This window comes from Aplidium turbinatum, chromosome 2, assembly GCF_918807975.1.
Source record: "Aplidium turbinatum chromosome 2, kaAplTurb1.1, whole genome shotgun sequence".
NCBI lineage: Eukaryota > Metazoa > Chordata > Ascidiacea > Aplousobranchia > Polyclinidae > Aplidium > Aplidium turbinatum.
In genome coordinates, this window is record NC_137473.1 from 23,777,585 (window position 1) to 24,045,087 (window position 267,503).

The 267,503-nt window shown below is 38.4% G+C and overlaps 6 protein-coding genes across 8 annotated transcripts; 2 read left to right on the top strand and 4 right to left on the bottom strand.

Annotated features, from left to right (window-relative positions):
- Positions 1-1,609: 1,609 nt before the first annotated feature.
- Positions 1,610-2,278, bottom strand: LOC145788448 (uncharacterized). Its single transcript, XM_082600213.1, has one exon. It carries the CDS (start codon positions 2,276-2,278, stop codon positions 1,610-1,612), a length of 669 nt encoding a protein of 222 aa, XP_082456339.1.
- A 6,434-nt stretch (positions 2,279-8,712) lies between these two features.
- On the bottom strand, positions 8,713-49,185 carry LOC145787691 (uncharacterized). The gene is made up of 8 exons (XM_082599495.1): positions 49,024-49,185; positions 33,341-33,857; positions 25,255-25,349; positions 25,050-25,171; positions 11,939-12,043; positions 10,485-10,633; positions 9,658-9,787; positions 8,713-9,444 (listed from the first exon to the last, which is right to left on the bottom strand). Exons 1-8 carry the CDS (start codon positions 49,122-49,124, stop codon positions 9,314-9,316), a joined length of 1,350 nt encoding a protein of 449 aa, XP_082455621.1. The 5' UTR covers positions 49,125-49,185; the 3' UTR covers positions 8,713-9,313.
- Positions 49,186-89,280: 40,095 nt separating this feature from the next.
- Positions 89,281-145,089, bottom strand: LOC145764572 (differentially expressed in FDCP 8 homolog). 3 transcript variants are annotated; one of them, XM_082576197.1, is made up of 15 exons: positions 144,772-145,089; positions 123,888-124,042; positions 115,952-116,101; positions 114,884-115,009; positions 113,998-114,184; positions 113,599-113,720; positions 112,910-113,023; positions 106,949-107,029; positions 105,883-106,023; positions 102,724-102,833; positions 100,146-100,339; positions 90,562-90,749; positions 89,944-90,131; positions 89,595-89,713; positions 89,281-89,316 (listed from the first exon to the last, which is right to left on the bottom strand). In XM_082576197.1, the coding sequence occupies exons 1-13, from the start codon at positions 145,082-145,084 to the stop codon at positions 90,000-90,002; spliced, it is 2,013 nt and encodes a 670-aa protein (XP_082432323.1). In that variant the 5' UTR covers positions 145,085-145,089; the 3' UTR covers positions 89,281-89,316; positions 89,595-89,713; positions 89,944-89,999. The 3 variants fall into 3 exon arrangements, with proteins under 3 accessions (XP_082432323.1, XP_082432324.1, XP_082432322.1); XM_082576198.1 differs by lacking the exons at positions 89,281-89,316; positions 89,595-89,713 and having other exon boundaries at positions 89,994-90,131; positions 90,575-90,749; XM_082576196.1 differs by lacking the exons at positions 89,281-89,316; positions 89,595-89,713; positions 89,944-90,131; positions 90,562-90,749 and having other exon boundaries at positions 95,806-100,339.
- A 4,880-nt stretch (positions 145,090-149,969) lies between these two features.
- Positions 149,970-150,839, top strand: LOC145788449 (uncharacterized). The gene has a single exon (XM_082600215.1). The coding sequence runs from the start codon at positions 149,970-149,972 to the stop codon at positions 150,837-150,839; it is 870 nt and encodes a 289-aa protein (XP_082456341.1).
- A 633-nt stretch (positions 150,840-151,472) lies between these two features.
- Positions 151,473-153,263, top strand: LOC145788450 (uncharacterized). Its single transcript, XM_082600216.1, has one exon. The coding sequence runs from the start codon at positions 151,473-151,475 to the stop codon at positions 153,261-153,263; it is 1,791 nt and encodes a 596-aa protein (XP_082456342.1).
- Positions 153,264-166,622: 13,359 nt separating this feature from the next.
- On the bottom strand, positions 166,623-219,282 carry LOC145764888 (uncharacterized). Its single transcript, XM_082576582.1, has 9 exons — positions 219,168-219,282; positions 212,686-212,818; positions 195,134-195,308; positions 193,848-194,010; positions 182,730-182,856; positions 182,299-182,402; positions 179,331-179,392; positions 178,970-179,179; positions 166,623-168,438 (listed from the first exon to the last, which is right to left on the bottom strand). Exons 1-9 carry the CDS (start codon positions 219,187-219,189, stop codon positions 167,170-167,172), a joined length of 2,265 nt encoding a protein of 754 aa, XP_082432708.1. The 5' UTR covers positions 219,190-219,282; the 3' UTR covers positions 166,623-167,169.
- Between the last annotated feature and the right edge of the window lie 48,221 nt (positions 219,283-267,503).

The following is a 267,503-nucleotide window of genomic DNA, read 5'->3' on the forward strand; positions in this document are numbered from 1 at the left end:
GAAACCTGTCCATGTACGGTATATTAAACAGTGGAAAAGTTCTCTTTCTCCCCAATTTTATTTTCTTTCTAATTATTTCTTGGTTTTATAGAGGCATACATACGGTACATAATTTATTCTATGTATGCATTCATGTATGGTTTATAATATAATCTACTAGGCTATCAGGCTATAATGCTGCATTTTACCTCAGTAAACTTTTTTTTACATGAGTAGCCTACACCAAATAAGCTTTCGAAAATAACAAAGGTTGTAGCCTATCAAACATCATGTAGTTGGAACGGCATGTCTTTATTCCTAACGATCTGGTCACATTAACGATACTGACATGTAGGACCTTGTTTGCAATAGGCTACAAACCCCATTTTTGCATGGATATTGCACCTATATCGGAACATTTTTTAATGTATCTCCGAAACGAGGTACGTTTTAGACAGTCGCTTGAGAAGTGGTTTTTTTTGATTACTTGCTATTATTACCATATGGGTTAGGAATAATTTGTCGCAATTTGTGGCATAAAAACGATGTTAGGAAGTGTAGCTTATTATTGTTATTGATCGCTTAATGCTGATGTAAAGCTGCGATTTACTTACTTTGGATACTTGATGATAGGCTACTTCAATCTTGCAAAAATAAGTCATCGTATTAATTAATCAATTATTATCATTCTATGTAATACCTCATGAAGGCAAATTGGCCATGGTGGCCAACGTACCAACTTCCCTGCATGGAAACCACATTGTAAAAACTAAAATTTATGTCAAACTATCCAGCTTCTGGTTTCACCGTCAAAGTGAGCCTTAATAGCCACTCTAGCGCTGCATTCACTAAATAATAACCTTTCTTACATAGTAAGAAAAAAATCACTCGACATCTAAAAAATTCTAAAATCCAAAAATTTCAAAAATCATAATTTTTCATACAAAATCGTGCTCACAGGTTTATACTGCTTGCTAGAGCCTCCCAACCTGGTGATAAGGTAGTTTCAACAGCACTTTCTCAGTATGCGTATGATACGTAACAATAACTATTGTAGTTAAAAAATTATTTAGAGTAGGCCAACTTGCCTATTGGACCAACTTACCTGAGTCTCCCCTACACATGTATCAATGCGATTTCTGTTGTTGCTTATGTGTGACCAATTTCTCTATGCGAGGCTTCATGTTGGTCAAACCCACTCTCATATCGTGGAGCAACCCATGTTGAAGGCGATTCCTTTGTTTTTATTTGGAGCATGGTGGAAAACGCCTTTTCACACTGGTAGGCAGGGCCGGATTAAGACGAAACTGGGCCTGATGCTGCAGCGCAAAAACAGGCCTATTTTTTCTAGGCATTGGTACATATGCATTCGACACTCTGACTCCACCGTACACGCGTAATCAGACCGACCAAAGAGCCTTTATTGCTTTCGACGCAGTCAGCCAAATTTTAATGAACATGAACAATAATAACGACGTGTTATCGTAAAAACTCGAGAGTAACATCAGGCTATGTAACACCAACACAATTCAATACCAATATTGCCTGAAAAGCGGAGTTAATGAAGAAAAGGCTAATCCAGATCAACTTAACGTTGGCATATTGTCAATGCTGCGCTAGTGCTGCTTACTTATACTACTGTTTTTCGAGCCTTAGCAAGCGCGAAATCTTCGATCATGTCAGTGCAGTCAAGGCTGCTCAGCACCTCATGTTCAATGCTCATAAGCGCCAGCATGTTTAGCCTTTCCTCCCTCATCGAGGACCGCAGCTCTCCTTTGACTATTCCCAGTTTTGAGAAGCTCCGCTCGCCGGAGGCATTAGACACCATCAAGCACAGATAGATGCGCAAAGCAATCTCGACGTTTGGAAATGTTTGAGAAAGGTTCAACGACGACAAAAGCTTGTACATGGTAAGCTCTGCTGACTCGTTCACACTCACCGATTTCTGGGTGCGCATAAATGCAGCAAACTGTATGAGCTCAGCCCCCAGCGTGTCTTCCAAGTCATCTGGATACGAGGAAACGAGATTTTGAGCTTTATTCTCGATCTGCTTTATGCTCAATGACGTTAGCTCCGAAAGAAATCCGAATGTTGTAGATATATCCTCATACGCCTTCATTCGCTTTTCCAGTTCAGCTAACAGTCTGTCGATCATGACCAGATATATATGGGTTTTGAATGTTTCCCTAGGGGTGAGGTTTTCTTCGTTTGCAGCTCCTTCATTAGGCATTCGCTTTCGCTTACGGCCTCGACGTTCTTCAGCCTTGTATTCGCCGTGAGGAACCTTTTCGATCGCCATCTGCTCATACACGTCAAATCTGTCCCGTGCAAATTGAATCGTGTCGACCAGTGATGCCAATAAACTAGTTGCCGTATTCAGACTGACTGTAGGGTCTTGGAGGCTAATGCTCGTACTGTAGCTTGGTTTTACAATAGTTCCGGGTAGTGAACAATCGTCACGGCCCTAATGTTTGGTGTGCTCCCAAATTCTGCCAAATGACTTATGAAACCTTCTAAAGTTGTTCGTCACTTTCATTCAAAGCACAACAATCTTGAAGGCAAGCCACTTGAATATTTTGGACGAATATTCTCTGATATGAACGATTAAAAAAAGCAAATGAAAAGATGACGACTACCGAAAAATCCTTTCTTCATGAATCCTATCTAGTTTCTCTACGAATAGTTAAAACCAAAAAAAGCATACACGATTGGGGAAGAGTTAATAAAGCCGTGCATCTTATCTGCGGCTGAAGTAATGAAGGGCCCTGAAACAGCTCGAAAAGTGTTATAATTTTTCATCTTAAATAAGTAGTCTATGCCAAAATCTTGCTTTATCTTACGTGCCTAGGCGTAACACCGTGCCTAGGCGTGCGAAAGTCGGACTACAAATTTCATAATAAGAATTATTTGTGGGTTAATTAAGCAAAGGAAAACTGTTCAGCGTCCGGAAAATTCACGTCTGTTTTCGTCTGGGCCTATTTCAGGAATGGGCCTAATGCTGCAGCATCAATAGCATCCACCTTAATCCTGCACTGCTGGTAGGTAGTCGGAAATGGAATGATCAATTCCAGTGTTGCTCCTGTCAACTGATCACACCAGAAATCAGCCAGGGATATCTATAACTATAATACAATGGTTAACTAAATCTACATAAACAGGAAAAGACAAAAACTGCACAGTATAGGCCTACTTCTGACTAGCTCAAACTCAACGATATAGGCTCCACGAGAATCAAAGGTAACTGCATCAAAAGGTGTTAAACAGATCACATGACATGGTAGAAAGGAAGGTGCGAAAAAACTAATTTTAAAATACAGAGATTTACTTAACCATTGTATTTTATTCAGATGTAGTTAAGTTGCGTAGTTTTGTCTTTCTATATGTAGGCTAATAAACTTGAAGATGTTAAGCTTGATCACGTTAGGCTACTCGTCTTCGTATGCCTATGGTTCAACAAGACAAAGTCTCTACAGAAGCTTTATCGCCAATATATCCTGAGCGAAGCCGAAAAAAAATAAACAGTTTTTCCACTAAAAACGACAGCGTGAAAGATTTCTAAAACAATTTGATCTTTAAATTCTCTCCTACTGTGTCTAATTAATAGGGTGTTTCATTTTTTCACCATTTTTGAAATTCAAAATGCCTGGGGTCCCATCTAGTGGTATTTGGGGTAAAAAGTTTACACCCCAAATTTTGTTCAATTATGACGTCATATTGAGGTGGTCAAGGAGGTTTGAAATTTTTAGGCCTCAAAATCTCAACTTTTTGCCGTATTTCCTGAACCACTCATCATAGATCGACAAAATTAGTGTCAAAATGCGCAAAAGGGTCGGTTTTCTATACCTGATGTAAAGAATATTAAGGTCTATCTGCTTCAGAAAAAAAGTTATTTTAAAAAATCTGATTTTCATTGTATTTTCTCCTGATGAACAGAAATCAAGTCGTCGTCGTCTGAGCTTCTGAGGCCGAGGGTCTATCCTTTTACCACCCCAGATTCACGATGTTCCCGGACTACACTGGAAGGCTGCTAGAGAGCAGCCAGTCTTTAGTTTCATCATCCATGACGCGCAGCCCTTCCACTCCGTTAGGTGGCTTGAAGATGGTACATTGGTACAGTCATTGATGATGTGGTCTGCGGTCTGCTCCTCGGCACCACATTCACAGGAGGAGGAAAAAGCCATTCCCCATTGGTGCATGGTTGAGCGGAAAAGCCCGACGCCCGCACGGAGACGGTTGAGGCGCACCCATGCCTGTCTCTGTAGTGTCAGGCCGATGGGGCGTGTGTCGGCGTCGGGGATGAATGAGTGGAGTCTGGTGGTGCTTGACCTCCATTCAGAATTCCATTTATGGTCCGCCCAAGTAGCCGCAGAGATGTCTTGATCATCAGTTTCGTTGATCAGAAGCCGAGCAGCTGGCACGAATGGGTGTCTTGATTTCAGTCGGCGGGGGTGACCGTTTGGAAAGGCAGAGATCTTGTGGTGGAGAAGATGGTCAGGCTCCAGTGCCCGTCGACCGAGTGGCTTCTTCGCGACGAAGCTCAGCAGGTTGGATGCCAGCGAGAACGGGGAGACCGTCCAACGGCGCGGGACGCAGGCACCCGGCCACCGCGCGCCGCCTATGGCAGTGTCGATGTTGCGGCAGTGAGCACCGCGGCATCAGACAGGTGCACAGCACTCTGCAGAAGAGTAGACAAGGGCAAAGGCTGCAATTCGCAAAGTGTCAGCCCCCGGCCCCCAGCCAGAGCCTGCCAGGCGTTTCAGTAGTGCAGCGCGGGATGTCAGTTTCCTGCGCAGTGACACCAAATGGTGGCGGCATGTGAGCGATCTGTCCAGTGTCACCCCAAGATACCTTGGCCCGGGCAGCACAGAGGTTTTCCGCTGTTGTGGACATGCAGCTCACGATCAGCTTCCCGAATGTGTAGGTGGAAAGCCGCTGCCACAGCCCTGGCCTCGCCAGCAGGTGATCAAGATAATAAGTTTTTCTCTATTTTTCCACTCTTGGAAGCTGCTATTGCATAATAATAGTCCTTGTTCGTTTTGCAAGAGATGAAACGTTAATAATTGAAGGTATTACTATTATAATGTAACCGTTGAAAAGCTCACCTGCTTTAGATTTTGATTAAGTGACATTATGGCATTGAGGTCAAGTATTAGTAAGTTGATGCGAAACTTCAAGCAATTGGAGAGAACTGTGCTTCCCCTTACTTCAGATAGGCTACAGTCAGTCACTATTTTTACTTGAGGAAGAAAGTAGCCAAAACTAATCCTAAGTTTTTGAAGAAAATACCCCATTTCAAAGATTTGAAAAATGAATTGCTGAAAAATGTAGTTGGCAATATGGAACAAAGATGGTCTTCCAGTGCTTAGCAAACAGAGAATTAAAGCGAAGTTAAAAGATGTGATAGAGAAGTACAATACATTAAAAAAGAAGGAAATTAAATGCAGAGGTAATGAGGTTAATCAAGAATGGTTACAGAACTTGTTCCATATATGTGCAATTGTGCATGCAAGTGTTCGATTTCCGAAAATCCGGTTCTTTTTCAAAAGAAACTCTCTTGCAGCTGTGAACTCGAAAACTGAGTCCAGGAGAAAGAAATCACTTTCTTGAAAGATCAGCAAGAAGATCGAAAAAATGTTTATCGGTGGCATAGATGTCAACCATGCAGAAAAGGCTTTGGAACGGGAAAATCATACAAGGAGGTGGGAAACCAGCAGTGTAGTTAAAAAACCTTCTCAACTCAGCTTCTGCTATGCAGTTATGTTATGATGGGCGCGTTGTCAATAAAATAGATCAATACGTTTTCTTGGGTCAACTTGTTGATGATAATCGCATGAAGCACGAAAGTGTGCTTGTTGTTAGCCTAAATCTTTTCCCAAAAGTGTGTCGGTCCCTGCTGAACTGGTTTTTGACACCATCATCCAGGAGGCTTAATGCAGAGTTCACCTATCACAAGTATATTCACATTCAGTCGTAGCTAATACGACAGCTTTCAAAACAAAAAAAGTCCGAAGTCAATACTCGACTGGTCAATTATTTCAATGATAAGTTGGTCATGATGTTCATACCGTTGAATGCATGTTCCACATAAACGAAATAAATCTTTCCCATGTCATTTTTTTTTGTGGACGGCGTCAAGAAGAGTCCTGGAGCAATGCAAGATGGGGCTTTGCTTAACCAGATAACAAGCCAAGTAGGCCTACTTAACCTTAACACCAACTGATCAGTTGAACGTTCCGATAACAAGAATAGCTGCTGTGCATTTAAAAGCTAAGCACACATTATCTCTTCAATTCCTTGAAGTTTTGCTTCGACTTGCTAATACCGTAGGCTACTTGAATTTAATGCCATAATCACACTTAATCAAAATCTAAAGCAGGTGAGCAGCATACCTTATCCTCAACGGTTATATTATAATGGTACGGTAGCCTAATACCTTCAATTATTACCGTTTCATCTCTTGCAAAATGAACGACGACTATTATTACGCAATAGCAGCTTCCAAGATTTGGAAAAATACAGAAAAACTGTTTATCTTGATCACCTGATCTCAGTTCGTCAGGAAAAAATAGATCGAAAATCAGATTTTTTAAAATAACTTTTTTTCTGAAGCAGATAGACCTTAATATTCTTTACATCAGGTATTGGAAACCGACCCTTTTGCGCATTTTGACACTAATTTTGTCGATTTATGATGAGTGGTTCCAGTGATACGACCAAAAGTCGAGATTTTGAGGCCTAAAAATTTCAAACCTCGTGGACCACCTCAATATGACGTCATAATTGAAAAAAAAATTGGGTATAGCCTAAACTTTTTACCCCAAATACCACCAGATGGGACCCCAGGCATTTTGAATTTCAAAATTGATGAAAAAATGAAACACCCAAGTGTCTATCCACATGTAATTTAAAATTTGCCAACTGGAGAGCAACCACACGAAGCCGCATTTTTGCAGCCACCTATGCTTGTAATTCTGAAATGGAACTTTTGCATCAATTGCTCATCTAAATTTGCTTTGAAGACAAACACAGCTTCATTATATTTCCATGTTTTCTTTTTCCTTCAAGACAAAAGCAGATAGACGAAATTCAACAGAGGAAGGTATGTTTTTTCATGAATTGCATTATCACGCAACGGTGATTTGCAACGCAGCGTATTATTTTAATAAAAAGTGATAAGACCTTTCATTACTTTAGATGCACTGTCCCCTACAGAACCGCTAAAGCATTTCAACTCAAGTCACCGAAGACAACTTGCGAAAGCAATGGCTTTAAAGTTAAGTTTGCGATTCATCGTGCCATCAAAGGAGGGATGGGGAAATAATTTTAATTTCAACTTTAGCCCTGATTTTAGAATACAACATGATACATCTTTTAAGACATCTGGTACAATTTTTTTTTGAACTTATATTGTTTACTACTTTACTAAAACACGTTAAAAATGTTGCTAGACAGGCGCAAACAGTATTTTAGTCTTGGTATTATCCTAAAACACGGTAAAGTGGTCATTTTAATTAAGCGTAAAACGTTCTGCTTAATTGATTAGATATAAGTTATAAGGCAAGCTATCAACGAAAAAACTAAACTACGTGTAAGTATAATCATGTCCACCTAAAATCAATTTCGAAACTTTCACAGGCTTTTTGCTCTTTCGTGTAGTGCAGGGGTTACTCAACTAATCTTAACAAAGGTCCAGTTTCACAAGTTGAATATTTTTAGCGGTCCGGTGAATAAGTTATGTCACACGCAACCACGAAAGTTAAACTATCTGTACCAAACCACCTTTTTAAGTAAAATGTAGCTCGAATTGGATTTCTGAGAAAGTGTTGTGGAGTCTGGGAGTCGAGCCCCCCCCAGCAACTAGGATAATCACAGTAAAAATTGCTTCCTCCTAGTAGAAATCTGTTTAAAGAAGCCCTGAAACGTGCCAATGAGGTTATTCTTCCAAAAGCTCAAGGTCCACCATCAACACCCAGAAGGTCCGGATTCGGACCGCCAGTTGAGTTTTGTCTCTCTACCATGGTCCGATACCAAGTTATGGGAAATCCCCTATTTTTAGCCCCACACGAGTTTCGACCATGCGGTACCACATCTAAATGACGTCATAATGTTCAAATCATTCTTCAAAATCCGATCATACGTAAACCCGAACGTTTTTAATTTCGAAAGTGTAGAAAACATGAAACATCCTACCATGCAGCCTATTCTCCCACGATGGAAATAGCCTACTTTCAGACGGAAAATAGTTTCCCCCGCAACGTCAAGTTTTTTATAGAAACTACAGCCATTTCATCATGCTGTATGTTGTAAGATAAAATCCTCTTTAGACACTGTGAAAACTTTAATGACAAGGTCCGTTGTAGGGCATGCCCAGAAATAGACCTAATGTAGGCTATGTAAATTAGTGATAGTTGCAACTATTGCTAGAAATGTTAGTGATGGCCATCGCCTACTTGTAATTATAAAACAAGTCAAATGTGCATTTATGGATATAAGGTCAGTCAAGCTAGTTAATATCAATAGCTGGCTGGGCTTCCATAAGTGTACTGTGCAGGTTAACCAAAAGCCGTGGACGGAAATTTCAATTTGATATAGGCTACTGTTGTATCTTAAAATCAGGGCTAAAATTGACAAAAAGCCAATTAACCCCTCCCACTTTACATCAAGTAGTATACAATACATTATACCGTACGGCCGTACTGTGATTGTACAAGCTAAGCGAATAGATGCGACATGTAGTGTTAATCTTATGGCAATAAATTTTAAACAATTGCTATAACAAGGTATAGGATAAAGAGATTATATACCAGTACTCCAGTATATAAGAAATTGTATAAAAGATAAGCATGAAAATGGCAACTATCAAACAACAACTATATAAAAGTTCACAATTGCATTGTAGAAAATAATAAAATTGCGATAATGACATTAACATTCACATGGGTGCGCCGCAAATGTAACAAAAAACACAAAGTAAATCAATCTATGAAAACAGGTTCTTCTCCGCATCCTCATTGATGCGACGTTGCAATAACCTTTCACAACGGCATAAAACAAAACATATGTGTCATGGCGCGACATAGTACATTACGCTTTGTTGGATGTTTTGAATTCTGGTTGATTTCATGAATGCAACATTGATTTTCCCCTTCAAAAAGTTCATGCAATTTGCAAATTGAATTACAGAAAACAAACAAATTATTGAGTGTTTGCTGGCCAGGTAAGAACACCGCTTCCGCACGTTCTCGTGAAACCTCTGCTTAAGCATGCCTTGCTCGTCTAGCGCTATGTAGTGACCTATGGTGATCAAGGTTCAGCCACCAAATGCACTGTAACGTCAAACCGTCGTTTCTGGACCGATCTCTGACATCATCGACTTGAGGTCATCAACGTCAACAAGTTTAGCGTCTTGCTCAGTCTGGTACTCGTCACGTGATATGAGCAAGGCCATCAGTTGCTGGTTTAAAGCTGGAACATAAAAAATATGCATCAGTCGGCTGTAAGCCGAAATATAAGCCTAAATACAAGCCTCTGAGGCGTCAAATCTCAATCGGAATCCAAGTCTAACCATGATTACAACCTGATAGCAGTAAATCTATTTCCATTTACTCAAGAAAATAACTAACGAATCTCGGATGATTATTAAATTTCAAAACGTTTCGTTGAAGACTTTGTACCAACCTTGCTTCCGTGCGTGCATGTCATTCAGGAGAAGCTGCAGCTGCCCTAGAGTCATCATGCGGCAGTCGGCCCGTGTCAATGAGTACTCCTTCATTTTCAAACCGGTTTCATCGTTCAGCGAACAACTCAACTGCACAGCATCACAATTAAATACATGCCGAGGCTGTGCATGACAAGTTTCTAGTGCAAAACCTTATATACAATGCTATATATTTCTACTAGCTTTACAAGTTGAGCAAGCAATTTCACAAAACCAAAGCGATTCTAGCTGTTTTTAACCCGTCATCCTAAGTTGTAAACACTGTACATCTTGGCAAGTGTCGAAACATCGGATGTGCGCCACAATTGAACAAGACTCTGGTTGGCTAAAGATAAATCAAAATAATTATTATTCACAACTATGAACATGCGCACATTCCGCTCTAATACAGACCATTTCGTAATAATCGAATTTGAAAGTTTGGAGGAAACGAAAACATTCAAAAATTTTCTCAAGCAATAATAATATTTGCTTTAACCTCTTTACAACAGCCATGAAACGCAAGTAATAATAATAATGTGTGTTTGTATATATGCGTTGCGTTGCAGATATGCATTGATTCTCAGCGCTATGCAAAGCAGACAGTGTCAGTGCAGAGGCGCAACCGAGTACATTATTATCCGAATCCATTCTATTCCAAGTGCTAGCAAGAATAAGATTGAGCACCACTTTTAAAAAGCCTTTGGTAAGACCTGACATTGACAGGGTATCGAACTAATGCCGATGCAGAGGCGGAGACACTAACAACTAAGCCATCGAGCCGATGTTAACTGGGAAGAAAACTCACCACTCTGTGTGCGAGAGACAGTTGATTTTCACTTTTTTCTCTTAGCTTTTCTTGTTCCGCCAGCGCTTTTGCCCTCTCGTGGGCTCGGGCCAGTTGGTACCGAGCCTCCATTTCTAGTTCCTCTTGCTTGCTTCGAACCGGCCGGGTTTCTGCAAAAAATGTATAATTAGTACACAATTATTCATAAAAAGTTGCGACAACGCATTTTGGCGTAACATGAGGTAATTTTACGGAATGGCCCGTTGCAGAGAATCCGATTCGGAGAAAACCAATTCGGTGATTTCTTGAAAATGCAGCGACTGATTCTGTTTAGTAGGTTATTGTTTCAGTAAGGTAAAATATCTTGCGGGTATAAGCTATATAGTGATATCTAGCAACAATTATTTGATAGGTTAGGGCCTTAGGCCATTAATCTAACCCATTATCGATGATGTCACAGTGGTGGATCATGTTCTATGCTGGCACCACCGTCGTGTATGTACCGATAAGTTGTTGCAAATGCAATCAGCAGTTTTAGTGCCATCTTTGCAATATCATGATAAGAACTGCGCCATTTCAACCCAAAAGTCACAACACATCACCCAGAAAAAAAATTGCATCATACCATTCACCAAACTAATCAACTGCTCTTGAATTAAGCTATCTTCCGAAAGAAGATTTCTAACATTAGTTCCAAATGGGTTGTTGATAACATTATTTTGAAGATCCTGTAGGTTGGGAAAGAAATGGCAAATTTTATCTCTATAATGGAAACGCGTGGTGTGGTGACTTGTTTCCAAGAATGGTAAAGCTGATTCCAATTGCTATTAGGCCTAAGATATCAGCAAAAAGGCTTTCTACCGCTGAATTTGCCGCAATGAAGATGACGTGAAAAGGAGACTGTCTGGCGCAACAGAAGGAAAAGATGGAGCTTGAAAGAAATGGAAAGGAAAAGATCAAGCGGCGCTTGTTCGACTCTCGGGGTGTGCGCTTGAGCAACGCATTCTAAGGACTGTTCTCCATTCAGCGGAACCTAATGGATGGAATAATATCGAGAAAGGGGCATCTTGTCGAATTATAGGTATTTCAGGAGTTACGTACAAAGAGGTAAGAGGTGACCAAAGCCAAAGTTTTATTCTTATTTTGAATGCCTATCCTCATAATGTAATGGCATTCTGGAAATCTTACATCAAGAGGTGATTTATCACCGACTACGAGTTCATACTGCATGAACACTGCAGTTTCCGTGTTAGTATTCACAAGTATAAATGGTCCTTAGTGCAAACTGATTGTTTGTCAATGGCTGAGTCAACTATATCTTATTATATGCATTATATTAATTATATGCATTTCCAATTTTGATGACGCCTTTGCTAAGTAGAAGCCATGCCACGTACACTCGTACAGTTACCTCCAGAACAATGGCAATCTCCGATTGGTACACATTGCCATTTCATCAATTGCAATAAACTAACCTTGATGAGTTCGTTGGATGATAGCGTTGTTAGGAAGGGTGGAGAGGGACATGAATGAAGAGTCAGAGATGCAACCCATGAAGTTTTTCCCGTAACTCCGCATTCCTGCAAAGAAAAGTGTAGTCATAACGAGTTCACGACGCTCTTGATCATCCAGACCGGACAAAACTGATTCCAGCATTACAAAAGAAACCTTATTGAGCTATATTGAGCATTTAAGTTTGGCAACCTGAAATGGATCTGAGCAAACTGTTAAACTAGAAAATTTGGTTCCGCAACACAATTGTACTTCCTCCAGGAACAAAAGTAGTTCCTTTTATTTACAGCTTTTAGTTTCTTTTGACACTTACCAGTCAGAAAAGGCTAATTATTGTTCATTTTCTTTTAGGCTGATCCATTTTGACCCAATCAGACAGCTTGACCCAAAGTGCTTCGTTATTCGTGAACATTTCGATTTCGGAGCAACTTGAAGCCGAGATCAGGTGAGACTGTTCCAGAATTGGGTGAACAAACAAGGCAAGCCGCTGCCATGTGTGCCTTTTCTTCTATTACTAATCTTATTACTTATTACTAATAGCCATAGAAACTGAAGACGCTGCCAAAGTTACTAAGGAGACAGTGTTCAGCACTGACACATTGGTGGTAAATAAAGTTAAAGGTACCGATAGACGACCTTCTTTCAAGAAAGCTACAGTGCTCAGTGCAAATGCGAACAAGCAAAGTAAGTGGTATCGATAATCATTAATCAGTGTTAATGACTGTCACAATCAATGTGCAAGGCCTCGCGTCGGGCTGCTTTGCGTCTTGACAGAATGTGCTGTTTTCATTATGGAATTTTGAGCGATGTGTTATTATCGGGTATTGACCTGAAGTAACCTTTGAATGAGAAATCTGTATTATGTAACGCATTTCCAGAATCGTCTGTAAGCATGCAAATCTGGAATGTTCTGTTGTTTTTCATGATTTCTGAGCGTCGTTTGTCATGACGTCATAAGGTTGTTTATCAGTAAATGTCCGATTGCGAAATCGTTCATCTACCCTATGTGACATTCTTTAAACTTCTTTAAGCTTCTACTTGTTGACATTTATTGCAACTTGACAGAACAATGTAACATTACGTAACCTTCTCGAAGTTACTAGACCGAAGCAACCTTCTATAAATAATGGTGTAATTTGCGTAATGATTCTTATGAGATTATTATGAGTTGATTATGAGAGTTGTGTTATGAGTTGTGGATTGGTAGTTGGTGCAGAAATTATTGGTGATTGAGGCTTGAAGTAATTGAATACAAGTAGATGAGAATTGGTGCTGATATAAATTGTGTTCGAAATTAGAGTTAGAAGCATAGGCGCCGACTCCGGGAGGGCGGCGCCCCCCCGTGAATTTAGCTCGGGGTGGTTGCCCCCCGCAAATTATTTAAAAAAAAATCCTAAATCAAATGTTTATAAGTTCAGATTTGCGTTAGTTTGACCTTCATTGCGGATCGATCTCAATTAAAAGATCTACTTGTTGCAACAAGAGCGCTGCTCCTAAGATAACGAAAGAAACAGAAGTACGGTAGCTGATAAACGCCAGCATGGTGCCGTTGAAGCATTGTAACAATGATTGAAAAACGTTTTTCTTGATTTCTTTCGCTTTGCTTTTTCTTGGGAGCGTCAATAACGAGGTGCAGTTTGCTGTTTGCTCAGTTTAGTATCTACGCGTATTAAGAGCTAAAGTTCAAAGTGACCAGCATATAATTCGAAGTAGCCTACAGGCCTCGAAATTCGTTTTTGTTGACGGCGGATAAACGTGTCCAGTCTGAGCAGCCATCTCGGTGGACAAATTAAGTCTCACGGCGGACACACCAGTTTTAGCCGTCGATCGTCATGCTTAATTACTTAATCTTGATAATAATTCTTCGCCATTTCAAAACTATAATTACGGTTTTAGAAGGCTTTTTAAAAAATCAGTAAAGTCACTTTGAAAGGCTTTCATCAGACCAACGACTTGCGCTTGAAAAGTCAAAGCGCCGCGTAGCTGGTCAATACGTCACATAACTTATTAACTCCTACCGAACGAGATCGTGTGGCTTATTGCGTCACAATGCTCTGGGCAGGAGTCGGAAAATTTCTACACCAACGCTACTATTTTCTGCTGTGCAAAGTTTCACAGGCTTTTTTCTTTAAGTTTATTTTTGCGTGTCATGTGAGCGAAAGTGAATTTTCCTGGACCTTTTCTTTTTTACTGTAATACCAAAACTTAACAAATTTTGTTGCATCTTGCTGTAATAGCCTACTCGTATAAGCTAATTTAGTAACCAACCTTGCCGTATCAATATTACTCGGAGATCAAAGCCAGACATTGTGACGTAAAACTTGAACTAAATTGCGCGTGATTAGTGTAAAAGTACCTGTACTCCTATCGATTCTTAGTGAAGAATTCACCTTTGTTACGCTGATTCAATGTCATCAATCGTTGAAGCAACGTAAAAATCGAAAGTTTTCCTCCTTAAATGGAAGCTAAGGGATACAGTATTCACATTTTCTAGATGCGCGCTAGAATGCGCTGGAAAATATATTATCGCAACAATTATTGTTCATGCTATGCAATGACGATTTGTATCGCTAGTTCCTGGGTTATTTCTCGGCGGACAAATATGACCGATCTAGATGGTACTTCCCGCGGACATCACATGCTGTGACGGCGGACATGTCCGCCGTGAATTTTGAGGCCTGAGCCTACATTATAAAGCTTGGCGATATACAATGGCAGATAGACGCAAACAAACATCAATGCTGAAAAACAAATATCAGCTTTTTGAATGTAAACAATCGGTCGGCTAGAAAGTTTGCCCCCCCGGCAATTTTCAAAACCCGGCGCCTATGGTTAGAAGAGAAGCCGTTCGTTAAAGTCCTTCAAGAAGTTAGAATATCATTTCACTAGTAGAACTATCCGTGAATTTAATTGACTGCTTTTCGGTTATAACCCATTAAACTACGTCATCGAACCTTTTTAAGTCTTTTTCCTGGTAAGAGATAGAAAGAAATCGTGACAATGACTGTAGATTTAAAAATACGGTTTGTCATTTCTGTAAGCTTACAGACAGGGCATGTCCAATTGTCCATTGTCCTGTAAGCTTCCTGTCATAAGAAAGCCGCACAAGTCAATTTTTTTTAAAGTTAACTGCATACAGGAGGTAAATGCTGTTCATAATTCGTCATGTAAAGCTCCTAAATTCGAGGTTCGAATCTTTATTAAGTCTTTTCCTGTCTTAATGGAACTTGATACAGCTACAGGGGGAAATTTCATCTCTTCTGAAGTTTGGTTGCAGCTAAGTAAACCTAACTTGCAGACTCTGCAGTTACTTTATCAGTCGGCAAGTAAGCACTCGATGCCTATTATTGGATGTTTTTCGCTTGCACAGCCGAAGCACGCTGCAACCTGCAACAAATCGGGAAAGATGACCACAGTTCAATTTATGGTATGTGAAGTACCTAACCTTAAGTTATTCGGGCGTGATGCTATTTAAGCACAAGATATTTCGGTAGATAAGTTCTTTTCTTCATCTTTTCACGCTATTCATCGTCACAATGACATAGATTTTAACTTGCAAAAATCATGTTCTGGGTTATGTGACCAATACGAAGACTTGTTTAAACCTAAATTAGGTTGTCTTCGAGATTACGAATGAGAGATCGAATCCAACTTTTGATTGTAAACCAGTGTCCCACACCACTCACACCAGTGTCTTTCGCCATTCAATAAGACTCAACGCTTGCCTATAATGCCGGCATAGTAAAAGATTTCTGGACACCTGTACAATGTTGCGACTGGGATACTCCTGTATTACCATTCGAACTCTTGTATTACCATTCCTAAACGGTTAATCCACAACTTAAAACTCACAAGCACCTTTTGCCTTTTGAGGATTTAATGCGTTAACTAGGGGGGGGGGGCATGGTTTCACTGAGATTGACCTGGAAAATGGTATAACCATATTAGGCTAGGTTCAATGAGTCAAAAAATATGGGCATTAAGTACCCATAAAGCGGTTTACTACAAAATGTTATACCATTTGGCATCTCTTCTGCTCCAGGCTATTTCTAAAATATAATGGATGATCTAACCAGGGTTGAGAAAAACCTGGGTTTTTAAAAAAGCCCAACCCGCATGTTTTTTTTTTTAAAACCCGTTTTTATTTTTTTATTTTTAAAAGATGCAAAAAAGGTAGATTGATGCTTATTTCACCCCAAGTACTACTTTTTACCAATGAAGTGCCTCTCACAGTACATAACATAATGAAGTGCCTCTCACAGTACATAACATAATGAAGTGCCTCTCACAGTACATGCTGGCATAACTAAATAAAATAATGCACTATGGCTGTTAAACCTAGAGAACTTCTTGCATAAATGAGTTTTAGTGTAATACAAAGTGGCATTAGGCTACTTCAGTGCTACTCAAACTTTTTTATGCCGTGTACCAGCTGAGCACCTTCCATCACTTGGCGTCCCGGTCAATATGCGAAAAAAAGACAAGAGCAAAGTCATTATTACTTTTGTAACAAATACACAAAAAAACAAGTAAAAAACACTTTTATTACTGGTCTTTTGAATTTTGATGCGAAGTGTGCACTTGCTTATTTGCAACCAGCTTGTCCAATTGCGGTTCAATGGAAGACAACGCTACTCGAAGAGGAGCATGAATATCCAACGCATTTTTGTGTTTTCCCTTTAAACAGCTCATGGTAGAAAAGCCGGCTTCACATAGATATGTAGAAGGGAATGGAAGCAGTGTTTTAATAGCCATGGGGCACAGTCTCGGATATTCTGCTTTTATTTTGACCCATAAGCTTCCAAGGGAGTTTGATTCAAAAGATTTTCGCAAACCTTCATCAGCAGATAGATCCAATAATTTATCTTTTAAATCGACACTTATATTTAACTCTTCTACGTTTACAGTTGGTGCAAATGCTAAGCTGAAACTATACTTTTTATAGGCTAATATGGGTTAACAGCTAACTCACTTTCTAAAAAAGAACAAGGGGTATAGCTTCAACAAATCTATGTAAAAACATGCTCAACTCACTACAATCATCTGATATTTTGAAGTCAGAGTGTGGCCGATCGATTGAGGCTCTCACTTCTCTACTCGTTACTGTACGCTGCAGGTATAGTCAAGCACGTGGACACAGCACAAACACATAAAAAGGATGATCATGCATCGAACACTGCGATACTTTGTTGAAATAATGGCTAACAATTACGTAATAACATTTCTTTGTGACGTAACTGGAAGTCGTCGTAGTAGCGGGCCACCAAACAGTCTATAGCTGGGAAAGCAGATTAAACATTATCGTTGCCTAAAAATTATTATATAGACGTTCTGATCAACATAAAACAAATTACTCAATTTACAATTTCTCGAACTGACCGCGTACCAGCAGCCAAGTGCTCGCGTACCGGCGTTTGAGTAGCACTGGGCTACTTGATTTTTGTGTTTAGAAATATCCACTGTGTTTTCAATTTATCCTTGAAAATTTCCTTCACAATCACATCCTTAAGTCCTAATTTGAAGTTTGTTTTAAGTACCTTGTAGTACTTTGGTTCATTTTTTCAATATTCTGATAAAAATTGGACAAATATGATGCTCTGGGTAAAAGAGCCGAGATAAAAGAGCCGAGATAAAAGAGCCGCATGGGGCTCCGGAACCGCAGGTTGCCGACCGCTGGTCTAAATAAACCTACTCCTGCGCTGGCAGCTAACCGGTTAGCATGCTGGGCGTTGTTTTTGTGTCAATTTAGTTATACTTATCACAAAACAACGCATCACCAAAATGCTGACGCCTTAAGCCGTCTACCGTCCAGGAATGACTCAATTTTTGACGGGGAAGAAAGTGCAGATGATATCGATATTGTTTGCGCAATTGATACATTGGACTCGCAGGTGAGTTATTTAGACTCTCTGCGCAAAGAAACCTCTAACGATCCTGTCTTGTCTAAAGTCATTCGCTTCACACAAGAAAGATGGCCTGCGAAGTCAAATGCTAACAATCCAATGAAATAGTTTTGAAGAGTTGCTGATTCTCTGACAACATGTTATGGTTGTTTATTATATATTTCTAGAGTAGTTATTCCTTCTAAACTTCGCAATGATATTCTTTCCCTTTTATAATGAAGGTCATAGCGGCATGCAGTGCATGAAACAGCTGGCCAGGACAGCAGTTTACTGGCCCAATATCGATGCGGACATTGTCGAATGTCGACCTCTGCTGAAAATGTACTAGAGTGAGGCTACCTTCACGTCGTCATCGACGAGGTTGTACAAGTTAAAAAACACAACAGTTTTCTATCCATCAATATTCAATATACTATTGTTGTAACCAGTGGCGTAGCCAAGGGAGGGTTTAGGGGGTTACAACCCCCCCTTTGGCACGCGTGTGACGTCACGATATTGAGAATGATGCTTTCAGTCTAATAAAAAATTGGCTAATTTTAAACAAAATTGCATTAAAAGAGTGAGTTTGTCCAATACCAAACATCTCAGCCAGGAATTAGCAACAAGAAAACAACGAGACTTAGCTTTATTTCTGAAAAATGTCGAAGAAAACATGATCTTATCCTTTTGCTATGCCACCGGACAGCACCATTTTACAGGAATATTCATACTCACATTCTTGTTGAAAATGCTCTCAGAATGCACCAAATTGAAAGTAATTTTTCAAAATTTTCTGGGGGAGGCCCCCCGCCGCTGGGTCGTCAAAACCTCCCCTTTCTAAATTCCTGGCTACGCTACTGGTTGTAACATATTGAAGATTTCCATTTCATTTGAAATGGAATAATTGAGTACCGTATTTTACGGACCATAAGGCGCACTTTAAATTCTTTTTTTTCCTCATAAATTGATCGTGCGCCTTATGGTCCGATGCGCCTTATGTATGGATCAAGTGCGGTAGTGCTTTATTGCCTACACTCAAAACCAGTACCGATATACTATTATATATGGTCCGGTGCGCCTTATGTATGAACAAAAAACTAATCAAAGCAATTTATTGACAGTGCGCCTTATAGTCCGGTGCGCCTTATGGTCCGTAAAATACCGGAATGGCCCGTTTCGGCTAGTCCGATTCGGCTGATCCGATTCGGCTAGTCCGATTCGGCTATTACCCTTTTCGGCTACAGCCCGATTCGGCTAGTCCGATTTGGCTGATCCGATTCGGCTAGTTCCCTATTGGGCTACAGTCTTTAGCGGTTAGTTCCCTATTCGGCAATTTTTTGAAAATCCAACGATAATCCTTCTGTAATCCAACAAAATCCAACATCGTTTCTTTTGCATTCCGACAAATTTAGCGAAAAATGTTTGAATAATTAAATTTCTTTTACAGTTGAAATTATCGAAGCTTTAGATGAGTGGGGTTTTGACCTAACCATTGAGATCTTAAAACTAAAAAGCGAATTAAATTTATTTTTGAACTATTACTGTTTGCTCAGATGAAATTGACATGTATCATGCGTCGCCGTCTGCATGCAAACTTAGAATATATTAGAATCCTCAACTATTACAAAATTCTAAATCCAACGACGCTTTCTGTTTATTTACTGTAGAGAATTTTGTATTTTGATCTCGAAGCTTTAGATGAGTGGAGTTTAGACCTAACCACTGAGATCATAAATCATATTTATGACACCGGTTACATCCCTAGTGATATGGTACGTTCCATATTCATAACTTTACCAAAGAAAACCGGAGCAACAGAATGGTCACTCCACAGAACAATTAGCCTTGTGAATTACGTAACAAACAGCTTACTCCAAATCATGTTGATGCGATTGAGACCAAAACTACAATCGGAAATTTCAACAGCACAATTTTTATTTGTTCCAGATAAAGGGACCACAAAAGGAATTTTTACATTAAAAATGATAACAGAGAGATGTGTCCGATCTCCAGATCTTATCAACGCTTACAGTGAGATGATTTTGAGAGACATCGAACATATGAATGGAGTAAAGGTTGGGGTACAAAATGTAACAAGCTTGAGATACGCTGATGAATGATGATACAGTCCTGATAGCAGAATCTGCAAACGATCTACAGGACTTATTAAATTGTGCTGTCAATAACAGTACACGAATGGGTAAGAGTTAAATTCAAACACAGAATGTATGACCGTATCAAAATGAAAACTTATCCAAATTGCAACCATACATTCAATGGTGTGTTGCACTCAATGGTGTGAAACAAGTTGATAAATTGAAATATCTTGGGTACACTATAACTTGCGATGGCAAAGTGACACTGAAATTAAAAAGAGAATCGCTATAGCAAAGGATACTTTCAGTAAAATGAGCGTAGTCTTCAGGAATCGCAACATGACAACAAAGACCAAAATTAAACTTTTGAAAGCATATGTAATATCAATTCTAACCTACGGATGTGAATGCTAGACAATAAGTAACGATATGATAATAAGAACAGTTAGAAGGCGCCAGATGCAATTTGTAGGTCATATTTACCGACAGGGAGATTTGGGATGGGAAAAAGAAGCAGTGGCCGTCAAAGATTAACTTATTTAAACAGATTGAATCAATGGGCCACAAACACAACAGTTAAAACGAACGATTTTATACGAATGGCAAATGACAGAAAAGATTGGAAGACCATGATCGCCAACGTCTGTATCAGATGAGACACATAATCATCATCAATCGTTTCTTTTGCATTCCGACAAAGAAAAATAAATTGAATTGAAATTTAGCGAAACATAAAAAGCGAATTGAATTTATTTTTGGACTATTAAATTAAAATGTTGCTCACATAAACTTGACATGTATCCTGCGTCACCGTCTGTATGCAAACTTAGAATATATTCGAATCCTCAACTATTACAAAATTCCAATCCCTAGTTTAACAAGTCAATACAATCAATACGGTACATAACAAGTAGGGTGGGTCGAAACGGACTTTTTCTCCGATTTCATTGCTACAAACTTTCTTTCTTGCGAATAATCATAAAACGACATTCCTGAAAGTTTGAGCTTGATCGAACATCGTCTTCATTTCTAAAAATGCTGATTCTTGCCAGTGTTCACTACCTGTGAAATAAGTAGGGCCAGTAAAAGTCATTAAAGTCATATTTTTTTGGTAATGCAGAAAGTTGTCAAACCGATAACAGTGAAACAACGACGTTTCTACGGTGTCTATTTAAGAAGTTATAAAGTCATAAAAAGTTATATTTTCTGTTTTAGATCATAAAATATGACTTCATTTTTACTTCAAAATACAAAGATTGAGCCGGAGTAACTTTGTAAATGCAGTTCAAACAGCTCCTGTAGACATTGAACTTTGATAATAATTTGTGGAAGGGAGGCAATGAGAGTTCTCACGCTGAGTCTCACTTAGCATTGGAAGCAACATTTTTATTACTTTCTGTAGCCTAGTAATAGCGCTTGCTGTTTGATGTTAATTTGCATTGTGACATCATCTTGACACATTATTTTGCAACACACAATCCAGTCTCTGAACATTATAAACACTTGCAGTAGGCCACTACGTCGCTAATAAGCTGAACCGTCGTAACTCCAAAAATGCAGTTTTGAGAAAATTGAATTTTAAAGTTCACGCTGTGTTTGCTGTACATTGTTTGATCTTTCTAAAAGTTCTCTAACGGAAAAACATGAAAACTATATATACAATATACATTGTCTTTCATGGAGCTTTGTTGTTGAAAAAAAGATAATTCTTTTTTGCAAAAATTGAACGTTAGAAAAATGAGTATGGACATACGATAGTTTAACAATAAAAAATTGTCGAAATGTAGTTACAATAAAACAGCAAAATTGTTATGCGAAATAGAAAGAAATATAAGTAAGCCTTGAATATCAACATGCAAAAAACGATTGAAAGAAAAATTACCTAAAAGAAAAGGGAGTGTTAACGTGAAACGTGTAAAATTACTTTCAGAGCAGAGTATCGTAAGTCCCATTTTATTATTTTGCAAAACTATCGTAACTCCAATTTGCGATAGTTCATCATTCTGTATCATCAAAACTAAAGCAGATGGACTTACGATGCTTTAACAAAATAAACTGTAGTTTATAAAGATATCAAATCAACCAAAAACGCAATTTTGAAAAATTTGGACTTACGATAGTTCAGCTTAACGGCGACTAAGTCAACCAGTGCTGAGACCTCAAGAGTCAAGGGTACTTTTCGAGTACAGAGCTTTGACTCGTACTACTAAGTAGCTGGTTTGGTAGGTAGGCCTACACATAGGCGCCGACTTTTATTTTTGCACGGGGTGGCAGATAGCACAATATGGCAACCTATAAACTTTCAAACTGCATGTTTTTGTTTGATTTTTACTAAGCATTCGAAAATTGCATTTTTTTAATTTGAAAATAGATATTCATTTAGGGGGTGGAGCTAATTTTATTTCCGAGTATTTTATAGCTGTCATAATTTATAGCGATATTAAGCAGTTTAAAATTTTTCAAAAAAGATTTTTGGGAGAGGCAATGGAAAGATCGTATTTTATTGATTAATAAATCCCATTGTAAACCTAACAAATGTAACAATGACTTATGAAAAGTAACAAATAAAACGATCCCAACAACAAGGAAACAAATCGTAGCCACGTGTTGCGTAATCTTCACGTAGCTTGCTTGATGTTACGCAAGTATCATGCTTGTGACAAAAACAATCATTTTCTTCGCAATACTGTATTGGTTCACCTCTTGCTTTACGTTGACTTGAAGCGAAAACCAATAATCTAAAAAAGATTTAAACGTCCGTTCAAATTACATTTATTTGCAGTAAGTAATGTAACCTAAACGGGGTGGCTGCCATCATGCCATAGAGGTTATGGGGTGGCGTGGCTGGCCACCCCGCAAGTCGGCGCCAGTGGATGCATTAGACATTTGAATTTTTGTAGTGATTTTCAAGTGAAATAGAAGTGTTTTGTTAGTTGTTCGAGTGTGTTATTGTTCAAAATACATGTAAAAACTTACATACGAGTTATTAATTAGAGATTAGCATAAATTTGATGCTTAAAACAAAGTCATATATTATCATATATTTCAAAAAATAAAGTCATATTTTTCAATTTTTTAGGTAAAAAAATGGCCCTAGTAATAAGTAATAGCACAACGTCACTATCAAAGCAGTTGTTATTATTAGGGTAGGGCAGTCCGTGGTGCATTCCCAGGTCCAACGTCAATGCAGGTGAACAACGGTTGCAATTATTACAATTCAAGTACTTGACATTTCTTGGCACATTTTCTCAAATGATCAAAATATAGTCATCATAACACACATTATTACCTGATTTGTTGCCACACAAGTGTTGATGCGAGCCTTGCATTTCTCATCACGTCGGGAACAACGCCAGTATTTCTTAAGCCCGTCTGGACTATATTGAGCTAGTTGAAACATGTAGCCATCATGTAGAAAAACCTCACCTTTGCGCTGCGTACTAATCGATTCCTCTGCCATGATCAAGTAACATCAACTGAGAGTCTAACGAAGGAACTAACCAAAGGAATTTCAGGTCATGTAACGCCGAAACCCAGGTTTACTCTAAACTGCCACTTAGGTTTTAACTTCATCTTTTATTGCAAACGCTATTTGGCAACTGTCTTTTTTTCGTTGACACGTTTTCGCTGAGACTTTATCTCATTAACCCCTATTGGTAATCATGAAAACTGTTGTTTTCATGTAAAACACATATTTTGAACGAACCCAGACATCAAAACTCGTCATTTTTACATTGATTCAACGTCTGCAGACGTTGAATGAATGTAAAAATGACAGATTTTGCCGTCTGGGAAGGCACTCAAAGGTAAACACTGGATAAAATGCAAGAATGCAAAAGATACCATATTGTCGAATTAAAATACAAAATTCTCTAAATAAACAGAAGAACCGGACATACATTTCTCTGTTATCATTTTTAATGTAAAAAATTCCTTTTGTGGTCCCTTTGTCTGGAACAAATAAAAACTGTGCTGTTGAAATTTCCGATTGTAGTTTTGGTCTCAATCTCATCAACATGATTCGGAGTAAGCTGTTTGTTACGTAATTCACAAGGCTAATTGTTCTGTGGAGTGACCATTCTGTTGCTCCGGTTTTCTTTGGTAAAGTTATGAATATGGAACGTACCATATCACTAGGGATGTAACCGGTGTCATAAATATGATTTATGATCTCAGTGGTTAGGTCTAAACTCCACTCATCTAAAGCTTCGAGATCAAAATACAAAATTCTCTACAGTAAATAAACAGAAAGTGTCGTTGGATTTAGAATTTTGTAATAGTTGAGGATTCTAATATATTCTAAGTTTGCATGCAGACGGCGACGCATGATACATGTCAATTTTATCTGAGCAAACATTGATAGTTCAAAAATAAATTTAATTCGCTTTTTAGTTTTAAGATCTCAATGGTTAGGTCTAAACCCCACTCATCTAAAGCTTCGATGATTTCAACTATAAAAGAAGCGATATTACAACATTCTCTAAATAAACAGAAGACGTTGTCTATTTTATGTGAGCAAACAGTTCAATTTAATAGTTCAAACATTTTTCGCTAAATTTCATTTCAATTTGTTTTTCTTTGTCGGAATGCAAAAGAAACGATGTTGGATTACAGAAGGATTATCGTTGGATTTTCAAAAAATTGCCGAATAGGGAACTAACAGATAAAGACTGTAGCCCAATAGGGAACTAGCCGAATCGGATCAGCCAAATCGGACTAGCCGAATCGGGCTGTAGCCGAAAAGGGTAATAGCCGAATCGGACTAGCCGAATCGGATCAGCCGAATCGGACTAGCCGAATAGTAGCAGATCCGTAAAATACGGTACATTACTATCGTGAGTCAATTCCTTTTGCAAAGAGCCAAGCAGAAATAAGATTTAGTACCACTTTTAAAAAGTTTGTGGTATGACCTGGCAGGGCATCAAACTTATGCGTACCGATTCAGAGGCAGACAGTCAGACACACTACAAACCCATGAAGTGATTAAGCGATCTAAGCCAATCCGTCAACAGTCAAAATTTTATGATAATTTTTTTTCAAACAACCAAACTAAAACATACGCAAGTACACATTTTCAGGTGATTAGGGGAACTTACCAGGGGATGCTGGAGTAATGAGGGGTGATGAGCCGGAATAGGGCTTGTCTACTTCAACATCACTGTCGTCAGATGAGTCGTTGATGTAGCAGATATGAAGGTGGCTGCTGCTAGAGTAAGACCTATAATTTAGAAACAAAAGTATGTTTGCCAGTTGCCACACTAATATACTTTTGCAGTGATAATAAGCAATCAAAATCCAAACCTTGACCAGGGCTTTCCTGGCTTGAAGTCGTTGTCATCACCAGGTTCAGTCATGGAAAGCTTTTGCCGGATGACTTCCCTGTCACGTTTTTGTTTCTGCAATAGACAAGCAATATTTCAATCATTTCTTCACATTAGGAAACATCTGAAATGGCAAAAGGGTAGACCCTCAGCCTCGGCCCCAGAAGCTCACACGACGAAGAAGAAGAATCTAACAAATGCTTTGTCAAAATTAAGCAACATCTGAAACAATTTCGCTACATCGATCAAGAGCAAAGACAAAACAATAATAATATTTTAACTGAGTAAATCAGTTACAACAGCAGAGAATATTATGATAATGTGACATAGGCAAGGTGACTTGAGGATGATGAGTGCGATACTTTATATGGTGTGGGTGAGTATTTATTCAAGAAAAGTTTAAATAAGCTTTATGTCAATTGAAAACTGAGAGTTCATATAACATTCAAACAATACAAAAAATGCAAAACAGCAATTTCAAAATACTTTCGACGTGATAAAGCTGAGGTTTAGTATACCTCGCGAAGAAACAGAGCTTTCTTGGAGGTATGGTGGTCGGCCTCTCGCCCACCAATTCCACTGTCAGTTTCACACTGTACGCCAACAAACACCGAGATTTCTGAGGAATCACCTTCTGATATTGCACTATCGATTTCCAGCTTCTCCAACATTTTTACTTTCATCCTATCCTGCCTGCGGAAGCAGGCCAGCAACTCTCGCAAGGTTAGGTCGTCCCTAAGCACTGGATCAATAACGTCATGCTGTTTCCATACTTCCACATTGCTCCGTAATTTAACTTCATACTCGCTCATAGCAATGTTACTCAGTACCCTACACCACGTAAGCAAAAAAAAACTTCAGCTAGAAACTGCCATTAACAGACAAGCAACAATCAAACTAAAAACGCTAAACAAATAACTCAATTTCAATCCCAATTCACCAAACAGCTTCAATATACAGTAAATAATGGCTGATCCGATCGAGTCTACAAAGCCAACAGACCAAATAATTTTTTTGCATTACTGTATTTAACGCCTGCAGACTTTGAATCAATGCAAAAAAGACTGTCTGAAAGCAAGAGAACTAGTACTGTAACTTAAACCTCTCTTGAAGAAAGCTCAGCAGCAACTTAGTCCTGTTCACGTAGATTCAATGTAAAAAGGGATTGATTTAATAGTCTGAAAGAATCATTGCTTGCAAGACACAGACAAGCAAGCGAGCTGCACAGGCAAGTAGTAAAATGTATTGACTGTTACTGCAGTTCTTCCTCAACGACAGTTGCCTTTTTCGCTCAAAACGAAACCCAGCATTGCTGGTCATTGGGGAAAACACAGCAGGCTTCCCAGTTAGCAAAATTGCCTTTTTCATATTGAATTTCAACGTAGCTAGGCGTTGAAAACAACGTGGAAAGAAACGGTTTCTAAGCAGAAACACAGGTAACATTTTGCTAATTCCACGCAATTTGACACTGAAAAAATCACAGTGGGAGAAGGGTTTGTCAGCACTTAGCAGTTAATAATTTCCAACAAGCAGCAACAACAAACATTGGTGCAGGAAAATATACTTGGGATTGAGTCAAACAAACTACATGCACATTGCACAACCCTCAGTTAATGAGTTAACTAAGGAAAATGCGAAGTGAACTCAGTGATACCGTTGATTCAATTAAAAGTTGATGTTTGCAGTGCATCTACCCAAGCAAACCACTATAACAATGTCAGGTGCTGCTTCTTCTGTCTACTAAATTTGATTGATACACCACAGATTGACACATTTTTTTCTGAACACTTTAATGTAACATTACTGTGGGGCGAACTTTGATGATACTTCCGCCATCAACCAACATATAATCCGCTTTCAAGAAAATTGCACGCATTCCATTTTTAACACTGCTTTACAAATCTGCTATCATAATTGCTTAATTGCTCATCTGGCAATGGCTGCATTAATATTACGTCAACTAGGCTAGTTTGTCATTTAAAAATCGTGACTGATCACTTTTAAGTTTCTTTGAGCGCATTTCTTTGTCCCAACCAAGCTTTAGTTGACTGGGCAATGTACAATTGTACATGTCAATTAAAACAAGTACAAAGTTGGATTTGAGTTGAATAGCCAATCCCAAGAAAGATAGCCTAGTCTTAGTCTAACAACCCTGGTGGCTTTTACTACCGGGGTGAACAAATACACGTTATTATCATGTACTGTATAACAAGTTTAAACTAATGAACATGTGTGTGATAGGTGATACACGTATTTATTACGCATAATCCTAGTAATAATTATTAATTTATCATCAACCAAAGTAGCATAACTGCAGTGTTGATGATGCATTAACACAAACGCATGGGCATAAAACACGGCTGGACACAGATTAGCAACTGAGTAGATTAGTAATACTGATCAAGTGGCAACAATCAATCAACATTTACACAATTTCAAAATATGATAATTAAAATCTTTAAGTTTTGTAGCCATTCTAGTTTTTTGATTGCCATGCTTGTTAACAAAGTACAAAGGGTCTTCCAACGTACCTCAAATCGGCGTGCACGCTTTGCATCAAACGATTTTGGCAATTAAATTTAGTTTCATACTGATCGTAAACTATGCAGTGGTGCTTGCAGTATTTGATTTTCCATGACTCATACTGGTCACTTTCTCTCTCGGCTTTGATTAAGTTTCTTGTTGATTGATAACATTTGAACTCATTTTTCTAGTTTCAAAATCTTTGAACGATGATTTTGTTTCGAGACTTAATTTCATTTTGCATGTGTTCTGCGATGCTAGACAGGTAGGCTTAGTCATTACCTGATCTAGACCCCGAAGAAGTCCGTCATGTCTGGTTGATGAATGTGTAACATGTACCATGTTTTTATCTAACAAATTTAAGTTACAATTTGGGTAGAGAGGTTACAACTCTTTTAAACCTCAGCAACAACACTACATTTAACATTACAAAAACAAAAAGCGAACGTTTTCGGTTAGTCATACAGCCCTTTTCAAGCGTATAACAAAAATACATATTAAAAGAAATGCCAAAGAATCATATAGTATCACAGAAAAAATACGGTCAAATCTAAACATTTGAGAACCTGCCTCGCTCACACAAAATTATAACTGAAAATTACGCAGCACAACGGGTCAAGTATTTGAGAAGTAAAAATTAATTAATTGTTCAGAAAAGGAATCAGGCAGAATCACGCAAGATTGACAGAAGCACAACATAAGATAGTGGCACAAACAAAGCAAATGCGAGAAGCACAAGACGTGATAATTCATTCAATCAGAAACTGTTAAAAGATAAGAAGCTCCGCCAGCAAATGATTGCCTGTTGAGCCCTGGGTTTAAAGATTTGATGATCAATGCCTCGTGAATCTTGGTGTCGAACTCGGACAAACACTTACGAACAATTTTGAAGAACTGCAATGACGGTTTATTATTGTTTGAACACGATTGGCGGTTTCTAATATGGTCTTCAATTGCACTGTTTTTATTAAAATTAGCTAAATTCAAATGCTCTCCACTCTCGTTACCAACTCTCGCGTGGTCATACCAATGTATGACGATCTCGCATCATGCGAGCAAGTGAACTTATAAACGACGTTTGAACATAAGCGGAAAGGAGTTTAAGGGTTGAATGTAGAAACTAAACTTAACTAAAGAACTGCTTAACGCTAAGAAGAACTTAGCTAAGCATTGTTTAGTCCTGGTCGATTTCCTGTTGCAGAAAGTATTCTTAATCTCTTCTTAGTTAAGTTCTGTTTAAGTTTTCAGTCAATGACTTAAGTCTACGTACGTGACGCATTGCGTAAGAATTTCTTACGTCGTCGCTGATACATCACCGACACTAGACTTGCAAAGCAGCACCTGCGCATACGAAACTTCTAATTCTGGTCATTTGTATGCTGTAATAACCCTTTCTAATAACAAGAATTAAAAATAATATATAAAGCGATCCAGTTTTGACATAGTACTGCAAATTACATACTGATCACTGGGAGCGACAGCCGTTTGCAGTGGTGGATATAAGAATGGACAAATTGGGCAGTTGCTCAGGCCTCCCCCACTTTGATTTATGCGCTTTCGAGGCCCCCCCAATTTGATTAGCGCGCTAAAATTTACTGCGGTGAAGTATTTTCATCTTGTATTTACATAACTGAAGTCTACAATACTTGTGCATTTTTGCAAATTGTAGTTACCCCCTGCAGTGAATTTACATGCCTCATTATTAAATGTGGTCAACTTTGCTGAACCATCATTGTAACCTCTAAAGGTAACGATGATAATAAACCACTTCAATTCCCTGATACCAGTTTTTTTATTACCATGAATCTGAGTTTTTTCAAGCATGCATAGTCGCATAAACTCTTGCCAAAGAGTCTATTAACTGAAAGTATTGGTTTATTGGAAGTATTGGTTTATTAACTGCAAGCGAACCGCACGTCCTTGTAAGATTGTTGCTGAGGAAGATAAAGGAGCAGCATCATGTACTTCTGGTCCTTGATTGTGGTCATCTTGTTCAACAACATCTTCTGGAAGTGGTTGTCCACGTTTAACTGCATAATTGTGCAGACAGAATACTGCTATTATTATTACCAAGGAGTTGCTGAAATGTGTCCGCAGTGGAACGCGAAGACACCTGAAGCGTTGCTTCAGGACACCAAATGACTGTTCGATTCGAACACGTGTGTTAATGTGACTCCTGTTGCATCTTCGTTCCCTATCGTTAGCTGGGTTCAGCACTGGCGTCATTATGTAATGCTTACATGCATTGCATACCCACTGTCTCCTAACAAGAGACCGTTTATTTCATTAGTTTCGAGTCTGTCCCGTATGACGCTGTTTTCAAAAATTCTGGAGTCATGAGTTGACCCAGGCCATCGCGCAACAACATTCGTAAAAATGCGATCTGCTGTGCAGATTGCCTGCACATTTACAGAAAAGTAACCTTTGCGGTTTCTGAAAACTTCGGCGGTGTCTCCACCTCACACCACCAGAAATAATCACAACTTAAGACTGGTCAGTAGCAGTCTTAACTTTTGAACATTTTGATAAGAACTTAAGTATTGCTTAGTCAAAAGTTTAGTTTCTGCATACAGTTTTAAGACATGATTAGTACCGTCAACCGGGGTTACTTTGGACAATTTTTGGGCATAACTGGTATTTTTTTCAATTAATGGGGTTTTCCAAGCAATTATGTGTTTGAATGTTAAGAAGGTAACTATAGATCTCATGTGGATTGAAAAATAAACTGAAGCAATTAATGAGTTTGTTTATTTTTTTTAATTTCTGACTGTCCAAACTTACCCCAGCTGTGGGGTAACTTTGGACCGATCACAAGTTTGCATTATAAAGCATAGCAAACAGATATTATGATCAATGTTAAGCCCACCTAGGGGTAAAGTAGGACGACTGAAAATTATGTAAATGTTACAACAATAATTGAGCAGGGTGTTATGTATTTTAGTAAGGTTTGTGGGAACAAAACGTGTTGGAAACTAGTGGTGAAAAGGGTTGTCCCCACACACTACATATTATTAAATGCTCCACTATTTCCTTTTCCTCTTCGATGGTAAACACCGCTTGCCTTCCTGGTTTATTTGTAGATATATATATCTTTCACTTTATTACTTATTGTTGATTTGGGAATTTTGAACTTTCTCTCAGCTTCTCTCAATGACATTTTCTTCCTTTTAACACTTTCAACAGCCTTTTCCAGACCTTCCTCTGTGTAATCCTGGTACTTTCTCGAACCTGGCTTCCTTTTATATGTCCTTACCATTATAATCTTGCTGTCATTCACTATTTTTCTACCACACTATGTATTATGTATATAACCTGGGAAAACACATTTTGCATAAATAACCTGATTTTTAAAGCACTTCTATAGCATTTTTTGCATAAATAACCTTCACATAAATAACCTGGGAAAACACATGGAAAAGTTCTGTAAACCTTGTCCAAAGTTACCCAGTTTCGACTGAAATATCAACACCACACAAAAATATAATAATATTTTTTGTAACACATTCCCACATAATCATTGTTTTGGGGCAACATGAAGCCTAAGATATTACTAACATGGGTAACATTTAATTTTGTATGTTACTAGCCATTGGTCAGCTTGACGGCTAATTTTGGGGACAAAAAAAAATGATATTTTAATGATGTAGCTATTCTTATAAATTTGCACCAATCAACTTACCCCACAATTCAATAAAATGCTCTAAATATGAACACAGATAATTTTGAAGACATTTCCATGCAATTACTGCAACTTCAGCACTTTACAACAAATTTTATAATAAAATGAACAAAATCTAAAAATTGTCCAAAGTTACCCGGTTACTCCAAAGTAACCCCAGTTGACGGTACTTAAGTAGTTCTTATGGCTAAGGACAGCTTAAGTTTAGTTTCTACATTCAACCCTTAGACTTCAACTGAAAATAATAACCAGCTTTAAATGTTTTATAAACGGTTTTATAAACGTAAATGCTTTATAAAATCCAAACGTTTTGCCACAAGTTTGTCCAGATTTATTGCCTTGAAGTTTAACGTTAAGATTTTTCCCGTTAATATGTATTTTTCTTATAGGCTTGAAAAGGGCTGTATGACTAGCCGAAAACGTTCGCTTTTTGTTTTTATAATGTTAAATATAGTGTTGTTGCTGAGTTATATCTGTTTAAAATTTATGTTATGACAACATTTAGCCGAAACTTATGAGAATTGTAACTTGCAGATGCACTTCAACTCTGCAAATTCAAAACCTAAATTTCTGCTCTCACGGAATTTAGGTCACATTTCCTGTTAACAAATGCCTCTCTCACGGACTTTAGCTCAACACATCTGTATTTCTGAAGCGACATAACTGTGTAACCGTTTCGCTTTCATAACGTTATTAATAAAAAGGCACTATATTATGGAATAAGCGGGGAATTGAAAAATTCACTCAGAGACAGACTTTCAAAGAGAACAGACTGAACGACTCTAGAACAAGAAGGTAAAATTTACGACGGGGAAATGTCGCTTTTCTGACACCGGTCAATAAACTAAATTGGTCAGAGTTAGACAAGATAATTATTGCTCAATTTCCCGAATAGGAGTTTATAATTTTGACCTAACAATAAATACATTTCACATTACATTTAACTTGTTTAATTTTTGTAGGCAATCATATCAGAAAAGGCAAGCATATCAAAATAGGCAATCATATCAATCAAATTGAAAAGAACGACAAAGTGTTTAATTTAAGACATCTGCAGTGGCGTTTCCTGGTGGGTTAAGCAAGGGAAGCCATAAAGCTGATGGAGGGTTAGAGCTTGCCGAAGGCACGCGTATTCTAGGGGGGTCCGGGGGCATGCTCCCCCTGAAATTTTTTGCAAAATTACACTCAAATAATGGATTTAAGTGCTTTCTGGAAATACTTTCAGGGTAATATTTGTATGAAATTTATAGACAGATAAACAGCTATTAACTTATTAAAGGTAGCTGTTACACACAAACGGGCAAAAATTGCGGCTTAAATTAGAGAACACAAAAAAACTTAGCTACACAAAAACTACAAAAAAAACCAACAGAGTAAGCGATTCTGAAATTGCTTCCACAGATTAGTTAAAAGAAGCGTAAATCGCGTAAACTTTGCGCAATTTACAATTTGCAAAATTTAATGGTGTGTTTCTGTGTGTCTAAAACAAGTCCTGGGGGGTGTTAATAGCCAGATGTCTTGAAAAACAATATAAATTTATACAAATTATATTATATTTTCAACAAAGGGTTCAACTTCGAAATCCAAACTTTGAAAATTTGGGGGGGCCATGGCCCCTTTCGCCCCCCCCTGGCTACGCCTATGAATCATATCCCAAGACAGAATGCCTAAATTACCCTTTTGTAGCTAGAGACTCAGAGTCTCTCGTTAAGAAAAGATTAATCAGTATCAATAACGCAGATTATCTCGTGAAATACCTTGTGATAGTTTAGCTTAGTTTACACCAAAAGAGCCTACAGTACTAAGAGGATGATAGAAATATTGAAAATTATTAAATAATTGATAAAACAATTTTATAATTTACCTGAAAAGACATTTTCTTTGCTCTCCAAGACCTTGTGGTGGAAGGTGATGTCACTTCAACGCTGTCTGAACTCCAAAAGGAATCATCCGACTCAGCCTTGCTTGACTTCAACTTGATCTGCTTATCAAAAAAAGGCCAGTCCATTAAGGGTTGTCCTGTTTCATTGGAGTTTAGATCATTGTCTGATTTACTCAGTTTCTCAGTCTTCAAAATTACATCTTGGCTGATGGCTTTCGAACCATAATTTTTTTGAAGTGGTAGAGTGTTGTTAATAAAGTTGCTTGAAGAAGGTAGAACATATGAATCTGTTTGCAAGTCTGAATCATCCCAGGATGGCTGTAGGTCAGATAGAGTTTGACATAGTTTGTCAGTATTTGTAACTGGGTTGCCCTGACAATGGTTACTTGCATGTAGATTATCAGCATCAGGTGCCATATGACTGACATCAATGACAGGATTGTTCTTCTGTTGTTGCTTTTCTTTGTCATATTCCTCAGCTAGCTGTTGAAACACACGTCTGCAAAAGCAACATAGCCTAATTAAGCATCAAAAATTGGAAAAACAAAATTATACTGACAACAATGCAGTGCTACTAAATTGCTGAAAAGCATTGCATGAGTAAATTGAAGTAGTGGTAATGAAAAACCAAAAAGCTTTTGGAGCATATTCTGCTGCAAGTAGAGATGGTGACTGATGACAAATAGATACAAAAAAAGAATACAAAAAAGTGTGACAGGGTTTGGACACGAAACTAGAGCTGTTTGAAACAAAAATTTTTGAAGTGCAGGGTCATTCCATATCAACTCAGCCACCCATGTATATGGCACCTCTCAGATTTTGCTGAAAAGTTGTCATACCATACATTAGGCTACCAAACAAAAGAATCCTAAGTTTTAGATCAATATCTCAAACGGTTTTCACATGGCGGCCATTTGAATTTCGGGCGCTACCCTCGTTTTTGACTTGGGGGGGTAGCAAATAGCAATTTCAGCCATTTTCAGAGCCCCATAACTTTTATTGTAATTGTGGTAGAAGACTAAAAATTGCTGTGCTAGTTCATCATAAACTATATCATAGCCTACTACACAATTCAATAGTAACAAACAACATCTCTTGATGCATAAGTGTTAGGTGGGTCATCAAAATCCTGTTTTTTTGCCCCGTCTAAGTGATTTTTTCAATTTTCAAATGCTTCTACCACCCAAACCAATCAAAATATTTCTCTAAAACCTAATTATTTGTAATATTTGGAAACTTTTCTTCTGCCAACTTAAATTTGGGAGTTGTGGTACCATTAACAGAGATCTTATGGGGGTCTGAAAACCCTATCAGGCAGAAATGGCCCTTTTTTACCCCTATGTTTAGAGCCCCAAATGACCGCGTGGGCATTTTATGGTCATGCTGAAATTTATACCAGACAAACACATACATTTATTCTTTCATTTCATGAAATAAAATCTTTGAGTATCAAACTCCTTCACTAGAAATTTTATGTTTTTAAAATGTAACATTTTGGTCATTTTTGGCAAATAATCTCAAGTCCTTAAGGTAGGTCAGAGAAAATTCAACAATGATTTATCATGAAAACAGTGAAAATAAGTAGGTACTATGCTTAGTGATAGGGGGGTATGTTAAAATTAAAAAAATCTCAGTACTCCCCAAAATTGTGCCACTGGGTGTAAAAAAATATATTATGAAAAAAATTTTGGGTTGCCCCTCCGGGAACTCCCTGCTACCGGGGGGTCTAACGAGCGATTTCCAAAATGCATGGGATTTGACACCTAACTTTTGAACCGGTGGTCATAGAAAGCTCGGACTAGTTTTAAAAGTTTTGTCTTGAAAAGTTAAGATAGGAATGTAACAATTTCAGAAGTGTCAGGTATATAGTTTGGTCCGTACAAACCCAGTTTGGCCCAAAATGACCCATTTAGCCTACCGCGATAGTACAAAATCGAAAATTTGGCAATAATTGGCCTTAATGAGTTGGAAATGGGCCTAAAATTTTTGATTAATAAGCTATGATAGGGTTGCAATATATTTGCATGAGTCATATATGCCCGACTTGACTATGCTTCAGGCACATCATTTCCTGCAAACATCAGAGTGTGTTACTTCTTTTTCATCAATTGATATGTTCAAATCGACATTGCCTAAACCAACAATTCTCAGCTCGATCGATGTTTGCTTGCAAGAACACTGTAACGAAGTTAATAGCTTGCTTGCTCTATTCCTTCAATCTTTTGCAAAAGGCTTGGCAATTCAAAAAGAGTCTCTGTTTGGTTTTGGTCCTGCTGCAAATGAGGACACAGGATCGCTGTTGAAAACTGGATCGGCAAGTGATGATGTTCTACAGAAACTGGATAATCTGCCAGTCCACAACCTGGGTGAAGAACGTAGTGTCGCATTAGCGAACTACAAGATAAATATTTATGGTAAAAGAAATCTTGATACGGTCTCCAGAAGTGTAGTTTTCAATAAAAGCACGGATTTACTTGAAAATATTCAGCAGATTGACAAAAGAAATGGGAAAAACCAGTACAGAAATAAGACAGCAAAGAAATTAGACTGCAATGGAATGAAAAGATGAAAGCTTATGAAGAAAAGGGTTACTCTAAAAAAGAAGCTCTTAATATCAGAGCAAAGTAAACTTGCTGATTTAGATTTCCTGAAGGTGCAAAATCCACCAGGGCCTTTTACCACTTCTGAGGAAGTGAGTGGTTACCTTCAAAGTGATGCTGTAACAGATCACATAAAGAACAAAAGATTTTGCACTGAAATTCGCTATGCAAAGAAGACATGCCTCTCCTTAAAATCAAGTGCTTCAATATTCTGACTGAAACGAGACTATAAAGATTCCAGATTTGAAAACTATGCCAACATCCTTATCAGCTAGTTAGATAATTCACGTTCATGTGCAACTACAACAATGTCAGACCTACAAAGTGTGCTTTCTGGTATGCAATGCTTACAGAGGCAAATTCAAGCTCCACATCCAATGACCAGTATCTGATTCTGCAGCACCAGCCTATCAAGTTGGTGAGTTCATAGCTGCCATCTGAATTGAAGGAAGCGAGTAACACTGGTACTTTGCTAACATTGTTGAAGTTGTGAATGACGATGCCTTACTACTTACATACTTCAAGAAGGTTGGCAACAGTAGAGATGGAGAAATATGGATTTCCCTGAGAATCCTTAACTTCTTGTTACTGTGTCATATGTCAGATCTGCCCGAATCAAATGCTGTGTTTCAAATGAAACAGTTCAACTATTGAATGAAGCTCTTAATGAAAAGATAAAAAAACACTAATTTGATATCTGGAACTACACAATACTTCCATAACATTGGACCTTTGAAACATAACTATTATTATTACTTATTTGCATCAGACAAAGCTGTCCATATCCAAAACAAAACAACGAAATAATACACAAACTGCAAATGCACAAACAACCTATCATTTAATATTACATAGCATCCTGTTCTTATTATTTTATCAGTATAACAGTATATAATACTGAATATGTATAATATGTCGCATTGGTAACTGACACGTACATAACACAATGACACAATATAAATATATTATATTTATATTCCAAAAGAGCAAACATGGGCAAGAAAATTGAAAATGCTTTATAATGACTGGCTGTATGCCTATATTACAATTTTTACAACATTACCCAAAACGTCTCTGATTTTAAACGTAATGACGTCATATAATCAATCAATTTTCTACAACTAGACATGCATATGATTCATTTGAAAGTACTAATTCGAATCATAACGTTTTAAACAAAAAATTACCCTGGTTTCAAACTTATTAAGGTAAAATTTTGAATTTCATACAATCGCGATAGGCCAAACAGACCGTGTTGGGCCAAAATGGGCCTGTCCATACACCTGACACTTCTCAAACTGTTACATTCCTATCTTAACTTTTCAAAACGAAACTTTTGATACTGGTCCCAGCCTTCTATGACAACCGGTTCAAATTTTAGGTATCAAATCCCATGTATTTTGACAATCACTAATAAAACCCCCCGGTAGCGGGGAGTTCCCGGAGGGGCAATCCAAAATTTTTTTCATAATATGTTTTTTTACTCCCAGTGGCATAATTTTGGGGGGTACTCAGAGTTTGTACTCAAAATTCGTCTTTTAACATACCCCCCTATTAGTGATCATAAACATTGGAATGCTGACACTGTTGACCATTAATTTATGTTCAAAATGATGCTTTCACCTCTTCTCACCCATGAAAAAGCACCCACCTGCAATGAATAAGCATTATATAGAGATAAAATTGTAGGAAAATGATCTATCCGTTTTCAAAAAATAAAAATGTTTTCAGTTTGCACTATAATTCTGCATTATGTAAAATGCTTAGCTCAAATCAGTATTCCAATTGTGCGGTTGTTGGTACACCACTCTCACCAAGCAGTGAACAATGCTTAGGGTCCTGTAGATGGGTTCATTTAGGAGTATTTTTTCAGGTAGATTTCAAATTTGGCAAAATTTTCTATTCACCTGATTTTGTTTTTAAGATATTTATGATTTTTGATTTGTTATACTAGATCCAATGCTACAGGCTACAGCACAAAATAAAAGGGAATGCATGATCCATCTTTATGACTCACTCTTGTTACCTCATCTAAAACAGTTTATCCCGAATCTGCACAAAGTAATCTATTTTAGCGATGGTGCAGCTTCACAATACTGTATAAAAATTATAGGAACTTCACCAACCTGTGCTATCACAAACATGACTTTGGTATTTTTGCTGAATGGCACTTTTTTGCCACTTCGCATGGGAAAAGCCCATGTGACGGAATTGGAGGCACGATCAAGCGTCTTACAGCACGTGCAAGTCTTCAGGCCTCAATGCAAACCATATTTTGACACCATTACAGATGTTTGAATGGGCAACAACAAACATCAAAAACATTCAGTTCTTCTTCATTAGTGCAGACGATGTTAAAAAAAATAAAGAAGAGTATTGTCGTCGTCGTGTGAGTGTCTGGAGCTGAGGGTCTATCCTTTTACCACCCCAGATTCACAATGTTTCCGGACTACACTGGAAGGCTACTAGAGAACAGTCAGTCTTTGGTTTCATCATCCATGACACGCAGACCTTCCACTCTGTTAAGTGGCTTGAAGATGGAGCAGTCATTGATGATGTGGTCTGCGGTCTGTTCCTCGGCACCACGTCCACATTCACAGGAGGAGGAAGAGGCCATTCCCCATTGGTGCATGGTTGAGAAGAGTATAAATTGGAGACGTTATGCCTCGACAAAAACTATTAGGGGAACACGTTCACACCATTGCTTTATTCCAATTTCCATCAATATAGTACGAATGAAAAGAATGTCACAAGATTCAATAATATTCACTGACATCAGTGCAGAACAAATCTGTTATGCAAAACATTTGGATGAAGAACGCTTGCTTTCAGATCAATCAAAAATCTCAAGTCTGTTCCAACCAGGAATATACATTGCCTGTATCTATGATGATGATTGGTTCATTGGAAATATTATTGAACGTTCAGATAAACATGGTGGATGTTTTTGTAAAATTCATGAAGCGTGTAAACAACCTTTTGATGTGGCTGCCAGACCAAAAACAAATGCCTTGTTGGGTGCCATTCCAACATATAATTTGTTGTGTTGGTGTACCAGAAACCTACGGACACAGTGCTCGAAAATACAAACTTAACCAAAAAGATTATGAAAATGTTCTGACACCACTTCCACAGTTTCTTAGACAATAGATGATATTCAAACTCAACTGAGTTGATTTGAGCTATGCATTTTACATAATGCAGAATTATCGGAATGGCCCGATTCGGTGAGTCCGATTCGGTGAGAGCCTTTTTCGGTGAGAGCCTTTTTCGGTGAGAGCCCTATTCGGTGATTTTTTTTTTAAATTATTGGGTACCGTAGCCTAATTATTATTGCCGTTATAGGGTTAAGGGATAGGGGATGGGGGGTTGGGGGATAGAGGATAGGGGGATGGGGGGTTAGGGGTTGGGGGATGGGGGGTTAGGGGGATGGGGGATAGGGGTTTTTTGGGGGTTGGGGTTTTTTGGGGGTTTTGGTTTTTTTGGGGGTTTTGGGTCTTTTTGGGGGTTTTGGGTCTTTTTGGGTTTTTTTGGGGGGTTTGGGTTTTTTTGGGGGTTTTGGGTCTTTTTGGGTTTTTTTGGGGGTTTTGGGTCTTTTTGGGGTTTTTGGTTTTTTTGGGGGTTATGGGTCTTTTTGGGGGGTTTTTGGGTCTTTTTGGGGTTTTTTGGGGGTTTTGGAGTTTTTGGGTTTTTTTTGGGGTTTGGGTTTTTGGGGTTTTAATTAGGCTAAAAAAAAAAATTCAAAAAAATCACCGAATAGGGCTCTCACCGAAAAAGGCTCTCACCGAATCGGACTCACCGAATAGTAGCAGACCCCAGAATTATAGTGCAAACTGAAAACAATTTAATTTTTGAACACGACTTAATCATTTTCCTACAATTTTATCTCCACATCATAGCTTAATAGGGTGTGCCACTTTGTAACTTTTTTTTTCATGACCAAGATCTCAACCCATTTTGGGGTTCCTTTTAGGATCAAAAACTATCCCAAAAATAGATCAGAGAGAAAGAGAAGAGATCTATGTTCGTTTGCTTCTTCCTCAGTAATTATATTGAGTTGAACAAACTGAAGAGAATACATCATATCCACATGATATGATAGCCCCTGTGATCAAAAGCATTGGTGCAGTGAGCCATGCACGATGGATGGCCAAATTACTGTGTGAGTTAAAGCTTGCTCTGTATTCTCTTCAGTTTGTTCAACTCAATATAATTACCGAGGAAGAAGCAAACGAACATAGATCTCTTTCCTTGTTTTTGATATTATTTTATGTTCCTGCATGGATAACAGCACCTGCTCCATTTGATGCTCCATATAACGATCTCCATCTGCTTAAAACTCTTCTTCAACTCCCTTTCTGCCCTAATAGGACATATACGTCCTGTTTCGTTTAAATGGATGTATGAGATATTTAAAACTTTTATTTTGCTCAACCAACGGTTTAGACACATTCGGCCGTTTTCAGTTTTCAAAGAATATATTTTTCTACGGCAACACTGCAGTTAAAATTGCGCGACAGTTGCTTAAAGTTGAAGTTTCAGTACACGGTGCACGGTCGTTTGGTCGACAGACATTTGGTCGACAGGACGTTTGGTCGACAAGACATTTGGTCGACAGGACGTTAGGTCGACAGAACGATTCATTTTTGGGTTAGGGTTAGGGTTAGAGTCAGGGTTAGATTAGGGTTATGGTTAGTTAACTAACCCTAACCCTAAAATAAATCGTTCTGTCGACCTAACGTCCTGTCGACTAAACGTCTTGTCGACCAAATGTCTGTCGACCAAACGTCCTGTCGACCAAATGACCGGGTACCCAGTACACTTGGTTAAAGCTGATTTGGGTGATATCAAATTCAAGATGGATTCAAATCCTGGTAAGTTTTTCAAAATTTTAAATTATGTTGTTATCAAGTAGAGTTTCAAGTTTGTGTAATGCGATTTTTATGAATCAAGCTATATTGAGAACCTGGTTGTGGGGTGAAATTGAAACAGGACATATTTGTCCTTTTAGGTGATAAGCTTGTGGAAAACATAGCAGTTTAGAAATTTGTAATCAAATTTTGAGTATCTTTATGGCTGAATTATAGTTGTAATCTACTAACAATTTTCAATGAACCACTAAACAAGTAGTTCACTGATTCTATTGATTAAAAAGGGTAGGCCTAAGTTTTGTACCTTAACTCAAATGTTTGAATGAAATGTTCATTGCAGGTCCTTCAGGTTTGTCATCATCAACATTTTATGGGAAAAGGAGACTTACTGTTGCTGAAACTTTGCAATATATTAGTGATGTAGAAGATGATTCTGACTTTGATGATGATATTGATGATACCAATTATGTGCCAAACTTTACCAACTTGCAAGGTAAATGTACTGTAAACTGTTTTACATTTGGAATAGCCTATTGATGTATGGTTTTGGCTTGTATACAAGTATTTGTTCACTTGATTTTGCAATTGAAGTATAAAGTTTGATTTTTTGCAGATGTAATCTCACACACTGAACAACAAGAGGTCGAAGGTGATGAAGAAGAGATGGAAAGTGATGAAGAAGTTAATGTAGAATTTTTCCCGAAGAATGTGAAAGATGCCAAAAAAATTAATTGGAAGCAGGTTGAGGAAAATGAAGACATACTTTTTCCTCCATCGCCTTTCATCGGTTTATCTCTTCCCGAAGAAGAGAACATCCGGCTTCCGATTGAGTATTTCAATGATTTTATATCTGAAGCATTGAAAACTACAATAGTTGAACAATCAAACTTGTACAATGTACAGTGTACAAAAAAATATTCAAAAGCCACTCAATCTGACTCTTCCTGAATTGGAACAATGGCTTGGAATGGCCATGTACTTTTCGTTAAGCAAGATTTCAAATACTGTGTCACACTGGAGCCCTCAATTTTGCAATGATTCAGTTACTGGTATTATGAGTAGGGACCGTTGGGTGAAAATAAAAGCAATAGTTCACCTAACAGACAATGAAAAGGTTGATGCAAATGATGCCTTGTACAAAATCAGACCATTAGTGGATGAGCTACAGTCAAAATTTCAAAAAATACCTATGCATCAGAATTTGTGTATCGATGAACAAATGGTCCCGTTCAAAGGCAAATCTTGGCTAAAGCAATATATTCCTAAAAAGCTTCACAAATGGGGGTATAAATTCTTTCTTCTCTGTGATTCAAGTGGTGTTGTTTATGACTTTTTTATGCATTCAGGTAAAGTTTCACCTGTTCCAAAGCCAAATGTGCCTGATTTAGGCCCAAGCTCCAATTCAGTCCTTCATTTAGTACAGTCAATCCCATCTGGACAAAATTACAAATTATTTTTTGATAATTGGTTTACATCTCTGCCACTGGTTAGCTACTTGGCAAAACAAGGAATATGGTGTTGTGGCACGGTGCAGGCTAGACGGTTGCCAGGGCTTCACTTCACAGCTGATACTGAGTTGAAGCGAGAAGGAAGAGGATCGATGGACGTTTGGAAGGCAGAGTTTGACAATATCACCGTTGCTGCGGTGAAGTGGAGAGACACAAGATCTGTTCACATGCTGTCGACATTCCTGTCACATAAGCCTGTTGCTGAATGCACAAAGTTTGACAGAAAAGATAAGTGTTATGTCGAGGTGTCACGACCAAACGTAGTGCGTGTGTATAATCAACACATGGGTGGTGTTGATCTGCAAGATCAAATGATTGCTTTCTACAGGATGTCTTTCAGATCAAAGAAGTATTACCAAAGAATTGTCTTCCATCTTCTTGACATGGCTGTTGTGAATGCATGGTTACTATACAGGAGAGATGCAACAACTTTGGGTGTGGCAAAACCAAAACAAAGTTGTCTCTCAGATTTCAAACTGAAAGTAGCATTTTCATTGATGAAGGGGGGAAAAGATGTGATTAAAAGAAGAGGGAGACCTTCAGCACATTCAACTGAATCAGAATACAAAAAGAAAAAGGCATCTGGAAATGCAACTAAGCCAATCCCCCAGCAAGACATTCGACTAGACAAAGTTGGACATTTTCCTGCTTGCTCTGAAAAACGAGGCGTTTGTAAGCTCCCGGGATGCACAGGAAAGATAAACATGTTTTGCATGAAATGTAAAGTGCATTTGTGCTGCACCAAAACAAAAAATTGTTTCTACGACTTTCATACCAAATAATTTTGCAGTTTTATTGACATCTGAATTAGGTTTATGTGTTTTTGTGAGCAATTTATTGTGTGTTTGTGTTTTCGCAATGCTTATGTGCTAACAACTATTAGGACAGATTTGTCCTCTTTCCTGATGAAAAAAACTAGTCAAAAACGCTATTAGGACATAATGTCCTGTTAGGATTTAATTACCGTAATTAGCAAAAAGTTTCAAAATTGTGTTATTATGTGTTTAATATTGCATTTTAAAGGGAAATAAACCAACAAAAAATTTTTTTCATATAAATAAAAAAGTCAGGGCATAAAGGGTTAAGAAAAAGAATGATCTTCCAGAATCTTTTTCAAAGTTCATTGCAGCAATGATAAACCATCTTGTGCAACATCTGTGGTATCTTAGTGAACCATTTGTATTTTTTGTATTGTATTCTGCATTATCGTCTGTACAAGAAAAGGAAAAATGTCGTAAAGTATTGCTAAAATATAAACCGGCTTCTGAATCATCGTTGAAAAACTTGGGAAAATTAGTCACACCTGCAGAAATGACAATGTCAACCAACATGAATAACTTGTTTGGACCAGATTCTTGGCTTCCCAAAAAATTTTTGGGATAGTTTTTGGTCCTAAAAGAAACCCTAAAATGGGTTGAGACCTTGGTTATGAAAAAAAAGTTACAAAGTGGCACACCCTATAGCTTATTGATTGCAGGTGAGTACTTTTTCATGGGTGAGAAGAGGTGAAAGCATCATTTTGAACATAAATTAATGGTCAACAATGTCAGCATTCCAATGTTTATGATCACTAAGCATAGAACCTACTTATTTTAACTGTTTTCATGATAAATCATTGTTGAATTTTCTCTTAACCTACATTAAGGACTTGAGATTATTTGCCAAAAATGACCAAAATGTTACATTTTAAAAACATAAAATTTCTAGTGAAGGAGTTTGATACTCAAAGATTTTATTTCATAAAATGAAAGAATAAATGTATGTGTTTGTCTGGTATAAATTCCAGCATGACTGTAGAATGCCCAAGCGGTCATTTGGGGCTCTAAACATAGGGGTAAAAAAGGGCCATTTCTGCCTGATAGGGTTTTCAGACCCCCATAAGATCTCTGTTAATGGAACCACAACTCCCAAATTCAAGTTGGCAGAAGAAAAGTTTCCAAATATTACAAATAATTAGGTTTTAGAGAAATATTTTGATTGGTTTGGGTGGTAGAAGCATTTGAAAATTGAAAAAATCACTTAGACGGGGCAAAAAAACAGGATTTTGATGACCCACCTAACACTTATGCATCAAGAGATGTTGTTTGTTACTATTGAATTGTGTAGTATAGTTTATGATGAACTAGCACAGCAATTTTTAGTCTTCTACCACAATTACAATAAAAGTTATGGGGCTCTGAAAATGGCTGAAATTGCTATTCGCTACCCCCCCAAGTCAAAAACGAGGGTAGCGTCCGAAATTCAAACGGCCGCCATGGGAAAACCGTTTGAGATATTGATCTAAAACTTAGGATTCTTTCGTTTGGTAGCTTAAGGCATAGTATGACAACTTTTCAGCAAAATCTGAGAGGTACCATATACAAGATATCTTCATATTGGCTGTTTTGATATGGAATGACCCAGCAGCTACTTTTGTTTCAATGCAATATTCTTTGTCTCAGTCTGACAAGCATTTATTTGACATATGAAAATTCGAATCAGCAGCAAAGAGTGCAGTTAAAAAGAGGATGCACTTGGAAGATCATTCACATATACAAGAAAAAGCAACGGTCTAAGGATTGACCCTTGTGGGATATCATATTTAACAACAGTGAAGTTGAATTCTTACCATTCATTTTTGTACTTTGCAGTTTGCATTCTATTTGTTACATAAGATGTTAAACCTTTTTAAGATGTTAATCCTAAGTCAAGCTTTTCTTTTAAAGTATTTTATGTCATATTCAATTGCATCAAAGGCTTTGCTTAGAATTACAAAAACCGAGCAGGTATATTTTTGATAATTGATAAAAATTTAGCTGCTGCTGAAGTACCAATAACCTCTTTGTGAAATAACTATTTAATAAACTAATGAATCTGTTTCATATAATATATTTTATATTTCTCATTCATTCATATTTATAGGTAAAGATTTCAAGCTTTTTATTAATACAGACGAAATCGGTTAATCGTATCACCTATTTGCCAGACGTTTTGATACGATTAATTCGTTTAACCAATTTGCTAAAAAAAAGGTTCGTCATGAATGGCGTAATTGTTGAGAAGACGTCTGTGCTGACTAGGCTGCAACGCACATTACAAACTGATACTTCCTACAACTGTTTAGGATTCTGGTTAAACTTTAAAGAGTTTACTGGTTTTCTGTTACATAACACTATGCTGTATGTTCCAGTCAGCAAAGCTGGTTCTTTTTACATTGATTTATTGTCTGCAGACGTTGAATCAATGTAAAAAAGACCAGCTTTGCGGACTGGGAAGAGCTTGTACGATCAAAGCATTTTTCTGCAAACTGCGGCAATCTCACCGATGTCTGTGACGTCACAACGCGAACTTTGACGGTTGAAGTTTTTGATTCAAGTGTGCTATTTTTGGTAGGCACTTTAACATTACCCACTCGTCGAAAAGCGTACTCGCGATTCAGCTGATTTCAGTCATGTGACTCGACACGTGATACTCTGATCGAAAAATTTTGATACAAAGAAATTTAACTGAATGCTTCGCTACAACCAGCGTTGCCTAATGGTTAGGGCAGAGGAGTAGTAATTTCGATTTCGTGGGTTTGATTCCCACCCTCTGCTAATACTATTTTTTCTTCTGCAACTGAACTGAGTGCAAGAAGGATCTTAATGACTGCAAACAATGGAGTTTATAAGGAAAATTGTGACTATAACACTAAGCAATTTCACATTGAAAAGCAGGCACTCTTCGCCGAGTGGGTGATGTTAAAGTGCCTACCGCTATTTTTAGCCTACCAGCTGTGTAGTTTTGAGAATGGAATGTGGCCTACAAAAATAAAGGTATGGTAGAAAAACACAGCTCACACGAGTCACACTTATTGTTTGTTTTGAAACCACAAAGGTTTTTTTTCAAGTCTTTTGCACTGTCTGGTAAAATAATTAATTTGCAATGTTCTTCAACTGAAAGAAACTGCACAAATGAAATTACGCACTGCATTTCACATTCACAACAGTAGACTACTTTTATTCAACAATTTAAAAAAAATTCTCCAAAGTTTTCTGGTTTAAACTTTTGGACATGCTTCCCTCTCAAGCCATAATTTGTCGGCGTCCATTCCTTGGAAGGCCAGTCGCCGACGGATGACATCAAAAGCATTTAAACTTCTTTATTGGGAAGTGTGATTATTCCTTTTGTCTGCTCTTCTGTTTTAATAAAAGCCAGCTGTGCGAAAATTGGTTGTTTGCAGTGCGATGTCTAGCACATAAGATTATGGCCTGGGATTACAGACATTTGTCTTTGTTTTGATCGCTTGCGTCTGTCACACCTTTGCTTCATTTCGCCTTTGATCATTGCAGACAAAAAGAGACATTCTCTTTTTGCTTAAGGGTACAATTATACGATTAAATGAATAAAGTATGCAAAGGTGAAGCAAATCCTGATGCTTTTATTCGACTTATTCTTTTAAGTGGTATATGCTTAACCCAGGGGTTCCCAACCTTTTTACGGTCTCGTACCACTTGGACGCTCTGTACTGCCAAGCGTACCACTTCTTGCAGAACAACTAATTTGATCGAATCATATTTTATTCAGAAGAATGATATTGGCGTACTAAAATAATACTAAAGCTCCACAATTAAATTTAATGAGATTTTGTTTTTGTTTACTGTCCACCAATTGGTCGATGCTCAGTGTAAATTTGCCAACAGCACAACGAAAGTCATTTCCAGGCACATCTGGTCGGTTTCGAGTTTTTGACTTGATGTTCATCAATCATCATGACTGATAATCCCTGCTCGCATTCCCACGAGGAAGGGAAAATCAGTAGCTGTGGAACAGCATGGGAAGCTAACATTGAATATTAAGAGACCATTACTGAGCCAGAAGTTTATTGGAGAACATTCTTTGTAACTGTTATTGAACATTTAATTCCGATCTATGTTTAGCTTACAACTAGCATTATTCAACGCTATTTGTAGCTTAGGCTATAAAATAGATGATATCTATCAAGAGCAATCATTTGACATAATTAACGCCCACTGTCCCACAGCGTTGCACGGCTTTTCAAAGCAACTCTGCTCCTTGTTGACAGTTGACATGACCTGTATGTTAAAGATCGTAATGATACGAAACAACAAGAATATAGTTGCGTAATAATAAGAATAGGCTTCGGGAATTTTTTTTGTAAACAAAACTAGATAAACAACATATAAAATAGTGAATCCAGGTTTTTGTGAAAAAAACGGAAGCTACCCGCGTACCACCTGAAAAACCTTCGTGTACCACTAGTGGTACGCGTACCACAGGTTGGGAACCCCTGGCTTAACCGATGTTTTTACTTAACATTAGATTGGATTTGGGATTTCAGGTTTTGATTCAAATAAACGATTGATACGTTTAAGCAGTATACTATTAACCGATTTCGTCTGTATTACATGAATAATTTTCCTGTTTTCTTGGATTCACTGTTTGTTTGGTCTTTTTGTAAATGTTGGTTGAGCAATTGCTTTGAGTGATTCAATTTCTTGCAATTGTTTTGTATTTTCTCTTTGTTAATTTATATTTATTATTTATAGTTTGCTACGAAAGTTTAATTTTAGTTCCCGAAAGGTTTCTAAGTGACACATATTTAATGTTTATGTATATCTGATGTTTTTGAATTGGCATAATAAAAGATTGTCAGCATTAAATTGTCTGCATCACCAAACTTAGATTTTAAATCACAATGGGACACCCAAATTTGACATGGGGAGGATAAAACTTAAGAATAATAAAATTCATCACAAGTCAGTGACACGACGACCTAAATACACAGGACATGCCTAGAATGGCCCGTTTCGGCGAGTCCGATTATGACACCGTGAATCCGTGATCGTCCCGTCATCAAATTCCGATTATGACCCATCATCGGATTCAGAAATTGAAGAAGAGCCCCAAGTAGATTGAAGACTCAACGCAGATTGAATGTCTTGCCTAGATAAACTGTTGTTACTGTTATTGCCATTGTATATATATTTCCAAATTTTCCATGTTATTGCCACCATTCATTATTGTCGTTTTAAGGTGGTTTTTCCTGGGTTGGCCTCGTGTTTCCCACGACAATCTTGTTTTTATCAGTAAACGGGACGGACCAGTGCGATCTCGTGCGGACCAGTGCAAATGGTGAGCCACTGGTCCGGTTGGCCAGTGCGAAAAAAAGTTAAGGTCGAACCCTGCTAACTGCCACCAAGATGAGATCCCGTTTGACAGGTGAACATTTAAAAAGCCTAAATTTGCTACACTGCAATAAGCAATTTTGTGATGTTCATTGTTTTTGGGTAGAGAGGTAACTCTTTTAAACCATAAACAGACATAATGTCTGTTTATGGTTTATGGTTATGTCTGTTTATGGTTTCATTGTTTTTGTAAAATCATTAAAATGTGTTGATGGTAAAAACGGTCAATTATTCTAGAATAGATATCTGTATTCTATATTCGGTTTCAGTATTCTAGAATAGCTAATTATTCTATTTTGCCCATCCCTAGTGCTACACTCAATACATTGAACTTGCTGCTTTATTCAATATGCCAAACAATCCATTTTTAATCCCCCGTAGAAAAACTTTTGATTTTTAATTTTACCTACATATCACATGATCGACTTGAGATCAGTTTGCAATCTACCACTACATCGTGATCAACTGGTTGGGCACCCCTGATATAGGCCTAAGTTATATTACTGTTGACATTCTCACCTTTTATATTCCATAAAAGCATGGTTGTCAAATTTTGAAATTTCTGATGTTACAGTGGTATTAGAGGAATTATCTTGATTGGAATAGTTGTAAACATCCATATTCAATACGAAACCACAATGACTGTATATCCGGTTTTAGGCTATGTTGTAAAAACTAGCTTTTAATTATATCTAAAGAAAGTTGATACAAATCAACATAATGCAACAGTCAGTCAGCTGACCAATTTTATACAAAGAAAATTTATCCAATGAAGAAATAGCCTAGCCATGGTTAAATATTTTCCTGCAGGACAACACATCATAATTTCTGTATAGCATATCATTACATTTACGCAATATATATGCACAATTGTACATTGTAGTTCATTACATATGTAATTATGAGACTGAAGTTATCCTTTAAAGTAAATTGAAACCTGATTCGAATGACAATACAAAAGTTATCATACATCCTATTTTACATCTCAAAAATAAATTTCCACTTGTGGCAGTGACACCCACTTGAGTTAGAAAATTAAAATCTTTTAATTTGTACATACACAGAAATTTTTCGTGATTGAAACAACTGGCTTGGTAGCTGAGCATTGGGATCAGCGGGCATGGCTACGAATGTTAAAAACGTCTTTTATAGTCGTTTTTTGTACTATTTCCAATTGTTTCTTTGAACATAAATTTTTCAAGTATGATACAGTATATTACAATCAGGCCTCGAAATTCGTTCTTGTTGACGGCGGACAAACGTGTCCGGTCTGAGCAGCTATCTCGGCGGACAAATGGAGTCTCACGGCGGACACACCAGTTTTGACGTCGATAGTCATGCTTAATCAGATTATCTTGATAATTCTTCGCCATTTGAGAACTATAGCTATGGTTTAGAAGACTTTTTAAAATTTCAGCAAAGTTACTCTGAAAGGCTTTCACCATACCAACGACGTGCGCATAAAGACTAAAGAGTCAAAGCGCCGTGTAGCTGCTTAATACGCCGAATAACTGATTAACTTCCACCGAACGAGGTCATGTGGCTTCTTGCGTCACAATGATCTGGACACAGGTTGGAAAACTTCTACACTAACGCTACTAATTTTCGGCTGTGCAAAGTTTCACTAGGCTTTTTTTTAGGTTTATCTTCGCGTGTCATGTGAGCGAAAGTGAATTTTCCCGGGGCCTTTTCTTACTGTAGCGTAATACCAAAACTTCACAAATTTTGCTGCAACTTGCTGTAATAGCCCAGGCCTCGAAACAACTTTTTTTTCCAGCGGCCAAACGTGTCTGACTGAAGCAAGCTGTTCGGCGGCCAATCACAAGCACATGGCGACCATCTTAACTTCGACACGCATCAACAATCATCATACAGTCTTCGAAATTAGCACATTTTTACTTCGGCAGAAGTGTTGCCGAGGCCGAACAACAAAAGTTGAAATTGCCGCGGCAATTGCTGTGAAGGTTTATTACAAAACAATTGTACCAAAACATGTAAAACAAGAAGCAAAAAATATACTAGAGTAGTCTATCACGACCGCTCTGTTATATTTGTTGTGATGCAATAATACCAAAAGTAATGTTAAAGCGAGCAAGAAGATACGCAGTACGCACGTCGCACGCTGTTAGTGGCTGTTACAATAATTCACGTTAAATAACTCATGGGGAGGGAAAATAAGTTAATTTTGGGTTGATTCAACGTTCGAGTCAGCACAAATCGATTTAATTTTCCCAGCGGGTTATATTGCGTAACAATTGCCCAATAAGAAATTTATGTTTGTTTTACATTAATTTGACATCTAGCAACATTGAATTATCATAAAATAACCTTAATTGCTCAACCAGGTACGGTACCGGTAACAAATAAATAGCTCCTTGCGAGAAGATTGCCTCGATTTACGTATGCACTAACATAATTTCGGCACAATTGGGATACTACGAACAACACAAAGTCTGTTTGATAAAGAACTACTTGTCAGAATCGGAATCATCAGATGCTGTATCGGAGCACGAGATTGTCGCGTCATCACTGGAATCAGACACATGAAGAGGCTCATCGCTGGCTGTAAATCTGCACCGTCTTTGCCGTTCACAATGAAGCGTCTACGTTTTGCGGCTTTCGGGATTTGATACTAATCCACACGCCTCTTTCTTTTTCGTAGAGCTCCATCAGGGTGTTGACTAAGGAACAAATCTGTGGCTGTGCCATATCGACTGGGAGGAATGTCTAACCCTAACCTTACAAGCGCTCGTGTGGTCTCGGCATTTTTATTGCCGATGCTGATGCGCCATTCATGCATCTGCATCGACAATTGCCGACGCTAATTTCGAACACTGAATATATCGCATCAATAAAGTGTATTGTGATTTCACTTGCATCTTGCTTATGTCAGACATCAGCTGCTTGGTCAATCAATAATGTTAACAATTCAAGCATAGGCACTACACAGGGTATTCATCGGGTACTTTGTCTGCTTTCTAATTCTTTGTGATTATATCAGTGGCAAAGCACTTTATTAACAAGGCCGCTTGCGTAAAATTTTCTTGGAACTTTATGGCGGACAAATGCGGCGACGGAAGAATGAGACCCGGCGGACAAAATGTCGGTTTTTGTTGGTTAATCGCGGATATGGCCGCGATGGCCGCCTTCAGTTTCGAGGCCTGATAGCCTACTCGCATAATCTAATTTTGTAACCAACCTTGCCTTGTATCAATATTACTCGGAGATCAAAGCCAGACATTGTGACGTAAGACTTGAACTAAGTAGCGCGTGATTACGGTAGTTTGGAAGTACTGGTACTCCCATCGATGCTTATCGAAGAATTCACCTTTGTTATGCTGATTCAATGTCACCAATCGTTGAAGCAACAGAAAAATCGCAAGTTTTCCTTCTTGAATGGAAGCTAAGAGGGGTCCACGTCTTTTAGGCGCAGACAGTTAGGCGCCGGTCAAATAGGCGCGCACACCGCTCATTTAGGTGCTATTCCTAATAAAGTCTGCAGATTGTATCAGCTCAGCTTTAGCAAAACCTAGTCGGGGTTTTGACGGAAAACTAAGTTACTCTTCACTCCAGCCTGCCACCCGCTTGAATATAGGCTACTGTATATTTTTTACTGATGTTTAGTGTAGTTATTATTTGACTCACTAAAAGTGAACTCAGTCATGTTCGGAAACTTGAATAATTTATTGACAAAGCTTTCGCCAACGCAAACCTGGACTAACAACAAATAAATGCCGAACACGCACATTAAAAAGATAATGAATTTTTCTGTTCAGCATAACATTTTGTGTGAAAAGCATTGCCGAATAAAACAGCTTCACTCACTGAAACCATGACTAACAATAAATAAATGCACGGATTGCATGCGTATTAACAAAACAACATATTTTTCTGTTCAATATAACATTTTGTGTGAAAAGCATTGCCCTACCTGCCAAGCTGATACAATCTGCAGACTTAATTAGGAATAGCACGTAAATGAACGGCGCCACAGTGCTGCGCACCTAAATGTCCTGACGCCACAGTGTGCAAGGCTATTTGACCGACGTTTAACTGTCTGCGCCTAAAAGACTTGCTCCCGCTAAGAGATACAGTATTCACATTTTCTAGATGCGCGGGAAATTATATTCTCGCAACAATTGTACGTGCTATGCAATGACGATTTGTATCGCTAGTTCCTATGATATTTCTCGGCGGACAAATATGACCGACCTAGATGGAACTTCCCGCGGACATCGCATGCTGTGACGGCGGACATGCCCGCCGTGAATTTTGAGGCCTGACAATTGTTTTCATTAATCATAATATAAACCCGCAAATGGCTGATATAATTAACCAATTTCGTCTATACATGTTATGAATACAGAAACATTTTTTTCCATAAGTTCAAAACATAGATTGCGATGAAAGACTGTAAACATCGTGGTCTAAACAATATTTAAGTTTCTGTAGAATAACTGTAAAACAGTAGAAACTAATAATTTTGATAGTTTTCCTCTTTCAGTAAAACAAACTAATGTAGGCTATCAAATAATTTCATATAATGTAACTCCTCCTACTTCCAGGCTAGAAAATACATGATAATGTTTGGTACGGTAACATCAATTCGATGTGCAAGAAAGAAGTTTTTTGCTTGTTTGGTATAGACTTGCGATTGCAACTTACACATTCGTTTTCTATGATTGTTTTTACCAGAATAGATTATTATGAAAGCCTAAGCAGAGGTATGCCAAAAGTGTTGGTTTACCTTGTGCAAGTTAAAAGTCGAATACAACCGTTGATGAAAACCTAAATCATGAAAATTTTGTGTAGGCTAAAAGGAAACGTTTTGACCAATAAAACTAACCTAAGCAACTAACACCAATGTTAGTATAAATTTGATAGCATACCATATTTTCTCGATTGTAAACCATGCCTTGCTATAAACTTTTTATTTCTCATCATTTGTGCAGTTTAGATTCGGAGGTAGCTTATTTTTTTGGAAGTGGCTACGTTTACGGCGCCGTAAATACAGCCGTTCCATGCCTTTTTTTTAATCTTTACGTCGCTTTTACTGTAAGCAAAGATGAAAGAACAAATGAAAAAAAGTGAATATATAACTTCTAAATTCAACCGCGTTTGCGAAGTGAGTCAGTGGCGCGTGCGATTGTTGTCAGGCTCTTACTCCCAAGGACATGAGTTCGATACCACCATGAGGTGATTCTTCTTTTAAACTAAATTCTAACCCGAAGTGACTCAATCGTTAGGCTACGCATTTTTGTGGCCGTTCAGTTTAGTTTGTTTTTAGTTCTGACCATCACAACGAAAAAACAATATATGACAAACACAGCAGAGGTCTAGAAAAAGGTAGAGGCGACAAAAAGCGGACGTTTTAACTCTAACCGCTTTAACGGCACGCTCTAACAGCTTTATTGCTTCCCTTGCTTAAGCCACCAGGATAGCCTACGCCATTGCACATCAGGTGGCGAATGGCGATGTCTTAAATCAAACACTTTGTCATTCTCTTCAATTCATTAAATATTTGCCCCCCCCCCCAATTTTCTTTCAGGCTACGCCACTGGTAATAGCGTGCATGATAGCAATAAAGCAGGACAATCAGTTTAAAATATGGCACGGTCGTAACACCTAAAAATTTTATGAATTTAGAATAAGTCACTAGCCTTTTTTTCCTCTTCGTTCTAAATTTATAAAACTTTTATTAAGGTGTTACGGCCGTGCCATATTTTAAACTGATTGTCCTGTTTCGGTATCATGCACGCTAGCCTATAACGTCCGCTTTTTGTCGCCTCTACCTTTTTCTAGACCTCTGCTGTGTTTGTCATATACTGTTTTTTCGTTGTGATGGTCAGAACTAAAAGCAAACTAAACTGAACGGCCACAAAAATGCGTAGCCTAACGATTGAGTCACTTCGGGTTAGAATTTAGTTTAAAAGAAGAATCACCTCATGGTGGTATCGAACTCATGTCCTTGGGAGTAAGAGCCTGACAACAATCGCACGCGCCACTGACTCACTTCGCAAAGGCGGTTGAATTTAGAAGTTATACATTCACTTTTTTTCATTTGTTCTTTCATCTTTGCTTACAAAGAGGAGGTGAAAAAAGAAAAAATACGCACCAGCGCGCATGCGCAGTAAAAGCGACGTAAAGATTAAAAAAAAAGGCATGGAACGGCTGTATTTACGGCGCCGTAAACGTAGCCACTTCCTATTTTTTTTGATCAATTTTTCAACAGATCAACAGACGTTGCCCAGAGGGTTATTTGAGTGCGAGAAGTTGACAACTTTCACACTTCGTGAGTAGGACTAGTGTAGTTTCATTCTAGTTCAGACATTTAAATGCACTACATCGCTCTTGCATAATTATGTCTGTTTGAATACTTAAACAATGTATTAAAGAGTCTGAGAAATAATAGCATTGTCACAGCAAGCAGAGCGTTTGAAAACTAGAGAGCTATATAACTGATAAAAATATAATCGATCAATTAAGTTTATTTTAGCATAGCTTCACATAGCCTGCTAGGGCGGTATACATTGTACAAAATGAATAGGCTATATCAAACAAACAGTAAAAGTACATGTATCAAACACAGGGGCGCAACTAGGGGGGTCATCTAATCGGCATGACAGCCCCCTTTAAGATTTGCAACTTCAAGAAGACGGACCACTAACTAGACTAAGACTTATCTACTAGCCTACTTAACGTACGGTAGGTGTCAGTTCAAGCTACGTTCTATGCATACCAAACTTGTTTCACGCTCAAGTCGCATAAACCGCAATACAAAATATTAACAGACCGTCATTATTCACACAATATGATGTCATAAAAACAAAATGGCTGACTTTCCAGAGTAGTAAAACTTTCAGTGCGGGAAACCGGCTCAGCTTTACGCTTACAACGGCATGAAAAAGAAGCTTTACAAAACCATCATTTTAGCAAGTTGTCATTCTCAAGTTCAATAGTTTTCTTATTCTGCCTTTGTTCTCTCAAAACACACAGGCACGCACACGCCTAAGGGACCTCTGTTAATCACATGCAGAAACGAATTGGCATGCACGACGCACGTGACTTGCAGGCGTTTTGCGGACGGAGGAGCATTTTTTCAAAACATTTCTTTTTTCTTTATATTTTTTTTTCCTTTCTCCGTATTATTTCCGAATCCAATTACCCGATAAAAAAGCGGTTTTTAGATTCGATTCTAGATGGATTTGAATCTTAAGGATTCGAAATTCAAAACGAAACTGCAGCTGGCTTTAGGCATAGATATCTTACATATAGATATGCAACTCAGCAATCAAGGAATTATCGTCACGCTCGACTGACTTTATGGACACAATCAACTATCAAGGTTGCCAGCTTGGCTAGCGTATCTATGGTAGGCTATTATTGTACGGTTTGGGCTTGGCGAGTGGTGGCTTTTGAGCTCCTTTGGAATATTTTGTTTGGCGTATGTTTCAAGTTTTCACAGAATGGCCTACTATGAAAAATGAAGACAATAATCTTTCTTCACGGAGGTTATGTAACTTCTGTTTCATGATCGTTGGAACTATCATTTAAGCTTATTTCCAGTGACTCATTAAAGGGGACCTGAAATGAAAAATTAAAATTTTTTTTGTGATTCTTTAGTGTTTAAGTATTATATTTTTTGAAAAATTTTTTTGATATGCCTTTTTGTTTGGGAGATATAACCAAATGAAAATCGGCCACCTGATGGCGCTATGTGTCTCGTGACGTCATCGGCTGGCAACCAAGTAAACAGCTTCATGCATTTGCCTTAGAAACATCGCATAGGTCATTATATATTGAGCATAAACAAGATGTCTGAAACAAGACAAGGATTTCTTATTGAACCAAAAAGACGGCGACTTGACAGCGAAGAACATCATTCTGATTCGTGCTCTGACAACACCAGTTCGGACAGCAGTCAGATAGAAAATTTGCATTGAAAAAAATGCAGGAAAATAATTTGCTTGAACCAAGTGGTTTATATCAACTAAAAGTAGCCTATGTATTCAGAGTTGCCTAATATGCCTACCTGCCAATGTTTTACTGTCCTACTGACCTGTTATAAAGTCTTGTTGTTTTCTCGCTTTGCTATTCGATCCAAACGCCCGATCGTACTCACAGACCTGTACCTAGGTCGATCGAGTTTTGTGGGTAGGCCTACTGTATTGACAGTGGCTTTCACATATCTTGAAAAATCAAAGACAGAAAAAACAGCTTCAGGGATGAGCAGGTGTCTGGACTTGGTGACTTGTAGCTCTGCCTGTAGATCACGTTGGTAATCGCTGGCCAGAAAATGATTGCTGCACACACGGCAGTGCTTGTTTACAAGTGGGTTTTTGAGTTTCATCGCTGAGATCCATTTCTTCAGCTTGTCGTCATTATTTAGAGGTAAACGATGAAAGGACACCCCTTTGACGATTCCCCGGTTAGTACAACCGGGAGCCATACAAGAAGCCACAACTTCAAGGGCGTAAAAACTTCCTTAGCACAAAATTGTTTGCTGTTTCGGTAGCCTACGCGATTTGTTTCTTGTGTTTGCACGCAAAACAATAGACCTTGGATGCCGCTTTGCCAGCCAATGACGTCATCAACAATTTTGACCAATCAGAATCATTCAATTCAAAAAAGGTTTTTTTAAGTTTTTTAATTAATGGTAACACAAAAAATAAAAAAATTGTTGAAAAGCGTTTTATTTCAGAAAGATCTACAAATACAAAAGCCATGTATTTTCGTTGCAGTGCACCTTTAAAGCTTGTTGTAGGCAGTTTACAAGTACCTGAGATAGAGGGGCGCCGGAACAATTTTAGAACGAGAGTTTTAGGATGAGATATAGCGATAATGCTGGGCAACTCGTTCGTTTTCCCGCTATTAGCCATGAAAGTCGAAATGTGAGACAGATGAATAATTGCAATAGCTTGAACAAGAAACGAAAGGTAAATTTCACATTCATAGCATCACAATCTGCTGCAAAGCATAAAATGTGTCCACGGGATAATTTGTCTATGCTTTAGGCTAGTCTGATTTGTAATCTTCGTATGGTCGCAACTTCACACATTGATTCTTAAACCTATTTTATAATTTTGGTATCAAAAAGACGACAATTAAATTTTCTTTACAATGTTGTCAAACTTGACGTGTATCCAGGCCCTAAGCTTGTGTGGACTACTTTTTAATATGTGAGCCTAGAGAGCAAACAATTTGCTGCCTTATTTCGAAAGCGCAGGAAACTTTTTTTGAAAGTGAGTAGCAAGCGCAGACAGAGCGAAAAAGGTCGCTTCGCACGTCACAGAATTGGATCATTGCGCTGTCAATTTACACTAGGCTAATATTCTAACAATCTAACTGTGATATATCCACTTCTACAAATATATAATTGTTAGTTTTCTACTTTTCTCTCTCGTTGCCGACCCCCTTTGATTTTTTCTAGTTGCGCCGCTGAATTCAAACATATAACTTTTATTCCTAAAGGAACTCGTTTGACTTTGTTACAAGCAGCTTGTGTTAGGACAGCTGCGCAAACGATTGCTAATTTGGTTTCCGACACTCCTGGCTTGTCAGAGGAAGACAGGATAGAAATGTCGTTAGCTCGCTTGTCCCAGCGTTTTGGAGTTCGTGGAGGTCTTTTCGCGGAACCGGAAATTAGAAAGTATCGCTATGGTAGCAAATTGACTTCGATCTTTTCCAGTGATTTGAAAGAGTTTAAAGATGAATTGTCGCAGTGTCTGCTTTACGCGCAAGCTTATGGTCAGCGTGACAAATTGGAAAAACGTTTTGTTTTGGATTTGGCTAAGCGACTCCCGTTTGACGCTAAGCAGCGTTATCTTGACTTTTTAGGTGATCAGTATGGTGGTACTGATGAGCCTACTTTTCAGAGTTTGTTTGAATTTGTAGTACGAGAGGAAACGCGCAAGTCGACTGATTTTAGCATTATGTTAATGGGCGATTCTGGTGAGTTGCAGCATTTTAAAAAGTTTGGCAAAGGAAAATTGCCTTCATGTCCGGTTAGGCAGACGTCGGTAAAACCCCATGATAATGTGATTTCAGGGAGTTCGCAGTACTCGACTGCTGTTGGCGCACCGCGCGGTGGTGTGGCCAGACGTAGTGACATACCGGCATGTTTTTGTTGTTTGTCACGTGGTCAAGTTGAATATCATTTTTTGTCTAATTGTAAAGAATTTTTGCGCTTGACACCTAAAGATCGGAGAGATGTCATTGTGAAAGCTGGCAAATGCTTGAATTGTTTGCGCCAGCATAGGCTATGTTTAGGGATTGCGTTCATGCAAACAACTGTCGTAAGTGTGGCCCTAACAACGATAGGAAACACTATTTTCTTCTGCATGATTTTTATGTGACGTCACGTGATTCTCTGGATTCGATTGGCAAAGAGGATGCTGGTGCCAGAGTTCCTGTGCGTAATGTTAAGATTGGAAATGTTAAAGCAGCTTTTAACCGCGTTACTGCTGCTCGTGTTTTGAATCCAATGACTGGCAAATCGAAGTTGGTGTATTGTCAGCATGATCCTGGTTCGCAGTTGACTTTTGTTTCGAGTGATTTGGTGTGCGAGCTTGGCGTTAAACCGTATGACAAAGCGTCGTTTAAAATGGATACTCTGGCTGGTCAGAAACCTACTTGTGCTGACCTTGTTAAACTCAACATTCAGTCGTTAGAGACGAATGAACTGTTTTGTGATATAACTTTGGTGGTTAACCCAGCTTGGGCTGACGATGTTAAAACTTTACCACATAAGCAGGATTTAAGTGGTTTCCGTCATTTTCATGACGTGAATATGTTTCATTTGAACGATTGTAGTACTGTAGATGTACTGATTGGCAACGACAACGCTTATTTGATGTGGGCAAAAGAAGAGCGTGTTGGTGAGAATCGTAGTGAACCACATGCTTTGCTCACTCCTCTCGGTTGGTTGGCGTGTGGTGGTAAGTCACCCTTAGATGAAAGCGTTGCTAAAGTGCAGTAGCGTACCCAGAAAAAAATTTAGGGGGGGGCTAATTCAGAAATGTTGGCCGAGTGATTTGCGACAATAATAGTGACAGTAGGCCATTGCCCATTCCTTTGATTAATATTTAATTTAAAGGCACTCACGGCTCACAACTCACCGGTTGACGATACATCAGGATTCGTTCTCTCAATCAGATTAGAAGTGGGCCTAGTGAACCCCATGCTACTAGCACCATCAGCATCCTCATCCCTACGTCCACTCTCACAATCTTCTATAGATCTCGATGTTTTTGTCATGTATGACAAAATAGAATTAGCTTTCAGTTTGCCAACAAAATAAGTGCGAAAACAACAACTAGCACGAAAACAGTTTGAAACAAAACACTAATTTTGTGAACAGTAAATTTGATGTGGACATTTTTCCTACTTACAAAACATTCAAAATTAGTTCGTATTTTCAATCCAAGTCCCAGCCGCCTTCCTCTCTCTGCTCAAATGTCGTATACAGCTTTACATGCCCGTGTGATTCGGCATTGACGCAGTGCTGTATTCGTAAAAAAATCACAGGGTATACTGCCAGATTTGCCAAATGGTAAATAATACACAAATTGCAAAATACTTATCTTTATTCTACCTTAACTTGATTTATCAACATCAAAAATTGGACGAGAGGTACAAAATTGTTTATTTTTCTATGAATACATTCCAAACAGCCTGCAGAGAGGAATCTACATCTTTATCCTCTTTACAAATTTGGGATAGTAGATCCTTAGCTGATTGGTGGTTTAGAAGCTAGGATCTTACATATTTTTAGCTGTAAATTGAGCCACAGGTGGTCCATTGCAATTAATAAAGACCAAACATTATCAATGAGCAAAGATGCTCTTAAACCTGTGATAATATTGTTCATTAAACTGAAACCACGTTCACATTCTGCTGTCGAACAAGGTGAAGTTGAAATAGCTGTCAAGAGAGACTTCAAATTATTGGGCACAATTTCAACTCTTTCACTAAAGTCTCTTAATCCTTGGATGGACTGTATTTCATCAACGTCAAAGCGTCTACTAATTCTTCTCACCTCTGCTTCTCGATGACGCAAATTTCCTTCTATCATTTTTTCAGGTTGCAAGTTAGCAATATCAACAAGTAGCTGACCATTGTCAGTGTCGGCATTAGTACAAAGTCTCATTTGCATTCTGCTAACAATGCTCTGAATGAAGTGATTCGCGTTAATTGGCACCATTTTAGAATTCTGTATCAGAAGAATATTTCTGAACATTAAATTATCCTTCGCTGTTAAAGCCAACTGTGTTTTTTCTTCCGGATTTTCCTTGAAACTCTCAATAATTCGTATTGTCCTTTTTATATAATATTTGGCTTTAGGTAAAGTTGTACTTCGAGACTGAAGTTCAATGGCTAACATGGATAATTCTTGCAGAACATCATACATTAGGAATCAGTAAGGATAGCATGGCACTCTCTTTGGAAAAACCAGAAGGTATACTATTAGTTGCTCGAAAAAGCAGAGAGTATACTGCGTATACCTCCGTATAGCCTACCCTCGAATACAGCACTGCATTAACGTACGGGAGCATCTGAATTTTAGAGACTTAAAGAAAAGTGCCACCAAAGACCATATCATGGAGTGCTCTTTTTGCACAGATCAAAAATTCTCTGCTGACTCATTTAAAATTTTACGGAAAGGCAAATCTCAATTTGACACCAAAGTTCAGGAAGCACTGTTAACGCTACTAACCAAATTTAAACAAACAATTATTTGTTGGAGGCGCGTCCATTCTTCTCAACATTTACTTTGATGTAGCCTACCACGTTCCTTGTGGTGCAAATTTTTTTGCAAAGAAGTTGAAATTTAATGCATTTTTTAATTATTTTCAGAATCCTGATGAGGGCTTAAAGTTAAGCCGAAAACGTTCGACTGTTAAAACTATTTGTAAATATGTAAAATATATATTGTTATAATGCTCAGCCCTGTTGTATTGTTGTGTCTTATTCATGTCTAACCTGTAAGCAAAAGGAATAAATGGGGAACATACAAAAGTCAAAAACTTCATTTTTTGTGGTGGGTTTGGGGGGGGGGCTTGAGCCTCTTTATCCCCATGCTGGGTGCGCTACTGCTAAAGTGTGCAGAGTACAGACGTCTTCAGAGTCGGATGTCATCTCTGGCTTTCAACGTAAAATTGAGTCTCGTGATATGGAAATAGCAGACCTGAATAAAGTCATTCAGGATTTGACCTTGCAAAATGAAACCTGTGAATTGTCTCGCAATGACATTTTGGCTAGAGAACTTGTTGAACCGAATATTGAGTTGAAAGATGGTCGATTTGAGATACCTGTACCGTTGAAGGAAGATATTGATTTACCTAGCAATTTTGTGTTGGCGTCAGATAGAGCTGCTGCTTTAAGGAAGAAGGCTTTAAAACAACCTGAACTTTGTGATTTCCTTACTGACACCATGAAGGATCTTAAATCTAATGGCTATATTGAGCGTGCTGGTGAAGCAGAAAATGTAAAAGGGATTTGAATGGTACTTTGTGATGTCACAATTAAAAAAGCGTATTGTTTACGATGGCAAGTCTGAATTTCGAGGAACTTGTGTTAATGATGTAATATTTTCGTGTCAGAATTTGTTAAACCCTCTGGCAGATCTCTTGGCTAGATTTCAACTGAGTAGATTTGGTTTCGTGGCCGATATGACCAAGTACTTTTTTCACATTTTGGACTCTTCAATACGTAAGCCCAATTTTATTGAACTGCTTACGTACACAGGCAGTGCCGTTCGGATCGTGAACGAACGCCCTTTGGTACCTTTGAGTGACGACCCTAGGGATTTTACTGTCATCACCCCTGCCTCACTTTTGACCCCATACTTAGACCCATACTGTGCTGTTGGGAAACCACATGATCGTGACCAATTAAGAAGGGATTATCGGTTCAATTTGTCACTTTCTCAGCAGTTTTGGAGCAAATGGATAGATTTTTACTTGACAGGTTTTCAGGGCCGGAAAAAATGGCTAAAAATGGCCGAGAATTTGGAGCCTGGTCAACTTGTAGTGGTAGGTTCTCTCCAGGACATTGGTAAACGTGGGAAGTATCAACTTGGGAGGGTGCATGAGGTAGTTCCACAAATTAGGAAAGGGAAGCCTGTGGTTCGTAGAGCTAAAGTTGCCGTCTGCAACTATGATGAGAGTACGGGGAAAGTGAAAGTAGACTACGTGTTGAGGGATATTTCGTGTCTCGCCCCCGTAAAGAACACCTAAGTGTTAGGGTTTGAGCCTGGTTTTGTCTGCGGTGGCCGACACTTGTGTGAGCCCAGAACAGTCGGTTATTATCGTAACCATTGTATATAGCGTCATTTTAGCGTGTACCTATGGTACTAATTTCATGTATCGTCGTGTATTATTCTTATTGTTGTTCATTCTTTGCATGCCCTTTGTATTTACGTATTAACTTAAACGTGAGTGATTCAAACAATTTGTGTATCGTGTGTTTTTATTCATTGGCTCAAAATTGTCCTTAAATTCTTTTTTTTTTTTTAGTTATGCCATGTCAGACTGTCATAACTAGGGGTCGCTATGTTACGGACAATTTTCACCAAATCAAACGTCATATAAAAACCGTTATGGTCTACTTAACCTAGCTGGCATCTTACGTCATGGAAATTGCTAGAAAATGTCCAAATATTGCACCATCGTTCGTAACACCTGATGAAAAATTGCATCATCGACTTTCAACACCTGTTTGAATTGCGTGACAATGTCTTTCATTATTGCGTCACAGTTACTGTCTACGTGAGTTTGAGATATCGTAAATTATTCTAGTCATTCGTAAAATGGTTGCTTGAAAGTTGGAGGCATATTTAACTGTTTGCTTAGTGCTTGTCAGCTGGACGAAAATTCCGTCTTTTATCCAAGTAATCTGTTCTGTAGTGACAAGTTTTAGTGGTGTACGGCGTTGCATTCCAATTTTGACAGCCAGGTGGCTAATTTTACAGAAATACAATTTTGAATAGACATTTCAAAGGAGTGTTTCTTTTTCGGTCATTACATACAGACGAACGGATTCGGGAATCTTATGTTACAATTTTCCCACGAAGAGATTATGGTTTACCGCTGTGACCACGTTGTGACCACCTATAGCTACTAATTTGCTTTACCGACCCACATTGAGATACGTTCGTACGGTAGGCTACAACAAAAACGACATTGTTGACGACATCGACACGACAAGAGCTTTGCGGTTGTGAGAGCAGAAGTACCATTTTTACTTGGTAGGCTATAAGCTTTATTGTGGCATACTTTTTTATTCTTCCTGACAGGATGTTTGCATTAAAGTATTTGTTGAACAGCTGGCATTCGTAGATAATTGGCCACATAGTGTCTTGTTGCGATTCGATTTCTAGGCCAACAACAAACATTATGTAGGCCGACAATTGCATTAGTAAATAATTGAAAACCTTTTAGTAGCTGAAATCAGTGATTAACTTATATTTCTTTTTTTTATTTACTCGTAGCCTACTGTTGTTACCTATTTTTTTGTCTTCAACACGCTTCGCACAGTAGCCTACTTTATATAACGCCAAAGTTGTATTTATCTGCGGTTTCAGTTTCACAACTTCTTAGAGATGAACGTATCAGAAAAAAGATATTGCTCTTACTGCAGAAAAGCGGTCCCACGAATTACCCATAAGTACACATGATTGAAATCAGCTCTTTCGCGTGTACGTATTTTCAAAGAGTGTAGTAAGTTAAAGTGCCTACCCATCCGAAGTAGCCTACTTGCTTTCGCGTTGGTTGGAATGGCTACCTGGAATACAATTTTGGTAAAGAGGTCACCTTCAACCACAGACATATACAACCAACTAGCCCTTAGGCCTATCAAGTAACAAAAAAATAACTGCTTATCATATCTACAATGAAAATGAATAACTAATCTAGTTACTGCATAGATGAATTAAGATATTTTCCTGAAGAGGGCAGAAAGTTTTGCCGAAAACGTTTGAAATTATGTATCTGTTTCATTTCTGTATTAATTTTGAATTATGCAATTCAATGTTATTAAGTTGTTATCGATTGTCTGTCTATAATCTAAACACTGAATTGAAAAACGAAATGCAAAATGAAACGACAGAGCATATAGAAGAAGGGCACATCACATGGCGTTTAAATTACGCGAGGCAAAGACGCATCATATGACGCATCAAGAAATTGACGGCGGCCGCAGTGGCCGAGTGGTTAGCGCGTTGGGCTCTCAGTCGAGAGCCTGCATGTTCGACTCCAGCCACCCGCACTTGCTGTTGTTTCTCTGGGCAAGAAACTTTACGATAATTGCCTCTACCCAGTGATCGATTTCGAGTAATGGGTAGTACCAAATTAAAGTCATAAGTAGAGTAGACAACCGGAAATAGACATTGCTGTCGGCTGCAGTGTGGGTCAGGTGTACGTTGGAAGGCGTACACCGATGCATAGGGCTCAAGTCCGCTTTCCCGCAATGCAGGATAAAGATAATAAAACAAACAAAAACAAACGTTGAGTAAATAAGAAGCGCCTGAGGCAAACAACTGTATTGAGGCGAGGATTGTATGATTTTATTAGCAAAGCCTCGTGGATTTTAGTGTCGAATTCGGTGGAACATTTACGCATAATTCTAAATGACTCCAAGGATGGTTTGTTATTAGAAAATGTTTGGCAATCGAATATGTGATCTTTAATGGCATTTTGCTTGTTCAAATTAGTTAAATCTAAGTGCTCTCTCACTCTCGATCGTGGCCAAATGTCGCGTAGACATACCGATGTATGTCTACGCGGCATTTGGTTTGCGGCACAATTTGCGTCATGCGAACAAGTGAACTTGTACACGACATTTGAACGCAAGTAGGAGGGAGTCCTAAATTTAAGCAGAAAATAATAGCCAACTTTGAACGTTTTATACACAGGAACAATATCCACGTTGAACTTCATTTTGATAAAACTTGACATATTACTGACGAAGCGTCTCGATATTACTGACAAAACTATCTTACAGTTCCCTTTGTACGCCGTAGACTTGTTAAAAGATATATAGTGATTCCCCCAACCGCGAATTTTTGGTAAAATTACCCCAATCACGAATTTCAAAATAAACAGGCTAATATTTGTTCAAACTCAAAAACTGAAATGGCACAGGCAAGAAGATTGCTATCCCTATTTCTGCACTAAAAATTAGACCAAAACCGCTTTTCAGATTTTAGCAATCAGCAAATGTTTGGCCTAGTCCCAAAACCCTTTCCCTAAAAAAATTAAAACTTTCTGACCGTCTGCACTAACTTTGCTGTTAAATCTCTTCTAGTGAACCTACAATGACCATTGAAAGATTAATGAAATCAGAAAAGAATACTCTACCACCTTGCGGCAAATAAAGTTCGAAACAGCAACCACTACATAGCGATAGCAAGAAGCGCGGTTAGAGCAATTTTACCACTGCGCAATAGCGACCATGCTTTTTTCCAGGGATGCCAGGTTGGCATTTGTAATGCCAAATTTCATAAATTTGAAATTTTTTTATGTTGTTTGGCATGAAAAAAATCCTGTTAGGCATTTTTTCAAAATTGTTTTTCTGAAGAATACGGTACTCTCAAGAATGAAGATAGCTAGGTTGTGCAATAGCAGCAAGTGTAGGCTGAGCTTTTTTGCAGTTTTACCCATTTTTTACCAATTCCATTATTTATTAATGAAGAAACCTTTGATTTTGCTCCGATTTGCCTATTTGGCATTTTTTTAGGTCATTTGGCATTTTTTGTTTAGTTGTTTGGCATTTTTTCCATAAGTGGACCTGGCAACCCTGCTTTTGTCATATCCGTTTTCTTCTTCGTCGTATGAGCTGTTCTTCCTGACTATATAAATATATCCGTTTTGATCAGGTCATAGAAAAAGTGAGGAAGTTGCATGCATGCACGAATAAATGCTTTGGGAAGAATTGTTTTACAAAGAATTAACTTTACGAAGAATTGTTTTACGAAAAGTTGCTTACGAACAATTGCTTTACGAAGAACTGTTTACGAAGAAAACGTCGGACACCGTTTTTGATTGATTGCTTGATTTTGATTGATTGTTTTTGATTGATTGATTTTGATTGATTGTTTTTCTTATGCTGTGTTGTTCATTTTAATTTCTTTAATAAATTTCTTTTTTCCACTGTTGCGTTGTGTAGTGGCGTCCGCCCGATAGCTCTGTTGGTTAGCGCGTGACTTCTGGAACGAAGAAGCTTCAAGATCAAGCGGTGCTGGTTCGACTCTCGGGATGTGCGCTTGAGCAACGCACGTCGCACGTTCACGACTTCTCTCCATTCAGCGGCAACTACTGGATGGAATAATTCCCAGCAATTAAGCTCTGCAAGGATTAAGGTCTGCAAGGATTAAGGTCTGCAAGGATTAAGCAAGGATTAAGGTCTGCCCAGGATTAAGCTCTGCAAGAAGCTTTCCCAGTCCGAGGATAAACATTCAATCAATCAATTGATGAGTAATGTTAACTCTGCTATTGTGTTCTCAAGTCTTTAAAATCTTTGGATTGATATTTTTTCACTAAATAAATAAAAATTAGGAAAATTGCGGATCCGAGGAAATTTATGCATATTTTCCTACCGACCAACATCGTTTTCGGGATCCATTACGCCAAGGTTTGTTCTTTTTTTCAAATGAAACTATGTGAAAATAATCAGTAGGTATGCAGGAGCTAACCATGTCAAATGGAAGCAAATTTATTACGAAATAAACGTGCAATTGAAAGATTTGTTGTATCCACGAATTTCCCCAACTGCGCATTTGCGCATTAGGGATTTTTCCCCTTCCTCGAAAATGTTTCCCCCATGTGACGCTTTTGTTCCGTCTATCCGAAGTTGATGGAGTTTTCGCCTGAAATAAATTGTTTTGTAAGGTAGACGCAACTAGCTAGAAGTGGATTACCACCAAAATAATATATCTTCAGAATTAAAGAGTGGGTGATGAAAAACATTTCGTGCTTCAAAAAAAAAATGCGCGGTTGGGGGAATCACCATATAGGCTATATGTAGACTTGCGGCGTAGACTTTTTGTTTGCGCTAACGCTTGCGGCCACATTTTTTTGGATGGTTGTCGCTTGAGGCTACGCCATAAAGTTTTCGCGGTTTTTTAGCGCATAGTGTCAAACGCATACTTTTTAATGTCTTAGCTGTTGTTTACATTTTTTTAGGCAGTGGCTATTTGACCGGCGCCGGTCTTTGAATCTGAAACACTATTTGACCGGTCATGACGTCACTCTATAGGCACTTCTTTCTTTTTCTCTTTTAAAGCAAAAGACGAGAAGAGTGCGTATATCGTTGACGTAAAACCAAATGGTGTTATGTCCAAAATCATCAAACTGAGATAAACGCAAAAAAACATTTATTTTTTTGAATATTTTTGATATCTCAAATGGATCAAACACCAGTGCCACATACTTACAACCATACCATGCTCTCCTTGGTTTGCACACAACTAGATGTTTTTCAAAATTGTGTGCCACCCCCCATTTTTTTTACACCCCTTTTTTGGACATAGCCCAGTGAGGTTCTCAAAGTAACGACCGATTGTAAAACAAAAACTGGACATAGCCCATTACACTGCCAGGATTGGATTTGATGTGGTGCTTTTGAAAGAGCATGGCATTGTTTGCAATCATGTAGTCATCTGCAAATGGAGTTTTGTAGCCTATTTCAACAATTTGTGTTTGTGGTGAAGAGCTGGTGCCTTCAAACACAAATTGTTGTATGGTAGCATATCACTTCGTAAGTGTAATCTGCTCAATGACCTGTTCCTCACCGTGAGGAAGTGCATGGCCATGAAGTATAATGAGTTTCATGAAGAGGTAGAAAGTTCTGCAAGTAACAGCGGTGGAAGTGTGTTTGAAAGTAGTTCAGCTATTCCAGAGACATTCAGACAGGGAGGAGCTGAGTGATATCATCAGGGATCTTAGCCTATCCAAAGAAGCAGCAGAAATGTCGGCATGTCGACTTAAAGACAAAAACTGTCTTGGAATCGGAGCTTCCATAACATTTTACCACGCTAGAGAAAAAGAATTGCTTCTATATTTTTGCCAACAAGATGAATTTGTTTACTGCAAAGACATCAAAGGGCTTCTGCTGAAAATGGAAGTACCACAATATAGAGCTCAAGAGTGGCGCTTGTTCATAGACAGTAAGACACTTCGAAAAAAAGTGCCAACTGCTAGCTTCTACTGTAGCTAGCTTCTGTAGGCCTACTGGCTTCTTATCAAGGAGAAACGCAGCTTCTATCAAAACCTAAATTGCCATCTGGGACAAGTGAAGTTTTTAGTGTCAATACCATTTCACAATTGACAAAGAAAAAACTGTTTGATAAGTTATATTATATATATTAAATGTCGCTTTGTATCAGCTAAGGTCTTAATGTAGCAATAGGTTTTCTGTCACTCTACCACAAGTGTGACTTGAGCAAGAAGCGAACCATGAGCGCAGGAATATCAGTATAGTGACTGTCAACCAGACTGGTCATTAACCACCTGACCAGAAAAGGAAGGATTAACAATAACATGAATGCACGATGATACACCAGTTAGCATACCATATTAATTCAGGTGCACTGCACAAGTTATTTTCACACGAATGTTGTTTGGCAATTCAACTATGTTACAATTCTATAGAAAGGACTGAATCTTTTGCATTTTTTTTTAAATTTGCATCATGACATGAACGGAAAATTGAACATAGATCCTTGGCACGATTCCATAATAAGGGGGTTATGTCCATAATTTATGGTAGCATTAGGCATAGACCTATTTATACTATCAAGCTAGAAAAGGGCTATGTCCACAGAATTGCACATAGCCCAGTTTTGCTTTCAAAGTATGCGAGATATTCGGGAGTATGTCCATAGCTTCACCTTGAATTTGATTACATACAAGGCTGAAACCCGGAGTGCTGGAAAGAGCTATGTTCAAAAACCGAGAAACTGCAATAAAACAAAAAAACCTAAAAGTGGACATAACCCGGTTTGGTTTTACGTCAACGATATATCTTGTAAATTCGACGATTATCTTCAACTGATTGGATGGCGCGTAGGTTACGTCTCTGGTTGGTGTTCCAGAGGGAATGAGTTCGATGCTACGCGGAAGCGCTTTTTTTTTAATTTGTAACTAAATTTTGACCCGAAGTGACTCGATCGTTAGGCTACTGCATTTTTGTAATCAATTTTTATTTTCAAAAGCCTACAGCCCAATTTTTTATGTCTTTTCAACTATGAGTAATAAATAAGTCAGAGTTTTTTAATGGCTGTGGCTATATTTACACTATATAGTGTAATAATAGCCTCCATAGCGTTGCCAGATAAGGAATTCTGCCCTAATTTGAGAAAAGTTAAGCTATGTAAAACAAAAACTTGTATTTTGGAAAAAAAAATTATTCCTGGGCAAAGATTAAAACCCTAATTTTATTCCTAACTTTAACCCTTACCTTAACCCTTCCTAACTTTAATCCTAACTCTGGCAACACCTGATTGTGGAAAAATAGCCACTTCCTTTTTTAATTTTCTTGAATTTGAGAATTTCTCTGGATAATTTTCCGTTCGATGTGACCGTGTTTGCCAAACAACGCAAAAATGTAATGCGTCGTTCGGCAAACACGGTCACATCGCAAAAATGTAATGCGTCGTTCGGAAAACATGGTCACATCTTCTTATGACGAACAGAAAATTATCCAGAGAAATTCTCAAATTCAAGAAAATTAAAAAACTCTGACTTATTTTTTATTCATAGTTGAAAAGACGTAAAAAATTGGGCTGTAGGCTTCTGAAAATAAAAATTGACTACAAAAATGCAGCAGCCTAACGATTGAGTCACTTCGGGTCAAAATTTAATTAAAAATTAAAAAAAAAGCACTTCCGCAGTTCCGCGTAGCATCGAACTCATTCCCTCTGGAACACCAACCAGAGACGTAACCTACGCGCCACCCAATCAGTTGAAGATAATCGTCGAATTTACAAGTTATATACGCACTCTTCTCGTCTTTTGCTTTGAAAGAGAAAAAGAAAGAAGTGCCTATAGAGTGACGTCATGACCGGTCAAATAGTGTTTCAGATTCAAAGACCGGCGCCGGTCAAATAGCCACTGCCTTTTTTTTATCAAACTTTCCAAATTTTGATTAAGTTGAAAGAATGTTTTCAATGGGCAAAGACATATTGAAACCAAAACGCAGCAAAAATGTCAGATGAACACTTTCAGATGCTTGTGTTTCTTCGTGGAAATTCAAAATGAAACTTGTTTGTTTCGAGTGGTTTATACCGTGTGAATGTGGTAGGCAGTCTAGTGTTGTCGCGGGCAGGAAAAATCTGCCCGCTACCCGCACTGCACTGCAAATGTCTGCCCGCACACTGCACCGCACCGCAAAAAATCTGAAAATGTCACACTGCGCCCGCACCGCACCGCAAAAATCTGAAAGCATCACAGCATACTTGCACAAGTGTATGGAAAATACGAGTGAGTCTATTTTATAAAATCAAATTTTGGATAACTGGACTGTATCAGGAACTTACCACAGTCATTGACCTTGATAGCTAATCGCCTGAGTTGCCTATTCTTAAATGTTGGGTCCTAATCTAAGTGAACTTGCTGAAATGTTTTTCTGAATGTCCTTCTGAAGTTGGATTAGTTGTTCTCACCCTTAAATGAATAACTTTTTACTGCTACTGTACTTACTGCTTCTGTGCTATTTAAGTTGGATTAGTTGTTCTCACCCTTAAATGACCACCGTCATTCTGGCAGAATAGTTTTTCCGCTTTCCGCCTAAAAAAGTCATCCGTGAATAAGTGCGAGGCATAAAATGCGACCTGACATACCTTCGAAAAACCTTAAATAAAACAATAACCCGCAGCACGTGCCACTTAAATTTTACATGCATCGGATTCAGTATTAAATTACCTTTCCAGGGATGTGCATCAATAGGTGGGCATTTGGAAGGAACTCCCAGCAGAACGCTCCAAATATGGAGGATATATTTACGATAAACATTAAAATAATATGATTTTTGCATAATAGACAACTCTTCAAACATCTTCGAATAGAACTTTAATCCGCAACACGTGCCACGTAAATTTTGCATGCATCGGATTCAGTATTAAATTACCTTTCCAGGGATGTGCACCAATAGGTGGGCATTTGGAAGGAACTCCCAGCAGAACGGTTCAAAGATGCTGGAGGAAATATTTACAATAAACATTAAAATAATATGATTTTTGCATAATTGACACCTTTTCAAACATCTTGAAATAAAACTTTAATCCGCAACACGTGCCACTTAAAGTTTGCATGCATCGGATTCAGTATTAAATTACCTTTCCAGGGATGTGTACCAATAGGTGGGCATTTGGAAGGAACTCCCAGCAGAACGGTTCAAAGATGCTGGAGGATATATTTGCGATAAACATTAAAATAATATGATTTTTGCATAATTGACACCTCTTCAAACATCTTGAAATAAAACTTTAATCCGCAACACGTGCCACTTAAATTTTGCATGCATCGGATTCAGTATTAAATTACCTTTCAAGGGATGTGCACCAATAGGTGGGCATTTGGAAGGAACTCCCAGCAGAACGCTCCAAAGATGGAGGATATATTTACGATAAACATTAAAATAATATGATTTTTGCATAATAGACACCCCTTCAAACATCTTGAAATAAAACTTTAATCCGCAACACGTGCCACTTAAATTATGCAAGCATCGGATTCAGTATTAAATTACCTTTCAAGGGATGTGCACCAATAGGTGGGCATTTGGAAGGAACTCCAAGCAGAACGGTTCAAAAATGCTAGAGGATATATTTACGATAAACATTAAAATAATATGATTTTTGCATAATAGACACCTCTTCAAACATCTTGAAATAAAACTTTAATCCGCAACACGTGCCACTTAAATTTTGCATGCATCGGATTCAGTATTAAATTACCTTTCAAGGGATGTGCACCAATAAGTGGGCATTTAGAAGGAACTCCCAGCAGAACGCTCCAAAGATGGAGGATATATTTACGATAAACATTAAAATAATACGATTTTTGCATAATAGACACCACTTCAAACATCTTCGAATAGATATATAATCCGCAACACGTGCCACGTAAAATTTACATGCATCGGATTCAGTATTAAATTACCTTTCCAGGGATGTGCACCAATAGGTGGGCATTTGGAAGGAACTCCCAGCAGAATGGTTCAAAGATGCTAGAGGATATATTTACGATAAACATTAAAATAATATGATTTTTGCATAATTGACACCTTTTCAAACATCTTGAAATAAAACTTTAATCCGCAACACGTGCCACTTAAATTTTGCAAGCATCGGATTCAGTATTAAATTACCTTTCAAGGGATGTGCACCAATAGGTGGGCATTTGGAAGGAACTCCCAGCAGAACGCTTCAAAGATGGAGGATATATTTACGTTAAACATTAAAATAATATGATTTTTGCATAATAGACACCTCTTCAAACATCTTCGAATAGATATATAATCCGCAACACGTGCCACGTAAATTTTGCATGCATCAGATTTAGTATTAAATTACCTTTCCAGGGATGTGTACCAATAGGTGGGCATTTGGAAGGAACTCCCAGCAGAACGGTTCAAAGATGCTGGAGGATATATTTACGATAAACATTAAAATAATATGATTTTTGCATAATTGACACCTCTTCAAACATCTTGAAATAAAACTTTAATGCGCAACACGTGCCACGTAAATTTTGCATGCATCGGATTCAAAATTAAATTACCTTTCCAGGGATGTGCACCAATAGGTGAGCATTTGGAAGGAACTTCCAGCAGAATGGTTCAAAAATGGAGGATATATTTACGATAAACATTAAAATAATATGATTTTTGCATAATAGACACCTTTTCAAACATCTTGAAATAAAACTTTAATCCGCAACACGTGCCACTTAAATTTTGCATGCATCGGATTCAGTATTAAATTACCTTTCCAGGGATGTGCACCAATAGGTGGGCATGTGGAAGGAACTCTCAGCAGAACGGTGTTCAAAGATGCTGGAGGAAATATTTACGATAAACATTAAAATAATATGATTTTTGCATAATTGACACCTCTTCAAACATCTTGAAATAAAACTTTAATCCGCAACACGTGCCACTTAAATTTTGCATGCATCGGATTCAGTATTAAATTGCCTTTCAAGGGATGTGCACCAATAGGTGGGCATTTGGAAGGAACTCCCAGCAGAACGCTCCAAAGATGGAGGATATATTTACGTTAAACATTAAAATAATACGATTTTTGCATAATAGACACCTCTTCAAACATCTTCGAATAGATATATAATCCGCAACACGTGCCACTTAAATTTTGCATGCATCGGATTTAGTATTTAATTACCTTTCCAGGGATGTGCACCAATAGGTGGGCATTTGGAAGGAACTCCCAGCAGAACGCTCCAAAAATGGAGGATATATTTATGATAAACATTAAAATAATACGATTTTTGTAATAAAATAATTCTTATATCAAAACGCTGTCAATCAAGAAAAAAAAGCATACAACATCCTGGAATTTGGTATTCATTTCACCATATAGGAAAATTAAGATCTTAACTTTTTTTTATTTTTTAAAATGTATCCTCCATTTTAATCGTTATCTTGATGCATGGGGGAACTGCTTTAGACTACTTCTGCGCCGGTACTAGCTTCAATACGCCATATTGTCCACGCTGGCGTCAGTGGTCGGATAGTGGAATGGTAATCAAGCTGGTCTAGCACACTGAAGGTTCTTGGTTCGACGCTCCTCTAACGCGCTTGCATAAAATGCAAAAATCGTATTATTTTAATGTTTATCGTAAATATATCCTCCATCTTTGGAGCGTTTTGCTGGGAGTTCCTTCCAAATGCCCACCTATTCGTGCACATCCCTTGAAAGGTAATTTAATACTGAATCCGATGCATGCAAAATTTAAGTGGCACGTGTTGCGGATTAAAGTTTTATTTCAAGATGTTTGAAGTGGTGTCTATTATGCAAAAATCGTATTATTTTAATGTTTATCGTAAATATATCCTCCATCTTTGGAGCGTTCTGCTGGGAGTTCCTTCCAAATGCCCACCTATTGGTGCACATCCCTGGAAAGGTAATTTAATACTGAATCCGATGCATGCAAAATTTAAGTGGCACGTGTTGCGGATTATATATCTATTCGAAGATGTTTGAAGTAGTGTCTATTATGCAAAAATCGTATTATTTTAATGTTTATCGTAAATATATCCTCCATCTTTGGAGCGTTCTGCTGGGAGTTCCTTCCAAATGCCCACCTATTGGTGCACATCCCTGGAAAGGTAATTTAATACTGAATCCGATGCATGTAAATTTTACGTGACACGTGTTGCGGATTATATATCTATTCGAAGATGTTTGAAGAGGTGTCTATTATGCAAAAATCGTATTATTTTAATGTTTATCGTAAATATATCCTCCATCTTTGGAGCGTTCTGCTGGGAGTTCCTTCCAAATGCCCACCTATTGGTGCACATCCCTTGAAAGGTAATTTAATACTGAATCCGATGCATGCAAAATTTACGTGGCACGTGTTGCGGATTATATATCTATTCGAAGATGTTTGAAGTGGTGTCTATCATGCAAAAATCGTATTATATTAATGTTTATCGTAAATATATCCTCCATTTTTGAAGCGTTCTGCTGGGAGTTCCTTCCAAATGCCCACCTATTGGTGCACATCCCTTGAAAGGTAATTTAATACTGAATCCGATGCATGCAAAATTTAAGTGGCACGTGTTGCGGATTAAAGTTTTATTTCAAGATGTTTGAAAAGGTGTCAATTATGCAAAAATCATATTATTTTAATGTTTATCGTAAATATATCCTCTAGCATCTTTGAACCATTCTGCTGGGAGTTCCTTCCAAATGCCCACCTATTGTTTCACATCCCTGGAAAGGTAATTTAATACTGAATCCGATGCATGTAAATTTTACGTGGCACGTGTTGCGGATTATATATCTATTCGAAGATGTTTGAAGGGGTGTCTATTATGCAAAAATCATATTATTTTAATGTTTATCGTAAATATATCCTCCATCTTTGGAGCGTTCTGCTGGGAGTTCCTTCCAAATGCCCACTTATTGGTGCACATCCCTTGAAAGGTAATTTAATACTGAATCCGATGCATGCAAAATTTGAGTGGCACGTGTTGCAGATTAAAATTTTATTTCAAGATGTTTGAAGTAGTGTCTATTATGCAAAAATCATATTAGTTTAATGTTTATCGTAAATATATCCTCCATCTTTGAACCGTTCTGCTGGGAGTTCCTTCCAAATGCCCACCTATTGGTGCACATCCCTTGAAAGGTAATTTAATACTGAATCCGATGCATGCAAAATTTAAGTGGCACGTGTTGCGGATTAAAGTTTTATTTCAAGATGTTTGAAGAGGTGTCTATTATGCAAAAATCGTATTATTTTAATGTTTATCGTAAATATATCCTCTAGCATTTTTGAACCGTTCTGCTGGGAGTTCCTTCCAAATGCCCACCTATTGGTGCACATCCCTGGAAAGGTAATTTAATACTGAATCCGATGCATGCAAAATTTAAGTGGCACGTGTTGCGGATTAAAGTTTTATTTCAAGATGTTTGAAGAGGTGTCTATTATGCAAAAATCATATTATTTTAATGTTTATCGTAAATATTTCCTCCATCTTTGAACCGTTCTGCTGGGAGTTCCTTCTACATGCCCACCTATTGGTGCACATCCCTGGAAAGGTAATTTAATACTGAATCCGATGCATGCAAAATTTACGTGGCACGTGTTGCGGATTATATATCTATTCGAAGAGGTTTGAAGTGGTGTCTATTATGCAAAAATCATATTATTTTAATGTTTAACGTAAATATATCCTCCATCTTTGATGCGTTCTGCTGGGAGTTCCTTCCAAATGCCCACCTATTGGTGCACATCCCTTGAAAGGTAATTTAATACTGAATCCGATGCTTGCAAAATTTCAGTGGCACGTGTTGCGGATTAAAATTTTATTTCAAGATGTTTGAAGTGGTGTCTATTATGCAAAAATCATATTATTTTAATGTTTATCGTAAATATATCTTCCATTTTTGGAGCGTTCTGCTGGGAGTTCCTTCCAAATGCCCACCTATTGGTGCACATCCCTGGAAAGGTAATTTAATACTGAATCCGATGCATGTAAATTTTACGTGACACGTGTTGCGGATTATATATCTATTCGAAGATGTTTGAAGTGGTGTCTATTATGCAAAAATCGTATTATTTTAATGTTTATCGTAAATATATCCTCCATCTTTGGAGCGTTCTGCTGGGAGTTCCTTCCAAATGCCCACTTATTGGTGCACATCCCTTGAAAGGTAATTTAATACTGAATCCGATGCATGCAAAATTTACGTGGCACGTGTTGCGGATTATATATCTATTCGAAGATGTTTGAAGTGGTGTCTATTATGCAAAAATCGTATTATTTTAATGTTTATTGTAAATATATCCTCCATTTTTGAAGCGTTCTGCTGGGAGTTCCTTCCAAATGCCCACCTATTGGTGCACATCCCTTGAAAGGTAATTTAATACTGAATCCGATGCATGCAAAATTTAAGTGGCACGTGTTGCGGATTAAAGTTTTATTTCAAGATGTTTGAAAAGGTGTCAATTATGCAAAAATCATATTATTTTAATGTTTATCGTAAATATATCCTCTAGCACCTTTGAACCATTCTGCTGGGAGTTCCTTCCAAATGCCCACCTATTGGTGCACATCCCTGGAAAGGTAATTTAATACTAAATCCGATGCATGTAAATTTTACGTGGCACGTGTTGCGGATTATATATCTATTCGAAGATGTTTGAAGAGGTGTCTATTATGCAAAAATCATATTATTTTAATGTTTATCGTAAATATATCCTCCATCTTTGGAGCGTTCTGCTGGGAGTTCCTTCCAAATGCCCACTTATTGGTGCACATCCCTTGAAAGGTAATTTAATACTGAATCCGATGCATGCAAAATTTGAGTGGCACGTGTTGCAGATTAAAATTTTATTTCAAGATGTTTGAAGTAGTGTCTATTATGCAAAAATCATATTAGTTTAATGTTTATCGTAAATATATCCTCCAGCATCTTTGAACCATTCTGCTGGGAGTTCCCTCCAAATGCCCACCTATTGGTGCACATCCCTTGAAAGGTAATTTAATACTGAATCCGATGCATGCAAAATTTAAGTGGCACGTGTTGCGGATTAAAGTTTTATTTCAAGATGTTTGAAGAGGTGTCTATTATGCAAAAATCATATTATTTTAATGTTTATCGTAAATATATCCTCCATCTTTGATGCGTTCTGCTGGGAGTTCCTTCCAAATGCCCACCTATTGGTGCACATCCCTTGAAAGGTAATTTAATACTGAATCCGATGCTTGCAAAATTTCAGTGGCACGTGTTGCGGATTAAAATTTTATTTCAAGATGTTTGAAGTGGTGTCTATTATGCAAAAATCATATTATTTTAATGTTTATCGTAAATATATCCTCCATTTTTGGAGCGTTCTGCTGGGAGTTCCTTCCAAATGCCCACCTATTGGTGCACATCCCTTGAAAGGTAATTTAATACTGAATCCGATGCATGCAAAATTTAAGTGGCACGTGTTGCGGATTAAAATTTTATTTCAAGATGTTTGAAGTGGTGTCTATTATGCAAAAATCGTATTATTTTAATGTTTATCGTAAATATATCCTCCATCTTTGGAGCGTTCTGCTGGGAGTTCCTTCCAAATGCCCACCTATTGGTGCACATCCCTTGAAAGGTAATTTAATACTGAATCCGATGCATGCAAAATTTAAGTGGCACGTGTTGCGGATTATATATCTATTCGAAGATGTTTGAAGTGGTGTCTATTATGCAAAAATCGTATTATTTTAATGTTTATCGTAAATATTTCCTCCAGCATCTTTGAACCGTTCTGCTGGGAGTTCCTTCCAAATGCCCACTTATTGGTGCACATCCCTGGAAAGGTAATTTAATACTGAATCCGATGCATGCAAAATTTACGTGGCACGTGTTGCGGATTATATATCTATTCGAAGATGTTTGAAGTGGTGTCTATTATGCAAAAATCGTATTATTTTAATGTTTATCGTAAATATATCCTCTAGCATTTTTGAAGCGTTCTGCTGGAAGTTCCTTTCAAATGCCCACCTATTGGTGCACATCCCTTGAAAGGTAATTTAATACTGAATCCGATGCATGCAAAATTTAAGTGGCACGTGTTGCGGATTAAAGTTTTATTTCAAGATGTTTGAAGTGGTGTCTATTATGCAAAAATCATATTATTTTAATGTTTATCGTAAATATATCCTCCATCTTTGGAGCGTTCTGCTGGAAGTTCCTTCTACATGCCCACCTATTGGTGCACATCCCTTGAAAGGTAATTTAATACTGAATCCGATGCATGCAAACTTTAAGTGGCACGTGTTGCGGATTAAAGTTTTATTTCAAGATGTTTGAAGAGGTGTCAATTATGCAAAAATCATATTATTTTAATGTTTATCGTAAATATTTCCTCCAGCATCTTTGAACCGTTCTGCTGGGAGTTCCTTCCAAATGCCCACCTATTGGTGCACATCCCTGGAAAGGTAATTTAATACTGAATCCGATGCATGCAAAATTTACGTGGCACGTGTTGCGGATTAAAGTTCTATTCGAAGATGTTTGAAGAGTTGTCTATTATGCAAAAATCGTATTATTTTAATGTTTATCGTAAATATATCCTCCATATTTGGAGCGTTCTGCTGGGAGTTCCTTCTAAATGCCCACCTATTGATGCACATCCCTTGAAAGGTAATTTAATTCTGAATCCGATGCATGTAAAATTTAAGTGGCACGTGCTGCGGGTTATTGTTTTATTTAAGGTTTTTCGAAGGTATGTCAGGTCGCATTTTATGCCTCGCACTTATTCACGGATGACTTTTTTAGGCGGAAAGCGGAAAAACTATTCTGCCAGAATGACGGTGGTCTTAAATAGCACAGATGAAATCGGTTAATTGCATAAACTGTGTTATCAAATAAGGTTCCTAAATTTTCGCTCATGACATCCACTGTTTGCACTACACTTTGGAGATAAAATATAATGAAGAAAAGCTTCTGCTACGTATTGTTTTCATTGTGATGGTCAAAAAAATTCTGAACTAAATACTGACAAGTGACAACTGAACTGACAAGTGACAACAGCCTTGTTGCTGACTGGTTTGACAAGGACTCAACTTTGCATTGAACAATGTTGCCAGCAACCAGATTCCCATAAATGAATTTCCTTGTAATTGTAATTGAATTTCCCCAAAAGTTTTACTATTTTTTCTGCTTTTTATCCAGATTTTAACTCTCGAAGGTGTAATGCTGAGCAAGGCTCATTAATTCTACGACCTTTGATTTACAAAAAGTTATTAAATATGCCAAATTTATGTAATTGCGATTTTATTTCCAATAAAAAGTTTAAAAGTTTAAAAAATTTGGCAAAATATTTCATCTGGCAACATATTTTTCATGATGCTTTTCTTTGGATTTACCAAATTTCCACAACCTGTTATAAACTCGCTAGAACAGTTATCCCACTGCATTGTTCAACGATACATTGAGTTCAAGCTTGAAAAGTTTGCTACCGAAAAATTTTTGTTTTTCAGCTTTCTTCTTTTTTTCTTCATTTTTTGTCCGCACGGTGCCCGCGCGGCGCGGTTGGCACAGTCAACATTTCTACGCGGTGCCCGCGCGGCGACGTCACCGCGTACGCGGCCGCGTACGCTGCGCGGTTGACAACACTAGACTAGGCACTTTAACCCCAGCAAACATTGATTGCTGGGCCAGCGTCGGCTATATGCTGGAAATGTTGGCACAAGGCTGGCAATTTTGCCAACATTTTGCCAACATTGCCAACATTACGCCAACAATTTCAATACTTTTTATTATGCGTTCAAAAAGGTCTTAAAGATTTTGTTTCAGGTTTATTTGTTTTAAACTGTAAAAATACTAACACAAACCTCTTTTCATGTGGTATTGCTTCAAAACACAGTTGTGTGATTGGCTGACATCGGTCAGAAGCATTGCCAGCGTTGTGCCAATTCATAACAATTTCGGTGTTTTCTTCAAAATTATGCAAATGTATACCATCATTTTGCTACAATTTTACATTTTAATAATAGGCTATCAATGCTGTTATTATTTTCTGATACCGTACAAGTATACTATGAATACTTAAGACCAGCGTTGGTCAGAAGGGTAGCCAACAGTTTGCCAACAAAGTAGTTTCATTTTAGTTTGTTTATGCCAAACTGAGCAGAGGTCTAGAAAAAGGCTGGAGCAACAAAACGCGAACGCGATAACGTGCTTGATACCCAAACAGTTTAAACTTTCCATTAGCCCTACACGTTTCCACAAAATAAACAATTGCAACGTCGGCTATATGCTGGATGTGAGGGCACAAGATTGACAATTATGTCCAACATGTTGCCAACAATACGCCATCAATTTCAATAACTTATTTCTTATCATGCGTTCAAAAAGGTCTCAAAGATTTTGTTTCAGGTTTATTTGTTTTAATCTTTAAAATTACTAACACAAACCTCTTTTCATGTGGTATTGCTTCAAAACACAGTTGTGTGATTGGCTAACATCGGTCAGAAGCATTGCCAGCGTTGTGCCAATTCATAACAATTTCGGTGTTTTCTTTAAAATTATGCAAATGTATACCATGATTTTGCTACAATTTTACATTTTAATAATAGGCTATCAATGCTGTTATTATTTTCTGATACCGTACAAGTATACTATGAATATTTAAGACCAGCGTTAGTCAGAAGTGTAGCCAACAGTTTGCCAAGTTTGTTTATGCCAAACGGAGCAGAGGTCTAGAAAAAGGTAGGAGCAACAGAAACGCGAACGTGATTCCGTGCTTGATTCTAAAACAGCTTAAGTTTCCATTTGCCCTACACGTTTCCACAAAATAAACAATTGCAATGTCGGCTATATGCTGGATGTGAGGGCACAAGATTGGCAATTATGTCCAACATGTTGCCAACAATACGCCATCAATTTCAATAACTTATTTCTTATCATGCGTTCAAAAAGGTCTCAAAGATTTTATTTCAGGTTTATTTGTTTTAATCTTTAAAATTACTAACACAAACCTCTTTTTATGTGGTATTGCTTCAAAACACAGTTGTGTGATTGGCTAACATCGGTCAGAAGCATTGCCAGCGTTGTGCCAATTCATAACAATTTCGGTGTTTTCTTCAAAATTATGCAAATGTATACCATGATTTTGCTACAATTTTACATTTTTATAATAGGCTATCAATGCTGTTATTATTTTTTGATACGGTACCGTACAAGTATACTATGAATATTTAAGACCAGCGTTGGTCAGAAGTGTAGCCAACAGTTTGCCAAGTTTGTTTATGCCAAACGGAGCAGAGGTCTAGAAAAAGGTAGGAGCAACAAAACGCGAACGCGATAACGTGCTTGATACCGAACCAGTTTAAAGTTTCCATTCGCCCTACGCGTTTCTACAAAATAAACAATTGCAACGTTGGCTACTTTATTTCAGCTTCACTGGATTTATTCTTTGAAAATATTAATAGCCAACAATAATATGACTCTTTAACTAAATGACTCATGTGGTTTAGTGGAAAAACACAGTTTCTTTCGCATACCGTATTCTTGTACCAACAACGCCATGATAAAAATCGTTTGTTCATATTCAATTGCTTCAGATAATTTAGCGCAATAAATGTCTTGTGATTCAGAGAACACTTCCAGAAAGTTTAGGCTTTGGCGCCTCCAATACCCAACTAGCATAATCCGTTCTTTTTACATTGATTCAACGTCTGCAGACGTTGGTAAGGCAACTAGCAAGCGATAAACTTAAAAACGTGGTTGCTAATTCAAGTTGCCAGGTCTTCATTTTTTTCTTGTGTTTAACAAAAGCTTTTTTAATTTTCAAGTTTAACTATACTAAAATGTTTTGTAATATTTTTGAAAACATTTTTTCAGGACTAACCTCAAAATTTGCGTGCAGTTCAAGAAAATTTAAAACAACTTGTAAGCTTAATCGAATTCACTTGTTGATGTTTAGTAGCGCTCGACACAGCAGCATGATTGTGGTGATCATGTAATCATTGAGTTGCGGCTGCACTGCCGCCGCGCTGCTGACCTGTCTGCAGACGCTGAATCAATGTAAAAAAAATCGATTGATGCAGTATCACTTGTTGATTTTGTTCTGAGAGCAGTCTCGCTCACTGTCTGATTTTGACCACATGGGTGAGATTCTCGTGTCGCCAACAAAGGGGCGTCTTTACTTTAAATGTAGCAAAGCTTGCACAATAGGCCAGCTTCAGGAGCAGTCATGTTGCGTCGAAATCTCTCCTCAATTTCTTGAAGCGAGATTTCACAAAACGATCGCTACTTTTACTTTCAACGATCCGGCGAATCGTTTTTTCTCCTCTCGCGGTGCATAGAACAATACTGCAGGCACAATAATTGTTGTGAAAACTCCATTATGACGTCACTACTTAAACTTTGACTGGGCAATATGACGCGTTGAAGTGAAACAGGCAACAAAGCTTTAGAATGCGGCGATGTGTTATATCAACGTGAGGAGATGCAATTTAGCAGAAGAACTTGTTTTTTTTATGAAGGAAGACAAAGGCCATGACGTAATCCTTTGCTAAAGGGATTATGACGTCACTCGATTCACTTCGACTGTTCAAGCATGGCGGTTGTGCTCAATACACAATTACATGGAGAGCCGAAAGCACAATGCTTATGTAAACAGCGCTAAGAGGAATTTTCGCTTCTTGCATCGAAAATATAAAAAATCGAATTCAATTGAGATAGGCCTATTACGGCCGAAAGAAGTTTTAGAAATGATCAAAATGAAACTATAGGAATGACTTACGACAATGTTTATGAAAACCTGGTAAGTGAATGTCTTTTATTCATTGAACCTGAAATAATTGTGTAAAGTCGTTTTTGTTACTAGGCTACGTTTACACAATTTAAAGAAAGTTATAAAACTCAATTTAGAGAAAGTTATAAAACTCAATGACCAATGGAAAACTTTCATATGAAATATTCTCGTGACAAATTTAGTGCGAGTGCTTCTAGATGAGTGCTAAGAAGATATCAGCAAAGTAGCAGAGCTTGTGATGTCCCACAACATGTGTAGGGTTCTGCTCAATCTTTGATTTTGCTGCTCCGGCAGTGTTTGCCTGACTGCTTGAATGTGTTTGTATTTTTATGTCGTGTGGATAGGTCTGTGATGGTTGTAGAGTATTTGCAAATGTAGCTTTCATTGCCGTCAACTGAATAATAATAATAATAATAACATGTTTTATTTTGCGCCCATTTCGACAACATAGCCTACAGTAGCCTACACTGCGACCTACATACGCAACAAAACAGACGACTGGAATCCCAAAATAAACTTTAAACGTTGGTTGTCATTTGTAATAGTCGAAAATGTCTGTAACAAGTGCTGAAGCTTTTTAATATGATGGATGAAACCCCTGTCATTACATTCGATTTACATTTTGCAGGTAGCAAATTTAAGTCAAGTTGTTGGCAAAAATGCAAGCGATTGTATCAGTGGACTTATTACCAACTATTATTATCGAACACAACACAGTTCAAAGCATGTCGAGAAAAAAGAAAGGAAAAAAAAAACGTCGTGAAGTCTAAGCACTCGTTTGATTGTTTAAAAAAGAATCTGAAAAAGATTGTTCTTGGTGAGTACGGATAAATGTTTCTACTACGACTAAATGATTATGTCATAACTATGCCATTTTGTTCTTTTGATTAATGTATGATGTAATTGTGAAGAGTATTAAGTAATGTATGAAAATGTTTTAGTGGTGTATTCGCATTGATGTGAACAACGAACATGGTGGTTAGTAGGCTATGTCGGCATTTATATACTGATTTAACACTTCTTTTTTTACTTTCATGATTAGACATGGTGATGGCGCACGACAAAGCTGCCGCCGTGCAGCAAATTGATGAAGAGTTTCAGAGTGATTTCGAAATTGGAAGGACAGGCAAGGTGGCTGAAAACGGCAAAAACTAACTTTTGGTGAGCTTGTTATATGTTTGAAAGACAACAGCGCATGTGTTGCTTTAGTTGTTGAATAACTACTGTACACGCAATTAGAATGTATTGGAACTTGATTATCGCTCTGCGTGGCGCAGAATCGAATGATACGATTTTGTCACGCACGTTGGAGAGAGGGATATTACATTGATATTGCAGATTTTCAATTAACTTCGTAGTATCCTGAACGACAACTGATCAAAATCCTACACAGTGGCGTAGCCAGAAAAATGTTTTGGGGGGGGAGCAAATATTTGATGAATTGAAGAGAACAACAAAGTGTTTGATTTAAAGCCATCGCCACTTGATGTGCAGTGGCGTATCCTGATGGGTTGAAGCAATAAAACTGGTAGCGGGGTTAGAGCGTGCCGAAGGCACGCGTATTCTAAGGGGGTCCGGGGGCATGCTCCCCCGGAAAATTTTTGAAAAATTACACTCAAATAATGGATTATAGCGCTTTCTGAAAACACTTTTAGGGTAATATTTGTATGAAATTTATTAGCAGATAAACAGCTATTAACTTATTAAAGATAGCTCTTACACACGAACTGGCAAAAACTGCGGCTAAATTAGAGAGCACCAAAAACACAGCTAAACAAAAACTCAATAACTACACAAAAGCCCAACAGAGTAAGCCATTCTGAAATTGCTTCCACAAATTATTTCAAAGAATTGTAAATCGCGTAAATTTTGGGCGATTTACGATTTGGAAAATTTATTGGTGTCTTTCTGTGTGTCTAAAACAAGTCCTTGGGGGGGGTTAATAGCCAGATGTCTTGGAAAACGATATAAATTTCTACAAACTTTATTGCATTTTCAACAAAGGGCTCAACTTCGGAATCCAAAGTTTGAAAAATTGGGGGGGCATGGCCCCTTTTGCCCCCCTGGCTACGCCTATGATTCCTACACTGTTGCCAAACAGCCCTCTTGAATTAAATATTTTTGTTTCATTCGCAGGAATTCACAATGATAAAGATACACAAGAAAAAGCTGCTGATGTGCAATGAATCTCCATCTATCAATACGATTTGATGTGGCTTGTTTCTAATAAATGTGAAAATATACGAAGCTCGGCTGTTACTTTGCTTTGTCACAAAGGGAGAAGTGTTGCTTATAAATCCGTGTTGCTGCTGTTCTTTCGCCCAAGGATTAGCTAGGTTCAACAATAAACTTTTGGTGATGAGCGAGGTTTAAGTACAGAGACGTTTGGCAAATGTAGATGCCAATGCTGTTCAGATGTTTTATGCACCAGCTTGCTTCGCATGGCCAACCTTGGTCAAAGCGCGGGCATCACAATAGTCAATAGATCAGATGAAGCAGCATCATGGTGCATAAAAGTCAACCAGAATTTAGGCGCCAGATGAAGCAAAATGGTGCACAAGCCATCTTGCCAACGTTGGCCAGATACAGATGCCAACGTTGGCAAGATGAAGCAAAATGGTGCATAAAACATTTTGCCAACGTTGGCAAGATACAGAAGCCAACGTTGGCTAGATGCAGAAGTCGACGTTGGCTAGATGCAGACGCCAACGGTGGCAAGATGCATACGCCAACGCTGGCCAGATGCATCCAAATGGTGCATAAAACATTTTGCCAACGTTGGCAAGATGCAGAAGCCAATGTTGGCAAGATGCAGAAGCCAGCGTTGGCAAGATGCATAATCCAATGTTGGCAAGATGCAGAAGCCAACGCTGGCAAGATGCAGACGCCAACGCTGGCCAGATGCATCCAAATGGTGCATAAAACATCTTGCCAATGTTGGCGTCTGCATCTTGTCAATGTTGCGGCCAACTTCTTGCCAATGTTGCCCCAACAATCAATGTTTACTGGGAACATTACCCACTCGTCGAAAAGCGTACTCGCGATTTAGCTGATTTCAGTCATGTGACTCGACACGTGATATTCTGATCGAAAAATTTTGATACAAAGAAATTTAACTGAATGCTTCGCTACAACCAGCGTTGCCTAATGGTTAGGGCAGAGGAGTAGTAATTTCGATTTCGTGGGTTCGATTCCCACCCTCTGCTAATACTACTTTTTCTTCTGCAACTGAACTGAGTGCAAAAAGGATCTTGAAGACTGCAATCAATGGAGTTTATAAAGAAAATTGTGACTAAAACACAAAGCAATTTCACATTGAAAAGCAGGCACTCTTCGACGAGTGGGTGATGTTAAGGTGCCTACCTGTGAATGTTTGGCATCCAGCAAACAAAATGAGTTTACGCTAGTGTATGCGCTGACGCCGCCAACTTTTTTTAGAAGTTACGTTGACGCATACGGCGTATAGTTTTTCAAACGTTTGCGTTTACGCTGACGGCGTCAATATTTTTTGTATGCGCGTACATCACTGCAACACACCAATGCCATCCAGCGCTGCTGTGGAACGCATGTTTTCACTTGGAAAGGACATCATGCGTCCCAAACGCAGCAGATTATCAGACAAACATTTTGAAATGCTTGTGTTTCTACAAAGCAATAACTAACAGGCTAAGCAGCCAATTTAGTTACAATACAGTCTCAAAACATAATACCTGCTCTTTATTTATAGCTATTGTTAATCTAAACTTTCTTTTTTGTGAGACCCTGGCTAAAATAGCGCTAGAAATTAGCGCTGACGCCGTCAATTTCTTTAAGAGCTGCCGCAGTAGGCTAGCTACTTTACGCCGTGAAGTTTTTAGGCAATTCGCGCTGACGCTGACAATTTATTTCATTGACGCGTACAACACTGCTTTCTGCGACCCCTTAAGTTCGTTACGCGACCCCTAGTTTGGGAAGCCCTGTAGGCTATTCCGAGGATACCTTAAAATGCGCAAATGTTCACCTGTTTGCATTTTTTCTTGCTTATAGTTTTGCTTTATAATTTTCTTGTTGATAACAGAGAGAGTTGATAATCCAGAGCCACTATATATGTACAGTATAATAGTGGCTCTGATATATCAACAAAAAAGAAAAGGATTTATTGACTTTGAATTAGTATCGGCTACATTGCTTGTGAACATAATTGCCTCCATTTATTTTTTGGACAAACAGAGGCAATGTTGGCTTTGATGATCATATCTGTAGCCTATTATTGAGCGTGAAAGAGCACGCTCAATTAGGCTAATACAATTTTCTGGCATCTTGTGTTGGGGTTCAAGCACATAATAACTGCGCAAGAAAATTTCAACCATGCAAAATCGAATCATCCGCAGAACAACCTTTAACAACAAAGCAAAACTTTTACTACTGTATGAGATCTCGACATAGCCTACTTTCTATCAGTAATTTGCATAAATTGAAAATTTCTGAATTTGTCTTTAAATTTAAAAATGTGCTATTACCTGGCTACTTTGAACCTTAGGCTAGGCTACTTTCCGGAAATTACTGAACTAGCCTACATTGCCATCCATGGGCGCCGGAACGGTTTTTAACTGGGGGGGGGGAAGGATTATAAAAAAAGGGCACTTTTGTTGCTGAATGCCAATTTTTTTTAAAAGTTTTATAAGATATAGCGATAATGCTCATCCATCAGCTCATCATCGAGTAATGATAGCCTACAAGTGTCCGGTATACAAAAAACAATGGCAGAGGAGGGCATCATGCTCTGTTATGATGATGTAGGCTAATTACCCAGTAAACATTGATTGTTGGGGCAACATTGGCAAGAAGGTGGCCGCGACAATGGCAAGATGCAGACGCCAACGTTGGCAAGATGTTTTTTGCACCATTTGGATGCATCTGGCCAGCGTTGGCGTCTGCATCTTGCCACCGTTGGCTTCTGCATCTTGCCAACATTGGATTATGCATCTTGCCAACGCTGACTACTGCATCTTGCCAACGTTGCCTTCTGCATCTTGCCAACGTTGCCTTCTGCATCTGGCCAACGTTCGCAAAATGTTTTATGCACCATTTGGATGCATCTGGCCAGCGTTGGCGTCTGCATTTTGCCAACGCTGGCCAGATGCATTTTGCCAACCTTGGCTTCTGCATCTTGCCAACATTGGCTTCTGCATCTTGCCAACGTTGGCAAAATGTTTTATGCACCATTTGGATGCATCTGGCCAGCGTTGGCGTCTGCATCTTGCCACCGTTGGCGTCTGCATCTAGCCAACGTCGACTTCTGCCTCTAGCCAACGTTGGCTTCTGTATCTTGCCAACATTGGCAAAATGTTTTATGCACCATTTTGCTTCATCTTGCCAACGTTGGCATCTGTATCTGGCCAACGTTGGTAAGATGGCTTGTGCACCATTTTGCTTCATCTGGCGCCTAAATTCTGGTTGACTTTTATGCACCATGACGCTGCTTCATCTGACCTATTGACTATTGTGATGCCCGCGCTTTGACCAAGGTTGGCCATGCGAAGCAAGCTGGTGCATAAAACATCTGAACAGCATTGGCATTTACATTTGCCAAACGTCTCTGTACCTAAACTTCGCTCATCACCAAAAGTTTATTGTTGAACCTAGCTAATCCTTGGGCAAAAGAACAGCAGCAACACGGATTTATAAGCAACACTACTCCCTTTGTGACAAAGCAAAGTAACAGACGAGCTTGTTATATTTTCACATTTATTAGAAACAAGCCACATCAAATCGTATTGACAGATTCATTGCACATCAGCAGCTTTATCTTGTGTATCTTTATCATTCTGAATTCCTGCGAATGAATAAAGATATTTAATTCAAGAGGGCTGTTTGGCAACAGTGTAGGATTTTGATCAGTTGTCGTCCAGGATAATACGAAGTTAATTGACAATCTGCAATATCAATGTAATATCCCTCTCTCCAACGTGCGTGACAAAAACTTATCATTCGATTCTGCGCCACGCAGAGCGATAATCAAGTTCCAATACATTCTAATTGCGTGTACAGATAGTTATTCAACAACTAAAGCAACACATTCGCAGTTGTCTTTCAAACATACAACAAGCTCACCAAAAGTTAGTTTTTGCCGTTTTCGGCCACCTTGCCTGTCCTTCCAATTTCGAAATCACTCTGAAACTCTTCATCAATTTGCTGCACGGCAGCAGCTTTTTCGTGCGCCATCACCATGTCTAATCATGAAAGTAAAAAAAGAAGTGTTAAATCAGTATATAAATGCCGACATAGCCTACTAACCACCATGTTCGTTGTTCACATCAATGCGTGTACACCACTAAAACATTTTCATACATTACTCAATACTCTTCACAATTAGGCCTACATCATACATTAATCAAAGAGCAAAATGGCATAGTTATGACATAATCATTTAGTCGTAGTAGAAACATTTATCCGTACTCACCAAGAACAACCTTTTTCAGATTCTTTTTTAAACAATCAAACGAGTGCTTATAGACTTCACGATGTTTTTTTTTCTTTCTTTGTTCTCGACATGACTTGAACTGTGTTGTGTTCGATAATAATAGTTGGAATAAGTCCACTGATACAATCGCTTGCATTTTTGCCAACAACTTGACTTAAATTTGCCACCTGCAAAATGTAAATCGAATGTAATGACAGGGGTTTCATCCATCATATTAAAAAGCTTCAGCACTTGTTACAGAAATTTTCGACTATTACAAATGACAGCCAACGTTTAAAGTTTTATTTGGGATTCCAGTCGTCTGTTGTGTTGCGTATGTAGGTCACAGTGTAGGCTACTGTAGGCTATGTTGTCGCAATGGGCGCAAAATAAAACATGTTATTATTATTATTATTCATATTATTCATATCGATATAAAGACAATAGAATCATGATTAGCCCAATAGCAGCTGCACAAAGTAAAGGAATTAGAAGAGAAATTTCTATAGATTGAGGTGTTGGGGTCGGAGAGGTGCAAGACAAGTTATTGACTTCCACCATTATAAATTGTGAATAAAGCTCAGGGGGGCGTTCGCAAGTGTACTCATCTGCTCCTACCACGTCCATCGACCTGGAAGAATTCTCAATCCACTGGACCAGGCCCAATAAATCGCAGTCGCAATTGAAGTTGTTGCCCTTTAGATCGATTGAGCGAAGAGACTTAGATGAGCGGAGAAATGTCGGGTTGATCGTTGCAAGATTGTTGAACGAAATATCAAGTCGCTCAATCCTTGGTAAATGATGATCTAAAGGAAATTGAAAGTGACTGACTTCATTTTCTCTCAAAATAAGAACTTTTACAGATGGAAGCTTATAGTTTACAAACCGCTGGAGGCTGCAAGCGGCCATAGTCAGTTTTTCTAAACGTGGTGTAAGTTGAAACACACTGAAATTAACGTCATAGAAATAGTTCAAGTCTAGATTGAGATTCCGTATTAGAGGAAGTCCGATCAAAGCTTTTGATGTGATGGTCTGCAAAGTATATGCAAAGTTAACGAGGCAACGTAAAGCAGCTGAGAAAATTTTAGCAATAGACTCTTCGCTAGCACTATTGTGGTAACAAAGCGGATTAATAAAAGCAAAAATTTTATAAGATGTTAAGGCATTTTAACGATTAGTAGAATAAGCGTGTATATAGGACTACGTATAGTATAGATATTTAAATTGTTAGAAGTTTTTCCTATGCTTAGAGTATTCAAAATGAGAGTTATTTTCAGAGAATGTGGTTATTTTTTTGTTGAAACATCACTCACTGTATTTTAGCATTCATTAATAGGTGATTTAGATATCACTTCATACCCTTAGATTGATCAGAACCAGCGTGGTAATGTAAATAACATCCAGGGTACATGTGGCCCACGGGCCTGGGTTTGAAACACCCTGATAATTGAATATATCTGCGTTATTATTTGGTTAACTAATTTTGAGTACGGAAGTTGTTTTTGGGTGTTGTATTTCATACAGGGCTGTGGAGTAGGAGTCGTGGAGCGTATGGACAGGTAATTTGTGAGATGTAGTAGAAAATAATTTAAATAAACATAATCACCAAAGACCCAGCTGCATGCTCGTGGTGTGGAACCAGCGTCCTTTTCGAGTGCTGTAGCTTACCAGTGGTCTCGTCAATCGACTGTACACTGTACAGCCGACGCCACGTTTGGTGAGCCTAGAAGCTAAATTGCACGTTCGGTAATTTAGGTTCGATGTAATCTCGAAGTGATTTTGATAACTGGTGGAATAGACTGTCAGCGAGAATCAATCTGTCCTTGATTAAGAACACGTGTCAATGCTCACAATAAGTTGCTTAACGGTGGTTGGTTTCGAAATAACATCAATAAAAAGTCTTGCAAGGTAGGCCCAATCTTCTTTCATTTGTCTCAGTTCTTTCGCACTGCATTCGGTTAGGAATTTTATTGGTTATGGCTTGGCTTTTTTCAATCTTCTCAAGTATATTTTTTTTAATTTTTGCAAGGAGAGAACTATTTTAATCGTAAATTATTTTTTAGATAGATTTTTGTTTGTTTGTTTGTTATATCTTTACCCTGCATTGCGGGAAAGCGGACTTGAGCGCTATGCATCGGTGTACGCCTTCCGACGTACACCTGACCCACGCTGCAGCCGACGGCAATGTCTGTTTCCGGTTGTCTACTTTACTTATGACTTAAATTTGGTACTACCCATTACTCGAAATCGATCACTAGGTAGAGGCAATTATCGTAAAGTTTCTTGCCCAGAGAAACAACAGCAAGTGCGAATGGCTGGACGAAGCCTACCAGGACTTCTGTGATGCAATCATATCTGCGGCAAAATACTCCATCCCGCGAGGTCGACGAAACAGCTACATACCTTGCTGGGATGTGGAGTGCGACAGGCTCTACCGCGACTTCCTCCGTTCCCCCCAGGTAGACTTACCATAATTTCTTGGGCATAATCCGGGACAAACTCAAAACTATGAATGAAATAACTGGACGAAAGGCCGAAGGCCTGAGCTTGGCAAATTTTTATTCCATATTTATATTTATAAGCTTTAATATTGCATAATAAAGTATTCTACTTAAATTGAATAAAAATTTTTATTACTTTATTTAAAGGAAAATAGCCTACATGTTAATTTAAGCAACACTAAGTCACAAATCAGACATTTGTAAGAAAAAAAGAAAGAACAAACACTGAGAACAAAGAAATAACACTAACTCACAAATCAAACATTTATAGGGAGATGCATTCAGAAACCATTGGCTTCGCCATCGTTTTATTGAAGTCAATAGAATAATGACGCAATAAACGTCACTCATTATTCCCTAACTAAAGGATTTCTCAAGCTATGCGCGATATTTTACTCAACCTAATAAGCTAAAAAAATTAAGATATTAAAATAAGCCTCGAGTTAAAGCAAAGTTATGCCTTTTGGGACGGAATCATTTCATAATTTTGCATCAGGTTGGAGTTAATTTTGAAAATTTCACTAAAGTAAAATTCCGGGACATTTTGCTAACCCGGACGGGACACCGGGACAGACGTTTAAACCGGGACTGTCCCGGCCAAACCGGGACGTATGGTAGGTCTACCACCAGGGCACCGCCACCTCCAACTCAGCAACAGCCCTGCTGGCAAGATTGGATTCAAAGAGGAAGGAGCGCTGGACAGAAGCCATCGACTTCACGCACTCCAGCCGCACAGCATGGAGTAGGCTACACCCAACAACCTCACTGGCAGATCACGTGCCTCTCGTCGCCAATGCCCCATTTCAGCAAATGCCATCGCCTGACAACTTGTGCAAAATGGAGTGCACAGAACGAGAGACCGTGAATCAGACAAGTCCGTCCTCAAGGAAATGACGGATCTCTGGAAGGTCCCAACACCTGTCGAGGGCAATATCTCTGGTGAGTTTACCCCAGAGGAATAAATTTGCCTCCGCCCTCCAGCACCAAAAGCCAGGCAAATCCCCGGGCCTTGACCACCTATGCCAGAAACTACTACTCCAAGCTGCCCCCACTATGAGGTCCTGGTTAAAAGACTTTCTTTCCTGCTGCTTGCGTCACCTGCGCATCCCAAGAACCTGGAAAAGAGCCCTAGTGGTTGCAGTCCCAAAGCCGAAGAAACCCCCAGGGGATCCGAAGAGCTACCGTCCCATCTCTCTGCTCTGTATCCCCTTCAAGATACTACGCCCGTGTCGAACCGATAATAGCTCCCTCGGGAACAAGCCGGCTTTCGCCACGGAAGATCAACCGTAGACCAGGTCACTCTGATGACCCAAGACATCGAGGATAGCTTCTCGGCAAAAAAGAAGGCCGGCGCCGTGTTTGTCGATCCCACTGCTGCCTACGACACTGTATGGCACAGCGGCCTTACCTGCAAACTACTCCGTCTCCTGTCTGACAGGCACATGGTTCATATGATTATGGAACTTGTGCAAAACCGCAGCTTTACCCTTTCCACCGGTTGCGGCCGACGAAGTAGACTACGTCGACTCAGGGACGGCGTCCCACAGGGCTCTGTCCTGGCCCCCCTTCTCTTTAACACTTACATCTATGACCTGCCTGACACCATCTCCAGGAAGTATGCTTACGCAGACGACCTGGCTCTCCTACATCCAGCCGGAGATTGGGAGTCAATGGAGAGGAACCTAAGCCAGGACATGTCAACTATATCAACATATCTCCAGAAATGGAAGCTACAGCTCAGCAAGGCAAAGACAGTGTCGGCGGCCTTCCATCTAAACAACAAGGAAGCAAAACGTGAGATCAACATTACCACCGATGACGAACGCCTGCCATACTGCGCCGAACCCACCTACCTCGGCGTAACCCTGGACAGGTCACTCACGTACCGACGACACCTGGAGTCACTGCGCAAAAAACTATCTGCGCGCGTTGCACTCTGGAGGCGGCTGGCGGGTTCCGGCTGGGAAGCTGACGAGAAAACCCTTCGCACAGCTACCTTGGCCCTCGTCCATTCTACCGCTGAGTAGCCTACTGCGCACGAGTGTGGTGCCGCAGTTCTCACACCTGCAACATTGACACCGCCATCAACGACGCACTGTGACTGGATGCCTGCGTCCCACTCCAACGGAATGCCTTCCCATCCTTGCAGGCATCCAACCTGTTGAGCTTCGCCGTAAAGGAGCCCCTTGCTCACTGGACTGGAGTTTGAAATTCTTAGGCCCAAAAATATAGAATGATTTACCTTTGGAAATAGTCGGGGGCAATGACTATGAGTATAAAAACTTAAAATTTATCATGTTAATAAGCTTTGTCTGTGACTGTTTTTAATGTCGACTGTTTCGGAAGGATGCCATCTTATTAACTGTATTTAAGTCGGCCTATAAACTGATTGTGTTAGAGCAGGGGTTCCCAACCTTTTTTTCACCGTGGCCCTCTTATTTTTTTCAACTTTTTGAAAAAATTAAGAAACGTCACTTTAAGTCATGCAATTATATAGTGTTGGAGTGGACTTAGTCTTAGAGATGATAAATTTTAAAAAATATTATTTTTCAAATTTTTCCATGGCCTCCTTGAAAAAGGCTCATGGCCCACTAGGGGGCCATGGTTGAGAACCCATGTGTTAGAGTATGAAGTTGTAAACTATGATTAGCCCTACTTTTAGTGTCTTTGCTTCGTACTTTATACTAGCAGTTAACAGTGGTTGTTGGCAATCGGTATGAGCCTTCGCACCCCCTTCTTTAGATATCCCCGGTTGCCTCTTTCATTTTCTGAGTTCAAATGTTATCCGTAGGATAGCGTTCAGCTGTGTGAAGTAAATTATCTGGTAGAGAAAAATGTTGGCATTGATAATGCTAAGCTGTTTGTTGTGCAATAAGGTCCGCCCGTTAGCTCAGTGGTTCCGCGCCCGACTCAAGATCACGCGGCGCTGGTTTGACTCTCGGGGTGTGCGCTTGAGCAACGCATTTCAGGACTGCTCTCCATTCAGCGGCACCCAGTGGATGGAATGATACCCGGGCAAGAATAATTGAACAATAGAAAAACTTCACTTTGCCAATCTCGGTAACCGGCCCTGTGTCAAAAGCCTCTACATTTACAAGTATGCGAAACTTCCAGGAATAACCTAGCAAGGCTTTGTCAGTCCGAGGATAAAGATTCAAAATCCAACCAAGGAACCTTGAAACTGATAGGCCTACATTCGCTTTTTCTGTGATGATTGCAAATGGACAGAATAGAAGTGTAGATTTTGTAGTGAACCGAAGTGTTAAAACTCGCGTACCAGTAATTCTTTGTCTGCAGTAGGCTAATGCAAATGTAGAATACACTTTTTCTATCATGCAGCCAGAATGGCACAAAAAAGAGACTAGGCCTACAGCTTTTAGTTGAGTCTGTTTCTAGCATCTTAATGGTTGTGTACAACTTCAATCATATTTCGAGTAAGAAATATTATTATCTCGTCAAAGCTGATAATTCCTTATTAAAAAAAGTTAATTGAACAGCAAATTATGGGTTGAACCTAAAAAAATGAATCTTAAATTTTGTTGCATAGCCTGGGCCTTCTGATCGATTAATTATCCAAGAAAATCTTCAAACATAAAAATCCAGTTGCACTAGCCTATACGTGGTTACGAAACATGTCCTCTTTTTGGGCGATGAAAATATGGTAGGCCTACAAGTATGCGAAAGTACTAGGAACAACCTATCAAAGCTTTGTCAGTCCCAAGATAAAAAATCAAAACCAACCAACACGAAATAGCTCAGGGTGCAAAATCTTTGTCAACTTCAGTAGCACGAAAATGTTTTTCGCGGTGCACACTCATAAGCATTAGGGGAAGGTGGGGATAGTTCGGACAAGGGGATACCCCGGACAAGCAACTTCCGGTTTAATTTTCACATCGCCACGCAGTTTGCATGCCAACTTTCACCATTGGTGAAAGTTGCCAGCTGCGTTAGGACTGCTATAAGAACTTCAATTGTTCAAATTTAGAAGTTTAGATTTTTTTCTCAAAGACGTAATATTTTCAGTGAACGTCGTAAGCTTTTATAAAAAAGTTTGTGCAGTAAAGCTTTTAACCTTTAGTGTAGTATATACGTTGTAGATAGCAGGTTCTTTACAGCAAGAGTTTTCTAGCAGAGCATTTTGTACTAGTAGAAAACCGCCATTGTTTGCTACACGTGATCATGGGGATACCGCGGACATAAAATATCTAAGTGTCCGGAGTATCCCCATTATACAGAGAATGTTTTTGTGTAATTATACGTATTATTTAGAAGTTATTATTATACATGTAAAATGGTAAGAACATATAAACGAAAGACAGCAGGCAATTATACCCCGGCCAGTAATATGCAGGCCGCTGTTCGATCTGTAATTGAAAGTAACTGACATAAGAAGAAGTGCTTTGCATCATAGTGTAAAAAAGTCAACGCTCGCAGACTATGTGAAAAGATGTCGCGCGAAGAATCTTGATGATTACTGTTTTGAACCAAACTTCAGACAAATTTTTAGTACTGAATTGAAAACATTGTTATCGGAATATCTTGTACAATGTTCCAAAATGTTTTATGGATTGACGACGAAAGCAGTGAGGCGCCTTGCTTATGAATACGCGTGCGCAAATTCTCTTACAATTCCCAGCACTTGGTCACAAAATGAGATGGCTGGGCGAGACTGGCTACTGAGTTATATGAAACGTACTCTAAGCTTAAGAACACCAGAAGCTACCAGCTTAGCGAGGATCTCTAGCTTCAATAGAACAACAGTCGGAGAATTTCAGGACAAATTGCAACATGTTCTTGATAGATATAGATTTAACGGCTCAGAAATTTTTAATTTAGACGAGGTAAGATGTTATATCTTTTCATACCTTTTGTTGCTAAAAATACATGATCACATCGTTTCAACTTGCAGGCTATCCTGCTAAATAAATCTTACAGCTGTTGTTCCAAGTAGTAGGCCTATGCATCACCATTAATGCATTGGTCTACCTTTACATAATAATTAATAATTCTCTACTATACTATTAATGCAGACAGGAGTAACAACTGTACCAAAAGTTCAAAGAAAGATTGGACCCAAAGAAGCTCAACAGGTCGGGCAAGCCACATCACGAGAACGAGGAGAAACTGTCACACAAGTCGAAATAATAGGAGAAAATGGAGTAGCTTTGCCTACAATTTGGATTTTCCACGTGTTCGAGAAAATCCAGTTCGAGTACTGGCAGGTATTCCAACTGGGCCAATGGCGTTGGCACATAAGTCGGGTTGGATGACCACAGACAATTTTGTTAAGGTGCTACATTTTTTGTAGATTTTACTCGCTGTTCGCAGAAGAAAGTATTGCTCATTATGGATAATCACGCATCACATATAAGCATTGAGGCAGTGAATTATGCGAAAGACAACGGGATTATTCTACTTACTCTTCCACCACATACTTCAAATAAATTACAACCGCTTGACAAGACAGTATTCGGCCCATTTAAGACCTTTTTTAGTCAAGGAGTAGATGATTGGATGACGTCTCATCCAGGGAAGGTTATTACAATATATGATCTACCATCAATTTGTTACAAAGCATGGGATAGAAGTGCTACTCCAATCAATATTAAGAATGGATTTTTAGCAACTGGCATCTTCCCATGAGACAGAAATATTTTTTCCGAAGAAGGTTTTTTGTGTTCTGCAGTTACGGACAGGCCTACTCCGCCTCCAGCGGATGAGGCTAATAACTTTACAAGTTTTACACCTCATCAATCTTCGCACTCCAACGATCTTCGAGTATTGCACAAGATGTCGATATCTCAGCTTGCGAATACTCTGCTTAACTAAGCACAGACGTTCGATTGGAAAATTTTCTTCCATCTGATGTTACGTTTAGCTCAAACGTAAGACCATCCACTTCTTCATTACTTACACCACCAGAAAATGTTCGCCCATATCCTAAAGCACCACCTAGAAAAGAAAATAAATACGGGAGAAGACGTGGTCGATGTATGATTGCCACAGATACTCCAGAGAAACTTCGCATAGAAGAAGAAAAATTGAAAGTACGCAATAAGACTACTTTGAAAAAAACAGCCTCAACCGAGGAAACGTCTGTGCCAAAAAGTTGTTTCAAATATTCGTGCTCCGGAGAGTGATTCAGAAGAAGAAATGGCGATTGAACTACTGGACTCTGACAGCACTGGAGAGGAAGATTTTGATGAAGACACCTACACTTCTACCAAAGAGCCCACAATTGGCTGATACGTTCTAGTACGTTTTGAGGTTTTAGGAAAGTCGGCAGTGCTTTATGTCGGAAAAGTTATTGAGTCAGAGTCTGAATCATCTGATGAAGAAACTAACGGTTAACAGAAAATCAGCAGAAAATTGAAGTGAAGATGAATGCAAAGGCGAATCATCAACCGAAAACCAAACGAAAGAAGTCACTGTAAAATTTCTCCGCCATCAAGTCTTAGTCAAGGCACGCAATTCTTTCGTGGAACCAGCTGTAGTAGATATACATGTCGTTGAAGAGTCTTCTATTGAATTCGTTCTGCCTGAGCCTCTTCAAGTTGGTACATCGAAAAGATCCCGAGGAGCCGTAAAATTTCCGATTGACTTGATTGGTTACAATTTACGCTAGACGTAAAGGACATACAATTCAGCGTTGAGACTTAATGATTAAATGAACTTGTATAGGCTAGGCTATAGACCTTCTGTAATTTTTCTTGATATTTTGTCATTCCCTTCAACATGAAACAATTGCAGGATTTCTTTGTAAATATTATTGGTACAATACATGTTATTCAAGACTATTTTCAACCATATTTTGGTTTGTCCGACATAGCCCCATACCTTGTCCGAACCTACCCCCTCATTGGGGTAGGTTCGGACAATTCAGTGATGCCAGCATTTTAGGAAAATTATTAAGAAAACAAATTTTGAGAAATCTATGCTGTGCACCCTTTTTTCAAGAAAGACATAGCTATAAGTTGACATAAAATTTAAGCTTAAAAAAAGTTTAAAAAAATTTTTACGGCCAAATTTGAAAAAGTGTCCGAACCATCCCCACCTTCCCCTACCGCCAAAGGACACGTGAAGAATGAAGCAGACAAAGTCGGACTAAAGGAAAACGATGCGATAGATAGAACGAGATGGAGAATAAGAGTGAAGGCAGTCGCTGGAAGGAAAGAATCGGCCACCCCCACTAGTGGAAACAAAACCGAATTTGGATGATGACAAAAAAAAAGTTGAATTGAGGCTTCGACAAAAAAGGGTCTCAAACTCTTAGGACCAAATGAATGCCGCATGCGGCCCGCAGCCAGCATGTTTAAGACCCTTAGCCCAGACACTATCGTTAGAACACAGCCAGTCACTAACAACTGAAGGGATTGTTCGGATCGGCTGGCAAAGGAGTTTCTGCCATATCTTCCAAGACGTTTGAACCAACGGGAAAATTCCTCTGTTCGGCGAGGTCAACAGCAAAAGGATTGGAATCGTCGATCAAAAACGGGTTGGTAATGTCGACGTCATGTTCTTCACTGGACAACTGAGTATTGTTTTCATGTCCATTTTTATACAAGGTTGCATGCCAGTTCGTCACAGCATTTCGTTCCATGTCGCGAAAGGCTACATCAGCCTTTCCGTCTTCTACTTGTGGTTTCCGAGCGTCCCCCTGTGACGGACTAAAATCATGGCGGAATGTGGCAGCCAGATCACCTGATTGCCGTAATCGAGCGAAGTCATGTGACGTTACATGTTTACGTTCCTTGGTTGGTGGTGACGTCATCACACTGTCAAACGGTGGTACGCTGTTGTCATCAGAATCGCTTAAGTTTGATGTCGATCGGTTTCGCTTCTCACGTTTTCGCTTACATCTTGGACACATCTTGTCGAGAAAGCTGAAGCAGTCGCTGCAATCAATGTTCAAGGCAATCAATGTACAAGCACCACTAGCAGTTAAAAAAAAAAACGATCAAGAAAATGCTGCTAAACATGGAACCTTGATCACCAAATACTGTAGTTAAAGTGCAACTGCACGATCGAATTAACATTGGCTAGAATCCATTGCCAAGACATCCGGTACCTGTAGAAAAACTCACTTCCTTACAATTGAGGCCCAAAGCCGAGAAACCGACCCTTTTCCCACGCTCTCTAACGCTTCTCTCTCACGCTACCTGGAAGTGGCAAACTCGTCAACGCCACCTAGTGATATGACGTCAGTTGGAGTCGAGCTTAGTGGAGATCAAACTAGCCGAGATAGGCTTGGTTGCTAGTGAATGCGCAAATTTACAAGGCATCCATAATGAAGACGCATCTTTTAACCAGCATTATACAAGTTTATTTGTTCATGCCTGTGTGCCAGGAGTGATTTGCGAGGCCCATCGCCGAAGGCTAGTTTCGTAGATTACAACAGCCAAACTTGCTTATATCGAAAACATTTTGTATTGTATTGTAGGACATAGTAGCCTACAGTCGACTATCATGCGATACCGCTTTAGCATTCATTGGGACTGTCTTCGGCAGTGTTGACATCTTGGTTTTTTAAAAATAATCTAGATGAAGCAAAAAAAAAGAGACCAGAATAAACCAAATTGAAGCAGAAATAAACTAAAAAATAAACTAACATACAATACTGATGACAAATCGCATTACGACACATAAAGCTAAACAAAAAAGACCAGAATAAGCCAAATTGAAGCAGAAATAAACTAAAAGAATAAACCAACATACAATACTGATGACAAATCGCATTACGACACATGAAGCTAAACAAAAAAGACCAGAATAAGCCAAATTGAAGCAGAAATAAACTAAAAGAATAAACCAACATACAATACTGATGACAAATCGCATTACGACTAGGGATGGTAGAAGTATTCCATCGCGTCCTCTAGGCTTGCCATCTTTTTCCCAATTCTTCCATCAACCCTGAAGAAGGTTTGTAGGACTGCTGGATTGACCATTGCATGGAAGTCGTCCAACACAGTGATGCAAAAGGTGCTCTCCGCCATGCCGTGAAGCACCCTTACACACTGCTCGATTTCGTGGTTCGAATGTTACATAACATTGGTTAAGACGTACCGTACCTTACCTCGCCTGGGCCTATGACCGCTTTGGTCTGTCCCTTAACCAACAATTTCAATGGATAAGTCAATAGACCTGGCTTATTTTTTTCAAACTCGAGATTGCAAAGAGCCTATACTAGGCTACCTGCCTTCACATAAAAAGCACGTGCAACAAGATCGAAGCAGCAAAAAAAAAACTCCTTTCTCTAGAGCAGTGGTTCCCAACCTGGGGGTCGCGATCCCCAAAGGGGTCGCAGAGCATTTTAAAGGGGGTCGCGAAGCTGTTGCCCGTGCAACAACAAAAATGAATGTAGGTAGGACGAGGTACCGGTCCGCTAGCCATTTCACTCGGATTGCTTGTAGCACAACATTATTGCATCAGTATGCGTCCACTGTGATGTAGTAAGCATGACTGTAGGTCCTACAGAGGCTACAGTCACGTTTATTACATCACATCCCAAAATAAATGACTTCAAAAGGAACTGTCAGAACAGCCATAGAGCATTAATTTTGCTGCACATTATCCCATTTTGGAGATTAGTTAAAGTAGGTAGTATTGGAACTTATGCAAAGATCGGAGCAGAGTAAGAAAGCTTTCAATAAATGGAAAACAGCCCATGCCCCACACCAATGCTGCTAGTTTTGTGGCAACTCAATAGATTGTAAACGAGGAAAGCCGTACACAGATAGAGATGGCGGCTTAAAAAAGAATTGTTCGGTAGCAAAGAAACTGTGGTCTGATCTACTTGAAACACATATATTACGTTTTGTGGCTCTCAGCTGGTTATATCTGCCAAAATATGTAACAGAATCGCTCTTTTGTTAAAAAAGGTTGCCGACCACTGCTCTACAGTAGAACCAACACAACTAAAGAACTTGCAAAAGCGATTGTCGCTTCAGTCTGACTCCAACTGACGTCATAATCCGCGTGCTGCGCAATGCAATCCGCCTTTACAGAAACGTGGTCAAAAATACAAGCGCGTGGAAAACCATAGTTTTGATAATTTTTATTGAGATAAATATAGCCTTAAAAAGTAAGGGCGAGGTTGGTATTTATAGATTGAACATGCTCTTTCAGATAAAGTGCGGTCAATGTCATCGTGCAGTTGCACTTTAATAAACGAAATATAACAGATGTTTTGCAGTGAAACATTAGTGTCGTACGTTTGCTTTTGTTAAAAAAAATTTTGACACTGGGATAACAATATGTGAAATGCTTGAACACTTACTCATGATAAACGGCAGAACACATCGAACAAATGGAAACTCTGAGGTCGAACGGAAACAGTGCCTCTCCCGAGTTGCAGATTTCGCAAATGAAACCTTTTGCCTGACAGATCTGTAAAGATACCAATGACTGTGTTGTATATTTTTAGTTACGTTCCTCTGACTAAGGTTTAGTCGCTCTCTCAAGGAAAATTCTAACTTTAAATAAAAAAAGGTGTCATGGTGAAATAACGGTAGTTTCGGAGTCAACTATTCACAAGCTTACAATTAGGGATGTGCCGATTACAAAATTTTTGCCGATGCCGATTCTTAAATATTTGCCGATTCCGATTCTTTGGTTAAATGATTAAAGCTGCTTTTAGTTGGCGCTCTACAAGTGGTTGCGATTTTGTTACAAGTTGCTGCCTTTGAAATGTCTAAAAGCGTTCACTTTGTCGCCTGCTCTGCGTGATTTTTTACGGTAGTTCACTTCTTGCGCGCTACAAAGTGGTGATAGCCACGCGTTTTATTTGTCGCGGAAATCAGTTAAAAGGGAAAATCGCCATCGCTCAGAGTGCACAACAAACGTAGCTAAAATGCAGTGTGCAAAATATTATCTTGTGCGGTTTGCAGTATTTTTCTCGCAGAATTCAAGAAGAGAAAAAGACTAGAGTGTAAAAGAAAATGAACGCAGCGGTATTGGTAAAATCATTTCGATACGATATTACCAAAAATAAAACGATATTATCAAACTTTCGATATTTTATGGCGAATTGCGAACCATGGTTTTAATGAAAGAGGCAAATCTTCTGCGGTTACCCCGAGTAATGAAAAGAACTCTAATTCAAAAGCGTTTTGAATCTTTCTGACAGTTCCTCACATTTTCTTTACAGTTTATATTCTCTCGCTTTTTCTCTTCTTGCTTTTAGCGGCTCGCATACTGCAAGCGGCACTAAAATAATAACTATTACGTAATAATCCATTTCTCCTTTAAATTCTAACTATTGTGTAATCATTCAACTTTTATATTTTATCTGGTCTGATTTTTTCCTCGAACGTTTTTCGTCATTTCAAAGAAAGAAAGAAAGTATTTTAATCTGGTGCCTACTAAACAAGAGTTCACAAAATGGCGGACAATCGTCATAATTTAGACTACCGCTCTCCGAATGCTCGTTGACGCTGATGCGGTTGTTCAAAGAAGCCGTTCTTTGATCGGTATTTCCACGCGCTCGCGCTACTTTTGATTAGGAAACTTTGATAAAGAATCGGCAATTTTTTTCGATGCCGATTCCGATGCCGATTCTCCAAAAATTGCCGATACCTGCCGATTCCGATTAATCGGCACATCCTTACTTACAATGTGATTTGAGGTCATGTCTTCGTTTTGGTATAGGAATGTTGACAAACAGCAAACAAAATATATTGAAACAAAAGAACAATACGTGAATGGAACAATAAAAACTGAAATCGTCAATGTTGTAAACGACTGTTCTGAGCAAGGAATCAAGCTGCCTACAGATCATCATTATCACAATACAGGCTAAAAATATAATACTCTTTATCCCTACAAACGAATAAAAAGTAATTTTTTCAATTTTTGCATAATTTTCTTGCTTGCTCCATCAAATATCCTAACTTAATCGGCGGCAAGGATGTTATATAGAGATAGATAAAGTTACGTTATAAGCCATACGTGTACACCAAAATAAAAAAGTGTAAATGCTAATTCAATGTTTTTCTGTAAATTGTACCAAAGGTTAGATTTTGCAACCTTTACAATAAACGTTCTCATTTGCAATCAATATCTCGTTGCAATCCTAGTCATTGAAAAACAATGACTGTTACTTGGCTGCAGATTAACGTCTGTATTTCTACATTAGGTACTGATCAATAATCTGCTGCCTTAAAAGAATGAAATTGAACATGGGCCTACATAGCCTGTAATTTAAAGAATTAGTTCTTTTAGATACCAGTAATTTTTTTTAGTTTGGAAAGCTAATCTTTGTGCGACACCCTTTGAGATCTCAATACTGAAATACTATAAATTAATTTAAACTAGCTGAGAGCAATGTGTTTCCATTGGAACATTGCATTATCATCTCAGTTTTTGAGGGGTAAATAAAAAATCCTATTCAATTATATCCAATGCTGAAAACACTATACTGTATACTCTATGACAGGGGTTGTCAACCTTTTTTAAATGCAACGAACTTAGCACTAAGGAAAGCATTGGCGAAAATGCATTTAGTACCCAGTATGAAGCGCTACATGTTGTTAATTATTACTACCTTAGATCAGTGGTTCGCAATCATTTTGTTTTGGCGGACCCCTTTTGGTACCTTCAAAGCGGTCGAGGACCCTTAAAAAAGTTTTATCTGAAATTTTGATATATCGCTTCTCTTATAGTGGAATTAAATGTTTCATATCAGTAATCTATTTATATGTTGATTTGATGTTTTTCTATAAATTTTCTCAAAAATCAATAGAATTTTGCGACCGTTACAAATAATTTCACCCTTTTTACATTTCAAATCGATACTAATTCGTTATAATCTTTGTCATTGCAAAACTGTGAGTGGTGATAGACTGCTGACTAACGTTTGCATTTCTAAGTTAAGCATTGTTCAACAGACTTCTGTCTCAAAAGAATTAAGTTGATAATAGCCTTATTAAAAAATTAATTCATTTATATGATATTTTTTTAGTTAAGAAACCAAACCTTTGAACTTTCAAAGGACATCGCACCAGTTCGTTGGGAAGTACAGTTTGAAAATCACGGTAATACACAAATAAAGCACAACCAAGCAATTTTTAAATTTCGTAATTTATCAATCATGTTGCAAACTCGGAAACTTTCACGGACCCCCGGTACTGTCCCGGACACTGTCTTAGATCACCGCAGTAACAAAAATAATTAACAGAACAAGGTTACTGCCAGGCCAAGCTCATATAACAACACTTCTTACTTCTTTAACAATGCTTTTATGACAATTCGAGGAAACTTGTTTCACGAACGTACAGCAAGGCGACGATTTCATCAAAACATTCATTGCCAAGCAAGAGTTGTCAGTTCGCTCCACATATGGTCACTTTTTAAATAAACAAAGTAAATAAACTGAAGCAGTTAAGTCAACCCATGAATCAACCGCAAAGTACCAGGCAGTGGTTAGCCAATCACCCACCAAGCAATCGAGTTTAATGTGTTTTCCATACAAAATGTGAATCTTTGCCAATTCCTCTGTAAGATATCCGCTGTTAGTATCGACTAGATCCTTCATGGAATACATGTTGAAGTTGTCAACGAAATGTTGCCATTCTGAAAGCTTAAAAAACAAAGAACAGCTCAAATGAGCACTGCAACCGACTTACCGACCATATTTACTAAATAAAGGAATAAAGAGTGGGGGTAGGCCTATCTCTTTAACTTTTGTTCGAATGAAATAGAGAATCAAACAGGATCGAGCATAAACCAGTTTACATACTGTATTAGAATTAAAAAAGAAAATTCCAACTGGTTAACCGTGAAAAAATTATTCTTCACATGGTTAACCAGTTAAGCAAATACAACCAGTTTACAAAAGTTAATTAAAGAAGAAAATCTACACTGGTAGTGAATTGAATTGTTTTTAGAGATTTTTATGGAAATACTGGAGCATAAGAATAAAATTTCACCGAGAACTTGTTTATTAACAACGTTGAAATGATAGCGTAAACCAGTGGTTCTCAGCTTTTTTTGAATGACGACATTTTATGTTAATTTTAAATATTTTTGCAACTCCTCTCCCCCTGATCAACTATTTTTTCTGAACAGCGAAATCAAAGTTGACGGTCGTGACAAATAAAGTCGATGGGTCGCGACCCCACAAAACGTTTGAGCGACCCCTTTGGGGGTGATGAACCCCAGGTTGAGAATCACTGGTGTAAACAAATGTGGCTCTGAAAGATGAAATCGTTTGTTTCAGGGTCATTTTGACCTCACAAGGTACTTGAATAGAGCTTTCCAGTGTCAGTTTAAGACAAAAAGTAGTGCATAAAAAAAGCAGCGTCAGCTTTTTTGGTCCGAGTAGTGGTAGCGCGTTACTTTTCATCGACTGGTGGTGAGTAGCACTGCTCTTTTGGCATATGATAGCGATCTACATGCTCACTTCTACATAATTCTATGTCAAAGTGAACTTGTTTATAGGAAGATTAATATGCTGAAGTTTTTGAACAAGTTGGATGAACGATAACTTAACAACTACAACTCACTTTCCAGAAGAGCTTCGATTCCAGAGCAACACTACAGGTGAGGAAGTATTGCTTCATCTTCATTATATCGTTTCGCATTCTCTAAATACATGATGAAAGATCATAGCACTTTGGCATCAAGCGAATATACCGTTCAACTGGCAATCAGTGGAAAAACTTGTGGGAATTTGAAGATACTGTTTGTTTTTTTTCGGTCATTTATCGGTCATTGAACGATTTTTCAGCAAAATATAGTCAATTCAGTCAAAATGTCCGAAAGAATATATAGCCAATTCGGTCAAAATTCAAAGGTTTGAGTTGCGCTGATGAACGTTGAAGAAAGGTTTGTCTGTTCTAACTTTTCTCAGATAAAACACGACAACGTTTCTCAGCGAAACTTAATGTTGTAGCTAGTCAGGAAGTGCAAATTTTGGTTTGTATTGCAGGGCTCGAAATTCACGGCGGATATGTCCGCCGTCACAGCATATTGTGATGTCCGCGGGAAGTACCCTCTAGTCTAGATCGGTCATATTTGTCCGCCGAGAAATAACACAGGAACTACGGATACAAATCGTCATTGCATAGCACAAACAATTGTTGCGAGAATATAATTTCCCGCGCATCTAGAAAATGTGAATACTGTAGCCTATCTCTTAGCTTCCATTCAAGAAGGAAAACTTTCGATTTTTACGTTGCTTCAACGATTGATGACATTGAATCAGCGTAACAAAGGCAAATTATTCGCTAAGAATCGATTGGAATATCGGTACTTCTGCACTAATCACGCGCAACTTAGTTCAAGTTTTACGTCACAATGTCTGGCTTTGATCTCTCCCAGTAATATTGATAAGACAAGGTTGATTACAAAATTAGATTATACGAGTAGGCTATATTACAGCAAAATTTGTTAAGTTTTGGTATTACAATAAGAAAGAAAAGGCCCATGGAAAATTCACTTTCGCTCACAAGACACGCAAAAAATAAATCTAAAGAAAAAAGCCTAGTGAAACTTTGCACAGCAGAAAATAGTGGCGTTAGTGTACAAGTTTTTCGACTCGTGCCCAGAGCATTGTTACGCAAGAAGCCACACGACCTCGTTCGGTGGAAGTTAATCAGTTATGCGGCTTAACCAGATACACGGCGCTGTGACTCTTCAAGCGCACGTCGTTGGTCTGATGAAAGCCTTTCAGAGTGACTTCACTGATATTTTAAAAAGCCTTCTAAACCGTAGCTTTAGTTTTCGAATGGCGAAGAATTATCAAGATAAAATGATTAAACATGACGATCGACGCTAAAACTGGTGTGTCCGCCGTGAAACTTCATTTCTCCGCCAAGATAGCTGCTCAGACCGGACACGTTTGTCTGCCGTCAACAAAAACGAATTTTGAGGCTTGGTATCAGCTACTTGAAAGGAAATATTTTCATCAGAAAAAATGACCGTAGTGCTCTTCAACTGTTTTTTATCGTGGTACAACTTGTGTAATTAAAAAAAAAAACTTTGTATACCTTACAAGTGGTGATGTTTAAACGCACTGATAAATATACTCTAATAGTAAAATGAAAAGTAAAAGCCAGTAAATGGCTGTTTAGTTGGGATAAATCATATATCCCATAAAGAGTTAAACATGCAAAAATGTAAAAATAAAGTCGATTTTAATTAGCTTTTTGTAAAATTTGAATCGTTGTTGTAGGTTGAGCCATTGGGTCTCAAACTGTCAAGTGTCTATCCTTTTATCGTCAGAGGCAATTTAAATAAAACTTTCTGGTGTTTGCGCTTTCTTAATTGTCTCCCTTCTGCATAAAAGAGTCAATTTCGAATAAGTTTTTCATTTTATACTTGATGTTAAAAAATTGAAAACCCTATCTTCCTGTAGTAGGCCTACCTATGATTTACATCATCTTGTAGGCAACTAAAACAGAAATAGCGTTTTCCAAAAAAAAACTTTTGTTCAGAAAGACTTAAAAAGAGAGAAACCCAACACTCTTAAAAATTCCATTCCTAGGAATAAATTTCCTCCATTTACATCTGTCCGGAATTTCAATAATTTGTTGCCCTTTGTTAGTTTAATATTAGGCCTACTTATGACTGCACAATCTACATGTTTACTTCCAGACGCTTGTTTTTATCTTTACAAAAGTTAGTAGCTATGCTATTGTCATATAAGGTCAAATGATCAACCATGAAGGAAGATATGTTATTTTCCATACAAAAAAGTTCAACCCTTGAACTACCGGAAAATGGTTATACCTAGAACAACCACACCGGTCAATTGATCGCTAGAAAAGGAGAACGATAATTTGCAGGCGTTTACGAGGAAATTTATCTCACTTGTGATTTATATAACCAAGCCAACGTCAAAGTAATTATCAATTAAGTTTGCTTCTTTGCTGCAGTCGTATCAAGTCGCATCAGAAAAAGTGAAAAACTGGCAGCGTTTCTCTATTTGTTAGATATAATTCGCTTGAATTTATTTGTAATAGACAAAGATATTGGCATGGCTCAGGGCAGCAGGGATGGCCATTGGCCATCTCTTGCAATTAGGAGAGTGGTTGTGCACCACAAAACGACAAAAATCAGCCCTGCATGAAAAACGTGCCAAAAAGTCGAAAGCAATGCTGCAACTGAGCAACATATGTGTGTGGGTCATGTGCCAATTTTGTATGTCAAATCGGTGCCAGCCATCGCAAGAACTAGGTTCTAACTTTCAAGGCTGTATATTGATGATTGGCTAAATATTTTCGTGCAAGAATTGAACTTTCCATACAACGCTGTTTTGACATTTTGTGTCCACAAACAAAATGTGTAACTAACTAAAATGACTGTTGTACTGTAACTATATTGTACGGTACATGTTCTTATTCCTCTTTTTCTGCATACTGGACCTTGTGTAGCCCTGTACTTACTTTATTCATATTTTTCTGCGTTGTCAATAAAAGTTGCAAGACAAATTTAACTAGTTTACGATTTACTACTCAATTGACCGGTATGGTAGTTGTTGTAGGTACAATATATTAATTATTTTTACAAAAAATGTTTGGTGTAAAGTGATTATCTTCATGGAGTACGTAGTTCATACTTAACTCGAGCATATATGGTCACTTGCAAAAAATATCGCAAAAACAAAATGCTTAAATTCTTATGCACACTCTTTTCAGTCATTGAAGTGTCTTGATAAACATTATTTGTTCAGACTTCAGAGTGATACATAACAATGCAATTAGTTACATGAGCTTGTGTGGGTACATTCTATAATAGAAATACTGAAACTAAAATCGCATCAGAGGCCTACTAATGTGCACTGTGCAGTGAACACATTATTGGATGTCTGATCAATGCCTTTGAATGCTTGCTTTTGCTTAGTTGGATAAAAGTTTGTTGCTCAATCCGAAAATAAGTAAATCTAACTCGTGACAAATGCTATTTCAAATTAGCGGTCAAAAATAATCGCAAATCTTTTGGAGATAGGATTCCAGATGTTCCAGATAGATTGTTGAAATATTGACTACTTTACTACTTTTTAACAAATATAAAAATGGTATGAGAAATTCACAACCGGGCTGTATAACCCTTTCATATATCTTTTCTCAGCATGCCCTATTTATAACCTGAACCGCACTGACATAATCCACAGTTTATGCTATTGCAATCCCCATCACATTAAGATCATGCAATCGAGAACAGAAAAGAGATGCATACAAGCAGTGGCGCAAAAATGGGTCAGAAGAGAATAAAAAGAAGTATAAGAGTATGAAAAAGAAGGCAAAGAGGGTTGTTGCAAGAGCTATGAAGAATGGTGCTGAGGAGGAACTTAATAAAAATGGGGGAAAGCCAAAACAAAGTATTTAGACTCATAAAGCAAATGAAAAAGGATGGGAATGATATTGTAGGGGGAAGATGTATAAGGAGTGGAGATGGGAAGTTGCATTTCAGCCCGGAAAGCAGAGGAGAAGTGTGGAAGGAACACATGGAAAATGTTATGAATAAGGAGAATGTATGGGATCATATGACAGAGGTTGATCTGGTGGAGGGTCCAGTGGGAAAGGTTACTCGTGATGAAGTGGTGGAGGCAATGGGGCAAATGAAACTGCGTAAAGCAGCCGGTCCATCAGAAGTGAGCGTAGAGATGATAAAAGCAAGTGGAGAGTTGGGAATTGAAGTAATGCTACAACTTAGCCAAAGGGTATTAGATGGAGAGGGAATGCCGGAGGAGTGGAAGCATAGTAATCTTGTTCCATTGTTCAAGAGAAAAGGGGATGTGAGAAGTTGCAGTGCATATAGAGGTGTAAAACTACTAGAGCATGGAATGAAAATTGTGGAGCGAATACTAGAAAAGAGGTTGAGAACATTGGTGAAATTAAATGATATGCAGTTTGGATTCATGCCAGGAAAAGGTACAGTGGATGCTCTGTTTATATTGAGAAGAATGCAGGAGGAATACCGAGAGAAGCAGAGAAAACTATATATGTGTTTCGTCGACTTAGAAAAGGCATTTGACAGAGTACCAAGAAAAGTGATGGAGTGGGCAATGAGGAAAAGAGGTATACCGGAGGTATTAGTGAGAGCTGTGATGTCTATGTATGAGGATGCAAGAACAAAAGTGAGAGTTGGATCAAATTATTCAAACGAGTTTTTTGTGAAGGTTGGTGTACACCAAGGATCAGTTTTGTCACCTCTGATATTTGCTATTGTGGTTGACGTTGTAACTGAAGGAGTGAGGGAGGGCTTATTGAGTGAAATTTTGTATGCAGACGACCTGGTCTTGACAAGTAATAGTATGGAGGGACTGGAGAGAAAGTTTAAGAAATGGAAAGAAGCATTTGAAACCAAGGGTATGAAGGTGAATCTTGAAAAAACAAAAGTGATGGTGAGTGGAGCAGAAGGAACAGTTGTTGAGAGCAAAGTAGATCCCTGTGGAATATGTGGCAAGAGAGTGATGAGAAATTCAATGCAATGCAAGGAATGTGGAAAGTGGGTACATGCAAGATGTGCTAATGTCAAGAGAGCCGCAACAAGATTGGCGAAGTGTTTTGTTTGTGGGAAATGCAGTAAAGGAAGGAATGAAGTGGAAGGCCATGATGATGAGTTCTGCCATGGCATCGAAACAGTGACAGACTTCTGTTATCTGGGTGATCGGATAAATGGAAGTGGTGGATGTGAAGCAGCGGTGACAACAAGGGCAAGATTGGGCTGGGCAAAGTTCAGGGAATGTGGGGAAATGTTGTATGGCAGAAAATTCTCACTAAGGATGAAAGGGAAAGTATATCGGAGCTGTGTGCGGCCTGCAATGCTATATGGTAGCGAGACATGGATATTGAGAGAGAGTGAACTGGCAATCCTGAGAAGAACGGAAAGGTCAATGGTGAGAGCAATGTGTGGGGTGAAAACGAGAAGGGAAAAAAGGACTGAAGAATTGTTGGATATGCTAGAGATGAGAGAGACCATAGACCAACTGGCAAGGGCAAATGGAATAAGATGGTATGGACATGTGATAAGGAGGGAGGAAGGAAGTTTTCTTAGAAAGGCACTAGATCTAAAGGTGGATGGGAAGAGGAAACGCGGTCGTCCAAGAAGAACGTGGAAACAACAAGTGAAGGATGAATTTAAAAAAGTCGGACTGAAGGAGGAAGATGCAAGGGACAGGGTGAAATGGAGAAAAGGGATTAAAACAATTGCTGCGCGGAAACAATCGGCCACCCCCACTAGTGGGGAACAAACCGACGATGGATTATGATGATGATGATGATGAATCGAAAAGGACTTAAAAGCATGCGGAATGGCCCGTTTCGGTAAGTCCGATTCGGTGAGTCCGATCCCTTAACGGGGGATTTTTTCAATTTTTTTTTAATTATCGGGTACCGTAGCCTAATTATCATTGCCGTTTTAGGGTTAGGGGTTTGGGGTTAGGGTTTAGAGGTTAGGAACTCACCGAATCGAACTCACCGAATCGGACTCACCGAATAGTAGCAGACCCAGGCCCTCACCCGAATTTCAGCAAGTTCTTCGACGAAATTAAACAACTTTGGATTGATTTTTTCAACATCCAGAACAGGCCGTTGGTACATTTTCATCAAAAGCTGGTAAGAATGACGACAAACCTGTTGACACAGTTTAGGTTCCATATATCATACTATAACTAATGATAAGAAGACATTACTACAAGGAAATATCTACCGTTGAGATCATCGCAGTTAACTTTTGAGCACAAAAAATTACGTTATCAAGCAAACAATGCAAGCTGTAGTTTCATGAAAAAAAAATTAAACGACAGTAAGCTATTGTACGTATTCATTCATAAGAAACTTTTATGCTATATTTCAGGCCAAGTTTTCCTTATTCAACAAAAAATTGACAGGCTATTCTAGAGTTTGAAATGGTTGTCCGATTCAGGCTTAAGTCATATCTATCACTGATCAACAAATTCTTGATCTTGGAGTTAATGAACTAATATTTCTGTAATGGAATTGCAATACAAACATGACAACACAGCAGACGTAATAACTATTAAATTGCAATTGTGCCTCTTTAACAACTATTGAGTAGACGTTTTCAAGATGCATCGTAGGTAAGTTAACTGGTTTTCGGAAAGTGGAAAACAAAGGTAACTAAACCATCGAGGTGAATACAAGTTAATTGATCAATGACCATGGACCAACCAAAGTTTTGTTCTTACTTTTCGTGGGGTGTGGTCCCAGTTGTGGAGCACTCGAGCAGGGATCACCAAAGCGTCATTCCAGTGACAGTTCGTGCAATAATAGTATCCGGTGTAGTCGCACAACAAAGCTACATCTGCTCCTATGAAAGTGAACAATAAATCAAAAATCGTGTCTTTCATGTTAAACAGTGAAGTCAACGAATCTTGGGTGACATATAAGTTGATGTATAAACTACAAACATAACATAGCCTATCCCTAGAAAACTAGAATATGATAAAAATTAACAAAACAAGCTAGCACTCAGTAAGAAGTTGATTACACAAAAGCTGTCAGAAGCATGAGGATTCGCAATTTGATGAAATTAATTTTAAACTTTGCAATTCGAGTTTATCACTACAATCACAAAAATCACACACCTCCACCTATTGCAATGCCATTCTTACATTCTCGACAACAGTAAATTTGCTTGGAAAGCCCAACCTCTGGACAGATACTTAAGTCATATATCACCATCTTTGCTAACTGAGCTACACAAGTACGTCGGATGCTGCTGATGCATTTCTCGTGGCAGATGTAATGACACTCCTTACACTCGTACCACACCTGATAGAAGCAAACTTAATTAAACTACGAAAATACCTTTCAGCACCAACATATTGTTACAGTGGGATTTACTTTGTTGGTTCCACTTTGACTTCTATACTACGTCACTAGAATTTATAGCATCAAATTATAATGCGATAGCAAACAAAATTGTGATTGCCCCAATAAAATGAAAAAATAATTTTTCGTTTTATTGGGACAATCACAATGTTCCTTAATTGAAGGAAGCCAAAGTGGCTCTACCAAACATGGTAAACAGAATATGTTATCAGTATCAGTTTAAAAGCATGATATCCGAGCATCTCCAATTAAAATTAAATTGCTTTGACATTTTTTCACCAAAATAAACTTATTCTTAAGATGTTTTTTGTGCAATTGAGTAACAATTTATGTTAAAATTTTGCATTTCATTGCAAAAGTAAAAATACCACACATTATAGTACTTTCAGTTTAAATTCAATTCAACTATTTGAGAGGAGTATTCATGATGTTATAAATTTTCCCAACTGTTGCAGAAGTGAACTTGAGCAATCGTATTTTGAATTGAAAAAAAAAGTGGCTGCAAGAAACAATTTTAATAAAAACAAAATGTTAAACATTATTTGCTACCACAGAAGAAAAATTAATCATCATTGCACAACTCATATTTAATTCACCTCAACAATATATTATATCGTACACCACCCTTAACCAACCTACCTGCAAAACACCCCATATTGAGCTTCTGCAACAGTCGCACACTGCTTTCAAACTTGTTTTGTGGTTTTTCTTTAAAAGATGACCAAGAACAAGCTTCAGGTTTGAATTACTTAAGCGAGGTTTGTCCTAAAATTAATTACAAATGAGCAGTATTATTGTGTGTTCCACCTTCAACACCCAGAAGATCCGGATTCGGACCGCGGTCCGCCAGTTGAGTAGCCCTGTCCTATATGCAGTGCAATTTTTCTTCTCCTTTTTTTTGGAACAAGAATATTTCGTTTCCACTTCCCTGGCATTCCATCTCCATCCACTTTTTGGCGAAGTGCAACATCATTTCAACCTTAGCTGTTCATTTCCTCTTACCACCTCTACACTTAGCCCTGATGGACTGGTTGTTGTATGCAGTTTTTCTCCCATCGCTTCCACCACTTATTCACAAGCAGATATAGTTACAAACATTTTTTTAACGATATGTTTTTGTTTTTTATACTATATCCCATCGTTTCATACATTTTTTCAAATAACAGCTGTTGTCAATTATCATAACGGTCACAGTTCTCTCTACCTCTTACACTAAACAGGCTTTGGAAAGATTGATGATGTAGTTTATTGGGATATCAAACGTTAAACAATCAAATAAAAGGTCGAATAGTTCTACTTGTAAAATTGTAAATAGAAATTCTTGAAGGACTTTAACAAATGGTTCAACACTTCCAACAATTAATCAAAAATAACTCTGAACACTTGAACAGCACTCGTTTAATCGGTTCCAAATACAATATTATCGGCTACAATTCTATCACACTATATTTTGGTAACTTATTGATACCTTGATTATTTCACAACAGATATTTCAGAGCAGCAAAAAAGCCAATTTTGTTCCAGCCTTTAAATTCTAGACAGATAAAACGGCTAACCTTCTCATTCACAAATAAATTAAAGTTATAAAGTTGCAAAAATGTTAACAATTAAAAATTGTAAAATATACTAGAATTTGCCAAATATTTTTCAGCTATCACCAACAGTTAAGAGAGCTGATTTTAAGCAATTTACCCAACATTAATTTACCTTAATGTCTTGAAGTTGGATTCTCAGCTCAACTAAATTTTCAACGAGCTTTCGTCGCTTTTTTGATCCTTCTGGTAACTTTAAAATCATCCCCTTGCAACTATAAATGGCTGTCTCTAGCTCTTCAATAGAGGAAAGCCCCAAATGCCCCTTTATATAGAAAAACATTGAACATTTTTGTTAGCTCACTGAAAGAGTTTGCTAAACAACAGCAAAAAAACAGTTAAATTTCCTATCCAAATATAAGAGTAGGTTGTGCAAACTTAAACGGTACCGTAATTTATGTATTAACTCTCGCATGGGGGCAAAGTTGATTTAAATAACTGCACCCTTTTCAATATTATCATTACAACAAGTGTTTAATTATAGTGGTAAATCTGAAACCATGGCGACCAAAATACACAGGTCATGCCAACATGCAAGCTTCAAATTTGACTGGAGGTCGATCCCATAGTTGCCAAAATCGTTAGTATATATAAGTTGATAGTGGGAGACTGGGAGTACTAATTAATAAATGCAGTCTTTGTTAATATTTTGTGTGTTTTTTGGCTACCATGTAAATAATGTACTAAATTTTAACATTTAATAAACAAATCCAAAAAATATCTGGCAACACTGAAACTAAGGAATTCTTTAAATATAAAATTAGTAGTTTTGCAAAGATTTGAGATTCAGTGATCACACTTTGGCAATTTAGATTTTCAAAACTATCATTCAAACGAATATAAAATAACTTCAACTTAGCATGCAATATTACATCAGCACCCAACTTGCATGTTAGCAAGGCCTGTGCAATGTGTATGTAGATCGCTATATGGCTTAGTTAAACAAATGTGATGCAATATCAATATTGGTACTTTAAGAATATCTGCATTTGGCAAGGTGTGCTCAATGGTAAATAGTGTTGCAGTAATATGTAACTGCAACAAGTTGTACCTACACCAGGTCAACTGCAGTCAATAGTCTCGTACTAAGTAAGCCATGTCAGAATTTCCTGATCCCTAAACATAGGGTGAACATTACGGGGAACAAGGTTCAGTTTCAACAGTCTTTGTTTTGAAGGTTATGGTTCTTACTGGACTGGCAAAGAAAAATCTTCTGACAAATATCGTGTGAACTTCTGGGGCCGAAGGTCTATCCTTTTATCACCCAAGATTCGCAATGTTTCCGGATTACAGTATACGGTACTGAAAGGCTGCTAGGGAGCAACCAGTCTTTGGTTTCATCAGCCAAAACACGCAGACTTTCTGCTCTGTCAGGTGGCTGCTATTCGGCTACAGTCCGATTCGGCTAGTTCCCTATTCGGCTACAGTTTTGAATTGTATTTTGTGTTTTATTCCACAATATCGTTTCTTTTGCATTCCTACAAATAAAAATAAATTGAAATGAAATTTAGCGCAAAATATTTAAACTATTAAATTGAAATGTTTGTTCACATAAAATCGACATGTATCCTACGTCACCGTCTATATGCAGGGTCTGCAACTATTCGGTGAGTCCGATTCGGTGAGTCTGATTCGGTGAGTTCCTAACCTCTAACCCCTAACCCTAAAACGACAATGATAATTAGGCTACGGTACCCGATAATTTAAAAAAAAAAAATTGAAAAAATCCCCCGTTAAGGGATCGGACTCACCGAATCGGACTCACCGAAACGGGCCATTCCGCTATATGCAAACTTAGAATATATTAGAATCCCTCAACTACCAAAAAAAAATGTCAAATCCAATGATGCATTCTGTTTATTCAAAGAATGTTGTATTTTATTCCACAATATCGTTTCTTTTATAGTTGAAATTATCGAAGCTTTAGATGAGTGAGGTTTAGACCTAACCACTGAGATCTTAAAACTAAAAAGCGAATTAAATTTATTTTTGAACTATTAATGTTTGCTCACATAAAATTGACATGTATCCTGCGTCGCCGTCTGCATGCAAACTTAGAACATATTAGAATCCTCAACTATTACAAAATTCCAAATCCAACGACGCCTTCTGTTTATTTAGAGAATTTTGTATTTTATTCCACAATATCGTTTGTTTTATGGTTGAAATTATCGAAGCTTTAGATGAGTGAAGTTTAGACCTAATCACTGAGATCTTCAATCATACTTATGACACCGGAAACATCCCTAGTGATATGGTACGTTCCATATTCATAACTTTACCAAAGAAAATAAGATCAAAGTAACAAAGATCTTACTCCGAATCATGATGATGAGATTGAGACCAAAACTAAAATCGGAAATTTCAACAGCACAGTTTGGATTTGTTCCAGACAAAGGGACCACAAAAATAATTTTTACATTAAAAATGATAACAGAGAGATGGATGTCCGATTCTTCTGTTTATTTAGAGAATTTTGTATTTTATTCCACAATATTGTTTCTTTTGCATTCTTGCATTTTATCCAGTGTTTACCTTCGAGTGCCTTCCCAGACGGCAAAATCCGTCATTTCTACATTGATTCATGAATGTTGAATGTTGTTTCTACATTGAATGTAAAAATGACGAATTTTGTTGTCTGAGTATTCGTTTAAGATAAGTGTTTTACATCAAAACAACATTTTTCATGATTAACAATAGAGGTTAATGAGATAAAGTCTCAGCGTAAACGTGCCCACGAAAAAAAGACAGTTGCCAAGTAGCATTTGACATAAAAGATGAAGTAAAAACCAAAGTAGCAGTTTAGAATAAACCTGGGTTTCGGCGTTACAAGACCTGAATTCCTTTGGTTACTTCCTTCGTTAGACTCTCAGTTGATGTTACTTTATCACGGCAGAGGAATCGGTTAGTATGCAACGCAAAGGTATAAACGCCACTCATCTAAAGCTTCGATCAGGGTTGGAAAAAATCAAGATTTTTTTTAAAAAAATCAAAAAAATCGGATTTTTTTCATTTAAATCATATTTTTTGATTTTTTTTTATATAAAAAAGCGTTGAGTCTACTTGGGGGAAGAGATCATTTTAGTAAGATAGCAGAATTATTTTTAACCCCTTGATTGATTGAAAGGCTTTGCTTTGCAAGTGTTTAATCATTTTTATTATCACATTGTAGGCTAGCCTGTCTAGTGTCTATTGCACGGTACTACGACAGTTTATCGAAACGACAGTTTATCGAACGACAATTAATCGAACAACAGTTTATCGAAACGACAGTTAATCGAACAACAGTTTATCAAACGACAATTTACCGAACAACAGTTAATCGAAAACCTAACCCCTAACCAGTAACCCTAACCCCTAACCATTATCCCCTAACCCCTGAGTATTCCATTGCATATGTGCTTCGTCGTTCGATAAACTGTCGTTTCGATAAACAGTCGTTTGATGAACTGTCGTTTCGATAAACAGTCGTTTCGATGAAATGTCGTTTCGATGAATTGTCGTTCGATAAACTGTCTTTCGATAAACTGTCGTTCGATAAATTGTATTTCGATAAATTGTCGCGTCACGCTATTGCACATATTTTTAAGTAGGTGTGATATGTTGCTTTATACTAAATCATAATGTGCATATCGAGATTGAGGTATGTCTCAGACTGTCATCTCACTACACTAAAATCTTTCCTTACGTTTGAGCACACATTACTTTGCTTTTTTGCTCAACTAATGCATAGCCTACAACCAGACTTTTTGCAAAGAAAGTTTAACTGTGTAATATAATTATGTTTTAGACGTATCATACCAAAACAATAAAAGTTCAGATGACACAAAATTGCAGTTTATTTTGCATTGAGAAGTTTGTACATAAATACAAGCTCGCCAGCTTTTGCAGTGCCCAATCGATTTCGAACTTCTGATTGAACCAGACCAAAAGTGGAAAAAACTTGCTCAAAAACTATGTTTAGTGAACAACACTGTTTGTGAACTGTCAAGTAAACTAAGCTGCCTTTCAAAACATGCATAGCCTATAGCCTTAAGTATTTAAATATAACTTTTGTATTACAGAGAAGCAGTGAAACGTTTGTTGATGTATACATTTATTTTAGCAAATAAAAAATCATTTGATTTTTTTAATTGATTTTTTTGATTTTTATTGTTTGATTTAAATCATGATTTAAATCAATGATTTAAATCATTTGATTTAAATCAGCCAACCCTGGCTTCGATAATTTCAACTATAAAAGAAACAATATTGTGGAATAAAATACAAAACTCTCTAAATAAACAGAAGGCGTCGTTGGATTTGGAATTTTGTAATAGTTGAGGATTCTAATATATTCTAAGTTTGCATGCAGACGGCGACGCAGGATACATGTCAATTTTATGTGAGCAAACATTAATAGTTCAAAAACAAATTTAATTCGCTTTTTAGTTTTAAGATCTCAGTGGTTAGGTCTAAACCCCACTCATCCAAAGCTTTGATAAATTCAAGTCATATATATATAAAAGAAACCATATTGTGGAATAAAATACAATTCAAAACTGTAGCCGAATCGGACTAGCCGAAACGGGCCATTCCGGAAAAATGATACAATCACATGGTCTGCCGTCTGTTCCTCAGCATCACATTCACAGGAGGAGGAAGAGGCCATTCCCATTGGTGCATGGTTGTGTAAATGCCTGTCGCCCGTACGAATTCGGTTGAGGCGCACCCATGTCTGTCTTTGTAGTGTCGATGGGGTGGACGTCGGGAATGAACGAATGGAGTCTGGTGGTACTTGACTTTCATTCAGAATTCCATTTATGGTCTGCCAAATTAACTGCAGAAACCAGAGATATCTTGTCCATTTGCATGGAAGCCCTTGATCGAATCAAAGCCAGAGTGGAATTTGTTTCCATTTGAAATGAATTTGTTTTGTGATGATGTTACTGTTTCATTGTCTGACAAATTTAGTTATAAGTAAACAGCATTCACTGTATAATTTCTCGGTTAAGTCTGCAAATTGGATCTTATAGGCTTGTGCGGACTTACCTGGTAGGTGCGGACTTATATTAATGTTTTTTTTTCGGGTACACACAGTACAGTAGGTAGCGCAAAGAAAATAGGCTACTTTTCACTCAGCACAATAAACTCTTTTAAGTCATAATAATTAGTGAGTGTGTTCTGTTTACACGTCTTTCAAAATTATAATTTACATTGTGCTAACTTAATGGACACTTTAACTCGTCTTTGAGATTTCTGCCAAACCTGACATGCCTTTTCTGCCAAACACCTTTTCAGAAAAGGCGAGGAAAAGATTAACTTTCAAGCGCGAGATCATGTGAGCACAAAAGTAAAGCTTGAAATAAGCAACATATAATACTGTAAATAATGTTTTAAGTTCTTTGAAACTTTTGAAGCGAACAGGCAGCAAATTTGTAATAAATTAAAATCAGTGTTGCCCCATTTGATCCTATAATGCATGAAGTGAAGGTGCTACGCTAATAAATTAAGCTTAATACTACAATTTTAACTGCACAAAATGTCAGGAAAAGGCAAGCGCTTAAATGAATCTCAGAGACTGGAAATCATTACTGCATTGAGTGACCCAGGCCACCCTAGTAAGCAAAGTCTTCCACGAAAGTACAATGTAGGTGAAAAAGCTATTCGAACGATCTGCTCTGATGTCAGAAATGTTGAAGTGGCCTGGCGTTGTTGAAGATGTCGACTTGATGGCTGACCTTTTTGCACAGTTTAAAGTCTTTGAGTATTGCAAATGACCAAAAAGAACTACAAGAGTTTGACCACGTTGATGACGAAAATAGCAAAGAGTAGGCTATAGGTGATTTTGGAAGATGTTAATGAGGTGCTGGTTACAAACGGAAAAACATGATGCTTCTGAAGAATCAAGCAATGAAACTGGCAAAAATGATAACTGCACATCGTCGTCTTTGTGTGAGCCTCTAGGACCGTGGGTCTATCCTTTTACCACCCCAGATTCATGATGTTCTCGGACTACACTGGAAGGCTACTAGAGAGCAGCCAGTCTTTGGTTTCATCATCGATGACGAGCAGTCCTTCCACTCCATTAGTTGGCTTGAAGATGGTACAGTCATTGATGATGTGGTCTGTTCTTCGGCACCACATTCACAGGAGGGGGAAGAGGCCATTCCCCACTGGTGCATGGTTGAGCCGAAGAGCCCGACGTCCGTACAAAAGACGGTTGAAGCATACCCATGCCTGTCTTGGTAGTGTCAGGCCAGTGGGGCATGTGTCGGCGTCAGAGATGAACGAGTGGAGTCTAGTGGTACTTGACTTCCATTCAGAATTCCACTTACGGTCCCAAGTAGCCGCAGAGATGTCTGCACAGTGCACATCAATGGAGACCGACATAATTTTCGGTGGCTTTAAACACCTTTACAAAAAGACGCTCGAAATTGAAGACCAGTTGTTGTGCCAAAATGTGCAAACCATAGCAGGAGATAGTTACGATAATTTGAGAAGAGCATTTGAAAGTTTTCAAAAAACCCTGCGTCTTGTGGCACTGGAAACAAAGCACAAAAATGTGCAAAATATGCAGCAGTTGACGTGCATGATATGTTAAGACATCAGTAAACATTAGAAATGCATGAAATAACTTAACTGTTGTCAAACGTTTGTTGTGCTATTAGTTTCTTGTGACATTATGTTAGCAGAGTGCATACTCATGTAGATTTCCAGACCTCTATATCCGCGGCTGCAAGTAGACTAGATGGAAAATTTCACTATACAAAAAATGAAGAAAAATTTTTTTTTGATAAAATTGATTCCCAATTTTTTGAAAAAAATTTGCAGACTTAACTGGGATGCGGACTTAAACGGGTGCGGACTTAAGCGAGAGATTACTGTATTGCAATAAACTAAGTCTTACATAAGCAATAAACATGCATGAGTTTTTGCTAAGTGTCTTTCAGGGCATCTGGATAAAACTGTATTCAAACAAAATGCTGCATAATACGTTATACGATAATTGCAACAGACAGATCCATAATCAGTGCATTACAATTGTCCAGATTGGGTTAGCGTTCTTGCCATCCTTGAAGTTCACTTACATTAATAAAAAATTGACACCTGTGATATTTCTTATATCATACTAATCTTATATATAATAATGATGTTTTTAAGATGTTGATGAACCTCACCAACATTAAAGTATACTGTAGCCAAGGGCTTCCCAAACTTTTTTGCTTGCGACCCTTTTTAATCTCCTAAAATTTTTCGCGACCCCTTACTATTAAAATAGCAAACAATGCGAAATATGCATTTGTGATATTTATTGAAAAGCTTAGATCAAACGAACCAAAAACAATTTACCGGCACTCAGTTCAGTTTGTTTTTATTTATTTCTGACAATCACAACGAAGCCTATGGGTAGCCTACAGGAAACAAAACAAAAAAGCAAACACATTTATTCAGTGTGATGGGTGTGACTGCTTTCTGCCACAAAGCAAGTCCAGTCGTGGCTCAGTGTTTGTTAATAGGCTACAGGTCTCAAGGCAGTTTCGATGTTGCTGACAATGCTTAGGCTGGAACGGTACGCAAAGTGAGAACATTTCAGACAAATCATTTTGATATTTTGGTTTCCAGGTATTCAATTTTTTGATGAACGGATCAACTTTAGATTTCAATGATCTGGATGCGAAAATGGAGGACAAAGACTGAATTTTATTCTGTTGGAAAAATCACGATTTCAGTTTTCAACGTTAATTGGCTAGCCATTTTAAAGATTTGATTTTTGAAAGCCACCTCACTTCACGATGCAGTAAAAGAGTTTTTAAATCCGATTTCATTTCACCTTATTAATTTCCAAAAATATGTGCAGCCTATTGAGTGCGCGACTCTTAATCAAGTTAATAATTGTCACAGCACCTCGCACAGAAGTGTTAATATGCAGTACCTTGTGCAAATTGGTATACTTTCTGCGACCCCTGAAGTTCGTTACGCGACCCCTTGGGGGGCCGCGACCCCCAGTTTGGGAAGCCCTGCTGTAGCCTACATAATACAGCTTTATTTATTAAACAATCAAAACTAACCTCACGATAGGAAAAGTGATCTTCTGTGAGGCCTAACTCTGCAAGGCCAGTATCGATTGAACCAGAACTTAGTTTGGACTCTGACGAAAAACTTTCATTATCACTGTCTTCAGTTTTATTGAATGGATTTACACGTTCAGGTCCAACACCAATTCCTGAAATCATAACTTTGAGCAAATAAGGTTTATGCATAGTTCATGTTACAAGCAAATTTTCTTTTAATTGTATCAAAATATGGTACTGTATCAGCACGTACCTCCACATGGTTGTCCCAGCAAGTACCAACTGTAGGAAACTAAACTTGCTACAATTGTTTGCTATAAAATATGTGGAAGAACTATCAGTATCAGAGGATAAAGACAAAAAAATTGCATTGACAGTTTTTGTACCCATGAGTGTGGTATGGAAAGCCAAGGCATGTAATAACCCAATTTTCCTGAAAAAAAAATCACATCATTGGATAAAATTCTTGTGAGGAGTGGAATAACGGTTGGCTAGTTTTGGGCAGAAATTTACTTCAGCCATACAATAGCTAGTTATTTTTGACTGCACGTCAAAGTTGACTTTGGCTATGACAGATTGGTATGACATGTGTGCACTGTGCAGTTGTTATTTGCCTACGCTTGGTGATGGCAGATCTAAATCAAGTTGCCCATCCCTAGGCAAGTGCTAACAAAAGCTGCAAGTTTTTTTTTGGAAAGGCATGGGCTTTGGAGCTGCATGCGGAGAACATGGATGGGACATACAAAAAAAACTCAAAAAACAGGTGAAATATGAGACAGACAGGGTCAGACTAAAAGAAGAAAACGTGATGGACAGAATGAGTAGAGTAAAGAGGTGAAGACAATGGCTACAATAGAAGAATCAACTACCGACTAGTAGAGACAAAACCTAATTGGTAAAATAATTTACATTCAACAATATTTCAATCACAATTACTGATATATGTGGTATCAGCTAAAAGTGACATTAGTGGTAGATATTAGTGGTATCAGTTAAAAGTGTTATTTTCAACAACTAACCAAAGAACACTGCTAAGTTTGGGTGTTCATCGAGATTGTTATCTTTACTAGCAACTATTGCTAGAATGGAAAAAAAACTAATCAACTTCTTGTTACAGCAACTCACTGCCTATGAGCACTGTGCAAGTAAATACCGTATATACTCGAGTATAGGTCGAGATTTTTGCAAGTGATTTTCACCTCAAAAAGACAGGTTCAACTTATACAATGTCAGGTTGGCTAGGTGATAATAGTGGTAAGATACGTCGTTATTGCAGGCAATATCTGCGCCAAGACCATTAAATACATGAAGGCCAAGTGCTAATTTCCACGTGTTAATGAGTGGATTTCGATTCTCAAGCGTCTGATAACAAAACAATGCATTTTGTTGAATCAAAATTGATCTCACAACGGGAAGACCTTGTTCCTCGCTGAAAATAGTGCGTCTAATTTAGCTGGTTTACTTATTACTGCCGTGAATAGTGTGTTATGTGACTATTCCAGCAGCTACTCTACGATCTTTGAAATTTCCATATTGTATGTCAATGCCAATACTTAGATGAACCATCGAATGGTAGGTAATGTCGGGAATAAGCTATTCGACTTAGCCAAACCAGCAAATGCGCACTTACAACTGCTGCCAAAACAAACCTCAAGAGTGATTTCCACGAATTGTTGTTTTTTTTTCTCCATTCCATCTCCTTAGACCTTCATAAATGTTTTAGCCAAAACAGCCATCAACATAAGGAATGACGCATTGAAGTGTAGCAGTGCGCATTACATATCGATTCTGGAAATGCGTCCGAGCGCATTAGATAATGCGTGCTCGCATTAGACAATGCGCACCCGAATTAGATAAAGCAACACGCAGTGTTCAAATCTATAGAAGTTTGTTTGTTGGCTGTGTGTAGCACAGTAAAATTTGACCTGATTGTTATTACATCGTATAATTATGTTTCACCATTTACACAAACTTGTTTTTATAGACCACTCCAAGCAAGAATGCAGAATTCCAGCGAAAGATAAAGTGCAAGCAATTTTATCCTGTTCAGTTTATTAAATGGCGATCGCAAGAGTGCAGAGTATCAACATTCTTATTTATAACTACTAAGACTATTGCAGCGTTCTTTTAGTCAAGATATATACCAGTGGAAGATGCGAGCTATGTTTTCAAAAATTAAAGATTGTGTAGAAAATATACTGAGTGTTTTTTTGAGCAAAGATGTAGTGATGAAAAATATAGCTTCTTGCTTATGAAACGGCAGTTTATGCGATTTCTTCCAATCGTTGCAGCCAGTGAAGGGTGTCATCGTTGAGGTCTGTCAGGTTAGCAGGGCCAAGAGTGGCACAGTGAAAAAGTAGGCTATAGCTAACCGCGTGCAAACACTTGTCATTTGTTTGTAAATCGAGTGATTCGTACGATTAGCATAAGTTAACACTCTGTAAAGCTCAACCAATATAGGCTGTGAAGCTCAGATGGTTAAAGCGTTAGGTTAGTTTACCCTTTTGTGTTGACCCAGTCTGACTTGCTGCCTTCACATTATGTGACAACCATAAAAACAGTCATTTAATTGAGTGTTGAAATTTTAAGCACGAAGACAAACGCAAAGCATCTTCTTCTCTTGTTTGACTTGTAGTAGCTTAGATTGGCAATGCCTCATCGTGCAGCCATGATACGGTAGTTGGGTCCAGTTTTCGAATACCAATGATTCCACTTGGGGGCCGTAAGAAGGGACATTCGTGGAGTATGTGTTGCATTGTTTGTTCTACTGCTCCGCAGACACATATCGGCGTTTTATGCAACCCCCACCTAAATAGATTAGCTCCAGTGCAGCCAACGTCACATCTGATCCTGTTCAATGTGACCCATGCCTTTCTTGAGAGGTCTGCTCCAGGAGGGATAGAGAGTGCTGGTATAACTGAAAACTGGGGAGGGATATGTGGCAGCTCATTCCATTCCTGGGCCCATGTCTCCATGCAGCTGAAGCTCTTATCCACAAGCTGTGTAGCATATCGTTGGAATGGGCGCCTTGATGACAGGCGTTGGGGTCTGACTGGTCCATATCTTTGGGAGTGACTGTGGAGAAGGTGTTGAGGATCGAGTCTTGCATGCAAAGCCAGTTTGTGAGAGGCTTCTTCCCTACGGACATGAGCAGGAGCAATGCCAGCCAAAGTTGGCAGATAAGCAGTAGGTGTGGGGCGGAGACAGCCAGTGATGATGCGCAAGGTGTCGTTAATGTATACATCCATCTTTTTTGTGTGTCTGGTACGGTTCCACACAGCTGTGGCATATTCGGCTGAGCTGTAGACCAAGGCTAGTGCACTTGTACGCAAGGTTGATGCTCGGGCTCCCCATCCTGTTCCTGCAAGGCTTCTCAAGAGGTTATTTCTCGAGGTAACTTTGGCACGGAGTGACTCGATGTGGGGTCTGTAGGTCAACTGTCGGTCAAGTTTTACTCCAAGGTAAGTTGGGTTTGGAGTATATGGTAAAGGATTTCCTTTTAGCGAGACAGACAGTTGACGATGGGATTCCCGATTATTTAGATGGAAAGCGGAGATTGTTGTTTTCGACGCATTCAGTTTGAGCCTCCACTTGTCCAGATAGTCAGCCACCAGTTTCAGGTCAATTTCAAGTTTTCTTTCCACCTCGTGCCAGTTCCTGTGAGCGTATAGAAGAGCTAGATCATCCGCATAGCCATACTGTTGCGATGTAGTGCATGGGAGGTCACTTATATAGATATTAAATAGGAGTGGCGATAGTGTTGACCCTTGGGGGACGCCATTTTTCAGGCGGCGTGGTCTGCTGGGTTTTCCCTCGTTGGTATGCAGTATGAAGGTACGGTTCGAGACGGTCTCTACCAGAAACTTAACCATGTGTCGGTCAGGAATGAGTTGTAATAGTTTCATAGTAAGACCGCAGTGTCATAGGCTGCTGTAAGATCCACTAGGACAACACCCACCTTCTCACGGGCTTCAAAACCACTTTCGATGTCATCCGTAAGCTTGACAACCTGGTCAGTTGTACATCGGCCGCGTTGGAATCCAGCTTGTTCTTTTGGCAGTTTTGGATCAACGATTGGTTCGAGTCTGCTCAATAAGAGACGCTCAAGTAACTTGTATGGTACACAGAGCAAGGAAATGGGCCTGTAACTTTTAGGGTTATCAGCTGGCTTGTTGGGCTTTCTAATGGCTATGATATGATGTTAGCTTTCCTCCAGATCTTTGGGAGGAGCAACTTCTTTAGGCAGAATGACATGAACTGTCGCAGCCACTCTCTTGCGAGTGGTCCAATATGTTTAATTAGCTCTGGTGGGATCTTGTCTGGGCCTTGTGATTTGCCAGTTTTTAGGTGTTTGATGGCTGCGTCCAACTCAGAGATGTTAAAAGAGGTAAATAGGAAACAGCTTGGACTGGGTACCTTCCATAGTTGGTTGATTTTATTTTTCACTGCTCTGGCATGCGCTTTATCAGCTCCTTGATATTGGCCATTTGCGAGAAGTTGTTTTGCTATGAACGCTCGGGGGCTCAAGTTGTCAACCTCCACGTGGTGAGCCCTGGATTTGACTGATGACAACAAACCGACAAGTAGCAACGCAAAGCATAATAGCACAGGACATAATTTGCGAGTCGGAGACGTAGCCGTAAGCAACAGGGAAAAACCATCCATTTCAAAACAGTATTATTTTAGTTACAAGAACAGGCAAACAGTTAAAAATAAGTTAGAATAAATAGGTTTACTGGGCTACGTCACTGACAGTTAATTATCATCAAATATCAACAAAAATACATCACTTTTTGAGACCAAAATACAGTAGAACTCGGTTAATCCGGATCTTCGCCTAATCCGGATGAAACTGGAAGTACAAATGAGTCAGGTTTGATAGAACCGTCATCGGTTAATCCGGATCTTCGCCTAATCCGGATGGAATCGCCGGTCAAATCGAATCCGGATTAACCGAGTTCTACTGTAGTTTAATTGTGCTGCATTTCGGTCAAATATTGTTGATACAAAATTTTGCGGTCTGCTCTTTTAAAGTCTTGAAAAAATTCTGCTATTTCAGCAGCATCTTTTAATTTCCATTTCGATCCACGCAGAGGGACCATGTTTGCTGCGGACATGACATCTTCAATATTAAAGATGCCAATGTCCTGTGGTAAGTGTTCTGGTAGGTTACGGCAGGGGTCCGCAAATACTGGGTCGCGACCCAAATTTGGGTCGCGAGACCATTCACAGTGGGTCGCGAGACCATTCACAGTGGGTCGCAAAACGGTTTAAAATTACCATAAATAAAACTTGTATGGCAAAAATAAATACAATCATATAGTCTTTGACGTGCTGAGTTTCGTACAATTTGGTAGGCTACAAGAAAATTTATACTTTCGATTGTAGTACAGTAGTTAAGCCCACGGTTATATATATAGCCTGGAAGACAGCTTGAGCCAGGGCATGAAAACTCTCTCAACTTAGGCTATCTCCAGAACTGGCGACTGAAACTTAGCGAAAACAAAACTTTGGCGGCAGCTTTCCACCTATAGCCTACAGTCGGGAAGTTGATCGTGAGCTACATGTTCAGAACAATGGAAAACCTCTGACCTTCTGCCCCGAACCAGAATATCTTGGGGTGACACTAGACAGATCGTACACATACCGCCACCATTTGGTGTCACTGCGCAAGAAAATGACATCCCACGCTGCACTACTCAAGCGCCTGGCAGGCCACAGCTGGGGGGCGAGGGCTGACACTTTGCGTATAGCAGCCTTAGCCCTTGTCTACTCTTCAGCAGAGTACTGTGCACCTGTTTGGTGCTGCAGTGCACACTGCCATAACATCGGCACTGCCATAAACAGCACCCTGCGCACAGTTACCGGATGCATGCGTCCCACATCATTGGATAATTTTGCCATTCTCGCTGGCATCCAACTTTCTGAGCTTCGTCACGAAGAAGCCACTCTGTTTCTTAGCCGACGGGCACTTAAGCCTAACCATCTTCTCCACCACAAGATCTCTGCTTCCCCAAACCAGCACCCCAGTCGACTGAAGTCAAGACAACCATTCATGCCAGCCGCTCAACTTCTGATCAACGCAGCAGAAGAACTTCATCTCTGCAGCTACTTGGGCGGACTATAAATGGAATTCTGAAAGGAAGTCAAGTACCACCGAACTTCATTCGTTCATCCCCAACGCCGACACATGCCCTATCCGCCTGACACTACAAAGACAAGCATGGGTGCGCCTCAACCGTCTTCGTACGTGCGTCGGGCTTTTCCGGTCAACCATGCGCCATTGGGGAATTAGCCTCTTCCTCCTCCTGTGAATGTGGTGCCGAGGAACAGACTGCAGACCACATCATCAATAACTGTACCATCTTCAAGCCACCTAACGGAGTGGAAGGTCTGCGTGTCATGGGTGATGAAACTAAATACTGGCTGCTCTCTAATAGCCTTCCAGTGTAGTCCGGAAACATCTTGAGTCTGGGCTGGTAAAAGGATAGAGTAGACCCTCGGCCCCAGAGGCTTGCACGACGACGAAGCACACGGTTAATAGGTCCACCCGCTTATTAAGCCCAATTTGGTCCATTCCGGAATTACTGAAGGTATACGAGTGGTAGAAAATTGTCTCCCGCAGCCAAAATCGTCCGCTCCCGATGTGGCCTTAATAAGTGGGGATGACCGTATTGGAATTAATATTAATTTGCAAAGTCTTTTGCGCAAAATTATATGCTTCCGAAACGTTTGGGTCGCGAAGACTTCGAACGATTGCTTTTTGGGTCGCACCAAAAAGTATTTGCGGACCCCTGAGTTACGGTATTGTCCTTGCTCTCCTGCCTCTTCCATCACATTACAATCGATTTCTAAAGCCTTTAGAGCACCTTTTTCTTCCATCAAAAATCGTCGTCGAATCCTCCCAATATATAGCAGATTCCTTTTTCCGCATGGATAGAGGCAAGCACACCAAGTTCCAATCAATTCGCTTTCCTCCTTGGGTGGTGAGAGAAACTTCCAATATTTTATTGATTCTGCAAGTTTGGAATCAACAATTGCAGTTCTGGACGAAGATTTCTTAGGGGCAACAGATAAAAAAGGGGCTGCTGCCAAGTTTTTAGCAGAACTGCTGGAATTGGGTGTGGTGATGCTCATTGCTTTGCTTCTCTTTCTTTCGGGGTGTAATTGTTGGATTTTTGCAATGTAATTTTTATCCGATATTACAGCTCCTCCTAGATCTATTTTTCTTCGTTTGGTGGTTTTGGGTTTCTGTGCAGGCTTTACTTTTTCTAGAAGAAGCTCTTCGAATGAGGGACAATCTTTTCGAATTGGTGTTGATGATAAGTTAGGGATAGGAGCGAGGAGCCCAAATGGGGCTCCACATTTTGCCTTCACCGGGGTCTGCTATTGGCATTGGGCCAAGTAATTGACAGTATCCAGAGCACTGCGAGTCTTGTGCAGATGTTTGCGCATCAGGTGGAGGCTGAGTCTTTTTTGGAGTATGGATACTAGTTACCATTAATTCCATACTTTCTTCTTTTCCTTCGGCTTCCTATTTTTCGTATCTTTTCAGCAAGCGAGGGTGAAACCAAGATTGCGGATATTTTGTTTTGTTAACAGGAAAAATTCCTGTTGACTTGAAGCCACTGATGACGTTGCTTTGGCTGAGACTCTCAAACCAGACTTCGGCTAATTCGTCGACAAAATCAGCTTTTGTCATGGCATTTCGGCTTCCACTCACACTAGCACGAGCTTCCAAGACAGCTGACCATTTCTTCTTCAGAGGGCCAAAGCATGTGACGTCTAAGGGTTGCAGAACGTCAGTGACATGAAGAGGCAGCTTGAGAAGAATGACGTTGTTGTCCATTGCTGCTCTTATCACTTCCACTGAGACATGACTTAAGTGACCATCAACTATGAGAAGCAATGGACGGTGGGGAACTTTGCGAATAAATTCAAGAAACCATGCATGAAAAATGCTGCTGGTCGTCCACCCTTTTTCGCTTACTGCATAAAGAAAGCCAGGATGACTTCGGCTTCCTTTCCATCATGTTTGAAGATTTTTTCCTTCAAACACAATCATTGGCGCAAAAACTTCTCCTGCTGCACTACAGCTTGCCAGGACTGTGGTATTCTGGCGTGCAGGGCCTGGGGTGACTTTATACGCCACTTTTCCTTTTGCTCCAATTACCCTACAGGAGTTCGGATCGTGGGGAAATCCGGTCTCATCGCCATTCCAAATTTGATTTGCAGATAAATTGTTCGACGAAATCAATTCCTCAAGTAGCTCGTATAACGGAAAAATTACAAACGGATTTGCGGTTACCGACTTCCTTGCTCGGCTGATTATGTTTGCTTTTTTTAAGGACCAGTGGTGGCGCACCATAAAATTTTCGAGCCAGCATTTACCAGGACGCCCTTCCTTAAATCGTGTCGTCATATTGTGTCGAGCAACATACTCCTGTACCAAGTCCAGCACATCAGCAATCGTTGGACTAAATCCATGCTGGCATAAAATTCTGATGCATTCGGCCAGCGCACTCTCTATTTCATTGTTCAGTTCTTGCTGTCTCCCCACTTTCATGTCTGGAAATCCATCCTCTTTCTTCATACGTTTTCGGATTGAGCTTTCGGGAATTCCAAATTTTTTTCCAGCACCTCTAATCGAAATACTTCCATTTTTTATCTCGTTCAAAGCTTTCTCCATGTCTTCTATTCTCCAATCTACGTTTCTACTCATCTTGTTTGATGCCAGTCGCAATTAAAAATGATAATTTTGATTAATAATACAATATCAAGCTGCAAATAAAAAAATAATTGAATTCATTCTAATTGTAAGTTAAGTTGGGTTTGTTGAAAAATAATTATAATAAAACTCGCCTAGCTGGGAGCGACTTATCAGATTTTTATACCCTCAAAGTTTTGTTTAGCTGCCTAGCTTCACATCAAGCACTCAAAATGATTTAACTTTAAAGTTACAAAAAAAGATGAATCGGTGACCTCCAGTGTAGTCTTTCACTTCCAGTTACTAAAGGCACCTTGTAATTAATGCTATTATTCTGTCTGGAACTGCGTTTTACTTTTACTTGCCTGAGATAACAAATTATTTGATTGATTGATCATCTTCCTCAGTGGCTGATCACGTGACTTCACGGTCTGATACAACCCAGCTATATCCTGTGATTTTTAGCAACCTATATTTACCACTCCTTTCTGTATTAGTCGCATGTATAATGATTTATTGTACAAATAATTGACATCACATTCTTTATAACTTTGCTCCAACTGAACTCTTTCCTCCAATCACACCTTCAATGCGCACACTCTCGGCTTGCTCTTCGCTGGAATGGATTTTTTTTGTTCTATTTCTCTCAAATCGTAGCTGAAGAACTCCCCTTCAAATAAAATAAAAGATTTAGTCTCTGCGGTCTTTCTAAAACAAATTTGAGCAAAATTGCCGAAGTCAGTTAGAAAGTTTGTGGCGCGCATTAGCGTTGCGGTTTTGAGTAGCGTAAAATAAAAAGTGGATTGTGACGAAAGCGTAAGTTCATTTGCATTGAAATTTCGTTTGGGAATTCAAGGAAGTATATATTAAATAGTTGTGGTTTTTATTTGCTGAGAAAAGAGTGAAAAATATTTCTGTGAGGGCAAGCACGCATTAGCCACTCAGTAGACCGGCGGGCGCATTTGCCACTTTGACTATAATACGGTATTAGTTATACTTAAACCAAGCAGCAAATTCCGCAAAACAAAAAATTTCAGTTTTTTACATGATAAACCTATTTTTCCTAGTATAAAACCTATTTTTTACCAAAAAGCCCATAAAAATTTTTGCCCATAAAAACCCATGCGGGCTGGATTTTATTAAAACAGCGCCGGATTTTTTACAACCCTGGTTAGCAATGTCACAACTATGCTATAGCAGCCTATATATAATAATATATCCTTAAAAGGAACAATGCTACAGTACAGCCAACCCAAACTTGCATTTGCTGGAAATATATATTATATTGTTCACTGTAATATGACGAATGAGCACGCAATAAATAACATGGTTCAATAAATGACATGGCAATAAATGAAATGTTCACTAAATGTCGCAAACATTTCGGCCACAGGCCCTGATTTGCACACCCTGATTTAGCTTACGTTGTTTGTTTTAGTCATCGTTTATGTCAAACTCACATCTCTATGTAACTAACTGCAGACAGTGCACACCGTTTCGACCTTCCAGTCTCCTCAGTGCAGTAGGTACACCGAAATGGCCATGGAGATATATACCTTCATGTGCCATTTTCCGATTTGTGGTACCTAAACACCAAAAATGGTATGTGTACTACTGCCAACCTTGCCAAAGTGCTCAAGCTGCAAGCAGTGAGCTTTAACTATATAATACACTACAGGATATGATTTTAACATAATTGTTCTCCATATTGCAAGGATTGCACGCCAACAAATGTCTACTTTGTCTGATGGCATTTTTCCATGTTATCTGGTCCTAAGGATCGACCAAAACATAACACAGGGTTCCCACACATTTTTTATAAACAAATTCCCTACTTTTTCAATACTAAATTCTAAAAATTCCCTACTTTTTCAATACTAAATTAAAAAAATTCCCAACCTGATTTTGATCTAAATTGCGCGTTAACAGTGCTTAATCAATGAAAATTTCTGTGCTGTATTATTTCCAAACACGATCATGCACAGGTTTAAAATTGTATATCCGGACTCATAGGCGTCGATTTTTTCTTGGAACAGAGGAATTCTGGGTGGGCGAGAGTTTTCAAACAGATTTCATTGAATGTGTATGTTCGCAAGTTCGCAATGGTTAGTCTTTCTCACAAAGACTGTGCAGCAATTAAGCTTTAATAGGTTTGATGTTTGCTTTCTTGCGCCTTGCGATCTTATGAGAGCTGCTAAACTATAAAAACTTCTTTTATGTTTTCCTTTGCGACCTAAAAAGCGCGTGACGCATGACCTGTTATCTTTAAAGTGGCACCTTCGGATTTGCGCAAAATGTTTGGACAGGTGACTGTACCGTTGGTCTGCGGCAGATAACCGATTGTTTTCCGAGGCCCACAAACAGCAGCTACAGTAACAAGTACCATCAGGGTTAAAACGCATCCACTGGAATTCGGAAAAAAGCTTCCTTTGCAACACGCGACCTTCCCGAGCCGGAAGCTGATCCGACATCATGCTAACGTCAAATGGAGCAGGTAGAGATCCATGGCTCATGCTGTCTTCTACAACTACCGGTGCATTGCCTGAGACATTGACTTCACCACTGTCCATCCTTGAAGCACTGCTTTCTTCATCAATGTCATCTCCAGGCCTGGAAAAAATGGGGAATCCGGGAATGACATTCCCGGGAAATTTGCCGGTTCGCGGGAAATTTTTACCGTAAGAATCACGTTACTAACGTCTTCATACGAGCGTCGCAAATGCGTATTTACAAGAAACGTTATTTACGAAATAAAGTTTGGTATTGTGATGTCATAATTGTAAATTCCAGTATACCAATGGTAGGCCTACTGCTATTTTGCATTCATCAAACGCTGGGGTTTGCACAACGGGAAAAAATTGAGCAGTCAATGGATGCTTTTAGCGGATTAGCCTTCGCAGTGAAAGTGTTAATTTAATTTCTCAGCGGGAAGTTTTTCCCTTCTATCCACTTGGGGTCGGCGTTTTCGCTTACGTCATGGTGCCATGCCAACGGCGTTTTTTTGCAAAAGTTTTTGCTGGCGTTTCGACTGTTATATGAATTCAACGTGTCCAGGCCTTGAATCAACGTGGAAAGACTCATTGAATAGCCAGTTTCAATTGAATTTCTCAAACCTGCTTGTAAACACACCAGCTTTTTCCTTACGAAGCAAAACCATAACGATGATTTATTGAACCCAAACTATTTCTGATAGATAACAGAAGCTTTAGGGAATTCACCGAAGCGATACAAGCTGTATACAACCGTAAACGTTGTTCCAAAGTTAAGCAACAAAAATTTGCGTGTATAGACGCTTGCCGGGTGGCGCAAGAAAAACGCGCCCGCTAGGGTGATTCAAAACAGGGGTAAAAAATTTTTTTTTAGAAATCTTTACGGGCCACCCTCCCAAAAGCTTCCATTGACTACAAAAACACCTTGTGTAAAATATTTTTGAAAAATATTAATATTTAGGGGTGGCCCAAGGCCCCCGAAATTTTGACGTTTTTGACAAAATACTGCAGATTTAAATTGGCCGTATTTTGAAAACCCTTGAAGTAAACATATCAGTGTTGGGGTTCATTTTCATCAGCATGGTGAGCACTGTTGTTTCTTCTTCTTCTTCTTGCTTATGAGGCAGCAATTCAGGCAACATCTCCCAATTGTTGTAACCAGAGTAATGTCTTCATATCAGGGTCTATGAGATCCACATGTTCTGCAGTTTGATAAAGTCAAACAATTCAAAATTTGTATTTCATGTATTTTCGGTATGAATTTTATAGTAATATAATCTTTCACATTAAGGTTATATTTTGAAAGATGAATACTGTAGTTCTGTCTGAAGTGAATCAGCTAATTAGCTAATTCCACAATCCACACAATGTTATTTTGGGTCCTCCCCACCATGGCCAGGTTGGTATTAGTTGTTTAAAACAGGGTGTCATGGCGACCACTCATTGTTGCCCTATTAAGGTGTTCTTGAGTGGCTGAGGAAACTTCTTGCGGTGCTGAGACACAACTTGCATAAGATACTGTAGATGGTCCTCCTCTTTTGTTGAGCACCCAGAAAAGGTTTGCACAAGGGCAATGCTTCTTTCTGCATGATCATTGGTTACAGCTAATGACCTGCAGAATGCTCTGGCAATACGGAAATCTTCGTTTTCTTCCCACTGAGTTGCTGGAAGATGAAGAAAGGAATCTGAATTTTTCAGTTTTTGAAACAGCAACCTCGTGTTGGAATTAGCAAATGTTGGCAATGTCATGTTTTCACCCCAAATATTGCATCGTTGATGGCTGCATACTCCTTTAAATGTTTCAGCAAACAAATTAGCGACGAGCTGCTCATTCACTGGAATGGGCCAAACATAAGCAAGTGTAATAGCATCGTGAAACAGGCTCTTGATCTACATTTCAAAGGAAAACCATGGCATTTTATTACCAGTGACGTTCGCTCGAAAATGTACAAAGTGTCTGCTGTGGTAGATAGACTAAACAACGAGAAATCGTCACTATCTTTTATGTCCCAGTAGTGTATTGTATTATTTGTACTAATTTCGCATGGACGAAACTTGCTTGTGGTTTCTTTGATTTAAAAAAACAGCTGTTTTAGCGTCGTAATTTTGATTTTGTTGTCAAGTTAATGGCGTTTTGTTATTCTCCTTGTAGCGGACTGGTTATTTTGTAAGTTATAGTAGTAATTTTCGCTATGTCTTGTGTTTGTCAGCGAAACTTGTTGTGCATTGATTTGTTCATCCGCTTGGCCGTTTTTTGTGCTATATGCCTAATGCCTATATCATTTTTCCTAATTGGTTATGCTATTCATCCACATTGCACATAGTATACAAACTATCAACCTGTTCGAGCATGAAGTGTTGTTATTGTCTACTTCTCAAGTACGTAACAAGCGGCTCGTGATGGCGTATTGTTTCATGACATTCACATGGTGGTCAGTGAGTCTAATTTGTAAGTATGCGGCGTCTAATTTATTATACCTATTGTTGTTTGAGAATTATTAAAATAAAGTTCAACCAGCCTCATGTTTAAAAAGATTAAAGTGCCAGGGTTAGGTCTCGGTGTTTCAGAAGACATTCACTTTACCTATTGTTGTTCCAATTTATTCCGATCAACGTGGGCATATCAGGCACAAACAGTGCGCCATGCCTGCTTACGAATAAAATACGATACCAAGATTGTTTATTGGAACTATGAAGCTACAGATGGCCGTCTATAATATATTTTTGCGTGAGGTTTTTCGCCAGAAAACGTGTAAATTGTGTAATTATGACGTCATTATCGTGATTGTAAACCACGGGAAATTTTTTCACAAAAAAACAGATTCCCGGGAAGCCAAGCATTTTTTCCAGCCCTGGTCATCTCTACGTTCATTCGTGCTGGACGTGGCTTCTTCAGCGTTATCATCTCGACGCCTTTTGGAAGCTGGTTTTAGTGTTGGGCGATATATCGAATTTTCGATACGATATCTTTTCAATATCGATAGCCTATTGATTTCAATTTTGTTCAATATTTTAACTATTACAGCCCTAACTCGTAACTGTAAACCCCTACCAAAACATGTAAAACGAGAAGCGAAAAATATACTAGAGTAGTCTATCACGACCGCACTGTTTGATTTGTTCTGATGTAATAATACCATCATCAATTCATCATCATTAAGTTCCTTCCTCTCGTCGAGGGTAGGAGGCAATGAGACGCCAAGTTTCTCTGTTGTGAGATTTTTCTACTGCAGTTTTGTAATTAAATCCTGACCAGTCTTCAATATCGTTAGTCCAAATTCTTGGTGGTCTGCCCCTATTTCGTTTGCCGTTCATTTTTCTTTCTAGTGGTTGTCTTTGAATAGAATTATTGCGGATTATGTGGCCGAAATATTTCAATTTTTTTGATTTAATTGTTTGTAGAATTTCCATGTTGGTTTGTATTCTGGATAGTACATCTTTTCTAATAATACCAAAAGTAGCGATAAAGCGAGCAACGCGATACGCACGCTGTTATGGTAATTCACGTTAAATAACTCACGCGGGGAGAAAAGTTAATTTTGGGTTGATTCAACGTTCGAGTCAGCACAAATCGATTTAATTTTCCCGGCGGGTTATATTGCGTAACAACAATGCTCAATAAGAAATTTAGGTTTGTTTTACATTAATTCGATATTTAGCGACGTTGAATTATCATAAAATAACGTTAATTGCTCAATCAAGTACCGGCAACAAATTAATAGCTCCCTGCGAGAAGATTGCCTCGATTTACGTATACTATTCACTAACTAATTTCGGCACAATTGGGATACTGCGAGCAACACAACGTATGTTTGATAAAGAACTAGCTGTCAGAATCGGAATCATCAGATGCTGTATCGGAGGATGAGGTTGTCGTGTCATCACTGAAATCGGACACATCAAGAGGCTCATCGCTTGGCTCATCTAAACTGTCTTCGCCGTTCGCAATGAAGCGTCCACGTTTTGCTGCTTTCGTGCTTTGATACCGATTCACACGTCTCTTTCTTTTTCGCAGAGCTCCATCAGGGTGTTGACTAAGGATCAAATCTATGGCTGTGGCATAACGACTGGGAGGAATGTCTAACGCTAACCTTACAAGCGCTCGTGTGGCCTTGGCATTTTTATTGCCGACGCCAATGCGCCATTCATTCATCTGCGTCGGCAATCACCTCGGCAATTGCCGGCACTAATTTCGAAGACTGAGAAACTCTTTTCTTAATTAGAACAAAAATATCGAAAAGTATCGAAATATTGAGTATTTTTTTTAAATATCGTATCGTTTTGTTTTTTTCAATATCGCCGAACACTAGCTGGTTTTAAGAATCCGCGAATAGATGTTCGACTTTGCTTCATGTTTAACTTTTCAATAATGAAATAACAACATTGCGCAGTGCCACAATTTATACTCAGCAACAAGTTTGTGAGGAAAGATTTGTAAAAAGCGATTGTTTTAGTACGTCTTTAGTTTGTATCGGTTATTTTATTGTCATGTTCATTATGATGTCATATTTATATTCCCTTACGCTGACCCAGAACTGAAGTTTGATTGTGACGTAATGAAAGTGAGACCATTCGAAGAAAAGATCAAACGTGGCTTTCTCTCACCAGGAATTGCCAGCGTGTGGCAGTTGCCGTAGCAACAACAATGCAGTGAGTAGGCCTAACGCCTTTTTTCAACGCAGTGTTGTTGCGGAATTGCTTTATTCTGTCGGATACCTAGCGAGAGACATAGCGTAAAACAAGAAGTTGCGCGGTAGTTGGTTGGATAATTCAGCGTTTAACAAAAGCGGAAATAATTGTAACGAACACTTCATAAGTGTCATGAAAACAGGGTGGGCGAAACATATTTTGCCCACCCTCGTTACACGGCCGGGTGGGCGCCGCCCACCCTGCCCACCCTATTTCGACGCCTATGTCCAGACTCTATTACATTCGAATCAGTATGAAAAATAATAATAATGTACCGTACAGTAGAAGATTCCTGTTTGAAGAAAAAAATCTTTTTTTTCAAAAGACCCGAACTGAAATCAGTTTGAATAAACTGTCACATTTATACTAAAATTGCAATTCAAAGCCTCATTCCATAGGACATGGCAACCTGCCATAAGCCAAACCAAAACAATTAAAAGTCACACTACTGACGAAATGAAGTAAGTGAAAAGAACACTGTCTTTGTGATTCTGAACAGTGAATCACAGAGACATTGTACAATAAATAGGATTTATGAATGATATTGTCTTTGTTGTTGTGTCATAATAGTAGGTTTTAGTAATGAAAGGCCACCGTGATTGAAGACTGAGGTATTGTGGTCTTGGTCGCAGATATTGCCTGCATTAACGATGTCTCTTACCGCTATTATCACGTAGCCAACCTGACATCATTGTTTTATGCGGCCGCTAATCGACTTCAACGATCATGGAATGTTATGTAATAAGAACAATTATAATATACACGCAAAAATAAAAAAAATCGATTGCTCAAATCAGCTCTTTTGTCTCGTGAGCTTTGCGTATTGCTCAACAAGTGTATAAAGTTTAGAATTAACAAGAAATCATTAAATTTGAAACTGAAGTTTGAATCACGGCAAATAAACGTATTCAAAACTTTTACTTCAGCCGACGCTGTTTCACACTCAGTGTCTGGTCGGCAATAATTTTGCCGCAGCAAAAATGCGTTAACTTTGAAGGCTGCCGAGCTGGAAACAGCTTGACGCGTGTATAAGTCGAACCTGGCTTTTTGAGGTGAAAACCACTTGCAAAAATCTCGAACTGCACTCGAGTATATACGGAAATAAGTAAAATTTTGAATGTTAGGCTACAGAACAAAAATCGCCCGAGGCTAAATTTTCATGTCAAGTTAAATATTTCTGCTTCTGGAGTGCCCCACAATTAAATAAGTCACGCCATGGTTACGCTACACCACTGTCTGTACAGTATAACTCCTGTTGCAAGTAGGCTAACCACAGTCAACCTAAACTGCTTGGTGGATGAACAACGGAGAATGACCGGTATTTAAAGCGCAGATGAACAAGAAAAAAACAGTTCCCGAACTTTATTGAAAAGCTGCATGTTGCTCCACAACATTGTTCTTTGTAATACCGCTTTGAAGGAGGATTACGAGTATAAACAAAGGAATAACTTTTAAACTTCATTTTGAATTGAAAAGACATGACGTAATGTCTTCCATCCTTAGTTATCATATATTTTTTCATTACGTAGTCGTAATGTCTTGTAGGAATAAATTGAAAATCAGTATGATCACTCAAAATGAAAGCAAGGGGACTACGAATCCTCACTAAACCAATCAATCAATGGTCTTGTTGCACCTAAGATGACAACCTTATATTTTACTGATCTCCGGAGCTGATGTAAACGTTAAAAGTCATGTCGACTTATTCTTGATGCCCCCGTTATCAAAAATTGTTCTTTGTAATACCGCTTTGAAGGTGGATTACGACTATGAACAAAAGAATAAATTTTAAACTTCAATTTGTATAGAAAATACACGACGTAATGTCTTCCAACCTTATCACTAAATATGAGAGCAACGGGACCACGAATCCTTACTGAACCAATCAGTAAAAGGTTTTGTTGTGCCTACTGATCTATGGAGCTTACATAAACCTGAAAAAATATGGACTTATTCTTGATATGGAATTTGACTACAGTACATATATTACATATCGATTAATGGATATTTTGTTTCACTGAACTTCAAAGTCAAAACGTATTTGTTTACCACAACCAAACCACTTGTGACAATCGAATTTGTTAATTCCTTATTCGATAAAATGTTTAGATGATGTCACGTCATTACGCCGATTTGAGATATTTCAATCATGACGTTGTATGGATGAAAAACTTTTACAAGTTTTATACTCTGCTGAGAGTAAAAAAAAAACACAAATGATAAATATTGGAGAAATTGAGTCTCCTTTACAACTTAAGAATCGAACAACGCAACCTGCTGAAACAAAACGTTTTGTTTGAGTGAAAGAATCACTGCAAGCAACCAATGCCAAAATACGCGCGGAAGAAGTCATGGGAGTGTGAGGTATCAAAAATTTAACAGGTTGTTATTTTTCTACATCAATCTGACGTTAGTTACTACTTTAAAAAATCTATATCTTAGCTTCTGTAGAAAATCCGCAGCAAGCGCCTTTTTTACATGTTTAGTATCGGCCAAATTTTGCCGATACCGATACTCAAACAATGGCCGATATCACCGATACCAATATATCGGATTTTTTATCTACAATTTAGTCATCAAGGTTTTCCATACTTTTTCAATACCACGAGGGAGGTTTCACAAAAATTCCCGACCTTTTCCCGGTCTGGAAAACGGGTTTTCAAATTCCCTACTTTTTCCCTACTTTCCCGACTGCGTGGGAACCCTGATAACAAGATCTTTTAATCGCAGATCTTCCAGGATGTGTCGAACTGTCGAGTCAATGCTTATTTACATACATAGAATCACCGAACTGGAATTTGTTCGGCCACTTCCTCTATGCATTGCATGCGTCCATACCAACACAACTTTCTCTATCTTCAAGCTGAAGGATGCCAAGCCTAGATCACAGCATCACCACCCAGTCAGACAGGCGCTAACAGACCCAGAGTAATGTATTTAGTTCATGATCTTGCAGATTTCAGTTATTACAGTCAATTTTGGCCTGGGGTAAATATAGTATACACGATTTTGGTATAGTAGAATTCGCCTATAGTAACAACCTAAAGAACCTTTGAAGAAGTGTCATTGCAGGCAAGAACAAGGCAAAATGGCCAAAGATGCCTAATGACATTAGGCCAGTGTATCCCAACCTTTTTGTTGTCACGGACCCCTTTAGACAAATTATAAATTCTGCGGACCCCTACCTAAATTTTGCCTGAAACTCAATTAACATACTAGGCTATTGACTATTACAAAGAAATTTATTTTCACACGAGTCAGTTCAATCACAGTAGGCCTACTATTGACTATTTGTAATAATTATGCTACTCAACTACTGTACGGTGTCATATTGCATTGCCGCTGTGACTTCTGCAGCAAATATCAGGTTAAACAGTTGCTCAAATAAGAAAATGAATGGATTGTTCAAGAAATGTCAGAAGTATTTGAATATTAAAGTGACCCAAAGTGCCAAGCCGAAACTTTTTCAACGTAAGCAAATTTAATGAGATGGTTGTTGTTGCCTTTCCTGAACTAAACGACTGAACTGCGGTTGAGTTTTTGACAATGTAACACGCATGTCATCTTCAAAGTCCACTGTCCAGGCGATTTCGATGTTGTTTTTATAGTAACAAGAGCTGAGAATCCTGCCTCGCAAAGGTTAAGTGGTTATGAATAGTAACAAAACAATAATCGCTTGCGTTGCCAAAAATGGGTAGGTTTGCAGTTGTGAGCACCAAACTCTTCCACAGTTTTTGAATGAAATTCAACGCGTAATAACTGTTTTGATTTCAAATCAATGAGGTCATCTTTACTGAGGTCGTCATCGCTAATGTTGTTCAAGTCAAAAAGAAAAGGATTTCGAATCTACGTTTCAACTTCGTTCGGTAGGTGTTCTAAATTAAAATAATGTTGAAATAAGATTTGCAGGGTTTCAAGTGTGCGCAAAAATTTTCTCTCATAGACAAAAAAAGAGTCCATTCTCTTTGAGTTTCATCCATCAAGATAAGATCTTCTAACAGTGGAAAGTTAGCGTAATTACCTGCTTCCAATCAGCGTTTCCAAACCAGCAACTTGGCTAAAAACGCTTTCAGTTTTTCAGCTGCATCAATTATTGTCACACCTGGCCTTGCATGCCACGATTAACATTGTTAATATGACCGAAAATATTGGCTAAGTAGGCCATGCCGTATAGAAAACTTTTACTCTCGAACAATTTTGAGAGGGGACTTCCTTTTGCTTTCAAAAGAGTTGCTACTTCATTTTTTAGCTGCTGCAGTCGTTTTAAAACTTCTCTAGATAACCAACGTACAGTACCTCAGAATGATACAAATGTACTCCGTAATCTGACCCTACTTCTTGACAGAGCGCTTTAAAAGTACAGTGGTTTACAGCTCTCCTTTTGATAAAATTAACGACTTTCTCGCAATTAGTCAGAATTTCTTTGAGACTTGCTAGTAGCCTAAAGTTTTTGCTGCTAAGACGTAGCCTACCTGTGCACGGAATGGCCCGTTTCGGTGAGTCCGATCCCTATTTGGTGATTTTTTCAATTTTTTTTTTTTAAATTAGTAGCCTAATTATCATTGCCGTTTTAGGGTTAGGGGTTAGGAACTCACCGAATAGTAGCAGACCCACCTGTGCAAGAAGCAATGGGTAACAACCACGCGAGGAGCTTCATTTTTTACTAAAGCAGCAAATCCGGATTTGTTCCTGAGCATAGCTGGTGCTCCATCCGTGCATATAGAACAAATTTTTTTTTCCAAAATTTATCAAAGTAATCACGGACCCCCAAGGGGTTTGCAAACCCCAGGTTGGGAACCACTGCAATAGGCTATTAGCCTACATTTCGATAAGAAAAACTATGTAACAAGCCACTGTCATCTGTATAAAAACTCAAACCAGAGATAAACTAGCAAATATATTTACTTCAAATACAATACAGTACATATGATACTTCATAAATCATATCCAACAAACCCATATAAATATGATGTTCAGAAAAATATATATTTCTTACCTGTATCTTCTATGAACAAACCACTTCGCAAGAAACTGTCACTTTTTTTAATGCTTGCAAAAGATTTACTTGATTGGTGAGATAAACTCACTGAGGCAATATCACTTTTCATCAATGCATGATTATGATGAGACGAAAAGGGTTTGTCCGTAGCTTGTGATTCATTCAGTTTAATGGGCTTTAGTTTTGAAGATGATATAATCTTTCTTTTCATGACTGTTGAAGTTGACTTAGTCTCCATGACTTTTAAACAGCATTTAAAAATATAACATAAGAACCTTAAATAAGCAAAGTAACATTGGACAAAGGACATCTAAAGAAAACTTACAACAAACACCTGTAACACTATCGCACAAAAACTCAACATTCTTTAAATTAGTACAGGGGTGGCCACTGGCCAACCAGTCAGAGGTCAAGAGACTCGCTTTTTACTTAGTAAATTGCAAAGAGCCACACTTGCATCATCGTGCAGTAGGCTATAGCGCTGTGCCGGCGGTAATTAGGCCAATGGGCTAAGGCCCTGCAGTAAATTCAAATTTTTTCTGAAAATAAATAACTTAATTGTAATACTCACTCAAAAAGTACTTTTAGTAAGTTACAAAATGTACGACTAAAATGAGCGATGGTTCGATCAAAACGTTCAAAAACTGTGCTTCACTACTTGTTCCGGCGGGTCAATTGCCCTCTTGATTAGAACTGAAATTGTGATGAAATTTGTTGACATTGAATTTGCGTTGTTTCTGTGTCCGCGTGACGTGGCTTGCCTGGCTGCCAAGAGATTTCACAACTGATTGTCGCTTTTTGCTGCGTGCCGGGAGCCGTTGTTTCTGGTCACAATTTTGCCTTTGTGTTGAGTTTCATTTCATTATCGAAATAGCAAGCTAGCGAAATGCCAATGTGTACTACGGATTTAAGTTATCGTTGTTAAAGCCATTATAAGTTGATACAAAATCAGGTTTTTATCCCAACTCACTAACTCAATAAATAAATCAAGAAACAATTGCAATTATGATTGAGGCAGACCGAGGAGGGATTGTAGGTCGGAATGGCCCGTTTCGGTGAGTCCGATTCGGTGAGTCCAATCCCTTAACGGGGGATTTTTTTAATTTTTTTTTTAATTATCAGGTACCGTAGCCTAATTATCATTGCCGTTTTAGGGTTCGGGGTTAGGATTAGGAGTTAGAGGTTGGGAACTCACCGAATCAAACTCACCGAATCGGACTCACCGAATAGTAGCAGACCCTAGTAGGTAGGCAGTGAGCACCTACTCTTGTAACCAAAAATAAAAACCTGATTTTAAAATACTGTATTGTTTGTCAAGAGGCTTACGTCACCGTAACCAGCGAGCGGTAAGTCCCTAATTAATGTTGGTTACGCTGTCCATTTCGTTACGTGTGTCGTTATTACTGTGTGTAGGCTATAGTATACAGTAGTGTAATTTCTTAAAATTGATAAATGGAAGGTGACGGTGGCCATCCGGTGTCTCGTGCGTTTCCTGTTGACAGTGGGCGCTGCGTCTGGGGGTGGTGCGGCGGAACATCTAGGCGTTGGCGGAATGGCCCGTTTCGGTGAGTCTGATTCGGTGAGTCCGATTCGGTGAGTCCGATCCCTTAACGGGGGATTTTTTCAATTTTTTTTTTAAATTATCGGGTACCGTAGCCTAATTATCATTGCCGTTTTAGGGTTAGGGGTTTGGGGTTAAAGTTAGGGATTAAAGGTTAGGAACTCACCGAATCAGACTCACCAAATCGGACTCACCAAATCGGACTCACCGAATAGTAGCAGACCCAGGCGTTGGGCAGGTGTATCCTCAGAGGGTTCATGGCAGCCTTACCCATGCTGATTTCACTGCAAAGACTGTGCTCAGGGACGTCAGACATAAAAAAGTGAGGTGCTGCAGGGGGTTGTAGAATTAAGGAGAGGTCTCCCAATGGTACAGGATGAAGCGTCACTAGAGCGGGCCTTGGTTCATATGGCGGAGTTAGAGGGCAACTTTGGAGAACTGTTGGAACTTGCGAATAAACAAAAGGATAGCACTATGATATCTGAAGCTACAGAACAGGTCAGGTCAGAGATTGAGGAATTGAGACTGAATATAAAACAGAAGCAAATCTCCAGGGTAGATACAAAATTAGGTATATACAATAAAAGGAAAATCAACCACAAGTGCCTCGAGTAGTCGCTCGCGCCAATCAAAAGAAGAAGAGATTGAAATCCGGCTCGAAATGGAGAAGTTGCGGTGGGAAAAACAGATGCGGGTGAACAAAGCCAAAGCAGAGGAAGCCAGAGCCGAAATCGAAATGCAGATCAAGGCAGCCGAACTGAGAGCAAGGCAAAGTAAGCTTGACTTGTTTTCACAATGTGGATCGGACCGAGGGTCGGAGCGCGGGCAAAGACGGCCTACGGCCAGTAGTCTCGGAGTCACCGACTACATCCCTACAGCGATAGAAAAGGTCCAGAGGTGGGACGCTGACATTGCCAATCCGCCTGGGAGATCCCATGACACTGAGACACTCATGGGGCCGCTAGCATAGATGCCAAACCTAAACAGAGCAAGGCTAAACAGGATAATTTAATGGAACCGCCACATAGAGAAACTCCCCTAAGAAAGCTCTTTCCAGGGAACGCCCTCACAAACAAGTATAGAACGTGGACTAAAGATGATTTTTTGGCAAAACCGCCCGGGGCCGGGGGGACCCATGGGGCCACTGAAAGAGTACCTGATTATGATTATCAACATGATTTTTATAGAGATAAGGTTGTGAAACCGTCACAAACATGCCCCTTAACTGTAAGGAAAGATCTTAAAAGTCAGAGATGTAATTTACCACTAGTTAAAGATGATGGCCGTGAAACTAGACATGTTATGACATCCCCGCCAGGGCTTAATGCAAACAGAGGTGCTGAGGATCAACAAAACTGGTTCTACAAATATCATAATTGTCGCACTTTCTATGACAGGGCCGCATTGATTAACTATGACGGCAACAACATGCCATTTATATCTTTTAAAAACCGTATCGAATCACTAATGGAGAGTTGCCCATTTGAGGGAAATCGGCTGACTTTGCTACAGGCAGCCTACGTACGTAGCGCCGCGCAAACCATTTCAAACTTAGCATCGGATACTTCTGGTTGGAGCGAAAAGGAAAGGATCGATATGTCGCTGGATCGCTTGTCGCAACGCTTTGCCATTAGAGGCGGATTTCTCGCGGAGCCGGAGATTCGGCGGATACGGCATGGCAATAAATTATCTGGGATGTCATCATCCTCAATAAAGGAATTCAAAGACGAGCTGGCTCAGTGTACCCTTTTCTCTAGGGCGTATAACCAGCGTCATCAGCTAGAAGGACGTTTTGTACTAGACTTGGCAGGTCGATTACCGGGATATGCGAAGAAAGACTTTTTGTACTATCTGAAAGAGCACTATGGTAGCACCGAGGAACCAAGCTTCCAAAGTCTAATGAATTTCATAAATTGCGAAGAGACGTGTCGCTCTACGGACTTCGCCATACGCTTTATGGAGGAAGTCGTTGCTAGAAAAGATACAAAACGGTCGGCGAGTGATAATCACATTATGCGTATTCGCCAAACCTCAGCACAGCCTGTCAGAAATGTCACCCAAGGTAGCAGTCGCGGGTCTGGCTCTAGTTCTGGGAGCCGAGAAGAAACGTTTGGTAGCCTCTCTTTTGAGAGTACGAGGAAGGACATACTTTGTATCTATTGTGAGAGTAGGAATAAGCAAGAGCGTCACAGACTACCCAATTGTCCCGAGTTCCTAAACTTGACGCCGTCGCGACGGCGGGATGTCATCGCCACGACTGGTCGTTGTCTAAACTGCCTACGTCTAAGACACAAAGCAAAAAACTGCACCCAATCATGTAATTGTAGGCGCTGCGGCGAACATTTCCGATTTAAGCACTATTATCTACTGCACGACGCCTATGTGAACCCTCAAGGAACATCGGGCAATGGCAATGGTTTTAGAACGGCACCTGCCGTCACTAATCGTAGTGTAAGCATCGCTCATAAGAGGGCAATGTTTAATCGTGTCACGGCTGTGCGGGTCATAAACCCATCTAATGGAGAGACCACTCTGGTTTACTGTCAACACGACCCAGGCTCTCAGCTCACATTTGTTTCAAGCCGATTGGTTAAAGAATTGTATCTAAAAGCCGCGGATAATGTCTCTTTCCGCATGGACACTCTAGCAGGCAAACAAGAAATACACTCTGATCTTGTTAAATTTAATATCCAATCCTTAGTTACTGACGAACTGTATGATGATGTGGAATTGATTTCGTTACCTAACAAAACGTCGGTCGATATTCTAACCGGGAATGACCATGCTTACTTGATGCGAGTATTAGAAGAACGTGTTGGCATGACTCGGGAAGAGCCCCATGCTATTCTAACCCCACTGGGCTGGCTGGCTAGTGGAGGTCGAGGTTTTATGGTCGCTGGTGATTCTACAGTACCGTACGTCGTGTTGCCATTAATGGTGACGTCGCTGAGGAGTCACTTAGTCTTGACAGTTTTGATGCGCAGGAGATTGAAATCAGTCGTTTAAAACATGTAATAAAGGATTTAACCCTAACAGATTCTTCGTCGTATGAGCTGTTCTTCCGGACTATATGTTTGGGCATTATATCATCCACCACTCGACAGTTTCGTCATCCAGGGCCTTCAGTCCAAGCGTTCCATGTGGTGGTTGATGGATTGGGCAGTCATGGACGACATGATCTACTGTTCGGTCTGTGGCGCCACACTCGCATCCCGGTGAGGGAGCCAGGCCCCATCTGCACATGTCTGAACGAAAGCGACCGACGCCGGTTCGCAGGCGGTCAAGCCGGACCCACGCAAGTCCCGCGAGGGACACTCCCGGGGGGCGGGGATCGACGTCGGGCAGGAAATCACGGAGTCGGGAGGTGCCGTTTTGCCACTCCATGTTCCATGTGTAGTTCGTCCAGTGTGCCGCACTTATTCCAAGATCTTTAACGTTGTTCAGAAGCTGTCGTGCGGCGGGCACAAATGGGCGTCTTGATTTCAGTCGCTGCTGTCCTCCAGGTAGGCGCTGGAGTGTACTGTGAAGGAGGTGGTAACCCTAACAGATGAAACGATAGAACTGTCCCGCAATGATGTCATAGCACAAAAAAATTGTTGAGACGCAAATGAAAGTTGAAGATGAAAGATTTGAAATGCCCGTACTGTTAAAAACCGACTTTGAATTACCGGATAACTACTCTTTGGCTCTTGACCGTGTTCTGAGCTTACGACGAAACGCTTTAAAGCAATCTGATGTTCGAATATTCTTAGTAGACACGATGACTGAAATGCAGTCCAGTGAGTACATTGAGCCGGTAAAAGACGACGACTTATCGGCATGTGTGTGGTACTTACCATATTTTGTGACATCTCAAGCAAAAAAGCGAGTGGTATATGACGGCAAATCTGAGTTGGGTAGGTGTGTTAATGATGTGATTTTGTCGGGCCCAGACATATCAAACCCTTTAGCACAAGTTCTGGCTCGCTTTAGATTGGGAAAGTTTGGCCTAATGGCAGACCTAACCAACTGCTTCTTCCAGATTCAATTACCAATGGAACAACGAGACTTGTTCCGTTTGCTATGGTTTGAGAATAATGATATCGAAAAGGGCAAAGTAACTCCGTTTAGATTTTGTGTACACCCTTGGGGAATTAAAAGCAGTCCATACGTCGCCTGCTTAGCCATTCAAAAAATGATTGAACAAAGCCCCACTGGAGCCAGTGACCTGACCCTGAGTACCATTCGAAAAAATATGTATATGGACGATATGATATTCTCTGGAAATAGCCTTGATGAGGTCAGTGAGATTGCTAAAGAAGCCATTGACTTGTTCAATAGCCGAGGCTTTAGTTTGGTGAAATGGAGTGCCAACAAAGGGGCGTTGGATGTTTTGTCGAACTTCAAAAAGGAGATGCTGGCTTCTTCTTTTCGCGATGTCGACCTCAAAAAAGACGACAGACTTACCAGTAACAAAAACTCTAGGTTGTGTGTGGCAAACCGAATCAGATTCATTCTTCATTGAGTGCTCTCTCCGGCCTTTAGAGAAGTACACACGTCGCTCAATGTTAAGCCAACTTGGCCAAAATTTTGATCCACTAGGGTTCGGCGCTCCATTCTTCCTAAAAGCTAGGCTAATTCTGCAGCGTTTAGCTATTGAAGGTCTTGATTGGGACACCGAAGTGCCACAAAGCTACATAAAAGAATGGAAGTCGTGGCTTCATTCATTAGATTTGCTAAAAGAATTTTCCATACCTAGATGGTATTTTGTAAACACCGAGCAGTGTTGTGCAGACGTTGATATCGTATATCAGTTACATGGATTCAGTGATGCCTCCAATCACTCCTTTTCCTCCGTTGTGTATATACGTAGGCTGTGTAACGGAGTTCCTTGTGTATCCTTCGTTTTTGGCAAAAGTAGGGTTGTCCTCAAGCATCAAAGTGCATGGCCGATTGCCAGAAAGGAGCTTGTAGCCTCGCTTAATACTACGGAGCTGTTAAACCAGGCAGCTAATGCACTACACCTGGCTGATCTTAGAAAACATTTCTGGTGTGACTCGAATACTGTCCTTCAGTGGATCAGAAACCCTGATTTACGATTATGCAAGTTTGTTACTCGTAGGTTAAATCGTATTTTACTCTTGTCAGAGGTGAGTGAATGGCATTAGCCTACTGTCCGACACATCTCAACTCGTCAGACGTTGGAACCAGACCGAACGCCATCACCAAAACAGGTTCCAGAGAGATGTGGTTGAGCGGTCCATCTTTTCTCATGCATGAAGGCGAGGTCCCAACGGTGAATGGAGCAGATGCTGCTATTCGTAAAATGGAACTGTCGCCGGAGATGACGGTAAGACAAAATGCAACTGGCTCCATTAGCAAGATGATCGAAACCGCACCTGCTTTGTACGTGTTGATAAAGAGAGTCGCCTATCTTGTAGCTTTCACGGAGTTCATTGTATCCAAATGCAAGAAACATGGGTATGTAAAACCAAAATTAAATGCATCTTATCTAGAGGACGCTTTAAATAGGGTTGTTTCCTACGTACAGAAAGTAGTGTATAGAGATTTGTTAAGTTGTGACGGTCTGCCAGAGTCGATCGATGTGGTAACAAAACGTCTTGCTTCGAGCGAAGCTGGCGCTGATAAACAGTGCCTGAAGGAGTTGCGCTCTCTAAAAAAGTATCGTCCTTGTGTGGACACACGGGGGAGACTTCGTATTGAAGGTCGTTTGAGTAAGTCTCCCGAAATAACTGTCGATGCGAAGCATCCTCTTATTTTGCCTTCGAGGCACGCATTGACACGGCTAGTTGTCCTTGACGCTCATTGTGATAGCTATCACTGTGGTGTGCAACAGACACTGTTATCTACTCGTCAACGTTTTTGGATTGCAAATGGTAATTCCTCGGTGAAACATTATTTGCATGACTGCGCTCCATGTGCCTTAGAGAAAGCAAAGCCTATCAGGCAGCTTATGTCGGATCTACCATTACCACGAACCACGGCTTATAACAAACCCTTCTTCAACAGTGGCGTAGATTATTTTGGTCCAATGACGTTTGTGGAAGGAAGAAGCCAAAAGAAAGCATGGGGATTGTTATTTACCTGCCTTGCGAGTAGAGCAATCCATGTGGAACTTGTGACGTCACTATCTTACAGTGAATTTGTTTTAGCATTTACCAGATTTGTAGACTTGCGTGGATCTATACGTAACATGTACTCAGATAACCGGACCACATTTCAAGCGGCAGCTAAAAGACTACCAGAAATTTTGGAGTCTTCTGAAATTCAAACTTCTTTGCGAAAAAAGGGAATTAACTGGGAGTTCATTCCTCCGTATGCCCCGGCCCAGGGAGGGGCCTGGGAAGCTATGGTCAAGCAATTCAAAATTGCCTTTTCCCACGTTATTGGGAACTCATCACGGAAACCCAACTTTGTTGAACTTCTTACATTTACGGGTAGTGCCACAAGAATAGTCAACGAAAGACCTTTAGTCCCTGTCTGTGATGACCCTAAGGATTCTACTGTTATCACCCCAGCCGCACTCCTTAACCCATTCTTGAGCCCATTTTCATCAGTAGGAAATCCTCATGACCGAGATGAGTTACGGAGAGACTATAGGTATAACCTGGCTCTATCTCACAGTTTCTGGGAGAAATGGATCTCTTTCTATTTACCTTCCCTGCAGGGTAGAAAAAAGTGGGCCAGTTTGGAGGAAAACCTACAGCCTGGCCAATTAGTGGCGGTTGGTTCTCCAGAAGATATAACGAAGAGAGGGAGGTACCGTCTGGGGAGAGTCCATGAAATCATCCCCCAAATTAGGAATGGAAAACCGATTGTCAGGCGCGTCAGGGTGGCAGTCTCAGTGGTGGATGAGGCATCGGGTGAGGTCAAAGTGGATCTGGTCTTAAGGGATATATCGTGCATTGCTCCTGTGGGGGGTGCTTGACTGCATTCTGGACCCGGCCCCGCCCTGGTCTGTTGTTAGCGGGTGTCGTGGAGGCATCTGTACCACCCTTGCCTTTCATTTAAATTTGTAGTGTATTGTAGATATGTACCGCGCAAATCTGTTTTTAACCTGCGTATTTCTGTGTCATCCGCAGGGCCCCAACATGCGTAACACAACAACATGTCCTAGTAACGTATACTCTACAGCGATCTCAGTGATCGGCCTCATTATAAGTAGCTAGTTAGTTACTGTGTAATGCATTTGATTTGTTTGCTATTGTGTGTCTCATGAAAAATGATGTAAATACTAATCGTGTAAGTATTCGCCAGCGATCTCAGTGATTTGTGTCATCATAAGTAGCTAGTTAGTTACTGTGTAATGCATTTGATTTGTTTGCTATTGTGTGTTTCATGAAAAATGATGTAAATACTAATCGTGTAAGTATTCGCCAGCGATCTCAGTGATTTGCGTCATCATAAGTAGCTAGTTAGTTACTGTGTAGTGCCTTTGATTTGTTTGCTACTGTGTGTGTCTCATGAAACTAACGTAGATATTAATGGTTAATCGTGTAAGTAATCGCCAGGCCATTGTGGCCAGGGTATTCCAGTGCCTTGCACTGCTATAAAGGATAGTCACCGTTTCTGTGTAACTTTGATGTACATACTTTCTGTGCATTGCATTTCGGGAATCGACCCTTCTACTTCAACTTTTGTTTTTAATTATGTGCCATAATTAGGGGCCGCAATGTTCCGGCGGGTCAATTGCCCTCTTGATTAGAACTGAAATTGTGATGAAATTTGTTGACATTGAATTTGCGTTGTTTCTGTGTCCCGCATGACGTGGCTTGCCTGGCTGCCAAGAGATTTCACAACTGATTGTCGCTTTTTGCTGCGTGCCGGGAGCCGTTGTTTCTGGTCACAATTTTGCCTTTGTGTTGAGTTTCATTTCATTATCGAAATAGCAAGCTAGCGAAATGCCAATGTGTACCACGGATTTCGGATTTAAGTTATCGTTGTTAAAGCCATTATAAGTTGATACAAAATCAGGTTTTTATACCAACTCACTAACTCAATAAATAAATCAAGAAACAATTGCAATTATGATTGAGGCAGACCGAGGAGGGATTGTAGGTAGGCAGTGAGCACCTACTCTTGTAACCACTACTACGATTTCAGTTCTTGAATTTGTTTGTTTTCAACGTCACGCTTCATTGGTTGGCTGCGGGAAAGGTCTATTAAAACAATTTGGGTAGAGAGGTAACTGTTTTAAACCATAAACAGACACCGGTTATGTCTGTTTATCCTTAACCCTATTTCCTGTGGGGGGGGGGTCGGTGGGGACTTGGTACTTTTCAAAGCAGTATCATTAAAGAACTACGCGATCCACAGCTTTGAAATTTCTTGACTTTTCCTAAAAATTATTCAAGTATTTATTCCACTTTAAATGACGTTGCTATTGTCTATAGTTTTAAAGATATTACATGATTTTCATAACATATTCTGATATTTTAGCTAGCTACTAGCTAGCCCTTTTGTTTTCAAATTATACGGATTAATAGGATTACTGAGCGCCGCCGTGCGTGGAACTGCGACGCAGATATCTCATGAGTTGGCTTTGTTGTAAAGCATTCAACCGTAATGATTCCGCCTTTTGTTTGCAAACTCGAGTTTTGAGTTGCTTTGATTAATCTTTTAATTACATCTGAGTTTCTTTGAAATTATCAGAGAGCATCCGATAAGCTATGCTGAAAAAAATGTAATTTTACGTTGTTTTCTATGGCCAATACATTTTGTTTCTAACTTATAACAAGAAGCAGTAGGAAAATTCTTGACAAAACTCTGTTTATCTCATAAAACAAACAGACTGATGTGGTAAGCCCGAAAGCAAAGAGTGCGTTCTTGTCCGCCAATAAACTTTTGCATGTACCTGTACACTTATATTCACATGAATATTTATGGATGTTGTGAAAATGTTTGATGAAAAGGAGAGATAGATGGATACTGAAAAGAACTTGACACAGACTATCTAAACTGCTTGGCTTTTGTGGAAAAACACGCGCAGCTAAATTATTGTGGTTTGACAAACATTGTGCATATTGTATCAGCATTGAATCTTTACCTAAATGATAATTTTGCAGTTGCTTGAGAGATTACAAAATTATCTTTTCTTTACGAGGATTTAAAAGTTTTGATATATCTCAGCAGAAACACTATTAGGACAAACTCAATAAATTCAAACTTTTCATTCAAATGTTGGTCTTCAAAAGCTTATTTTCACAAAACGGTGTAGGCCTATATCTTTTTCTCCATAAATTTGGACATTTGTGTCATTTGGAGCAAAGTTGTTTGTTGGGTTGAAAGAATCTGAAATCAATGCCTCGTTTTTATAACATATTGTAACGCAATCTATCAGTCAGCCGCTTTTGTGACTTTTTGTTTTCGAATACATTTCCGTGACAAAAGATTGGCTTTTGTAATAACGCCTTCAACCATAAAGTTGCATTCTCTGACTGCATCTCAAACGCTATACCATACTCAGCAATTTTTCTAAAGCATTGTCACACAAAATGTATATCTGACAAAAGAAGGGAAATATGTTGAATTGAATTATTTCTTATACGGATCGTTTCCTTTGTCTCATAAAACTAATTAGAAAAAAAGAAAGAACGATTTTTATCGTTTGGCGTAAAAATATGTATATTGAGGTTCACCTTGGTTTGCATAATGAAAATCACCACAAAGAATTGCTCGAAGTGATTTTCGCAGCTATTTGATCCTTCGCGATGATAGGCTATCAATTAAAGTTTCTATCAGATGAAACCTGTTCAAACTATTTTTTTTTTAAAACTATGTGTTTTTATCTTGAGTTTTTCACAAGCAAGACTTTACACAAAACAACTTCAGTGTGAGCCTACCCAGGAATGCCGACTCGATAAGTTATTTGCAACGTGAGTTGATTGACCATAGTAGCCTAAATGGACCAGAAAGGTGTGGCCAAAACTTGATTACTTTTTATCAAAATGTTTGCGCATTGGGAACAGCAATCACTTTGTTTGAAATCAGCAAATCACTTTTTGTCATTGGTTCAACGTCTACAGACGACTAAACTAACATACAACAAAGTTGGTTTTCTGGGTCTTTGGTTCGGAAAAACGTCATTATGATGTATTGTGACGTGGTCTATCAGCCAGCAGTAGTTTATGCGCCTTTTGTTTTTGCGTGTGTGTCAATTACAAAAGATGGCTTTTGCAGTAACGCCATCAACCGCAAACTGCATCTAAAATGCTATTTCAAAAATTGAAAAGAAAGTAATCTTCTAATGCGTAATAAATAACGACACAAAATGCATGTCCAACAAATTAGAAAAAAAATGTAGAAAACGTTATCTTGCAAATCTAGTTAACAACATGAAAAAAAAACATTTCAATCATTTAGACCAGGGGTGGGCAAAGTTGTTCAAAGAAAGAGCCGCTTGCGGATAAACCATAAATACCGGCGAGCTGCAAAATCAGTTGACACAAAATAACAAAACAGCAATAAAAACAATGATTGTTTATCCATATCAGTTTTGTACTTAACTCGCTAATCTCTGAAAATGTGGACGATAAGTTGTTAATGCTGTGCGAATTAATTCTTCCAAGTGTTCATTTGTCAAGGTTGCACGATGTTTTGATTTTACAAAGTTATAAATTCTTATAAAAATGAATAAGTAAATTCTGGTGCCATTTCTAAGCTTCAACTAATCGCTGCTTGGCGACTTTATGAAACTTTCAGTTGTTGCTGACTGAACGCAAAATGAGCCAGGAGAGGCACAATGTTGCTTTTGCAATGTCACAATTCTATTGTTTAACAATGGCTACTGTAAAATAGAGACTCCTTTTTGATCTTGTATTGTATTGGGTGCAAATTAGATTTTGAAGAAAGTGTAAGTAACAAATTTTAATTTTTACCAACCGATTTTCGCGTCCCTGTCAATGTGGGTATGGCGCCCATGGCTCGAGCCATGCCTGCCATACCCTAGGTACGCCACTGCTTGGTTGACAGCGCGAGATAACATATTATTTATAAAATATAATCATAATTTTTTTGCAAGATTACGATTCAATACAAGAGCCACAAAATTTATGTTGACGAGCCGCATGCGGCTCGCGAGCCGCAGTTTGCCCACCGTTGATTTAGACACAAAAGTGCATTTTTAAAATATCAATTAACCTTCAAGTTTGTCCAAGGAAAAAGTCAAAACTTTAGAGATTATTTGTTTTTGTACGACAATAGCACTCAGCCTGAAAAAGTTTTTTTTTGCAAGATTTGATATCTTGCTAAATGTATCCATTTTTCGTATCGTTATGTCACGACTTTGAGTTTGTCACGCAGAACGGGAGTTCCATTTGGCATTGTGCAAACGACCTCTTCTATAGCCTACCAACACGATTTGACTAAACGATTATTACCACTACATTTTATTACAACTGTTTGAAAAATTGTTTCATTCAAAGTGATCATTGTTGGTAAGTATTGAAACATATCACTTTTGTAATGCATCGTGACATAGTTTATCATTCAGGAATTTTAGACGCTCTTTGTTTTTGGAGTGCATGATGGCCTAAAATGGAACGAGCTCCTATCGAAGCACGTCACTACCTTTGGATAGGTTGTTGTTCAAATACCATGTGACACCATTAGGCTACCTTACATTTCTGTATTCAACCGCTACCCAGACAGCAAATCAGACACTTTATACATCGATTCAACGTCTTTAGACGTCCATGTGACACAATTACCTTACTTTTCTGTATTCAACCGCTACCCAGACAGCAAATCAGACACTTTTTACATCGATTCAACGTCTCTAGACGTTGAAACAATATTAAAAACGCATAAATAGCTCCCTGAGATGTGCTGTGAAATACAAAGTGTTTCTTGATCAAGCATAACCAAATTCGACAGTGTAAATGTGAAAAAAAAATGCTTGATTTAGTTCTAATATCAAGTAGTGACAGTACGTTTGAAAAAGTGTAGACTATAAACATGTGGCTCAAAAAGAACTTGAAATAGTTTTTTTTTGCAATGATTTTGTCTCATTCTCTGCAAATGTTGAAACAAAGCAAAACATTTTTACAATGCCTCCGGCAAAACAACAAGCAAACGCAAGTCGGACACCAATTACGATTTCATTGAAGCGTGGACGACGTCTCCGCGTAAAAGATTAAAATCCTACACAATGGAATTAACCCGTCACACTCAATTATAAGTTAATTAAGAAGCGATTTCTCAAGTCAAATAAAAAAATATGACCAACCATCAAATTATTTGATTTTTCAAGTTGTGCTGTTAAACAAATTGCAAAAGAGTTTCGATGCTGTGTTGTCAGATAAATTATCTGCATCATGTGAAAATTTGATTGGTCTATCTTGCGTAGTTTTTGAGTCAAACGAGCTCAAAGTGCTAGTGTCGAACCGACCCCCCGTCCGCAGGTCAACTGGCCAAAAAAACGTCACAGGAAAAAGGGTTGTAAAGGACTGGAATGTTGCGATCTCGGGATTTGTAACTTGAGTCTGAATGATTAACTTGAGTCCTGGCTAAAATGACTTCTAGAGAAGCTAGAAACACAATCTTGGATTCCATATTAGAGTTTTTGAGGATGGCGAGTTCAATAGTGCTACTTTGAAAACAAGCTGAGGTTTTTTTTAAGGTTAAAATATCATATTTTAATGTCAAATTACAGAATTTTGGTCATTTTTGCCCAATTTTGCGTCTCAATCGTACAGCAAAACTTTTTGAAAGAAGTCTGTGACGTCCAGTGACGTTCGGTGGCTTAAACCGTTGGGAAAGCAACTTGTAAATATGCTGCAGCAAGGTAGTAGGCCTAGGCACGAAGGGCGTAACCGTCGGGCAAAGCCCGAAGGCGTGTTGCCGAAGGCAACACTTCCAGCGGGGGGTCTGGGGGGCCTCCCCCAGAAATTTTTGAAAAACACTTCCAATTTGGTGCGCTCTGAGAGCATTTTCAAAACAAATCAAACATAAAAATCTGTCAAATTGTGCTTCGCCTTTGTCGTGATCATACATCCATTTAATGTTTAGAAGTCATGAACAATCTTAATTTTAACGTTGCAGGACCAAAATCCAGTGTTAGACATGGAATAATAGTTGTCTAAATATTTAATTCGTCATGAATATTCATTCTGAGATATTCAGTTAGGCCTACACTACAAAAACTAACACTTAGGTCTAAACATTACAACCGCAAGCAATTTGTACAAAAAGCTGGATAAGTTTGCCTCCTGCGTATAGAAGCTTAACAAACTAAATATTGCACCCGCACCTGAACGTTCATTGGCGAAGTAACGTTACATCAACGCTGTAAAAAGGGCAAAGGCATGACTATGAAAGCTAGTAGGCTAAAGTACAGTAGGCTACATGGCGAGGAGACATCAAAAAACAGCAACAATTATTTCGGCATTATGATGCTTGTGCGGTGTACCGTGACGAGCACCATTCTGACGAGTTAGTCTAGCCGCTCTAGCGAATGTATGCATTGACGTCACTGGGAAAGCAAGACTCACCTGGTCTCACCATAACACATCTGATTGGCTAAGCAGCTGGTGACGTTTTGCAAAACGAGTGATGATTGGATAAAACGAAGGCGTTTTTTGACATTTTTGAATTTGGGTAAGCAAGTTTGATAGTTGCTTACCTTGGAGCCTCAGTGATTGTTTCTGACAGAAGCGTTTGCGTTAATTGGCATTTATAGGCAAGACATGCGGTTTGGTGAGGATTTAGACTACTCACTAGCATTACGAGTAATTCTAGTCACGAATACAGTAATTTTCAAGTTAAAATAGACATGATAAAAATAATAAGAAGTTAAACCTAGAATTCAATCATTATACTTTGCATAGTTTTCGCTCAGGTAAGCACTGCTTTCCTTGCTTTCCCTCACCGATCGTCACTGGTGACGTCTTTCAAACAGTTTTGAAGCGTTTTGATCTAAGCTTTGATTCATAGTGTCGCCCAAATGAATGTTTTTCGACTTTTTTTAGTTAGCTAAGCCTCCTATGAGAACATCTATTAATTACAATATTTAAAAAAGATTGATAACAGCTGAGTCAGCTTCATGAGCTTATACAATACAAATTCCTGAAGCAATTACATTCAACCCCAAATAGGAACTGTTAAATACCGTAATTGAATGAAGCAAGAACAGTTTTATTACACCGGTATTCAGGGCCCACAAGAGAGGGGTGGTCACAGCTGGTCACAGCGGTAAACCATAATTTCTTCGTGGGAAAATTGTAACTTAAAGTTCCCGGATCCTTTCGTCTGCATATAATGACCGAAGAAACACACACTTGAACTTCTTTTCAAAAAGTGTATTTCTGTAAAAATTAGCCCACGGCTACCGAAAACGAGGGGGTGCAACGCGTACACCACTGAAAACTGTCACTACAGAACAGATTACTTGGATAAAAGACGGAACCTTTGTCCAGCTAGCAAGCACTAAGCCAACAGTTAAATGTGCGGCCAACTTTCAAACAATCATTTTACGAATGACCAGAATAGATAGCAATATCTCAAATTCACGTATGCAGTACTGTGACGCAATAATGAAAGACAATTATGAAGTCATTCCAACAGGTGTTTAAAGCTGATGTAATATTTCCTGTTTAAACAGGCCCAAACAGGCCCAAACAGGTTTGACACAATTCTTATGAACGCTGGTGCAATTTTGGCACATGCTTTAGGAATTTCCATGACGTAATATTCAGTAGACTTGAACGGTTTTTATATGACGTTTGATTTGGTGAAAATTGTCGGGAACAACAGCGGTAAACCATAATCTCTTCGTGGGAAAATTGTAACATAAGATTCCCGAATCCGTTTGTCTGTATGTAATGACCGAAAAAGAAACACTCCTTTGAAACGTCTATTCAAAATTGTATTTCTGTAAAATTAGCCACCTGGCTGTCGAAAATGGAATGCAACGCCGTACACCACTAAAACTTGTCACTACAGAACAGATTACTTGGATAAAAGACGGAATTTTCGTCCAGCTAGCAAGCACTAAGCAAACAGTTAAATATGCCTCCAACTTTCAAGCAACCATTTTACGAATGACTAGAATAATTTGCGATATCTCAAACTCACGTAGACAGTAACTGTGACGCAATAATGAAAGACATTGTCACGCAATTCAAACAGGTGTTGAAAGTCGATGATGCAATTTTTCATCAGGTGTTACGAACGATGGTGCAATATTTGGACATTTTCTAGCAATTTCCATGACGTAAGATGCCAACTAGGTTAAGTAGACCATAACGGTTTTTATATGACGTTTGATTTGGTGAAAGTTGTCCGTAACAGGGGGACAACCGGTGCATTGCACCGGGGCCCGGTGAGTTCAAGGGGGCTCCACAAAATGTCTAAATTCACGCGATAAAAAGATTGATTTCAACGATTTTGCATAAAATATTGTTTTTGTATTAGTTCCGTAGGCTATGTCGAATGGGGCCCCTTTATGTGTAGCCTAGGCTATGTCCTTTTTTAAATTACAGAACTTTCAATTTTTGAGTTTAGGGGGGCCCGAAAAAATGTTTAGATTTGCGTGCTCAGGTCGATTTTGCATAAAATATTGCTTTTTTATATTGGTTTTGTATTTTGATTCTCTCATGGGTATGCCCTTTTTCAGAACAACAAAATTTTCATTTCTTTGCGTTCAGGGGGCCAATAAAATGTTTAAATTTGCGTGTTAAGGTCAATTTTTCATAAATGTTTTTTTATATTTTGAAGTTGGTATTTCTTATATGAAGTTGGTATTTCTTAATGTCATGAACAATAGCAATGCATTCATCCTAAGTTTGCTCCCCTAGTCTCTGCAGATTTCAAGGTGAGGAATGGTATTGTATGTTAATGTAAAGCTGTATGCACAGTTTTGCACACATATGTCAGTCATGTCGGATAGTATTGCAATTTTTATCTTCGAAATGGCTGATTTTACCCACTTGTTGCCACGGTTACAATCAGGTGTTGCCAGAGTTAGGATTAAAGTTAGGAAGGGTTAGAGTTAGGAAAGGTTAGGGTTTTGATCTTTGCCCAGGACTAAAATAAAATTCCAAAATACAAGTTTTTGTTTTCAATAGCTATAAACTTTTCCTCAAATTAGGGCAGAATTCCATATCTGACAACGCTATTGAGGCTATATTTACACTATGTAGTGTTTTAGCATTTTGCAGCATTTTATCTTTGTCAGCGCGAATTGCCTAAAAACTTTACGGCGTAAAGTAGGCTACTGCGTCAGCTCTTAAAGAACTTGACGGCGTCAGCGCTAATTTTTAGCGCTATTTTAGCCAAGATCTCACAAAACGAAAGCATTTCAACCAAGTTTGGGCTGACAATCGCTATAAATAAAGAGCAGGTTTTATGTTTTGAGACTGTATTGTAATTAGCTGCTTAGCTTATTAGTTATTTGCTTCACAAGCATTTCAAAACGTTTGTCTGACAATCTGCTTCGTTTGGGACGCATAATGTCCTTTCCAAGTGAAAACATGCCTTCCACAGCAGCGCTGAATGGTATTGGTGTGTTGTATTTCAAAAACAAGTCTTGAAAACGTTTACTCGGAAAGGGAGCCTATCACTGTTCCAAGCGTGCTGTGATGGCTTAGCATAATTATATAAATCTTTTAACGAGGTCCACTGCACAAACATCGCTGTTTTCAAGGGTATAGAGTTATTGAAATAAAGTATCTTCAACCTCCGCGATGACATTGATTTTCCGCTTTCGTTTTCTGATCCCTCGTTCTCGATACTGCTCACGATATGAGTGATCACCATTAGCCCAACTTCTTCCGCTTGTATTCCAGGTCGCCATTCCAACCGAAGCGAAAGCGGGTAATTCGGATGAGTCGCGCTGGCCAGAACACATCGTGAAACTCTGATTGTGAAACGAAATTTTCCATGAAAACAAAAAATGACGCATAGCGCTTGACGCTTAGGCGCTATCACTTCCGTCAACTAAAAAATAAACTGACGGCGCTAGCCTCAGCGTCAACAAAAAGTTGACGCCGTCAAATTGAAGGCGTCAACGTACAACACTGCCTGTAGGCACATTTTATACGTGGCTCGAAAATCAGGGTTGCCAACTAAAAAAATTAGAATTATCAGTGTTGCCAAATCATTGTCACAAAACCGTTGTTGCAACTATAACACATGGTACCGCGCAAAAATTAGGTCATATGCCTAGCTAAACAACAACTTTGCGCGTTTTTGCGATTGAAAACGCGTTAACTAGTTTTTGGAGGACAATTTTACGATTTTTGCAACCTTTAATTCATCTGGAAAAATAGAGCTTTTAAGATAAATACTTAATAGTTAAGAAAATAATTATTTTGAAAACATGACAAAATTTCTACTGATTTTAAAGTGGCCTGGATTTTTGACTGGCCTGTAGGGCTGTAGGCACGTGCCTACTTTCCCTAATGGTTTATCCAGCACTGGTCGGAGACGTAATTTTTTCGCACTAATTCCACAGCCCTGGTGTGAAGATAACTTGTCAAAGTGCAAGCTACCAAAGAAACATTGAAATCCCTTCGCAACATCCAAACGAGAAAAAATAAACTATGAAAAGTGACTGACGGTAGGCCTGTAAAAGTTTGCAATGACTATACCGTCTATCTACAGTCTACACTATTTCTTTTTTTCTGACTTTGTGATGAAATACGAAGTTATGTTCCACTAAAAAGCAACATGTATTTGGTAGAACTGATTATTGTAATAAATGAACACATGCTAGACAATGCATAAACCGCAACTTAATTGTTTTGCGTAAGCACGTCTCACGCTACTGAAATCACTGTTAGTTTTCACTTGCATAAATAACTGGTGGTGACATAAACACACAATTTGACGACAGATAAACAAAGCAATCATTCAAGAACGAAACGGGTAATAATTAAAAAATGCGAAGTTTGTGGAATGCCCACACTTGGATTGGCTTAGGCTATCTAGGCCCTCCACGAAAAGATGAAGTGTAAAATAATGTTTATGCTTGCTCTCTGAGTGTCATTCGCCTTCGAAAGCATTCAGTTTATGAAAATTAGCCACCGGCATTCAGTCCATCAATTATTGTAGTAGTACCTACTTGTCTATCGTTGTGCTTGCATCATGGGAAAATTATTTGGACTTCTTAAGCAAAGTCACATTAAAAACATTAATTGCTTGCTTTAGCTGTTTTTGCATCTTCAAATAGGTAACAGAAGAATTATACAGCAAAACAATAATAATATACTTTTGGTAAAGAGGTGATTTTCTTCAACCATAAAAATGGCTGAAAAAACAATAATAAAATCAGGGATGTGGAGTTGGAGGAATTTTGGCGTGTCTGAAGTCGGAGTTGTCAATTAAAAAATAGAAAAAACTAAAATTTTAAAAAATCTGGCAACACTGCAGCCGAAGTACGCCAGTTATGAATCGCAAAGTCGCAGTCAAATATTTTTCGCTAGACTCCACTGCCCTGAATAAAATAGCTTGCTAAGGCACAGCGAGAACTTAAAACGATTCAACGTTAAACTTAAAAATTGGCTTGCCATATGAATTAAAATGGCTACAAAGTATGAATCACAAACGTAAAGCTTTAAACTCGCAGAAATAAGCAGCCAAAGAAGAAAAAAACTACATTGATTTACAGAAATTTATTTTCTGCAAAAGAAAATGCAACAAAACGATTGATTTTCAAATCATACAGTGGTGGGATTTGGCCGGTTTGCACGTACCGCTTTTTAAAAATAAAAAAAGTTCTCAAAACTAGTGCCTAATCTACTTCCTCAAGTGGATTATTAATTATGTTATTATTTGGAACCGCTTAGAAGTCATCGTTTTTACAACTAGTGTTTGATGATTTTGTCAAACACATAAAACATTTGAATCACTTCAAAACGTTTATTGCTAAAATTTACAGGATATTTCATCAACCTACCTGTTCTATCAGGAACCAAATGGATCTCTTTTAAAATTCACTACAACTTAATGCTGAGATTACAATTGGAGAGTTCTAGTCCCAAGATGGGTTGCATGTAGCCAAGATCAACATTTGCCGTGTGGCGCACATAGGCCTACCCAGCGTTAATTAATTATCGTATGTATTGAGTTCCATTAAGGATAGGGGGGCTTTCAAAGAATTTACTTTTTCCAGATCTTAATCACTGCATTCATTCTTGACAGGAATCTCTCCTTCAAATCGACAATGTATTTATGGAGTTCCATTAATTATTGTAGCAACAAAGCTAAATTTAGTGGTAAGGTGAATCGATTCGCAAACAATCATTTTCTTGAAGACTTAGCGTTGACGAACGATATTCTTTATAATCGAACTTTCATTACTTTCAAATGCGCTACAATCTAGCGCAGTGGTTCTTAACCAGGGTTCGATCGAACCCCTGGGGTTCGACGAAGCTGTTTCAGGGGTTCGGCGCGAACGTCCTCTGAAACATTAACACACAGCCGACTGAATGGTATATCAGAGAATATTTTGGAAAATATTGTCCAGCTGAAACTTGATTGCGGCTTACAGGATAATAAATAAACTTCATTTTCTCAAAACATGAATTTCTTCACGTTTGCTTTTTGCATGGAACGGCAGAAGCAGCTGGCTCTCACTTTTGAGGAAAATTCCTTAGTTTAAGGAAATTTAGTTCTATTTTCAATTTTTTTCAACAACAGCAGGTATAAAACTTTTTGATGCCAACAAATGGAAAGTTATCTTATTACAAAAGTTACCCTTGAAGTTCTCATGCCATTCGTAACTAGGCTACTTGTTTATGCAAGCATGCGTTTTCTATTTGGTGAATGTTAACGCAAAAAAAAAACGAAACCGGCTTGCATGCGAAAATGACATGAGGAATGCTGTTTCCCAGACAAGGCCTCGAATCTCACTGTTGGTCACAAAAAAAACAACAATAGAAGTCTCATTGATACAGTAATGTAGCCTATTACTATTAAATGTGGTAGATTTTCGTTTTTGTGACTCCGCGAAAATTTGGGGTTCAACGAAAGCTTGCAGATTAGCTTAAAGGTTCGGCAGGTTTGTAAAGGTAAAGAACCACTGATCTAGCGGCTCTAGACTCTAGAGATTTTAATATAACAAAAGCAGAAAAGCTGTTTAAAAACAAAAAATCAAAGCGGTGGAAATGATGAAACAAAGCAAGGGTCCTTCAACTAAATTGCATGAAAATTCAGAAGCGTTTTTGCATTTTTAGGCTACATATTCCATTTGTTCAATTTAAGAAGTATGTCGATCCACATAGTTCAAAACATGAAACAAAGGTTGATGCATCATGAAGACATAAAGTCATGTAAAAATTTCAAGGAAATAGCAAGATTTGTTTGGTTAACCTAGTAAACCTAAACATCTGGCCTGTTGATAGAAACAGTATAATCTACTTTGGAAATCTGCTGAAGGATAGTTGCCTAAATTGAACAAACTATTGCATAATGAATCTGTGTGAACGATTTCCGTGACTGCATTGAAAGTATGACACAAAATCGCTCAAATCAAAACGTTCCTGATGAAATACTAAAAGCAAATAATATTATCAATACAATTGCTTTGAGCTCTGCTGGGGCAGAACAAGGAATTTAGACTTAGTTTTATCGGTCTTTTTGGCGACAAAACAAAGATACAGAAGATACCAGAGTTAAACATTCGTTCAACTGCATCTTCACATAATAGCAATGGACCGTTTATAACTATATGTGGAAGTATATGGCCTATTATGGTAAATAAAACTATTAGCCTACCTAAATATTTGCATTTTTTGTACCCACCCAAAGAATCAATTGACCTTCAATAATGGGTAAGTAGGCGAAGCAGTTGCTAAATAGATTGAATCCCATCACTAAAGCCACCCAATCTTGGCTTAAATGACAGACACAAAGCTTTTGGAATCATCTGTTTCAGCTGGACTTTCAATTCTAGATGAATAGCCTGCTGCAATATGACTTATTTTCAAACGAATTTTAATTTCAAGTAACGTTTTCAGTTCTACTGGAGTTTCAATTTCTGTCAAAATTTTTGTGGTATTTGAACTTTTTTCTTCTATGGCAATATTCACAGGAACCTTCACTTCAATGTGTTGTTCCACTACAGGCAAGGCTTTAACGACTCTCAAAAGTTCTCCTTTTAGTGCTTTTACGTCGATCGGGATTTCTACTTCAATTGGGGTTGTCACTTCAATCGGGGTGGATATACTACCGAGAGTTCTTTTTATGTTTGAACCTTTCACTTTCAGCGGAACTGTTACTTTAACAGGAATGTCAGATTTACATGAAACATGGCCAAATAAGCTTTGTAATTTTATTGGCTTCATCATCACTGAGCTGGTAGATTTAGTTGAAAAGGCAACTGGATATAACGTTTCTTCTATTGTTGCATTTCCAACATTGATAATATCGGAAAGTTTAGTGGCATTAGGTTTTGTTACACAATGAGTCTTCCTGGCAGCTTTGGCTTTAAAGCTGACAGCTGGATATTTACTTTCCTGGAAATGCTGAAGAGAAACAGATTTTTTTTCCACGCTTAAAATTTTATCGATTTTTGCCTGGATGTATGCAAAACTGTCAGCACCAACAAAATCAGTTGTGCCCTTTTGCCACAGCTCAAATCGCACTGCATCCGAGGGAGTTTCTGTTTTGGCACCTTTTTCTGTTTTAACTTTCTTTTCGATAGTTTCTTTTTTATTTGTTTTCTCTTTTTTCTCTCCCTTTGCTTTTGCTTCCTGTTTTCTTTTTAGATGTTTTTCTGTAACCTCTTTATCCCTTTCCTCCATTTTCATTTTTTCTTTTTTACTCTCTTCTTTTTTAGCTTTCTGTTTATTTATTTCTTCTTTCTTGGTTTCTTCTTTGTTGGTTTCTTTCCTGGTTTCTTCTTTTTTGGTTTCTTCTTTCCTGGTTTCTTCTTTCCTGGTTTCTTCTTTCTTGGTTTCTTCTTTCCTGGTTTCTTGTTTCCTGGTTTCTTCTTTCTTGGTTTCTTCTTTCTTCGTATTTTCTTTTTCTGTTTCCTCCATTTTTATTTCTTGTTTGTCATTTACCTTTTTTCTTGTTGGTAATCTCTTTTCTTCAGTGGCATCACCTTTTTTTGCATTGTCTGTTACAAACGTTTCTTTAACTTCAAAGAAAATCACGTTTTCCTGAAACAATTATATTAAAAGATTAGATTAACTGAACTTCTTTTTTGCGTCACAATTGTGTTGATGTGCCCAATAGTTGTCAAAAGTATACAAACATTGTTTCCTTTTAACAAGTTATTAAAATAATCTTTACGTAAGTAAAACCGGAGGGATACTAAAGGAAAAACCTGACTTGGCGATTTTCCATGTTCTTTCTGTTTAACATGCTACCATAAAACAATTTTCAATAAAATTTTGCCCCATTGCTGTCTGACCACCATTGCGCGCGTGCTTTTGTCAGAGCTTTCAAAAAGAGATTTGGCTTGAGCAGCGAAGCGTGCGACTGTACAGTCTGCGTCACTAGAGACTAGCAATCAACTGATCTCGCAATAATTGTTACTGCGGCGATTAGACTGTAGGCTATGTATAACATCAGATTTCAACATCAAAACATCAGACAGTTTGCTCAAAACATCAGATGTGGTAACGTGGCTTTTGTTATTGCTGTCTTTTGTGACGTATTCTCGAGCAGTGTTTGCACTTTTGGTTATTTTGAAAAAAAAAGAAAATAAATGAAACATTGGACTTTGGGCCTTGCCAGCGCCATTGAAAACAATTTTTTTTCGGTAATTTTTCTTGAAATGTATTCTTGAATGTTCAGTTTACGCATTTTAATGCTTAATTCCCGTTTGAAATTTTCATTTAGTAGGCCTTTAAGCAGTGATGGAGTAACCATTTTAAAAGTAGGTGGGCCCAAAGGCGTTGCAGTCAAAGTTAATCAAACCTCTGGGGGGCGAAGCCCCCCAGACCCCCCATAACATTGCTGCATTCCTACTGCTTCAAATCGCCTATACATTGTGTTTTCTTTTGTGCCGACCAGCGAAAAATTTCCGTTTTTGGGCCCGATTTGGCCAAACAAATTACAAAATTGTTAAACTGCTCTACAGTGCTGTACAAAATATGGCGATGTGCACACAAATAAAAAGACAATATACACACACAGTTTGGCTATAATACCAACCTGAGAGAAATGATCTGCAGCATTATACAGTAGGCCTACATTATACTGCAGCATTATACTGCATGGACTGCATAATATGTAATGATATCATTGTTTTAACCTTGGAGAACAATTAGATTGATTTATAGATTACTCCACCAATCACACGCAACCACACCCACACCTGCTGCCCATCAATAGTTGGGCTCAACAGAAAAGTTTGAAGATTAGATTTCATCATTGAGCTATCAAAGATAACACAGGCAAACAAAAAATTTTTTTTAAAAGGCACGGCATGTGAGTGTCATTTTAGATGCTGACGACACCGTTTTGATAGCCGACTCGGACGTAAAACTGCAGAACATATTAGATATTGTGTGTACGAAAAGCAAGATATTTGGCATGGAATTAAATAAAAAGAAAACAGAAACAATGGTTATAACAAAGAAAAAAGCAACCGAAACTCCTATTTGTAATTTATCAGTTAATGGAACAATTCTTAAACAGGTCCAAAAATTCAAATACCTCGGTACTATGGTGAATTGGGATGCAAGAGACGAAACAGAGCTCAACATAAGAACAGCCCAAGCAAAAGCAAGCTTCCAACAAATGAAACCAATTCTTTGCAATAAAAATATCTCTTTCAAAACAAGATCTAGAGTTTTAAAATGCTATATTTATCCTGTTTTTCATTACAACTCTGAAACCTGGAATATTTCAACAAAAATGGCAGAAAAGATTAATGCTTTTGAAATGTGGTGCTTCCGTAGAATGCAACGCATTTCATGGCTGGCAAAGAAAACAAATAAAGAAATTCTACACCAAGTGAACCAAACCAGAACTCTGTTAAAAAGTATGAAAACCAGACAATATAAATTTCTCGGCCATGTAGTAAGAAAACAAAAACTGGAGCATCTCTCTTTAACTGGTAAAATTTTTGGAAAGCGGGCACCTGGCAGACAAAGACAAACACATCTGGAACAATTTAATGACAAGACAGAAACAATCATCCATGCAACATATAATAGGAACATTTGGTCTAATTATTCATCTGAGGCCGTCGATGCCTGGTTCAGGCAAGGCAATTGAAGAAGAAGAAGAAGAAGTATCGGGTCGTGGGGAGAGATCACGTGCCCCAGCAAATTGGGAAAAACTTGTAATGTTGCATAAATGTTTTGCTTGCTCTACTAGCATAATCACTAGGGCCCGCAAAAGCAAATAAAGTCAAAAAATTTTTAAAGACCTCGTCTATCCACGAATCAAAGAATAAAGTTGTTTTCAGCACCTATTGTTTCTAAGAAGCTTATAGGTCAAAACAAAGTCAAAATTGACAATAAAGTCAAAATTTGTCAAATTATGGCTTTTGACAAACTTTTTGTGTTTCTTGAGAGTAATTTTTGTCAAAATCCTCGTGGAAGCATTGTATATCAGGAACTGCGACACAATTAAACCATATTTACCCAATAACCCATAAAAGCAGGAAATATGTCAAATTGCCCAGGGATCAGCAGTAACTTTTATCGCAAATTGTCCAGCGAAACAGCAAATTATCGCATAGTCCAGTTCAACTATGGCAAGATATTTACACAGTCAATAAACATTGACCTTGGCCGTATTCTCTACAAATTTTGTCTCATTTTGATATAAGCTGAAAAAATAAGAGCAAAAAAAGAAAAAAAAAAGTCTAATAGGTCCTGCATCTCCCCTACTACAAAAAAATAGTAAAATTGAGTTTTTTGCTGATAAATATTTTTCAAGTAGTCCTAGAATAAAACTATTTTTAGAGCAGATATAAACATGCCACTTCTGCAGCTTTTGATGGAACGTTCATCTTTTTATCTCCAGTGGTTTTCGAAATATGACACTTTTTATGAAAATGGATAGGCCTACTGGTAAGTGGTAACTATAGAAACGCCCAGCGCGACCGTGTGACGTCATTATTTTCAATTTTTTTTTTCACGTTTGTGTTTGTAAAAGTCAACTACAAATTTTCAGAAAGTTAAGGAAAAATCCATGAACCTCGCCATTTTTGGCACAGCCTACTATACAATCACAACGACGCTGCAAAACATTTTTACATACATATTACGTATTTACATATTACAAAACATTTAGGATATCCCATATCAACGACGATACAACTTTCGAAAAGCTAACTGGAAGGGATTTACTTCAGATCTGGACTTCCAAATCGCCAATTTACATACGTCATCAGATAAATACCCTGACTTCATAGAAGCTGTACGAAGAGCGTCAAGAAAAAAACATTCCTAGAGGCTGTAGGACACGTTACATCCCCGATCTGAATTCAGACTCAGCAGAGCTCTATGAAGACTATAACCCAGCCAGCAAGCCCATATGGGCTCCACATGGGGACCCATATGGGCTGATGTACGGGCTCCATGTGAGCTGCCCATATGGGGCCCATACACATTGTGTCCGCGGGCATCGCATTGCCCCCATATAGGCTGCCCATATTCATTTATGGGTTTCATGTGGGTTGCTCACACTCAACCCACAAATCTAATATGGGCTGCCCATATGTAACCCATAAATCTAATACAGGCTGCCCATATGTATATCAGGTATATATATAACTGCAGACAGATGCCAAAGTGCTCATACTGCAAGCAGTGAACTTTTGCGCAGTGCCTAGCAAGGTGCCCCCAGTAAAGTGCTCAATCGGCGTAAGCCAAGAGCGTCAACAGACAGTGCACACCGTTTATTATACACTGGAATGGCCATGAAGGTATATAGCTTCATGTGACATTTTCCTATTTGTGGTACGTAAGCACCAAAAATAGTACTACTGCCAACCTTGCCAAAGTGCTCCAACTGCAAGCAGTGAGTTTTGCGCAATGCATAGCAAGGTGCCCCCAGTAATTTTGCTTGTGTTTGTTTAAAAGATCAATAAAAGTCGTTTGAGACAACTAAAAAATCTCAAAGTATAGACAAATGCTGATCGAGGTGTATATCATATTAGTATGGGTTGCCCACAAACCTTTGAATCACTGTGTGGGTAGCCCATGGTCTGCCCATAAAAAAATGTGGGCAGCCCATGGTCTGCCCATGAAAAATGTGGGTAGCCCATGTTCTGCCCATAAAAAATGTGGGCAGCCCATGGTCTGCCCATGAAAAATGTGGGTAGCCCATGTTCTGCCCATAAAAAATGTGGGCAGCCCATGGCCTGCCCATGAAAAATGTGGGTAGCCCATGTTCTGCCCATAAAAAATGTGGGCAGCCCATGTTCTGCCCATAAAAAATGTGGGCAGCCCATGGTCTGCCCATAAACAAAGTGGGAAGCCCATCAATATTTCATGCTTAGCCCATGATCAATAATTTTATGTGGCTACATTTATTGAAATGCATTTATATGATCACGCATTTGAAGACTGGGAGTTTTATATTCCACCTTGTCATTTAGCAACACATTCTGCAAGAAAGCCCATATTGGGCACATATGGCAAAAACCCACATAGAACCCACATGCCCACAAGCCCATTAAAATAGTATATGGGGCCCATATGGGCTTGCTGGCTGGGAAAGAAAAGTTCCAATCAGATCCTTTCTCTCACTCTACAGTTGAAACAGGAGAAAACGTGTTGGCAGCTATCGCCAGCGAAAAGAGAAGAATGTGGCAAGCTATGATCGAATCCACAGATCTGTCTCATAGCAATCGGAAAGCCTGGAAAACAATCAAATTGCTGTCGGCCGACTACACTAAACCAGATCACCATTACTTTGTATCTGCCATTTTGCCAATCAAATTGCCCATCAACTCCTTCTAAATGGCAAAAGCAAAAATAACATGAAAAAGCAGTTTAAACCCCGGCTAATGAGACCTCAAAATGAACGCAACCCGCCTCTAACATCTTCTTTCTCAATTGAAGAACTGAAGAAGGGCATTGAATTTCTGAAACAAGGTAAATCTGCTGAATTAGATGGAATTCGAACTGAACAAATTAAACATTTCGGTTCAAGCACTCTCGGATGGCTGCTAAAGCTTTACAACAACTGTCTCAGCTCTTACCAAATTCCTAAGCTATGGAGAAAAGCCAAAATTATTGCATTGTTGAAACCAGGAAAAGACCCAACTGACCTTAAAAGCTTTCGTCCTATATCTTTGCTGTGTCATTTGTTCAAGTTGTTTTAAAAGCTGATATTAAACCGATTGCAACCTCTCATAGAAGACCAACTCATTAATGAACAAACAAGCAGGTTTCCGACCTGGTAAATCCTGCACAGGACAACTCTTGAATCTAACACAGCCCATAGAGAATGGGTTTGAAGAGGGTTCCGTCACTGAAGCTGTCTTTGCAGATCTATCTGCAGCGTATGATACTGTCAACCATCATCTCCTTATATCAAAGATCCTCAATATCACCGAGAACTTTTGATTCACTAAGCTGATACAATCATTGCTTAGCAATCGCCGTTTCTATGTTTATTTTTGTGGAAAAAATAGCAGATGGAGACAGCAGAAAAATGGTCTTCCACAAGGGAGTGTTTTAGCCCCCATCTTGTACAGCATTTATATCAACGACCAACCAATCCATCCTGGTATAAGAAGCTCATATATGCCGACGATTTGTGTATAACAACACAACACAAACACTTCACTTCCACGGAGAGAGTACTCAGCGATGCTCTGGATGGGCTGACAACATACTACACGGACAACCACCTGCGTGCCAACCCCAACAAAACCCAAGTCTGTGCATTCCACCTTAGATCTCGAGATGCATCACGCTAACTAAACATTTCCTGGAATGGAACCAAACTGGCACACAGTATCAATCCCACATATCTCGATGTCAAACTAGATAGGTCCCTCACATACAAATCCCATATCGAAAAAGTAAGAGCTAAGGTGGCTTCTAGAAATAATACTTTACAGAAACTCGGAAACTCTGATTGGGGTGCCCTCTCTGACACAATACGGTCAACTGCTTTAGCCTTATGCTATTCGGTTGCAGAATATGCTTGCCCAGTGTGGGAACGCTCAGCACATGCTAAGAAAATTGACCCCATATTGAACCAAAGCTGCCGTCTGATTGCAGGTTATCTCAAACCAACCAACATCACGTCGCTGCACAGTCTGTCTGGAATTGCTCCCCCCAACATCAGAAGAAGCGTGACCAGCAGAAAGGAAAGATCTTGCAAGGACATGGGTTTGAGACATCCACTGTGTGGCCAAACTCCAGCACACAGGCGTCTGAAGTCAAAAAAAAGTTTCTTGCCTCAGTTGTCCCATTAGGTCAAGACGATGTCTCCGCCAATGTGCGGGTTCAACTATATGGCAGGAGGGACTGGCAGCTGGACCGACATTGGCCAATATGGAGCTCACACCCATTGGTCTTCCTCCCTGAAAGCGTAAATCGTGGAAGTATTGGCGATGCCTCAACCGCTTAAGAACTGGAATTGGCAGGTGTAAAACTTTGATGAAACACTGGGGGTATTTCATGGGGAGCACAAGTTGCAAATACGGACAGGAGCAAACGAATACCCTAACCTAAAAGCAAGGTGCTCTGCACAGGATTTGGCCGAGTTCAACGATAGAGCAAGAGCTTGCGTGATGATCTGGGCTACGGTCGTGTGACACACGATGAAAAAGAATAAGACCGCAAATTTACAAATATTGAGTCTTTGAACTATCTTTATCATGAAAAGATTCACCTACTTTTGGTCTGGCTTTTTATTGCAATTGAGCTGGAGAATTTCAAAATGATCTGGCGACATGGACATTCAGCCACTGCTGTCCAGTTATTTTTGAAGTCTCAGTTCAATTTGTTGTTGAATTCAGGTGGCTTAATATATGATATGTGTACCGTATGTATTTTGTGCCATAGGAAAGTTTCAAATTGATGGTTTATTTAATTGAGACACAGACAGGTCTATGAATGTAAATTAAAGTTAGTTTAGCCTTGTTTTGCTACGTTGAGCGTTTTGTTGCCTGTGTCTTCGTACACTGCCAAGTTGATATGTTAACTGTGGAGTTGTTAAACTACACTACCTCAGAGATTGTGAGTAGCCTAATATTGTGTTTTTGAAAATACATTTGCAAAGGCAAAATTTGGGCAAATTTGTTCGAGCGCCGCAATGTTTTACTCTCCTACGGCTATGTCGGCAAGGCCTATAAATACTATAGATCGCTACGGTCCAGAGTTTCTATTGACCAGGGCAAAGTCACCTGTCTGCGCGTAGAAAAAGCATTTTGTGTACTGGAGTATTAGGGTGGCCCCTTTTGAGGCAACTTTTTCATTTCAACTTGCATGCGTGATAAATTTTTGCCTTAGCCCAAAATATTAATAAATCCAATTTTTTTTTGAAATCTGACCCTGCCCCAACAGCATTTTTAAATCAAGCCCCCTAAATCACGTTTTTAATGATAAAATTAGTACTATTTGAGCTAGATATATGTTGTTGGTATTCATTTTTATTGCATTTCAGAATAGAAGACACTTGTATGCCTTAATTCAAGATTTGAACAACTTTTTTATTAATTTATTTTATAGTATCAATGTAAATGCCCCCTTAACCCATTAGTGCCCGGTCATCGTTCTAGTTGGAATATTTTTACAAACAGTTTTATGTAAAGTCCTTGGTTGAATATGAATATTGAAAAGAAATTTTTCTGATAGCTATACCAGGAATGCAGAAAATGGTACGTCCCTCTATGAACGCTTGGGCATTCATACGAAGGCTTGATGTAAAATAAACGAAATTAGTATTTTCCGGTAATGGAGATTTTTGAAGTCGTAAAAAGCAACACTACTGCTCTAAGATACGTTAAAAATGAATATCTAATAAAAATGCATCGCTTTTCCAATACCGTACATTTATTGAGAAACGAACAAACGAAACTCGGTCTAAACAGATAACATTGCAAATTCCTTTCAGTTATGATACATTTCGAAGCAATCTGGGTGCAGTCCAGCATCACACCGACTGCATCTGTATGACGTGCGTTTGCAGACACTTTTTTTGCCCGTCCTGATGATCAGGTGATTGCCCTGATCTCTTCACGGTTGGCAAGTATATGCGTCGATGCTAATAGAGAAAATTTGTTGTTTCCATTGATCATAATTGTCATTTCTACACAGGATCAGATAAAGTCAAGGAGACTGATTTTTCCATATTTCTCTTTTCTGTGATTGTCCCAATTTTTCTATAAAACCTCCAAGCTTTGATAATATTTACTCACCTAACTCATTTTCCCAAAGGTTCCTTGTCTACAAAGTTAGATGCAACGTATTCTGGACGTTGGTCCATAATCTTTTCACACAACAATGGTTTGATCATCTCCAAGGTAAAGTTTCTTCATATCATTGGTATCTTTCTTTGATGGTAAAGATAGATTGTTCATTCAATTTTGCCTCATTGTCCCCAAAACACGTAGGCCTATTCCTTTCTAAGACAAATGATCTATCAAATCCAGGCTCTTGAAAAGATTGCCGCACACAACCTTCGATCCATAAATCAGTCGAGCACTATCCACAAGGCCATAAACAACGTCAAGCCCCTATGAGCAGTTGCTGTGAAGTTTTTAAATCGTGCACAGTAAAACTATAACGTTTAAAATAAAAAGTGTTACTTTCATACCCAGTCTCTCCTACACCACTGAACTAAACGTTAAAGGGCGGGGAAACCCAAATTAACTTTGCGAGTTTTTTGTTTCAGCGTGATGTCATTGTGTACAACATGCGTTTTAGCAATAAAAAAATCCAAATTTTGTGGCCCTCGTGTCGCTAAGACCGCTTTTGTTTGATACCCGTTTGCGATATCTCGTTGCGCATCAAGCTGTGATGCTGTTCGCCGTGACGTCACAAGGTACATATAGTTGTGGCCAAAAGTTTAAGACCAAACTTGATTTATGACGATTTTTGCATTACTTCAAAATACTGCATCAGATATAAGATGATGCAACTGAAACAATATCTGATGCATTATTTTGAAGTAATACAAAAATGGTCATAAATCAAGTCTGGTCTTAAAATTTTGGCCACAACTATATGTACCTTGTGACGTTACAGCGAACAGCGTCACAGCTTGATGCGCGCGAGACCTCGCAAACGGGTATCAAACAAAAGCGGCCTTAGCGAGACAAGGGCAACAAAATTTGGATTTTTTTTGCTAAAACGCATGTTGTACACAATGACATCACGCTGAAGCAAAAAACTCGCAAAAAGTTAATTTGGGTTTCCCCGCCCTTTAAAAACTGAAATTTAGGAACAAATTACCGATTCGTCTAGTGACTAGAAGAGTCTAGTCACTAGGCTATATCGTCAAATTTTCTGCATTCCTTTGAGATGTCGATATAGGCCAATTCTACTGTATTAGTACAATTGCAAAAAAACTAGCTTATATTTTGACAAGATTTCGTTTCACGTCTCCACATTGTTGTGGCCTAGAATGGCAATGTGCAGACATATTAAATGACGTTGTTTATATCGCGTGACTCGTGTGTGCCATTTTATTCCCATCTTTCTTACAACGAAGAACAATCCGAGATAATCGACTAGCAATAAGATGCTTTAACCTCGCTGAGCTCGGCAATTAGCGATCGAAGGTATCGTTGCAATTCAGAAATAACGCTGCGGCTCCAACTTTTCAAGATTACCAGTTTCATTCCAATAAAAAGTTACAAGCTTGGTCGAGTAAACTGTATTCAAGTTGCAATTCACAATTGTAAAAACTAGTCATTGAGCCCCTAACTCTAACTTCATATAGGACCTTAACTGTAGTTCGTATCAACAACATAATAACCGTTTCATAACTCCAGTTCCATGTACCAACACTCGGTGGAGAAGTGCATGCAGTGTTGTCATAGAAGTGAAAACAACATTGTATTTTCAAGTTTATTTCGAAAATACAGTGACGCAATCATGCAAGTGCAAACATGCAGTCAGCACAGCCGGATGGGGCGAGCCTTGCTGCCACAGAACTGGAAAATAAGTGCATAGTGCACCCACATAACAAAAGTGCTTATGTCTGCTTAGCCAAGCAAAATAAATCTGGGTGTTAAAGGCAAGTCCAGTTCTCATTGATTATCGAGTTTTTACCAAAGTGCGTAAAAGTAAAAAGAGAATGTACAGTAGCTCCACACAACCGCTTTTGCCGATTTAATCTTACGCTGCAGTGGTATAGCACGCGAGCCAAAATCTACTATGGTGATTGGTGAGCCATTGCACAAGTTACACCTTTTCGCTTTGGCAGAATAAAATTGTAATACGTTACTTTCATATAATAGACGTCAGTAGATATACTTGTAACGTAGCAGCATTGAATCTTCCCGCCAGATTACATGCTAATAACAAATTACCAATTTCCAGAGAAGCTTAATCATGAATTGGTCAATTTCTTCCGCTAACAGAAGCATCACCACAGTGCCACACAGCACCGGTGAGTGCACGACTTGCCAGCCAATACATAAAATAATAAGCAGTTACACTACGTCGTTTCATTAAAAAAAAAAATGACAAGAAATCGACGTAAAACTAACGTTGTGCAGTGCAACAGTGAGTGAAGCGTTATATCAACATTTGCTGTCACCATCGATGTTCTTGGGGAAGGCAGAGTTAGCGTTAGCGGGTGATCCTGCTTCCGTTCTTCGGGAAAGCTCGCGGATTGACGTAAAGCTCCGTCAACCTTTGAAAGACAATGATCGGATTCATCTTGGCAGCTACAGACATGGGAAGGTACTCTCATCGACTGCTGGTCGTCATCCTTGCTTTCGACTGACGATGATGTATAGCAATCTCTCTGCGCATAAAACAAAGAATTCACGATGTCATAATGCACTACATAACTCGCAACCCACTGGATTAAGTGTAACCGAGAATATCAACACAAGTTTATAATCGCCATTGTGCAGTTAAGGAGTTTAAATCTGCCCCATGATGTGAACACTCACTTTGTTTTCAGATCGGCGATCAGTTTTCCACCAGGCTTTGATAAAAGTTTCCTCATGAATTCCTGAAAAAAGAACCTGGTCAAACGCCGGTTAGCAACAACATCTATTGGTGGACTGAGCGCATTCATGGTAAGTCAACATTCCTTGACAGTCAGTGCGAGCTCAGATTCGTTTGTGAAGCTTTGCACTATCAACCAAACAAAATGCGACCATCTTTACATCAGATAATTTTTTGCACTCTGCAATGCCTGATGCAGATCTACTTGTAGATTTCCATCACGCATTGAAGCGGTGATCTGATCATAAAATTTTCAAAGGCTCGAGAAAAAGTTTTCTCTGGCTATAAAACGTTGAATGGTAGTTTTATCAAATATCTTTACATCACTTGAATGATTTTCAACGTAACTTCTGTAACGCAATCGTACTATGGCTCTTGTGAAACCGGTTTATGGAAGCCGCTTTATCACTTGCAACAAAGCGTGCAAGATCATGATGGATGACGCACCAGAGGTCACGTAGTAATTAAGTAAGAAAGCTTCGCTTCATGAAGTCGAAACCTTACCGCTTTCTTACAACATTCAGAAGACAAACTGCGCTTTATGTTTAGTTTGGGAACGATCACTATCCTGTGCACAGTTACCTTGCACCAAATCAAAACTTGCTTTTTCTAGCTACCTAAAGCATTCGCCAGCAGAAAAACAACTGCGACATCCCTCAATGCGCGAAGCACAGGAATGAAGCTTGAAGCCTTGATCAGTTCGAGATGGTATTCCACGGTGGCAGTCTATGTGGTAATAACCATAGCCGTACGAGCCAGGGGGGCAGCCGCCCCCCCTGTTGTTTCAAAACGTCGCGAATTCGGGCAAAATCTTGAAATTATTAGGGCAAAAATTGCTATATAAAAAGCTACAAAATTGCATGAATTAAGAAAAACTATAAATTAGTATCTTTTACCTATCAAACTAAGTACAGCCTCTTATTTGCACAAGAAATGTGCCGCAAAATTTTCATTTGGCACACCCGTATTGATGTATTGTATTGCATGGTGATCAAACTGTAGTACGAAATGCATTTAACCAACTGCATCATGCCAATTTGGGCAGCCACCAAAATATGTCTCTAATACTTTTGTGAAACTGGCCAAATCAAAACGCAAAATTTGCTATATGATATAGCTAATTTTATTAATTTTCACGAATGCATCGTGTTGATTTGGGCAGCTGAAAACATGAAATTATTTGATGAAACTGATTAGTCTGTTTATGCAACTGCCCAAATTAGCGTGAGGCAGTTTCCCCAAATGAACAAATTTATTAATTTTTCCCATTTACATAACTGTATCGTTTAGATTTGGGCAACAAAAAATATGAAATTATCTGATCATAGTCTATTTATAAAACTGCCCAAATTGGCATGATGCAGTTGCCTCGGTATCAAAATTTACAAAGTCTTTAATTTTTTTCATAATATCCATAAATGCATCATCTTGACTTGGGCAACTACAAAATATGAATTTATATAAATCTGGTAAATAGCCTACTTTTATAAAACAATTCGGGTGGGGAGGTCACAGTACTTTTTCAACCATAAACGGACATAGCTAAGCAACACCACAACATTTAACAAAAAAATGTTATACCTGTTAAAAGTAATGTTAAGGTGTTGCTTAGCTTTGTTTGGTTACTTTTATAAAAGGTTCTGCTACTATTCGGCGAGAGCCTTTTTCGGCGAGTTGCCTATTTGGCGATTTTTCGAAAATCCAACGACGCCTTCTGCAAATCCGATGATTGAATATTATTCAATATTCAGACATTGAATCAATGTAAATACGTACTGTTAGGCTAATTGAGTTCTTTGAATCCTACGTCACCGTCTGTATGCAAACTTAGAATATTGTATATTAGTTATTTTTGTCATCAAATTACCTAGCCTAACTATATTTTTAGAAGTAGTGCTGCCAGACCTTTTTATTTTTGTACTAAAATTCGTATCATTAAAACTACTTTAATTGATTGAACAAAGTTTATTTGAACAGAAGTAGTGTGTCTGTGTTTTATTACATTTAATTATAATTTCTCTATTGTTATGTACTTTTTTCTGAATCCGCATGGTCACCCTGAGCCGGTTTCCTGCAATGTTTATTTTTCTGAGTCTTTTATGACATCACAACTAAATATTTAAGTGGCGTTGTTTATTATTTGTGGTGTGTAAAACAATATTTGTTACTCCTACTTACCATGCCAAAGTGCAGAAGCATCGAGCAATGCACAAGCAAGGAATCTTCAAAGATGAATTCAGTTGTTCTATCTTGATTAGCCTACTTTGGTAAGAAATTCTAGCTAGCTGGTGATCAGTGGCGTAGCCAGGGGGGGAGGGGGTTGGGTATTGCAAAGAGCGAGTTTTGCCATTACCAAACATTCAAATATCTCAGCCAGGAATTAGCAACAAGAAAACATAGAGACTTGTAGCTTTATTTCCGAAAAATGCCGAAGAAAACATGATCTTATACTTTTGCTATGCCACCGGACAGCACCATTTTACAGGAATATTCATAACCACATTTTTGTTGAAAATACACTCAGAATGCACCAAATTCAAAGTAATTTTTCAAAATTTTCTGGGGGAGGCCCCCCAGACCCCCACTGCTAGGTGTCGCCATAAGCGAAACACGCCGTCAAACCCCTCCCTTTCAAAATTACTGGCTACGCCACTGCCGGTAATCTTGTTATGTTAGTTTTTCACTGTTATCACGCACCGCATACATTATATTTGGGCAATTTCTATAAAAGCGTGCACATTTGGGCAAATTTACGTTCTGCCCCCTTAAAATGGTTTGGTCTCGTACGGCTATGGTAATAACCAATATGAAAATAGCAGTTCTCCAATACTGTAAAACGTTTTGATTTCTAGCAATCGTTTGTGATATGTCAACCAGCGTTAAATTACGTGGAATAAAACACAATAACACCTTCTCCGTCCGTTTGTTTAAGTACGCCACTTGTCGGATCATAATGATGGTGCCACGGCTTCACCGACCCCACAAAGTGGACAACCTTCGTATCTTTGCCGAATCTGCACAAAAATATTCAACTCTTGAATGTTAAAGACTAACAAGCAAACTAAAAGAAAAAAGTCTAGTTTGTTGGATCTCGACTACTCTAGCCACTTCCAGATAAAACTGTAGACAGCTTCGCCGCATGGGTTTGTATTTCTCAGGAACATCGCACTCTAAACAAGCGAAACCAAACCAGCGTTGTCCACGTCAAGGTTGCCTGTGGTAAAAACAGAGTGTCATACCACGCCATTTCCACGTGAATGCTGTATTGATACAGCACTTCTCGTGGTTTCGTGGAATGTGCAATAAGGCTAAAATAGTATGGATCTGAATGTGAAACCTACCTCGCAAATGCAGGGGAGTACGTGTAAGTAGCCGTGCTATGCATGTTGTACACGAAGGGCAAGTGATGGCCCATGTCGCTCGTAAGCCAAGAACTGAAGTAAGTATTGAGTAAACCTTGATCACCGCCTGGTTAGAAAACAGAATAATGCGTTAATAATTAATTAATGGTCAAAAAACGCTAGAGGCTAAATTAACATAATTAGATTTACAATAAATGCAGGATTGCAGGGCTGCCATACCGTTCTTATTTCCAACATTTTTCCTTATTTTCAAAATCTACATCTTATAAAGTAGTATTGTTCTTAGGTGCAAAGTTGTTGAAACGCCTGGTTGAGTGGTTAATCTGAGGGCTGTGGAGTCGGAAGGATTTTGGTATGTCCGGAGTCGGAGTTATTAAAAAAAGTCGACTCCCACGACACAAAATGATAAACAAATAAATTTCTGTTAAAAATCTTTTTCCAAAACATATTTTTTGGTCTCTGTATTGCGCTCTTAAACTTTAATTGAAATTAGAAGTGTTTGTACTTGACAGTTTTTGGAGAAGTCGCCCTTTAAATTTCGATAACAACTTAAGTGACATTAAATTAAAAAAACAAAAAAACATAAAAGCTTAAAAAAATCTGGCCACCATCATCAATCTGGCAACACTGAAGTCGAAGTCGGCCAGTTACAAATTGAGGAGCCGGAGTCCTATGATTTTCGCCCGACCCCAGAGCTTTGGTTGACCATCTAAACTCAAGTTCAGCAAACAGTTCGAAAACTATATTCGTCTTGATCTACATTTATAGCACTGAAGATGAAGACAGTATAGTTTTCGAACTGTTTGCTGAACTTGAGTTTAGTATCTACACTTTGGGGTCTTTATTTAGTATTGTTCTTTATCTTATTTACAAAAAAATGTCCTCAATTGTGACTTGCGCCCTTATTTTGTCCAATTTTTGAACCAAAAAATTTTATTGCAAACCAGATTCATATTATCATAAATATCTTGCTACCAAAGTTCTATCACACCACAACAGCATTACAGCCATATAAACATCACCACATTCAATCATCACATCATTCTCTTTGTTTTTCAAAAAACATTTCTGCTCCTGGAACGGACAAATGTATTGTTCCAGAATTAGATGAGATATTTGAATGGTTCAAGGGCAAAATATCGTTATGCTACTGTTCAGAGTTCTTTGGTCCTCAGACGATTCTTAAAATGAGTTAAAAAATTTCTACAGTACACCATTGAAATATATACATAATTGGTATCAACTTGAGAAGCATCCAACGTGCATGAGATCAAAAAGTTGAGTAAAAAGAAGTTAAAGAGTTGGTAAAACAAATTGATATGGCAAATTCAAAAAGGTTACAGTTCTCAACTCTATATTCTTGAGATCCCAAAGAGGAATAATAATGAGGAAAAGTGGACAAAGATTTTTCACAACAACTAGTCTACAGTTTTTTTGCAAGCTGGTTAGCATTGTCTTTTATCTTCTGGTCAGCGGGTAATTTCCCTTGTTTTAACTCAATTGACAGAAGAAAAAACAGCCCAAGCAAAAAATCAAAATAGTGAAATCATTATTACTAGCCAAATTGCATCTTAAACAAAGTTGCCATGAGATAAACGTCGTTCTTTCAATCAGGGTAGACCAGTGTTTCCCAACATTTTTCGAGCCGTTACCCAAATAAAAGTAACGATCCAGGATCCAGGTTATGAACAAGTTCGTCCAAGTGCTCCTGAATTTCCAGTTTTTCTCATCTAGGAGCAGTGACCTTCCTCGTTGTCACCGACAAACTGGTTCAATGTAGAAAACTGTGCCACGACTCTCCTCGAGATCCTCCTGATCCACAGTTTGAGCTTCCTGATAAATTCTAAAACGGATTCACGTGCATCAAGCATTGTAGTCTTCTTTCCTTGAAGTTCCCTTTGTTGAGTTTACCAAAAACATGGGCCAAGTAGCACAATTGAACAAGTTATGTCAGAGAAGTGAGCACGAGCAGCCCCATAACTTTTCCCTATTTTCTCCAGTAACTCTCCCCCATTTCCTTGCTGAGTTCTTTGAATACGCGAGAGTTCAAGTCCCCCCTTTTGATAAAGTTTACAATTTTGGCAACATCGTCGAAAACTGCTTTCAAGGAAGCTGGCAGCGTCTTCAACCCAAGGGAATACCGATGAATGGTCAACTTCTGCTTGATTTTTCTCTTTTTATAAAACTTCTAAAGCCGAGTATGTTAACCATCCATCATGGCGGGTGCACAGTCGAGTGATACATATTGAACACGACGCCAGTCCAACCCGTTGCTCTCCGAAAAACGACTGACAGTGTTAAGCACATCCTCACCTTTCGTCGTGGTCGTAAGATTTTCGCACAGCAGACATTCTTCTTTGATCATGTTGATATGAACGTAACCAATAAATCCCAGCAGAACGGCACAGCTGCTGATATCCGTAGACTTGTCAAATTGAAGACAAAGCTTGACTGGACTGGACCTGACTTCTTCAATCACCTGCGAAAGTATCTCAACCATGCCATCCACATGCCTGTCTCATCCATGCCATCCATCAACCATGCCATCCACATGAATCGTATTGTTTGACAGGGACACAACACTCAATTTTTTCGCTTGATCTTCACAACACACCTTCGCCACCATTGCTGCTCGTAATGGAGAATAACATTTATTTTTTTACCGTGGTTGTGGTGCCGCATTGCCCCCCGAAGTATCACATACTACCCCCTCGGAGGTGGGTAATATGAAGGTAATTTACCCCTAGGTTTGGAACCACTGGGGTAGGGGGGTGGAATCGAAGACATTTTCCCCATCTTTTATTCTGAGATTTTCTTCCATTTCACCTAAAAACTTCTTCTCTTCTAATTTTGTGATTTCTGCATTGTGTATGACACAAGCAAGCCCACAAACTATTATATGAATAGCCAAAGGTTTAGTAATTGGTTCAAGTTCCATCCTGTGCCGTGGCTCCAATCTTAGTTCAACTCCTACACAAGACAAAGAAATGCTCTTTTGAACTAACAGTAGCCAACATGACACAGACAGTTATCTTTGTTTAGTCTTTAGTGGATTCGAACACGCAGGTTAGGGTGCGTCGTGTGCCCCCAAAAATTTAAAAAATGATTGAAAACAAAATTATTTTTTTTGTGGGTGAGGCTTGACTAAAAAAGCAAAATTACAAAATTTCAAAGAATTTGGTCAAGGTTTAGGTGCTCCACATCCCAATTGCCCGTATCCCCTTGTTAGCTTGACAATAGGGTGGGTTGAAAAAAAAACTTTTTTTAAATTAAAAGAAAGGGGGTCTAGACCCCTGACAAATTGGCAAAAAACAACAACAAAACTGGTTTCAGGGAGTTGCACCACCTATTGGCCGAGCTACCCCCCATTATACTTTGGAACTGCTGGTGCTAGGAACATGAGTTTGGTATCAAATGATGCACAATCATAATGTTTCTATCTGCTCTAAGAAGACTGTTTGCCTTAATTTCACTAGAAAAAAAGTTATGACAAAAAACGCATATATAAATATATATACACTATGTCAATTATGTCATGTTTTATGCACCTACACTTTGAACAGTCCAGTTAGTCACCCCCAGGGCCCAGGTCGTGCAGTAAAGTTGTTACTTGCTACTGTGTGTGTACATGACATGAGCACTATGTTGTATTACCAGCTGTACAGCATATATATATAATATACTGTAATGGGTAGACGTAATTGGTGATGGGTAGACTGTGATCTGCCATGAAATCATTGTCAAGAAAATACCAGCACACAGATTGATATACTCCATAGGCTGCTGCTGCATGTGCTAGAGACTGTGATCTGCCATGAAATCATTGTCAAGAATATACCAGCACACAGATTGATATACTCCATAGGCTGCTGCTGCATGTGCTAGACTACCGGTACTACATTGAGACTTCAGCAATCAGCACAAAAGGGTGAACATGTCAATCTAGTGGGTTAACCCTACTGGGAACTGCTTCTTGCTGTTGAATTCTTTCATAAGTTGACAAGATCGCACCTTCTGACGAATCAACCCATCCATTCTTTGAAAACCTACAGCACATAAGCTTGTTTCAGTCACAAGATTGACGTGACGCTCCACTGCTTGGTTGTGGCAAGGATAATCCAGCTGCAAAGGTTCGTCGATGACATTGTCAAGCTGTTGGTCTGTTAGGGATCTCATGATAGGTGGCTCAGACGTATGAACTGTGCCAAGCTTCACAAGTTGGTGGCATGATTTTGCTCTAGTATTAAGCTGTGGCACAAGAAATCTGCAAATTGCAGGTGGCACCGCTGGTGAAATTTCTTTTCTCAGCTTTCGATTTTCATCTTCTGCTTTTTGTGAGGAGCCAACATGATTCTTCCTTTGCTTTTCCTGTGCTTGTGAACCTAAGGAATAGATTTGTTGGACTGCTGCTCTTCTAACTTGGCAGTCTTCATCACCTAGCAATAGCATACCAACAATGACATTTTCAGAGTGAGCGAATAATGCATTGCATTCCAAAACCTTCTTGGAAATCTGTTTTACTTCTTGGTTTGGGAAGATTTCTTTGCAACATGCTAAAGATGTTTTTTGACCCATCAGATAATGAATTGTGGTGTTTTATTTCAAACCAAGATGGGAAGCAAACCTTGATGCACTATGCAATACTCAGACAAGATCATGAAAGTTTTGGAAGGGTTGATTACATGAGTGTATTTACGAAGTAGCCTACAAGCAAGTGTTAGCCACCTTGAATGACATAATTCCCCGACTGACAAAAACTGCAAGTCTTCATCAACATGCCCAATTGCCCAAGCACAATGCAGGCATAATCCATATATTACACTACAATTTTGGTAAAGAGGTTACTTTCTTCAGCCACAGACATATACAACCAAGCAACCACACGGCATTTAACATAATGGATTAAAATTGAACATAAACTATAAGCTACAAACGTTTTCGGCCATACACACGTTAGCCCTTATCAAGTAACAAAAAATAACTGCTTATCATATCTACAATGAAAATGAATGACTGATCTAAACACTGAATTGAAAAACGAAATGCAAAATGAAACGGCAGAACAGAAGAAAGGCACATCACGTGGCGTTTAAATTACACCAGGCAAAGACGCAACATATGACGTATCAAGAAAAGACGTTGAGTACCGTATTTTACGGACCATAAGGCGCACCGGACTATAAGGCGCACTGTCAATAAATTGCTTTGATTAGTTTTTTGTTCATACATAAGGCGCACCGGATTATAAGGCGCACCGGACCATAAGGCGCACCGGACCATATCGTTGGGGTAAAACCAAATGGAGTTATGTCCAAAATCATCAAACTGAGATAACCGCAAAAAAATTGTATGAATGTTTTTGATATCTCGAATGGGTCAAACCAACCAGTGCCACAATACTTACAACCATGTAAGTGCCACAATACTTACAACCTTGTTTTGCAAACCTGGAGTGCTGGAAAGAACTACGCTCAAAAACCGAGACACTGCAATAAAACTAAAAGTGGACATAACCCAGTTTGGTTTTACCTCAACGATATATAATAGTATATCGGTACTGGTTTTGAGTGTAGGCAATAAAGCACTACCGCACTTGATCCATACATAAGGCGCATCGGACCATAAGGCGCACGATCAATTTATGAGGAAAAAAAAGAATTTAAAGTGCGCCTTATGGTCCGTAAAATACGGTAGATAAGAAGCACCTGAGGCAAACAACTGTGTATTGAGGCGAGGATTGTATGATTTTATTAGCAAAGCCTCGTGGATTTTAGTGTCGAATTCGGTGAAACATTTACGCATAATTCTAAAGGACTCCAAGGATGGTTTGTTATTTGAACATGTTTGACAATCGAATATGTGATCTTTAATGGCACTTTGCTTGTTCAAATTAGTTAAATCCAAGTGCTCCCTCACTCTCGTGGCCAAATGCCGCGTAGACATACCGATGTATGTACAATTCGCGTCATGCGAACAAGTGAACTTGTACACGACATTTGAACACAAGTAGGAGGGAGTCCTAGATTTAAGCTGAAAATAATAGCCAACTTTGAACGTTTTATAACGTTCTGCCGTTTCATTTTGCATTTCGTTTTTCAATTCAGTGTTTAGATCAGTCATTCATTTTCATTGTAGATATGATAAGCAGTTATTTTTTGGTACTTGATAAGGGCTAACGTGTGTATGGCCGAAAACGTTTGTAGCTTATAGTTTATGTTCAATTTTAATCCATTATGTTAAATGCCGTGTGGTTGCTTGGTTGTATATATTACACTGGTCTACAAAAATAGAATTTTTTTGGGGTCCACGTCTTTTAAGCGCAGACAGTTAGGCGCCGTTCAAATAGGCGCGCCACAATAGCACCTAAATGAATGGGCGCCACAGTGCTCCGCACCTAAATATCCTGACGCCACAGTGTGCACGCCTATTTGACCGGCGCCTAACTGTCTGCGCCTAAAAGACTTGCTCCCTTTTTTTGCACCATGAACTTTGATGACTGATTTAGAGTAAGTTTGGGGTGCTGAATCCGAATCTGACCTCAGATTTATCCTATCACGCCAGGTTTATGAGATATGATAACAACAAATTGTTACTTAATTGTCAAAGTGAAAGGTTTGGCGTTGCGTTCACCACCAACATAATAATGCAGTCCTATAACGAAAGGTTAGCGTTAGACAGGACAAAACAGCCTAACTAAGGTTACTGGACAAGCATTACCATAGGCCTGCTTAAATTTTTGTGGTTTCATGCAAAACATTGACGGGGGAGGGGGTCAGTTATACTTTTAGCCCCCCTTTTAGCTTGTTATTACTGCCTTGTTAATAATGTTGCTTAGAAAACAAATTGGTATCAAAAGTATAGTTGGTGGTGTATTTCAGCTACTTATGCACCACATGGCCTGGATTTCTGGATATACCACAATATGTATGTGCAATAAACGCAAGGTCAAATCTTCCACTTTTGACCAAACTTAACGTTTGTAGCTTATAGTTTATGTTCAATTTTAATCCATTATGTTAAATGCCGTGTGGTTGCTTGGTTGTATATATTACACTGGTCTACAAAAATAGAATTTTTTTGGGGTCCACGTCTTTTAAGCGCAGACAGTTAGGCGCCGTTCAAATAGGCGCGCCACAATAGCACCTAAATGAATGGGCGCCACAGTGCTCCGCACCTAAATATCCTGACGCCACAGTGTGCACGCCTATTTGACCGGCGCCTAACTGTCTGCGCCTAAAAGACTTGCTCCCTTTTTTTGCACCATGAACTTTGATGACTGATTTAGAGTAAGTTTGGGGTGCTGAATCCGAATCTGACCTCAGATTTATCCTATCACGCCAGGTTTATGAGATATGATAACAACAAATTGTTACTTAATTGTCAAAGTGAAAGGTTTGGCGTTGCGTTCACCACCAACATAATAATGCAGTCCTATAACGAAAGGTTAGCGTTAGACAGGACAAAACAGCCTAACTAAGGTTACTGGACAAGCATTACCATAGGCCTGCTTAAATTTTTGTGGTTTCATGCAAAACATTGACGGGGGAGGGGGTCAGTTATACTTTTAGCCCCCCTTTTAGCTTGTTATTACTGCCTTGTTAATAATGTTGCTTAGAAAACAAATTGGTATCAAAAGTATAGTTGGTGGTGTATTTCAGCTACTTATGCACCACATGGCCTGGATTTCTGGATATACCACAATATGTATGTGCAATAAACGCAAGGTCAAATCTTCCACTTTTGACCAAACTAACAATTTGCTGTTATCATATCTCACAAACCTGATGTGATAGGATAAATCTGAGGTCAGATTCGGATTCAGCACCCCAAAATTACTTTCAATCAGTTTTCAAAGTTCATAGAGCAAAAATCGTGTAGACCAGTGTTATCTTAAAACAAGGTATTTATGGAGTATGGGGGTCAAATTCCTGTATTTGTAACTACAATGTGGAGGACCTAAACATTAATATTTTTTGCTGAAACTTCATATTATTGCTATTTCAGTGAAACCTCACCATTGAGAAAAAATAATACAAAAAATATGAACATTGGGGCACACGACGCACCCTAACGCAGGTAGTTTCTCAAAGCATTACTATCGATGCTGCAGCGAAATAAGTCATTAAAGCAGGACAATACTTAAAGTTACAAGTCACTTAAATATATAAAACTTACACTCTTACAGCCTATACAAATTTCATGACGGTGACCTTTCTCGCTTTTGCAGTCGCAATGTCATGAGTAATATAGTCAAGATCAAGCAATTTTGCAACTTCACTTTCTATTCAAAGTAGTCCCAAATCTGCCAAACGGCTTTGACTCATGCTTCATCTTAAATAATTTCTAATTTATTCTTAAAACCATAAATGAACGTTCTCCAGTGCAGTTCGTAACCATTAAGAGATACGAAGTCCTTACCTTAACATTGTGGAAACTCTCACAGACGGTTATAGGCCTACCAGATTCAGATTACATTTCAAAATATTTAACCTTTTTTTCCATTAATAAATTTCTTATATATGGTGGGCAGAAATTTCGTGAGCTTACTGCTACAGCTTGTTTCGCTTTATGGATAATAACTGGATATCTCAATTAGAAAATTTTTTTTTTTGATGCCTCCATATGTATCGCCAACATGTTTTTGTGGGTTGATGTAGCGTAGAAGCGGCTGCTTTGTGTGTTCAGTTTTCGGAGTGATTTCTGTCCTGTCATAGACTTAACGTCGTGCAGTTAATTACATGGACACTACTGGAAGTAATCCCGTGCATACTTTCGAGTGATAAAAACGGTTATTAGGTATCAACCAAAAAGGAAAAAAATCTGAGGATTCAAGTATTAAACATGCGTTTACAGACTATGCTCACTGACGTTAATAGTATCGGACGAAGTAAAATCTTCACCTTGAGAAGTAAGCAACAACTTCTGCGCTGTCCAGGCATAAGTCAATAAAATTTCTCTCTTTTTTCTACTCAAGTTAGCGGAAACTACTTTTCATTTGGCGAAAGTTTCCAAAAGTAGTTTTAATTGGAATTTGGAGCATTCCTCAAGGCGCAACTGAAGGACTACTATGTGCTGAGTGAGCTTGCAACCTAGGTGCCCCTATCTCATTCCGGCAAACATATCAGATCATCCTCGATTATTAGGCTGGTCAAAGGTATTGAATATTGATGCTATATACCGAATAATATTTTTATACCGACATTGAATGATGTCTCATCACCAAATCAGATACCAGCTCAAAAGTCACAACAGTATCCTTTAAACCAGGGGTCGGCAAATACTTTTTGGCGCGATCCAAAAAACAAGTGTTCGAAATCTTTGCGACCCAAACGTTTCAGAAGCATATAATTTTGCGCAAAATCCTTTGCAATTTAGTATCAATTCCAATAAGTTTACGGTGGTCCCCGCTTAAGCCCACATCAGGACCGGGCGATTTTGGGCTTATTAAGGGGAGGACAATTTTCTATCACTCCTATACTTTCAGTAATTCCGGAATGAATCATCATATTTGGCTTAATAAGTGGGTGGACCTATTAACCGTGCGCTTCGTCGTCATCGTCGTGTAAGCCTCTGGGGCCGAGTGTCTATTCTATTACCACCCCAGACTCACGATGTTCCCCGACTACACTGCAAGGCTACTAGAGAGCAGCCAGTCTTTGATTTCATCATCCATGACGCGTAGACCTTACACTCCGTTAGGTGGCTTGAATATGGTACAGTCATTAATGACGTGGTTTGCAATGTTCCTCGGCACCACATTTACTGGAGGACGGAGAGGTCATTCCCCATTGATGCATGGTTGAGTGGAAAACCCCGATGCCCGTACGAAGACGGTTGAGGCGCGCCCAGCCGCCCATGCCTGTTTTTGTAGTGTCAGGCCGATGGGGCATGTGTCGGCGTCGGAGATGAACGAATGCAGTCTGGTGGTAGGTTATTTGACTTTCATTCAGAATTTCATTTATGGTCCGCCTAAGAAGAGATGTCTTGTTCATCAGCTTTGTTGATCAGAAGTTGAGCGGCTGGCACGAATGGGTGTCTTGATTTCAGTCGACGGGGGTGCTCGTTTGGGGGAGCAAAGATCTTGTGGTGGAGAAGGTGGTTAGGCTCCAGTGCCTGTCGGCCGAGAGACAGGGTGGCTTCTTCGCGACGAAGCTCAGCTGGTTGGATGCCAGCGAGTATAGGAAAATTGTCCAATGGTGTGGGACGCAAGCATCCGGTCACTGTGCGCAGGGCGCTGTTTACGGCAGTGTCGATGTTGTGGCACCAAACAGGTGCACAGTAGTCTACTCTGCTGAAGAGTAGACAAGGGCTAAGGCTGCTATACGCAGTGTCAGCTCTCGCCCCCCAGCTGGAGCCTGCCAGGCGCTTGAGTAGCGCAGCGCGAGATGTCAGTTTCTTGCGCAGTGACATCAAATGGTGGTGGTATGTAAGCGATCTGTCTGGTGTCACCACAAGATATTTTGGTTCGTGACAGAAGAACAGAGGTTTTCCATTGTTCTGAACATGTAGCTCACGATCAGCTTCCCGATTGTGTAGGTGGAAAGCTGCTGCCACAGTTTTGGTTTCGCTGAGTTTCAGCCGCCAGTTCTGGAGATAAGCTGAGAGAGTTTTTATGTCCTGGCTCAAGGTGTCTTCTAGGCTTTATAACCGTGGACTACTGTAGCCTACTACAATTGAAAGTATCAATTTTCTTGTACAAAATTGTACGAAACTCGGCACAGCAAAGATTATATGATTGTATTTATTTTTGCCATACAAGTTATATTAAGAGCAAGTTTAAACCGTTTTACGACCCACTGTGGATGGTCTTGCAACCCAAATTTGGGTTGCGACCCACTATTTGCGGATCCCTGCTTTAGCATGCAAGATTTGGTTGAAAAACATTGAGTGATAAGTTTATGAAATTGTAACTAAACGAATGCAAGGTCAAAATCTAGTGAATACACAACTGCTGTGATAATATATACCATCAGCATTCAGCAAATCATCCTTTTTATATTGGTTGAACGTTTGTAGACGTTGAATCAATATTAAAAAGGACTGAAATGCTAGCTGGAACATTACGCAGTGATGGTTTCATTTGCAAACCAAACTCACCGTCAAAGCTTCCCAGGCTTTCTGCCAAGTCGATCAAAGCTAGATATGTTTTCTTTGATGGTCGATACACAAACACTCCCGAGTTGAACATGTCCGGCCATCCAGCATCAGGAGCAGCAGAGAACTCTTCTCTTTCAAATAGCTCGTCAATATTAGCTAGAGGCTGTAAAATAAATAGAAAGTGACATTAATATCTAATGATAGGAAAGGCTCATCATTTTGAAGCGGAGTTTTTTTAAACTAACCATTGTTTCACGAAAGTAAAGCCATAAAATGTAATATTACAACGAGGTAACAGCAAAATACAGACGTCCAATCCTCACAATACGGGAACAAGAGACGTTGAAGCGTATAGATAGATAGGGAGAGCAATAGTCTGAAGTGGCATAGGCAGGACATGTAGCAAAAATGGCAGATAACAGATGGGTCAAAATAACGGTCTGGAGCTATTCGGAGATATCCAGATTCGGAGGCAGCCTTTTTCGGAGATTTCTAAAATCTCACAGTGGCATTTGTTTACTCAAAGGGATTAGCATATAAGAGATTTTTAATCAAATAAAGTTTGAGCAAAAAAAAGTTGTCACATGGCATTTCATGATCATTCAAATAAAGTCTCAACTAAAGTAACGTTGTTAGTAACCAACAGTGAGAAAATATTTTAATTTAATAGTCCAAAAATAAATTTTAATTTGCTTTTTATTTTTCGCTAAATTTCAATTCAATTTATTTTAGTCAGAATGCAGAAGAAACGATATTGTGGAAATAAAATACAGTGACAAAACCAAGAAAAGAAAAAGGTGGCAAAACCGTAATTTGTAAATAAGTTGGTTAGGTTAAAAACAGTAATAGACTGTTGGATTTTCAAGAAATCGCCGATTCGGTCGTCTCCAAAACAGGCTGTCTCCGAATTGGGATGTCATTGATTCGGATTCTCCAAAATGGGCCCTTCCACCAAAATAACCACAGAATGGGCCACCAAGATATATAAAAAGAACTAGAGGGAGACCGAAAAGAAAACTTTCAGACCTCTTGAGCAAATAATTTAACTCATTTATAAAAACAAGCATTTGTAAAATGATAATAAATGGCTGAAATTAATTACAGCCAATGAACAATCTGCCATGCGTGCAGCTACCTGGACATCTGGAGTGGGGCCTACGAGTGTAGAACTTCCCCGCAAAACCTGCAGCTGCACGTTAAAGAAACAAAACCTAATGATGATGATTGAACTAGGTGCAAACACAATTGACGAACAGATACCAAAATAAAATTAACATGTTACTTACTAATGTATCCGCATCCATGAAAACACACTTATCGTAGTCCGTCAGATTCCAACAGTGTAACTTGGTGAAAGTTACTCCCAGCTCTGGCCGCTTTAGAAGAGCTAAGTGTGCTTCATCTTTGCTGTCCAGAATATCAACACAGACCACATAGTCGAATACACTTTCAAGTAGTGCACTGAAATAAGTATTTCAACACGTTACTTCAACCTTCAAATAAATTTCTGATTCGTATTTTTGATCTTGGTGGAGATTTTGAAACGAGAAAATGCATATTAATACAAAACCTTATGCAAAATTAAAGCAAAAATACGTTTCCTGACATTTTGGTGGTCAAGAAATCAATTTTGGGATAAAATATCCACAAAAGATTTGTAAAATTTGTCTAATTTTGATAAAAATAAACTGGAGATAATTTTGTGGAGGGTTGATCTCAGAAGGAACAAAAATACCAGAACTGTTTGCAAGCATCGTCTTGCAAAGTTTTACCAGTTCTTAGAAAGAAGACGAACAAAATGTTGTAACTAATATTCGTTGTGTGTGGTGAACAGAACAGGTAAGAGCTTTGTCAGTGGAAAAGTGTCATAACTAATCACCAAAATACAATTTTGGTAGCAAGGTAACTTTCTTCAACCATAGACAGATAAAACCAAGCAACCACAAGGCATTTAACATCATACAATTAGAGTGAAGATAAAACTATAAACTACGAACGAAAATAACTGATTTTACAATAACATCTACATCATCATCAACCAATTTTGATTAGCCTATATCATTCAGGCTATGAATTAATCCTCATGTCGAGGGTGTGGCCTGTCTGTCTGTCGAGAACAAAGTCTTCCCCTCCACACCTCGCGATTTATTGGGTTGGAAGAGTCCATGTTCAGGGCTACAAGGTCACGTTTTACAAGTTCTTCCCAAGAAAGTTTTGGTCTACCGTGACCCCGCTGTGCTGCGATGTTGACACATCTGACCTGTGAGATCCAGCTTGAGCTGCGCTCAACATGACCAAGCCATTTCAGTCTGCCTAATTGGAGGACTTCACTGATGTCTTTTAATTTGAGCTTTGATAGAAGAGTCTCAAACTGGATGTTGTCTTCAGGCTTGACTAGGCAGGTCGATCTTACCATCGCTCTGTCATTACGTTGTAGGCGCTTGACGGTGCTTGCTAAAGTAGCCCACGTTTCAGAGCCATAGAGCATGACACTCCTCACACAACTAGAGTAAACTTGTCCTCTGGTTGCAGCAGGAAGTTGCTTGCTTGTGAGGATAGGGAGGAGTTCTTTAAACTTTTTCCAGGCTGACTTGCACCGAGTTATAGCCGCATGCTCACACCTCCATCCAGAAGACATGGTACAGACGAAATCGGTTAATAGTATACTGCTTAAACGTATCAATCGTTTATTTGAATCAAAACATGAAATCCCAAACCAAATCCAATCTGATGTTAAGTAAAAACATCGGTTAAGCGCATATAGTCAGTTGGGGCAAAAAAAAACATAGGGGTACTTGGGGTAAAAAAGGACAACCCCCCCAACTCCCCCTAAGAATGATTTTTTTTTAAAAGCTTTGCATGGTTAGAAACATCATTTATTTGCATAGTTTTTTAACATACAATACAGGTTTAGAGGTAAGTAATCTTCAAGTATTATGCAAATCACTAAATTGACCTAAAAACTGTCCAAAAAAACTTTTTTTGCTCTTTACTAGAGATGTACCGATACCACTTTTTTGGCCGATACCGATATTTTGGCCGATACTTTGGTGTTACAAAAAGAAGCAATTTTGGTATTTGCAAGGAATTATATCAAATGCTAAGTTTTACCTTATTTGCATAAAACTATTAAAAAAAGCTTTCAATTGGCATAATTTATTAAAGATTCAAGAATCCAATCTCAACCGCATTGTTGTGTCATAATAGTAGGTTTTAGTGGGTATAAGGGAAGAAACATTACATCATAATTTGGGTTTCTGAAAAATTAAATAAAGTGTTTGCGCAAACTCTCCAAATAGGCTATCATAATTGATAATAAGATGTAAAATGTAAACCAAGTGATTTGTGTAGTCGTACAAAAACTATTCGACAAGTAATGTGCAACCTAAGGGCGCTTGTCGTTTGGTTGAAAAGCTTTTGCCAGGCCAAGACCACCCAGGCAGCAAAAATGCACAATCCCGCATCGCCCCCCACGCTGCTAAAGATCCAAAAATCCAGTCCGTGACCCAACTTCCACCCCTCGCTGCAACAAACCAACCAAGCTCAAACAATGCCATGGCAGAACATGCAGGCCCAAAACGAAAGCAATCGGACCACGAATCCTCACCAAACCGATCAAAACGGTCCTGCCGCGCCCAATACGACAACCCCACCGCGAAGAAAGGAGCGCCCCTCTCGGCCACCAGCACAAGGCCGAGCACCCACCAGTACAGCGAGCAGCCGCGACCCGCCAACCACAACGGTGCAGCTTCCACTCTAGCCATTTCAATTCTTGTCGATGTCAATTCTTGCCACAAAACGGCTGCCGAGAAACATATAGTTGATTGGATGGTCTAAATGGCGAGCGTGGAAGCCACACCGCTATGGCCAGCAAACCGCAACAGCCCGCCGCACCAGTGAGCGCCCTGCGCCATGCAAAATTACACATTTTCGCCACCTGGGCAGTCCTGACCTGGTTTTATCCTCTGTTAAGAGTAAAAGAGAAACACTAATGATAAGTATTGGAGAAATTGAGTCTCCTTCACAACTTAAAAATCGAATAACGCAAAACTGCTGAAACAAAACGTTTTGTTTGAGTGAAAGAATCACTGTAAGCAAACAATGCCAAAAGGTGCGCGCATGAAGTCATGGGAATGTGAGGTATCAAAAATTTGAACAGGTTTTTATTTTTCTACATCAATGTGACGTTACTTACAACTTTAAAAAATCTATATCTTTGCTTCTGCAGAAAATCCCCAGCAAACGCCTTTTTTTACATGTTCAGTATCGGCCAAATTTTGCCGATACCGATACTAAAAAAATGGCCGATATCACCGATACCGATGCCGATATATCGGTACATCTCTACTCTTTACTAAACTTTTTGTGGATCGAAAACGATTGTTGACAATCACAAATTTTTTATGTGTATTTACATGATATTTTAGTGTGATTGTACTCCAGTACTTCAATTTTGATTACTGTTAACCTTTCATTCTATTCTATGTTGTCTTTTTTTACCCCAAAACTACACAATGTGTTGGGGCAAAAAAAATTTGTTTTTATTTTCCCTGTGCTTGTTTTTTTTTACCCGATCTTTAATAAATTTCATTTTAAAACAATTTTGGTTGCTATATAAGGAATTAAAGTAACATTTTAATGTTTTACTTGCATTGTTTCAGTTTCCTGATCTCTAATTAATACATTAATCCCAATGTACTGATGATTCATGACAGGAAAAGCAAAGTTAAGCGTGAAGTTTGACGCTCCAATCATTTTGTGTTGTTCTTTGTAGTTAATTGATTTGTGTACTATTCCACTAGTTGAACTCCTGCCAAGTAGCCATTCAAAAGCTTAACCTTCTTCTAAGCATTTACCAGTTTCAGAAGTCTCAGTTCAGTGTTAGTTTAACCAGTCCTGGTAGCATTAAGTTTCATATATAGGCAAATAGGAAATTTCGTTGAGGCAAATAAAATGCTTTAACTTGACTTGCCCTTCATCAATATGATTAGCTTTGAGGTCGTCTCAATTGAGCAATGAGCAAGAAAAAAAAAAGTCTCATTGAGCAATGTAGTGTCGTTTCAGGATAATTTCTGATTAGTTAAATCCTAAAGTACTCGCATGACTTGCCAAAGGATGAATCGGTTTTGATAGAAAGTGTGTTAACATCAAGCGGACGACATACAAATGACAAGAAGAAGAGTGAAGATGAATGCAAGCATTTTAACAAATGAAGAATATAAAGTGCAAGTTGAAAACTTTGAAGCAGATGGAACAATTGCAAAAAAGAGAAAAGCTGAGAGAAGGAAAAGGAACACAGACGAAGATAAGAAATAAATTTACGAAGACAAGAAAGCTAAGAAATAAATAAGATATGACCTGGAGGAGGAGAAAGAAATAGAAAAAAGGATAGAGAGAGAAATTTAAAGACAAATGGATGAAGACAGGAGGAGAGTAGATACAAAGGATAAGATGGTAGAAGAGTCTGACAATGAACATGAAGAAATAAGTGACAAAACAAGAGAAGACATAGTTGTTGGAATGGAAGATGTAGAGGAAGAGAAAGAAGATCTAACTGAAAAAAGTGTAAATAAACAGAGGAAAGAAAAGAGAACAATTAAATTGGAAATAGGCAAAGAGCAAGTTGGAAAGTACTTTGCAGTGTTTTGGGAGAAGCCAAGAACATATTATTGGGAAAAACTTCTGAAGGTCTTTAGAGACGAGTTTGATGGAAAAATTGAGCAAGCTGAATTTCAGTTTTTGCACAAGAAATCAACTTCAGAAGATGCAGTGTACTGGGACTGGCCAACAAAGACAGATATATCCTCAAATGTTGAAAATTGTTTTTGGGGCCTTTCAACTGCAGTGTTAACTGCTGCCGGACGTGCAAAATCATATTTTGGTTTTGCCGAAGGAGAAGAAGTAAAAGAAAAACTTGTGTTCCTAAGCAAATATGGACTTCATAATGCATAAACTTCTTTGTTTGTTTGAACAAGATGTTACAATTTCATCCTCATCTGTATATATACCTATTTCTTCTGCTTTGTGTTGCTTTTAACAAATAAAATTTGCTGTGAAAATTGATTGTTTTTTTTTACCCCATGCATGATTTTTATTGCCCCAAACACTGGGGAAAAAAAACAACACAAAATATTCGATAAAAATAAAAAGAATAAACTTAATGCTCCAATTTTTTGGATACATCAATGGAGTATCAATATTGATCAATAGAGGGTAAAATTTGACTTTTTGGCCAATTTTTCAGCGAGAAAATCAAAAGTTTGTCAATTTTGCATTTTTTGCCCCACTTGACTATACCGCTTAAAAGAATAAGTCGGATAAAAGCATCAGAATTTGCTTCTAGTTTGCATACTTCATTCATTTAATTGTATAATTATACCAGTTAGTGAAAAGAGAATGTCTCTTTTTTGCTTCGCATTATTGTCTGCAATGTTCAAAGGCGAAATGAAGCAAAGGTGAGACAGACGCATGCGCTCAAAACAAAAACAAGTGTCTGTAATCCCAGGCCATAATCTTATGTGCTAGACATCGCACTACAAAGAACCAATTTTCGCACAGAAGTTTAAATGCTTTTGATGTCATTCGTCGGCGACTGGCCTTCCAAGGAATGGACATGGACAAATTATTTCGGCTTAAGAGGGAAGTGTTGGAAAGCATGTCCAAAAGTTTTTACCAGAAACCTTTGGAGAATTTTTTTTAAATTGCTGAAAAAAAGTAGCCTATTGTTGTGAAATGCAGTGCATAATTTCATTTGTGCAGTTTCGTTCAGTTGAAGAACATTGCAAATTAATTATTTTACCAGACAGCGCAAAAGACTTGAAATAAAAACTTTGCGATTTCAAAACAATGTGTGTGAGCCGTGTTTTTCTACCATACCACTATTTTCTTAGGCCACGTTCCATACTCAAAACTACACAGCTGGTAGGAGCTAAAAAAAGCACGCTTGAATCAAAAACGTCAATGTCAAAGTTCGCGTTGTGACGTCACAGAGACCGGTGAGATTAAAAGAAGTCCGATTGCCGCAGTTTGCAGAATAATGCTTTGATCATACCTGCTCAGCCAAGTCAGCAAAGCTGGTCTTTTTTACATTGCTTCAATGTCTGCAGATGATAAATCAACGTAAAAAGGACCAGTTTTGCTGGCTAAAACATACAGCATAGTGTTACGTAACACAGAACTAGTAAACTCTTTAAAGTTTAACCAGAATTGTAAACAGTTGTAGGAAGCATCAGTTGTAATGTGCGTTGCGGCCTAGTCAGCACAGACATCTTCCCAACAATTACGCCCAAACCTTTTTTTTTAGTAAATTGGTTAAACGAATCAATCATATAATCGTATCAAAACGTCTCACAAATAGGTGATTCGATTAACTGATTTCGTCTGTATCACCAAGGGAGCAAAAGTCAGGAAGCAAAAGGCTACATTGAAAATAACTGATCTACACAATGAATTGAAAACGAAATGCACAAGAATGAAACTGATGAAATAATCACCAAAATTGCAAAAAAAACTCTGAAACAACTTTGATAAAATCTAACTTTTTCTGATTGTTGGTTTTACTCAAAAATTTTCTGTATTACACAGCCTTATTTTCTATGTGTAATTGTGTATTGTGTAGGGTAAGCAAAAGCATGCAAACACAAATAAATATTATACAAATATAACCATTAACTAATAGGTTATGCATCATGCCAAGACGAAAACACTCTAAAAATCTTCTTGTACTACGGACCATACGTGCCCTCTTCCCTCATTCACGTTACATCAACCCAACCCAACGCCTCTTCCCTCAACTCACCGCCTTAGCATTTTCTTTCCATATGATATAAAAAATGTCCTGATAAAACCTTTCACCATGTTCTTCACTATCACCTGTTTATCACCCGGTACACGACAACTGGGCGAGACAAAGTGGGCGTTACCCACTTGGGCGAGATCAGGTGGGCGACGAGCCATGTGTGCGACGGACCAAGTGGGCGACGAGCCAAGTGGGCGACGGTAGCAAAAGTTTAGTGGTGGTGACATATATATTTTATCTAGTTGCTTTGCGACGTCACGGTTTATCGTGTAGCTTAAGAGAAACCCCTCAGAAAAGTGACAAACGAATGGCCAAAGAGTGTTTGAAGTCACCGAAGCTTGTCAGTAGTAATAAAGTCATATTTTCTGTTTTAGATCATAAAATATGACTTTTAATTTTTACTTTAAAATACAATAATTGATTTGTGGAAGGGAGGTAATGACAGTTCTCACGCATTATACTTTTGCTACCATCGCCCACTTGGTCCGTCGCCCACTTGACTCTTTGCCCACTTGGTTCGTCGCCCACTTAGCTCGTCGCCCACTTTGTCTCGCCCAGTTGTCGTGTACCATTTATCACCCATATTAAAGCAATCAAGATGGGAGTGCAGGAAATGCATTTTTATGGACATGTAACACACCGTTTTTTGTATTCTTTCATCATATTGTTTCCAAAAGTTGATTGATTTTTGCTCGGTGGTTTGAGCAACAGCAACTCACTGATGAATGCTATGCAAAACAGGGGCAATAAAACATGATATGAAAGAATATGCAATGTCATATCATATCGTTTTTTGTTTTGTTTTTCTAAACCTTGAACTGTCAACCATATAGAAAAAACAGTATTTTGTATAGTTTTGGAGATTTCTCCAAAACTTTGAAATTTAGCAAATAGTATCAAATGTCGTTTTTCCCTTAGTCAACCATCTAATCAGCAGAAAGTTTGCATTCACGTGATGATCTATTCCCCAACTTATCTGCAATTTAGGGTAGAGTTTTTTACAGAACACAGTAAAAAATAATAAACGGTTGGAACATTTTGAGTTCTTTATTTTCTGATTAGATTGATAGTACATAAAACGATTTGAAGTTCAAGTCTCCTGTAGGGATGCCCAAAGTAGAATTTTGAATCCTTAAGATTCGAATCCATCCAGAATCGAATCTAAAAAACGCTTTTTTATCGAGTAATTGGATTCGGAAATAATACGGAAAAAGGAAAAAAATATGAAAAAATAATTTTTTTTTTTAAATGCTCTGCCAATCCGCAAAAACGCTCGCAAGTCACGTGCGTCGTGCATGCCAATCCGTTTCTGCATGTGATTAACAGAGGTCCCTTACGTGTGTGTGCGCGCGTGTGTTGTTTTGAGAGAACAAAGGCAAGAAGAAAACGATTGAACTTGAGAATGAGAACTTGCTAAAATGATGGCTTTGTACAGCTTCTTTTTCATGCCGTTATGTGTATTTTCTCAATAAAAAGAAAAGGTTAAAAATTTACGCCGAGGATTCTAGAATAGGATTCGAAATTCTAGATCTGAAAATAAATTCTATAATAGGCAATTATTCTACTTTGGGCATCCCTAGTCTCCTGTTGGGCTGTCTTGTATGTGTGTAGCGGTACGTTTTGCTTGTCTGTTGTTTCGTCTACATTGCTGTTTTTGAGCATCAAAAATAAACTTTTTGCCAATTGTCAATGATTCTGTGAACATCTCTTTTTCCTGGTAACCCTATATAGTAGCCCTTAATCTTTTGAACAAAATAAAAATCTGATTGAATTCTCAATGACATGTCAATGCGATTTAAAATCTATACCAATGTCATCAACGTTAGGTTTTTACAACACTGTATAATGTAATAAATAGAGTATGTCAGTCAAAAGCACAATAACTTGAAGCTCTTTAACTCGAAGCTCTCTCTATCTCGAAGGAGGTTGACTGGTCTCTGCAAAACGCTTATCAATTACATGCATGCACACGAACTACGGATAACTCGAATTATGAATAACTCGAAGTAATTTGGTCGGTCCCTTCAACTTCGAGCGTTATGTTATGAATACAGTCAAGCCATGACTGAACGCGGTAGCTTACTTGAACTTCTGCCGATCCGTGGTTAGTATTCTTTTTGTGAATTATTGTGCGGAAGAATTGCCAGTACTTGAGGCTTTCAAAGGAGAAATACGCCATAAATGTTTAGAATCACTGTATTTACAAGGTGCGTTGTGCTGTGTGGTTACAGAAAGGGATAGTGGGCCACAGACATTTTTGGTGGTTGAAAACGGGCCAAAAAAGAAAAAAAGTTGAGAACCACTGCTCTATTCTGAAACTAGGACAAAACAAAGCTCATGGTTACAATATAAGCTACAGTTATGCAGCTGAAATGATAGCACTATGATGTCACAGTTTATCGATCTTATGAGGATTTAGAATAAGAGTTAGAGAAGCAGGGCGCTAAAAGTTAAAAAAAATAAATTAAATATTTTTTAAACAATAATTGTGCAAAAAAAATTGCTCAAAGCATGTTTCACTCAACAATATCTTTCAAAAAAATACTAAAAACTTGGCACAACTACTATTTTATTATGGAATGGAAAATTTTTTTTGAAAATTATTGGGTACGGTAACCTAATTATCATTGCCGTTTTTACATCGTTTTAACGTCGCTAAACGTTGAAATCGTGCAGAAAAAATAGAAATAAAATGTTTGAACAATTAAATGAAAATTCGTCATGTCAGTTCAGTTGAATTGTTTTTATTTGTGACCATCATATCAAAAACAATACTCGTCAACATAGCAAAGGTCGAGAAAAAGGTAGAAGCGACAAAACGCAAACGTTAAAACGTGCTTGTGACCGAAGTAAGTGATTGAGTTGAAAGAAATTTGGCACGGCCGCAACACCTTCAGAAAAATTTAAGATATGAATGGAAAATAAAAAAAAGAAGTTGTTACAAAAAAAAATCATGTTTATGTCTATAAGTTAGTACTTTTGAATAGTTAAAATGATTACCGGTAGTTTGGATCAACAAATGTGTGGCCTACAGCTTGGATTGAAAGGAAATTATCGGGTACCATAGCCTAGTTATCTCGACCAGTAAAAATTTGTTCCAAGAACCCAGTTAGCCTAACAGTTCATTTTTACATTGTAGTAACAGATAACCAAATGTGTGGCCTACCGTTAAAACGTCGCTAAACGTTGAAATACCGTAGCCTAGTTATCCCGACCGCAGAAATTGCCGTTTCTACATCGTTTTAACGTCGCTAAACGTTGAAATCGTGTAGAAAAGAGAACTTTAGCTGACTAGGATACGCATACAAGTATATTCCACAATATCGTTTCTATTATACTTGAAATTATCGAAGCTTTAGATGAGTGAGGTTTAGACCTAACCATTGAGATGTTAAGACTAAAAAGCGAATTAAATATATTTTTGAACTATTAATGTTTGCTCAGATAAAATTGACATGTATCCTGCGTTGCCTTCTGCATGCAAACTTAGAATATACGAGCATTAGACCTCCCCAATCCCCGGACTTTCTTTTGTTTTCATCTATATTGTGACTTTCTGCATGTGCTGGTTGGTTTGTTTCACGTAATTTAAGAAACTGTATATCTTCTGCCTTATCTTCTGGTAGCAATGTTTTGTTTTTGTTAATAAGATTTTCAGCATTCCTAGCAGATATCGCCCCGATAGCTTAACTGGTTAGCGCGTCACTTCTGGAACGAAGAAGCTTCAAGATCAAGCGGCGCTGGTTCAACTCTCGGGGTGTGCGCTTGAGCAAAGCACGTTAAGGACTGCTCTCCATTCAGCGACATCTAATGGATGAAATAGTTCCCTGGCAACAAGACTTTAACAATCAGAAACTTCACTCTGTCAATCTCGGTGACCGGGCCTGCGTCAGTGATTCAAAGCCTCTACAAGTATGCGAAACTGCCAGGATTAAGTTTTGCAAGAATCTTTCCCAGTCCGAGGATAAAGATTCAATCAATCATAAATCGTGTTGTCAGTGTTTCTCAAAATTTAATTAAGGCAGCAGATTCCTTTTTGGCATGTTTGTATTTCTTGTATTCATCAACCAAACGAATAATTTTGTTTTGGATATTTTGTTTTGTCATCAGTGGAATGCAAGCAGGCTGCCATACTTTTGCTAGACATACTGCTGTATCCCAAGCTACGAGCTTCCCACTCTGGTGGTTACGAGGATTTTAATTGAAGATGATATATGTATTTCTGAAGAACATCTCCAGTAGTTGGTCTAAATTGTCCTTCCTTAAAATGTTTTAAAGGCTGCAAATTACCAAGCAAACCACCATTGTTCATTTTACTCTTCCTCAACTTCATGATGGATACATGAATACACACGGAATATTAGACAGTAGAAGTGTATACAATACATACGTTATATAATCATACAAGATACAAGTAGAAAATGCTAACTGATCAATAGTGAAACCTGAAATGCATTACAGAAGGTTATCGTTAAGTTCAGCTGACTTAATCCATTTTTTGCCACATGATTTAGATACATAGACTACATTATGCTGGGTGAGAGATGAGAGATGCTATTGAAATTGTGGCGGACCGTGACCATCTTGCACTTGATCAGAGCTCTTTCCGAGCAATGAAGCGTGTATTCTAACATCAAGTGCAATGGGTACCCAGATATTAGCTACATTGAGATGATCAATTCCACGTTATACTGTACATGACTCCAGGCATTTAACGTTTGTGGTGCCCAAGGAATACATTTCGTTGTAGGAATGAAGCGATTGCCACAAAATCATTCATGCATGACTGTTCATATCAATTTTTTAATAACTTTTTTTCTGTTGCTATGAGACACTTTTTAATATATTTTTTGAACTCCTTACCACCAAAAACCCCTTGACAGCAACTTTCACCATTTTTCTAGTATCATTTGGCAATAAATTAACAAAAATCAGTCATGCGTGACTGCGTAATCTGGGTACTTAAACGGTCATAACCCTGGTACCGATTGTCCAATTTTAATAATTTTTTTTTAATTCTTTAGCAGAAGAAATGCTTTCGGATAATCTAGATATCAGCATACTAGGTTAAAAGTAAACGGGTTTTAAAGGGAATTTTTGTAATTTTTACGAAAAGTTGTTGCTAAGCAACAGCGAATAACTTCCCAGAAATTGATCAAAAAAAAAATTTTATGCATATTTTTGAAATCAGCATTGAAAACCCATGCAGAAAAGTCACAATATAGATGAAAACAAAAGAAAGTCCGGGGATTGGGGAGGTCTAATTATTAGAATCCTCAACTATTAAAAAATTCTAAATCCAACGACGCCTTCTGTTTAATTACAGTAGAGAATTTTGTATTTTATTCCACAATATCGTTTCTTTTATAGTTAAAATTCTCGAAGCTTTAGATGAGTGGGGTTTAGACCTAACCACTGAGATCTTAAATCATATTTATGACAGCGGAAAGAAAATTTTCAAAAAAAAATTTCAAAAAATCTCCGAATAGGGAACTCTCCGAAAAAAGGCTGTCTCCGAATAGAGAACTCTCCGAATCGGACTCTCCGAATCAGACTCTCCGAATCGGACTCTCCGAATCGGACTCGCCGAATAGTAGCAGACCCATTTTATTATACGGTGATATTCAAAACTATGGCAGAGCAAAATTCCATTGTAACGAAAATAAAAGATTAAACCATAGAAAGACCGGGCAATTAAAAAACTGTACAAAGTAATTTATGCTGTGTACGTGGAAACAAATTATTGTTTTGCATTGGTTGAGAAGATTAGTAGGTAGTGCAGTTCAGTTTATTTTATTCTAAAACGAAACTCTGTTACTAAAATATAAATAAATTGATTTTTCTGATTTAGTTTGATACTGTCTACTAAGCTCCTTAAATTTTCTGGCGACCAAACATGGCCTACCAGAGCTTTTTCTCGGGGGCTAAATTCTTGCACCCAGCAGCCAAAATAAAAAAGTCTGTTAAAAATTCTTGTTTTTAAGTATCCATTAATTGGTGTTGTAATTTTGTATTCACTCATGTAAGAAAAACGCGAACAAGTCCATGAAACATATTTGCAGTTGTATATGCACTAAGGCGATGTGTAATTTGAATGGACAAAATCGAATTATCACACAGGGTGACTACTGTTGTGTAGAGTATTTTTGTGAAGTTTTATCCAGTATCCGTAAACATGTAAGCGTTTTAAGGTTAGTATTTTCTAATTCTTGCAAGGTGATTCCACAAAAAATACTATCACAACGCATCAATCCACGTGATCCAGATAGCGCGCTCTGAATGGCTAGTTAGGGAAAACGCGTTGTGTGCCGCACACATGCGCGCGCGAGTGATTGCTGTCTGCTGCTGAGAGATTTTAGCTTGAGATGCTGAATTGCTGATTATTATTGAAGATAAGGCTGCAAAATTCAGATAAGAAGTTGTGTTCAGCCGAAATGTTTGCTATGATTTTATGCTTGGTTGTTAAATAATCATTCAGGCTTCGGTTCAAAGTTAGTTTAGGCTAGGTTTTCCAAATTGTGTAAAGTAGGCCTAAGAGGCAGTGTCTGTAATTATCAGGTCTTCTGGAATAAAAACTGCTTATTCAGGTGAAGTTGCTGTTTGTGGTTCTGCATTTTTTATATGTAGCTTTGAGAATGACACTAATAAAGTTCATAGTATTACGGAAGGCTCAGACAACTAAGTTTTCAGCACTTAAATTCTAATAGTTCTGTGTACTGTAAGTGGGCTATGTTTTTTTTCAAAAAATACAATAATCTCTTCACATATTATCTTTAGTTCATAAAGCTGACCTTGTTGTGAGTAGCATTGTTAACTGTTAAATCATGCCTAAAAGTTCTAAAAAGAGAGTAAGAAGCATGGAAAGCTTTTCTGTCATTGGACCCTCCAAGGAGCTTCCCACTGCTGATTTACCAACACTACGATATGTTCTTGCATTCTGTACTTTGTTAAAGGTGATACTCAAGTAGGTACTTTATTACTGCAACTTTTTCTATGACAGGTTTTAACTAAGCTTGGTAGTGACATAAAACATAGACCAACTCGTATATCTTTTTATGGATGAAGGGTAGTTTGTTAAAAATACTAACATATAGCTTGCATGAATGAACAGTACACGTAGGTAAAATTAACAAACTAGCAGACACTTTTCAAAACCTTAATGTGTTGAAATAATTAATTGCCGAAGTTATGACATTTTGAAAATATGTCAAATATGTGATCACTGCGGCGACACGCATCAATGGTTTTTGATAACATTGTGTTTAAAATGTCGTATTTCTTTCTAATTCGTATATTGTTGTCATTTTAGCAGGTTAGGTGAACCTTTAAGACATTTTCAATCACCTCATTACAGTTTTTCATGTTTTTGAAATATGGGTCAGTAATTAAAGGGGGTTTAGTTTGGGGGTATGTGCATGTGCATTCATGCGTAACGATAACTTTAAAAGCTCATATCTTGAAGTGTACACTAGCTAGAAAGTTGAGTAATGGCTCAAATGAAAGCTCTTGCTGAGTACCTTACTTTGTTCTTAATTTTATGCTTGCTTTTTGTAATTTGTTTCGAGCATGGTGATAATAAAACACAGTTTCATTTTTCAATATTTTTGTGATCCTGCTTCTATTATCTATACTTTATGTGACCTAATTTGTGATTAAAAGTTGTTAAGATGCAAAAGTGTAGTGTTGGTGTCTCACTGGATACTGAATGCCACAAAAAGGCATATCCAACACAAAAACAAGGTATTTTGCCAATTGACACTCTGACAGATGATGAACGAGTGCTTCTGAATATTAGAATTGCTGCTGATAAGGGTAATGAATGATTTCGCAGAAAAGTTTTCATTTCATGTGCAAGATGAGGCACAAGGTTACCACTGGACTCACCAGACCTGCACTGTCCACCCAGTAGTATGTTACTATAAAGAAAATGACGAATTGCATCACACATGCATGTGTTTTCTTTCAGAAGAGTTGCAGCATGATGTTGTTATGGTGTACTTGATTCAAAAGAAAGCTATTGAGTTACTGAAAACGAAAATTTCAAATTTGCATTATGTAGAATACTTCACTGATGGCTGTGCTGCACAGTACAAAAATTGCAAGTCATTTTATAATTTATCCAAACATGAAGTTGATTTTGGTGTACAAGCAGCTTGGTCTTTTTTTGCCACTAGTCACGGAAAATCCCCTTGTGGTGGAATTGGTGGCACTGTAAAAAGATCAACTGCAATGGAAAGCCTTAGACGACCATTAAAAAATCAAATAACTGTTTCTGCAATGATGACTCACTGCAAAGAAAAACTTCCTACTATCTCATTTGTTCAACTACTCAAAGAAGATCTAGATGAATTAAGAACAGGTCTCAATAATCGATTCAAAGAAGCATCCACAATTAAGGCCACAATTAAGGGGACCCGCGGATTTCATTATTTTAAGCCATTTGACTCACACAAACTGGGCATGAAAAGAATTAGCAGTGACACTGAATTTTCTCTAGTAGTATCTGTAAGTTTACAGCCTGGTGCTCAAGATGTTTCATCACAACTTCATGTAACAGAAGGCCAATTCTTATGTGTTGTGTATGACCAAAAATGGTACATTGCTGTAGTTAAAGATGTTGACAAGAATAATGAAGATGTTTCAGTTGATTTTATGCACCCAAATGGTCCTTCTCGATCCTTCTATTGGCCACAACAAGCAGATGTCTGCTGGGTTCCATTTCGGGTCTGCTACTATTCGGTGAGTCCGATTCGGTGAGTCTGATTCGGTGAGTTCCTAACCTCTAACCCCTAACCCTAACTCCAAACCCCTAACCCTAACACGGCAATGATAATTAGGCTACGGTACCCAATAATTAAAAAAAAAAATTGAAAAAATCCCCCGTTAAGGGATCGGACTCACCGAATCGGACTCACCGAAACGGGCCATTCCGTTCCATTTCAGCATATCTTATGCCCTATTGATGTTCCTTCACTCGCCACAACCAGAGGACAGTACCATCTCAATGTGAAGTGTAAAGAAAAAATCAACAGAAACTGGATACGCTTTCAACATCATTTGTGATCACATATTTTTTTAATATAAGGCAATGATTTAGCTTTGCTTCATTAAATAAGTAATTTAGCACATACCGTAGAATGACACAATAGAAGCAACCTGTTTATTGTGATTGTAGGACACCAGTACTTTCACTGTTATATTAAAAAACGGACTTTATTTGTTCATTTATATGTTTGAGAGCATTCTATGTAATTTTTTGCCTGAAACTAAAAGAAGCAGCTTTCAGATTTTACAAGCAAATTCTGCTAGTAAAGAGCTTTCAAATGATGTATTACACAAGGTGATCACTCCTGTGCTCTTCGAAATACAGGCATCCAAAATTGTTGTAACGCATGAGCGCACATGAAAACTGGGTCCCAATTCCCCCCCAAACACCGGGGGAGCCGAGGAGTCAACATTTTTTTACCAGTGAAATATTGTAGAATACATCTGGGTAGCATCATTTTTCAAATAAAGAGAATTATAAACTGATTCAACAACTAGTTATAGTGGTTTAAAGTTTTGCTTGTTTATTTATGATGTATTTCATGAGCAGGTACCCCCTCACAGAACCCAAATTTAAATTGCCGATAACTTTGTCAATTCTCGACCGATTTTTCTCAGACTTAGTTTTTCAGAATCGTGGTGAAAAGTTCTGTAAGAATACCAATTTTTAATATAATCTGAGAAGGTGGGTTAACTTTTGCCATTTTTCTGGGACGTTTGACATGGAATGACCCTGTGCTCTTTGACTGATCAGGACCATGCCACGCTTACTGAGTCTATCCTTACTTCACACTTGACCATGGATGAACTAAAGGGTTTGATAAACACAAAATTTGAATGCCCTCATTTTCCTGCCCATACTCAGGCTGTGCAGCGTCTCATTTGGGAAGTCACTAACGACTGTGGAAGTGTTGCTGGCCATCAACGACGGGATGGTTTCATTCGGGCGAGAATTGCTTCGCGTAGGGTCTTGCCGAAAGCAGACACGAAATCTGACTTTCCTTCATTGGCTGCAGTATAATGTTTTGATATTCACCATTGTTTCTTGTTCATTGGCTGTATTCTTCATTCGTTTGTGCACGTTTTACAAGCACATATAAAGTTGGTTGGTTGATGTGTAAGCTACCATTGGAGAGTTGCAGTTACTATATCTGTCAAAAAACAAATGTAAATCGGCGAAAACAGTCGAATATTAATGCAGTGCGTTGTGTGATTATGTAATACATATTACTACAACAAAACCAAAGTGTCATCTTATGCACAGTGCATTCCTACTCTTGCCATAGAAGTGAAAAAGGCTTTAATATCATCAGTTTTTGCTGACCAAACAAAAATAGGGTTGCCAGGTGATTGTTTAATATCTTACCGTACACCGCCAGCCTTTACCTAAAAGGGCAACTAGCAGTTGCATCATATGTAATTGTTGTTGTGATTGTTAAAGTTGGAAATTTTTACAATTTAAAAAAAATAAAGAAAGTTTTTTCTTCAAAAAATTTGTATCTGGCAACTCTGTGCTGGCAACAAATGCCAAGGACAAAATCGACTACATGTTTAAGGTTACTGAATATTTTTGGGTGAAATTTTACAGAAATACTCTACATAGCAATAGTCACCCTGTGTGATAATTCGATTTTTGATTTTTTTAAATTTTTTGATTTTCACATCGCCTTAATATGCACTACCTCTCAAGCAGATGTAGAGCAAGGGTCTCAAACACGCAGGCCGTGATGCATTTTTAAACTTCGAAATAATTAACAATTACAGTAAATATTTTTCCTATAAATTTAGAAAGATCAAATGCACTCTAAAATTACTCAAAAAAAATCTGAAAATAGCCATTAAACTTCACACGACTTATTAGCACTACTGTCGTACATTTTATTACCTGCGAGAAACTCGGGAGCTTAGAGGCCTGATATTAATTTGAAGAACTTGCAAGGTTTACTTTCCAAGTCTTTTTTACTATCTAATTAGAGGCTACAAATATAAACTTACCATGGAGTATTTGTAACTTGTGGTGATATCATCACAACAAGTATACGCGTTGTTCCATGATTTCGAAGAGCCTGACCAAGTACACATGCTCCTCTGCTGTACAAATCATTTGTGACTAGCGTAACAAATGCCTCTGAAATAAAATACAAATTACATTTCAGAAAATAAAACTAACATTGCACGTGACATCAGAGAGAGTTCTTGGGTGCTACAGTCTTCATCTATTTTTGTGAAACATAAGGTACCGTAGCCTACATTTATTTTCTACACAGCACAGATTAAAAATTTGTGTGGGTAGGGTCTGCACAAAGCAGGAACATGTAAATTGACTTAAACTTTATTGTAACTTCTGTGTTACAATCCGTAGGTGTAGCCCAGACGGTAGTCGGTAGGCTACATCATTAAATGTCCTCCTATAGGAGGGCTGTTTTGAAAGTGTATTCTTACGAGTTGTTATTGTCGATTATTGTACTAAGGTAACGTTTTGCTCCACCATTGCACAACGCTTCTGGAGAATTCTAGTCTTGTATCTCTAGAAAAGTCTCTAACTTGACAGAACATTCTGACATCTTGTGCGTTGTCATGTCACTACAATATATTTATGTGATAAGTGTTGCAAAGTTTGACCAAAAAAGTGAGTTTTTGTGATCTAATAGGCAGTTTTCTGGCCGGAATGGCCTGTTTCGGCGAGTTCCCTATTCGGCAACAGTCTTTTTCGGCCAGTTCCCTATTCGGCCATTTATTGAATATCCAACAACGCCTTCTGTTTGTTTAGAGAATTTTGTATTTTATTCCACAATATTGTTTCTTTTGCATTCCAACAAAGAAAAATACATTAAAATGAAATTTAGCGAAAAATTGTTTGAATTTTTAAATTAAAATGTTTGCTCACATAAAATTGACAGGTATCCTCATCGTCATCCACCTTCTTTGCGTCATGTTTATGTCATTCATCATGTCCTTTATTTTTTAAATAAGCTATTTGTTGATTTTATATGATATTTCAAATATGTTTTACATCAAAACAATCTTTTCCACAAAACGATGCTGTAACGCAAAACAGTCAAAGAATTTTTGATGTCAACAAAACTTTTGAATGTAATGTAAAGGCAATTCTATCGTTTTAACGTCACCAAATTTTGAAATCGTGTACAAAAGGGAACTTTTGCTGACCAGGTATCATATACGTTACAGGCTACCTGAGAAACATTTACAAAAACCATTCGATTTGTTTAAAAAACCCAATTAACCTAACAGTGCGTATTTACATTTATTCAATGTCTGAATATTGAATAATATTCAATCGTTGAATTTACAGAAAGCGACGTTAGATTTTCAAAAAATCTCCGAATAGGGAACTCGCCGAATCGGACTCGCTGAATAGTAGAAGACCCGTTTCTGCGGAATGGCCCGTTTCGGCGAGTCCAATTGGCTAGTCCGATTCGGCAAGAGCTCTTTTCGGCAAGTTCTCTATTCGGCGATTTTTTGAATTTTTTTTTAAATTATTGAGTACCGTAGCCTAATTATCATTGCCGTTTTAGGGTTATGGGCATGGCCACCTGAAGATGCGGTCTGATTTGTCACGTTTTGATTACAGCTACTGCTAGTGCTTGACTGACATTTTTTGAGATGTTTTTACTTTTTGCGGTTTCCTAATGACAAAAAACTTTTTTGTCGCCTTGGGGAAGCAGTAGCAAATGAGAAAAAGTAACTTGAAAAACGCAAAATCAGACTGTTATTGAAAATTAACAGTCTGACTAAAATTTACAAAATCAAATTTTCTTTGTTTTTCAACATGTGAGGATGTTAAAACCTATTGTGTCATCTGAGGAAAACAATAAAGAAAGCGTAAAGATCTAATTTTTAGAAAAATTTATTTAAACGTTTGCCCAAAGTTAAAAAAACCTGGAAATTTCTACAAAATGTGACAATCAGGCAGTATCTTTAGGTGGCCATGGCTGGGGTAAGGATTAGGGGTTAGAGGTTAGGGTTAAGGCCTTATTTCAATGTTGAGCGACGTTAAAACAATGTAAAAGCAGCAATGATAATTAGACTACAGTATCTGAGAATTTAAAAAAATTGCCGAATAGGGAACTCGCTGAATAGGGCAATCGCTGAATAGGGCAATCGCCGAATCGGAGTAGCCAAATTGGACTCGCCGAATAGTAGCAGACCCCCGTTTCTGACTGCTTCTGGTGAAAGCAAACCAGATATAAATAACCTAGACATAGTTTGAGTATTAAAAGAAGTTGTGGTCGAAGTAAATGACTCGATGGTACAAATATTGAAGTTGGAGCTGATTGTAAAAATGGAGAAATAGTGATTTTAAAAGCTGTTGTAGTAAAGTAATTAGCGTGTACGGTACTGTATCTGTTAAAAATAGGCCTTAAATTTATTTTGTTCATTCTTTTAGATCAGTTGACAATGGCAGAAAAAATTACCTAACAGAGGTGGCCTTTTTCTTGATGCTTGTAAGGGTGTAACAGTGTAACAAAACAATGTGGTAAAATGATAAATATATATTAGGGTGGTCCCGAAAACCGAAATTTAGAAAATGCATTGTGACACTATCCAAAACATCTCCAAATGACCAAAAACGGACCCTGTAAAAATTTCAGAGAGATTGAACTTTGTTTAGAGGTGCCAGATTTATCTTGAAAATTCAGATTTTTTTCCCTATGCGAACATATGGGAAGCTACAGTCTGTAAAACCATACTTGACACACTGAAGTTGTAATTATCCAACTGTTGCTATATATAGTTGTAAGCAATGTTCTCTTTTAAACTGGGTTAATCTCTATTTATCAGCATGATGTTCCATTTCACTGACTACCATTACTTGGCTGCCATGTTGATAGTCTTTACAGTACTGGTTGAGAAAATTATGTCACACCAGCTACTAAAGCTTTGTCTGTAGTTGAGCAGATATTCTAGAATCTAGATTCAGCTAAAGCTAGTTCGATTCAGCAATACTGGTCAGAAGTCTGGTGCTTGTGCCCTACTTTCAAAAGAATTGAACAAGGACATGTTTCATCTGGCTTGTCGTCACCATATTCTGAAACTAATACAAGCCTTCTTGACATGCCTTGGGCCATCATCTGGGCCAGACATTCGCCTTTTTAAGCAATTTAAATCAAAATGGAGTACATTGAATAAAGATGGGTATGTGACATTGGAAAAAGATGACAGTAGCTTTTCTGATGAAATCAAACAGTTCTGTATCCACCATCTGCATAACAATAATGAGCCAAGAGATGACTACCAAGAATTTCTAGAATTATCGGTGATAATCCTCAACGGAACACCACCACATGGAATTCGATTCTGTCATCCTCATCGCGCCAGCTGGATGGCAACTGCTGTATATGCACTCAAAATCTGGTTATTTCGAATGCAGTTTGATTTGTCAAGTCAGGAGCAATGTGGTTTAAAGCCATTTGTTCTGTTTGTTTTGAAGATGTATGTAAAATCATGGTTCACAGCACCTTTTGCTAAATGTGCCCCACGACATGACCTGGAGCTCTTCAAAAGGGCAAATGAGTATTACCAACATGATGCAGGTTTATCGCAACAAGCCATTTTCGAGGCACTTGTGGTATATAAGTGAAGAACTTGTGGGCCTGGCATTTTTTAATAATGCTGTTTCTGTTACTCAAAAAAGCTATGGTTTCCGCATTAACTCATCCAAGCAGTACACCTTCAAAGCGTCTTTCTCGAGTACCAGATGATATTTCATCAAAAGACCTGTCGCACTTTGTCACATCAAACGCCATGAGATTTTTCCAGATTCTCAACTTATCATGTGACTTTCTGAAGGTGGATATCACATCATGGAATGTTGATGACAATAATAAGAAAGCGCAAGCCATTGTCGGTGGGCTCCATGTAATCCAGTAGTTCTCAAACTGTGCGTCGCGACGCCCTGATGCGTCGTTTCACTTTTCCAAGGGCGTCGCAGAATAGTTCTATTTCTTGGCTGAACTCAGTTTAAGATTATAAAAATGAGGTTAACCCTTTGAGGACCGCTGGTACGCACATGTGTCCCATGCACTTAGCCGATTACACCGCAATTAACTGAAAAATTTGCCACTGCTGATACCTAACGCAGTATTGGATGTCTATCCTTCAAAAAAAAAATTGGAAACTCTGATTCATTTTTCTTGGCGCTATTTCAGTTCGAAAACAGTGAAGAGTTGAGGTTGCAAGTGCGTTTTTTTCCCTTCAAATTTGCGAAGCATATTTATTTACATTTGTCCAAGCTCGAGTCAAAATTTGCAAAATGCTTCCCGGAAAATTTTTTAAACTACGAATGGATTCGTGATCCTTTCGTGGTAGAAAATCCGGCAAATATTTGGATTCAATAAATGACGATTATCCAGGTTTGGTGAAAGAAAGCACTGCGAATTATTATCCCATTCGCCACGTCGTATTTATGTGAAGCAGGATTTTCTGCCTTGGCGGTGACAAAACCCAATATCGATCACGAATAAACAGTGAAAGAGAAATGCGGGTGGCAATTTCAAAAATTCTCCCAAGATTCAATGAACTTTGTGAAAACAAACAAGCCCACACGTCGCATTAAATAATATGCATTGCTTTTTGTTGTTGTATCAATAAACAAAACTTTAATAATAAGTTTCTTCATTTACTTTTATTTGCTGGTGTGTCGCAAGTCCAGAAAACTTTTCCAGAGGCGTCGCAACAAAAAAAAGTTTGAGAACCACTGATGTAATCAATGACTTTGCCGAAAGAGGTGTTGCTTTGATGCAAAATTTTAACAATGCATTAACGAAAGATGAAGAGCAAATTCAATACATTCTCCAAGTTATGGAACAACACCGGTGTAACGGTCCAGGAGTTACCATGCTGCTGCAGAGTGGCAGTCTAGAAGTGACATCAGACCACAAATGACCAATGCTGCCTGGCGCTTCCGAAAGCGATACAAAAACAGAAATTTTACAACTAAGGTTAATTAAGTGGTTGCTCTCAAGCTAATGCATACTTTTTCATTTAAGAATAACCAGTGCTTAAAATTGTCAATGTAACTTTTTGAGCATTAGGAATTTCAATTATTTTCATAAAAAAAAATTATATTTAGCAACCCTGGTAACTCTTGGACTGCAGTCACTCCTGGACCGTTACACCGGCATGCTCTTCCGACTTGCAGTAAAAAAATCTTTAGAAAGTGTATCAGTCCACAGACTGAAAAGTATTATGTATTTATCTGTAGAATGCACTATAGTTAATCTTGTTGCGAGTTAAACTTCTAGTTTTCCAGTAATATACTTTGGAGTTATAATGATGCACGAAGCATGGTACTAGAAAATTATATCAGTGTTTCCTACTGCAGAGTTGGATGAGAGTACAGTATATCATTTTTCTCATGTTTATTGTTCGTTCTGCCATGATGTGTTATGTCTTTTTAAAGTACAATTGCAAATGTTACGTTACCTTGGGTGGGTTTCGTAAATCGCTCAACTTGTTAAATTTTCACCTTTAATCTGGCACCTCTAAACCTTTATCAAATTCTTTCAAACTTTCAGGAAAATGTTTTTATATAAAAAGGAACCAAATAGAAGTGTGTGCACTACAATTTTTTAAGTTTGAAATTTTTGCATACATTTGAGGACCACCCTAATATATATACAATGAGGGGATCTTTGATAGTGCACATTTGAAAATTTCTTGGAGTTTTGGATTAGAAACAATCCTTTATTTCGCAACTTTATTACTGCAACAAATCAAATTCTTTTGAATTAGTCTTATTGTCTAAATAAGTTTCTTTTGTCCAAAAGAAATTGATTTTTGCACTTCAGATTGTTTTAAAACATATGTAATATGTATGGTATTTTAAAACAATCTTCTCCATTTTTGCCATTCTGTAAAACTGGCATACTACATGATTACAACTGCACACACATTTTTCTCATCTACACTTCAAAGCAAAGTCATTAATGAGATTGCACACATCGCTGTGGAGTTTTTGTAAATCACATGGAATGGCTATATACTGTACGGCGTCGTAGATATAACCAATTCGATAAAATATTGTTAGTTATCTCATAAAAACTTTAACAGCCTGCTTCATACTTTTTGGGATATTTAAAAGGTTTTTATTTCAAAGAATAAAACAACTTCTGAAGATCTTAATGAGGGTGAAACATGCTGTTAAGGCACTTAAGAGATTAGGCTAGTAACTATATTTGATAGCTTATAAATCAATCTGCTTGGCATGGAACACTTTTTTGCAATGTTGATAGAATTTACTCTTTAAGGAATTAACTATATAAACATTTAACTACATATCAATTTATATACCTTAACTATACCTTTTTATACCTTTATACTTATATACCTTTACTGTACGTGATTGAAAGATGAATAAGCACTCTGCTTTACAACATCTCATATATTATTATTATTATATATAATTTTAACAATACATTAATCCATGCGATTAACATTTTTTGCATGCTGTAAACCTTGATGCTGTTTTGGTTGCATGTCCAATTATCTCCTTCCAATTACCAATCCAAAATATCTGATGTTTTAAGACAGCAATTGCACTTAACACTTTTGTGACACAGTTTTATAACTAGAAACACAAAGAAGATTTCATCAAATTTTAAATAAGAAAAGTTTGAAATGACATATATACAATCATAATATACAAATGTAAAAAAAGGTTATATATAGCAGGCCTCGAAATTCACGGCCACAGCATGTGATGTCCGCAGGAAGTACCTACTAGATCGGTCATATTTGTCCGCCGAGAAATAGTCATACAAATAGTCATTGCATAGCAGGGACAATTGTTGCGACTTGTGAATATATAATTTCCCTAGGATGCTAGCGCGCATCTAGAAAATGTGAATACTGTATCTCTTAGCTTCCATTCAAGCAGGAAAACTTTCGATTTTTACGTTGCTTCAACGATTGGTGACATTGAAACAACGTAACAAAAGTGAATTCTTCACTAAGAACTGATGGGAGTTACCGATACTTTTACACTAATCAAGCGCAACTTAATTCAAGTCTTACGTCACAATGTCTGGATTTGATCTCCGAGTAATATTGATAAGGCAAGGTTGGTTACAAAATTAGATTAAATACGAGTATAGGCTATTACAGCAAGATCCAACAAAATTTGTTGAGTTAAGTTTAATAGTACGTAGCTTTAGTGTAGAAGTTTTCCGACTCGTGCCCTGAGCATTGTGACGCAAGAAGCCACGTGACCTCGTTCGGTGGAAGTTAATCAGTTATGCGGCGTATTAAGGAGCTACACGGCGCTTTGGCTCTTCAAGCACACCTCGTTGGTCTGATGAAAGCTTTTCAGACTCAGTGACTTGGCTGAAATTTTAAAAAGCCTTCTATAAACCGTAGCTGGGTCAGATGCATCAATTTTGTACCTGTAGTCTCCAGAACGGAGAAAAAATTCAGAATGCTTGTTGCCATAAAATTTTGATTTAAAAGTCTTGAGATACTTCTCTACCAACTAAATCAAAAGACTGCCCCCAAAAAATATCATGTTTTTATACTGAAAATTAAATATCAGTGTGAGTATACCCATTTTATCAGTTTCTAGCAGGTTTACTGCAGTTGTGCGATAATGTACCTAAATATTCTGATACTTCAGCCAAAGTCATGTATTGTTTGACCTCAAGGTAGTAATAAATCATATGCTAGCAATAGTTATAATGTATTTGGTAAGTACCATGAGAAAAGAAGATTTTTTTGTTCTGGAGACTACAAATTAAATTTTGGCTACTGATAAGTTTTAATACCAAAAAATGTTTGGGAAAAGACAGCTAAATTTTCCAGATATCTATGCAGTATGATAGTCTCTTAAAACATTTAGGAAGCCGTGTGAACTCACTTTGATGAATCATAGGAAAATCTACTAAGAGAATTTGTTCTGGAGACTACAGTTTAGCAGCAGGTTTTACAAGTAGCAGCTAAATGAGGGAATAACGTTTAGTTTATTTACAAAAATAACGTCTTTCCAAACTACATACTACCGGTATGTCCCTCTTTATCCGTAATCACTCCCTGAAACGTGCCAAAAGGTTTATAACATAGTTTCATAGTGAGCAGGTAGATATTTTGTACAGAAATAGCAGAATCGTAAATGAGCTTAGCTGACTGATGCCGGTACAGTCATGAAAGATGATTGTTAAAACAAGACAGTTGTTAGCCTATTGCAGTTTATGAATTTTGTTAATTCATCTGCGTGGATAATTAGCTAGGATCTGACAGTACAAGGCAACCTAGAGGTTCCTTTTGGGTCTGCCTATTTTCCTATAAAACAGTGTGTTAGTGATGCGCTTGTTTGTGCAATTGTAGCAAGTCTTGAAAACTACTACAGCCATAAATACTATGACAATCATTTCAGATCACTAGTAATAGCTCTAACATACCTTATTAAACTGTATTTTATCTTGGTAAAAGATGAGTAACAAAAGATTTAAACTTTTATCTGCTTTATGGGTCATCATCAATCATCCTATAACCAATCAACTTTAAGTGAGATAAATGTCATCAGTTTTTAGAAATCGTAACAGTACCTGTATAATATCAATTTTTCAGCAGAAGCTAAACTATCAGTTTACAAATGGTAAAATAGTGTCATCTGCCAACACAAAAAGGAAACTGGCGCATAACGAAAATGATGCTTTATACAAAATTGGTGTTGGATGGTATAATACTGTACATTAGCCATATGATAATAATTTAACACATCATCAATTTATCACTATAAACTGGTAAGTGGCATTAACACTGAACATAAGGTAACCAATAAGAACCAGGCAATATTTAGCACATCATCAATTCATCACTTTTAACAACTTTAACTGTATCTATGTTCTCTAAGATCAAAAATAGGTTACAGAATGCTTCAACAGGTATCATTTCTTATGAGCAACTTTTATTGTAACATTACATGTAAAAATAACTGTACAAAGGAGTGCTTGCTGGTTTTACGAAAAAAAAAAGAAAAAAAAAGTTCTGGAGACTACAGTGTTCTGGAGACTACAGACAAATTCAATAACAAATAAATTCCTAATCTTTTATTTATTGTGAGTCCTCTCTATGAAATCCTGCCAAGTGAGCATACTAGTCCATCACATACTGGAAGAATGTTTGCCATTTTAAACAGGGAAGCATAAATTTTTTGTTAAAGTTTGTTCTGGAGACTACACAATTTTGGAGCCAGGCTAAATAGCTTCCATAGAAGAGTGAACTATTATCACACTTTTTTAGTAAATCTGTTTTTTGTTTTGTAGGTTTGTTTATATATAAATTTGCATCATTTTACACCCAAACAGGAGCACAGAGTAGGCATTGGTAGAGTAGTACCATGGGTCGTTCTGGAGACTACAACATAGTGGAGCCAAAATTGCAGATTTGCAAAATTGAGAAAAATACAAGGCCAAAATTGTAAAGCCAGTGTCATTTTAACATTAAAATGTAGCTAAATCTGCACAGTGTTAAATAAAAGTCAGTTTAGCACTGCAGTATTTGCCTGTAAAAAATCACAAGGGAATTACAGAACTAAAAACGTGAAAAATCCAAAAAAAGTGGGCAATTTTGTGATAAATCCAAAATTTTTGCTAAGAAGTTAACAATTTCCATTGAAAAATAGCATTACATAGGGGGGCACATATCTAAACTGTAACTTAAAGCCTAAAAAAGTAGACTGAAACCTTAAGAAATACCAAAACTGCAAAAATGCGTTCTGGAGACTACAGGGTACAAAATTGATGCATCTGACCCAGCTATAGTTCTCAAATGGCGAAGAATTATCAAGATAAAGTGATTAAGCATGACGATAGACGCTAAAACTGGTGTGTCAGCCGTGAGACTTAATTTGTACGCCGAGATAGCTGCTCAGACCGGACAGGTTTGTCCGCCGTCAACAAAAACGAATTTCGAGGCCTGTATAGTAGAGTGGATCGTTTTTCAACCTTTTTTTCTTGATCGCTTATTAATAGTGCGGAAAAGTTGTGCACTGACATTTTAAGGACAACACAAAAAAAATTTCAAAAATTTTAATATTTTGGGTTGTCCCAAAGAAGTTGAAATATTAGAAAAATTTTGTTTTAGTTTTTAATCGCTTGTTTAGAGCGCGGAAAAGTTGTGCACTGACATTGTAAGCACTACACAAAATAAAATTTCAAAAATTTTAATATCTCGGGGTGCCCCAAAGAAGTTGAAATATTAGAAAAAGTGGAAAATTTTGTTTTTTGTTTTAATTTTTAATCGCTTATTAAGAGCGCGGAAACGTTGTGCACTGACATTGTAAGCACAATGCAAAAATAAATTTCCAAAAAAATTAATATCTTGGGGTGCCCCAACAAAGTTTAAAATTCTAAAGAGAATCGCAAATTTTTAAAAATTCAATTTTTACACATTTGTAACTGCACTACCTCCCGCGAGTCATTGCAAATTACACAGAAAATCAATATTTACAAGTAGAATTACAAGTACATGTAGGACACGCAAACCTTTTAAGAACATAATCTAAAATCATGTTTTGTATTGAGACGCAGCATGTCTTTCCTGGATTGTAGCCGACTTCTGATGAATCCATCGCGGTTAGCGACACCATCTTACTGCAACAGAGGCTTCCGTGACAACCTTGACACCTCGCTCGACTGCTTGCGTGTGGCAGGGAAAATTGAGAGAATGTTGGCTTGTGTTGATGTTTTTGAACGACCAAAGTTCTTCTGTTGTCATTTTCATAGTTATTAGAGATTCGGTTTTGTCGTTATCCGTTTGCCAGCATATCATATCAATATAACTGACAGCATTAAAATTGAATTTTGGCAGTTTGAAGCACCGGATTTCAATGCAAAGAGTTTCTCGTGCAAGCAGTATACGCCGTATTCCCAGCTCACGCACATGCCATTCTTTGTCAAACAGCATTGGTAAAAGTATGTTTTCGCTGTGGCCAAAAAATCCATTTCTTTGAACAACAGGGTCGACAATGACCTTTAGTTTATCCGACAGGTAGCGAGATTTGCTGATGGTTTGCCATAGATGAACAGCACCGCTGATACAGAGTGGATTGCACTTTATTTCAAACCACATAGGAGCATGTACCACCTTCATGACAAAGATAGCCAGCGTTTTTAAATTATCACAGGGTTCTGTGGTCCCTATATACAACCGCAGAATGCAATTCCCCGCAGTTAGCCAGCGTGATCAAGCTTACCTGGACTTCTTGTGGCGAGTGAACTGGGAATTTCTCCTGTACAAACGCAATGACAAATGTCCCGGAGGTATCTTTGGTCCGTGCCTCGGTCACACCCATATGAGGAAAATTACTTGGTATTGATTCAAATCGTTGGATAGGCATTTTATCACATGTAAGTAAAGCCTTTCCAATCTGTCCGGAATACCCATGAGGACCAGTTGTACAGCCATCCAAAAACTCAAAAAGATGCCGCAGGGGTAATTTGTTTGCGTGGAGTTGATATACCAACCATTGCAGCAGTTTTCGAAACTCTAATTCCAACAGTCGGATAACACCGTCTGCATGACCCGTATTTATCACAGTACCATCACACCCCACAGCTGTTATTAAGCTGGTGTCTGTTCCTCTATCCTGAACTGCTGATATTATGGAGTCGGCAATGCTTCTGGCTGTACCCGCGGTTGGACTTACGTGGCCAAAATACTGAGATCCAGGTTCGGCGATAATACACACATGCTCTTCAACAACAGATCTTCTGTGAGACACACCATGATCATCTACTAAGGGGAAGACACCCCATGATCGTCTACTAACGGTCAGACTTAATGGTGATGTGTAATTAATTATAGAGATGTCACTAATGAACCATGCAGCTAATTCATAGGCGCCGACTCCAGGGGGCGGGCGCCCCCCGTGAATTTAGCTCGGGGTGGCTGCCCCCCAGCAAATTATTTTAAAAAATCCTAAATCAAATGTTTCTAAGTTCAGATTTGCTTTAGTTTGACCTTCATTGCGGATCAATCTCAATTAAAAGATCTACTTGTTGCAACAAGAGCGCTGCTCCTAAGATAACAAAAGAAACAGAAGTACGGTAGCTGATAAACGCCAGCATGGTGCCGTTGAAGCATAGTAACAATGATTGAAAAACGTTTTTCTTGATTTCTTCTGCTTTGTTTTTTCTTGGGAGTGTCAATAACAAGGTGCGGTTTGCTGTTTGCTCAGTTTAGCATCTCTAAGCGTATTAAGAGCTAAAGTTCAAAGTGACCAGCATATAATTCGAAGTAGCCTACAGGCCTCGAAATTCGTTTTTGTTGACGGCGAACAAACGTGTCCGGTCTGAGCAGCTATCTCGGCGGACAAATTAAGACTCACGGCTGAACACACCAGTTTTAGCCGTCGATCGTCATGCTTAATCACTTTATCTTGATAATAATTCTTCGCCATTTCAGAACTACAACTACAGTTTGAGAAGGCTTTTTAAAAATTCAGTAAAGTCAATCTGAAGGGCTTTCATCAGACCAATGACTTTCGCTTGAAGAGTCAAAGCGCCGTGTAGCTGGTCAATACGTCACATAACTGATTAACTTCCACCGAACGAGGTAGTGGAAGGTCGTTCTCTCGATCTTTTCAGGGGAAAATGTTTGCAGAAACTGCGATCAGCGACTTCGGCTTTTTTTAATTTTTTTCTCTCGATCTTTTCAGGGTACGAACTGAGGGTACGAACTGTTCAGGGTACAAACTAGGTTGCACCCTTGTAAAAGTACCTGTACTCCTGTCGATTCTAAGCAAAGAATTCACCTTTGTCACGCTGATTCAATGTCATCAATCGTTGAAGCAATGTAAAAATCAAGTTTTCTTCCTTGAATGGAAGCTAAGGGATACAGTATTCACATTTTCTAGATGCGCGCTAGAATGCGCTGGAAATCATATTATCGCAACAATTGTTCGTGCTATGCAATGACTGCCATGTATTTCGCCGTAAATGCCATGAATTTCGAGGTCTGAGCCGTGAATTTCGAGGCCGTTTGTCTGCCGTGAATTTCGAGGCCTGAGCCTACATTATAAAGCTTGGCGATATACAATGGTATATAGACGCAAAAAACATCAATGCTGACAAACAAACATCAGCATTTTGAATGTAAGCACTAAGCAATCAGTCGCCTAGAAAGTTTGCCCCCCGGCGATTTTCAAAACCCGGCGCCTATGAGCTAATTTCAGGGGTCCCACTCAAAAGTTTCCTATTTTTTTTATGATTTTATGCCACAAAAGTCAAAAATTTTATGATTTTTTATGAATTTTTTTGGTTATTTTATGATTTTTTTATGATTTTTCATCAAAATTTTATGCTTTTTTTATGATTATACATCAGAGCTCGATGTTTTGTTATATTCAATTTTTTAAAGTATTTCTTTTTACAATGTAAGGATAAAAAGCGATTACAGAAAAGCAATCAATGCAAGTCATCACGTCAAACCCAACATAGGCTACAGCTTTTGAGTGGAAGTACAAAACATATAATAATATACTGTAAGCTTGTTATTCTTTACATTATTTCAATATGGTTAAATTGGGGAGCAAGTCTTTTAGGCGCTGACAGTTAGGCGCTGGTCTAATAGGCGCGCACACTGCGGCGTCTGGATATATAGGTGCGGAGCACTGTGGCGCCCGGTCATTTAGGTGCTATTCCTAGTAAAGTCTGTAGATTGTATCAGCTTGGCAGGTAGGGCAATGAAAATTATATCATGGCTTCCGTGAGTGAAGCTGCTTAAACCGGCAATGCTTTTTACACAAAATGTTATATTGAACAGAAAAATATATTGTTGTTTTATTGATTCAAGTCTAGGTTTGCGTTGGTGAAAGCTTTATCAATAAATTATTGCTCAGATCCAACATCGGCTTATATGCAGGGCAATTAGAGCAGTAGACCACCTGATCTCCACAGGACACGTACTTCTGGAGTAGAAGTTGCCGGTTTAAAGGCGCAGCTTTGTGCAATCTGTTACATTTAATAATTACTTCTACTTGAGAGGGATAGATCGTGTGGAGATGAGGTGCGGGAAAACGCTCTACTACTCTTGATATTAGCACATCTCTACAGGACATTTGCAATGCATCCTGAACACAAGTTGCAGCCAGATGGAACTTTACTTAATCTATTATCTTTCGCAATTACTTCTGTTCGGGATGGATTGGCCATGTGACGAGAACGCGTAAGACGCTGTACTACTGTTCACATGAATACATTTCTACAGGGCATATAGGCTACACCTTGGCTACAAGTTGCAAGCATAATGGTGAGACTTCGCTCGTTATTAAACCTAATTGGGGTTTTGACGGAAAACTAAGTTACTTTTCACTCAAGCCTACCGCCCGTTTGAATACAGACTACGGTACATTTTTTTACTGATGTTTAGTGTAGTTATTATTTGACCTAACTAAAAGTGAACTCATACATTTTCGGAATTTTGAATAGTTTATTGATAAAGCTTTCGCCGACGCAAACCTGGACTAACAACAAATAAATGCTGAACACGCGCATTAAAAAAACAACATATTTTTCTGTTCAATATAACATTTTATGTGAAAATCATTGCCGGTTTAAGCAGCTTCACTCACGGAAGCCATGACATATTTTCCTGGTCAATATAACATTTTGTGTGAAAAGCATTCCCGGTTTAAGCAGCTTCACAAATATATTTTTTCTGTTGAATATAACATTTTGTGTGAAAAAGCATTGCCGGTTTAAGCAACTTCACTCACTGAAGCCATGACCAACAACGCACACGCATTAACAAAACAATATATTTTCCTGTTCAATATAATATTTTGAGCACCTAAATGACCGGGCGCCACAGTGCTCCGCACCTAAATATCCAGACGCCACAGTGTGCGCGCCTATTAGACCAGCGCCTAACTGTCAGCGCCTAAAAGACGTGGACCCTTAAATTGTTTAGCTCAGTTCAGAGCAAGCTGCACTTTAAAAATCAAATCAACGCAACAACAGACTTGCGAAGACATTGGGAATAACCAGTAGGCTACTTCTAGGTTCTGCAGAAATCTAACTTATCATAATTCCTTTGGAACAGACCTGTTAATCAGTATTTGCTGTGGCTTGATCTTTCTAGCATGGCTCATGTAAACCAACTTTTTAGTAACATTACCAGTACTCAAATGGTCAAACTGAATGTCTAGATCACCCTGCTTTGCTGAGTGCCGTAAATCAGTTATTATATTATTATGCTCTTACTACAACCAGCCTAAAAAATAAAGAAAATGAATATGTAATGTGTGAAGAAAGTGAAAGATGTGATGCAATAGTGCTTTACAATAAACGAAACAACTGTTCAGGAAGCTGCAATACCATAGTGTAGAACATGGCTAGTTGGCTACTATGTCATTTAATTAAATGCAAGAACAGTAGAATACCTAGTTTCAAATAGCTACAGACCTATATTTTAACACTAATAGGGGCTTTTCTAAAATACGAGTGACTACTATATATGGTTAATGCAACCCAAAGCTGATCTAGCCCTATTTCAGATCTCGAACCGAGTCATGACCTTACTTTAAATAAGTTCAGGCTTAACTCTAAACTTAAAATAAACCTCCATAGGTATCATAACCAATGATCCTTACTCGACTAGTGGCCAAAGTGACCCTATGAAAAACTATAGCGGCCATTCATAGTATAGTGCAGCCTCTTCACAACACTGAATTGAAAAATGATAGGATAATGATGATAAAATTTCTGATAGGATGATGATGATAAAATTTCTGATTCTGAAGTACAAAAAACCTAAGCCATACTAGATCAAGAAAATGCAAACAAAAACTAAGAGAGATACCAATTGCAAGTCAGCATAATTTAGGCTACTTCACACTCACAGCAAGGCAGTTGAAACACGAACAAAATAGAAATAAAAGAAATAAGACTGAAAATGGCGTTCGTTCAATTTCAAAGTCAACTTAACTTGTTGAGACAAAGTTAATTGGTAAAGAATTCCCTTTTACGATCTTTTCTTTTTAATTTCAGTTTGGAGCCTATAGCATTAGCAAGCACTTTCTCACATTTTCTTTTACGATTACGGCGATGTCAATTCTTGCTTCAGCTGCTTAAAAAACTTTTCGATCCAACGCTTTGTTTGACAATGCCTCCTGAAGCTTTGCATGCCCATCTCCAATAATTTCACCAGCAGCTTTAATGCTTGCTTCAGTTTTTTTTAATTTCATCTTCAATTTTTTCGATTTCCTTTTGTTTTTCTGCCATATTGTTGGCTTCAACAGTAGCCTGAGCACTTTCTTTCTCATTTCTCAATTTTTCTTCAAGACCTCTTTCCTGCTCAAGGTCAGCCATATACTTTGTATGAGCACCCTTTTAGTTCTGAAACTAGTGTTCTGTTAATGGGAAAGTTTACCTCATCATCATACCGATTTAGTTCACCTTTCACCATTCTCAGTGCAACAATTGTGATTTCTTTAAGAGAACTTCTATGTGAATCAATCAAATGTTTATTAATGGAGAAACTTCTTTTAGGACTGGCATTACCATGACTTAATGTTAGAACATATTTTGCAAGACAAAATAGTTGCGGATATTTTTTTTATCCCAGCATCATCTAACAGGCCTCCAATTTTTGTCCAATAATAGTCAATTCTCTTGTAGGAAGACACTTTTGGTAGGGGTGTTACTGTTAAACCATATTTGATTAGTGCTTGAGTCCAGTAAGAAGATTGGGAATTGGTGTAGCTATTTGTTACTTTCAAGATCAGTCTTTTTGTAAAACTCATCTAGAATATCCTTAGATTGATACCATAACCACTGCAGTCTTGCCTTATCATAAAGCTCTTCTCTTAAAACAGATGTACATCAATTGCAAAAGCATTTGCAGGACACTTTTTAAGGCAATTGGAGACTGTCCAAGTTAGATTGACGATAGAAGTTGTAGCTCCAACATTATTTCATTTTTCTGGGCACAAAAATTGGGTGCAACCTAATTCGTACTCTAAACACTTCGTACCCTCATTTCGTACCCTGAAAAGATCAAGAGAAAAAATCAAAAAAAAGCCGAAGTGGCTGATCGCAGTATCGGCAATTTTAAAATTTTCCTCCTGAAAAGATCGAGATTGCATCCCAAAAATTGTGCCTGCTTAAGAACAGATGAATGGAATGACAAATGATGTAAAAGGTAACTTGTAGCAACCACAAAAAAGTTCAGACAGTCAGATTTAAATTTCTTGTCAGCTTCAGTAAGGACTGCAATATCACTGACTAAAATTTTTGCTCGTGTTCCAGCATCAATCAAGTTCAACGGCTTCTGAAGTTCTTTGTGACATCAAGCAAAAGATTTTCTGACTCTGTGGATGATGTTTTTTTTGTTGTTGATAAATTTACTAAACAAAGCCGTGATCAGATAGCAGATTGCTGAGTAAAGAATGTGAATCAGTGGCTCTTCACATTGGAATAGGACTAAAAACCGTTCAAAGTCACCAGAAGCAAATGATACAAATGAAATATATTCAATCAAAGGATCTTTTAATGCTTCTGAAATCCTTTTGTATCTCTGGGTGGATGCAATGTTTGACTTGAAGTTTTTTTGCTGAGGCAAAAACTGCAGGAAATAATGTCAGAAGTCCCATTCAAGATTTAAGGACATGTCCGCCATGAATTTCGAGGCCTGAGTAACACATTGCTTGCAAATGGCCTCAATAGTTTCCTTGCCTAACCCTACGCTTTTTCCCAAAACATTGCTGTCAAATTATCCTTTCACCATTCTCCCACAATAACTGCAATGTCTTGAAATCTTGTCAGCGTCTACTTGTCTAGCCTATGTCTAATGACGTTTAAAACATGCAATGAAAGTATCTAGCTACGATCCTTTTCTAATTCCAGCTCCACAGGCAACGCTGGACTTGATTACGCAACCACATGTTATCCTAAATCAGTGCATTCAACAGACGGCGTCACAATTGTTGCACGAATAATTATTCTGTTATCATGGTTGGAACTGTTACACATTACACTATATCAATTTTTTGATTTTTACATGCTCAGTTCTCCATCACAACTAAATTTTATGATTTTTTATGATTGTGTCTAAATTTTATGCTATTTTATGATTTTTACCAAATCAAGCAAAACTTTATGATTTTTTATGATTTTATGCCGAGTGGGACCCCTGTAATTTATATATTTATAACCTGGTTTTTTTTTTCGGTCATTTATCGGTCATTGACCGATTTTTTAGCAAAATGTCCGAAAAAAATATAGTCAATTCGGTCAAAATGTCCGAAAAATATATAGTCAAATCGGGTGTTGCAAGGTTGAGTTTTGCTGATGAACGTTGAAGAAAGTTTTCTCAGATAAAACACGACAACGTTTCTCAGCGAAACTTAATGTTGTAGCTCATAGGCGCCTAACTATTTTTTTGGCCGTGGGGGCGAAAGCGTGTTTCATCAGCAGCAACGTACATTCAGCAAAATGTCACGCAGATGGATGACATAATTATGTCGTCACACTAGGATTGCTTTTAGTGCCACACTCGGAGTTATCGCTACGTTCGACCTACCGTTAATTATTATAAACAAAACTCGACCACTTCGGTTAAGCAAACACATGCCATGCGTCTGCGTAGGCTAGCGGTTGATGGACTGCGACTCTTTAAGCTAAGCACAACATAAAGTTTAGCAACGAATTAGATTTATTACCATGAAACAAGAGACAAAAAGGTTTACTAAAAAGTAAAAGGTATGCTGTAAATGGAATGACAATGTCTTGAAAATGGAATGCAAATACTAACTTGATTATACGCTTGAAAATGTACCTGTTGAAAGTAAAATCATTCACGTTTACATCAATTCAACAGCACGTCACCTTGAATAAATTTAAAGTTGCTGACATCCGTAAACAGCCCTTGAAAAATAGTTACGGAGAGACGTTTGATTAGGTTTTCGACTTGACATAGCTCCCTTTTCACTACATTATCGCAACTTATGACTGACCTGCTTTCAACTTTATGACTGACCTGTTTTCGTGTTGCAGTTGCAGATGAAACAAAAGATGCGTATATTCCCGCCTTTGATCAGGTTTCTATGGCAACGGTCGTGTGTGCGCCATGCAGTTTGTGCGAGTCCGTTGTTGCGTTGATTATTCCGCATGTGCGCAATGCGGTTTGTACCAGCCCTTGTTGCGTTGGTTGGTGGTTACGTCGTGCCGAGACTTCAAGTTCATTTTCACAGCGAGCGATTCACTGCCGCGACAATTCACTGTAGACGTTTCGACTTTCGAAAGCAACACCGAGTCTGTTTGCAAGCGCATAAAGCTAAACGCACGCTCCGTCTACGTAGCAAATTATGTTGTTTTTGGGTGCATTCAACATCTGATGACATTGAATCGACACAAAATGGTAGATTTTTGCTATGTCGCAGGCAGCAAAATCAGTCATTTTTACATTGATTCAACATCTGCAGACGTTAAATCAATGTAAAAATGACAGATTTTGTCTGGTGTGGAATTGTAGTATCCTACTCGTTCTAGTGATTATTTATCGCGAAGCTGTTGTGGTTTGCATTCAAAAAATGTTGTCCTGCTGCCGATCGCTAGTTCATCTATTGTTTTATGTATCAATACAGCATAAAAAGTTGGCGCCTTTGTTGTAGCTAGTCAGGAAGTGCAAATTTTGGTTTGTATCAGCTACTTGAAAGGATATATTTATCAGAAAAAATGACCGAATTTTTTCAAGTCATTTCGGACAAATGACCGAAAAGTGTCAGCGAAAAAAAAAACCCAGTTTATAACTATATTCATTATTATAGGCTGTGGCTATATTTACACTATCTAGTGCAGGGGTGCACAACCTTTTTGCTATTGCCGCCGCATTCAGATTAATTCTATAAAGCACGGCCGCTAGTCAGAGTCCTCAGTGCCAGTCAATCCATCGATAGCCAGTGAAAACGAAGTTGCTTCTTTGTTAACCTTTGTCTGCAGGCAGAGGGTCAACTGTTTGGCGATATCATCTTGACGTTGAATTGTATTACACAAAAGAGCAATTGAAGAATAGTCAGTCTCCTTACCAGGATGAATGCAATTAACGACATCTAAGACAGCGCTTAACGAGTTCTCCATCCGAATAAGGCTTTCCCGCTAAACCAAGATGATATGCGACTCTATAAGAAGCTTCGCAGCGATTATGTTTGATTGAATGAAAGTGGACATACAAGAACAAACGTGCGAACAAACGTGTCCGGTCTGAGTAGCTATCTCGGCGCGGACACACCAGTTTTAGCGTCGATCGTCATGCTTAATCACTTTATCTTGATAACTCTTCGCCATTTGAGAATTATAGCTACGGTTTAGTTAAGGCTTTATAAAATTTCAGCCAAATCACTCTAAAAGGCTTTTATCAGACCAATAACGTGTGCTTGAAGAGTCAAAGCGCCCGTGTAGCTGCTTGACTTCCACTGAAGGAGTTCGTATGGCTTCTTGCGTTACAATGCTCTGGGCAAGAGTCGGAAAACTTCCACACTAACGATACTATTTTCTGCGGTGCAAAGTTTCAAATAGGCTTTTTTTAGGCTTATTTTTGCATATCATGTGAGCGAAAGTGAATTTTCCATGGGCCTTTTCTTTGTCGGAATGGCCCGTTTCGGTGAGTCCGATCCCGTAACGGGGGATTTGTTCATTTTTTTTTTTTAAATTATTGAGTACCGTAGCCTAATTATCATTGCCGATTTAGGGTTAGGGGTTAGAGGTTAGGAACTCACCGAATCGGACTCACCGAATAGTAGCAGACCCTTTCTTTGTTACTGTAAAACCACAACTTAACAAATTTTGCTGTAGCTTGCTGTTAGCCCACTTGTATAGGCTAATCTAATTTTGTAACCAACCTAGCTGCTTATCAAAATTACTCAGAGATCAAAGCCAGACATTGTGATGTAAGACTAGAACTAAGTTGCGCGTGATTAGTGTAGAAGTACAGGTACACCCATCCCATCGATTCTTAGCGAAGAATTCACCTTTTTTACGCCGATTCAATGTCATCAATCGTTGAAGCAACGTAAAAATCGAAAGTTTTCTGGCTTGAATGGAAGCTAAGGGATACAGTATTCATATTTTCTAGATGCGCACTAGAATGCGCGGGAAATTATATTCTCGCAACAATTGTTCAATTGCAATGACGATTTGTATCGCTAGTTCCTGTGTTATTTCTCGGCGGACAAATATGACCGATCTAGATGGTACTTCCCGCGGACAATGGACATCACATGCTGTGACCGGAATGGCCCGTTTCGGCTACAGTCCGATTCGGCTAGTTCCCTATTCGGCTACAGTTTTGAATTGTATATTATTCAACAATATCGTTTCTTTGGCGTTTCGACATAGAAAAATAAATTGAAATGAAATTTAGCGCAAAATGTTTGAACTATAAATTGTAATGTTTGCTCACATAAAATCGACATGTATCCTACGTCACCGGTTGTATGCAAACTTAGAATATATTATAATCCTCAACTATTACAAAATTCCAAATCCAACAACACCTTCTGTTTATTTAGAGAATGTTGTATTTTATTCCACAATATCGTGTCTTTTGAGAGACATCGAAAATATGAATGGAGTAAAGGTTGGAGGACAAAATATAACAAACTTGAGATACGCTGATGATACAGTCTTGATAGCAGAATCTGCAAACAATCTACAGGACTTATTAAATTCTGTTGTCAATAACAGTAAAGCAATGGGTTTAGAGTTAAATTCAAGAAAAACAGAATGCATGACGGTATCAAAAAAGAAAACTTATCCAAATTGCAACCTAACACTCAATGGTGTTACAGTGAAACAAGTTGATAAATTTAAATATCTTGGATATATTATAACTTCCGATGGCAAAAGTGACACTGAAATTAAAAAGAGAATCGCCATAGCAAAGGATACTTTCAGTAAAATGAGCACAGTCTTCAGGAATCGCAACATGACAATAAAGACCAAAATTAAAGTTTTAAAAGCATATGTAGAATCAATTCTAACCTACGGATGTGAATGCTGGACAATAAGTAAAGATATGAAGAAAAGACTAGAGGCTGCTGAGATGTGGTTTCTCAGAAGGATGTTGAGGATATCTTGGACTGAAAAGAAGAGTAATGACGAAGTTATGAAATTGGCAAATGCAGAAAGGAGATTAATAACAACAGTTAGAAGGCGTCAGATGCAATTTGTAGGTCATATTCACAGACATGGAGATTTGGAAAAATTAGCTCTATTGGGGATGATACAGGGAAAAAGAAGCAGAGGTCGACAAAGATTAACTTATTTAAACAGCTTGAATCAATGGGCCACAAACACAACAGTTAAAACGAACGATTTTATACGAATGGCAAATGACAGAGAAGTTTGGAAGACCATGATCGCCAACGTCTGTATCAGATCAGGCACATAATCATCATCATCGTGTCTTTTATAGTTGAAATTATCGAAGCTTTAGATGAGTGGGGTTTAGACCTAACCACTGAGATCTTAAATCATATCTATGACACCGGAAACATCCCTAGTGATATGGTACGTTCCATATTCATAACTTTCCCAAAGAAAACCGGAGCAACAGAATGCTCACTCCAGGGTCTTTTCATTATAATTTTAAGAGAATTCATGATTTTTTCCACAGGGTTCTTCAATATTCATCATTTTTTTTATATGTTAATCAGTGTAAAAAATGATGAACAGTAAAAAAAAAATTTTTGAAATTTGTTGTCAAGGGGTTCTCAAGATATAGCCGTTGGAAATTTTCACCACTAGGTGGATATTTTATGCCCGAGCGAGGTGGTCCAGCAAGTCTTTTTGTTAATATATGATATGTTAGTGACATTTTGAAGTGTAAATATATGTATCCCCTATTTTTGGCGACAAGGAATCCAATTCTGAGGTCTAAAATGCATTTAGATCAACCCAAGTGGGTCTAAATAGCATTTCAAAATCAATTTCCAGACTTTGCATATGCCGAACTTCTGGAGCCCTTTTTGGCATGTTTGGAAAAGTTTCGAAATTTATCTTTTTTTTAATATGATCTATTAATTCTATTCTACTAGGAAATACATGATTTATAATTTAGTATTGACCATAGAGAAAGTTAAAAGTCTTACAAGTAATCTTGTAAATTTCATGCAAAATATATAGAAGTATAATTAACACATGGATTATATACTTTTTAACATTGTCAAGAATTTTTTTTTTTATTAAATCATCAAATTTAAATTACATGAATGATGTACCTGATGCCTTATCCACTATTAATTTGATCATTAATTATTGTGACAGTATATATTGTATTTTTCTAGAATTTAAGTCTTACATGATACATCAATTAATTTATAATATTCTGTATTAAATTGTGTTGCAAACGTCAGTTTGAGGAAGATGGAACCCTGCAGTCTTGGAGTTATATTGGACGATGAAAATTGTCACAAAATGAGCTATGTGAGGAAAATGGAATTAAAAGCATTTGCCGAGTATGGGGATAGTGACAAAAAATTAATTTTGTGGAGATCTGAACTCAGATACACTCACAAAGAGTCAGACCTATCGACAATTTGTCTCCAATCATGAAAAATTATTTCTTGGAATTGTCTTCGAAACAAAGTTTTCTAAATGTTGTAATATACTTAATGCACACAAAAACAAAGCAAAAGGAACCCATAAGATATCAATAAAAATTGCTGAAAAAATGGAACAGAAAAACTTATTTGTCATACCAGGATGGAGAATGTGTGCGTCTTGTACTGGAAATACCATGTGTATTGTGTAGCTTCATCAGATGATGACAAGAGCATAACCTCAGACGATTCAGTGGATGCTGAATACTCTAGTGAATTGAAAAAGATAGTCAGTAAGGCTAAGGTTAACAATACGTTGGGTGCACTTGACTTGTCACCAATGCATAGCTCACATGGTCTCTCAAAACGCCGTAGAACTGATCAAGGGATAGAAAAAATAAACACAGTTAAGAAGAAGCTAGGGGATTTGTACAGTGGATTGCTTGAGGTAGAAAATATTTCAATGGAGGAAGATAGTGTCATTAACATGAAAGAACTTGCCCTGATGAAGAAAAAGGCTGCTGCACATGATAGATTAAATGAACTGATAAGAGATAAATTACAAGCCACCAAATCTTACGATGAGCAAAAACACATTCTCACATTAATACCAGAAAACTGGACAGTTTCTGAAGCTGCAATTTATTTTAAAGTTTCTGAATATCTAATCAGAGAAGCAAATTTATTACGAAAAGAGCATGGCATACTGGGACATCCAACACGCAAAACAAGGTTTGGAATTGATGATGAAACGGTGAAAGCTGTATTGAAGTTTTACCAAGATGATGAGAATAGCAGGATAATGCCTGGAAAAAAAGACTGTGTTAGCATTGGTAAAAATATCTATGAACAAAAACGTTTGCTTCTTTGCAATGTGAAGGAACTGCATGCCAAATTTTTGGAATAGCATCCCTTCAAACAAATAGGAATTACCAAATTTTTTTCCCTGAGACCAAAGTGGTGTGTTAATGTTTCGTCCAGTGGAACGCATTCAGTATGTGTATGTGTACATCATCAGAATGCTTTGCTATTAGCTAATGCTGCACACACATCAGGTAACGATGACTACAAGTCCTTAATGGCAAAGATAGTGTGTAATGTTGATAATAGAGTTTGCATGATGCATCGGTGTGACAACTGCCCTGGAAAGGAAGGTCTTCGAGAATATTTGGAACTGGTCACACCACTTGCCAAAGATTCTGATGAAGAACAAGAGATTAAGTTCCAAAGGTGGCAATCAACAGACAGATGTAGCCTTGATACACTAATTCTGCCTCGTTCTAACTTCCTTGATTCATTGGTTAAATCTATAGATGACTTAACTTCCCATGCGTTTCTGGCAAAATGCCAAGCAAGATTTCTCAAAAAACAGAAGGAGGAACTTGATGACAAATCTGTAATTCTTTTGTTAGATTTTGCTGAAAATTTTCAATTTGTGATACAGGATGAAATACAATCGTATCACTGGAATCAAAATCAGTGTACACTACATCCGGTGGCTATGTATTATTTGGAAAATGGTGAGATTAAACAACAATCCCTGTGTATTATATCTGATGATTTGGATCATGATGTCGTATTTGTGTATCAATTGATGGAGAAATTGTCAACTTATGTTGCCACGCAATTTCATAACAAGGTCAAAGTTCTGAAATATTTCTCTGATGGATGTGGTGGGCAGTACAAAAACTATAAAAATATGATGAATCTCTGTTTTCACAAATCAGACTTCAAAGTTGAGGCAACTTGGAGCTTTTTTGCCACAAGTCACGGCAAATCTCCTTGTGATGGGATAGGGGGTACTGTTAAGCGTATGGCTGCCAGAGCAAGTTTACAACGTCCATGTTATGACCAAATTTTAACTGCAGAATCATTGTTTAAATATTGCAAATCACATATGACAGGAATAACTTTCTTTTTCTTTGAGCATTTTACTTTGAAAAAACAACGTGTTGTAATGGCCAAGCGTTTTGAACTTGGATCAACAATTCCTGGTACCCGTTCCTTTCATCATTTTCAACCCCTTTCTTGTTCTTCTATTGGATACAAGAGAACAAGTGAGGATGAACATTTTGCTGGAGTGCACACATTTAATGCTGTACCGAATGTTATTAATGTATTGGATACAAATGTCAATGATTATGTTGCTTGTAAGTTTGATGGTCAATGGTGGATAGGTCTTGTTGACGAAATTAATCAGGAAGAAATGGATGCACACGTTATGTTCATGCATCCACCTGGACCAAGTTTAGATTTCAAATGGCCCACTGATAAAGACCAATGTTGGGTTCCATTTACAGAAATTATCTGCATAATTTCAATACCATTTGCTGCAACTTTAACAGGACGTACCTTTCGAATCAGTGACAGTGACCGGAGTAACATTGTTGCTAATTTTGTTTAATTTGCACCTTGTCAAAATAATAACAATTTCTTTATTTCTCTGCTTGAACTGGTACCTTGCATATATTAGTTGTTTGTTTCAAGATCATTCATTTACAGTGGCTTACAGCTACAGGTATGAAACTCATTATGACAATAGTTAAATGTTTTAAACATGTTTTCATATTCAGCTGTGTGCTTTTTAAGATAGCATAAATGAAAATAAGACATTATTTGTATTTTCGGTTTGTATTGTTGATGAACGCTATTTACACAAAACCTTGGCACTATCACAATAATTGTAATTAATGATTAAACAGTGAATAAGGCATCATGTACATCAGGGACGGGCAACATACGGCCCGCGGGCCGGATCCGGCCCGCGACGGGATTTTGAGCGGCCCGCAGACAGTTTCCGGTCTTTACATAATGTGGCCCGCGGCCACTCTACCGCAATCCTCCACTACTTGTTTACTACGTCAAATAATAGTGACTGTTGGTTATGTTTTAGTTCTTTGATTATTTATTTTCGGTTTTTAGTCAAGTGACAAGCATGTTATGTTCCGTCATTAACGGGCCTTCCATCCCTTTTCTTTGTCTCTTGTAAGAACCTCCTTCAGTCTCAAGCTGGAAAAATAGATCAAAGTGAAATTTGGCTGATTAGTGTAATAATTACACGGGGAACGTATACAAATAATGGTGATTGTTGGTTATTCTCTGGTTCTTTGTGTTTTTAGTTTCTTTGTTTTCAGTTAGAATTAGATTTTGAATGTAGCCTACAATAAATATTTTCCTATGGATTTTGCCAAGAAACGTAAAGTTGAAAAGGAGTGTCGCGAATTTAACAAATATGCTCAAGCGCTTTTTCACACAAGTCGGCAAGAAAGCAGTAGGCTACCGTACGTTTGCTTTGCAATGAAAGTGACCACTTTGATTGACTACAGATGTCTCATTGACTTCAGAAGCTACATTACGTTAATTGTTAATAAATTCATTAAAGACTGTTTTTGGTCTTTATGCTTTAAACTTAAAGTTTACATTACATTAAATAGAATTCATTCTTTGTCTAGGTGGATAAATACACGCTTAATGTAGCAATTCATGAATCCGGCCCGCCAACTACTTCATTTTCCCATATCAGGCCCGCCGCCTGGAGAAGTTGCCCGCCCCTGATGTACATCATTCATGCAATAGCCTATAGATTTGATGTTAGTAAAAAAAAAAATTATTTCTTAACAATGTTAAAAAGTGATCCATCTGTTAATTATACTTCTATAAATTTTGCATGAAATTTACAAGATTACTTGTAAGACTTTTAACTTTCTCTATGGTCAATACTAAATTATAAATCATGTATATATTTCCTAGTAGAATAGGATTAATAGATCATGATTAAAAAAAAAATAAATTCCGAAACTTTTCCAAACATGCCAAAAAGGGCTCCAGAAGTTCGGCATATGCAAAGTCTGGAAATTGATTTTGAAATGCTATTTAGACCCACTTGGGTTGATCTAAATGCATTTTAGACCTCAGAATTGGATTCCTTGACCCCAAAAATAGGGGATACATATATTTACACTTCAAAATGTCACTAACATATCATATATTAACAAAAAGACTTGCTGGACCATCTCGCTCGGGCATAAAATCGCCACCTAGTGGTGAAAAATTTCAACGGCTATATCTTGAGAACCCCTCAACAAATTTCAAAAATTTTTTTTCTACTGTTCATCATTTTTTACACTGATCAACATATATAAAAAAAGAGAAACTTTTTTTTTACTGTTCATCATTTTTTACACTGATTAACATATATAAAAAAGAGAAATTTTTGAGTACCCTGTATTTTCTCTCTTAAAATTATAATGAAATGACCCTCCACAGAACAATTAGCGTTGTGAATCATCTAACAAAGATCTTACTCCGAATCATGATGATGAGATTGAGACCAAAACTAAAATCGGAAATTTCAACAGCACAGTTTGGATTTGTTCCAGACAAAGGGACCACAAAAAGAAATTTTTAAATTAAAAATGATAACAGAGAGATGCAGGATTCGATCTTAACGCTAGTCCGCTAGCCAATGGCTAGTGAAATTTTGCGCGGACTAGTAGAAATGTTGCAGTACTAATCCGATTGCCTTGGCTAGTGAAAATATTCGCTGGTGAAAAGTTTTGGTTTACAAAATGGCGATTGGCGACGTCAGTATGAAATACTGCAAACGAAGAAGGCTGCAAAGTCGGTCAACTGAGCACGTGGCTACTTTTTCCTCGCAACTTTGCTAGACACGACACGTGGTAGTAGTGAGCATGCCAGCACGGAGAAGCCAGTATCCCAGCAGCAGCAGTTAGCGAAACATATTAATGTTTTTTTGTTGATATATCGTGATCAAATGCTGATTCAACGTTACTACCAGGGCTGCGATTTTTTCTTTCTTGTCGAACGACCAAAATTCTGCGTTTGTTTGTCGAATAGTGGTTTGACGTCACAAGAGTCAGATTATAAGCATTTGGCCGCGAATTACTGCGTGATAGAGAATTTTTCCTTTGGCATCTCTTTAGTCTCGCTTAGTACGTTAACGGTTATGCACGTACCCGCATGCAAACACAGTTAGGAGCGAAACATGCAAGTTACCAAGAAACACAGCGAAGATACGAACAGATCCCGCACTTCACTCGCTGTTTGCTGAACCTTAACCGCTTCTCGGTAAGACCGACCAAAGCTTTTGCCATCCGTGTTGTCGGAGGATTCTTTCGTTTTTTAGTCATTATAAGATACTGACTAACTGAAGACTATCCTATCTGTAGTTGGGCAAAGCTATGCTGTTCTTACAACTTGCCTATTACCTTGCCTTTTCCACTCCCAGTGACTACCTACTATTCTTCTAGAAACAAACTCTAATATATAGCGACCTTTCTTATCTGTGTTTCTGATTCTGAACATCTGGTCGGAAACTAGGCTATTTTCTTGATGTAAAAAACTTGCATAATCAGTAGGCTTTATTGTGTTCTTTTATTGTGTGCTTCTGCGATTATTTTCTCCTGTATCAATCATTGCTTTAAGTTATATAACGAAAACGAAATCTTAAATTTGTTTTCGTCATCATGCACTTGCTACATAAATCCATCATTGTTAAATCTTTCAAAAGATGGCATCTCGCCTGGTGCGAGACAAATTTCCTGCAGATGTCCAGACTTCCCAGCCAGCAAACTTGTTTATACCTGTCATGCATTGTGATTCAACGTCTGCAGACGTTGAATCAATGTAAAAACGACGGGTTTTGCTAGCTGGGTTGTGTGCTTTTGTGAATGTGCAAAATCGCCCATTACGAAATCAGCAACCGTGTTTATCTGTCTACTATTCTTTATTCACATTGCAAAACATTTCTGCAATCTTGGAACAACAAGTGCATAAGTCAGACATAAATACAAACTTGCAAACACGTTGACAACTAAAAGTAGCCTACTTCGGTTATTTTATCTATAAAAGAAACCCGTTGTGTCGAATAGCACGAAACGTGTGTGGCGAAATGTTTGATGGCAGGCGTTAGAACTTCGATCAAAGCATTTTCCCGCAGTGTTCAAAATGGCGGCGCCGACGCCTTGGGAGTTTCTCGTGTGAAGCGTCGCTTTTAGACCTTGCTTTGAAGTACCTGGCGCAAGAAAGTTTACGTAAGTCAGCACTTTTATGATTGCATCACGTGATGCCCCCCTCCCGATTTTTCCTCGACCTGACGACGTTTAGTCCTCTCTCAGTTTTTTTTCCTTTTTATTTTCCTTTTTTTCGTTTTTTTTTTCCGTAAGGCACGGTGTTTGTCGAATAGTGATGGCGCGTGTCGAGTGACCTCGTCACCGAAAAAGGCAAAAATCGCAGCCCTGGTTACTACAAAGTGTCTAATGCTTAGTGTTAGCTGGGTAGCTGTCTAAAGCGTTTGCCTTCGTGACCTAGAGTTATGCTGACCCAACAAGCCAGACAGACCTGATGGTAGAGGCCTAACCAAACGCAATCCATCCAATAGTCCACTTCTTTTGACAGTGAACGAATATTATGTACTGTACCACCCTAGCGAGTGACGTGTCATCTCGTACTACAAATGCACAAAATGTAATATTAAGCACACACCGCATGCCACATTTATTTTTTAAAAGTGCATTATTTGGGTCTGTAGTACGAAAAGGTGTTTTTGTGCGTATTGTTGCTCTCTTGTGCGTACTGAAATCTGAAAGCCTTTACTTTAGTTAGTTTCAGTCTAAGCCAAAACACTTATCTGAATACGTTATCAGACAAGTGAAAAGTCAGTCAACTGGTCGGACTAGTGAAAAATCGTGTGGGCTAGTGAAAACGAGGAGCAACTAGTCCGGTGGGCTAGTGAGATCAACCCCTGGAGATGTATGTCCGATTCTTCTGTTTATTTAGAGAATTTTGTATTTTATTCCACAATACCGTTTCTTTTCCATTCTTGCATTTTATCCAGTGTTTACCTTTGAGTGCCTTCCCAGACAGCAAAATCCGTCATTTTTACATTGATTCAACGTCTGCAGACGTTGAATCAATGTAAAAATGATAAATTTTGTTGTCTGGGTTTGTTCAAAATAAGTGTTTTACATCAAAACAACATTTTTCATGATTAACAATAAAGGTAAATGAGATAAAGTCTAAGCGAAAATGTATCGTAATTAATTGATTAGTTAAATTAATTATCGTTAGATTTTCAAAAAATTGCTGAATAGGGAACTAGCTGAATCGGACTAGCCAAATTGGACTGTAGCCAAATAGGGAACTAGCCAAATCGGACTAGCCAAATCAGACTAACCAAATCGGACTAGCCGAATAGTAGCAGACCCTGCTGTGACGGCGGACATGTCCGGATTATGTTACTCAACTACTGTACTGTGTCATATTGCATTGCTGCTATGACTCCTGCGGCAAATAACAGGTTAAACAGTTGCTCAAATAAGAAAATAAATAAATTGTTCAAGAAATGTCAGCAGTATTTGAATTTTTTAACGTAAGCAAATTTAATGAGAGAAATGACAGTACAAACGAAATCGGTTAATCGTATCACCTATTTGCCATGCGTTTTGATACGATTGATTTGTTTAACCAATTTGCTAAAAAAAAGGTTCGTGGTGAATGGCGTAATTGTTGAGAAGACGTCTATGCTGACTAGGCTGCAACGCACATTACAAACTGAAACTTCCTACAACTGTTTACAATTCTGGTTAAACTTTAAAGAGTTTACTAGTTTTCTGTTACATAACACTATGAGATATGTTCCAGCCAGCAAAACTGGTTCTTTTTACATTGATTTATTCTCTGCAGACGTTGAATCAATGTAAAAAAGACCAGCTTTGCTGACTGGGAAGAGCTTGTACGATCAAAGGTTTAGTGTTGTAGGCCATGCACCATAGTAATATTAGTGGTAACTTGTAGAGTTAATTACTCTTTTAACTGTGATTTCAATTTTAGGTTGTCCTATTAGTAATGTACTATTCCTAACATGCTCGACAGATCTTGCAACCAGGAAATATACTTTTCCCACTGTTAAAGTGCTCAAAGCCCATCTATCTGCTTGAAGCAGAGAAAAGTCAAAGTTCATAATAAACATGTTCATCTGTTTCTGCAAGTCCACTAATGTCCACAAACCCACTGCTTCTAGCAAAGTGAATTTTATGGCACAATTCCTCCATTTTTTTCCAATGTCGCATTGCTGTGATGAATAAATGTGTTATTGTAAAAGTAAAACTAATGTAGTACTAATAGGACAACCTAAAATTGAACACTAAACCTAAGTGCATTACCAGTATTCAATTCATTCATGAGCTACATAACAATTGTCATGACAAACAATATGTAAATTGTGATGTCCTCAACAAGCAATAATGTAAATTGTGATGTCATAGACAAAAATCTTGAACAATGAGTGTAAAAAAGTACAAAATTTGCAAGTCAGAAAATTTAGCTTTTATCATAGTAGTTATCAAAATTAATTCATATTTTTTATTTGACATGAAAGAGTATTGATATAAGTATAAAACATGTGAATTTCAGTTCTTAATGTTTATACCCAATTTTTTTATAGGCCCCCAAAGTTTGGCCTCCGAAAAATGCATGTATCAAATTGAAACCTTTATAATCATATCAAGAAGTTCTCTGTCAACTTTTTAATTTACATTTTTGGATTCCTTGGGTCTTAAAATGTCTGTCTAGCAATTTTCAGCCATTTTTTTTTATCACAGATTAAGAAATTAGAAATATAATAAGAAATTGGACAAAATCACTGAAGCGGAACAGGCAAAAATGGTGATTTTTCTAATGACCATAACTCTACTAATATTTAAAATTTTCCAAAATTTTTTTTGCATTCTTAATATTTCTTTGACATCTACAATAGGGTGGCTCGTTTTTGAACTTTTTTTTTAAATTCTCTCGGGGTAGTGGGGAAATGGTGCCAATGAGTGAGAAAACGCTCATGACAAAATTTGAGATCCGTAAAAAATTGTCTTCAGCCTCCTCATGGGGCCCAAAAATCGAAAAATGGGGTCAAAAACGCATTTTTTTTCAAAAATATTTTTAGTTTGGGTAGATACAATATTGTTTAGATATATCTACAGGGGTCGACCTTAACTTTTTTTCGCACTGGCCAACCGGACCAGTGGCTCACCATTTGCACTGGTCCGCACGAGATCGCACTGGTCCGTCCCGTTTACTGATAAAAACAAGATTGTCGTGGGAAGCACGGAGAAACGTTTGATTAAGTTTTCGACTTGACATAGCTCCCTTTTGACTACAATATCGCAACTTATGACTGACCTGCTTTCAACTTTATGACTGACCTGTTTTAGCGTTGCAGATGAAACAAAAGATGCGCATATTCCATGCCTTTGATCGGGTTTCTATGGCAACGGTCGTGTGTGCGCCATGCAGTTTGTGTGAGTCCGTTACTGCGTTGATTATGTCGTGTGTGCGCAATGCGGTTTGAACCAGCCCTTGTTGCGTTGGTTGGTGGTTACGTCGTGCCGAGACTTCAAGTTCATTTTCACAGCGAGCGATTCACTGCCGAGTGCCGCGACAATTCACTGCAGACGTTTCGACTTTCGAAAGCAACATCGAGTCTGTTTGCAAGCGCATAAAGCTAAACGCACGCTGCGTCAACGTAGCAAATTATGTTGTTTTTGGGTGCATTCAACATCTGATGACATTGAATCGACACAAAATGGTAGATTTTTGCTATGTCGCAGGCAGCAAAATCAGTCACTTTTACATTGATTTAACGTCAGACGTTGAATCAATGTAAAAATGACAGATTTTGTTTGGTGTGGAATTGTAGCATCCTACTCGTTCTAGTGATTATTTATCGCGAAGCTGTTGCGGTTTGCATTCAAAAAATGTTGTCCTGCTGCCGATCGCTAGTTCATCTACAGTATTGTTTTATGCATCAATACAGCATAAAAAGTTGGCGCCTATGTTGTAGCTAGTCAGGAAGTGCAAATTTTGGTTTGTATCAGCTACTTGAAAGGAAATATTTTCATCAGACAAAATGACCGAATTTTTTCAAGTCATTTCGGACAAATGACCGAAAAGCGTCAGCGAAAAAAAAAACAGGGTTGAAATGATGTAAAAATGGCTACTTTTGCCATCAGCTCGTTAACCACGCCACTCTAATGTGATCTTTAAAGCAATTGCCTGTACTATTATTGTTTCAGCTCCGTATTTTTTTGCGTTAAACAAACAATTGTAACAATTCAAATTTAAAATATATTTTTGCAGCATTAGCTTTATTTTTGTCAAGAATTTTGCGGCGGTCATTTATGACCGACCAATGAGTCGGCTTCGACAGACATTCGAGTTCATTCCGGCGGTCATGTCCGCCATGACCGCTGGATATTTCGAGGCCTGATGAATGGTGGCAATAACATGGAAATATACAATGGCAATAACAGTAACAACAGTTTATCTAGGCAAGACATTTAATCTACTGGGCTACCAGAGCTCACGTGTTGTTGCGATTCCCCTTTTCTTTCGATTTAATATCGTCACGTGATGTTGCGATTGCTTTTTTCTTATGATTTAACACGTGATGTTGCTGCCTTTTTCTTACGGCTTAACACGCACAGATCACGTGTTTTCTTGTTTGAATAGAAGCGCAAACGAGAACCACGCACTAAACGTTCAAACGACATAATGCGATGATATTTTCGCACTGGACAGTCGGACCAGTGCGAAACGATTCGTACTGGTCCGCGGGGAACTCGCACTAGACATTGGCCAGAGGACCAGCGCTAAGATCGAACCCTGATCTAATTAGCCTAAGAAAAAAAATTGGAGTCATTTGAACTATTCCTTCAGCTTCCTCACAGATTCTGAAAATTTTCATCTTGCTGAAAATTTTGCATTTTTGTTTGTGGTCATATAACTACAAACTTCGTCAGTGACGTAAATTCAAATAAAAGACGTCACTTTTTCCTACTAAATTAACCCAATTTCATTAAAAAATGACGCAACAGCTCAGGGCAGGTCTACGAAGAGAAATACAATGACGTTTTATAGCTGGAAAAAATGTCTAACGCAATTATGTATCATGTAACCACCCACAAAAATGCAAAATTTTCAGCAAGATGAAAATTTTCAGAAGCTGTGAGGAAGCTGAAGGAATAGTTCAAATGACTCCAATTTTTTTTCTTAGGCTAATTAGATATATCTAAACAATATTGTATCTACCCAAACTAAAAATATTTTTGAAAAAAAATGCGTTTTTGACCCCATTTTTCGATTTTTGGGCCCCATGAGGAGGCTGAAGACATTTTTTTACGAATCTCAAATTTTGTCATGAGCGTTTTGTCACTCATTGGCACCATTTCCCCACTACCCCGAGAGAATTTAAAAAAAAAGTTCAAAAACGAGCCACCCTAATCTACAAGTATGCCAAATTTCAATAAAATCTATGACATGTGGTGTAACCCATTTGCTCATTTGGCATGGAATGACCCCATGTAAATTATACAAGCTAGTGCGGGGGTGTTCAGAGCCGGAGGCAAATTTACAAATGTCAATCAATCAGTGGTTTATTTGTCAGTAACAGGAACATAGTAAATGTTTGAAATATGCAAATTGTCCCGGATCATAATCCCGACATCTCCATTTTCCCAGCATGTGACATAATATCTGTTGCATCCATGCTGCCTCTTAAAGGCAACAAAAGGCAATGCACTAACTACGATGCCATAGTACGCCTCGCGTGCACTCGTCACGCAGAGCGAGTCAAAATATTTGAAGACTTTGTTAAATTATTTTAATTCCTCCGTGTTGTTTTCGTGTTTCTTATGCTGTGTTGTTCATTTTAATTTCTTTAATAAATTTCTTTTTTTCACTGTTGCGTTGTGTAATGGTGTCCGCCCCGATAGCTCAGTTGGTTAGCGCATGACTTCTGGAACGAAGAAGCTTCAAGATCAAGCGGCGCTGGTTCGACTCTCGGTGTGTGCGCTTGAGCAACGCACGTTAAAGACTGCTCTCCATTCAGCGACATCTAATGGATGGAATAATTCCCTGGCAACAAGACTTCAACAATCGGAAACTTCACTCTGTCAATCTCGGTGACCGGCCTGCGTCAGTAATTCAAAGCCTCTACAAGTATGCGAAACTGCCAGGATTAAGCTCTGCAAGAAGCTTTCTAAGTCCGAGGATAAAAATTCAATCAATCAATTGATGAGGAATGTCATCACTGCTATTGTGTTCTCAAGTCATTAAAATGTTTGGAATTTGGATTGACATTTTTTCACTAAATAAATAAGCATTAGGAAAATTGCGGATCCGCGGTAATTTATACATATTCTCCTACAGACCAACATTGTTTTCGGGATACATTACGCCAAGGTTTGTTTTTTCGGATGAACCTATGTAACGATGAAACTACCAACAACACTTTTCATTAGGCTCTCATTCATTACTACATGTGTGCTTCTCTCTGTTTTTGTTTTATTTTTTGCTATTTTTTTGGGGGGGTTTTGTGGCCGTGCAAACTACTGATATATAGCCTACAACATAAATTTTCATTCAGGCACGTTTTAAACCTTTCAAGGTTTTGCCACCTTTTTCTGTTCGTTAACGTGTTGGTAGGTTTATATCGATTTTTGTAGTTAGTATCTTTTTCGTCCCGGACGCGTTAATGACAAAAAATAAAATGATTGGTTGATGTGAAAATAATCAGTAGGTATGCAGGAGCTAACCATGTCAAATGGAAGCAAATTTATTCCAAAATAAACGATTAAACAGCCAATTGAAGGATTTGTTGTATCCACGAATTCCCCAATTGCGCATTAGGGATTTTTCCCCTTTCAGGAAAATCCTGCTCCGAATTCACGATCTTCTTCCGTATTTCCGAAGTTGATGGATTATTCGCCTGAAATAAATTGTTTTGCATGGTAGACGCAAGTAGCTAGAAGTGGATTACCACCAAAAAATATATCTTCAGAATTAAAGAGTGGGTGATGAAAAATATTTTGTGTTTCAGAAAAAAAATTCGTGCTTAGGGGAATCACCATAAAATTGAAAGTTTTCTTGGAAATTAAACCCATCTACCAGGCAAAGCAAGATAAAAAGAAAAGGCAGTGGCTATTTGACCGGCTCCGGTCTTTTAATCTGAAACACTATTTGACTGGTCATGACGTTTTCTTTTTCTCATTCAAAGCAAAAGACGAGAGGAGAAGAAAAAAGTGCCCACATAACTTCTAAATTCAACAATTTTATTCAACTGAGTCAGTGGCGTGTGCGATTTTTCTCGGGCTGGTATCCGCAAGGGTATGAGTTCGATACTACCCAGAAGCGTTTCATTTTAAACTAAAATTGCCTGCTAAAAAACACTGCCCAAAAGTTAACTGAACATTGATGAAACCATTTTTTTTTTAAAAGTATTGTCACTTTTTATAGCCACCAAACTAACTTGTTGAGAGCAAAAATGTAATGCGTCGTTCGGCAAGCATGGTCACATTCTCTTATGACGAACGGAAACTTACCCAGAGAAATTCTCAAATTCCAGCAAATTAAAAATACTCTAACTTTAATACTTATTAAAAAAAAGGGGCGATTACTTTAAACCCGTATCAACGTAAAGTCAATCGAGGATCCGCATAAAGCAGATACAAATGCATCAATAAATTAGAGAAAAATGTGAATACTGTAATATTAACGACTACCTTTCAGAGTAGGCTTAGGCTACATGTTAATTTAAACAGAACCAGAAAATGATTGGTAGTGGCTGTTAATGCTAATGTCCTGGCTTAACAGCCACCATAGGCATCGATTTTTTCTTAGAAGAGAGGAATTCTGGGTGGGCGAGAGTTTTCAAACAGATTTCATTGAATGTGTATGTTCGCAAATTCACAATGGTTTTCTCAGCCTTTCTCACAAGACTGCGTTTAGCGTCGCTGCAGCAATTAAGCTTGAATAGGCTAGGTTTGATGTTTGCTTTCTTGCGCCTTGTGATCTTATGAGCACTGCTAAACTAAACAAACTTCTTTTATGTTTTCTATTGAGACCTAAAAAGCGCGTGACTCGTGACCTGTTATCTTTGAAGTGGCGCCTTCGGGTTTGCCGCAAAATGTTCGGACAGGTGACTACAGTAACAAGTGGGTCTGCTACTATTCGGTGAGTCCGATTCGGTGAGTCTGATTCGGTGAGTTCCTAACTTCTAGCCCCTAACCTTAACTCCTAACCCCTAACCCTAAAACGGCAATGATAATTAGGCTACGGTACCCAATAATTTAAAAAAAAAATTGAAAAAATCCCCCGTTAAGGGATCGGACTCACCGAATCGGACTAACCGAATCGGACTCACCGAATCGGACTCACCGAATCGGACTCACCGAAACGGGCCATTCCGGTAACAAGTATGGTACCATCAGGGTTAAGACGCAGGGAAATAAGCTTCCTTTGCCACACACGACCTTCCCGAGTCGGAAGCTGATCCGGCAGCATGCTAACGTGAAATGGAGCAGGTAGAGATCCATGACTCATGCTGCTTCTACAACTACCGGTGCATTGCCTGAGACATTCACTTCACCACTGTCCATCCTTGAAGCATTGCTTTCTTCATCAATGTCATCTCTACGTTCATTCGTGCTGGACATAGCTTCTTCAGCGTTATCATGTCGACGCCTTTTGGAAGCTGGTTTTAAGAATGCGCGAATAGATGTTTGACTTTGCTTCATGTTTAACTTTTCAATAAATAATGAAATAACAACATCACGCGGTGCCCTAATTTATACCCAGCAACAAGTTTGTGAGGAAATATTTGTAAAAAACGATTGTTTCAGTACGTCTTTCGTTTGTATCGGTTATTTTATCATGTTCATTATGATGTCATATTCATATTCCCTTACGCTGACCCGGAACTGAAGTTTGATTATGACGTACGGTAACGAAAGTGAGACCATTCGGAAAAAAGATCAAACATGGCTTTGAGTAGGCTGCCGCCTTTTTTCAACGCAGCGTTGTTGCGAAATTGCTTTATTCTGTCGGATACCTAGCGAGAGACATAGTGTAAAACAAGAAGTTGCCTGCAGTTGGTTAGATAATTCAGCGTTTAACAAAAACTGAAATAATTCTAACGAACACTTTATAAGTGTCATGAAAACAGGGTGGGCAAAACATATTTCGCTCACCCGGCCCACTCTGTTTCGACGCCTAGCGGTATGACAGCGATGCAACCTAATTCGTACCGTCAGTTCATACCTTGAAAAGACCGAGAGAAAAATCAAAAAAAGCCGAAGTTGCTGATCGCAGTTTCCGCAAACATTTTAAAGTTTTCCGCAAACAAACAAAAACTCTTGGGATCATTACCAGAAATTTTGAAATGTTTGCGGAAACTTCGATCAACCCTAACCCTTTTAAAATGTTTGCGGAAACTCCGATCAACCGTAACCCTTTTAAAATGTTTGTGGAAACTGCAATCAGTGACTTCGGCAAACTCTTAGGATCATTACTGGAAATTTTAGATTGATTGCGAAAACTACCGAAAAAACGAAAACTGCGATCAGCGACTTTGGCTTTGTTCTATTTTTTTCTCTCGATCTTTTCAGTTTGTTTGTTAGCGGAAACACCCTAACCCTTTTTTAAATGGTTGCGGAAATTCGAATCAACCCTAACCCTTTTAAAATGTTTGCGAAAACTGCGATCAGCGACTTTGACAAATTCTTAGGATCATTACCAGAAATTTTAAAATGTTTGCGGCAAAATGGAAACTGCGATCAGCGATGTTCTATTTTTTTCTCTCGAATTTTTCAGTTTGTTTATTTGCGGATACTGATACTCCGATACCCTAACCAGTGATGGGCATTATCGGCGATAATTTACCGGCGATAAGTTTTTATCGCTTATCGTTATCGCTCAATTATTTTTTCAGTTATCGTTTATCGTTATCGCCAAAGGCAATATTTGATTATAGCCGATAAGTTTTATTTTGGATCAACACACAAGTGGAAAGACCATGAAAAGTAATATTTTTACTAGCCACCTAGTTAATGAAACTAAAATTGAAACCAGTTCTTCTTCAGTGCCTGAAGTGTGTGTGCACAGGTCGTTGTCAGGGGAGGGAGCACGCCCTGCAGCAACGGCCCTGACAACACAATAATTTTTAGAGTTGCAAATTGTAATGCAATGAAATGCATGCAACAATTCTCTTGTTGTTTTGCTGCAATCGCGAGTGAATTTTACAATTATAATGTAAGCGCACAGGCGCAACAGCTTCCTTTGAAGCAAAGCGAAAAAATTTGGTAAGTGGTTTGTGAAAGTGTAGCAATACGAGGCCGCTTTCAAGTAAGCATTGCAGCAGAAAGAGAACTCTGCTTGCAGCATCGTGCATTTTACCGCACTTTTCAAGATCAAGACTCTGGAGAGTGGGATTTTATTGCATAGGCTTAGATTAGGGGCGTAGCAAGTTAAAAGTTGTTCCTGTTTAAAGTTAAAGAAAATTAGCCATGCAGTAAGTATGAAGTAGATAGGCTATGTATGACCGTCGAGAAAAGATGCAAGAACAATACAGTAGGCCTATAGTTCAGTGCTCTCGCCAGAGTGAAAAAAAGTAGGGGGGGGGCACCTGCCCAAAGTGAGAGAGCACCAAAATGTTACCCTAATGAACAAGGCATAAAAAAGCCGGTCACATAATAAACGCCATAAGTTTTCGTGAGGCAACAATATTATGAATGCTGAATGGTAATTTTGCAAATCAGAGTTAACAAATAACTAATCAACATAATAAGAAATCGGTTTATAAGGAGAGGCCACAGAGACAAAAACGTAACAAATAATAGCCTGGTGAATTTGAATGAAAAATCATTTAAAATTCAGCCAGAGAACTGGGGAAGCGCTGCAAACTTACTCAGTGGAATCCGAGGATTGGAAGCTCAGGGAGTTTATCAGAGAGTTTTTGGCATTAAATGGCTAATTTTAACATTGAAAAATCCGATATTGTTGTTCTGATATAAATTTCGTTTGGTTTGGAGGAATTTTTTTTATAAATTCAAGGGAGGATCTATCCAATATCACCATAGAACTGCCATGGTTATGTTCAAAGGTTATCTCCAAATGGTATCTGAAGGTATAATTATAAGCACGCGGTTACCTCAATGGTTTTGATTTTAGATCAAGAGGTTGAAGATTTGATACCCACTGCCGCTGTTGCGATTCTATTCATGCATAACTTACAAAAAGTTTAGTCCCTTTACTGTCTATTATGTTCGATTTTTCGTCATGTTGATGAAAACAGTTCGTGCTGCATGGGATGGGGCAGCGCGGATGCAACCTAGTTCATACCATGAACAGTTCGGACCGTCAGTTTGTACCTTGAAAAGATCGAGAGAAAAAATTAAAAAAAGCCGAAGTCGCTGATCGCAGTTTCCGCAATCATTTTAACATTTTCCCCCTGAAAAGATCGAGAGAAAAAATAGCTCAAAACCGAAGTCTGCTGATCGCAGTTTCCGCAAACATTTTTCCGCAGTTTCGGCTAACCCTAACCATAGAGTAATCTATGCTTTAACCCTAACCCTCGCTGATCGCAGTTTCCGCAAAACATTTTTCTGCAGTTTCCGTTAATCCTGGATGCAACCTAGTTCGTACCCTGAACAGTTCGGACCCTCAGTTCGTACCCTGAAAAGATCGAAAGAAAAAATTAAAAAAAGCGGAAGTCGCTGATCGCAGTTTCCGCAAATATTTTAAAATTTTTCCCCTGAAAAGATCGAGAGAAAGATAGCACAAAGCTGAAGTCGCTGATCGCAGTTTCCGCTAACCCTAACTCTAACCATAGACTAATCTATGCTCTAACCCTAACCCTGGCTGATCGCAGTTTCCGCAAACATTTTTCCATAGTTTCCGCTAACGTTTACCCTAACTCTAACCATAGAGTAATGTAATCTATGCCCTAACCGTAACCCTCGCTGATCGCAGTTTTCTCAAACATTTTTCCGCAGTTTCCGCTAACCTTTACCCTAACTATAGAACAATCTATGCTCTAACCCTAACCCTCGCTGATCGCAGTTTCGGCAAACATTTTTCCGCAGTTTCCGCTAACCTTTACCCAGAAGTGGGCACCCGCTACTTTTAAAGTAGCGCGTTACCCGCTACCGCTACTTGGACCAAAGTAGCGCGCGCTACCGCTACCCGCTACCAATTTACAAAAGTAGCGCGCTACCCGCTACCGCTACTCGGGCCAAAGTAGCGCGCGCTACCGCTACTCGGGCCAAAGTAGCGCGCGCTTCCGCTACTTCTTCCGCTACTTTTGTCTAAAATGACACTAGGAAGCACTCAAGTCCCTAGTGACGCAAAAATGACCTTGAAAACGAATGTTATCATTCGTTTACGCTGTCATTTTAACGTCGCTATAGAAAACACATTCTAAGGGAAATTTATTGTTACCGTACGCATCTTGCAAAACACGAGCATTTCAAAATGAGAGTCACTAAGTCCTGCCCGCTTTCGCTTAAGCACATCTTTTCCAACAGAGAAAAGTCTCTCCACCGCAGCACTGGAAGGAATGGGGGTGTTGTACAGATGTTTTAACTCGGTATTCGAAAAGCTCAAGGACTTGTTCTTGTCCGAAAAAAAGGCGTCCACAATTGTTGCTTCCTTCTGCACCGTCGTTTCACGGGATGGCGCAAACACTCCAAAAAATACATCCTCGGAGTCATGACTGGTGTTGGTGTCACTCTTCTCGGTATCAACCTGGCTTGATGTCTCCCGCAACAGTCGAATTACATCTGTCTTGACTTTTTCTCGCAGTGCGTCAGCATCATCAATGAAAACGTAGTGCAGAAATTGTAGCCACGACGTCTTGAAGGAGGGATGAAGACATGATGCCATAACGCATTTCATTTTGTCGAAGCACTTGTTGAATCGTTTCTTCACCCCTTCAAAAACTTTCACTTTCAACTCCTCATAGGTCACAAGATCACTGATCTCGGTCAACTTCTTCCCGCAAATTGTGATGGTTGGAAGCAAGACTCCGTAATATGCCTTGGACTGGCCCTGGAGAATGTCTAAAGCCTGGCAGATAGGCTTCATCACACGGAGATATTCGCCGAAGAAGTTGACGTCAGCTAGACAAGACCGAAACTTTGCAACCAAGCCGATTATATAGCTGCTTGACCACGCCAGTATTGCAAAAAAACAAGCATTTTTTTCAATTTAAATTAAAAAGTAGCGGGTAGCGGGAGTGCAACTGAAAAAAAGTAGCGCCTCTCCCGCTACCGTTACTTTGGAATAAAAATAGCGCCGCTACTGCAGCCGCTACTCAAACTAAAAAGTAGCGCCGCTACCGCTACTTTTGCCAAAAAAGTAGCGCCGCTACAAAAGTAGCGCGCTACTGCCCACCTCTGCCTTTACCCTAACTTAAGTTATAGAGCAATCTATGCTCTAACCCTAACCCTCGCTGATCGCAGTTTCCGCAAATATTTTTCCGCAGTTTCCGCTCACCACGGTTTCCGCTAACCCTAACCCTCGAGTTCGGCTTTGTGCTGTTAAACCGCAATCAGCGACTTCGACTTTTTAAATTTTTTCTCTCGATCTTTTCAGGGTACGAACTGAGGGTCCGAACTGTTCAGGGTACGAACTAGGTTGCACCCGTTAATCCTTACCCTAATTCTAACCATAGAGTAATCTATGCTCTAACCCTCGCTGATCGCAGTTTCTGCAAACATTTGTCCGCAGTTTCCGCTTACCCTAACTCTAACCATAGAGTACGGTAATCTATGCTCTAACCCTAACTGATCGCAGTTTCCGCAAACATTTTTCCACAGTTTCCGCTAACCCTAACCCTCGAGTTTGTTTCAAATTGTTTTGGGAAACTCCAATCAGCGACTTCGGCTTTTTTTAATTTTTTTTCTGGATATTTTCAGGGTACGAACTGACTGTATGAATGGTTCAAGGTACGAACTAGGTTGCATTCGGGCAGCGCTAATCAAGAAAAAAAAATTATCGTTATCGGACATTATCGGCGATGATTTCATCGTTTATCGTTATCGCTTAACTTTTTTTTGATTTATTGTTTATCGTTATCGCTTTATAGGCATTTTTCGTTTATCGATTATTATCATTATCGCTGAACTGAAAAATGAGTTATCGCGCCCAACACTGATCCTAACTACCGATACCTAACCGATACCCTAACTTCGCGGAAACTGCGATCAGCGACTTTTCCTTTTTTAATTTTTTTCTGTCAATCTTTTCAAGGTACGAACTGATGGTACGAATTGTTCATGGTACGAATTAGGTTGCAGCCTATGACAGCCACTACCAATCATTTTCTGTTTCTGTATAAATTACCGTGTAGCCCACTCTAAAAGGTCATCGTTACTATTACAGTATTCACGTTTTTCTCAAATTTAATACTTATATTTGAAAAGACACAAAAAGCTACTCGAATTAAAAATTAACCACAAAATTGCAGCAGCCTAACGATTAAGTCACTTTGGGTCAAAATTTAGTTTAAAAAAAAAAACGCTTCCGGGTAGTTTTGAACTCATTCGCTTGCGGATCCAGCCCAAGAAAGATCGTACACACCACCGACTCAGTTGAATAAAATTGTTAAATTTAGAAGTTATATAGGCACTTTTTTCTTCTCTTGTCTTTTGCTTTGAAAGAGAAGAAAAAAGAATACGTCATGACCGGTCAAATAGTGTTTTAGATTAGAAGACCGGAGCCGGTCAAATAGCCACTGCCAAAAGAAAATTGTCCTGAAGTACCGTAGATAAGAGACATTTTCAAAATTTTATAGACTGAACATTTTCACAATGACTTGTTACCGGTACATGGTGCTGCAGGAGAAACTCTCCTTCTTCAACAAGTCAGCAAACATCGACTTCTCTGGTTGGGACATAGAATATAAAATCCAATAACTTCAGTACATAGTGAAACTATCCTATTAACCGGTACCAAAGTTCAACACAGATCAAAAGAAAACAAAATCAAGAAAGACCAGCAGAAACGTTTATGCAAAGGGTTTGATCTCTTTCATTACAAAGCACAGGACCCGGAAGGACTGCAACTGTTGGCTGAAATCGCCAATTATGGAGACTTTTCAATAACGCTATTTTGCACCCAACTGGTGTAAATAAATTAATAAATGGTTATTACACAGTAACATAATTTATATCAGCACAAGTACAATGCTTTCTACATCCAAGGTTGCCAGATATTATTAATACTTTCAGCCCAATTGCTACTAAAAAGTGAAAAGTAGCACAATCATCACAAGTGATGAAACAAGACCAAAAGTAGCCAAAATATGACAAATTTGAATACTATATGGTAAAAAAAAATTGATGAAAAATCAAATAAAAAATACCTGCTAAAATTTCCTTGTTACTCCAAAACAAAACTAGCCCAATTTCGCATGAAAAATTGTTGAAACAATACAGGTCAACATAATAGTAAAGGTAGTGCTGTAGGCTACGCGTCAATGAAATAAATTGACAACGTCAGCGTGAATTGCCTAAAAACTTTACGGCGTAAAGTACTGCGTAAGCTCTTAAAGAAATTGACGGCGTCAGCGCTAATTTCTAGCGCTATTTTAGCCAGGGTCTCACACAACCGAAGTATTTCAACCAAATTTAGGCTAACAATAGCTAGGTACAAATAAAGAGCAGGTTTTATGTTTTGAGACTGCATTAATTGTAACTAGCTGCTTTAGCTTATGAGTTATTTTCTTGTAGAAACACAAGCATTTCTAAACGTTTGTCTGACAATCTGCTGCGTTTTGGACGCATAATGTCCTTTCCAGGTGAAAACATGTGTTCCACAGCAGCTCTTGATGGCATTGGTGTGTTGTGCTTCAAAAACAAGTCTTGAAAACATTTAATCGGAAAGGTATCACGTGCTGTGATGGCTTAACTTAGCATATATAAATTTTGTAACGAGGTCCATTGCACCAACATCGCTCTTTTCAGAGGCATAGATTGATTTTCAGGGCCATAGATAGATTGTGCTGGCGTGTTTCTATGGACCTCTATCTTCTGGTCTGAACCAAATAAATAAATAAATAAAATATATAGAGCTTGAAATAAAGTACTTTCAACCACCATCCACCGCGATGACATTCACTAATTTTTCGCTGTCTCTCTCAGATCCTTCGTTTTCGATACTGCTTGAGATATGAGTGATCACTATTGCTATTTTTATTTTGACCTAAAAAAACTTTTTTTGACTTTATTTTTATCAAATTTTGACTTTATTTTGACCTAACGAAATTTCTTCTTTGTAGAGGGCACAGTTCTTCCTTGAATTGATACCAGTTATTAATATTTTGTCGATTTCAGACCCAAACGTAATATTTTGTCGAAAAGTCAAGGTGTTTACGGATTATAAAAAGTGCGTCGTGTTTTATGGCGATAGGAAAATCTCCACAAGTATGTCCAACTTTCGCTGAAGACGATGATTTAGCTTGCTTAGGCATTTTTGTATTACAGAATGTCAGTAGCCTATAGGCTATTCCTAAAATCCAAACTGTTCATCTTCGAAAAGACCACGTTTATGAAGAGGGAGTGTTTTATAAAAATTATTTAAGTAGCCTACCGTACGTAACAAGAAATAAACAATGGACAATTTGCAATAAAAGTTACTGCTAATCCGTGGGCATTATGACATATTTCCTGCGTTTATGGGTTAATATGGTTTAATTGTGTTGCAATTCCTGATTTAGGCCTACAATGCTTCCACGAGGATTTTGACAAAAATCACTCTCAAGAAACACAAAAAGTTTGTCAAAAGCCATAATTTGACAAATTTTCACTTCAGTGCAAATTTTGACTTTATTGCAAATTTTGATTTTATTTTGACCTATAAATTTCTTAGAAACAGTCCCCTGGGTGCTGAAAACAACGTTATTCTTTGATTTGTGGATGGACAAGGTCCTTAAAAAATTTTGACTTTATTGGCTTTTGCGGGCCCTAGTGATCACCATTTGGCGAACTTCTTCCGCTGGTATTCCAGGTAGCTATTCCAACCAACGCAAAAGCTGGTAATTCGGATGAGGCGCGCTGGCCAATATACATTGTGAAACGAAATTTTCCATGAAAACAAAAAATGACGCATAACGCGTGACGCTTAAAATCGGCTAAATAGTTGACGGCGCTATCACTTCCGTCAACTAAAAAATAAACTGACGGTGCTAGCCTCAGCGTCAACAAAAAGTTGACGGCGTCAACTGACAATACTGAGTAAAGGTTGAGAAAAAGATAGAAGCGACAAAACGCGAACAATAAAACGTGCTTGTGACCGAAGTAATTTATTATGTTGAAAGAAATTGGCACGGTCGCAACACCTTCAGAAAAATTTAAGATGTAAAGTGAAATAAAAAAAGAAAATGTTACAAAAAAAAAAAAAACTGCAACATAGGCTATATTTAGGCAATAGCTTAATATGGGCGTTAGCTGGTATTTTCAAGATTTGTAGGCTATAAATAGGCTTTTGCTATGGAGATCGGCCATGGTGCGTTATCAAGAGTGCTGATGGCAGGGCCTGATTAAGGCTCACGGGAGCTCGAGGCACAGATAAGTTTAGGGTCCCCTTATTACGGACAATTTTCATATCAAACGTCATATAAAACCGTTCAGGTCTACTAAATCTTGGCGTCTGACGTAATGGACTATTGCTAAAAATGAGTAGATTGCAGAATCGTTTGCAAGACCTATAAAAAATTTACAGCTGCAGCATAACATTACATCATCGTTAAATCTTTGATTACTTGAACAAGTGTAAGCCAAACTTGAGCGGATGTGAGCTAGACTTGAACAGGTGTTAGCCAAACTTGAAACAAATGCTTGAATAGTTCATTGCTTATTATTATTACGTCACATAAGATGCTTAGTTGCTTACGTGCGATTTGGAATATTGCAAATTATCCTCTCATTTGTAAAATGGTTGCTTGAAAGCTGGTCGCATATTTAACTGTTTGGTTAGTGCTTGCCAGCTGGACGAAAATTCCGTCTTTTATCTAAGTAGTTTGGATTGTAGTGACAAGTTTTTAGTGGTGTATCGCGTTGCACTCCATTTTCGATAGCCGCGGGCTAATTTTACAGAAATACACTTTTTGAATAGACGTTTCAAAAGAGTGTTTCTTTCGGTCATTGCATACAGACGAACGGATCTGGGAATCTTATGTTACAATTTTCCCACGAAGAGATTATGGTTTACCGCTGTGACCACCCCTATTGGCAATCGCTTTCGATGCAGAGCAGGCAGTGCTCAACTGAAGCCTAGCATAACAATGAACAACTTTCCAAGTACCGTAACAAATGTGCCAAGACCATGCAATCATTAATAATGAGGGGAGATGTTGAACCAGTGGATCATAGGGACCAGTGACTCAGGAGCTTTTTCTCCTTTCCATTTAAAATACGGTAGATATTTGAAATTTTGACTGTGTTATTGAGAAATAACGCGATCTTTGTCTACGAGTTTTTGAACAAAACAGAAGTCTGTGTAAGATTTGAGACAATAAAACAATAATTGAGGCAAAAAAAGTAAAATTTTCGCATCTTATAGAATTTGTATTTTGTACTAGAGCAAAGTGCTTATATAATGTGGTTTGATAGGAATAATTCTCATCGCATTTTAGTTAGGTGATGGCAAATAGCATAGGCTACCTGAAATGCTAGTTCAGGTTTCAACTAAGGCCATGCCAAGTGCAAGTGGCCGCTATGCGCGGGGGACCAATGGTTCACAACCTGGTGGAGACCAATGGATCAGCTGAATGCTGAATCAGCAGTATTGGTCGCCTACCGAGTAAACAAACCACAGAGATTAGCAAATTTATCAACATCTTCTACGGCATCTCTAAAGTTTGAAGTTGGTTGTAGCCTTAAACGTAGGCTATTAACCCAGACAACAAAATGACGGATTTTGCTGTCTGGGAACAGACCACCGTGCAGTTATTAACTCGATAGTGATGACGTCAAAATGGCTTCTAAGAGACATGTACTTTAATTGCCTAATATACTTTGGTTGCTAAAAATATAAATTTAACTGCAAGACCAAGTAAGTAGTAGCCTACACTTACAGTAATAAAAATAAATAAGCAAATAATGCAGATGAAAATTGCATTTGTATGGGACGATTGGGACGGTGCTTGAGTTCTTCTTCAACAAGATGTTATGAACCAATGGTCCCCAACCTTTGAACCTATGGTTCTCATGGATGGGGACCAATGGTTCACTTGAGTTGCATTTTTGCAAGCAAAATAAACAACTTTTTTCTTCTTACAAGTTGAATTAAATGCTGTGGTATGTTGAAGGATAGATTAAAGTTCATGTTAATACTTCTAAATCACATTTTACGAGGCAAATAAAACCTGCACATGCAAAAACGTCAAAAGTGACCCACTGGTCCCACATCTCCCCAATATAATATTATGCCTCGGTGGGCATCTCAGTGTATGCTAGCATGAATTGTATACAATGTACAACATTTAACATCATTGTGGAAGAAATTAGGTAACTATATATACGGTAGGGGAAGGTATGGACCCATGACCATACCTGACCCATGAACCACCCCCTTCCAAATTCGAATAAAACCTTATAGCAGATTTTTTATCAACTAAATAAGTTGCATTTAGTTCAATTGTATTTCTTGGAAAGTTATGGATGGAATCTTTTAAAATTTTACAAGTTAGAGGGTGGGGTGTGATTTTGAGGTGTTTTAGTAAAATTTCTCGTTTGCGTTTGGAGCTTTACAGAAACTTATATAGAGCTAGCATCGAGATATAAAATTCAGAAATTGTAATGGGCTATATAGTGCAGGATTTAGTACAATTCATTTAGACTTTACTTCATTCTAATTAAGTAAAGCTAAGATTGAACTTTGTCACCAACAGTTCTGACCGATGATCCACCAAAAGTGTTGTCCCTTGAACCACATAGTTCATGGGTTAGCACAATGCCTAATTGAGGGACAATAAACATGTTTCATTTATTTTTTATTTTAGAAATTATTGTGTATTGTAAGTAGAGTGTAAAGTATTATAAAATGACTAGCGATGCTGGTGATGACTTATCTATTGTTTTTGTCCTCCCCCCACCACTTGCAGGAACCATAAAACAAACAGTCGACATTAAAAAGTTTTGAACCGACTTTTCGCAGTTTAATATTGCTTAATCTATTTTTGCAAACTGTTAGCAGTGTGCGCATTTGACAGTGTATTTATTGTATCATAAAAGTTTGCTCTAAACATTTTTAAGATCAAACTTATCAGAGTGGTTCAAGGGTCCATACCCGGTGGTTCAAGGGTCCAAACGCGTTTGCACCCTTGAACCACTCTGATCACCGTCAATGTTGTCAAATATTTTTGTTGATTTTATAATTATATGTGGTTGAATTTTTTTACACAATATACTGAATTGATCACACTATGTTGTGTGGAAGTTTCGTCATCATAGAGTGATTGGTTAACCAACTATAGCTTTTAATGTGAAAAAGTGGCTCATCAGTCCATACCTTCCCCTACAATTAATTAGCTACAACATATACAAGATTACAGTAGCATTGACAAAACATAACGTAATAAAATATAATAAAAAAATACGTAACACAGTAGCCTACGGTAATACAATACTACATTAAGTACAGGCATTAAGTAAAGTTAAATAACTACACAACACTTGAAAGTAACTTTTTGATTTAAATCAGCACTTTTCTAATTTTTGCATGTGCAAATCTGTAAATAATATTTTCAAAACTGAGCTGTCATAACATTTCACACTCATTGTTCATTAAAGAGAGGAAGTCAAGACTGTCGTGTGAAAGTACACACTGGCACAACACCTTTTACTACCTACGCTTACGGTACTAATGTAAAACAAATTGGAGGCCTCCAACACCGAGGGGCCTGAGGCCTGTGCCTTGTGTGCCTCATGGTTAATCGGGCCCTGGCTGATGGTTGTGAGGGGAACACATCTTGATGCGTTTAGCTCATTATAAAAAAGAGCAAGGCAGGCAAAGAAAACTCCACAAAGAAATCTTACCAGGGGCAAAGCCATTTCAAGCGCAACGCACCCGGCCTTGCACGACTCACTAAGTAGTTACAACTTGACGACACAAAATAATGACAAAAATAAATAAAACAAACAAGCAAAAACAACATCATCATCTTGCTGAAATCCAGTTATACCCAGGAAAGTTATGCCTTGCAGAGAACAAGCGGGCTTTGATATAAAATTACGTTTCTCTATTATTTTTAAACACCCGAAATAACGTTTACCTATATTAGAAGAAAACCACTGGACTTCACTTGAGGATCGCACATTTCTTTCTTTTTTTTCGTTTTTACTGAACATCAACCTATCTTATTTCAGGGTAATTTGCCGATGCTTGACATTTGTCACATTAAGAACAGGGAAGCAGCTGACTCGATGACTGATATAGTCTTTCGCTGCTTCCTGTTTGTTGTGGTATCTTAGATTGCTATGGTGTTATTTTATGCGTGTTGTGTATAATTGTACCGTACTATTCTCGCAACAGACAAAATAAAAGTTTTCTCTCTCCCTCTCTAGTAACCTTATGATGTTTCTGTTTTAGCATCGAAAACCTGTTTAGGTTTTTTGATTTTTTATCCACATTCTATGTTATGAACATAATAACACAATGTTATGAATATAAAGGTTGTGTTCAAACTTTTATTGATGTCGTTTAAGCATGGTCATTTAACAAATCTTGCGCAATCTTAAAATTACTTGTACCGCAAAACTTACTATCTCTATCTAGCGATTGTTTTTTCGAATTTTTATTTGTCACATAGCGCTAGAGTATTACTTTCCGATTGCATTGATGTTTCACTGGTCATTCTAGGCTCACAAGAAGAGAATTTACAGTAAACTTAGTGCAAACGGTCAGAAATTTTTCAATTTAATTTGGGAAAGGTGTTTGGTCCGAGGTCAAACATTTGCTGATTGCTGCAATCTGAAAAGCGGTTTTGGTATAATTTTTAATGCAGAAATAGGGATAGCACTCTTCTTACCTGTGCCATTTCAGTTTTTGAGTTTGAACAAATATTAGCCTGTTTATTTTGAAATTCGTGTTTCGGGTAATATTCGTGGTTAGGGAAATCAGTAGCCTAGTTACTATATGTACTAGATTAAATTCCTATTTTACTGTTTGGTGGCTGAAGTGGCTATTTTGCCACCAGAAAGCTGAAGTGGGCCCGGTACTTTACCATCTGACGGCTGAAATGACTGTTTTATCTTCTGATGTCAATTCCTTTAGATGTGATTATATTAACATCTTGATATGTTTGAAGTCGCTGGAAATTTTTTAAATCCGGGCCCCTTAAATATTCGGGCCCAGGTCCAAAAGTACCACTTAGTCCCCCTGTCATCGCCCCTGTGTAGAGGATCTTGACGCAGGGCCGGTTACCGAAATTGGCAGAGGGAAGTTTTCCGAATGTTGAAGTGTTGTTGCCTGGAAATTATTCCATTCGTTAGGTGCCGCTGAATGGAGAGCAGTCTTGAAATGCGTTGCTCAAGCGCACACCCCGAGATTCGAACCAACGCCGCGTGATCTTGAGCCGGGCACGTAACCACTGAGCTAACGGGGCGGACAATGTCTTTTCAGTTTTTCCCAAACCAGCTTGCCAAAAAGTGCTGTAAGTGCCTTACCATTTTGCCTGCAGTTAACGTTTCCAAACATTAATATTTTACAACGCATTCTGGCAACTCTTTCACTTACAACTTGTACCAATGAAAGATCTTTTTCTGCTCTTCAAAGACTTAACCCTATTCGGACTGACGGGTGGACGGGTTCCGTTCATACCTAAAACTTTCATCGATTATATAAAAACATACACAAACTGCAAATGCACAAAGGTCACAGAGACCACTTTGGATGTCGTCAGTTTAAAAGCTCACTAAATATTTACTGTTATTAGGCCTACAAAGTTACATACAATGAGCGTTGGAAGAATTGAAAGTATTATGAACGATAAAAACAATCAGATGACATCAGGTCTGATATAAAGCGATTTGATTTGAGGTGTGTATGCAACGGTTAATAAACGAAAACATGTTTTTCCTCAATAAAGCATCAAACGTTGTTATATTATTCATTACTTGATATTCACAGGCAGTCGGGCACTGACATAACGAGGCAAATTGTGCAATATTCTGAAACAATCGTTGTAAGCAACACGTAATCGTTTTATACTACAAGACCTAAACTTGTTTCACAACGGGGATGCGTTAAACGACATACAATAAGAACTAAATACAATGTTTTTTTACAGCGGGTGAGCATTTAGAAAAATGAGATTTTGCATTGTTTACAGCACAGTAGGCTTACTGAGAGCGTATCGTTACATGCCTTGAAATATCATTTTCATCTGAGAGAGAACTCTCAATATATACATCCAGATATTTTACAGAGTCTGTGTACACAATTTCAAATTTACCTATATGTAGCAGAGGAGCACGTGAAAGATAAAAGTTTTTGGGGGAGAATAACATAATACAAAATGACTTTTTAGAATTGAAAGATATTTCATGTTCAACAGCATACTGTGGCAAATATCTAACAAATTTTGTAAGCTACACAAACTAGGCGAGATGCAGCAAATGTCATCAGCAAACATGATATGATTCAAACAAGATTTGCCGATATAGAAACCAATTTTTGTTTCATTGAGCTCACAAGAAAGTTGATCAATATATACGGCAAAAAGGTCGGGGCTTAACACCCCATCTTGTCCAACTCCATTGAAGTGGGATTAAGAGGGATTAACTCCACCGCTGGATTTTGCGTCAGCAGTTGTCGGAAGACCTACATGAATACTAACCATTTCGGATTACATGCATGACTGGATCGTGCGTGCCTTTAACGAAGAGATTGGCGATTTTAAGAAGATTATGGCGGAGACATCAGACAAATTTAAAAAAAAATTGACCACTTTTAGCAGAAAAGCAATAGCAAAAAACTGGTAGAGTAGGCTATGAGTGTCCACTTAAAATTTTAAACAGTTTGTCAATTATTTTGCTTTAACTTTGCGAAAAAAGCAACCTCGTAACGTTTTTATATCAAACGTTATTAGAAAATGAAAGTGTGAATGGAATAAGTCCAGACGTCAGTCGTCAGGCCATTAGCTGCCAAAAATAACTTGGTCCGAATAGGGTTAAAACTTATTTAAGAAATTCAACATCATTAGCCCATCAATGATTTTTTGCATTCTTATTGCTTGTGTTGATCAATTTTTCATAGCTGTTTGCTGTAAGTATGATTGTACTTAATTCGACATGTAAAAGCAATTCTGGTGCTTTATCGCAGGGGTGTGCAACCTTTATTACAGGAGGGCCATATATAAATAACTGGGTGAAACCGCGGGCCGCACGTTTATTTAACATATGGTTTCTAGTAGTTGCAGAAACAAAAATGTATTTTTTGTTTTGTTAATGTTAATCTTATGGCATTATTAGGGGTTATTTCTTTGCAGACATAATAAGTCAAGACGCATAATTTTCTAAAGAAAACTGCTATTCAAATTTATTGTCACACCGATTTTATTGGCATTTCAAAATTGGCACATCTGCGCGGGCCGCACAATTTTTGTTCGCGGGCCGCATTTGGCCCGCGGGCCGCACGTTGCACAACCCTGTATCGTTTAAAATGAGTAAGAAGTTTTGTGTCATATGCTCTATAATTCGAATGACCTTTCATATAGCAGGGTGTGACCGCGCTCTACAACTGTTCAATATCCATAGTCTGCAGCTAATTCGTGCATTCCATGGAAACAACGCAATATCCACAGCTGTGAAAAATTGTACTGACCTTTTATATAGCTGATTCCAGTGATTCGTTATACAAAACTTGAATATTTCAAAAATAAAGTAACTTCATTGTCTCAAAGCTTTTTGTCTGACATTCATCAAGGTGTATGACGTCTATGACGTTACATTTTCTAAACTTTGGGTTAACTTTAAAGCATAAAAGTTAGTGACTTACCGGAATAAGATCGTATTTTGGATCAAACAAGGAGAAACTTGATAAATAACTTAATAAAACTGTAATAATCTCGCAAACAAAAGCAATCAACTCATGGCTCTAAAACAGGGGTGACGAACCTTTTTGCGGTCCCAGGCCACTTTGTCAATTACACATGAGTTATCGGGCCACACAACTTTTTAATCGTAACCTGCTATGAAATCTTTTAGAAGCGACTCAAGATATTATTCATAAAAAGTAACAAACGGCAGATGAAAGTAATAAAACCCACACAGTTGAAATTATCTTACGCAGAATCGAAACATACAACAGTAAAAAATAAAAACAAATCAACTTGAGCAAAAAGGATAAAGCAACAGTAGGCTACTTGCACTGATAATGAAGACAGTTTAATATTCGAAGCGTTTGC

Coding starts and splice junctions, on each gene's coding strand:
- LOC145764572 (XM_082576196.1), bottom strand. CDS start 145,084: ATGTCCTTTGTCCAATGTTACTTTGCTTATTTAAGGTTCTTATGTTAT. Junction 124,043..144,771: donor TTTGTTCATAGAAGATACAG/GTAAGAAATATA, acceptor TTATGATTTCAG/GAATTGGTGTTGGACCTGAA. Junction 113,721..113,997: donor TGGCATTGCAATAGGTGGAG/GTGTGTGATTTT, acceptor TCACTTTCATAG/GAGCAGATGTAGCTTTGTTG.
- LOC145787691 (XM_082599495.1), bottom strand. CDS start 49,124: ATGGATGTTTACAACTATTCCAATCAAGATAATTCCTCTAATACCACT. Junction 25,350..33,340: donor CAAAGAAAATGTCTTTTCAG/GTAAATTATAAA, acceptor TGTCTATTGCAG/AAACAAAAACGTGACAGGGA. Junction 12,044..25,049: donor CATTACTCCAGCATCCCCTG/GTAAGTTCCCCT, acceptor TTTTCTTTGCAG/GAATGCGGAGTTACGGGAAA.
- LOC145788450 (XM_082600216.1), top strand. CDS start 151,473: ATGGCATTAGCCTACTGTCCGACACATCTCAACTCGTCAGACGTTGGA.
- LOC145788448 (XM_082600213.1), bottom strand. CDS start 2,278: ATGGCGATCGAAAAGGTTCCTCACGGCGAATACAAGGCTGAAGAACGT.
- LOC145764888 (XM_082576582.1), bottom strand. CDS start 219,189: ATGCAACCAAAACAGCATCAAG. Junction 182,403..182,729: donor TACTCCCCTGCATTTGCGAG/GTAGGTTTCACA, acceptor ATTTTTGTGCAG/ATTCGGCAAAGATACGAAGG. Junction 168,439..178,969: donor CTTCCCCAAGAACATCGATG/GTGACAGCAAAT, acceptor TAATTGTTTCAG/GAAAACGTGATTTTCTTTGA.
- LOC145788449 (XM_082600215.1), top strand. CDS start 149,970: ATGCCCGTACTGTTAAAAACCGACTTTGAATTACCGGATAACTACTCT.